This window comes from Phascolarctos cinereus, unplaced genomic scaffold (assembly GCF_003287225.1).
Source record: "Phascolarctos cinereus isolate Bilbo 61053 unplaced genomic scaffold, phaCin_HiC Scaffold_726;HRSCAF=1367, whole genome shotgun sequence".
Classification (NCBI taxonomy): domain Eukaryota; kingdom Metazoa; phylum Chordata; class Mammalia; order Diprotodontia; family Phascolarctidae; genus Phascolarctos; species Phascolarctos cinereus.
In genome coordinates, this window is record NW_027556098.1 from 343,169,800 (window position 1) to 343,413,592 (window position 243,793).

The following is a 243,793-nucleotide window of genomic DNA, read 5'->3' on the forward strand; positions in this document are numbered from 1 at the left end:
TGGCTCCAGTTCCCTATAATTGTAATAGGCCCTGCAGGCATGCCTCATGATGTCTGGCTCCTTTTTCTTAGAACCGAAAGCATCCAACAACTATATTCTCCCTTTTCCCATGAAGTCAAACGGTTCGTTTTCTTCCAGAGTTCCTTACACAATCAGTGCGGGTCCCCACTTGCTGCTCTACTGTGAATAGGAGGATGACAGCTCAGCCCGTGGGATCCAAGAGCCAAGGTCTGAGAGTAACGTCACCCATGGAGTCTGTGGCATAGCCAAAAATAGAACTTAAACCCCTGGCATTTAGTCTGCTGATCTAACCACCAGACCACATTTTCTCCTTTAATTTCTACTCTTCCCTCCCCATAATCATCAATACTTTGCTGTGTTTATAACACATCGCATGATTTGGGAAGCTGGACATAAAATTCTCTGGTAGAAGAGGCAGTGAGTTAAACTATTGTCACAGATGCACTTAAAAGTAAAACTGTTTTGCACCTTCTTTTCGGTCCATATCTTCATGGGTTGATCCTCTCTCACCAGGACTTCATGGTGGTGGAGACCTGTAAGTGGAAGTGTCTAAGCAGCAAGGTACAGGGAAAAGAAGGTAGCTATATGGTACAGTGGATAGAGTGCCAGGCCTGGAGTCAGGATAACCTGAGTTCAAATCTGGCCTCAGACACTTACTAGCTGTGCCACCCTGGGCAAGTCACTTAACCCCAACTTCAGACATTTACTAGCTGTATGTGACCCTGGACAAGTCACCCAACCCTGTTTGCCTCAGTTTTCTCATTTATAAAAAGAGCTGGAGAAGGAAATGGCAAACCACTCTATATCTTTGCCAAGAAAAACCCAAATGGGGTCATGAAGAGCCGGACATAACTGAACAACCCACAATGGGCAGAAGAACGCCTGATCTGTATACAAAGACAGACTCTGTTGCTTATTGTCTCTGGGCCTCAGTCTCCCCAGCTGTAAATTGAGGGGGTTAGACTAGATGATCTTCACAGTCTCTTCTAGTTCTCAACACATGCTCCTGTTATCCTAAGATGACCATTTCATAAGTGAGTGGTAATGCATTTTACTATGAGGCCAAGGGTTTCACATCTAGGATTGCAACTCAACAACAATCTCATCAGTGTTTTTGGAATGGAAAGAAATGACAATATAATTAAGTATGAAAAGCAGAAAATTATGAATTTACATCTTATCTTATGAAGTAAACCCTTTATAAGCTGAGTGATCTAATAAAAACCTGGTTCTCTCTGGGAATGAATAAATGAATGAATGAATGAAATAGCATTAAACAGTATACTAAGTGCTGGAGACAGTTCCCACCCTTAAGGAGCTCACATTCTAATAAGGGGAAACAACACATTTAGAAGGATCCAGCTCCAAATCAGAGGGATGGCCCAGTGATCCTCAGGGTAAGGACCACTGCAACAGTGCTGCAGTAAGGCGTATGGCAATGCATCATTATTAGTCATCTACATTGATAAAAACCATATTCGCTTCTGATATTAAACCACCTAAGTTGGCCAAGACCTTTCTTGGCAAGACCATTCTTTTCTGCGTCTTCAGTAACTGTAGCTGCTGGGCAGTTGGCCTCTACACGAATTGCTCTCATTGCTCTACAGAGGCCAGTTTGTAAGCAGAGATCTAGGGTCAGAGTACTGCTGGGCATGGAGCTCTAGAACTTGGGGTGTTGGACTGTTACCACCAGAATCTGAGCGGAGACGATGGTTGAGATGATGGTGGTGGTTTGATTTGTCCAAGAGTAAAACTAATTACAGAAAATATTGATTATTACCTTAGGCTTCCTGTAATTAATGACAACAATACAGGACTGTATGAACTTTTATTTTTATTGTACCTTTTTTTTTTAATAAGCAGCACACTTTAAAACATGAAACGTTTCACACTGGGTTCACTCCCCCAGTTCACACTCGGACTTGGTGGATTTAATTCCCAGAGACATCTCTGTAACTATTTTCAGGTTTCTGGGAGTAACTCTGCATGTGTGTGGGTGGGAGAGGAGGGCTATCCTCTGAACAAGAGCTCAAAAACCCCTAGTTGTGTATATCCCCTTAATAATCAGCCAGCCGACTCAATACTTTAAAAAAGACATTTATTCAAAAGGTGCAACAAGAACACTGGTTACAAAGAATTTTCCCCAATGTGAGGGGTATGATTTCCCATAAAAACACATAAAGTCAGGGGACTGAAAGAGAGGGGGAAGAATAGACATATAAGCAGCATCCCTAGGTCATCCAGGTCTTGAATCAGGAACCAAGGACATATTGGACGTAGATTTATAACTCAGCAAACCCCCCCCCCCGAAAAGCTATATCATACGTAAGAGAAGAGTCTTTAAGCCTCCAGAAAAAGGACTTCCAGGAGCTATGAATTACCCTTTTGTCACATGGGCTTTCTAAGATTTAGCCCACTTCACCCTGGACACTGTATGTCCTAATGGGAGAACATATCACAGACTTTGTCAGGGAGGTTGATTTTTGTACCAACTCTTTCTACTATACCATATATATATATATATATATATATATATATATATATATATATATATATATATATATATCTATCTTCTACTATACCTTTTATATGTACCTTCTACTGTACTCTTTATACTACACTTAGTAAATACTTCTTTCTAAAAGCTAAACTGTATAGTTGACTCAACTGACAATCATAGTAGGAATCACAGCGGTAGAGTCTCATGAGCTAGAGCATTAGAAAACTATACTCATATCCTTCAGGGTTACCACTAGAACCATGAGGGAAACATGTAGCTAACCAGCTCTATAGGGACCTGATTTGTAAGGTTTAAAATTTTTTTTCCTTTACATTTTATTTATTTATTTTTAACACCCATTTTTTTTAAATTTCAAGTTCCAAATTCTCTTCCCCCTTTCTTCCCTTTCCCTCCCATTGAGAAGGCAAGCAATATGATACTGATTATACATCTGAAGTCATGCAAAAGTTATTTCCACATTAGCCATGCTACAAAAAAAAGGCAAGAAAAATAAAGTGAAAAAAGGATATTGCGATCTGCACTTAGAATTCATTAGTTCTCTTTTTGGAGGTTGATAGTATTTTTTATCATGAATCCAGACTCATGAGCATGTCTTTTTTTAAAAAATAAATTAAAATATAACATAATAATAAATAATAATAAAATAAAATAATTAATTAATTTTTAGTTTTCTACATTCACTTCCATGAGTTTTAAATTTTCTCCATCTCCCTCCCCTTTCTTCTCCCCAAGATAGCATGCAATCTGAGGTAGGCTCTACATATACATTCATATTAAACATATTTTCACATTAGTCATATTGTACCAATAGGAGGAACCACAAGAAAGAAGAAACAAAACAAAAAGAGAGAGAGAGAGAGAGAGAGAGAGAGAGAGAGAGAGAGAGAGAGAGAGAGAGAGAGAGAGAGAGAGCAAATAGCATCCCTTCAATCCTCATTCAGACTCCATAGTTCTTTTTCTAGATGTGGATAGTATTTTCTGTCTTGAGTCTTTTGGAGTTGTCTTAGATCCTTGCATTTGCTGAGAAGAGCTAAGTCTACCAAAGCTAATCATCACACAATGCTGCTGTTACTGTGTACAATGTTCTCCTGGTTTGAGCAGAGCAAGTCTTGAGCAGAGTAGCTGAGGCTTTCAAAGTTGCTTAACATTACAATATTGCTATTACTGTATACAATGTTCCCTTGGTTCTGCTCACTTCACTTTGTATCAGTTCATATAAATCTTCCAAAGTTGTACTGAAACTCTCCTGCTCATCATTTCTTATAGCACAATAATACTATTCTATCACAATCATTTACCATAACTTGTTAAGCTATTCTTCAATTCCTTGACAACATACACACAAAAAAACTGCATAAATATTTTGTATACATAGATCATTTTCCCTTTGGAATACAGACCTAGTCGTGGTTCCAAATTGTTCTCCAAAATGGTTGGACCAGTTTACAACTCCATCAGTACCTATTTTCCCACATCCCATCTAGTATTTATAATTTTTCTTTTCTGTCATGTTACACAATTTGATAGTTGTGAGGTGATACCTCAGAGTGGTTTTAATTTTCATTTCTCTAATAAATAGTGACTTAATTTTTAGAGCATTTTTCATGTGACTATTGACAGTTTGGGTTTTTGTCTTGAAAACTGCCTGTTTATATTCTTTGACCACTTATCAATTATGGAATGGCCCTTATTTTGAAATGGCTCCTATTTTTAGAAATTTGGTTAAGTTCCCTATATATTCAAGAAATGAGGCTTTTATCAGAGAAACTTGCAGTAAACTACCCCTCCTCCCACCCTGCTTCTAATTTTGGCTGCACTGGTTTTGCTTGTGCAAAAAGTTTTTAATTTCACATAATCAAAAATATCCATTTTACTACCTGTGATCCTCTCTATTGTTTGGTCTCAAATTCTTCCCTTATCCATAGAACTGACAGGTAAGATTTTCCATGCTTTCCCTAATTTACTTATGATATCACTCTTTATGTCTAAATCATTTATCCATTTTGACCTTACTTTGGCTTACTGTGTGAGATAGAAAGCATAGATACATTTCTCCTTAGGGGCCTTCATCCCTTCTGATCCAAAGTGTCCCTCTTCACCCCGGAACCATGACCCAGAGGTTGTTATGGGCAATGGAGCTGCCAAACAACACCCAGTCCTATACCCATTGCTAACACAAGGATCCCCTGTAATTTCTTTCTGGCCAGTTGCCTTACTGTCTCTGGCTTGAGAGCTACTGAAGTTACTGCTGTCACTGACTCCAAGATAGTTGGTATCACCATCACACATACTTTGGGTCAGCCCTAACTTCAGTGTCACAGACCTCTCCTTCCAACCCCCTAAGTTGTCTTGGGTTGGAAAAAAATGTCTCACTCCAACATTTTGCTGGTTCTCCTACTCCAGAATCTGATTGGAGGCATTATTTTAAAGACGTGTGGCAGAACTCAGCTGTAGTGCTTCCTCCATTCTGCCATTTTGAATATGCCCATCAGAGTGTAGGGACCTGATTTGTAAGTGGGAATGGGAATAGGAGTCAGGATAAGGCCCCCCAGAAATTCATATTTGCACTAGATTTCAAGTCAGAGAATCTGTCACTTGTTAGTTAGTTGTCTCCTCATTTGTAAAATGATGGGGATAGACTAACTGGTCTCTAAGGTCTTTTTTAACTCTTAACCTATGATCCTATGTTATTTTCCTTCCATATAACGTAAGATCCTTGAGGGCGAGAACTGTCTTCCTTTTGTCTTCTTATCCCAGGGCCGAGTGCCTGGCATGTAAGACGCTGAATAAATGTGTGCTGATTGAATTTTCCTCCGAAATATGGAGGGGTTTTTTTTGTTTTGTTTTGTTTTGTTTTTTTAGGAAAGAGGAACTTAAGCACTAGGAAGAAAAGAAGTCAACATGTAAGATAGATTCCATGTTGGCAAATGATATTGCTGATAATTGGAAGGAACACATAAAAATTCAACTATTTAGCATTTTTTTTGTTCTTCCAATTCCCTTAAAAAGAGAAAAAAACCTATCACCTCCCCTACTTCTGACACTGTGGCTGAAGCTGCCTGCCTGGGGATTTTCTGGTTGATTGGCTGCTCAGTGTTTGTCCTCCTCCACGGGCTGCAGCCTCTATTGACTTTTCCTTTCCTTAATGACTGAAATAGGTCACAGCAAATTTCCACCTGGGAAAAAGCAAAAGCCATTTCATCATGGTGTCGTCACTGAAAGCCCTGGTTGTTATTTGCTTATTAAGGTGCTTTCTGCAATAAAACCCCCTAAGGGGTGGGCTTTTGTTCAGTCATTACCAACTCAGGCATTCCAGATTGGTGTTGCATTATCTGATTAATTGGGGCTTTGTTAACAAGTGCAGGCCCCCTACCAGAAAGGGAAGAAAATCAAGGCAAATCATCAGAAATGACCCATGGCATTTTCCTACAGAGATCAACAATAATTACCAAACCATTTGTTTCCAAGGGCAGGTTTTCTTCTTTCTCTTTCTCTCACCCACTCCACCCTCTCTCTCTTCCCTCTTTTTTTTATTAATCTAAAATCTAAAGCAAGGTACATTGATTTACAGGAAATTGCTCCCTTACGCATTAATTCATCATTTACAAATACTACTTCAGGAAGCCTGAGTGCGGAGCAGCTTCTGTTGTTTGAGCCAAGTAAGTCATCAACCATGTCAGTATCTGTTTATAAACATTTTTCCCCCAATTCTGGGATTCAAAGTTCACAAAAATATTTGTTTTAAGTCTTTTCAAATGAGTGGCATAAAATTCAGTCAGTAGGGCTCTTTTCCAGGAGAACCTGTATTCATTTATTATATTTCTTAGAAAAACATCAGAGCAGCATAAAGAACCAATTAGGAGGCAAGGACCATTTTCCTAGGAAATGGCCCCAGTTTTTTCCTTGGCAAATTGGAAAAGAACGAGTATTTTCCCATCTTTCCTTTCATGTGAGAGGTTTGAAAAGTCCCCAGAATTTTCCCAGTGCCACTCAGAGCTTACAGACAGCACCTTTTTATTCTGTGTGTGTATTTATTCACAGGTTTTAAAATGTCCATGTGTCATGGAAGAAATGAGCCTTTGGTGACAGGTAGTAAAGTGTGTCCAAAAACCACTTTGCTAAGACCAAGCCAGCGCATTCTTGATTTAAGGATGATGTGCTCACTGAAGGAAACTCAGAGCTTAAGCATCGCCAGTCTTTGCTGTCAAACCTCACCACGACCAGTTCCAAACAGAGACCATTCTGCAGTGAAGCCAAAACATTTTTCCATTTCTGTGTCCTCTGATCCAAAGCCTCAGTGCTTTGGAAAATTTCATTTCTCTCTATTTTGTGCAGGGGGCAAGGAAAGAAAACACAGATGTGGTAGTCTTTTCTAATTAGTACAGAAGGTGACTACCGGCAGTATTGCAATCAGGTATTCAGTGTTGTTGGTTGGGTTTTGGTTGTTGTTTTTTTAAAGAGCATTAAAAAAGAAAAGTAGTAGGGAAGCAAGGGACAGTCTTTCCAATCTTCCTCAGTGACTTTCCACTTCAGCAAGAAAAGCAAATCCAAACATCAGAGTTTGAGTAATCCACAGTGGCTTAGTGCCTACTTGGGAGACACAAATTATATAACTGCTAGTGAGGCTTGAGGGGATTTAGAATTCTGGAAGAAGGGAAGATGATAGAGGGGGGAGAGGAGACTTTTTTGGTCAAGGATCAAGCTGGTGATTTGGGGAATACATACTTGCTTCTGTGATCTGACCAGTCAGTGAGATGGAAAGAAAAAGTTTTCCAGTTGGTGCTACTAATACTGGAAACTTCATTTTCTTTCATAATACTTTGAGAATAAGATCTGACCTTGCTTCAGCTCTCAAATCAATAATTTACACTTTCATGCTCCCCCACACAAGTAACTCACAACACTGAAGAATTAATGAAGCATGGTGGGCAGAGACAATATCTTTGTCATTTATTTGTTTAAGGAAAGATATTAAAAATGAAGTAGCAAGTCAAAACAAGTCAACAATCATTTAATATACATCTGCAATGTGCCTGTGACTAGCTGAATTGACCTCTCCTGCCACCAGTTCTCAAATATATTTTTAGAACTGAGTGGCACTATGGATAGTGTGTCAGGCTTCAAATGAGGAAGACTCGAATTCCTGAGTTCAAATCCAGCCTCAAACACTTACTAGCTGTGTCACCCTGGGCAAGTCACTTAACCCTGTTTGCCTCAGTTTCCTCATCTGTAAAATGAGCTGGAGAAGGAAATGGCAAACCACTCCAGTACCTTTGCCGAGAAAACCCCAAATGGGGTCACAAAAGTCAGACATAACTAAAACAACTCAACAACAACAACAAAACTTTAAATTACCAATGAACTAGGTCTTACTACAGAAACACCTTCATTGTGTAATGTCCCTAAAATTAGGAAGAAAAGGAAATGTACTTTTTTCTGAAATCCATTGTGATAACTTCTCAGGTTGATGGGCTCTGATGCATTGTATTGTGACTTCTCCCAAATTTCATCTGAGTAGATAAGAGGATCACAGATTTATAACTGGAGACTGTCTAGTCTAAACTCCATCATTTTCTAGATGAACAAACCGATATCTAGAGAGATTTAGTGATTCATTTATCCAGGATCACACAGGTGGTGGAGCTGGGGATTTAAAACTAGATTCCCTGACTTCAAATTCATTGCTCTTTTCACTGTTCCTCAATGCCTCATCCCCAGACCGAATTCAGTCAACTAACTGAGATATATTTCCATAGAACTGCCAGATAAACCAAATTTACTTTAAAAAAAAAAGATTGACTCATTCAACTTTTTGGTCATATTTTCCATTCAGTTGACCAGTCAATTGACTGAATTGACTGACTAGCAGTTATTCAAAGCTTGAGAGAAATGAGGAGGTAGCATGGTCCAGTTTAAGCAACGTTCAATTTAGAATTATGGGACCTTAATTCTTGGCTCTACCACTTTGGATCTGGAGCTAGTCATTTGATTGGTTTAGGTCTCAGTTCCCTCATCTATAAAATGGGGGGGGGAGGGATTAGACTAGGTGACTTTTAATGTCCATTATAGCTCTAAATGTATGATCTTATGAATATGAATTTTGTCCTTATTTAATATGTTTCTTTATCCTTTTTTCTCTGTGCTCTTAAGGCTCCATCACCCATCTCACCAGCAGAAAACCCTGATTTTCTTTTTTTTTCCCTATTCTTTCCTCATCTTTCTGAATCTAAACTGATTCTGTCATTGTCTCCTCTCAAAATCTAGTTTTTAAGACATAAAGTTGTCTCTGGAATGGATTCCAGGCACCTTGTTTTCCACTTTCCATATATAACAGCCTCCTCCATACAGACCCTTTAACTACTGCACACATCCCATATCATGTCAAATTCCTCTTTTTAAATTCATTTTCTGTTCTCTCTGCACCCACTCCCCAGCTCCTTTTATTTCAGCATTATTTAATTTCACATTTCTCAAATACACTAATTTGGCACCTCATCTACCTTCACTTTAGCCTGAAATACCACCTGTTTGCTCTATTTTTCCTTTCCAATCTTTTTTTTCTGCATCATTTTCTCTTGAAAGCAGGTTATTTACTATTTCCATATTTCACACAGGGAAAGTGAAGACAGCAAAGAAGGGAAACAAGCACTTTAAGTGCCTACTCTGTAGTAGATACCATGCTAAGTGATTTTAAAATATCTCATTTGATCTTCACATCAACCCTGGGAGGTACGTGCTACAATTGCCCTCATCTTACAGTTGAAGAAACTGAGGCAGACAGTGGTTTAATGTCTTTCCCAGGGTTGTACAGCTTAGTAAGTGTCTGAGGCTGAATTTGAACTCAGTTCTTCCTGACTTCAGGCCTAGCGCTTCATCCACTGTTCAGTTTGAACAGGCAGTGTGGTACTGTGGAATAGGTGCTGGATTTGAAGTCAAAAGACCTTGGTTCAAATGCTACTTTTGCCATTTACTATGCATATACAACCTTGGACAAGTCATTTCCCCTCTGTAGGACTTGGTTTCCTCATGTATAAAATGAAAGAGTTGGACTAAATGGCCTTTAAGGTCCCCGCCAGCTCAGAATTATGATAAATGAATAAGAAAGAAGCAAATGCTTCAAATTCCCCAGCTTTCATTCTCTTTGTTCAGAGCCTCGAAACACTATTAATACTTCAGGTGTAACAATTCAGGGTGGTGTTAATGACAGCTACTACTTGGAAGCTTATGAGGATTTTTCTCTTTGACAGCCTTAGCTCTTCCACCATCTTTACCTAAAAGCTTTATAGTCTCAATTCCCTTTCCTTTATTGCCTCTCCTTTGAGCCAAAAATGGGTTCCACTTGGAACTCAATTGGTCTAGAATAGTTGCTTCTGAATGATATCCTGACCTCTTTTCTCAATCTTCCCTCCATCTTCCTCCCATCCCCAAGAGGCAAGCAGTCCAGGGAATCATTTTTTACATGTACGCTACTTCTTCCTTTAACCTTTCTGTCAATCAAGCACTAACAATCCATTTCAGGTAATAACAGAAAATTTGACTGTGGAGATCAGCCATTACTCATCAGTAGCTGCAAGAGCCTGCTGGGATTTTGCTCAGAAATCAATTCATTCAGATGTGACTTGCTGATTGAGATAATGAGCTGCAAGATGAAAATTAAGGAAGAGTTGCAACGATTCCACTTCTTTCTTTCTTGAAAATAAAGGAAAAGGAACCAAACAGAAACTCTTCACACATTCCTTGTTTAATTTTTTCTCTACCTAAATTTGAGCTAAGCTCATGGCTGGCCACAGGCTAATGGCACATTTCTCCCAGTTGTGGCTCTTATACTGAAAAGAATACCCCTAGAAGAATGTAACTTAACTATGTCGTACAGTATTTGCATCTTAAAAGCCTCAGTGCCAACAGCTTTTCTCCATATCGCTTCTTATTTTATTCCTAATCACTCTCCTCTCCCTTTTCTTCCAAACCATGACCTTAATGTCTGCTTTTGTTTGGAGCAGGCAACTTGTATTGGGTTTCTGAGCCCTGGTCTTTGGCACAAAGACATGTGCCCCACTCTCCATTGTTCCTTGAAGAACCCAGGAGACATCCTCACCACTTCATCCTATTGCCTCAACTGCAAAAGTGGCAGTGTTTTCCACCCACACCATCTGAAACATATTCCTACAGCTCCCTTCTCACAGCACAGAATAGTGAATGGGAGAGGGGAGGTAAGGAGGGTATGGAAAGCTTTCTTCCTCTGAAGCAATCACCATCTCTTAGGCAGAGAAACACAAGTGGGAATCTTAATCTTTTTTGCTCTATCAGTGGAGACGTTCAATTATGAGATTATAGGAGTGAAATGGAGGCTTATGTAGTGTATGTATGTACTAGTGTGTGGGTGTTAATAGGGAGAAAATCATTTCAGTAAATGGTTTCACAAAGCTATTTTGTGATTTCAGATTGTATTCAAGAGATTAAAAAAAAGAAAAAAAGAGATACCAAACACTTTCTTAATCTTTAATTGACCATGTAGCTTGCTTGCTGAATTAGATTTCATTTTAGAAGACAACTTGACATAAAAATGTAGATCAATCAGATATCATTATGCTTAATTCATAAACACAATGAATATATTTTATGGATTCTCTGAACACCATAGACATTGAGGAGGAAGGTAGGGAGTGGGAGGATATACTTTGCTTTTTGTCAATGGCCTGACAGAAAATCATTCAAAATGAAAGCACTAATTCAAAATGGCAGAGTGAAGGAAACAAATGGAGGCAGGTTCCTAATAAGCTGCACAACAACAACAACAACAACAACAACAACAACAAAAAGAAATAACAAAGGGAAGAAAAAGGAGATAACACACAAGAAGATAAGAATTAACCAAATTTTAAAATAAGCAAAGAATGCAAATTTAATGTTTAAAACTACTATGATATAACCAAATCAGCCAGGGCATCAGAAGAAATAGATATAACAAAAGAAAGCACACAAGATATCTTGAAAGCAGTCCTGAAATGGATAGTTGATATCCATCCAAAGATATTTATTTATTTACTTAAGGTTATACATGCACAATCATGTTAAACATATTTCCACATTAGTCATGTTGTGAAAGAAGAATCAGAACAAAAGGGAAAGACCATGAGAAAGAAAAAACAAAAAACAACAACAACAAACAATTGAAAATCCATCTGCATTCACACTCCATAGTTCTTTGTCTGGATGTCATCCAAAGATATTTAGCAAGAATTAGTAATGGTAAGAAAAATCACAATATTTTAAAAAATGAATTGGGAGGAAATAACAATGAAAATTGCTAATATAGATTGTGAAATGGAAATCCTCAAAACATTCTTGGAGCAACCACCTGAAAATTTACCTATGGCAAAGAATTGTACAAAGTGGAAGAGCTAGAAATATAAGCTCAAAAAAAATCACTCAACTATCCAAAGCACTGGAAAACATAGAGAGCATAATGATAGCACCAGAAGATCATATATAACCTAGAAATCTTAGGATTATCACATCCCTGAACATTTTGGGAGATGAAAGAATCAAAATGCTATATTCCAGGAAATCATCTAAGAAGATCTCCTAGAACTGGTAAAAGATAACTGGCAAAATATAAGTAGAATCCATAGGATCTTGATGAGGAAGACACCAAGATTTCACATGCTTAGGTACCTTGATTATATTCAAACAGTATAATGATGAAGAAAAATACAAGCTGAAAGAAGAAATGCAAATATCACTTATCAAGAATCAAAAGCTAGGACCACAGCTAACTTTTCAAAGGAAATAAGGGACAATCAGAAACACTGGAAAATAATACATATAAAACTAAGACATGGGGATCATAAACACCAAATCACATACCCAGCAAGATAGTATATTCTGGGAAGAAAGGAGACGAATATTCGAGAAACAAAATGAGAAGATGGAGTGATGCTTTAAAAGTTCCAAACAAAAATTTTGATTTTGAAATTGTGAAAACAGAACATGTGCCATCTCAAATTCTAAAAGTAAATAAGTTTGTCAGATGGACATTTAAAAATCCAACCACATCATTAAGTGTGTGTGTGTGTGTGTGTGTGTGTGTGTGTGTGTGTATGTATGTGTGAGAGAGAGAGAGAGAGAGAGAGAGAGAGAGAGAGAGAGAGAGAGAGAGAGAGAGAGAGAGATCAATACTTCAGTTTATATGCTTCTCTCCAGTGCTTGCCTCATCTGGAACACATTCGCCTCTTACCTTTTCCTGTGTATGTTACCTATTCTTGAAAATCAATATAAATCCTATGTACTTTCCATGAAGTCTTTCTTGATTAGTAGCCTTTGTTGACCTCCTCATTCTCTGAATGCTTACCTCATAGACTCATAGCAACTTAAAACTGGAAGGGAAGTTAGGGTAAAGCCCTTTTAGCTCAATGTTCTCATTTTTACAGATTAAAAAAAATTAATCTAACCAACATTAAATGACTTGCTCAAGGTCATACAGCTATTGAATTGCGATTGAATTGGGACGGGAATTCAGGTTAGGTTTTTTTTTTAACTATTATACCAGATCTATATCATATATCACATCATACTTCCTCAACCAATGAAAACAGTAATACTCAATGCCTTTTGCTAGAAATTCACCACAGATGGCTTAAGAAGACAGAAAGGTCTCTGTAACCACATAGGCTAATTTTTCTCCTTATAAAGGTAATGAAACTGTCTTGAGGAAATAACTGGTCCACAGATTAAGTTTTCAGTCTTTAATAGCTTCCTAGTCACCAAAGGCACAAAAACCCAGTGCACAAATAGTCAGGTTTGATGGTTTGATGGACTTCCCATAATTGTGTAAATCAATACAACCCTTCAGATAAGGTATACTATTGTTCTGGAACTGGCCTGGAACTAGCCAGGCCTGACCCAAATCAGCTGTTCTTAATTGCTTAGGAACTTGAATTAATTGATTCCCTTCATCTCCTTCTTCTTCATTTCTTTTTCATTCTCTTCATCTCCTCAAGAGGAGCTATCCTAAATACTAACACTATTAGGTGTAAGAGGGCAAAATCAGACTTGGTACATTTAACTCCAGGGTGTCTACTTAGGATCAACGGGCAGAAGTTGGAGAAAGTCAGGTTTCAGCTTAATTTCAGGAAAAGCGCTCTAAAAATTAGAATTGTCCAAAGGTGAAATGAGTTGCTTTAGGGCATGGTTGCTTCCCCCTCAATTGAGGTCTTCAAATGGAGGCTGAATGACCTTTATTTTCTATGGAGAGAACTGGAAAGGATAATCATGTTCAGGTATGGGTTAGATTAGGTGTATTTAAGGTAGGTCCCTTCCACTTCCAAGATCTTGTGACTTTTAACCTGTCTCAGCTACAGATTCTCTGAATGAATTTTTCACCTCCCTCTCCAGAACCTCCATTTGATGAAGCACCCTGTCAGCATGCTCCCTTTTAACCTGGCTGAACTTCTGACATCCTGATCTACTTTTTCATTTCCACTTCAGTAGCCTTGTTACACTAGAGACGCCTCTCCTCCTGTGGCTTCTTCTTCCAATTGATGAGTTCCTTCCTAGGCACTCCATTTGATGAAGTACCTACCAGCCTCGCTCATTCCTAACTCAGCTCAGCTCCTTACACTCTAGACTACTTTTCCAACCCCTTTCAACTCCATTTTATGTGTTGTCTAACCCCATAGAGGGGGCAGCCAGATGGCTCAGTGGATAGGGTGCTGGGCCAGGAGTGAGGAAGACCTGATTTCAAATCCAGCCTCAGACAATGACTACCTGTGAGACCCTGGGCAAGTCCCTTCACCTCTGTTTGCCTTAATCTGCTAGAGAAGGAAATGGCAAACCACTCCAGTATCCTTACCAAGAAAACCCCATGGACAGTATTGGTCCATAGAGTCATGAAGACTCAGACAGGACTGAACAACTCCCAAGGGCAGGAGCTAGCTTTCTTTTTGCTTGTAATTGTATTCCCAATGTTTGGTACAGTGCTGGGCACAGTGTCTAATAAATTACCTGTCTGTCTATCATGTATGCAGAATTGATCTCATTGCTATTATTTAAGATCAAAGTCTTACTTATGACCCTCAACCCTGGCTATCATTAGTGTGGTGACTACACTCTGGGTCAACAGCCAGCTAACAAGATAGGACTGAATTGTGTCAGCTTCTTTGATTTCCTGTTTTGCATATGCATTAGTCTTGTCTCCCCAACTAGACTGTAAGCTCATTGAAGCCAGGAAACATATCTTAAACCTTTTTTTTAATCTATATTTCTAACAGTGTTGAATATATAACAGGTGGTCAATAGGCATTTATTGGTTAATTGAGACATTAGAATGTGTTAACTTGGGGAGATCAGGAAAAGAACATTTAAGAAAATGTGACAAGGATGCATTTTAAAGGTTCAGAAGAAAACCAAAGGAAATGAAGGAACAAAGACACAAAAGGAGCTCCACACAGGACTGGTAAAGGTTTTACCAAGAACCTAATTAGAGCTTTGTCATCAAATTCTAAAGCCAGATGAGTTTCACTTGGTTTGATCTTTTACAAGCACAGCTTCTATTTGAAGTAGACTTGAATGTTTACATTGTTTTGGAGTTACATGGATAAAAAGAAACCCACACACTTAAAAAAAATTAAAGGATGTTTTCATTCCTTTTTGTGTTCATTTTCTGAGTTCTGATAGAAAAGTCTCCATTTTCCCAAGGAGAAAGGCAGACACGGACTTGATGTTCTATTGTCTGTGTCAGCAATGTCATTGGCTCATAGAGGGCAGCTGTAATATCACTGAACCCAGGACTTTGAAGGTCAGAAGGGACTGATCCTGAAATATTATCTCTTAAACTATAAACACCTCAGCAAAGCCAACGTACATTGTTCAGAACTTGGTCAATTAAAAGCACAATGTATTTGGAAACATTTTTCCATTAATTTTTAAGACTGTTTATCATCTGTATCCATGTTACATGAAATTTATACCCATAATTTTTTAAGCATATTGTCATCAACAGAATCTATACTGATAATTATTCTTAATCGACACTATAGCTTCTCTGCTTCTTCCAAAGTCATCCTTATGTCAGCCAAGTCTTTGTTGAGACAAATAAAAACCCTGAGAGGCAGAAATTCTGAGTAATTAATAATCAATGTATTAATTAGGCTAGCTAGCAATCAATGAATTGGTGGTCAGTGGTTTCCCTCAGTAACCAAACATGCCAAGGGAGACCCTGAAAGGCCTTAAATCTCTGCTGAAAGGGAACTCCCCAGACAAGTCATACTCAACCCTGACTGTGGGACACTTAATAAGGAGCGGGGCTAGAAGTCTTCAGCTCCTCCTGCTGAAAATGTGGCTTCCTCATGAGACTCAGTAGCCTCAAGGAATCTGGGCAAGGGGAAGCCATCTTCATCCAGACCTCTTTAATTTTCTCCTTCATGAGCTGAGTTGCCCTAAACTCTAATGGAGGGGACCGAGGACTGGGGCTTCCTCCTCCAGACCGGATTCAGCCTCTCAGTTGGGTGCGGTGCCACTAACTAATGAACTAATAAACTAACAAACATGTGCCTTGAGGGCTAGGAGCAAATCTCATCACTGAGCCAGGTCTTCAAAAGCTGACTGAGGAAATGAGTTTTAACAGAAATAAGAAGGGAAAGGGTGGATCACAAACTAAGAATTAGATCTTTATATAATAATAGAATATTAATTTCTCTCATTGGACAAAACCTTCCTCATCAAAACCAAAAATATATGAGAAATTAAAACTCTTTTAATCCTTGTGTCTTCTGAAGCCAAACATAATTCAACAGCAGGGAGAGAGATTGAATGATATATAGACTTCTCAAGGAACTTTTTAGTGACCTAGATGATGATACACAGATAGATTTTGGAAAGATCTCTGGGCTTGGGTTCTTGATATCTGCTCTCAGTGTGAACCTGGAAAAGTCATAGGACCAAAAATTCTGAGAGCTGAAGAGGATCCCAGTGGCCATAGAGCATATGAGTAGTGCCCAAAGAGGAACGCTTTCTTCAGTATTACTGACAAGGAGCTATCCAGTATTCCCTTGAAGACCTCCATGGAAGGCTTGACACTACTTGCTGAGGCAGCTCATTCTACTTTTGAACATTTCCAATTGTTACAGAGGCTTTTCTCTACAATGACACGGAATCTGCCTCTGTGCAGCCCACTGCTTCTGGCTCTTCCCATTTGGACAATGCCGAATAAATCAAGTCCCTTTTTCCTATGACAGCCCTTTAAATGTTGGACTTGAAATTTCACAAAACCTCCAGACAGCTTGTGCTTTTAATTATTATTAAACCATACTTCCTCAACCTTGTAATATGAAGTTGCATTGTTTTTTCTTTTGAGCTTTTCTATTGAGTTTCATCTTATCAGACTTGGTCCGCAATTTTATAGTATCAAGGTCTCTTTGAATAATGACCCTCTCTTCCCATGTGTTCACAATTCCACTTAGATTCATATCATTTGGTTGACATGAGTATAATAAATGTCTCACATATGCTTTCATCAAAGACATTCATGATAATAGTAAGCAGCGCAGGTCCAAGCACAGATCCTTGGGGTATTCCACTATCAATCAATCCAAAAGCATTTATTAAACACTACTGTGTACCCAGCATTATGGCAGCCACTGGAGATATAAATACAAAGAATGAAACAAATCTTATTCTCAAGGAGCTTACATTCTAATGAAGGAGACTGGTTGACATGTTGGCCTCTGGCCATTATCACCACCACCACCATCACCATCACCACTATTACCACTGCTACTACTACTATCATCGTCATTATCATCATCATCATCATCATCATCATCATCATCAAGATTGTCAAGATTTCTCTTTCGGCATAATCATGCAGTAATTTTTTGAATGAATTTAATGCAATAAACCAAGTAGAAGGAAGACAGTGGGACTATCACCTTCCTCCTTCTGGACATTACTCTTGTTATGTAGCCAAAGATTATGCTGTCTTTTTTGGGTATTATATTCTGCTGTTGATTCACATTGTTTGCAATCCACTAAAATCTCCGGGTCTCTCTCTTTCAGAGGCACTGTTATCTCACTCTGCCTCCCCTGTATTGTACTTGCAGCCAGGTAATGCAGTGGATAGAGCCCTGTATCTGGAATCAGAAAAATCTGAATTGCATGGCACTTAGCCTCACTACCTGCCTCAGTTTCCTCAACTGCAAAATAGGGATAATAAAAGCACATGTCATCCAGGATTGTTGGAGGATAAAAATGAAATATTTGTAAAGTGCTTTACAAACCTTAATGCACTATACAAATGCTAACTATTATTATTTCTTGTGAAGTTAATTTTCTGAAACCAGTTCATATTTATCTCTATTAAATTGTATCTTATTAAATTCAGCCTCATGTTCTGGCTTGTTAAAATATTTTTGGATCCTGACTCTGTTATCAAATTGCAAGTTACCCTTTATAGCATTGTATCAACTGCAGATTTTATCCAAATCAATGATAATAATATTAAAAGGTACAAGGCCAAGGAGAGATCCCTATGGTACTCCATTAAAGATTTCCTTCTGAGCTGACATTGAACCATTCATTATTACTCTTTGCATCTAGTTATTTGGTCAGTTCTGAACCCATCTAACTGCACTATGATCTAGTTCACATCTCTCCATTGTGCAAACAAGGATAATCAGGGGAGCTTTGATTAAATGCTTTGCTGAAATTGAGTTAAATTGTTTATAAAAAAAAGGAATGAAAAAAATTATTTGTCCTTGATGAAGGCAAGAACATGGAATTCAGACTAATTGACCTATTGTTTTCTGACTTTACTGTCTTTCCAATGCCCTGTCAAAGATCAGTGATTGTCAGTTCTTTTTATACTTTAGGATGTGATTAATTTATGTGGATCTGGTGACTAGAACGTGTCCAGAAGTTAATCAAATGCTTATCATTTCCTTACTCACTTGGCTTTTACCATTTTGTTTTGTCCTTTCCAATCAGTGTTTGTGAATTAACATATGTAAAGTACTTTGCAAAGCTTAAAGCACATAAAGGGTAAGTACTACTATTACTACTGCCACTACCGCCACCACCACCACCATCATCATCCTCAGCAAAACAAGAAGTAAATGAAGAATTGAGGAGTTTTGTCCTTTTTTCATTGTCTGTTACCAAGTGTTGGCAATATAAAGACAAAATTTAAAAAATACCCCTGCCTTCCAGAAGCACACTTCTACTGAGAAGATATAACATTTAAACAAACAAACAAATGCGATTAATTTAAAGAAGATGAAAGCACTAACAGCTAGGGCAATCAGGAACATCTTCCTAAAGGTGATGGAAACTGGATTGAGTCTTGAAGGAGTCTAAGGATTCCAAGAGGCAGGAGTAAAAATTGAGAGTATTCAAATGTGTAAAAGGATGGAGAAAAGCAATGCAATGCCAATTTTGGAAAGCAACAAATGGGCCAATGTGTCCAAGATGGAGAATGCATAAAGGAGGCTGATGTGACAGAAGCCTAGAAAGGTAGGCTGGTGCCTTACCAAAGGGCTGTAAATGTCTTTATGGAGAAGTATGTGTCTAATGCCTCAGAATGCCTGTCCTTGAATGACAATCTATGCATTGTAGTAGCATCATTGACTTTTAGCTCTTGGTGATAAAGTTGAGGGTAGTCAAGCTGTACAGAGGCCTTCCCTTTTCAAGAGCAGTAGTGAGTGGATTGATGGTCCTGAATGTAGTACTGCTTATGTGCCTCAAGCAAACACTCTCAACATTTTCAGGTCTCCTTTTTCACCACTTGTTTATAGAGTATGGGCACAAAGGGGACAGCCCACTGCTGTCTATGACACCTTGCTTGATAAAGTGCTTGAGCTCTTCCTCAATTTCTCCCTGCCTCTGTCTCTTCCAATTCTTCAGGCTGTACCAAAAATTCCCATCAGGCATACACATACTGACCCTCGTTTGATTAGGCCACAGGGAAACAGTTTTCCAGAATTTTAGTAAGATGAGGACACAGCCACAACCCCTCCCAAACAATGACCATGATCTGCACAGTAACTGAATATCCTTCATTTCCTTAATCCTGAAGATGTTTAGTATCCTAGAAAACATGTGTGTGTTTCTGGGCAGGGGACACTTGAAACAACAATGAAAGAAAATTAAAGATTCTGCCTAGAGAATAGAAGTCTAGGGTGGAGCTGGGAGGAACAGATGAAAGCTTCATTCCATACAAGAAATTTTTAAAAACTCCTAAATTGGAGCTGTTCCAGTATAGGATGGGTGTGTGTGTGCATGTCCCTTCACTAGAGATCTTCAAGCAATAGCTGTGACCACTTTCAAGGTAAATTTTAGGGAGATTTCCTGCTCAGGTACAGGTTGGACCTGATGACCTTGGAGGTGAAAAGAGCACAGAATCTGAGCTTCAGTATCTCTATCAGAAAATGGGAATAATAATCCTTGACATATAGATATGACTGGCAGCTAGGTGGCTTACTGGATAGAGCACTAGATCTGGAGTCAGGAAGCCCTGAGTTCAAATCCAGACTCAGACACTGTGTGACCCTGGGCAAGTCATTTAATCTCTGTTTGCCTTAAACCATTAGAGAAGAAAATGGCAAACCACACCAGTATCTTTGCCAAGAAAGCTCCACAGACAGTATTGGTGTGTTACCACAGGTGTACGTCCACAGAATCATAAAGAGTCGGACATAACTAAACAACAACAAATTATTACTTTTTATTGTTACTCACTCAAGGGGCCTAGAGTCCCCTTCCTCAGTTCCTTGTTGCCACCTGCCTCCTCCTCTCCCCACTTTCTCAGTTCCCAGGATCTGGTCTAGTGTTTTCACCACTACCAATCTGGAGAACTTCATGCTTGTAGCCAACCTGTTGGTACAGAGTGACAGGTACAGGTATAGGGGGAATGCAAGTGATAAAAGAAATACCAGGGGGGTGGGCACACTCCCCTCTCCCAACCTCTCCATAGCTGCCAAAATAAACTTCATATAGCACCATGTCACTTTTTTGCTGAAAAGTCTTCAGTGGTTCCTCTGCTCCCCCTAGAATAAAGCGCATATTCTCCAGTTAAGCTTTGAAAACCTTTCACAGTCTGGCTCCAGCCTATTTCTTCAGGAGCTCTGAACATTCTTCCTCTTCCCACACTGTATGCTATGGCCAGACTGGTCTGCTTACTGCTTCCTGAACTTGGCATCCTTTTCTCTCCTATGTGCATTTGTACAGGCTTTTTCATGTGCCTCGAATGCATTCCAGTTGTTGAACTGAAAAGAAAGCCCAGCATTAGGTAGAGGCCCAATCTTCTTAGTCTAGGATTCAAAGGCAGACTGGTCCCTAGACAACTTCCCTGGGGCCCAGGTATTAGCCAGGGCACTAAAAGAGTTAAGCACAAAGGTGAAAGAGAGGGATCCACTTACTGGAATTTGGAAGCAAGGTATGTGGCTTGATCAGAGAGAAATGAGCAAAAGTCCAAGGAATAGTCAAGATCAGAAATAAAAGGTCAGAGCAAGACTGGCAGCAATGGTGGCTCACTTTTTTTTTATAGATATTCCCTATTTTAGTTCCCTCATACACAGACCTCTGTTTTCCCAGGCCTCATTGACTAAAACTTTGAACCTCACTGAGAGAAAATTGGGAATCAATGATTTTAGGGAATCATGGGGAAAGTATGGGAGGTTTTCACATCTAGAAAGAACTATATATTTGATGTTGTGTTCCACTTGTATAGAAAGAGCCCCAAAATGAAAGGATACAACCCAGCAAGTCTTAATTTTCATAGATCATAAAGGAGGAGCCTTGTTAGCAGCGGACTGTAGTCTGCCAGGCATGGACTTTCATTGTTTGGGCAGGGAAGTGGAAAGCTCAGTCCTCAGAATGCCCTCCTCTGTTCAGCACTAGTCATTTCAACTAAGCAGAAATCAGGGCACCTCCTGCTCCTCTGCTAATTGTACCAACTCTGCCCCCTGCCATAGAACAGTTGGAAACTCTTGACTTTGACACGCAGGAGTCAGAAGCCTTGAGACTCTGAGGCAGAAAAAAAAAATTGTGCAGATGCTATAAATAGTTGGCCTCAATGGGTGTTAGGGTCATCATAAATATCAGCAAGAGCATTCTAAAAATATTTCCTGCCAAATTCTTAAACCATTGGAGGGTTGGTCTTGCATGAAGAAAAACAGTGACTACCATATATTCAAGGATAGACTGTTGACGTGTCAGGACTTTCGATCAGAAAACTTTTTTAAAAAATGTAAATACCTCCATTTTTAGCTTTTGGCTGTCGTCCCTGTCATGTTTAGACTCCTTTATGCCAATTAACACTTATCTATTTCTTCTGTTTTCCTTTCAGAATAATATAGGAATGAGGCTTTTGTGGGCAGTCTGACCAAGAGTATTTGCCTATTTCAATATCATCTGAATAATGCCCTACTCCTCTAACAACTGAAATCATGGCACTATGAAGGTTGCAATCAGAATAATTGCAAACAACTATAAATTATTATGTTGAGAGGAAAAACCACAGCCTTATTTAAAAAAAACACGAGAAGAAATAGGCCACAGAAGTATCATGAAGCAGGAGTAATACGAAATTATAGAGATATATTTAAGTGTCCATATATAATTCTACTGAATACTTTGTATTTATTACTTGTAAAAATAGCTAAGATTTATATAGTGCTTTAAGATTTGCACAATAATTTATGTATATTATCTCATTTGACCCTCACAATTACCCTGGAAGGTAGATGTTATTATTATCACCTTTTACAGATGAGGTAAATAAAGCACAGTTAAGTGACTTACCTGTGGTCCTACAACTAGTAAGTGTTTCAGATAGGATTCAAACCTAAGTCTTCCTGATTCCAAGTCTAGCACTCTATGGACTACACTAAATAGTTAAATGGCACAATGGAATGGGTAATGCCTTTTGGCTTGTGTGTAAACTGGATTTAAGTGAGGCAGAGTTATACGAAGTCATCAGGCTTACTCTTTCTTCCAGTCATTGGAGCCCAGTGGCAAAACAGAAGTCAAGATGACTGGTGATGGTTTGGGATGCCATGGATGATCTTGGGATCTTCCTTGTCTGACCAGGCTCTAAAAGCTCCACAGCACCTGCTTCCACCATCTTCCTGGCCCATTGAAATGAAATGTTCACACCCACCTATACTTCCAGGAAAGTCTTTGCATGCTTGGGGTAGACATTCCCCTAGCTCACTGATGGGTTTGAGGCCTGTTACTTACCCTCAGCCTAGTTTAGCCCATCTGCCAAGATGGTTTTACTGGGGTGTGGCCACTGCACATGCTACAGCTTCTTGGAGCCATAGGTAAGGGTTGGGTGGCAGGTGGACAACAAAATTGGATGAGCAGCCCTGAAGAGTGCTCAGCAAGCTTTCGTACCAGAGATGCTACTCCTCCCTGAACACTCCATACACTCAGAACTGCACCATTCATACGTGGAACCATCGGTTACAGCAAATGCAGAAATTTTGAATTCTGTGAATAAGTTCACTTACCTTGGCAGTATGCTTTCCAGGGACGTACACATGGATAATGAGGTTCATGAACACATTGTCAGTGCTAGCTCGGAGTTTGGGAGGCTCTAAAGGAAAGTGCAGGAGAAAAGAGGTATTGGAATGCCTACCAAACCCTTGTGCTGACTTCATTGCTGTATACCTGTGAAACCTGGACAGTACATCAAGTGCCATGCCAGAAAATTGAACCACTTCCATTTGAATTGTCTTAGGAAGATTCTGAAGATCACCTGGCAGGATAAGGCACCAGATACTGAGGTCCTTTCTTGAGCTGAACTGCCAAGCATTCAAATTTTTCTACAGAGAGTACAATTTGAAGGGCTAGCCACATTGTTTGAATACCAAAAGCACATTTGTTTAAAAGACAATTTCATGGAGAACTCACACAAGGCAAATGCTCATATGGAGGTCAGAAGAAGAGATACAAGGACACTCTCAAATTCTTTCTGAAGAACTTTGGAATCAATTATGTGACAGGGGAGACACTGGCACAGGACTGCCCCGCATGGCATGCTCACATCAAAGAAGGTACTGTGCTCTGTGAGCAAAACAGAATGGCAGGAGCTGAAAAGAAAAGCAAGATATGTAAATTTAGTCATCTCCCTCCCAAAGGGTCCTATGGATCATTCGTGCCCAACCTGTGGTAGAGGCTTCTGAGCTTAGATTGGTCCGTTAAGCCATAGTCGAATCCATTGTACCTTGACCCCAACATAGTGACGTCATTTTGGTCCTCTTTGAGCACAAAGGACAAACGACAACAGTACACTGGTAGTTAGCCACGTGTAAATAGAGGTATATATTCCTCTTGCTTTTTAAGACAGTATATAGTATGGTAAATAGAATGCCAGGATTGGTGACGGAAAGAGCCGGGTTCAAATATGCCTTAACATTTACTAACTGCATGATGATGACCAAATCACATAACTTTTATGTGACTCAAGAAACATAGTGGGACTTGTCTCTAAAGTGCATTTCATCTGTGTCAATGATGGAAGTTTTATGTGCTGATGGAATCATAGGTTCATTGGTATCCTTTTTTTAAACATGTTTTCATCAATAATGTACACTCATTATTATATAATCTGTATTTCTTTTTATTTATCCTGTACTTATTTCTGCATGTACACATTGTCCTCCTCCCTAACAAAGCCTAACTTCCCTCAAAGAAATGAATATTTCTTTTTTTTTTTTTTTTGCATGCATTTGTGTGGAGCTTAATAAGTACTTATCAATTGGCGGATTAGTAGTCATTATCATTATGAAAATAATAATTACCAAGACAGCCAACTTCAACATGCCACATGAGTTACAAGCTAGCTTATCTATAAGAATTGTGTGTCAATAACCATTCTTCATTAGGGGGGGAAATAGCGTGCTTGGGGTCATTCCATAGCTGCATAGAACAATCACATTTTAGTCAGTCAACAAGCATTTATTAAGCACTTACTGTGTGTTCATACTGGGATAAGTCCTGGGCATATAAAGAAAGGCAAAAACATGGTCCTTGCCTTCCAGGAGCTCACATTCTAATCGGGGGAGGCATCATGCAAACAAAGTATATCCAGTCTAAATGGGAGGTCATCTCAGAGGGAAGGCTCTATAGTGAGCATACTAAAGATGTTTTCTCACTGCAACAGCATTTTATGGAAAGTGTCTTTTTAAAACCTACTCAAAAGCAGGGGTAGATGGGGGAATTTGGAATCAAAGGATCAATGTCAATTCTAGCTCCAGCAATGTAGATATGGTCAAGTTGATTGGCCTCTCTGAGTCTCAGTTTTTCATGTATAGAATGAAAAGCTTGTAGTAGATGGTCTCAAGTCATTTCCATAGCCAGATCCAAGGATATTACTTAAGTAACCAATGCCAAGTCAAACCATTTAGTCTTTCTTCCCATCTTGCACTGACTTGTGTCAATTAACAAAACGTGAAGTCTGAGTGAAAGGTCCACTGTGTAGTGGAAAGGGCACTATATTAGGAGAGGCCATGTAATATAGTGGCAACAATACTGGAGTTAGAGTTAGAGGTTTAAATACTGACTGCCATTTATTACCTGTGTCTGACCTTGGACAAGAAACTTCAATTTTCTGTGGCTCAGTTTCCTCATCTGTAAAATGAGGGACTTGGACCAAATGATCTCTAAGATGGATTCCAGCTCTCAGCTCAGGATCCTATGAGTCAAAAGGCATGAGAATTAGTTCTAGGTCTACTTATTAGTGGGAGTGATGTTGAATGAGTCATGACCAACATGTTGATCTCAGCTTTCTCATCTGTAAAATGAAAATAATAATAATAATCATACAGGTTAAATAAAAATGGAAGAGTAGAACTACAAATTTTCTAATTATTTTCCTATCTTTAATTATATAATATCTTAATGATAATAAGAATTCAATAAATAAATGGTGAATAAATAAAAAACAATGCAATTATATATCTGAACATATTTATTTTGCATCATATAGCTCATACCTCACAGGATATTTGGGAACAATAAACATGAAGTATACATAAATACTTCAAAAATGAAAGTGAATGGTACACTTGCCTATAAGGACAAGAATGCTTTCACCTACGGTGTCTTTAGGCTTAAAGTACAACATAAGCAATAAAAAATAAAATGCAGTTCCCCTTACCTCTATACCAAAATCTAGACCAACTTAGGATATGTGTCCCCAAACTCACCCTCTGTCCCCTATCCCACTGTTCTTAATCCACCGAAGACTCAATGAATAAAAAGGAGATATGTCAATATCATTTTCAGTCAGGGATGTGCTGGTAAATGTTTAATAACCAGCTCTCCAGAAAAACAAAATGTATGGATAACACATTTTTAAGTTTAATGTACATTATTAACAATTTCTCCATGTCTTAAGTCTAAATGAGCAACAAAACAATAAACCAAACCCTGAATTTTAGTGTTTGCTGATTTCCAAGGTCTAAGTGTTCACACTAAAAGTTTAACAATCAGCCCTCACAAGCCCATTCTGGCTGGTTCCAGCACATCCTAGCATAGCATATGTCAGCAGCTTTATTTATTATATATTCCAATAGAATGCAAGCCTCTTGGGAGAAGAGACTTTTTTTTTGTCTTGTCTGTTTATACCCAGACAATGCCTACCTATCACAGTGCTGGCAAAGACATAGCAACCTTAATAAATGCCTCCTAGATTAAATTGGATTTTTGTAAGATATGGAGCAGCTTCTCATATACAGCATCATTCTCATTAGTATTATTATTGGCATGACTACACTAATAGCAACAATAATAATTGTTCACATACAGCATGTCAAGGGTTAAAAAGGACTTTTCCAACATGAACTCTGTCAGACAGGAAATACAAATGCTCTTGTCCCCATTATACAGATGAGAAAACAGAGGTTCAGGAAAGCAAAGAGATTTGCACTGGTCCTACCCCTAGTAAGTGAAGAGCTGGAATTAAAATCCAAATCTTTCTTGACTTCAAGTTCAGTGGTTTTTATCTAATACCACATTGCCCCTTCGGCTCACACATACCTGTAGAATAATTTATAGTTTCAAACATTTTTAAAGAACTCACTGAATCTCATAGTTGGAATTCAATTCAATTCAACCAATATTAATTAAAGCATCAATTTTAAGCAAGACACTATGCTAAGTAGTAGAAATTAAGAGGCCAAAATTAAAATAGTCCCTGTCCTCATGGCGCTTATTTTCTACTCAGGGGGAGGGAGGAGAGAAGAGATACAAGGTAAACATTAGCAAATAAATATGAATGTATGAAAGTATATATGTATAAAGTATATATATGTCTGTGAAGAAGACGTAAGAGTTGTGGCTGACTTCAAGGTTGCAGTGAGATTTTTATGTGCATTGGCAGAAAGATGATGAGATCAGAGATCCTTGAGGTATTGGACTAAGTTGTGAAGATCAGATGAAATGATATTCCTGTACAGCAGCATAGGAGCAAGGCATGGCAATTATAGAGAGTTGGACTTGCTATAAAGAAAAAACATCCTCACTGTTTTGACTATCTATATGTGGAATGGGCTATGTAAGGAGCCTGTGGGTTATTGGGAACCTGGATGACCACTCATCAGGTATGTTGTAGAAGTAATTCTTGATTGGGCATGTGGTAGGGGTCAATGGTCTCTGAGGTCCATTCCAAATGTGCTATCTTCAAGGCTTGGTCCTGTGCTTTCTTCTCTCTTTCTTCTCTTCTCTCTTTAAATTCTCTCCCTTGTCAATCTTGCAAACTACCTTGGGTCCTATTATCATCTCTAAACAGATGGATACCAATCCATTCATATTGTTCAGTTGTTTCAGTCATGTCTACTTCTTCATGACCCCATCTGGAGTTTTCTTGGCATTTCCTTCTCCAGATCATTTTACAGATGAGGAAACTGAGGCAAACAAGGTTAAGTGACTTGCCCAGGGTTACATAGCTAGTAAGTGTCTCAGGCAAGATTTGAACTCAGGAAGATGAGTCTTACTGACTTCAGACCTGTCACTCTATCCACTGCACCACCTTGCAGCCCCCCAAATCCACATGCGCACACACTCACACACACACACACACACACACACACACACACACACACACACACACACACACAGATTTAGCTCTTTTGAACTCCAGAACTACATCATTATCTGCTGGACATCTTCATCTAGATGGCCCACAGTTATCTCAAATTCATCATATCCAAGAGATTTTACTCAAACTACCTCCTCCCTAATGTCCCCCATCCCTTCCCTTCTTCAAACTTTCTTACTTCTAGTGAGAGTACCAGCGTGTGTGCAGTCACTGGAGCTCATAATTTTTCCAAGCAGCTCCCTTCTCATCCCAACTTCCTATGTGTCTGGAGGATGCCATCATCCTTCTGGTCACCCAGATTCACAATTTTAATATCACCCTCAACTCTTCACTCTCTCTCTCACATCCAATATTCAAATGATTGACAAATATTGTGACTTCCACAAAATATTGTCACTTCCACAAAAATCCACATTCATCTTGTTCCCCTCCATCACAGCCACCACCCTAATTTAAGCCCTCATCACCTTTCTCCTATTCTATTGCAATGGTCTCCTAATTCATCTCTTTGTAGGGTTGCTTGGATGACATCTCCCCAATAGATTGTAAGCTCTTTGAGGGCAAGGACTATCTTCACCTTTGTGTACCCAGTTCTTAGCAGCAGTGCCTGGCACATGGTACATAACAAATGCTTGTTGACTTATTGACTTGTCTTGAGAATCTTCTTTCTCCAATCTATATTCAAAACAGCTGCCAAAGGGATATTTCCAAAATACAGGTCTGACTACATCACTCCTATGCTTTCAAAGCTCAAGTGCCTCTCCTGCCTCTAGGATCAAATATAATCTTCCATATTTGACATTTAAAGGACTTCCTTCACAATTAGCTCCGTCTTCCCTTTCTATGTCCATTGTACATTACTCCCCTTTATACACTGTATGGTATAGCCAAATTGACCTTCTTACCCTTTCCCATACACATCATTCCGTCTCTGTCTCTGTGACTTTGCATCAAGTGTGTTTTCTGCTTGGACAACACACTCTCCTCACTCCCACCTCTTAAAATCCCTAGTCTCTAAGATAAAATATCACATACCATCTCCTACACGAGGCTACTACTATGAATCCTCCTAGGTAGCATTACCTACCCTCCTCCCAAATCATTCCCTCACTATCATATTCCACATCTCTTTACCTCTCCTACTGTGCCCTCTGGAATGCTTGCTTTATAATTACCAACCTTCTTTCATATTAAGCTTCTTATCTCCCATCAAGTTTCCCATGGCACTTTTTTCCTCTATCCATTTAGTCATGGCCCTCACCTAATACTTCACTGAAAAAAATTTGAGGACATTCATTAAGAGCTGCTTTGTCTCCCTTACTCTTCATTCCACACCATTAAGACATATTCTTCTGCTGTTTCTTCCTTAGCAAATTGTTCCTATTATCATTCTTTATCATTTCTCTGTTTGCTTTTCCATCTATCTATCTCAGTCTCTGTAGCTCTGTGTCTGTGTCTCTCTCTGTCTCTCTCTCTCCTTATGTGATAGAAATAAGACTAAATCCCAGGGATATAAAAATAGGAGCTCACACTCTATCCAGGGAGACAAGATGTCTGCTTTCTTTCTTTTAACATGGTGTCTCTCACACTGGGCAGCTAGGTGGTGCAGGGAATAGTGTGCCAGGCCTGGAGTCAGGAAGACTCTTCCTGAGTTCAAATCTGGCCTCAGATACTTACTAGCTGTGTAACCCTGAGCACTTAACACTAAACACTTAATCCTGTTTACCTCAGTTTCCTCATCTGTAAAATAAGCTGGAGAAGGAACTAGCAAACCACTCTAGTACCTTTGTTAGGAAAACCCCAAATGGGGTCATGAAGAGTTAGAAAAAACTGAAGCAACTGAACAATAATAAAAATTTATCTACTTTCCTTCTTATACTCCCATTCCCCTCTCCCTGTTAAATTGAATGACTTTGTACACCAGATTACTCCTGTGTGTGCTTGTGTCTGTGTGTGTGTGTGTGTGTGTGTGTGTGTGTACATATGTGTGTTTTATCCTTTGACAAGTTCAGATGAAAGTAAGGTTCAAGTGATGTCCACTTCTCCCTAACTCTTCCTCATTTGTATAAACTTCTACTTGTTTCCTTGATGATAGAAGTTCCTCCTCTTTTCTTCCCTAGCATATATCCTTTTCTACCTTTCTTTCCTTTTTTTTTTAAGATTATCAAAACACAACAAAACCATTGAAGGGCTTCTATCGTATTTGACACTGTTTATGACTAACAATGACATTGGAGCTCTGAAGGGACACTTGTATTATCCATTAGAATGAAATTCGATTATATTTTAATGATAATAATTAAATTCCTGTTACATTCCCCAATAAAAGGATTTGTTCTGTGAAGTTTGGATTCAGTCAACGGGCTGCACTTGAGGACCCAGAGGGCTGCAAGTGACCTGCAGGCCACAGGTTCCCCACCCCTTGAAGGTCTGCTCTGAGCATTCAAGCGCTGCTGGTCTAGTCCCGTGAGGGTTTATCCATGATGCTGGCCCACTCCTTGTTCCACAATTCCTGCCTTGGTCAATTGCCTGTGGGCCAAATTTGTGATCTTAGACTGGAAAGATGATACACTGTGGTTTCTCCTTTGATTTCCCAAATATGACTCAGTCTGGCACCCTTCTTTTATGAGATCTTTGTTGGAGTACCTGTGGGAAAGAATTGGACCAGGCTGCTTCCTCCTGCTCTACCATTCTGGCTGGACTTATAACATAAATGAAAAATGTGTTATGTTGAATGTTGAATTAAAGGTAGCAGCTACAGAAGCCTCACATTTAACAAAGTCAACTGAGTAATGAAAAAAGATCTCTTCTGGGTTTTTATGTAAGAAAATAACTGTACAGTTTTATTCAAAAATGTGTTTGTTCTGTCTATTCAAAACGCATTTTAAAGGTTCAGAAACCAAGTTTGAACAATCTGCAGATGGTGCAGAAATGTTTTAATGTGTAGTGGTTATATGCAAAGCCCATATAAGCAGTGAGCTTCAAAGGATAGTGTAGTCACTCAGATTATCATATCCTGGTTGTAAAACAAAAAATAAAAAACAAATGCAATCACAGATTTGGAAGCAAAGCTTTGGAGATATTTTGGACCTAGTATGATGTCTTTTCTCCCTCTATCCTGCTTTTATTAGTAAAAAAGAAAATTAAAGCCCCACTGGGGAGTAGGAAGCTTTGTATATCAGCTAAATTTCTTGGGCAAGTAATTGGAACTAGAAGAATGAGGCATCTGGGAGGTCTAGCAGACAGAGTGCTGCTAGATTTGAAGTCAGGACTTGCTGTGTGACCCTAAGCAAATCACTTACCCTCTTATAGCCTCATTTCCTCATCTGTAAAATGGGAATAATAATGACATCTACCTCACAGGGATGCATACATATGTATATATATACATATACATGTGTGTATTTATGTATATACATAAATATAGTGGTTTGAAGCTTTTCAAGAGCTATATAAATGTTATTGTTCAGTCACTTCAGTTGTGCAAGTCTTTGTGACCTCATTTGGGGTTCTCTTGGCAAAGATACTAGAGTAGTTTGCCATTTGTTTCTCCAGCTCATTTTACAGATAAGGAAACTGAGGCAAACAGGGTTAAATTACTTACCCAGGGTCATACAGCTAGTAAGTGTCTGAGGTCAGATTTAAACTTAGGGTGATGAGTTTTTCTGACTCTAGACTCAGTGCTCTATCCACCATGGTGCCACCTAGCTGTCTATATATGAATGTCAACTATTATTATCTTTCCTATGATAACACAAACAGATAAGAAAACTTTAATACTACCCAAAACCCTAAAGATTATAACATACTGGCCAGGAAGCAGATGAATGTTGATGTCAAGTCAACTTATTCTATAGGACCGCACAGCAACAGAACTCAAATAAGTTAAGCCAGGACTAAATAAAAGGCACAAAACCATGTCTACATGATAAATTTCTTAAAGTCTTTCTGCTTCAAATAGAATTTTTTCATAATGCTTATAAGTAAACAAGTAATTAGGGTTTAATAAACATACTATTTTAATATAGAGGTTTTAATTTTTAAACCACCCACAATTATATAGATAGTGAGCATGAAAATCTACCATCTACATTATGCTGACGAGGAAGAACTAATTTGCCCTGCTGAAGGAGGGGAAACAGACCTATTTAATGACAGCAAATATTGCAAAGCAGATTTTTGTTACTTGGTAAACGTCTACTTTTTTCTTCATACGGAAAGAATTCAAAATCAAGTTTACAGAATTAGCAAAATTCCAAGGTTAGTTTCTTTCATGCTTTTTGAAATGGAATGCTAATTCTAGAAAAAAACTGTAGAAGGTAGCATGGAAATATTGAAAAATTCTAACAGTGTAGCTCACAGAAAATAAACACTATTAAAAATAGCCCTTTCTTAGTCTCTCCATTAACATTTCATTTTCATCCCATACAAAAATTCAAGTGAAAAATTATCCCTTTGCTTTACCAAAAGAATTCACTGGAAAAGGTAATATCACATGGGATTAGGCACATGCCACAGAGAAAATATGATTGCTCACTAAATAATAAAACACAACGGGCAAATATTTCAGTGAAACATCTGACTTTGGCAAGTTGAGAAGGACAGGCAGGAAGGAAACAATCTCTCAGGAGTCTGAAGATTACCCTGAGGATTTAACTAAGTGAGTTTATCCAGTCTTTTTATTTGGGCTCAGAGCCAAAATGTTTTAGGGACCTGGTTCTGTTGCAATTGTCTTCCCAAATTGCTGTAGTGTTTTTTCAGTCATGTCTTTCATGATGTTGTCTCTTTAAATCTATTCTATTGCCATTCTCTTTTTTTCTTTACAAGCACAGATTCTATTCAAGCACCCACTACCCATCTCCCTATCTTGTTAGTCTTTACAACATCTGCTCTTAAATAACTCAAGCACCTGTTGTCCACCTCCCTGGTTCTCTGGTTTCCATAGCACTGACTCATCTCATTTCTTTTTGTTTCTATAGCACTATTCATCTTCAAGTGGATCTATTTTCTTTGGGCAGATCTCTAAAGTCCTTTCTGGCTCAAAAATTCTATGACCCTATTTAATTGTAACTTGTCATGCTGTGTTTTAGATTTTGTTAAGGGAATGACATATTGAGCTGAAGAATCAATCAAGAGCCCTGACTTTCTTCCCAGTTTTATCACTGACTTAACATGAGTCCTTCATCAAAGTATTTCTCCTTTTTTGTTGCTCAGTTTCCCCATATGTAAAATAGGTAGAATGATAGCTACACTGTTATGCCTACCTCAAAGAGGTAAAGTATGAGTATAATTTATTCTTAATGTGAGAAGGGGAAAAAAAGAAAGTGGAATGGTTTTTGCATTTCAGATTTTTCTAAATTCTGAAATATTTGGGGTAAGTGAAGTAGCTGAGGGGCAAAAAGAAACAATGACCAAAATTATTGGAAATTTTCTAGTATGACTGACAGATAGATCCATCCACTTTCTTCATTAAAGAGAAAGTTTGAACCAAAAATGATATAAACACTCCATTTGGCAGTGAATTGTTACAGCAATTGTTGAATATGGTATGCTTAAAGTCAAATTTGAGTTGGCACCTATCAAATCTCAATCCAGGATCATTGCCACCAGCAGTTGGTATAGTCTCACAACACTGAAACTTGATGTGTTTGAATGTGTGCATTAACTCAAAATTAAATAATTTTTATATGAAAGGTAAATACTCTAATATCTGTTTTAGTTCTCAAGGCTATTTATTTGGATAATTACTAATTAGCTAGTTTCCGAAGGCTCTGAAAAGTAAAAAAAAAAAAAAGAAAAAAAGAAAAAAAAAAGAATATTGGGATTATTCAGGGCAAGGACTAACAGGTGGTCAATCTCCATTACATTCTCATCTGAATAGGCTGCCTTCAGCCCCATTCCAGCTGCAGGGGTCTGGGCAATAGTGAAAGGGAGAGGGAATGAAGAGTAAGGACTCCCAAAGGTGGATGATGGTGAGTCCCGGAGAAAACTGAAACATAAAAGATTAAGAGAGAAAGCCTACATAAAAACCCATCCCGTAAGCAGAAAAACCAACAGAGAGGATCATAAATATTGCTGCTGTTCAATCATTTCAGTCATGTCTGACTCTCTGAGACCCCATTTGGGATTTTCTTGGCAAAGATTCAGGAGTGGTCTGCCATTTCCTTCTCCAGCTCATTTTACAGATGAGGAAACTGAGGCAAACAGGGTCCCATATCTGAGGCCAGATTTGAACTCAGGAAGATGAGTCTTCCTGACTCCAGGCCTGGCATTCTGTCCATCGCACTACCTAGCTGCTTATCACAAATATAGGAAGAAGTAAAACCTCAAGAAAGAAAACAAGGCACTTTGAGCAAATATTATTAAAATGTGAAGGAAAATGAACCAATATTACCAGATAAAAAAGAGAATCTTGTGGACTATAACATATTTGGAACATGAAAATTCCAAGAAAACTTTTGGCAGAAGAGAAGCAAAAGGCTTCAACATTGAAAGTACACATAAACTCTATACACACAAAACACAGGATAGAGAGAAATGGCTTAAAGATCATAGGTCTTCTAGAAACATGACAAGGAAAGAAAAAACAACTTGGATTCCATTATGTAGGAAAATGAAAGAAAATTGTCTAGAATTTCCGAATGCTGACAACAAAGCAATGAATTAATCAATCAATCAAGTAAACACTTAGTAAGTGCTTACTATGTGCCAGGAACTGTACTAAGTGGTTGGAATAAAAGACAAAAGCAGAAACAGTTCCTACCTAGTTTTTTATTCTCAGAAGGAGATAGCATCTAGAAGACTAGGACAATTAAAAACCTCAAAAAACCCCAAGCCTTTATTAAGTGCTTACTATGTTCCAGTTTATATCTCCAATGATGAACAGAAAATAAGATGCTAAATCCTTAAATCACAGAGTCCTTGGAACAGAGAAAACTGTTAAAAGACTGGAAAGGCAAAAACGGGTCAAGTTGCAAAAGAGACTTGAACACATTAAAAAAAAAAAGTCCCTAAAGTTTATTGAACAAAATGAGAGGTGACAGTCAGACCTAAATGGTTAGAAAATAACTTTTTGCATCTGATATATCAGAAGGATTAGAAGGGGTTTTGGGTATGTATTTTGTGTTATATTAAAAAATGGACCTTCCAGGTCCTATAGGAATTTTAACACAAATGATTATTATACTTTCTTATAAGATTTTTTCTGCTTCTGTTGATACAATCATGAAGTTTGTAGTGTTTTTGTTTTAGTGTAATTAATTAAGGACATTTTTTAAACTAATGAATCATGCTTGCATACTTTATGTAAGTTCAACCAGTTCATAGTAAATATACATACACACATGCATATAAGTATAAAGAGAGAGAGACAGAGTCAGAGAGAGACACAGAGAGAGAGACTGCAGCACTCTTTAAATTTTTATTTGGGGTGTTTAAGGTGGACTAGCACCTCTGATGTGAGGGCTTGCTGAGCCCTTTTCAGGGCTACTCATCTATTTTTGGGTTTCCATTTTTCACTCAACTCTCACCTGTGGCTCCAATAAGCTATAGAACGTACAGTGGCAATGCTTCAGCAAAACCATCTCAGCAGATGGACTAACCCAGATCGAGAGTGACGGATGGGCCTCAAACCCATTGGTGATTTAGAAGAATGTCTACCCCAAGTATGTGAAGGCTTTCCCTGGTGGAATAGGAAAATGAGAACAATTTGTTCCACTGGCCATGAAGGTAGCTGAAGCTTAGTCAGACTTTGAAGACCCAGAGGTCATCCATTGCAGTCTGGGCCATCGCCAGCCAGCCTGATTTTTGTTTTGCCACCGGACTTCAGTGATTCTGGAAGACACAGTAAGGCTGACAACTTTGTGTGACTTTGCCTCATTTAAATCCAGTTCCCAAGAAAATCAAGACATCACCCTGTGATGTCATTGGTCCTCTTCAAAAACAAAGAGGAGTAGAAAGATTTTATTTAAATAAAAATTAATTAATGATATCTGTCTTTCTGATTCTTCCTTTTCTAGTAGCTATTTTTAAAAATTAGAGAATACTTTACATAGTTCTGGCAGAGGGTAGAGTTCTGTAATCGAAAGAGGACTATGGATTGCGCAGTACTTTCACTTTAGGTTTGGATCTTAAGATACAATGACATGTCCTCCATACAAACTTAACAAGTAATTAGGTTTATTTGACTATGCTTAAGGCTATAGCAAAGTAGGAATTAAAATAATGTACATATGCATACGATGTAGTAAACCAACACAGAACAAAGAAAGGACAGAAATACACAAAGAAAGAAAGAAAGAATAGATATATCACCAAACCAGGCAAGTTCCAGCACCTGAATTAATGACCAGGGAGACTTCAAGAGAAACGGCCATCAGGGTCCTGATTGGGAAAACCAACAGAGTGGGTGTCCCCATCTCTGAAACGAAGACCTCCAAAGGTCCCTTTCCCAAATAGCCCTTTTTATATCTATGTAAACTGAGGGAAAACAACCTTAGAACAAAGGTGGAACTTGGCCAAAGCTCCAGATGCCTATTTTTTATGTATGTATCCAAGGATGGGCCAGATCCTTGGAGATACACATATTTCTTGAGATAAGAGTTGTACCGCCGGGTAACATAGTTTGTTTATTCTTTGATGCTCCATTCCCTTGGTGCTTCTGGTCACACATACTAACTTTAAATTACATCCCTTATGTCAGGTCAGGAGGCAGTCATGTGAGGGGCTGAGGAGGATCTCCTCAGTTTCCTTTACAAGTTCTTAACCAAACAAGTCATACAGATGATCACCAAAGATAAACTAGATTATTTCAATCACATGAAATTGAAAAGCTTTTGTAGGAACAAATCAATGTAGCTAGCATGATAAAGAAAGCTATCAATTCCAGAAAATATTTGCATGCACAGAGGCATGATGTTCCATAGAGTTGAAACCAAGCAGAGCTATTGATAGAAGATGGAGAGTTACTTGGAAAATTGTGAGCCCTCTACAAAGGAAGACTTAGGAAGATTAATTTTCTACCTTCTAGCCCTACAATCAGAGAGGAGAGGAGACTGAGACAGTTGAGAAGGTGTTGTGTTAAAAACTGAGTCAATCATCATGGTAATAAGATTTCAAGTGATCATCTTATCCTGGGCGAAACATGTTCCATGGTGTTGAAACCAAGCAGAGTTATGGATGAAAAATGAGAAACTTATGGAAAATGTAGGAAACTAACACAAATATAAAGGACAGAGTCATTCCCCAGTGCATAAATAGTAAAAAAAAGATATGAAAAATCAGTTTTAAAATAAAATTTAAAGCTATGGACAACCATACGAAAGATTTCTCCAAGTCACTATAGTAAGAGAGAAATAAAATAAAATAATCCTGATTAAGATTTCATTTCATTGCTAACAAAGATGAAAATAGAGTTATAGAGTTATAGAGACTAGAAATATAGGCACACAAATACATTTTAAGAGTCAGTTAAAACCTCAAAGCCTTTCCTGATCCCCTTCCCAAAAAATCTTCCCCAACATGGCTTGTGCCTTACCTGTGAGTTTTCCTCCCATTTACATTGTATATGTTTCCTATGCACACAAGCTGTTTTCCTGTTGTCTCCCCAATTGGGACGTGAATTCCTTGGGGGGAATCACAGTTTCTCAATCAAAAGAGGCAAAAGGCAGTCTTTCCCCTCAATGATCTTACAAGCAAACGAGGAATTTACAATTTTTGCATCCTTAGCGCTTAGCACAGAGCAAGTACTTAATAAATGAGTACTGACTGATTGACTGTGAATTGATCCAGCTCTCCTGATAAGCAATTTAGAATTATACTAAGAACAGGACTAAATGTCCATGCCATTGAACCTAGAGATTCACTGTAGAACATATATCTCAAGAAGATCAAAGACAAAAAGCTCTTATAATTCACCAAAATATTCATAGCAGCAATTTTTGTGATAGCAAAACAACAACCTTGAAAGAAAAAGGAGGTATCTTCAGTGGGGGAGTAGCTAAACAAACTGTGGTATAGGAATATAATGAAGTGTTACTGTGCTGTAAAAAAAAATATGAATGTAAGAATTCAGAGAAGCATGAGAAGACTGATGTAAAGTGAAGTAGGAAGAACCAGTTCACTAAATGCAAAAGCAAAAGCAATATAAATGGAAAGAACAACAATAACAACAGGAAATGAAAACAAAACTGAATGTTGAATAACTTTGCCCGAAAAAAGAATGGAGACAATTACAATTCATGTCCTTTACTTCTTTGCAAAGGTAGAGAATTCTGGGTGTGGAACATTTACCATGTTGTTGGATATGGTTGATGTGTGTGGATGTGTTCATTAGTATTACCAAAGTGCTTTATTCTTTCTTTTTTATTTGTTGTGAAGGATGGCTCACTGGTTCAGGGAGGGAAAAGGGATACATTTAGAAATGAAGTCAGTGTAAAAATAAGAGATGTTACTATTTTTTTAAACCATGCTATTTTCCTCTTTCCACCCTTCTTTTTCCTTTTTCCCTATTTGTCTTTTCATCAAAAGGAGAACACCCTGATGATTTAGTGTTGCCTTTGCCTATCATGTTCATCAGATGATTGACAAATCCCTTCATTGTTTGCAAAGCAGATATAGTCTAGAAGAGGAAGGAAGTATCTTCTCTTAACTTTGACAATCCAGGCCCCTTCCTGTGATTCTAAGAGAGCATTTAGGTCATTGGGTCACAGCTTTGTCTCCAAGTAGGACTGTATCTTGACTATACTGGACAATGAGGTTCTAATCTATAAAAATCTCAAATGAAGATAATTTCAAAACCTCCTTCATATGATCAAATTTTATAAAATGCTAGAGTTAAACCTTTCAAGTTAAAAGGATGCTAAGAAATTACAGAAGAACAAAAAAATGTTGGGTGGGATGAAGGTAGGAGTGGCCAGGAAATGGTATTAAAGGTTTGCCTTTCTCATACTCATTTCATCCTTATGGCTACTTCAGTTAATCATAATTCCATTTAGAAATCTGCTATAGAAATCTACCACATTGCTATACAGGTGAAATCACATACTAGTGACCCACTCTGCTTCAATTTGGCCTACATCTGTAAATGTGTTTTTCCTAAATTAAGAATAGCCACATCATCATAACAGCTATTCCCTACCCCCCAAAACTACTTTCCTGTTGCCTCCAAAATAAAATATTAAGTCCTCAACCCCATCATGTAATGACCTTTGCAATCTTTGGCTCCTACTTACTTTTCTAAGCTTATTTCATATTGCTCTCCTTAAGGTGTTATAAAAACGCTAATTATTATGATTACAGATAATAACACACTCTCTATTACAGGCCAATTGTCCTATTACTGTCCCTATATATGACATTCATTGTCCTTTCTCCATGCTTTTGCACAAATGTTCCCCCATGTCTAAAGAAGGCAGTATCTCCTCATCTCCCCCTCATAGAACACCTAGCTTCCTTCAAAGCACAATCCAGGTGCTACCTCTTACACCAAGACCATTTCTAATCAAAGGATTTCAGTTTTAGTTTCTCTCTGTGTGTCTTTGTCTCTGTATTTGCATACCTGTGCACATATTATATCTCCATCCCCATATCCCTCCAATGAATCATAAGTTCTCTTTGGTGCAGAGATTGCTTCATTTTTATCTTTGTATCCCCATCACCTACCACAAGATGTTGTACATAGTACTCATTTAATAAATATCTATTGGATTTAACTGATTTGAATAGCAGACAAAGAGAATGAAAGGAAAGTTTAACTGGGTAAGTTTCTTTGATTTTAACTATCGAGGTCAAGTTGCTGCTATTCCCTACCTCCACCTGACAAAGTTCCAAAAGTGTAGGTTACCTCAGAGTATACTAGATTGTCTCCCGGACTGCCATCTTAAGTAGTTATCAAAAGCTAAAGGCAGTGCTAGTAATAGGGTCATTTTCTGTTTTAGATTCCCTTCAATTAGCACACAGCTAAGACATAGATGTGGGTATTTACCAGATACTGAGTTCTAAGTAGGTGTCATGTTGAGATGAAGCTGGAAATGTCACACTCAATATATGATTGATAAGGTTATAATGGCAATGGTTATTTTCATATATGTTGTATAATTCTGGTAGAATGTAAACTCCTTGAAGGCAAGAACTGTCTCATTTGTCTTTCTATCTTCAGAACCCAGTAGAGTGCTACAATGTTGTACATAGCTTAAAAAACAAGTTGTCCGATGAATTGAAAGAAATTGACGATTTGCATGCAGACTCGTCTTTATGTATAGGTGAATCGGGCAGACACAGGTAGTATGAATTAAGAGCAGGGGTGGGGATCCAAACTGATTCAGTCAAAGGGCTGCACTTGAAGACCTAGAGGGCCACATGCGGCCTCAAGGCATCAGGCTCCCCATCCCTGATTAAGAGACTCTGGGAAAGGGTTCTACACTTCCAGCTTCCGATCTGCCCCCAAAAAAGCAACACCCAAAACGTCTTCTATTAGATGGCCTAAATTCTACCATCAGCAATCTCAATTCCTTTGTACATCACATCGCTTCTGACTAAATACAAATACCCCTGGAAAGGTAATATGTAGTCACTAGCTCCTTAGTGCAAATTAGTACAAACAGATGCAAAGGTATAGGAGTAATTTGCTGAGTTGTTTTTTTTTTTCTCCAGCTCATTTTATGGATGAGGAACTGAGGCAAACAAGGTTAAGTGACGTAAGTGTCTGAAGCCAGATTTGAACTCAAGTCTTCCTGAGTGCAGGTTCACGGTTCTGTGCACTATGATGCCACCTGGCCACTAGAAGTGAAGCCATTTGTCCAACATTTAACAGTCACATTAACTATGCCCTTCACTTGTGTCATCATTTAGTTGTTTTCAGTTGTGTCCAACTCTTTGTGACCACATTTGGGGTTTTATCAGCAAAGATACTCAGCAAAAGCTCATTTTACATATGAGGAAACTGAGGCAAACAGGGTTAAGTGACTTGTCCTGAGTTACACAGCTATTAGATGCCTGAGGCCAGATTTGAACTAGGGAAGATAAGACTTCCTGACTCCAAGCCCAGCACTCTCCACTGAGCCACCTAGGGCCCAACAACAACAACAACAACAACAACAATAATAGTGAACATATATTTTTATTACTCAAAGTGAGAGTATAGAAATGGGGATGGCTAAGGATCACCTTAACCTAGTATGCATATTTCCCAGGCCAACCCATTTTGCCAGCTACACACTTTTGTTTACTCTCCCTAGTCCTGCCCATTGGACCCGTAAATCGTTCGCAGAATGGTTAAGGCATCTTAAAATAAAAAAGGTCTGCCTTTGAAACCAGTGGGCAAAGACCCAGCAGACTTGTGGTGCCTCATGTTTCCACATCTGCAAAGTCAAAATACTTGCCAGCAAGCTACCTCATAGGGATTAAGGTGAGATGAGCACAATTAGGTGTATGGACCACCTTGTGTGCTTCAGATGAAAGGTGTTTTAAGGACATAGTTTTTATTTCAGATAAGGTCTGTCTTCTTTCAATTCATGTGCGTGCTGTTTGTATGCTCGGAGTAAGCCTGAGGCAGAGAAGGGCTTCAGAGACTTAATCAGCGAACAACCAAAAATATTGCTCCAAGGCAGCTATGTGCCATGAGCAGTGAGGAAGGAGAGTTCAACTTAATTTTCATCCTCTCCTTCTCTCTCTTTCTCTCTCTGTCTCTTTCTCTCTCTCTCTCTCTCTCTATGTCTCTCTGTGTCTCTGTCTGTCTCTCTCTCTCTCTGTCTGCCTGTCCATCTTTCTCTGTCTCTGTCTCTCTCTGCTTTCTGTCTCTTTCTTGCTCCTTCTCTGTCTCTGTGTGTGTGTATGTCTGTCTCTCTATGTCTGTCTGTCTGTCTGTCTGTCTGTCTGTCTGTCTGTCTCTCTCTCTCTCACACACACACACACACACACACACACACACCCCATGTTCCAGTATGTCTGATGAGGAGGTCCTAAAAGTACCTCTCCCACAATTTTGTGTTTCTTCCAAAAGTTTTTGATTTGAAGCTAAAGTTTTCCCTATGAGTTACTCAGGACAAGGGAAAAGGTTGACTAGTTCCTCTGCCCTTAATACTAACCGGTTGCTTTATCACTTATCTGATCTGGGTGGTCATTTCCTGTAGAAAAGTATTAAAACCACAGCCTGGTCCTGTCAGCTGTGTGCCTCTGCCCCCAATAAACTCTTCCACCTCCTATCTCCAGAAACATGTGTCCTTTACCAGTCCTTTCCTTGTTCTTCCAGTCGGCGTCAGGATAACTGAAACAGTCAGAGCCAGTGTTATAACCACCCTCTTTATCTATCCTCACATTCTTTCCTCTGCCTATTCATCCTGCCACAGGGGTCTAGAACAGCTTCCTGTAACCTCATGGGTAAAGCTTTTCCCTTTTAACGTGTCCGCAGAGCATGGTTATTTTATGTAACTAGCTTCCTCATCCCTTCTCTCTTTGGCTTATATATCTTCCCTTGCTACCTTGGGCTGCTACCCCTCCTCCAATGCTATGGAATCTTTTCTGTCTATGTCCTGTGATTTCAGGGTGCCTGGCTGCTTCCTGCTGTCAGAATTCAGGATTTCCTGAGCCAGGGCTGCAGAAGCTGCTAATGTAGTGTGCATGAGACCTACCACAACTTGGAGCATCCAGTCCATTCTCTTGTATACACTCTGACATCCCATTAATCTATCCAGGGCATAGACCTCTGTCTCAGTTTTACTATCTTATTTCCTCTGCTCCCTGACTCTGGGCAGGGGGGATAAAGGGTCTGTAATCCTCCACACGATGTTCTTCACGGAATGCCACTTATATCTGCTTTGATAACAGTCCCTTTGCCTTCAACCTGACTAAAGAATGTCATGAAGAAGAAGAAAAGAAATAGCTGAAAAAAGCACAACATGCAAAATTTAATTGATGGATTTAGGCTTACTTTTTTTAAAGTAAAAACTGTAGACAACATTTTTTAAAGTAAAGAAATGCCTCATACAAGATAATGCTGGTATTTTTGTTGTTAGTGCTACACACACATACATACAATATACATATACATATGTACATATGCATATATATGTGCACACACATATATTTATGTTTATATATCTAAAGAAGCTGGCTGGGGTAGGGTAGTAGGATATACAGTACTGTATTCAGGCTCACAAAGACCTAAATTCAAATCCCACTTTGCATTCAAATCTGACACTTATTATGTATGGCTATATGACTGTGAGCAAGGCACTGTCCACAGATCTTTCAACCTCTGGGGATAATTATTAAGTACTTGCTATATGTCAGGAACTGTGCTAAGTCTAGGGACACAAATAAAAAGCAAAAATAGTTGTTGCCTCAAGGAGTTTACAATCTAATGGGGGAGACAATACACACATATACACCTAGATGTACATGTACATACACTTACTACGAACTGGTTGAACTTAGACCAAGTATGCAAGCATGATTCATTAGTTTAAAAAAATGCCCTTAATTAATTACACTAAAACAAAAACAGCACAAACTTCATGATTATATCAAGAGAAGCAGGAAAAAAAAGCTTCTAAGAAAGTATAATAGGGGCAGCTAGGTGGCAAAGTAGATAGAACTCTGGCCTTGGAGTCAGGAGGAGCTGAGTTCAAATCCAGTCTCAGACACTTGCTACTTACTAGCTGTGTGACCCTGGGCAAGTCACTAAACCCCAATTACCTCACCAAAAAGCAAAAAAAAAGTATAATAATCATTTGTGCTAAAATTCCTATAAGACCTAGAAGGACCATTTTTTAATAGAACACAAAATATATACCTAAAACCCATTCTAATCTTTCTGACATATCAGACACTAGGGCTGGATATCTGAGAATAATATGAATAGGGATGATATTTGAATCCATGGGAGCTGATGAGATTAACAAGTGAGATTGTATATAGAGAAGAGAGAACAAAGCCTAGGACAGAGCCTTGGGGACAACCACAGTTAGTAGGTGAGACATGAATGAAAATTCATCAAAGGAACCTGAAATGGAATGCTGAAGAAGGTAAGAGATGAGCCAAGAAAGAATTTTATCCAACAAAAGACAGAAAGGAGAGAGTATGCAGGGGAAGGTGATCAACAGCTTCAAATGCTACAGAGAGGTTAAGAAGGATAAGGAATCAGAAAAGGCCATTAGATTGAGCATTTTAGAGATCATCAGGAACTTGGAAAAGGTAGTTTCAGTTAAATATTGAGACCAGATGGCAGATTGCAAAGGGTTTAGAAGAGTGAGGAGAGGAAATGGAGGCCCTGAGTAAAAATGAATTTTACAAGAAGTTCAGCATAGAACAGGAAGAAAGATATAAGACAATACTAATGGTAATGGCAGGATCAAGTCAGGGGTTTTTAAGCATGAGAGAGACACGGTTATGATTACAGACAGCTGGTAAGGAGCCAATAAATAGGGAGAGATTTGAGATTGTGTTGAGGACAATCTTCTAGAGGAGACAGGAAGGCATGGAATCAAGGGAGCTTGTAGAGTGGTTCGCATTGGCAAGAGGAGGGACCACATCTTCATCAAAGACTAGAGTGAAGGAGGAGACCGGGGAAGATAATGTGAGATGAGGAGAAGGGGAGATGAGGGAGGTCCAAACAAACTGCCTCAACTTTTTCTGAGAAGTATATGAAGAGAGGTGGGGGGAAGAAAGGCTAATAGGGGAAGCTTGAGGAGAGATGAGAAGATCTGAAACAGCTACTGTGGTGAGTGGGATGGAAAATCAATTACAGAGGTTAGCAAGAGGGATGTCTTGTTTCCAGAAGGGTCGACATGAGATTACAGATTTGTAGTAGACAGAGTCAACTATCATTATTACAAAATCCTCAACACTACATTCATTCAGTCCATGCCTGGCAACTTCTGACTCATAGGTTCACCAGATCACACCTTTCTCTTGTACATGGAGGTATGGCCATGCCCTGTCACATCTAGCTCAAGATACCCACAGACTGATAATTCTCCTACCCACTCTTACTTGGAGCCCATTTGTTACATAGAATGATAGAATCCCAGAACTGGAAGAAACTTTAGTGACCATCTATTTCAAGTCCTCTGCCTGAGAATGAACACACTCTTTTTCCATCTTCTGTTTGAGCACTTTCAGGGTTTGACATCTTATTCATTTTTATGAAATCATTCCTAATGTTCAACCAAAATCTTCCTTATGTCTATAGAATTTTCTATTTAATTCAACAAATGTTTCTGAAGCAAGCAAAAGATAAAGTGGGATCTAATGGAAAGAATACTGGGTTTGGAGTTAGAATACCTGAACTCAAATTTGGGCTCTACTGATTATGAACTATGTGACCATGTTCAAGTTACTTAATCACTTTGGGCCTCAGTTTCCTTATTATGTATGTACTAGCCACCCGATTGATGAAATGATGTGCTAGCACATACATGATAAGACATAGATAGGATTTGGAATGGGAAGGAACTTTAGAAACCATCTAATTCACTCCTGTCATTTGTCAGATAAGAAAACTAAGGCTCAGAGGAATCATAGAATCATAGCATTAGAGGTATAAGGGATATCGGAAGCTACCTAGTTGAACCCCCTCATTTTAAAGATAAGAAAATTAAAGCCCTTGGATGAAGCTCATTCAGGCAAGATGGTTTGAACTCAAGAGTATCTGGACTCTGAGTTTGATTTAATATTTAGGTCCTGACACAAGTTCAGGCTTATCATACAAATAAGAATTTCCTTATTATTCCCAAAGTAGAATAAACTGCGTCATGAGCTAGTGAGCTCCCCATTATTAAAAGTGTTCAAGCAGAGGCTTTGTGACCACTTGTCACAGTCATCATGGAAGGGATCCTTACTTTTGGCTGGACCCCATGATCTCCAAAGTCCATTCCCACTATTGTAGTTTGTGACGCTAGGATCCCTTTTCATCTTCCTTTTTGCACCATCTTGCTTTAGACAATTTCACAGTTCATTTGCTTCTCTAACAGTGTGAGCTCAGGTGTTAACAGATGTGAATTTCAAATTCCTCTCTTTCAATTGTTAGCAGCTTTGGTTTGGTTAGCAAGAAGAGGGTTAAAACTAAAAGTGAAAATGATGCTTGGTGTTTCATTCTCTGAGGTATTGGTCTCTCTCTGTGGCCAAGGATCATGGAAACCTAGATGTGGTATGTTCACTATGGGGTCAAGGTCAACCTACTTTAATGCCTTTACCCACATTTAATACTTGGATGGCCCAGACGACATACTTTTCTCTTCTTTCCTGCCACTGGTCAGAGGACTCTGGCTAGGTTTGTTTTATAAAGAAATGTAAATGACTAGAGTGGTCACAGAAACACAGAATCTTAGTTAAAAGTCATAATAATAGGTCATAATAATGATGCTGATGACACCTGAAATTTATATAACCTTCTCAGGCCTACAAAGAGAGTATTAAATGCACCATTGCATTTGAACAGCACAACAACTCTTTCAGGGAGGTGATGTTCTTCTCTCTGTTGTATCAATGAGAAAACCTCGGCTCAGAGAAGACTTACCCAGAATCTCACGGTTACTAAATTATTCAGGAAGGGTTTGAACTCAAGTCTTTATCTACTAAACCACACTGCTTTTCTGATCCATACAGGAGCAAGCCTCTTCTCTGCATCTCTGAGAAGCAGTCATACACCCTCCAATTAAAGTCTCCAATAAGGAGGCATTCACTCCCTCTTAAAAATATCTCAATTCTTTCTAATTTCCCTATTTTGCTTGAAGGCATTACTATCCTTCTAGTCTCAGATTCCCTAGGAGTCATGACATCTAAGAGTCACTCAACTTTTCAATTTCCCTCACTCCCCATATCCAATCAGACATCAAGTGTTCTCTCTTCTGCCTCCAGATCTCATGCATTCATCCCCTCTTATCTACTCACACAGCCACTACCCTAATTCACCTCTTTCCTGAACTATTGCAAAAGAGGGTCCCCTGCATCTAGTCTCCACTCTCCAATTTATCCTCCCAGTTGATATTCCTAAAGCAGGGATCCAACTGTATCATTCCTGCTACTGAAGAAGTTTCAGTAGCTACCTACAGCCTCAATGATAAAATGGTAATTCCTCACCACAATCTGACTCCAATCTGTCATTCCACATTAATTTTATATTATTTCCTCACATACATATGTTAGCCAAATTACTCTACTTGTATTCTCTCTATAACATTCCATCTCCCAACTCTGTGTCTTTGTACAAGCTGTTCACCATGCCTGGAAGGCTCTCCTTCACTTTGGCCTTTAGGAATCTTTACCTCTTTCAAGTGTTTTCTTTACCATATGACCATAAAAATGTTTTTTAAAATCATACTTATTTTGTATACAATTGAATATAGACTCCCTTAAGAGCAGGGCCTTTTTTTGGTTTTTTATCTGCACAGTGCCTGGTATATAGTTGGCATTTATTTAATAAATGCACACTGAATTGTTGGGAAGTTTGTTCATACAACAAGCCTAAATCTCTTTATCTGTAATTTCCATCCCTTTCTCCTAGTTCTACCCTTTAGGGTAAAACAAAATAAAAATTATTCTTTCTTGTGATAGACCTTCAAATACTTCCAAACGGCTATTATGGTCCCCTTAATTCTTCTTTTCTCCAGCATCAACATTCCCTGGTCTTTTAACTTATCCTTCAATTTGCATGGTCTCCCAGCTTCCTCGAATTATCAAGCCTTCACTGACATTACCTCCCTCAGTCTCTTCTCCACTCCGATTGAATGGCTGTAATGTGGAGTACCAAACTCTTCCCAGTGCCTCCCTTTGTAGAAGGCAGAAACTTGACTCTCAGCTCACTTCACTTTGCATCTGCTGCTCTTCCTAGTTTCAACTCCATGGAACAAGACAGTCCTGCTGGGTACTTCTTGGGGAGTCTCCTGCTTTTTTTTCTTCTTTTCCATATAGTCATTCTTCATTAGATTGTAAGCTCCTTGAGAGCAGGGATTGTCTTTCTTATTAATTGTATCCCCAGGGCTTAGCATAGTACCTTGCACATAGTAGGCACTTAATAAATATTTATTGGATTTCATTGCACTGGAATGTGTTAATGTCCTTTCTAAAACGTAATACCTGGAACCAAACACTATGCTGCATCTGACCAGAGAATAACAGTGAGGTTGTCATTGCACAAGCCTTCTCTCTAACTCGATGCTAATGCAACATAAGACCACATTAGATTTATTTTGGCTGCCACTTCACAAACTATTAACTCATACTGAGCCTACAATCTACTGAAAAAACCTCAAGTCTTTTTCCCCCCTAAACTGGTATCTGGCCATATTTCTCCCATCTTGTCTTCTAGAAGTTGATTGTTTTCAACCCATGTAGAATTTTACATTGATCAACATTAAATTTATTTGATTTTACTTATTTGGCTAAATTTTAGTTTGTTGAGATCTTTGTAGGCTCTTGACCATTAACTAATGTTAGCCATCCTTCCTAGCTCCAAGTCATCTGCCTATTTGATAAGCATGACATCTCTGCTTACATCCAAATCATTTGGCGGAAGAAGCTAGATTCCTAGGGTACTCTACTAGACATCTTGTAAGAAGGCATGAGCCCACTGAGGACTACTCTGTCAGCTGTTCTGCATCCATTTAACAACATGGATCATAATCAGTCACTAAGTATTCATAAAGGATTTACTATGTGCCAGGCACTATAATAAGTGCTAGGGATGCAAAGAAAGGCAAAAACAGTCCTCACCTTGAGGAGCTCATACTCTAATGAAGGAGACAACATGTAACTACGTAGATACCAAGTATACACAGGGTAAATGAAAGGTAGTATCAGAGGGAACCACTAACAATGGGGGGAGGGAGAGGAAGGGAGAAGAAACTCATCATTTAGCTTATGTCCCTATCTTCTCCACAAACATAGTAGCATGGGAGGCTTGGTCAACTGCTTTTCCATAAGCTAGGTATATTACCCTTATCTAGCAAACCTGTCAAAAAAGGAAACAAGGTTGGTCTGTCACAATCTCTTCTTAACGAAAGCAGGCTGGTTCTTCGTGGTCACCACTTGCCTTTCTAAATGCTCACAGAGGAATGGTTATCCTTTTCATAATATGTTCTGGAATTACTCCAAGAATCGAAATACAGCTTATCAGCTCATACTTTGGTAGAGTTCATCCTTCTCCTTTTTTGGGGGGAAAAGCAGAGATATTTGCCCTTTTATTTTCCAGAGGCACCTCTCCCAATCTCTATTCTCTATGATAATAGTATTATTATTTTTCATGATAACAGCTAGCATTTATATAGAGAGTTAAGTTTTGCAAAGCATTTCCTATATATTATCTTGTTTAATCTTCATAACAATCCTGACAGGAAGGTACCATTATTATTCCCATTTTCTGATTTAGGAAACTGAGGCAAATAGGGGTTAAATAACTTGCTCAGAGTCACATAGCTAGTACCTGCCTGAGTCTGGATTTTAACTCAGGTCTTTCTAATCCTCAGGGCCACTTACGTGTTATCATCAGATTTTTACAGGTCAGAATACTGAGGCTCTGAGAGATTAGGTGACTTATCTATGGTCACACAGCTGGTAAGTGTCAGAAGCAGGATTCAAACCCAGGTCTTTCCTGACTCTCGGTCCAAGGCTTGTTACCACCATGCCACTCTGCCTCTATTTGAAAGACTGTTGGTAGTAGCTTAGCAATCACTTTCCTACTTGAGGAAGTGAAGACCTATGAACTGTGAGGCCACAGAGAAAAAAAAAGCCTAGAACATATAGGAGGACATAACCTACAATTCTAGAAATTGCTGGAGGTCCTTTGCAGCTGTGAGTGTTGCCTCCCACTACAGCACAAACCTCTTTCTTGGGGGGACGGGAAAGGGGAGTTATATTCATTCCCAGCACCCTTCACACTGATGACCTCCTACCTTGCTTAAATGTTAATTTTTCCAGCTTTGTTTTTGCCTTTCTTTGCAACCCTAGTACTTGGCACGATGCCTAGCACAAAGTTAAGTGCTTAATAAACGTTTGCTGATGACTTATAGATATGGTGTTCTAGCATATTCACTGTGGGGTCATTTTTCCTGAGCTTGCATGCTAGCTAGAGATCCAAAAGTGGATCAGAATATCCTCCAAGAACAGCATTATCCCCACCTTCTGGTCCAGCAGGTCCTAGAAGATTTATTCCATGAAAACCCATCGGGACATTGTACAGCTTCAGAAGTGCGGCCCTATGCTTAAACTTTGCCTGAGAAGCCAGCTTTCATTTGTCCTCCTAAATATGAAGGCAGCCCTCTCTCCTTCCCTCTGCCCTGCAGAGCCAGTGTAATGAGTAGGACAACTGGTTGCAATTGGTCCAATCGGTCAGTCGGTCAGCAAGTATTATTTTGCACTTACTGTGCTTTGAAGAGCCGAAGGGTATCCACAATTTGTATGTATGTGCCAGGCACAACAGGTTGAGGATGTCAGAGGGTAGAAATCCCAAATCACAGTGCTGCTGAATGAAGATCTCTTCATGGTTATCTAACCTAAGATGCAAAGTCTCAGTATGATGTGGGGGCATGGGAGGTGGGAGACAGTAAATTTATGAGAGGGGAGGTTGAGGAGGAAGCAAGAGGAAAGCAGATATGATCTCAGCGAGGTTTGCCTACAGAAATCCATAAAGTTCTTGGTCATGTCTTATAGGGGAATTCTCTATTCAAGAAACTGAGGGTTCCTCAGGGCCACACAGGACCAAATTACTCACACATCCCAGAATCAGCGGTGCATCAGGGTTATGTGATACGGGAAAGAGAGCAGCATCTCGACTCCACAGGTACCGTAGAAATCCTAGCACCACAAGTCCTGGGGTATCAGTGTGATCTCCCATTTTGAAGGGAGGGTTAGCTTGGCACGTCCACTTCACACTCCTGTCAGCAGGAGGCAAAGCCAAATCTCAATGTCCCCATGAGCCAAAAAATGTCAAGCTAATCACTACCCCCACCCCACCCCCAACCCAGAATTACTGGAAACATAGGGAGAAAGCATGATATCTAAGGTGAGGTATTTTCCATTTTTCCTATCTATAGCCATATCCTTGGACCGCTCTTTCAGGTAGAGTATCTAATTCAGAGCAGTTGTCACTCCAACCTAGCTCCCAGGATCATTTGGAAGGATCAAATGAGGTCATATTTATTAAGGACTTAGCACATTGCCTGGTATACTTAGTAAATGCCTGTAAACCCAACAACCCTATGAGACAGGTGCATTTTTTATCCCCATTTACAGATGAGGAAACTGAGGCTGAGAGAAGTTAAGTAACTTCCTCATTATCTCACCAATAATAGAACTCACCTTTATTTCCAACTAGATCACCTACACAGAATTTATATTTAAGACTAGACTTAAGAACTTTCTGCTATAACCCAACACTCTGACCAATTTGCATTAGATGTTGAGCCCTTTGGGGCTTTTTATAATTGCCCTCATCCACCATCACTCTCTGACAGCCCATTTTTATGGGCAGCCCAGAGGGTTCTAAGGCAATGTCTTGTCCTGGATCAACCCAGGAACACTTCCAGGAAGCGATTGAGTCTGAGACCTCTGAGGTTGAGCCAACAGCATGGAGCTTAGAAAATCACCCACCCGTTAAGACTCATTTACTTCCACATTTCCATCCTTGAGGCACAGACCCCTAAGTCCTGGGTTGAGTAAGTTTGCTAATAAAAGCAGAGGGTTTGTTGGGTTTTTTTTTTTTAATTACAACTCTCTAGGCTCTTGAGATGAGAGAGGCTGTGCCAATCCAAAGCCTCCACTAGTATTGCTGTGCAGTATAATGGATACTGTTATTACTTTGCTGTCTGGTAACAACAGTCATTCTAATCTCCCAGCCTTGGAAACATTTTGTGCTCCAGGGCTTGTCACTGGAAGGGTTAAGCTAAACTGGCTGTGGGTATTCCCCTAAGCTGGGACTCTGACAGGTGCCCTAGAGAAAAGGAGGTAACAATGTGTCTAGTGCAGGCATATTGTGGGCACACTTCAGCTATTCAAAGCCCAGACAGAGGAAGTGAAGGGGGGATGGGAGGGAGAAGCTTGAAACTTAGGAACCAAATAAAAGAGAAAATGGCCCCCAACCCTCTGCGGTGAGTCCTTGTGTGATGAAAGGCAGCCTTGTGCTGAGTTGTGAGTCAGAAGGAGAAAGCTGGTAAACTATCGCTCACTAGATCTAAAACATGAAATGAAAAGGGATTAGTTCAGCCCTTTAGCTTCTCATACTACCAGGAAAAAAAACCCAACACTACTCATTAGCAGCCTATCGTTTTCCCCTCTGCTGTCCACAGCTCTTTCATATTTCTGGAATGTATAATGAACATTTGGGGGGATTTTCCCTCTAATTTTCCAAACTTTCTTCTCTAATTTATCATCTAAATTTTCACTTGCAGGTAAACAGGGTGAGGATCTGAGCCTAGTTTGATGTGTGCCAAAATGGGGCCCTAAGCCTTTAATGAGAGTGCATGTGATACATAGGAACCTCCCCTTGCCCTCATTCCTCACTCTCCTTTCTTCTTTCTCCCTTTATCTCAGACTCCCAAGGTCTCCCACCTCTGGCTCTTCTCACCAGCTGAGAGACACTGGGCCAATGGGAAAGAGTTTTGGTTTTTTTGTTTTTTAAGAGAGGAAAGAGGGGGAGAGATGCAGTTAGGTTCCTAAGAGGCCCTCGGAGGAAAAGAATTGGGAACCACTGGTCTAGCTCAATGGTACTCAGTGTTGCAGAAATCAATGAACCTTTCACTTGGTTAGCAGCAGTTCACCTAATGTCCTACATTAATTTGGGGGCAACTTTCCAAGAAGAAAAGAAGGATATACTCACAGAGATCCATCTGTTTACTGTGCTGAGAGCCATCCGTCTTTTCTTATGCAGAGTTGTGTAGCAGGAAAGGACTCTGGCTCAGTCTTGCCACAATGTCTGGCTCTCTTTTGATATTATTTTGGCATTAATAAACGTGAACAGAGAATGGATGCTCTTCCATTTTAAGAGCCAAATTTGTGCTCTGAGAACTAATGACAGAGTCTGACTACTGTTTCTTGTTCCAAATATTTTCAGAAATCTCCTGGCACCTAAGATAAGAATAAAATATCAAGACAATGATTATTCACCTCAAAGCATAGGCTCTCTCAAAGTTGAGAACAAAGAACCTTCCTTTCCTTTCACACCAGCCCTCTCCATCTCTCTTTCCTCCTAACCCCCAAGGAATTCATGTTAACTCCAAAGACTTTGCAATTCTCACACTTCACTGAAACTTGTAAGCAATTGGTAGGATAACAGCTATAGGGTTGGAACACAGGCACCAGAAAGGGTCATGAAAAGTCATGCTTATCCTAGCTATATATTGCTATTTTTCTTTTATTTTGCTTGAGCAATTAAAGAAAATTAAATAAGTGTGTCAGAGAAAAACACCAATGCAAAGAGAAAGTCAAGTTTGTGTATGAAAATGTAAGTGGAGATTTAGTCATTTAGTTATTAAGATTTTTTTTTTTTAAATCACAGATTCAGACTTGGAAGGGACCTTGGAGGTCATCGACTCCAACTTCCTATGACTTGTACCCTTCCAGTGAAGGGAGAATTTACTGTTAACATTCTCCATCCAGGCTCCACAGTCTCTCCAAGGAACCTTCCTTACAAATCATCACTATTTTCCCAGAAGAAAGCCAAGCCAAGTGACAGAGCCTGTGTGTGGACCAAATCTGTCCTTCCCCTCCCCCACAATTAAACTATTTTAAGAGATATTACTATTGAACAGCTCTAATTGTTAGGAAGCTCTTTATATGAGGTCAATTCTGTCTCTCTTTAACTTCCACTCATGATTATGGAGGAAAAAATGCTGGAGTTAAGAGTTGAAGGACCTGATTTTGAAATGTGGCTCAACTTCTTAACTCTACATGTGGCCTTAGAAAAGGTTTTTGCATCACATGTGGCTCTCAAATCCTTCCTTTCCCTCCAGCCTGAGAGAATTGTTTTCTTTCTCTCGAACCATTGAACTCACACGGCGTAACTCCAGAAACATCTCTAAATAAAACATGTTGGGGGGTGGGGAGGGGATTCATCTCAGATATCTCCAAACAAAGTCCCATGACCTTGATCTAATAAGCTGATTAGGATAACTAATCAGGAACTCAGGGGATAGAGTATTGGACCTGGAGTCCAAAAGACCTGAGTTGAAATCCTGCCTTGGACATTTACTAATTTTGTGATCTTGGGCAACTCACTCAACCTTACCTATAAAAAAGAAGGATAATAATAGCACCTACCCCCCAGGGTTGTTTTGTGGATCAAATGAGATAATATTTGTAAAGTGTTTGGAACACAGTAGATGTTGTATAAATGCTAGCTATTATTATTACCAACCACACTTACATCTATAAAGTGAGAAGGTGAGAAGGTGATGTCCAAGGTCCTTCCCAGATCTATATGAACGATCCTAAGTCATACTTCTCCCTTCTCCCCTAGCCACAATTTTTCTTTTCAAAGTAGAACTCTTGTTGCTGTTTATTTTCGAAAACAAATTTTAAGGTGAATTGAGTCAAAATTTACTGTTAAAAGTAACTAAGCCTATATAAACAAATCAATTAAAACTGACTTGTTGACTATCTATATTTAGATATATCTATGTTCAGTCATATTGAATTTAGTAACATACACAGAACTAATTGAAATTTTAAAATGTCCTATATATCCAATTGATCAAGACACAAAGAATTAATTGAAACTTCAAAATATCCTGTAAAATGCTGGCATTGATTTTGGCCAAACTCATATTTACTCATTGGCTTTGGGACATTGACTTCATGGTGGGGAAAGGTGTAGAAGTGAATAGTGGGCACCTGAGTTGGTATGAAGATCTTTTGAAGACAAAAGACTTTGAGTAATTAGAATGTGTTTCACTATGCCTCTATTCTAAAACTTCCAAATACAAAATAGTTTCCCTGTTCTTAGATAAGGACATTGTTGTGAATTTCTCCTTTCAATAACAATTTAGCCAGGTCTAGATGAGTCATAATTACTTTTCTAAAATAATAGATTTTATTTTATTTGCTTCTATATTTTTTAGATTTCCCTCTGTATTCTTTTCCTTCCCCTACCAGAGAACCATCTTATTTTTCCTTTTTTTGTTTCATTAAATATTTTCCAATTACATGCACACTCATTTTAAAAAATTTTGAGTTTCAAATTCTCTCCTTTCCCAAACCTCTCTCCTTTTTAAGAAGGCAAGCACTTTGACTTCAATTATACATGTGAGGTCATGCTGAACATATTTCCATATTAACCATGTTGCAAAAGAAAAACAAAATACAACTAAAAATAAAGAAACAAACAAAAAAAGATGCTTCAGTCTGCATTCAGAGTTCATCATTTCTCTCTATTGGGGTAGATAGCATTTTCCACCACAGATCCTTTGGAATTGTCTTAGATCATTGTCATGATCAGAGTAGCTCTCTTTCAAAGTTGATCATCCTTACAATATTGCTGACATTCTGTACAATGTTCTTGTGATTCTGCTCGCTTCACTTTGCATCAGTTTATATGTCTTCCCTGGTTTTTCTAAACCCATCCTGCTATCATTTTCTATCACAATCATATACCACAATTTGTTCAGCCATTTATGGGCATCTCATTTTCTAAGTCTTTGCCACCACAAAAGGAGCTACTATAAATATTTTTATACAAGTAAGTCTATTTCCCTTTTCCTTGATATCTTTGGGATATAGACCTAGTAGTGGTATTGCTGGATCAAAGAGTACGTACAGTTTCATGCCCCTTTGAGTGTAGTTTCAAATTTTTCTCCAGAATGTTCGGACTAGTTCACAACTACACCATTAGTGTAGTGCATTAGTGCCTCAGTTTTCCATATCTCTTCTAACATTTGTTATTTTCCTTTTCTATCTTGTTGACCAGTCTGATAGGTGTGAGTTGGGATCTCAGACTTGTTTTAATTTGCATTTCTCTACTCTGTAGTGATTTAGAACATTTTTTTCCCATGTAACTATTGATAGTTTTGATTTCTTCTTCTGAAATGGCCTGTTCATATCCTTTGAACATTTATCAATTGGGGAATGGCTTTTATTTATATAAATTTGACTCAGTTCTGTATTTATCAGGGAAACTTGTTGCAAATTTTTTCCAGTTTCCTGCTTTCCTTCTAACATTGGCTCCATTAATTTTGTTTGTGCAAAAACATTTTAATTTCATGTCATCAAAATTATCTATTTTATTTCCCAGAATCTCCTCTATCTCTTGTCTCATCATAAACTCTTTCTTTATTCATAGACCTGACAGGTACATTTTCCCATGCTCCCTGAATTTATTTGTGATATTACCCTTTACACATAAATCATTTATCTATTTTGACCTTATCTTGGTATACAGTGTGAGATATTGGTCTATGCCTAGTTTCTGCCAAACTGTTTTCCAGTGAGAGAAATTATTTTCTGTTATATGAATAACCAATTATTAAATGAGTATTAAGGCTTTTCTTTTCTATTTCCTCATTCAGGAACCAGCCCCTGTAGGTCATTCAGTCAGTCTCTGAAAGACAAGGCTGATAGAGGAGTTTGGCTTAATACTTGGGGGCAGGATCCCACCCAAATGGGAGACTTTACTTTTGTTTACAATGTAAACAGAATTTAATGTAGGTGAATTCCAGCCCCAAATCATCAAATCTATACTCTTTCACCCCTCTATTGGAGGTTAGGGTAATCCAGCTCATGAAGGAGAAAACCAATTAGAATGGTCTAAGTAGAGATGATTATTTTGTCCAAATTGCTGGAGGAGGCAGAGTTTCATGATCTAGCCACATTCCCAGCAGAAGGAGCTGAAGGTTTTCAGCTCCCCTTCTGATTTGAAAGTCCACCCCCTCATTAATTGTTCACCAATCAGGGTTGGTTTTCACTTGTTGGGACACCCTCCTTTACAAAGGTATTTAAGCATTCAGTGATCTCCATGGTTTTGTCTTTGGTTAGAGAAACCACTGACCATTAATTTATTGATTATCAGCCAGCCTAATTAATAAATTGATTATTAATTACCCAGCAACTCTGTCTGTTGGGCTTTTCATTAGTCTCACCAGTTTTCCCAGCAATTTTTGTCAAAATGTGAGTTCTTACCCAAGGAGCTTGGATCTTTGGATTTATCAAACACTAGATTACTGTGGTCATTTACTACTGTGCATTGTATACCTAATCTATTCCATTAATGCACTGGTCTATTTCTTAGTACCAGATAGTTTTGATGATTACCACTTTGTAATATAGTTTGAATTGCTGGGCCTCTTCTCTTCACATTATTTTTTCATTGATTCGCTTGATATTCTTGATTTTTTTTTGTTCTTTCAGGTTAATTTCGTTACTATTTTTTTCTAACTTTAATAAAATAGTTCTTTGGTAGTTTGATGGGTGTGGCACTGAATAAGTCAATTAAGGTAAGTAGGTTTGTCACTTTGATTATAGTGGCTCAGCCTACCCATAAACTACTAAAATTTTTCCAAGTGTTCAGATTTGATATTGTTTATGTGAAAATTATTTTGTAATTATGTTCATATAGTTCCTTGGTTTGTCTTGGTAAGTAGATTCCCAAGTATTTTTATTGTATGCAGTGCTTTTAAATGGAATTTCTGTGTCTATCTCTTTCTGCTGGGTTTTGTTGGTAGTATGTAGAAGTGCTGATGATTTATGTGGGTTTATTTCATATTGTTCAACTTTGCTGAAGTTGTTAATTATTTCAACTAGTTTTTTAGGTGATTCTCTCTAGGGTTTTGTAAGTATACCATCATATCATCTGCAAAGAATGATAGTTTTGTTTCCTTATTGTCTATTTTTATTGCTGTAATTTCTTTTTCTTGTCTTATTGCTACAGCTAGCATTTTTTAGTACAATATTGAATGATAGTGGTGATAATAGACATCCTTGCTTCACTCCTATCTTACTGGGAAGGCTTCAAGTTTATCTCCATTACACATAACGCTTGCTCTTAGTTTCAGGTAGATAACTACTTAGCATTATAAGAATGGTTCCATTGATTCCTACCCTTTCTAGTGTTTTTATTAGGAATGAGTGTTATATTTTGTCAAAGACTTTTTATGCATCTATTGACATACTCATATGGGTTTTTTTTGTTATCGTTATTGATATGGCCAATTATGCAGATAGTTTTCCTAATACTGAATGAACCTTGCATTCCTGGTATAAATTTCACCTTGTCATATTCTGTGATCTTTGTGATATACTTCTGTAATCTCCTTGCTAGTATTTTATTTAAAATTTTTACATAGACATTCATAGTCTATAGATTTTCTGTTTTTCTCTCTCCCTGGTTTAGGTATCAAAACCATATTTGTGAAATTCCATTTAAAATAACAATAGTCAATATAAAATACTTGCTAGTCCACCTGCCAAAATAAACCCAGGAACTCTATGAACACAATTACAAAACACTCCTCACACAAATAAAATCAGTCTGAACAATCGGAAAAAATATTAATTGTTCATGTGTGAGCCAAGCCAATATAATGAAAATGACAATTCTATCTAAATTAATTTACTTATCCAGTGCCATACCAATCAAACTACCAAAATTATTTTATGGAGCTAGAAAAAAATCATAACAATTCATCTGGAAAAACAAAAGGTCAAGAATATCAAGGAAATTAATGAAAAAAAAATGTGAAGAAAGAAGAACCTAGCCATACCAGATCTCAAATTGTGTTACAAAGTGGTAATCATCAAAACAATCTGGTAATGGCTAGGAGACACAGGGTAGATCAGTGGAATAGATTATATACACAATACACTGTAGTAAGTGACCATAGTAATCTAGTGTTTGGTAAATGCAAAGAGCCCAGTTTCTGTGAGAATAACTCACTATTTCACAAAAACTGCTGGAAAAACTGGAAAGCAATTTGGCAGAAACTATGTATACAGCAACATCTCACACCATATACCAAGATAAAGTCAAAATGGGTAAATGTTTTAGACAACAGTGATACCATAAGCAAATTAGGAGAGCATGGTATAGTTTACCTAGATCTGTGGATAAGGGAAGAATTTATGACCAAACCAGAGATAGAGAACATTATGAGATATAAATAATTTTGATTACATCACATTACAAAGGTTTTGCACAAACAAAACTAATGCAGCCAAGATTAGAAGGAGAGCAGGAAACTAGGGGAAATTTTTTTACACCAAGTTTCTCTGATAAAGGCCTCATTTCTCAAATATATGGAGAACCGAGTCAAATTTATAAGAATATGAGTCATTCCCCAACTGAAAAAATGGGCAAGAATATGAACAGGCAGGTTTCAGAAGAAGAAATCAAAGCTATCTATTATCATATGAAAATATGTTCTAAATTACTATTGATTAGAGAAATGCAAATTAAAACAAATCTGAGTTACCACCTCATACCTATCAGATTGGCTAATATGACAGAAAAGGAAAATGACAAATATTGGAGGGGGTATGGGAAAATTGGGTCACTGATGCACTGTTGGTAGAGTTGTAAACTGATCCAACCATTCTGGAGAGCAATTTAGAACTATGCCCAAAGGGCATACCCTTTGATCGAGAAACACTACTACTAGGTCTATATCCCAAAAAGATAAAAATAAAAAGGAAAAGGACCTATACATACAAAAATATTTGTAGCAGCTTTTTTTGTAGTGGCAAAGAATTGGAAATTGAAGGGATGCCCATCAATTGGGGAATGGCTGAACAAGTTGTTATATATGATGACTATTGGGCTCTGAGAAATGACGAGCAGGTTGTTTTCAGAAAAACCTGGGAAGATTTACATGAATTGATGCAAAGTGAAATGAACAGAACCAGGTGAACACTATACACAGTAACAGTTATGTTGTAACATGATTAACTGTGAGTGATAGCTATTCTTGGCAATACAAAGATCTAAGACAATTCTGAAAGACTTATGATGAAAAATGCTATCCACCTCCAGAGTAAGCATTGATGGAGGCTGAATACAGATCAAAGCATGCTATTTTTACTTTTTTCATTTTTTTATCTGTGTTTTCTTTCATAATATGCTTTGCATGATATAGATTTATCTAATGCACAATGATATGTGTATATATATATGTATATCATGATATATTTGTGTTTTATGTATATATTTATATTATGCACAATATATTTTGCATGATATAACAAAATTCTTATTCCCTCAGGTGGGGATGAGGAAAGGTAGGAAAAGAGAATTTAGAACTCAAAGTTTTAAAAAAATGAATGTTAAAAATTGTTTTTACATGTAATTGGAAAAATTGTTTTTAAATAAAAAAGCATATTTGTGTCATAAAATGATTTTGGTAAAACTCTACTTATTTTTTTTTCATATAACTTATATACCGTTGGGATTAATTGTTCCTTAATTATTTGGTAGAATTCATTTGTGAATCCATCTGGTCCTGGGGCTTTTTTCTTAGGGAGCTCATTGATAGATTGTTCAATTTCTTTTTCTAAGATAGTGCTTTTTAAGTATTCTCTTTCCTCTTTGATTAATCTGGGTAATTTATATATTTTTTGCAAATATTCATCCTTTTCACTTAGAATGTCATATAATTGGGCAAAATAACTCCTAACAATTGATTTAATTTTATCTTCATTGGTGGTGTAGTTACCCTTTTAATTTTTGACTCTAGTAATTTGGTTTTCTTCTTTCTTTTTTAAAATCAAATTAACACCAATTGTTCATCTATTTTATTGTTTTCCCCCCGTAGAACCAGTTCCTACTTTTATTTTTTTAATTCAATGGTATTTTTACTTTCAATTTTATTAATCTCTTCTTCAATTTTCAGGATTTCTATTTTGGTGTTTAATTCAGGATTTTTAATTTGTTCTTTTTCTGATTTCTTAGTTGTTTGCCCAATTCTTTGATCTGTTCTTTCTCTCTTCTATTGATGTACACATTTAGAAATGTAAATTTTCTCCTAAGTACCGCTTTGGCTGCATCCTACAAATTTTGGAATGTTGTCTCATTGTTGTCATTCTTTTTAATAAAATAATTGATTGTTTCTATGACTTGTTCTTTGACCCGTTCATTCATGATTTGAAGTGCTTTTTTAAAGGTTTTTGGAGGGGAATGTTGGGAGAGTTCAGCTGGGTGGCTGCCCCTAATCTGCCACCTTGGCTCCACCCACCCAAGGCTTTTCTTAGAACTCATACCCTGTATCATCAAACCTATGAAGCCAACTTTCTTAACATCACAGGGAAACTTTTCCAGGTAGATCAGCTCTAGATGGACACACAGAGACTTCTCACAGAAAGGCCATATAAGAAATTTGCTGATTGGGTCATAAGACTATCTCTGACTATTCCAGTGGTCAGTTAGTCAACAAGCATTCACCATTTAAAATGATGTGCTGCTCACCATACATTGCCACTCTTGTACCAACCCCTATTAGAATCCCTTCAGTCTGCATCTGGTATGTGCCTATTTATTTACATGTTGTCACCTTCATTAGACATGTGAGCTTCTTCAGAAATAGGAGTGTTTTTGCCTTTCTTTGTACCTTACCTTCAGTGTTTAGAACAAACCCTGGCATATAAATATTTAATAGACATTTGTTGTATAACTGCTTAAAATGGACCAAATCATCATAAAGGGACATATATTGAAATATATACTGAGTATATTGAAAAGGAGATCTTGGACTCTTGGGGAAATTGAGATCAATTCCAGTATTTTTTAAGAGGGAGAGTCATAAGCCAAATAAAAGGTATTGAGTCTTCAAGGTCATAGTCTTACTGGAAAGGCTGAGTCAGGCCAGATTGCAAATCTGGCCAATGACCATGACAGCCATCCAGTTTCAAATGCTGAATAAAAAGCTAAAATTTCGGAAAGACAGACTGAGTGAAACAACACTTCAACATTCCCTATATCTTGCCTCCTGATATAGAAGTGTCTTCTTTCCTACCTCAATGTCTATTTCAACAATCTGTTTCTCACTTTCATCTTGACTCTAATGGAAACAATACCAACCCAGCCTGGTCTTCTCAAGTCAAAAAGCATTTATTAAGCACCTTCTATGTGCTTGGCACTGTGCTAAGCACTGGGGATACCAGGAAAGTTCCTGTCATCAAGAAGCTCCCAATCTAATGGAAGAGACAACATGTAAACAACTATGTATATACAAGATATATATATATATATATATAGGATAAAATGGAGATAATCACAGAGGGAGATGGGAAAGGCTTTTTGCAAAAGGTGAGGTTTTATCTGAGACTTGAAGAAAGCCTGTAAATCCAAGAGGTAAAGAGAATTCCAGGTATGGGGGAATGGCTGGGTGTGGGCAACAGTGAAAAAGCAGAGTTGGGCAATGGAATGTTTCATTTGAGGATCAGCAAGGAAGTCAGTATCATTGGATCATGGAGTACATGGAGGGCAGTGAGGCACAACAAAATAGGGAAAGTAGGAAGGGGCCAGGTGATGAAGGGCTTTGAAAGCCAAACAGGGGGTTTTATATTTAATCCTGGAAGTAATAAGGAACTACTAGGGGTTATTTATAGAGGCAACCAATTGGAGAAATGGATAGAAGGCTGGTTATGGAGTCAGAAAGACGTGAGTTCACATTTCAACCTCAGACACTTACTAGCTGTATGCCTCTGGGTAAGTCACTAACCTCTGTCAGCCCCATCTCCTCTGCAAAATGGGGATAATAATAGTACTTTCCTCCTAGAGTTCTTCTGAGGATCAAGTGAGATAATATTTGTACTAAATATTATTAAATACTATCAATAGTATATTATTATGCTACACTGCATACTATATGCTATTAAATACACAATAGGGATTTAATGAACATTTGTTGCCTTCCTTTCTTCCTTATTGAAGTCTGATTTACACCCATTTGGATCTCAATCATCTTCCCCAATAGGGATTACTCCTTTCTAGTCCTGGTGCTGACCGCAATCATTGACATGTATTTTCCCTTCTGTGGGTAACATATAATACCAAGAGCCTATAAAATACACCCTACAGCAAGTAGAGGACTTCCCCCTATCAAACCTAGATCTATACCCTGCTGGAGCATATTATCTTATGAGGATGACTAGTGACAACTTTTCAGAAAAAAAATGAGGTGAATAATTTGGGGGCAGTTTTCTGAACTGAATCCCCTGTAAACAACAATGATGACAACAACTAGCATTTATATTGGAGTCAAGGTACAGTGTATTGAACTGTGGCTAACCAGACCACCATGAGCTCAGAAGGCTCTCCCACAAGTTGGCCACGAATACTTCCTAAGTCCATTTGGAGTGGAGATGTTTCTAAATTTGAACATCTTACATTTCTTTTGAGCTACTGGAATTCCGCTTTGTTCATAGAGTACTGTACTTTTTTTGATGTGGGCATACCATGCTGGGCAGTCCTGTGCCAGTGTCTCCCATGTCATACAATCAATTCCAAAGCTCTTCAGAGAGACCTAGATAGGGTCCTTGTACTGCTTCTCATAACCTCCAAGTAAGTGCTTGCCTTGTGTGAGTTCTCAATAAAATAAGTCTTTTAGGCAAATGTACTTTTGGCATTCAAACTAGGCAGCCAGCTCACTGGAGTTGCACTCTTCATAGTAGAGTTTGAACGCTTGGCAGTTTAGCTTGAGAAAAGACCTAATTGTCTAGTATCTTATTTTGCCAGGTGTTCTTCAGAATCTTCCAATTCAAGTGAAAGTAGTTCAATTGTCTGGCATGGTGCTTGGTATACAGTCTAGGCTTCACAGGCATATAACAATGAGGTCAGCACAACAGCTCTGTAGTCTGGTAGTCAGTCTAATCTCTCCCACACTTTCCTTTCCAGTCTTCTAAACACTGAGCTAGCTCTGTCAATGTATTCATCAACCTTGTTATTAATTTGTACGTTCCTGGAAAGTACACTGCAAGGTAAGTAAACTTATCCACAGTAATCAAAACTTCTCCATCTGCTGTAACCAATGGTTCCACCTATGGATGGTGTGATGTGACTGGTGGAGAACCTCTGTTTTTCAGTGTTAATTGTCAGGCCAAAATTAGCACAAGTGGCAGAGAATCGATCCATACTTTGTTGCATCTCAGCCTCAGAAGCAGATAGAGTGCAAATGATTATAGAAAAGGCTCCTCAAACCTGAAAGTGCTAGAGGGTCATAGCTCTAGAACTAGAAGGGACCTCTGAGGCCATTCATCTAGTCCAACCTCTTCATTCTACAAATACTAGAAAGGTTAAATGATTGCCCAAAGTTGCATATGTAGTAAGCATTAGAGGCAATATTGGAACCCAGGTCTTCTTATTACAGAGCCAGTATTCTTTCTACTGTACTATACTGTGGATAACTAATTAATAACTTCTCTTTCAGATATTTTTAAGAAAGATTACACAGTACTTTCAAAATTATGACACTTCCAGCATGGATTTCTTCTTGGTGTATCCTCACTGGTTCAACTGCTCTTCCTATCTTCATCTTGTTTAGGACCATTTTTTAAATTTCTTATATAGCACTTTAAGGACTAAGGTTTTAGAAGCCAAATGTGGTTCCATTGTCATTGATGATGAAATAGGTTGCTTTGGAAATTCTGGTAAATCTGTTCCATTCTCAGTCTGGTTTTTTCTGTCCTCTTTCCTGTTTCATCTATAGATATTCTTGGAATTACTAGGCTTATCTGAGTTTTTCAGCAACCTTCTACAGACTTGATTTACCCTCCATGGTCTTTTACTTTTTTGTGAGGTGATGGATATTGTTAGCAATTTCCCAGTATCCTCCTCTATAATGTTTTATAAATGAGTTTACGTTCCAACTCAATATTGTACTCAGCTGCCATTACTTTTCCAAATAGAGAGACAAGAGTCTTCTGGCTGAAGACATTTGTGGTCTTACTTGACCACTACATTATGGTAAATGCTTTGTATTGGCTAAAATTCTACAGGAGATCATAACAATCAATGTCATTTTTTTTTCCTTTTTCCATTTTTTTGTGTTATTAGATTGTCTTAAATTCACAAAGTCCTATTCCAATACCTCATCATGGTGTGAAGGTGACCCTGTATTATCAAAGGCTATGATAGATTATAACATAATTACTTGCAAGTTCTACTGTGCTGCATCCATTGCCAGGACCAAGTCTTCTTTCTAAGAACCAATGACCATAGCAAAATGACAGACAAGGAGGCAAAGGGCACTAAGAATCACAGTTTTTATACCACCCACAAACTTTAATTTGGTCATTGGTATTCTAAATGTAAGATTCTTGTTCACTGACCAGTGGACAGACATACTACTATAAGAGTTGAATCTTATCAATCTTGACATTCTCAGTACAAACAAAATCAAAAGAAAAGGGAAGTTTCAGCTGCATAGAAGAATAATTCATGGATACTCCTTGAAGAGGCAAAGAAAGGAGTTAGTTTTATTGCACAAGAATCATTATTCTCTGAGATATTTGATCATCCATTGCAGTACTTGTGATGAGTATTTGAAAAAAAAATCCATAAAGATAATTGCAGTTTATGTGCCAACCTCAGATGTAGCAGGTAAAGAAATTCCATCAACAATTCAAGAAGACCTTCCAAATTAGATCAGCACATACCTGGACACTCCATGACTTCAATGCGAATGTGAAAATATGTAAGAATGAAAATAAATTGGAAAGTGTTAGTCAGAAAGAATGAATGAGAGAAACCAAAGACCTGTAGACTATATTCAAGCCTAGCACCTTTTTATACTATTTGCTTTCTTTGAGAAAATAATAGATAGACACTGAACATAGATAGCAATGAAGACCATCATGCAAAATGAAGTTAATTTGCAGACATGACTCATTACTGATATGAGGTGATTCCTGAATTAACTGTCTGGGTATAGTCAGGCCATGAACTCACGAGAACAAAGATGATAGTTAGTAAAAGCTTGAAGTAAGAAGAGGTAAAAGGACAGGAACTGTAATTTCACTGATAGAGAGATGTCCCTACGAAGAATCTCCTTTTGCTGGTATGGATCATAACCTATTCAGTGACTTCAAATCTTGGAGAGTTTCCTGGGGCACTGAGAGGTCAAAGTGACATACCCAGGGGTATATAGCCAGTATGTGACAGTAGCAAAATTTGAACCCAGATTTTCCATATGTATTATGACTAAATATCAAGGCGGGGAAGTGGGGAAATGGTGGTGGTTTGCGTCTGTATCAATATTTGCATATTTAAATTTATTTTAAGATTTTATATTTAAATTTTGCATATTTAAATTCAAATTTTTCATTTGGGATATTTTGGAAATATAAAAATTTTAAATACTTATTATGGAACCAACAGTAGCTATAAAGATAGAGTACAGGGTGTTCCAAAAGACTTAGTGCAGTTTTAAGTTATTAAAGTTTATACTGTATTCATTTAAAATCATTATTCTGGGAAGGCATCCATAACCTTCATTAGACTGCCAAAAGGGTCTGTGACACCCACAAAAAGTATTAAAAACATAAAGATAATTGCAGTTTATGCACCAACCTCAGGTGTAGCAGGTAAAGAAATTCAATAATTCAATAAGACCTTCCAAATTAGATCAGCATATACCTGGGCACTCCATGACTTTGATGAGAGCATTAAAGTATTAAGTTTTAATGTGAGTATTAAAGTATTTTTTAAAAAAAGTTTTAGTTCACATCCCAAAAGTTTTAGTGAAGTTTTCCAAGAGCTTAAATATGCACTAAGACTTTTGGGACACTCTGTCTTTCTGTAGCTCAAGGGATCTTAACACCTTTTATGGGTGTCATAAACCCTTTTGGCAGTCTAGCAAAGACTATGGATCCCTTCCCCAAATGATGTTTTTTTAAATATATACAATAACATAGGATTATGTTATACAATATATATACATATACATACATAAGATATATACATATATAACACAATAATATACATAGGATTATAAAGAAAACCAATTTTATTGAAACACAATTATTGAAATTGTTTTTTAAACTAAGTTTAAAAGTCTCCAGGTTGAGAACTTCTGTTCTAGCTCTACTTTCTTTTATTAACTTCTTTTTCTTCTAATTGTTTATTTTTTTTTTTAGGGCAAAGATTGAGAAGATGAAGTTTAGATCCCTGCTTCTCTTGCAGTATATTCTGCAGTATATTTCTCTTCCTTAAGATTCAGGCACAGCTTTCTAACTGTTAGTAAAGGAAGTCCCTGCTCAGAAAACATTTTTTCCCCCCAAGGCTGCTCTTTATAAAGGCAAGTTATATTCTTGTGCAGGAAGTCTATTCTGCTTTCACTTTGAGCTGTCTTTTGGGTACCTTGCTTCCTTATGACACTGTATGTAAATCTTGATCCTAAATTTAAACGTGAAACAATTAATTATAAGAGACATAGAGGCAGGGAAAAAAGAATGAAAAGTAAAATAACTAAGATGTCAAAAGCGATTAAACATTGTCCTACAAATTTACAATATTCAACATGGAAAACGATCACACACACACACACCACCCTTCACTCCAAGACAGCCAAACATTATATGCACTTAAGTAAAAAGCCTTACCTTTCCTGCCTCCTATTTGATTTTCTTGTTGTTATTACTCCTAATAAGCATTTTGATATCATTTTATTACCAATCACTAAAAACAAATTAGCAAACTCACTCCCTGGGAGCAATCTCCCTAAGTGTTTAGAATATTTGGAAAATGCAAACATTTGCCTTCAGATGGCTCCTTATACCTCAGCTCATTATACCTTTTGTTTTCAATCCCCTTCCAAATAATTCTGCTTAAAACTAGCGTCTGTAAACATGAAATAGTTCCAGACAAAAGGCAGATTGCAAAAGAAATAATCTGCATATAAAATCTGTGAAAAGTGCAGAATTCGAGAATGTAAGTTAATAAAAGAATTTCCAAATATCTCAGAGAACAGGTTGGATTCCAACTCATTTTGTTAAAGTGTCTTAGAGCTTTTGAGCATGAAAGTGAATTGCACAAGATACTAAATATGGTTCTCAGATCTTGAAATCCACACTTAATGAATACCTTTTATTCCTTTCTTAACACCAGAAACGCAGCTAATCGGTCTAACAAGTATAACAAATGACTTTCCATTGGCAAAAAAGAGGAGCTTTGAAAAGTATGTTACATTCATAAAGGATTAAATTGCACTCCATTTTTGAGCAAATGGATAGTAAGAATTGCTTTGATAAATCATGACAGAGGTTATCTTTGGCAGATAAGAATTTGGTGCCTATTTGTGAGGATTCTATAAATAGCATGCTCTGAATTTTCCCCCCTAAATATAGTTAGTGATGCAGTCTGGCAGGCATTCTCCTGCAATTAAACAATTCCACATCTGTGAACTGGACTGAGAATGAAAGCTTCATTGTCTCTGTACAGCATACAGCCCGGCTTCTAATGATCTTTTCCACTCAGCTACTTTATAATAATTCTACCCCAAACTTTTCCTAACTATCCTTGTTTGATCATTGCAGGGTCCAATTAGCTAATATTTAGACAACACAAGGAACACAGCGAAAAGTAATTAAGACAGCTTTATAATTTAATTTTCTACCTGGATACACCAAAATAAGAGCTGCTCTCAAACTTTAAATGATCTTGGTTCTGAAATACATTTGTTTTTATATAGTAAATATCCAGACATTAAATGAACCTTTTAAAAATAGGACTGAGGAAAAGCCTGCACAAATGTGCCTGTCTTAAAACAACTCTGCGTAGATCAGCCTGACACTGAGCTTCTACATTCCAATGAACAGCCTCTACTGCTAATGCAATATGCCATTTTGAAGGGATCTTTGGAGCCTGTGTAGACCATTCCTCTCTTGTAGGTAAGCCTAGCTCATAATAACATTCTAAGAAATTAGACAACTAATTTATTTTATTAAAGATTTCTAGGAATGGAGATTCTACAGTCTTCCTCAGTTATTGGTTTGAGTGTTTAAACCACTTTTACTCACAGAAGAAAACCCTTCCCTATGTGTAATCTCAATCCCTCACGCTGTATTTGAGTCCAATTTCCTTTTGTTCTGGGGTCAATGGAGGTAGACATAGTTCATCAGCTTTTACCATTGAATATTGCTGTGACTCACCCTCTTCATAGAGTAAGATTCATTATTTATGAAATAGGTCAAATATTTGTCCACTTTGTGAGGACAACACATGTTTCATGCATACATGTATGTATATATACTCACATGCAACAACATATGTATAAACACACACATCATACATGAGTATGCCTATATATGTATATGTATACTTGTGAAATAAATGCATATATACATACCTGCATTTTTGTTGTTTAGTTGTTTCAGTCATGTCTGACTCTTTGTGACCCCATTTAGGGCTTTCTTGGCAATGATACTGGAGTGGTTTACCATTTCCTTCAACATATATGCATATGAAGTCTTCTTTCCCTTAGCCAAAATTCTAAATGTTTCTGCTGAACTAAAGGTTCTGATGCTTTTCCAGCTTAAAAAATCCATTACTATAAATCTCCTAAGACCTCCCCAGACTGAAAGTGTCATTCCTCTTCCTACAGTTGGCTTAAAGATATCTTTGCTGGTTTGTCTTTCCATATTAGTAGATATGTTATTTCTATTAATATAACATACCCAATATATACAGGTGTATGTGTAATACAATGAACACTGTGTATATGTACACCCATAGGTACATTGTATAGCTGCACACAAATGCACGTGAATGAGTGTTTGCATCTACATATATATGCATGTGTGTGCACATGTATGTGTATATGCATATACACACTTATATAAAATGGCTTACAATGGTTAACAACAACCAATTGTTCTGATCAGTGTACATGACCAGCCATTTAATTTTGTGAAATCACACCCTGTTCCTAAGAATATACAGATAAGTCATAAAATAAAGATAGCCACATTGTGTTATAGAGTATGGGCCATGAAAATCAGGATAATTTGGAATCTAATGCCCCATCACTGCTCAGTAACCCTGGATGAGTCAGCCTCTTTGAGCCTAAGTTTGAGCTTATGTAAATGGGAATGGTAATTAACATCCACCTCCCAGGGTTATCAAAGGAAGATCAAAGAAGATAATGATGTAAACTGCTTTGTAAACCTTAAAGAGCAATAGAAATACCAGATTGTTCTCTTATTTTAAACAAGGGAGATCCATCTCTTTCTTGGGATGATCAATGATGAAGTTTCCAGGGGTAGGGAACCTGGGCCCCCCGAGGCCACATGTGGCCCTCTAGGTCCTCAAGGGCAGCCCTTTGATTGCATCCAAACTTCACAGAACAAATCCCCTTAATAAAAGGATTGGTTCTGTAAAACTTGGACTCAGTCAAAGGCCGTACCTGAGGACCTAGAAGGCCTCATGTGGCCTACAGGCCTTGAACCATGAAGGTTTGAACCATTCCTATCAGACTATGTAAGCACTCATCCAGGCTAGAGAAAGGAAGAGGGCCTAAGAAAGGTCCCAGACATAGGAAATGAATTGCTTGATATGTCATCACACCATGAATAGTTAGGAAATAGCTTTGAGAAAATTCCAGAAGTCAGCTGACTATAGACCTATGGGTTTTGATCACGGTCATTTGAAGGTGGTTTCAGTAGATAATTACCCTGTCTTTCCTTGCCTGGGCTTCCTTTAGAAATGGGAGAAAGAGGGAGGGGAGAGGACATGGAGAATGACAATCACTTTGTGCTTTGGTTATTAGTCTGGGAGTTTATTTGTTTGCTTCCATTTTACATTCATCTCACCATTTGATTCTCATAGATATTAAAAGCAGCATGCTGGGTTTGACCAGAAGATATAAGTTCATATCTTGCTTCAGACAGAGAGATAGACACAGGTGGGGGGCAGAGGCAAAGGCAGAGACAGAGAAACAAAAATAGAGATAGAGAGACAGAGACAGAGAAAAAGAGAGACAGAGAGAGACAAAGACAAAGTGAGACAGAGAGAAAGGAAAGGAGGGAGAGAGGAAAGAAGGGAGGGAGGGAGAGAGGGAGAGCACTCTGTCAGAGTGTGAAACAGGCAAAGCTGGCATTTTAAATTCTCCTATGCAGAGAAGGAAACAAGCCCAAGAAATCCAGTTCTGCTGACTTCTCGCATGTCTGGTATTTTTCCCATTCCACACCAGGCTATATCACTGCTCAAGCCATGCTTTCACAACCTCTCCCGAAGTTGTCTGATCATACTCCTTAATTAATGTGAATGTGCTATGAAAATACTGGCGCACTGGGAGTGTGCTTTTCAGTGGCAGCAGCTACAACAGGTTAACCAGCTTGGATGGATGAGACCCGAGCATGGGTGGGAATCCAGCAGGGGCCTCGCCTGGTTTTTTATAATGGGCTTTGAAGGGCACCAAGCTGGCTCTGGGGTTGCTGTGAACCCTGGGCTAGGCAGGCACTTCATCCCTGTTTAGAATCACTGTACCCCCTGTCAAAGCACTTTCTTCTTGCTCTGGGTGTGTGGGTGGCAGTCACTTACAGCTGCACCACACCCATGTCTGCACCAATTTGAACTGGCACTTCTTAATGACAGAAGTAATTGCTAAAATTGGAATTCTGTGGTACTTATAATTTTTTAGTTTTAAATTAAAAGAGAAAGTTAAAGGGTAGATGAATATTAATTTCATGAAGCAAAACCTTGCAGAAGCAATGAAACAGGGCAAGGGGATATAGAAAGATTTCCTTTAAAAATCGTATTCCAAGTCTACATAGTAGATTGACATTATTGTTAATGGCTTAGTTACCACAAAGTTCAATGCAGCTGAAAGGAATGAAGGGTCCCCACTTTAGAACCTGTTGTCTTGACCTACCATGCTGACTGACCGTACAGCATTATCTCTTGACCTATTTCTCACAAGTCTGATTTTTTGACAGTGAACTTTGCTTAAGTATTTTGTCTAGTGGATCTTGCCACTCCTTGAGACACAAAAGGAAGATTTTTGTTGTGGGGATTTCTTTTATCTTTTTAAAAAAATCACTCTAAAAGTTATATAAACGCAGAAGAGAGAAGTGAATAAACAGAAGAAAATGAATTCTTGGGCAGGCAGAATGTTATCTGAGAAGCCCTGGCACTCTCCAAGGCAAATAACCTTGGTGTGAAGGCCCGCCGCGTTTAACTCTGTACAGGCAGACCCCAACTAACATGGTCCCATCCAATGTAATTGTTCAATTATATTGTTACTACATTGTAACCAAACCTTGAGGTAAAACTGTTCTGGAGAAGTCAGCAGAGGGGGAAAGGAAAGGAGAAGAAGAGAGGAGAGAGAAAATAAGACATGAGTTGGGGGGGACGTGAGGGAGGAAGAAGAAGGAATTTAGGGAAGATCAAGAAGAGGGAAGGAAAAGAAAGTGATTCATTCTATCTAGAAACTTCTCTATTCAACCCCATCATTCCTTTTGTCTTCCCTCTCACCTTTCTCTAGAATATGCTTCATCTACCAGATTATTGTGTTTTCACAGAACCAAGGAGATAGGGTATTCCTGTGAAGGATCCAACCCTGTGAGTATACATCTATATACAAATAAATGGGTGTGTGTGTGTGTGTGTGTGTGTGTGTGTGTGTGTGTGTGTGTGTGTGTGTGTGTGCACATCTACCCAGGTAAGGTAGAATGTAAGACCCTTGAGGGCAAGTTCTTTCTTGCTCTCTAACCCTAGCATTTGGTGCAGTACCTGATACATAGTAGGTACTTAATAAATACTTACTTGCTGATGGATCCATAGATAGATTTATATCATCAGTACCTAAAACAATACTGGGTATATAAGTGCCTGTTGAATTGAAAGGAGTGGAAAGGAATGGAATTGTAAATTCTGTGCCTAGATTAGCCTCCTTTGGCATATTCTGAACAAGCATTGCTAACTGTTTCACAGGGTTTCCAATGGTTCTTTATCTAGAGATGAACTAGCAGTGCCTTGGGGGACAACTAGATAAGGAATTTTAGCAAAACAGTGTCTTTCCTAGGCGCAACACTATTCTATAAAGGTCAGAACATAAGTCACAATTCACGTCTGCAGACATTTATATGCCAGTGAGGCAGAGTTCAAAACCCCACCTGCTTACATTTGATATTAGTAACCTACTTAGTCTGTCCAGAGGGTTAGGTGAGGGAGCAAGGAAAAGGAGGCCAAGAAAAGATGAAGGATGCAAGAGAAGCAGGAAATTAAGAGAGCTACTAGGAAAGGTGCATATGGTGGGGAGGTACCACTCGGTGGCACCAGAGACACAGGGCTGACAACCTGAGCTCTAACTTGTGAATAGTGTTTGCAGTGATTACCACTGGGACACTTTATGAAAGCTAGAGGGAACAGTAGATAGAGAGCCTGGCCTAGAGTCAAGAAGACCTGAGTTCAAATGCAACCTGAGACACTTACTAGCTGTGTGACCCTGGGCAAGTCACTTAACCTTGTAAGCCTCAGTTTCCTAATCTGTAAAATGAGTTGAAGAAGCAAATGGCAAATCACTCCAGTTATCTTTGCCAAGAAAACCCCAGATGGGGTCATAAAGAGTCAGTCATAACAGAAACAACTGAACAATAAACACTTTATGGCAAGGAGGGGAAAAAAAAACAGCTCAAAAGAAATAGCTTTATATGCCCACCTGAACCAGTCAGTTTGATTCATGAGAATCTAAAAGTTAACTCAAATACAGGTTTTCCTTCATCTGGACAGATTTTTTCCTCCTTTTTGTTGCATGATTAAATACTCTGTTGATTATTAGATAATTCACAGTGCAAAAGAAGGAGGAGGATAAGCTTTTTAATTACTGGCAATCCACTCTGGCAAATGGATCTTTCAATTTGTCCAAGTTCTGGATGTCCAGACTCGGCCAAGCTCCCCATCTGCTTCTTCCATAGGAGTTGGGGTGGGGGAGGGGCAGCTTGGTTCAAGTTCTCACAGAAAGAATAAGAGAAGTCTCGACAAAATGCTTAGCTCCAAAAAAAAAAAAGAGAGGCACAGCTCTGAATTAGAGTCAAATTTCCACAATCCTCTGCTTTTCTGGTTTACAGGCTAGAAAAATATAGACTGGACTGGTAATGTATCTTTAAGAAATGGAGGCATGACAGAAGCTAGCCTTGTTTCCTACAGGTGGTGCAACATCTTAGCAACCTGGGATTTTTGGGTGCAGTCCAGGAGTGCTCAAAATGTCCATAATCCCTTGGGGTGGCATTCACACCAGGCTCTACTGTGCTCTTCCCTCCCTTTCAGTCCGCACCTATTCCAAAGCCTGAGGAATTTCCAGAATGCCAAAGAGCCAAGACGCGCCCAGAGTTCCTGAATAGGGGTGGGGGGCAGGTGGTGGGGAATCAGGGCTGAATTTTATAAAACTAGAATTGGCAAGCTTCTCCCCTCAATGTGCCTGGCAGGAGGAGGTCCAGGAAAGGTGGAAAGGTCACGTCAGGCAGCTGCCATGACTCCATGTGAAAACACCCCCTTGATGTGCAGGCAAATGGAGGGCAGGAGGAAGAACAGTGGGAAGCCTGAGGCAGAAGCAGCTATGGTGAGAGGATGGTGGGGAAACTGCATTTGCCTGGGTGGCAGGCAGCAGTTGAGAAGAAACCAGGGACTGGCATGTCAGACAGGAAGGCCAGAGTGCCACCCTCTGGTATGGGTGCCAGGGGTTGCTTGCTAAGCTCTGTTGTAGAACCTTCCTTACAGGCACTTGGCATTTGAACCACAAGGTTTTGGCCACAGGCCCAAGCGATCAGACTGTGTGCCCTGCTAGACAGTAATGCCCTCATCGTATTTAGCTAAGCGAATGCACCCAGCGCATGAGCTGGGATACTGTTTATTTAGATTCTTTTCTCATTTCCTAATTTTGAGAAAACCTCCCCTCAATCATCAGATAGAAACTAAATTCATGGAGATTTACCTTTTGTTCATTCTATAGCTTATGGGGATTATTTTTTAATTTAAAAATGTTTTTAATTTTTAAAAAATCAATTTAAAATGGAATTAATGCCTTCTAAGGGAGCAAATTGTGACTTTCTTGCTCAAGAACCTTCTCTTTGCTATGATGTGAACGGCCTAGTCATAAAATAATTTACATTTAGTTATTCACCTCAAAAAATTGGGAGGTAGGCAAAGGAACTATTCTTCTCTCCTTCCATAATACTCAAAGAAACTCGATAGCTCAAACATCGCGTTTTCAGATAAATCTAATGTGTTAAGTGAAATAAGTCTTCCTCTGTGCTTCCAATGTCCAGATCCCTTTAGGCTGAAGGCATCCTGCTAGGTTGCCATGGCAATCGGATCATCAGAATTCACCCTACACAGGATCATGTGGAAAGAAAGTGGGAATTGACATCATTCTAGACTGACCTATAATGTCCACTGTCTTTAACTTAATTTTCATGAAAATTATATTGGGGCCAAAGATTTGCTTATTTTATTCTGCTCATTTATTTAAGTGGCATAGTGGATAGAGGGCTCGGCTTAGTGCAAGAAAGACCTGAGTTCAAATTCAGCCTTGGAAACTTACTAGTTGTATGTCCTTGGGCAAGTCACTTGACCATTATCTACCTCAATTTCCTCAGCTGTAAAAATGGGGATAATAATAGCATCCACTTCACAGGGTTGTTGTGAGGATCAAATGAGATAATATTTGTAAAGCACTTAGCACAGGGCCTGGCACATAATTTTGCTGTTCTTGTTCAGTCATTTCAGTGTCTGACTCTTCATGACCCTGTTTGGGTTTTTCTTGGCAAAGATACCGTACTGGTTTGCCATTTCCTTCTCCAGCTCATTTTACAGATGAGGAAACTGAGGCAAATGGGGTTAAGTGACTCAACCAAAGTCACACAGCTAATAAATGTCTGAGGCCAGAGTTGAACTCAGGTCTTCAATGACTCCAGGCCCACTGCACTACCTAGCTGGTTTTGGCACATAGTAAGCACTATATAAATGCTAGCAAGGATGATGATAATGATGATTGATGGGGTTGGGATCTAGGCCCCACAAAAGAAAAACCCTGGACTTTCCCTTAGCCAAATCTCTGGCGTTTGCCTGAGGCTATAATCCCATCAACTGGTCTTTCATTGTGGCTACACCTAATCTCCCCTCCATTGTCTTGCCTCCCTGCTGGCCCCAGGCCACTTCCCACCCTTGGTAACTCTATTACCTCATGGACTATTTGGCCACTCCTAGATCCCTCCCACAGTCTTTCTGTATATAAGGTCCATCTTGTCTCCATTAAGATGCTCAGGTTCTTATAATCTAGCCACTGGTCATATTCTTATAATCTAGCCAATAGCTTACTAATGTTCAGACTCCTTAAGAGTCTGCCCAATATGATGGATGTTCTAATAAATCTTGTCTCTGGCTGAAAGAAGGTTTGGGTCGATTTCTTTTGGGCAGGACTCACGTATTGTGATTTTGGGGTCCCAGCACCTCCGAGCCCCTAAACTGCATCAAAGATGATGATGATTAAGGGGAATCTCTTCTCACTTTACCATAATATTTATTTTCCTAAGACACTTATTTGAATTCATTTACTTCTTCAAAAGCAAAAGTTGTCAAAAGTAATTTTAAGAATTAAAAAATTATTTACATTTATATAGGAATGTAAGGTTTGTAAAGCAATTTAAATACATTATCTCATATGACTCTCAAAACACTGTGAAGTAGGTATTATTCCCCATATTACAGAGGAGGAAACTGCAGCTGGTAGATTAAGTGATTCTCAGGGTCACACACATAGCATGTATCTCAGTCTAGATGTATCAAGCACCTGCTATGTACCAGGCATTGTGCACAGTGCTGAGAATAAAAAGAAGGGCCATAGACAGTCCCTGTTCTCAAGGAGCTTGCTGTCTAATAAGGGAAATGACATGCAAACAAATGCATACAAACAAGATACAGGGAGGGTAAATTGGAGATAATCTGAAGAGGGAAGGCACTAGCATTATGGATGACTGGAAAAGGCTTCCTGTAGGAGGTGGGATTTTAGGTGGGACTTGCAAGAAGCTAGGGAAGCCAGGTGGTAGCAGTGAGGAGGGAAAGAATTCAAGGGATGGGGGACAGCCAGGGAAAATGCATGGAGTCAGTGATGGAGTATCTTGGCCAGGAGGAGCAAAGGAAGCCAGTGTGGCTGGATTTCAGAGTTTATGGAGGTAAGCAAGGGATAAAAAGACTGAAAAGGTGGGGGGTGGGAGGAGGGGATAAAGAGCTTTGAATGTCCAACAGAGGATTAGATGTTTGGTCCTGGATGTAATAGGGAGGTACTAGAGTTTATGGGATGGGGGGGTATAACATGGTTAAACCTTCGCTTTAGGAAGATTACATTGATAACTGTGTGGAGGATGGATTAGAGAGGAGAGAAGCAAGTAAATCTACCCACCCACCAGCAAGCTATGGTAATAGTAGGAGAATGAGGTGATGAGGGCTTACCCCAGGGTGGTGGGAAAAAGAAGGTGTGTATAAGAGATGTTATGAAGCCAAAAGCAACAGGACTTGGTAACAGATTGGATATGCAGGGGGGTGTGTACGTGTGTGTGTGTGTGTGTGTGTGTGTGTGTGTGTATGTTTGTGTGTGTGTGTGTGTGTGTGTGAGAGAGAGAGAGAGAGAGAGAGAGAGAGAGAGAGAGAGTAATGACATATTGGGTTTTGGGTCATTTGCCTTTTACATATCTATGTTCATGAAAAGGAACCAAGTAGTTTTTAGGCAAGAAAACACCCAGGGTACTACTAAGTAGCCACTAAAGCATGTAGACTGGGTTCCAAGACGAATGCATTTCTTTACCTCAGTTCAGCCCTCATTATCATTTAACCCTCTATCTTCTGGATGGTCAGGTCGAAAGTCTGAGCTACTTGAACCTGTTTTTTTTTTCTAATTGGTTTCACAAAGACAGGCTCTCAGAAAACAAGAAGATCCAAATCATAACACCATCTTGACAAGAAAAACTGGTTGTCCCAAATGTTCTGATTCAAGTCATTTTGTTTTCATGGTCAAAAATGGGCAAATTTTACCAGTTGCTAAATGGCCAGCAGCAGAAACATCAACCATGTAAATTATTCTGGGGTGGAAAAAATAATGAATTATGAAAGTCCTAGGACTTTTGATGCTTTAGATGTTCTTAAATGATGGAGAAAGAATCCTTGTCAAGTTGCCTAGCGTAATGGAAGATGCTACTCTAAAAAGCAAGCGACACCCATAGATATATTTGGATATAGTTTTATAAATTCATCTCATCTTAATTTTATTCAGTTGTGTCCAACTCTTCTTTGATTTTTATAAGCTATTCTCATTGCTTTCTCTGTCCTCTTTAAAAATGTTTTATTTTAAATGGTAGCAAAATTTATTTTTAGTATCCCTATTTTTAAAGTTTGGTTGGTTTTGATGTAGCACACCATTATTAGAATGATTGTTATTCATTCTTGTCTAATTTGTAGCAATTTCACATTTCGACCTGTAAAAATCTCAAGTTATATTTAAAATCTCTATCTCTAAAAGTATACTACCACTGAATAAAAAAAAGCCATACAATATGCCATGTAATTTCAGGATGACACATAGCTGTGGTTAGTTATAATCACAGCCCACAAATGGCAATATGTAAACCTTCCTATTTTTAATATCAATATCTAAAATGGAAATTTAGCAAAAAAAAATGTTGCTGCCACTATTCAACTTGCCTTACTTAGTACTTGATGGATCTGTGATTTAGGCAGCTTGAGGACCTCCAGGAGTGGGAATTCTCTCCACTCCTTCAAATTCCACTACCTATTGAGAACTTCTGGAACTAAATAGGTTAAGCCCCATGAAGTTGCTTGAGGCACACAGTGTGGAGTAAGGGATAGGGCACTGAATTTAGCATTGGGTAAATCTGGGTTCATATGCCACCTGTACTGTTTATGATCTGTGTGACTATGTTCAAATCATTTAACCTCTTTGTGCTCATCTGTAAAATGGGGTTGTTAGACTCATTAGCCTATAAGGTCCCCACACCAGCTCTGACTCTATAATCCTAGGACTTTAGGTAAGGCCAAACAGCTAGTTAGTGTCAGGGGCTGCATTTTGAACCATGGTATTCCTGATTCTAAGACCGGCACTTTGTCTCTTAAAAAACAGAGCCATGGAGCCACCTAATTGGAGACTTAGAAGGGGCCTCAATGTCCCTCTAATCGAATCTGTAAATGACAGGAATATTCACTATAACATACCTGGCCAGTGGTCAGCCAATCTCAGCTCAAGGACTTCCAAAGAAGGAGAAACTGCTCTTCTCAAGGTCAGCCATTCTGTTCTTCATTTGTGCAGTATGTGTTGGTTTGGTTTTTTTTGACTTGTAATCTCATTGGTGTAGGGAACTTCCAGGTGAGGAAAGTCCCTTTACTAATGCAGATAGATAACTTCTCTGAAACTTAGTTTCTTAGAGAGTTCCCTAGAGCACTGAGAGGTCAAGTGACTTGCACTCATTCTACTTTTGGACAACTCTAATTGTTCAGAAGTTTCTCCTTACCTCAAGCTAAAGGCCAAAATGGCCTCTTTCATCTTCCACCTTTGTTCCTGGTTTTGCCTTCTAGGGCCCCAAAGAATAAGTCTAATTCAATACCCAGATGAGAGTCTTGTATATCCCTGAAGGCAGTTATCATGTCTCCCCTTCTCTTTCCTAGACAAAACACGTCTAGTTCCTTTCAGCCAGTCCTCATAAGGCATGACCTTCTGTCTGCCCTGCTGTGGGTACTCTCCGGTTCACCAGTGCCCTTTAGCCAGATCTGATCACAGCACTCCACAGGAGATGTGGTGAGGGCAGAGTGTAGTTCCCTTTCTATTCCTACAAGTCATTCCCATTTTCATGCAACCCGCAGTCACATCAGCTTTCTTGACTGCTGAACCATTATGCTACTTCATATTGAGTTTGCAGTCCATTAAATCCCCAGATCTTTTACAGATCAGCTATCATCTCACGATTCCTCCCCCATCTTATAATTGGCAAAATTGATTTTTTTATACCCAAGTTTAAGACTTGACATTTATTATTTCATCTTATTGGATTCATCCCAGGGCCCTGGCTTGTCAATCCTTTTGGATCTTGACCGCCATTGATGATGTTGACTATCCTCAATTCTGTGTCATCCGCAAATTTGATGAATTTATCCAAGACATTGATAGAAATGGTTAAGTAGAACAAAGCTAAGTATGGATCTCTAGGGGAGATGTCTCTGATGCCACATTTTTTCTTCAACATGATTATGAGACTAAATTTGACTTTTTATGTTTATTATTCAAATGCAATTCATTCCATTAAGCATTTATTAAATACCTACTATGCTCTGCATAGGGGCAGCTAGGTGGCCCAATGGACAGAGTGTCCAGCCTAAAGTTAGGAAGACTCATTTTCCTGAGTTCAAATCTGGTTTTAGACACTTAATAACTGTGTGACCCTGGGCAAGTCATTTAACCCTGTTTACCTTAGTTTCTCATCTGTAAAATGAGCTGGAGAAGGAAATGGCAAACCACTCCAGTATCTTTGCCAAAAAAATTCCAAATGGGGTCATAAAGAGTCAGACACAGCTAAAATGACTGAACAACAACAGATGTTCTGGGCACAGTGCTAGGCAGCATATAGTAAGCACTTAATAAATGCATGTCAATTTGAAAAACAGCATCTGTCCTCAAAGAACTTCCATTCAACTGAGGGGAAACAATATGTGTACCAGTAAGTATGTAGGAAATTATAAGAAAGGTGAAAACCGATACATGTGGGAAAACTAGGTGTTTATGTAATAGCACATACGCCTGGCCAAATGAAATTTGGCTTTGGTTCCCGGTTTACAGAAAAGATTGTCAGTAGCGAAATCTCTTTAATCCATAACAATCACCAAAAGATTTTAAAATCTTTCCAGAAAGCTCAAGGAGTACAAAGTTCTATAAACACTGAAATTCCCCATCTAGGAAGAGATGCTGAATGTTAAGCAGACATCTTGATGTGTGTAAGCAGCTTTTGTTTGCTCCCTTCCCCCACCCCCTCCTTGTTTCTTGGTGTTAAAATTTTGAAATCTTTGTGTCAACAGCTCTATACCTGGAAGGTAAGTGGCAAAAAAAAAAAAAAGAATGAGCATGAAGGAAACAGCCCTTTGTGTGACCTTTCCCCTGAGTCTGTTTTTCCTTTTTGGCTTATTTGTCAAATTTGTCAAATTTCTAGTGTGTGTAGAACTCTACTTAAGAAAACATCAAAATCAGGGAGATAGTTATGAAGTATTTATGTATTACAAAAAATGCTTTGAAAAAGCCTGCTACTGTGTGAACCTGGGCAAGTCACTTAACCCTGACTGCCTCCAAAAAAAGAAAAAGAAAAAAAGAAAAAGCCTGATAGCTAGCCTTGGGGCCAAGGACACCAGGGTTCAAGCCCTACCTTGGGAATATGTGAACCCGGGCAAGCCAGTAGCTTTTCAGTGTTCTAGTCATATCTTCAAGATTCTTATTTGCAGAGAAGGTACCAACTTGTATTGATAGGACTTTCCTAGTCAGGGGGTTCCTTATACTGAGGAAATCATAGGGCTAGTTGCTGCCCCCCCCCATTCTAGTACAACCTGCAGGACCATTCCCCACTTCTAGCTGTTTTTGCCTTTTATCCCCAATAATCAGCATGATACCTGGCATGTAGGAGGTGCTTAACAAATGCTTGTTGGCTTAGCATGGCTTGGTGGAGTGCAGACAGTTATGGCGGATTTAGGTATTAAATCAACACACATCACTCCACTCCCTCTTCTGCTAGCTGAGCATGGTCACTCACACCACATGGATGAGTAAGAAGCCACCAACTATAATCTTTTTTGAAAGATGGAGGACCACCAGGTTTGATCATTTGCCTTGTCACTGATTCCTAAGATCTGTTGGCTATTACTTTCTGATCTGCTACACACCCTCTGGTCTACTGGTCCTTACTCAACTGCTTTCAGTTCATAGACAAGGCTATTCCCTCCAGACTTCCAGTTATTACTATTCGATCTTTTCACACACTCTAAGAATTCCTTAGCCCTGCCAACCATCACAGGACCACCTCTGAACTCTCCTATCTATATGGTCTACCTCCAATTAAAATGTGAGCTCATTGAGCTCACTGTCTTGGTCTTCTATTTGTATTCTCAGCACTTAGCAGTGTGAGGCACATAGTAAACATTTAAATTTTTCCATTCATTCATTCATTCTTCCAAAGAACTCAAAGTACTTTTTAGTTCTTTCCGTCATATCCTTTCGGGAAGATAATTGCATCAGGTTAAATTCTGTTTATAGCTCCATCCTCTTATTTAATTACCTCCCTGGTCTTCCTTAATAACAATAGCTGATATTTATATAGCACTTTGTAGGTTTGCAAAGTGTTTTTCACACTTTATGGGAGGCAGGGAAATAAAGAGTTAAGAGTACTAGGTTTGGATCAGGATTCAAACCCAGGCTCTGAAAATTAGAATCATAGGATCATAGACAAAGAATTAGAAGGGACCTCAGAGACATCTAATCCACATTTTATGAATGAGGAGATTGAGGTGCACGTTGATTAAGTGGTTTGTCCAAGGTTACACCAGAAGTTAGCCTCAGAGGCAGGATGCTACCTGTGTGACCTTCAGAAAGTCAGTGACTTACCTGGACCGCAGTTTCTTGTGTACTAAATGACCTCTGAGGTCCCATTCAACTCTAAAAAAAATTTATGATCCTTTCATCTTGTTTGAGCATCCTCAAGAACAGTGAGAAATAATTGCTATTATTACTCTTATTTTACAGATGTGAAAAATGAGTTTAAATGACTTATCCAAAGTCACACAAATTAGTTACATTTCAATGGTGAGATTTGAACCGAGGTCTTCTGATTCCAAGTCCAGCACTCTAACCACGCTACCTCACTGACATCATAGAGTCATGAAATTAGGATACTCAAATTTGATCAATCTTATATCATTAATACAAATTACATTTATTAAATAAAATTATGAAATGCTTCATGAAGATTAATAATGAAATTTTTAAAAGAGCATGGGCCATCTTGAATGTGGAGTTGGGCAGATAACTTCTAGGTCCAAAAAAACAACACTGTACTGATTAGGATTACTGGTCTCCAGAAAAGTTATCTTAATGGACTTCATAAGTAATATGATATAGTCTATATTATATGTTCCATAGTTTATATTATAAGTAATATTACGTAGCAGTATAGTCAGTCAATACATTTATTAAGCAACTACTATATGCCAATCACTGTGCTAAACTTTTAGGATAGAAAGGCAAAAGACAGCCTGTCCTCAAACAGCTCCCAGTCTAAGGGGGGAGACAGCATAATATCCTATAGCAGGCATTTGATGAAAATTTGTAGACTTGAAAAGCATATTTACCAAAAGTTAAGGAGTCAAAGGATAGGAACATTTCCAAAGAAGCTATAAACAATATGAAAAATGCTCCAAATTACTAATAAGAGAAATGCAAATTAAGGCAACTCTGAGTTTCACCTCACACCCAGAGAATTGGCAAAGAGAACAAAAGACAGAAATAGTCAATGCTGAAGGGGCCGTGGGAAGACGGACACATTATTGCACTGTTGGCACAGCTGTGAATTGGCTTAACCATTCTGGGAAACTATTAAAATCATGTAAACAAAGTCAGTAAATTGTTTAAACCTTTTGATAGAGTGATCCCATTATTGGGTAGATGCCCCACAGTCAAAGATGGAAAGAAAGGTCCCATATATGCCAAATTGTCACCAGCATCACTTTTGCTGTACCTAGGAATGGGGAACAGAAAAGGGTGCCCGCCATTTATGCAACATCTGGATAAAGTGTGATTCGTGAAGTAATGTTTATTATTGAGCTGTAAGTAAGAGATAGGGATAGTCACTGGATAGGAACTGGACTTGTAATTTCATTGGTATAAGGGATTTCTGGGTGAGGAATGTGAGTCAGCTCCTACTTAGCAACTTATGGTCTTACAGAATTGCCTAGAGCCCTGAGAAGCTAAATGATTTCTCCAGCATATCACAGCCAGTGTCTATCAGTGGCAGAACTTGAATCTACGTCTTACTGGCTTTGAGGCTGGCTCTATCTAGTATGCCACATTAAAAACAAACAAAACTCCATGATTCTCCAAATCCCCCAAATGGGGAATGTTTGCATATTGGCATCTGGCATAGGTTCAACTGATGTGACCTGCCCATGTGGAAGATTCTAGGGAACTTGCTTCTGGGAGAACCATGATGACATTTAGGGAGGTGCCTTGGAGACACTGTGGACTTCTTATTCCCCTCTTCCCACTCTACAATCTAGTCACACTTGCTGCCTTGCTATTCCTCTCATAAAATACTCTATTACCTAACTCTGTGCATCATTAAAAAAAAATTTATTTTATTAACTTAAGACATAAAACAAGCATTTCCATAATAGTAGATTAGAAAAAAAAAGATGTTTGTACATGAAACTGCAAATCTGTTATGTACAATTTGCTATTCCTTTTACATATATAATAAAGTTATGTAATTTTCTTTTTCTTCCCCCACCAATGGCTACTATTAGACATATGTGTGTGTGTGTGTGTGATCTCTGTGTGTGTATACATACATACATACATACATATTATATAAATATATGTGTGTGTATGTAAAACCATTCTATACATACTTCTATTTATCAGTTCTCTCTCTAGATACATATAGCATCTTCCTTCAAATGTCCTTTGCAATTACTTTGAGTAATGCAACCATTTTCAGTGATAGTATGGGCTGTTCCCTGTGCCTGGAATTTTCTCCCTCCCCATTTCTGTCTCCTGGCTTTCTTCAAGGCCCTTCAAGTTTCCCTAGGACCATGATGGAGGACGTTGCAGATCTGGCTTTGAGAAAGAGGGCCAGAGACTACATTTGTATGAACTGATGTGAAGTGAATAAAGCGGAATCAAAAAATATGCATAATGAATATCATAATGTAAAGAAAACAATAAATGGTAAGGGAACTCAGATTAATTGCAATGACTAATATTGGTCATTAAAAACAGATCATGAAATACAGTTCCATCCTTCTGGTAGAAATATGGGGGACACTAAAGGTGCAGAATGTTGCATTCAATCACAGGCAAAATGATTTGTTTTAACTATTTTTCTTTGTTATGTAAGAGGATTTAGTAGGAAGGATATATTTTGTGAAATGATTGCAACAGAAAAAGCAAATGGCACCCATAAAACATTTATTTAAAAAAGAGTAACTGATCTCTTTGGAGAAATCAAAATTGGTTTTTAAGTATGATAAAAAGAGAATAATATTTATTTATAAATAATTTTCATTTATTGCTGGCAATTAGTTGTTTCATTTTTCAGTCATGTCTGACTCTTTGTGACCCTATTTAGGATTTATGTGGCAAAGATATTGGAATGGTTTGCCATTTCCTTCTCCAGTTCATTTTACAGATAAGGAAACTGAGGCAAATAGGGTTAAGTGATTTGTCCAGGGTCATCACACAGCTAGAATCTGAGGCTGGATCTGAACTCAGGAAGACTCATCTTCCTGACTTTAGGCCTGGTGCTCCTTGCACCACCTACCTGCCCTAGGCATTCAATACTATTTTAGTTTTAAAATCTGAGAAATAAATATTTTAATGGAAATCTATTTTGTGTAGTATCCTCACAGACAATGATTTTGATGTAATACTGAAGTGGTCAAAAACATAAGTAAAGGCCTTGCAGTTCCCTCAACTATGTAAAAATATACATCAGATATATCCACTGTTGGCTAACTTTTAGAATTTACCCACTAGATTTCAAGATTCCTAGCGGTAGGAAGTTATATCTCAAATGTATCTGTATGATACAAAGCAGCTAGGATATTATCCTGCATAGTAGACATTCAATCGATGTTTGTGATTGACAATATAAAAAAATCAAAAAGATTTGGATTTTGATGTCTCTTTTAACTTTATCAGTTTTGTGAACTTGGTCAAATGATTTGGCCTCTCTAGTCAGTCAGTGAACTCGCATTTATTAAGTGATTACCATATGCCAGGCCTTCAGCTCTCAGCTATCTTATATATAGCATAAATAAAAAAGGGCAGATAGGTGGCACAGCGGATAGAGCACTGGGCCAGGAGTCAGCAAGACTCATTTTCCTGAGTTCAAATTCAGCCTTAGACACTTACTAGCTGTGACTCTGGGCAAGTCACTTAACCCTGTTTGCCTTTGTAAAATGAGCTAGAGAAAGAAATGATAAACCATTCCAGTATCTTTGCCAAGAAAACCCCATGCGGGGTCACGAAGAGCTGGACATGACTGAAATGACTGACCAACAACACATAAAGCCAGTACAAATATATCCAAAGTAATCAAATACAACATAGTTTGGAAGGGAGAGGACTAGTAGTTGGGGGTGGGGCAGGAAGGGGGATAACCAGAAGGTTGACGCAGAAGATGCAGCCTGAGCTACATCTCAAAAGAAGAGAGAGACTTGATGAGGGAGTGCTTTCTAGGCATTGGAGATAGCCACAAGAAAGACACAGAGATGGGAGATGTGGTACCATATATAAGAAACAGAGAGAAGTCTATTCTGGCTGGATCACGGAGCACAAGAAGAGAACTAATATCCAGAGAAGCTGGAAATGTAGATCGTGGTCAGGCTGTATAGGGCTTTAAAAGCTATACAGAAGTGTTTCTGTTTTATCATAGAGGCAAGTGGAAGCCACTGGAGTGAGTTGCTTGGGTAGATCCAACGTTAAGGAAAATAACTTTGGCAGAAGCATACAGCATGTACTGCAGTGCAGTGGTGAGGGACACAAGGCAGGGAAACCAATCTGGAATGATATGGGAGAGAAGATACAATGGTCTGAATTAAGTTGGTAGCCGGGTGGGTAGAAAAAGGGGTCAGATGCAAGAGACACTGTGAAGAAAGGCATGACAAGTTCTGGCCATTTGAATCATATATGTGGGGTGAGATAGAAGGTGAGGAGTTCAGGATCATACCAGTTACTAACATGGGAGACTGGCAGGATGGTGATGTCTTCATGAAAAATAGGGAAATTTGGAAGAGGGGAGGATTTTGGCAGGCGGGAAGATTATTTTAGTATTTGGAGTAAGAGATGTCTCTGAAACATCCAGGATGAAATAGATGAAAGGAAATTGGTTATAGGGACAGAAGCTCATGGGGAAAGCTAGGACAAAATATTTTTGTATACACACACACACACACACACACACAATTTGTTGTTGTTCAGTTGTTTCTAACTTTTTGTGCCACCTACTGGAGCGGTTTGCCATTTTCTTCTCCAGCTCATTTTACAGATGAGAAAACTGAGGTAATTGGGGTTAAGTGACTTGCCCAGGGTCACCTAGCCAGTAAGTGTCTGAGGCCAGGAAGATTAGTCTTACTGATGTCAGGCATGGTACTCTATCCGCTACACCACATAGCTGCTCCACATACATACATACATACATACATACATACATACATACATACAAACACATATAGCTATCTTTATTAAGAGAGTGTGTAGAGAGAGAAGAAAAGAGGGCCTAGAGAGTAACCTTGGGGAAGATCCACAGTTCGGGAACATTACGGATAGCAAATGAGGTGGATGGAGTGATCATACATGTAGGAAGAGTACAAGAGCCTATTATCATAAAGATTCAGGGACAAGAGAGGATCCCATAGGAGATCATGGTCAACACTCAAATCCCCACAGGCACAGTCCTAGGACCCAAGTCCTAGAACCCTGGAACCCTACAGCCCATGGGTGTAAGTGTGATTCAAGGTTGTATCCTAGAGGGGGAAGCAGAGCTACATGAGAAACTGAAGGCTTTGGAAAGTTGGTTGGTCCCATGAATGTACTCACTGCTAACCTTCTGTTTTAAAATCAAACTTTTGTTTTACAGTATGTTTCATTTTCTAATTTTTGTTTATAACACAAACTCAAATTGATGAGATGATGTCACTCCCTCCCAGATGACAGTTATTTTTAAAGCACTGTCAGCAACAAGGGCTACGTGTAAAAATCTGAAAACCCTAAACACATGGATAAACCAGAGACCAAGATGTATATTAGGACCTATCATGGGACTAATCTCAGAGGGAGAAGGGATCAGAGTTTATATGGTTCAACCGCTTTGTGTCATAAGTGAGGAAGGCGAAGGCCCAGAAAGGTGGAGGATCTTGCGTAGGGGTCATGGAGCAGGTGAGTGACAGAGTGGAACCTCCAACAAGGTCTCTTGCCTCCCAATATAGTGCTCTTTTCACTATACTCTTACTTGCCTTTTTATGTCTGTCAGAATTCAGTGTTTCCCCAAGTAAGCAATAGCGCCCCTCGAGGGCGCTAGAACAATCTGTGGGGTGGCGTTAGCCTTGGGTGCAATGGGGAGGCATTGAATAAAAATAAGGAGGTGGTGGAAGCATAAAGAAGAGAAGAAAAACCGTTCATATATGTTTCATCTGTTGTATAATAGATAATAGAATTAAAGTCATAAGGATTACATTATTTTCCAAATAAACACACAAAATACAAGTTATAACTGATCAGTGGTCAAGTCTGCCGACGGGTCTTAAAAAGCAAGTGTTGGCAGGTGAGCATGTCACACATTGTTGGGAAGTCCAGCATGCATCAGCAGGTATATGTGCCTGTAATGGATTGTTTACAATACAACACTGTGGTTACATGATGCAATATTGTGTCATCAAAATTTCGATGCAGGAAAAAAACCACAAATTTACAATAAACTGTTAAATTTAAGATGTGTCATTTTTAATTTTTTAAAAATAATTTATTTTTAGTTTTCAATATTCACTTCCATAAGATTTTGAGTTTTAAATTTTCTCCCACTCCCTTTCCTCCCCCCTCCCTAAGGTGGTGTGCAATCTGATAGAGGCTCTACTTACATATTCATATCAAGTATATTTTCCCATTAGTCACAATGTAAAGAAGAATTAGAACTGATGGGAGGAACCATGAGAATGAAGCATAAGTTTGGGAACCTCTTCATCAGATAATGGTTAATGTGATATTAGAGAAGCTTCAAGTGTCATTGGCAGTACGATAGTCTGTAAGACAGTGTGAGTGGCCATCAGTTTAACAAGTGGAAGGCCAGCAACTGCAGAGGGGGGTTTGGAGTGAAGGACTGGAGTGCAGTGGAGTGGTGACCCTGCAGGTGCTGGGGTGGGGGTGGAAGCAATATCTAAAGAGGAAGAGTTAAGGAGAGAGGGAGGATTGGCAGGAAGGTTGGGGGGAAGGATTTCCTGAAACACCTGCTCCTGTTGGGTCTTCTGGTTGAGATTTGAGCTGGTGAGTGGGGAAGGGGGAGGGCACCCCATCGAGCTTGCTCCTTCTGGGCTCTCAGGATGAGATCAGATCTAAGAAGGAACTTAGCATTTCTAGGGATTATTAAGTCTTGGATGAAAAACTGAAGACAGGTGTTGTTTTCATCACCACCGCCAACTGAAATGCAGGCTTTAGGAGAGAAATATGGATTTGGCAAGTAAATAGCTGGATAATAAAATAAATTTGAAGAATGGGAATTGTATTTCTGGACCTGGGCTTTATATATAGGAATATATGTGTAACACTGGTTGTCGTGAGTGTTGGGCAATGGACACTCACTACTATTCTCTCTTCCCTATCCTCCTTGTTGCCGAAGATTTGATTAACGACACCTTGTTGTAACAACTGCCTTTTTTTTTTTCCAATATAAGGGTGGTGTGATGGCCTCTCAGTTCCACTTGGTCTCCTCTCATGCCTTATGGAGCTTTTATTAAAAGTTAGGAGTAATAGTCACAATAGCTCAGAGCCGCCAGTTAGGAAAGTTACCAACATTTAGAAGTTTGGCTCTTTGCCTCAGTTTTAATTTATTTCTAGCTAACCTCTGGCCTCTTTATGATGTTATGAAATTTAGATTACTGGAAATTTTGAGGTAAAAAAATGAGCAGAGTATGTTAGAGTATCTATTAATGTGCAGGCACAGGGAGGGAAAGTTGTTGGAAAAAGAACAAACCTTTTCTTCAGCTTTCCTTCAGTTCTCAAAGACACGCGTATAATCCAGGGCTTCGGTCAGTCTTCTGCTCCAAGATGACTATGCTGGGGCAGGTCCTTGTGTATCTCTCTCTGCTGTGTCACAGATCTCTACTGTGTGCCTTTTGCTTCTTTCCCCTGTGCCCAATGCTTTCAGGATTGACTCATTAAGTCTTGAGTGAGGGTAAGGAAATCTACCCCCTTACTTGGTCCCACCGACCTACTAGTTTTTCTCTTCCGCCTCCTCCCTTTTGGAAGTTAATTTAGGAAAGCTGTCAGCAACCAGCACCTCCACTGCCTCTCCTCGAACTCTTTTCTAAACCCTTTCTGGTTGGGTTTCTGATCCCATCATCCAATTAAACTGCTCTCTCCAAGACTGGCTATGATCTTCTAATTGTCAAATCTATTGGCCTTTTCTTAATCCTCATCTTCTTGTCCTTTTTGTAGCCTGTGACATGGTCAGTCACCTACTCCTGGATCCTGTCTCCCCTGGTTTTTTATGATATTGCTCTCTCTTGGTTCCACTCCTGATTCCGTGCCTCCTCTTTCTTCCTATCCTTTTCTGTATTGTCCACCAGGTCATGGCCACCACCTATGGTTGCTCCTTCAGTGTTTCTCCAGGCGCTGTCCTGGTTCTCTCCCTATACAATTTCACTTGATGATCTTATCAGCTGTCACAGATTCAATGATCATCTCTGTGCACATGATTCTCAGATCTATGTATCCAGCCCTAGCCTCTTTGACATCACCAACTGCCAATCAAGTATCTCAAACTTAATGTTCCATAAACATCTCAAACTCAGCATGTTTCAAACAATATCTTCCCCTCAAATTTTCCTTTCTTCCCAGTACTGCTGAGGGTACTATCCTCCCAATCACTCAAGCTTATAACCTGAGTGTCATCCTACGCTCCTCTGTCACCCTCACTCCATATAGCCAACCTGCTGTCAAGTGCTATAATTTCATCCTTCACAGCATCTCGTATACATTCCCTTCTCCTTATTCACACAGCCACCTCCCAGGTGCAGTTCTCATCACCTCATGCCTGGACTACTCTGATAGCCTTCTGGTCAGTTTCCTTGTCTCAAATCTCTATACTTCAGTCTGCGTGATCTTCTTAAAGAGTAGCTCTTACCATGTCACTTCTCCGATCCATTAACTCTAGGGGCTCCCTATCACCAGGATCTAATGCAGAATCCTTGTTTGGCTTTTAATGTCCTTCACAGCCCAGAGCTGGGCTTCTTAATTGTTTCCCATGGAGACCTCTTTTTGCTTTTTGGCAGCGTTCCTTGGTGTCGTGTGGTGTGACGGCATGCACGGTGCAAAGTGTGCCTGCTTTGTGTTGAGAGCCAAGGCTGCAGTGAAGTTTCACGACACAACAGAAACAAATGCTGCCAGGAACACCTCGGACTCATTATGTGTTTTGATTTTGAATTAATTTTTGGTTGCTGCACATTCAGAAATCTTTCACTATTGCCAAAATTTTTGTGACCCCGCATGGGGTCATGACTCAGTTTAAGAAGCACTGGAGGCCTTTCCTACCTTTCTAGTCTTCTTACATGATATTTTCTTCCGTACACTCTACGGTCCAGTGATGCACATTTTGCTGTTTTTCTCACAGAACACTCCATCTTCTGACAGTGCCTTTTCACTCTCCATGCCCAACACCTTGAATGCTTTCCTTCCTCATCTCCCTTTTCTGGCATGCCTGGCTTCCTTCAGTATTCAGTTCAAACCTCACTTTCTGCAAGACCTGCTCACGCCTCCCAACTTCTATCTAGAGCCTTCCTTCTGAGAGTAACTTCCCATTTACACTGTATCTATCTTGTATGTATATAGTCGTTAGCTGTGGTCTCTCTCATTAGAATGTGAGTTCCTTGAAGGCAGGAGATTTTTTTCTTTATTGGAGGCAATTGGAGTTAAGTGACTTGCCCAGGGTCACACAGCAGGGGCTGTTTTTACTTTTCTTTTTCATCACAAGTGCTTAACACAGGGCCTGGAGCATAGAATAGTTAGCAGGTAAGAAATGCTTATTGACTGACACACTTTCTTTGAATCCTCAGTTTGGATTGCTTATAACTAAAGTATACTTTCTAGTCTTTCTCTTTCATTCTTTTTTTTCATTAAGAAACCTTCTTGCTCATTTTTAAAAAATTTAGTTAGCTTGATTTTTCTTTTTATCAGCTGAATAGGATTTATTGATTCTGTTCATCTTTTATATGTGGTAGGTTTGTTGTTCATTTCTATAGTTTTCCTCCCAATTTTATCCATTTCTCTCTTTTGTAATAATTCTCCTTCTGCACTTGTTTTAGGATGGTTGACTTACTGATTTTCTACCTTTTAAAAAATCCTATTGAGTTAATTGAGTCTCTACTCTATTTTATTAGTTTCTTTTTTTTTTTTAATCATCCTAAGGTATTTTTCTTCACATTGCTATTATTTCTCAGTGACCAATTTCAATTCTCTTGCAAAAAAGAAACATAATGAAGCAAACTAAACAAAATTCATTGGTCCTCTTGGACAAGTCATGCCTTATTTTCCCTTATTGTCTTTCACCTCTTTGCAAGTAAAGGGAAAGTATATTTCTTCATCACACCTCTCAGTCAAGACTGATCACTTCATTGATTAGAATTCTGATTTCAATGTTATTTTCCTTTACAATATTGGGATTTTATTGTCGCTGTTGTTAAGTCATTAAAGTCGTGACCCCATTTTGGGATTTTCTTGGCAAAGATACTGGAATGGTTTGCCATTTCCTTCTCCAGTTCATTTTGCAGATGAGGAACTGAGGCAAACCAGGGGTAACTTGTGTAGGGTTGTAAGTGTCTAAGGCCAGATTTGAACTCAGGTCCTCCTGATTCCAGGACTAGGGCTCTATCCACTGCACCACCTATATTGCACAGATTGTCCTCTTGCTTCTGCCTACCTACCTTGCTTTCTATCAGTTCATATAAGTCTTTTTAAAGTTTCCCTATATTCTTCATATTTCTCACTTCTTATACTGTAACAATATTCCATTGCATTCATATATCTCAGTAAGTTCAGCCATTTCCAAAAATTATAGACACCATACAGATTCCAGTGTTTTCCTACCTCAAAAGTGCTGCTATAAGTATTTTTGCATGTATGGGGTCTTTATCTGTCTTTCATTTCCCTGGAGTATATTTCCAGTATTGTGACTAGTCAAAAGGTATGAACCATTTAATGATTGCTCTATTAAAATTCCAATTTTTTTTCTTATCCAGACCATTTAGACCAATTCACATCTCCAAAGGTGTGCTATTCTCAGTTTCTCCAACCTTTACAATTTTATCTTCACATGTAAAGTGCTTTGCCAGCCTTCAAGTGCTCCAGAAACTTTAAGTATTATTTTTCTCTTTGCCAATCTCATGTGTATAAAGTAACAGATTGCTATAGTATTTATTTTTATTTCTCTTATTCATGATTTGGGGCACTCTTTCATATAGTTGTTGATAACCTACACTTCTTTTTTGGAAAACTGCCTGTTCATATTTGACCAGTTACTTACTAGGGAGTAGCTCTGCTTGGATACTTATGCCACTGCCCCAAATATCCTGGATGTCAGACTTTTATCAGAGATATTTGATGCAAAAAAAAAAAATTCCAAACTGATGGCATTCACTTACCCTAGCTACAATCATTTTGTTCATGCCAAAGTTCTAATTTTATATAGTTAAAATTTTTTATTTTTTGTGGTCACTGTTTTGTAAGTATATTCTCCCTAGCTATAGTTGTGAAAATAGATACTTCTTTCCATCCTGCTATTATTTTATGTGACATTTTATGCTGAAACCTTATATAGATTTGGAGCTCATTGTAGTATGTTATATACTACTGATTTAAATATAATTTTTGCTAATCTTGAATTTTTTTCCCCAGAAATTCATATCAGTAGTTTGCCTCAGTAGTTTGAAATCCTAAATTTATTAAATACTATGCAGCTAGGCTTTGCTGGATCCACTGATCAATGTTTCTAATTTTAATTCAGCACCAGTGTTTCGATAATTACCACTTGAAAATAATAGTGTGAAATCTGGTAATACTTCTCTCATTTATTCCTAATTTTTTCCCCCATTATTTCCCTTGAGATTTTTGACCTTCTGTTCTCTAGAAGAATTTTATGCTTTCAGAAATACAAATTTTCTTTGGCGACTACTTTAGCTGTAGCTTATAAATTTCAGAATGTTATCTCATTGCTATAATTTTATTTAACATATCTATTTTATACTTCTGTGATTTGTTCGCTGGCCCATTTATTTCACATGCTGGTACTTATTTTCCATTTGAATCTGTATTTTTGCTCATCTATCCTTCATTGATTATGGTTGGTAAATGATGTGTTTATTTCTGCCTTTTGACATTGATGATTTCTTTAAGCCTTCACATATTATCAATTTGTCAAGCTATGTGTTTCTGAGAAATGTTTACTTTTTTTTAATATTCCCATTCAGAATCTTTTAAATGTAATTTAAACAATTTGTTCAGATCTGTTTTCTTGTTTTACTTTTCTGTTACTTTTATTTAGCTTTGAAAAGATAATAGATTTAGAGCTAGAAGAACCTTATTAATTTAGAAGCCAACTAGTTCAACCTTCTTATTTAACAGATGGGGGAAACTGAGGCAGAGAGAAGTTAAAAGACATATATCCATGATCACAGAGGTAATGTCAGAGGTGGGATTTGAGCCCAGGTCTTCCTGATTCCAAATCTAATACTCTACCCACTATGAGACACAAGTCTCTTAAGATTATTATTATTATTATTGACAGTGTCTTTTTATAGTTTAGCTAATTTCTCCTTTCAGAATTTAGTCGCTATGCCATTAGGGAGACAGATAGACAGTTTTACCGTCTAAAGCCCTTTCAGGAATAACACAGTTTCCCTGCTGTTTGTCTCTCTCAACATTATTGACTTTTATTGTTGCTTTATCTGAAATCATGATAACTACTCTGACATTTTTAGTCACCGGAAATATGATACAGTTTGATCCAGCCTTATTCCTTAAATGTGCTTCTATATGTCTTAAGTATGTTGTTTGCAAAAAAACCCTGCATTTTACTTTTTTGTTCACTTCTACATTCTCTTTTGCATTGAGGGATTTACTCAGTTCACATTTACATTGTAATTTTAAAGTCTGTGTTCCTCCATTATATATTTTTTTCTCCTTTTAAATTATAATTTTAATTCTGGTTTGTTTTGTTTAAAATAATGCGATTCCAGTCTATTCCCAATGACTCCATCCTGTTCCATTTACCAAATCGAATAGAAAATTCCTTCCTTTAATTTTGTTATTCTCATGCTTCAAAAAAAAAGTTTCCCTTTCCCACCTCAGATAAAGCTGAAAAATACAATCAAACCTGTTCCTTCTTGCCCAACCCATTCTCCTAATTTGAATGACACTAATTTTTTAGTGCTCCTTTCCGATAAATGTTGTTTTAGTTCTATCCACTCATTTCCTTTGTAGGAAATGGAGTCTGGGACCTGGTTTTAAAAAAAAATACAGGGTTCCCCAAAAGTCTTAGTGCAGTTTTAAGCTTAAATAGCTGTGTTTTGATAACTGCATTATAATATAATTGGTTTCTTTTGTAATCCTTTATTTTATTTTAATATATTTAACAATATTATTCTGAGAAGGGGTGCACTGACCTCACCAGATTGCCAAAGGGATCCTTTGACAAGGAAAAAAAAGTCTAAACTCCCTTGCTCTAGAATCTATTCTATTCAAGGACTTCCTTTATTCTGTGAACTTCATACCAGGTAGGGCTTCTAGGGGATGGATGGAAGCTTTGCTTCCACGCCACCTGTCTGTGCAATTAAAGATTTCTGCTTTGCCTTCTTTCTCTCCTACCCACCCCATTTTAGAGAGGCAAGCTGTCTAGTGGCTAAAGGGCTAGAAGTTAGCTATAATTATTGTTACTACTTTACGTGACCCCTTGGGCAGGCAATGTAATCTCAGTGGGCCTCAGTTTCCAAATCTATAAACTTAAAGCATTATGTAAATGTAAGTTAAAAATCTTATGAAAACCCTCATTGTCAGGAATATTAATTCATGAGAGGCAGAAGGATGCAGTGGGCAGCACTCTAATGTGGTTGGCATGGACTGTATTATTCTTTCCCTCATCAGCTTCATGTTGGCAGAACATCCTTCCTCTCTACCTATGTCTCATTTTCTGCCCTTGTCTGAAGTATGTTCTCCTGTCTCAACCACTCTCCTTCTCACAGGGGAAGGGTAGGCCATAAAAGCACAACTTCTCGTGTATTTTCTTAAAGTGTCCAAATTTAATACAAATGTGGGGACCTCCATTGTGCCTCTCATCCCAGTGGACTGCTCCATACTACTATCAGTGTTCCCTCCTCTCAGCTTTGTTGTTGTTCAGTTGTTTCAATTGTGTCTAACTCTTCATGACGCTACTTGGGGCTTTCTTGGCAAATATATTGGAGTGGTTTACCATTCCTTCTCCAGCTCATTTTACAGATAAGGAAACTGAGGCAAACAAGGTTAAGTGACTTGCCCAGGGTCACAAGTGTCTGAGGCCAGATTTAAACTCAGCAGGATGAGTCTTCCTGACTTCAGGCCTGGTATTCTATCCATTGTACCACCTAGCTCCTCTCAGCCATTGGCACCCAAATTCTTTTTCTCTTTCTGTTAACTGCCTTCCAAAAGAAGGAGGAGAATAAGCATTTATGTTGTGCCTGTTAGGTGCTAGGATCTGTGCTAACCGCTTTACAAACATCTCATTCTATCTTTACAACAACCTTGGGAGGTAGGTGCTATTATGATTACCACTTTACATTTGAGAAAACTGAGGAAAATAGGTTTAAGTTATTTACTTACTCAAGGTCACACACAACTAGTAATTATCTGAGGTCAGATTTAAATTTAGAACTTCCTGACTGCAGGCCCAGCACTCTACCCAGTTACCCCAAAGAACCATCACTACTACTTCCTCAAAACCTAAGGCAGCGTAAAAAAATTTAAAACTTCACATCAACCTTTCATCTTGAGGCCTGGCTAGGCTGGAGTGCTTTTCCAAGTTACTCCCTATCTCTCTTCTCTCTCCCTCTTCAGATATTTTTCTCTGTGTTATTCCACTACCAAAAACATTATTTTACTAATGAGGGGATTTTTTAAAACTTTCTTTAGATCCATGGTTCTTTTGCTCACAGGTAGTTTTTTCCTTGTTGTTCTCTCAATATTTTTTTTAGAAAATATAATTTTTAATTAGAAAAAACCCTATTTTAGCCTCATCTAACCTCCGATGGGTGAAAAGATGCATTTTCTTGCTCAGCCTTTTCTCACTTAGTCATGTACTGATTTATTTGATGAGTTCAAATATCCCATCCCCTGCTCACCTCATGTTTCTTTTGAAGGAACGGCTTGATTTCTTCCCTTTGGGTAAAAATACGCGTTTTTTCATTAGTGATTAGGCTCTGTTTTATAGGGTGTTATTTTAGGGGTATGAAAAAAATTTTTTTAATAGTATGTTGTGAATTTTCTGCTGATTTCTTACTAACTAGTAGTTGTCCTCTATTGTGTGTCTTCAGGCAGCCAGGTGATACAACGGATACAGCACTGTGCCCAGAGTCAGGAAGACAAGTTCAAATCTGGCCTCAGATAGTTTACTAGATGTATGAGTTAGAACAAGTCACTTAATCTTTTTTTTTTGCCTTAATTTCCTCATCTGTAAAATGAGATTACAATAGCACCCATCTCACACAGTCGTTATGAAGAAAAGTACTTTACATAGTATCTGCACATAGTGGGCACCATATAAATACTAGTTACTGTTATTGACTGATTTTCTTGGTATGTGAATGGCTTTCTTTGCTGCCTAGAATATTTAACCAAGCTGACATTTCTTGTTGAATTTAACTTGGGGCTTCCTTTAATTGGTGTTCTGAGGATTATTATTAATATTACTGCATTGCTGGTTGAATAGTATATTGGTGTATTCTTTGGAGGCGATCTAGAAATCTGAAAATATAATAATTAAAACCTTAATCATGATTCCTATGGTGTTCTTCCTAGGACTATGATAAGGCAGAAAAAACTCATCTTTTAAAAAATATTCATAAGGTATTTTATTTCAAATAATGAAAAACTGGAAGCATTCAAAAATAAAGGAGGAATGGATGAAAAAACTGGTTTATCAATGTATTAGAATATTATTATATTCTTAAAATGACAAATATTAAGATTACAAGGTATTGAAAGATTTTTACACAGCAATATAAAGTGAAGAAAACATACTTAGAAGAATGATATACACATTCTGTGACTATATAAAAATAACACTAGCAACTGAAGTTTATTTGTATATAGAGCAAGAAAAAGCTCAGAAGGGACAGAGAACAAATAAGCTGGTAGTGTTATTACTTTCCTCAGTTTATATACTGCTTTTTATCAAAACATAAACTATTTATATTTCATAATTAGGGGAAAATTTTTCTTTGTTAAATTCAATTCAGTAAGGACTTATAAATATCTATCAAGTGCAAGGCACTGTATCAGACATGAAAGATACAAAATCAGAAATGGAAAAACAGTCCTTGCCCTTAAGGAGCTTACATTCCACAGCAGAATACAAATAAGTAAACAGATAAAAACAAGATCATTTGAGGAGGGATAGGTTTGTTGAGGTTACTATTAAGTTTATAATTGAAAACTATTAAAAACCACAACAATAAAACCTCACTGAGGTTAATGTCTCCACTCTATTGGGTCTTAGAGGTTCAATGGCATTGAAATGTAGGGGTTCAAGGAGGGCTGTGAAACAAGGTCTAAAAACTCACCTCATCTCAGCTAAGAATTTGGAACAATAGAGAGGTGAGTACATGGGACATCTTCCCCTAAATACACACAAGGACGGATCCAATATTAACAACCAAAGTGAAGTCAGGATATTTACTTTGAATGTTGTAATGGCATTAGCTGAAGTGTCATAGAGAACCACTCTTCTAGATTTTAAGAAATATTCAAATCAACAAAGTTCAGAGGGCAGAAAAGAATGACGTTAGACTGAAAACAAAGAAATCTTTAATATCATACTAATGAAAAATGTGGCCAAATTGTTCAAACAGCCTAGTCAGGATAGAAGAGTCTCTACTTGCTGAGGAGATCGGTGCAGAATAGTCTCTGGATCTTTGTATTCATTGGCTGGATTCATCACAGCTGTATACAGTTCACTATAGGCTCTACAAACTAATTCTGTGGACTGTTTTATGATCTGCTCTCTATAAATAAACAACATATGAATAAACATTAAAAGTTCTAGGTAAGAACCATAAGCTTGAATCAAGTGCATATAATTCATTTTAATAAAATATTTAAAGTATCATGGGTAATAGTGAATTTATAAAATTACCCACATATACATATATGCTAACACGAAACATACTTTATATTTTTTTCTATGACACACATAAAAGCACTTGTAAATTAACATATACTTAAATATATACAGCTACAAAAATATTAGATAATTATCAAAACATATATTATACAAAATAGCACAGTGGGTTGGAGTGGGATGAAAAGATCTGAAGCTGAATCCCAATTCTGCTACTTACGACCCATGTAACTTTGGGTAAATCAAGTTATCTATTTAGGCTTCAGTTTTCTCATCTGTAAAATAAGGGAGTTTGGACTACAATTCACACGATTCTAATTTTGTGGCCTTATGATCACAACATAGTGTAAGCATACAGAAACAGTGATATAGCTACCTTCATAACAGTAACACAAATTAATTTTAAGATACAAAAGTTCCCCAAATGCCAGTGTTTTCATGAGCTAGACCCATCTGCATAAGTCTGTCCACATTCAACAATGAACTGAATAGTCACAACCACTGCTCCTTGCTTCTTCAGCTCCTCTCTGTAACAACTGGCTAAAACAAACAGCACCCTATCGGTAACAAATAACTCACCTGCAAATATATACTTCTTTTTCATTTTTTATTAAATAGTTTATTTGTTTTTAGCTTTCAACATAAGATTTTGAGTTTTAAATTTTCTTTCTCTCCTCCTCCTCCCCACTCCCCAAGACAGCGTAAAATCTGATATAGGCCCTACTTATACATTCACATTAAGCATATTTTCACATTAGTCATGATGTATAGAAGAACTAGAACTAATGGAAGGAAACACAGGAAAGAAGAAATAAAACAAAACAACAAAAGAGGGCAGCTCAGTGGGGCGGTGGATAGAGCACCGGCCCTGAAGTCAGGAGGACCTGAGTTCAAACCCAGCCTCAGACCAAACACTTGACACTTACTAGCTGTGTGACTTAAGTCACTTACCTCAACTGCCTAAAAACAAAAAAACAAAAAACAACAGAAGAAAAGGAGAGCAAATAGTATGCTTCCATCTGTATTCAGACTCCATGGTTCTTTTTCTGGATGTGGACAGCATTTTCCATCATGAGACTTTTGGAGCTGTCTTAGATACTTCTACTGCTGAGAAAAGCCAAGTCTATCAAAGTCAGTCATCTCACAATGTGGCTGTTAGTATTTATATACAATGTGCTCCTGGTTCTGCTCACTTCACTCAGCATCAGACCATATAAGTCTTTCCAGGTTTTTCTGAAGTCCGCCTGCTCATCATTCTTATAGCACAATAGTATTCCATTACATTCATATCCTATAACTTGCTCAGCCATTTCCCAATTGATGGGCATCTCCTCAGTTTCCAATTCTTTGCCACCACAAAAAGAACTGCTAGAAATATTTTTGTACATGCAGGTCCTTTTCCTGTTTTTATAATTTTTTGGGATACAGCCCTAGAAGTGGTATTGCTGGGTCAAAGGATATGCACAGTTTTATAGCCCTTTGGGCATAGTTCCAAATTGCTCTCCAGAATGCTGGATCAGTTCACAACTCCACCAACAATGCATCAGTGTTCTGATTTTCCCACATCTTCTCCAACATTTATCATTTTCCTGTTTGGTCATGTTAGCCAATCTGATAGGTGTGATGGGGTACCTCAGAGTCATTTTGATTTGCATTTCTCTAATAATCAAATATACATTTAAAAAAAAAACACTTGACAAAATAAGAATAGGAAGGTCTGACAGAATTTGCTGTCTTCCTTTTAGGTTGCCATAGTCCTGCAAATAGTTTAAAAATATACATTCAGGGGCAGCTAGGTGGTGCAGTAGATAAAGCACTAGCCCTGGAGTCAGGAGGACCTGAGTTCAAATCTGGCCTTAGACACTTACTAGCTGTGTGACCTTGGGCAAATTACTTACCCTCAAGTCGCGCGCACACACACACACACACACACACACACTCTCTCTCTCACACTCACACACTCAACTGGAAAAACCTGCATTTGTTCAAAATGTGTATCAACTCCCCCATCTTTATTAAAGGCCTTCCTTTCCTTTCCTTCCCCCGACTCCTATCATTCCCAGCTTGTCCCACTCAATGATGCCACAAAACCAAAAGTTTCTAATTTCCCTAAAACTCAACCTACAAGGAGTAGAGGCTGACTACGTCAGTACCTTTTTGTAGGCTTGTCCTGATTCCTTGTAGATAATAGGCACATAATTCATCATTCATTATCATGAGTGTATTGTTCTTTTCTTTTAAGTGTGGCTTTTATAGATATAGGCAAGTGCAAATGTGTCCGGACTAGACGACCAGAAACTTTGTTCACACGACTTGACAACCTTCACGTATAACAACAATCCTGTGCAAATCTTCACATACCAAGGAGATCTGATCTGTTATCAGTGGAATACCTACTTGGAGTTACTTTTCTGGGGGTGGTAACAGATTTGAACTCTTGCTTGAGACCCAATCACGTGCAAACCCAGTAATTTGAAGGCAAGAGTTAAATTAATGACATTGGGATAGAAACTGTGATCATCCAGTAAATAAAAGCCATCTAACAACCGGACTGAATTACTACTTTCTTCTAATAACAGGAGTTGCCAGTAATATTTTTAAGGAAGTAATGACTTTTCATGTCTATAAGCAATGAAATTAGAACTTTTAAAAAACTGAGCTTTTTAATCATAGGAAATCTCTAATTAAGAATGCTGTAAAGTTTTGTAAATGTATTATCTGGAACACACAGGATCACAGGATTTAGAGTTGGGTGGAATTTCAGTTATCATTTAGTTCAAAGTCCTCATGTGTCCAATGAAGAAACTGTGGCCCACAACAGCCAAATGATTTGACCACAATCATTTTTCTGTAATAGCACCTACTATGTGCCAGGCACTGTGAAAAGTGCTTTGCAAATATTATCTCATTTAATCCTGACAACCACCCTCACAGGTAGGTGCAATTATCCCCATTTTACAGATGACGAAACTGAGGCAAAGAGAAGGTAAATGGCTTATCTAGAGTCACACAGCTAGTTAAGTGCCTGAAGCCAAATCTGAATCAGGTTTTCCGGATTCTAGGACCAGTGCTCTACCTACTATGCCACCTTATCTGGTGGTTTACCAAACTAGCACACCAAAGGCTATTTAGCACATAATGTAGCTAAAATGCTATAGTAGGAAACAGTCCTATTTTAGTGTTAGCAGTTAAAATAAAAACATAAAGTTAAGATATGCATTACAGTTAACTCTGGGTTTCTCAAAGGCTATGCCAGCAGAGTACACACTCTGGTAAGTCCTGTACCAAATGGGAAAAGCTTCCAATATTGCTAAGTGAAGAGAGGCTCATTATTCCAAGAGGCTCACCAACAGAAATGAAATTTTTTTTGGGGGGGGGCTACAGCAATCCATTAAACTAATGAGGCAAGGAAAATTTTCTAAAATTAATTATCAGTGATATTATTTTAGGATATATGGATTCCACATTTATTTGTATAAGACTAAGCAGAAAGAATGTTTTCTATCCAAAATAGGCCTGTTGTCGTTATTCACCTAGCTCTTCTGACTTCTTCCATTCTACTAGATGCAATGTAGAGGTCATAAAAAGACCTAGATTCCAGTCCCATGTTTCTCATTCAGTAGCCTGTACAACACTGGACAAGTAACTAACATCTGTGAGCCTCAGTTTCCTCATCTGTAAAACTGTTATGAGGATCAAATGAGTTAATATGTATGTAGGAAAGTGCAAAGCCTACATAAATGTAATTTCTTCTTCTTTTTGATGCTTAACTTTTGTTTCTGGCTTCCTCTCTCCCCCTCAAAAGGAAGCAGAAGAAAGCCATGAAGGCTTACAGAATCATTACTTTACTAGGTCAAAAAACCCATTAAAATTAAATAGAAAAACTTCTTGGTAGTCCTTAAGGGAGAGTTGTCCCACTTCACTATGAAATTTTGTTTCTGGTCAGGTAAAGGGAGCTGGAGTAGTGACAGAAAAAAACAAAAGCTCAGCTTAAGACTAAAATTTTTGGTAGTCTGAAGGGGAAGCTACTATAAAAATTAAGTAATCTGGATAAGGTAACCAAAGACAAATTTGTGTGCATGTCCAGGAATAGTAAAAGAGAAAGAAAGAAATGGAATTCCCTGGAATTCCACACTATTTGGAAGAAGGAAAAGAATCCTACCTAACTGCTAAGAAGAAGGCAGGCTGGTACTCTGCTCTTGCATGCATAAGAATCACCCAAGTCCAGATCCTGGGCATTTCTTTCTGGATGCATCCTAGCCTAGGAAGTTGCTAGGGCTGCGTATACCAAATGTTGAGGCAGTACATTCTGGATAACTAGGGATGCACATCCTCCCACATTCTCAAACAAGTATGTGGAATCAACCACGTCACTGACGTATTTAGATGTTCACTACTGCTGCCTTCAAATTAATTATGTAGTAAAAGGTTTAAAAGCATCTAGTGACACTTGTTTGTATGTCAAGGGCTATGCATGAATATGTATGCAAATATAGGTTAAGCAGAACTAAATTAAAGAAATATAAGGAGAAGTCTTTATGGAAGACTGGATTTATTTAATAGATGAGAATAATTTACAACTGTTACAATATTAAAAAAATGACTGTTTATATAGGAAGCAGCTAAATGGACTAGTGGATACTGTTAGACTTGGAGTCAGGAAGACCCGAGTTCAAATTCTGCCTCATATCCTTTGTCAAAATATTTTGGAGATACCCAATTATGCATAGCCAAGGCCCAGCAAGCAGAATGTGCCTTGGGCTTGGCATAACAATAATCCTTTGTGCTCTGGAATGATCTCACTCTCTGGCAAAGTGCACTGCTTAGACCAGCACCAAGTGTTCTCTAACGGACTTGGCCTCCTCTATGTCCCAGTGCCATCCATCACATATTCACCATCCCTGTTCTCTGTCACTGACAGGTACTGCACTCCTGTTCCCATCACAGAATTCTGATTCTGCATTCCATAAGCAATCATGAGACCCAAGATTCTAGACAATACTGTTCGCACAGGACCCATAGGAACAGTAACTCAAGACCTAAAAATGATTATGTCATGGTCCAGCCCACTAGTGGTTTTTATATATGTAAAACCTGCCTTTGGTCCAGCATGTTAAGCGCTCCTTCTTGGGGGTGGGGGTTCAATTTGCAAACTTTGTTTTCCTCACTCTGAAATTAATTAAACTTTTGTTTGTGTCCTGACTCTCCTGTCTCTAGCCTGCTCTGTTTTGGCTCCAGGTTAGAGGCTGGTTCTGGTCTGGTTGACATTAACTGGTGTCAGAAGTGGGACTGGACATAGAACAGGGCCAAATGGATCTTCTGGTACCCGTGGGAGTAAACTAGGTGCCACTGGAGAGTTATTTTTCTAGAGTCTTACCAACCTCGTCCCGCCCCCACCCCCAGCCTGCAGTCTGGTGAGTCTTCTGTCCTTTGTTCCTGCTCCAATCCAGCTCAGCCTGGGATTGAGCTTGGCTTTCTTTATGAGGAAAACTCCAGGGCCCCTTTCTGGACCACTCTGGTGAGGTACACCTCTGAACCGCAGGATCTTTTTTTCTGATCTGTGTGCCTCAGTAAAATGCCTGTCTGGCTATGTACTGCATCCTCTTCTTTTTTTCTCACTTAAACTGATAAAATCATGTCTAGCTATGGACTATGTGCTCTGCTTCTTTTTTTATTTGTATCTGTCTTGTCTGTGTCTTTTTAAAATGCAGAATGTCTGTGTCGTGTTTGTCCTGTGAGCTAGATTCTGTTACCTTGAAAGATTTAAAATGCAGCCAGCCAGAAAAAAACTTCCTAAGGGCTGCAGCTAGAGTACACTGGGAAAGATTAATGAACTTTCAGTTGTCTCAGGAAGGAGGGCTAACTCCCACCTTAGGCTTTCCATAGGAGATTAGGTTATCAGAAAAGAGGAAAAGCTGATAAGACACTTTTTTCCTCCGTTATGTGGCCAAGTTGAGACTACAGAAATACAGTTAGTTGGGTGAAGGAAAAGGAGAGATGGGGAGAAAACTGGAACTCAAAATCTTATGGAACTAAATGTTGAAAACTAAAAATAAATAAATTTTAAAAAAAGAAATAACTTAGATAATCAAAGCTGTAGAACCACTAAACCCATCTTAGCAGTCGCTGGAAGTTTTGAGATTAATCATTAAGGAGTTTAGCAATGTCATTTTTAAATTGCAAGAGAGAACTCCTGAGACTTTGGGGTAATTCCAGGAACTCATCCCCTTCTGAAACATCTTAATAAGTTTTGGAGTATCACTCTATAAAATTTATTTTAAGAAAAAAATAAGGATTAAATATTGTAATAGTTTTTAAAAGTTTTAAAAGTTGAAAAGACTAATGGCATCATTGCTCCAGGTCAGTAAATGAAAGCTAGTTGGTAGAAATCCCAGAAATGAAGAGTGGGGGAAAAAATAGGTAAACAATATAGCAACCTCTTGTTAACCTCTCCTTTACTTTTCAGTTTTTATCCTATTTTGTTATACCTCATGTCTGTTAACCCCTCTCATCTCAAATCAGATTAAGAAAAGAGAATACTAGAGAACTGTAGGGAAACTTGAATTATAGTGTGCCCCACTAGCCGGGGGGTAGTAGCCACAGCAGGGCCCCACAATGGCAGTTGCCCCAGTAGCCCTGTGCCCCGGGTATCTTTCAACCCAGCCCTCTAGGACATCCTGCCCACCCTGCCCCAGCAGCTGAAAGTGGCTCCAGCCCCAGCAATACCTGCAGCTGTAGGGAGAAGTGAGAAGGTGGCCCCATGGCCAGTATTCCCTGAGCCATGCCACCTGGAACTACCACCAATGGGGAGATCCTGGCACCGGCCACCCCAGCAATATGAGGTGGTGGAGCCAGCCAGCCCCTACCCTTCTCTGTTTCAGTTGCAAAAACTTATTAGAGGTATAATTTATGGCAAGTTATTTTGCCTCTGATTGCCTCAGTTTCCTGATTTGTAAAGAGAAAAATAATAATGGTTGTTGTGATATCAACATGATATAATGATTGAAAAGTGTTTAACACAGTGACTGGCATATGCTGAGCACTACATTATTATTATTTCTCTAATTGAATGTAATTGTTTTATATCTGATAACTTCAAAGTGATTTTAAAATGCCAACAGTAATAACATCAATGGTTTTTATATGTGATAATTTGGAAATGCAATTGATGTCATCTGAAGTTTATTGTTCATGTTATTATTGTATTGTATTTCTAAATTTATGTTGTGAAATTTGAGAGACCATTGTAAAACAGAAACATTGTTAGACAAAGCGATTTTTAATCTGGATGTTGTTACATATGAATTGGGCTTTTAAAAGGATGTGAAAAAAATTGGATATTTGAAAGCTCTTGAATATTTAATGAGGTAGATTTATTTATAAAACAGGTACTACTACTACTACTACTACTAATTACATTTACCATAATAACAAATTTCCACTTGAAATCTCGGCTGTTATGAAAGTGTATAATGTGGTTTTAAAACGTAGCTTCAACATATTAATGATGAATCAACTATTAGGCATTTTCTGTATGTCTAAAGCCCCATAATATGGGCAGTCATATTTTATAAGTAAAGGATTAATGCAATGTTAACTATTAGGGAAACATGAGGAAAAATATCCAAGCTCTAATTTGAGGTTAGGGAAGTTTTGCTATTTAAGGTAAAAATTCCTGGAATTGTAAAGTTGCTGTTGTTTTGAACTCTGATTATCAGGATAATTATCTGAACTGTCATAAAGCTAATAGTAGAAAATGGCACGTGCAGAAGTCTGAGAACTGCTTAAAGGTAGATGTTAGTGCCTGGCAAAGGTTGCGACCTAGGTAGGGCACAATGCCGGTAGGATCCTCCTGACTCTATTTCCCCATTGTGCTATTTCCTTGCTGAAAAGGAAAATTCCCCACCTGGTTAATTCTAAACCTTGCCTTTATCACTCTGTGACTATACGATTGGATGTCAAATACAACTCATGCCAGGAATCAAACAGGAGTTTAGGGAATTTTTTTTTTCCAACAGAGCTAAGGCAGTTTTTTCCCTCTGTTATGATATAATTATATTCCTCTTTTTCCTTTTATAACAAATTTCTATAATCAAGAAGTTTTGTAAGCACAACACTAAATCTATTAAATTGATACTGGAACATCTCTGAGTTATTATAATAGGATTCAAGTATGAACATCTCATAATTTTAACTTAGGGATTATATCCTCCAAAGCAGGAAATGATTTGACAAGGTAATAAGACAAAGATGTAATATAAAAGTTTTTTTAAATTAATTGGAATAGTAAATTGAGAAAAGCAACAGGATTAATGTTTTCTCTAAGAACTATACACAAATGTATATGATTGGCTTCCAAATTTATCTATCATGGAAATTCAGGCTTTGAGTATGTTTTGGTAATAAGTTCTAAGGATTTATTAAAGATTAATTGGATTTTACACATAAATTATATTGATAATAGAACAGAACAGATAATAAAGTATCTGTCTGATAATTTTAAAAGGCAGAAGAACACGCCATAAATGAGCTTCCTAAGAAAAAAGCGCTAGAACCAGACAGATTTACAAATGAATTCTATCAAACATTATGTCAAGTACAGGATTTGGGTAAAGATAGAGACAGCAAATAACATATAAACAGAAATGCTCTGAAGTTTCAAAACTGGAGAACCAAATTTAGGTGACTGTATTAGATTAGGTCAGAACTTCTAGATTTGGAACCAGAAAAACAAAGCCCATTTTTGAGTAAGAACAAAGAATAAAACATATTATCCAAGAAAAGGTATCTAGGGACCAGATAACCACATGAAACATCTGGGACTATCTTTTTTATCCTTCTTGTTCCCCTAACCAACTGTTCCTGCCTGCTTAGCTCCAGCCTCTGCAGGTCAGGAGGCTCTTACTTGCTCTGTTCTGGCTTTGGCCTCCTCTGCAGGCTAAAAGAGTGTTTGGTTAGTTTGTGCCTCTGTTAGATGGGACTTGATATTAATGTTTAAGTTTTCTTGGTTACCTTATTGACATGTAAATTTCCCTTCTCAGAACCAGTCCATTGTGAGCCCTCTAAGTAATGTGATCTCTACCTGATTTTATGTAATTATGTAATTATGGGAATTGTGAGAAAAACTTTATTGCACTGTTTAAACTTGGATCACCTGAAGTAAGCCCCTGCTCCTCAGTGGATGGACCCACAAGCCACCAACATCCAGATGAGACAGCTGTCCCAAGATTCCAGACTATGGACTGAATCTACTGTCTTAATTTTTTCTCTCCCCTTTTGTTATGTGCCCAACTACTAAGACCCTGATTCAAGTGTGTGTTGGCATTTTCTCATTATGACATTCTTGCCCTCCTGCCCTTTAGCAATAAATTACCTGGGACACACTTCCCCAAAAGGTCTCAAAAGGAACCAAACCTCCTGGGCAATATCCCATGGCATATACCTGCCTCGCCTTTATTGACCATAAGGGTAGCAGTTCTTTCAGACCCCCTCCCTTTGGCCAAAAGGGGGAAAGGTCAAAATATTTTGGAGATACCTAGTTTTGCAGAGCTAAGGCCTAGCAAGCAGGCTGTGACCTGAGATCAGAACAACAATAATCCCTTGCGCTCTGGCAAAGTATATTGCTTGGACCAGCACCAGGTGTTCACCGAGAGATTTAGCAACCCTATTTCCCAGTGCCATCCATCACATATTCACCATCCCTGTTCTCTGTCACTGACAGGTACTGCACTCCTGTTCCCACTACAGAATTGATTCTGCACTCCATAAGCAATCACAAGACCCAAGACTTGAGACAATACTGTTCACACAGGACCCATGTGAACAGTAACTCAAGACCTAAAAATGATTATGTCATGGTCCAGCCCACTAGTGGTTTTTATATATGTAAAACCTGCCTTTGGTCCAGCATGTTAAGCCCTCCTTCTTGGGGATCGGGGAGGGGGCGGTTTCAATTTGCAAACTTTGTTTTCCTCACTCTAAAATTAATTAAACTTTTGTTTGTGTCCTGACTCTCCCGTCTCTAGCCTGCTCTGTTTTGGCATCCCCAGGTTAGAGGCTGACTCTGGTCTAGTCTATACCTTATTAGATGTTTGACCCTGTCAAGTTATTTGACTTATTACAGCCTCAGTCCCCTCATCTGGAAAAGGGGGATAAAAGTAGCATTTACTTCACAATCAAATGTGATAATATATGCAAAACATTTTGCAAACCTTAAAGAGCTCCATAAATGTTATCTATTTTTCTAAGAGGTTTCAAGACATTATTTCAAGTATTCTCTTGCTGTTTACAATATCAATTTACTTCTTGAAACTTTTCTTTATAGATATTACAAAGATGAATTTTAGTTAGGCCCCAAATTATAAATTATTAGTCATTCCTAATCAGCAGAGTTCCTAAAGATTCAATAGTTTATATTGCCAGGTTATTCTCATAATTAAAATATGATCTGACAACTAGCAGCAAACAGATGCCTTAGCTTAGTCATGTGTTTCTAAAAAGAGGGAGTACATCTGTCCTCTTGTCACCTAATAGATGGGCAGAGGAGAAGGCATGTTAGTTAAGTAGTTTTCCCTGAGAACTGGTAATGATAACCAAGCTGCTTGTACATCTCCTATTAGGTCACAAGCCAGAAGGCAAATGTAGCTCAACAGTTTACTTTCATGCCTTGAGCACTCTGGGCCTATGCCTAGAATTTTAAATGCAGTAGCTGGCTGCTGTCTTCCAGAAGATGATATTTTATTCAGAAAGCACCAGTAAAGACAGGAAAGTGTCTCAGAGGTACGTTGATACTCCTGCGCCCTGTGCTACTATTAAAATACTCATTTAAAATTTAATATTTTGTCACATGGTCCTTTACTGTCCAGAACAAGTGGCTAAAATATCCTTATGTGATTTGGTGTAGAAGCTACTATAGTTGATTCACTGTTTGAGAAAGGAAAAAAAAATCTTTGTAAAGGCGGATTAGTTGCTACTGCACATTAAAAAAGAGAAAAATTATTCAATCCATTATGAGCAAACCCCAGAATAGTGTTGGTAGATAAATTTATATATTCATCTAGTTAAAAAGACATACATAGTTATAAAAATGTACCAGAAAAAAATATTAAGCTACCTTATCATGAAAACTGTTAAACATTTCATGCAATGATTAGTATGGAACTGAAAGGCAGATAATATTATTCATACTTAAAATATGCTTCACAGAAATTATTTTATTTTAAATTAATTTTTCAAGCACTGAACTATGATAAGAAATGAACTCTCTCAATTCTAGAACAGTGTGCTTGTCACTAATCAGTACTTAAGCATTCAGTTACCATAACAACATAATACAATCTTTATCATTACCATAAATCTAACAGTTCTAAAAATAGTTTATTTCAACATTCAGTTTCTGTGATTTGAAAAATAGAGCTTTATTATAGAATCACAGCTAAGAGGGCAACTTAATGCTAATGAGAAGGAAATAAAGAAGTCAAAAGACTGGTTCAAATCTAGGCTCTGCCATTTACTTTTTGTGAGTCTTTGGGCAAGTCACCTGGGCCTCAGTTTCTTTATCTGTAAAATGAAGACAGACTAAATTATATCTTAAAGTCTCTTCCAGTGCTCAATTCTATGCTAAATGACCAACAACTACAAAATTATCTGAGAGGGATGTCAAAAGTGATGCTAAAGTCCTATCCATGGGCAAGAATATTCTCTAAAACATTCCTGATGGTTAGTATGTAGCCTCTAAAATTTTAAGCCATAGAGTACTCATTACTTTATGAAGCAGCCTACGAATATTAAATGGTCTGTTTACTAAGTCCTTGGTTACAGAAAATGCATTTATTCCTTTTTACTGTCAATATAAAAATGATCACACTGGATTAAACCAGCAGTTCATTCAGCCCAATCTTTCATCTTTTTTAGTGAGCAAGGGGATATTTTTTGGGAGACTTACCAAATGCCTTCTATAATATAAACTTCAAAAGTTAAGATCATATTCTGAACATCTCTTATTTCCCTTTATACCACATGATGTGAGAAGAAAAGAAAGCAAAAGAGAGTCCCTGATGGAATCAGGGACAAACTCGGTATTCTGGCTGCAAACAAAGACCTTAGAGACTTCATCCACTCACACAAAAGTGAGGGCATAAGATGCGTCAAGAATGCAAAGGTTTTGCCTAAGGATCTGGAGTCACAATCTTGTTCACTAGCATTACTTTGGATAAGCTAGTTTGCTCTTCCTTTTCTTTGCTGGCCTTTGCTGACTCTGGACTTTACTTGCCTACTTGGATCCACAGACTTTCTGGACTTTTGACTTGGCTCTTCTACACGAACCCATAGTACCCACCAGGTCTTTACTGGATCACATAGACTTTAGAATCTAAAGTTTAGATATTGCTTCCCTGCCTGAATTTGTAGTATTCATTTGTTCTTCTAAATAGCCTGACCTCAACCCACTGTCATGTCAAGTTAAACCAATAATCACTAAGCACTTACTATGTACCTAAGCGCTAAGAGCACTCTCTCTCTCTCTCTCTCTCTCTCTCTCTCTCTCTCTCTCTCTCTCTCTCTCTCTCTCTCACTAATAGTGGTAGAGAGCAAGAAAGGCTTCTTGCAGTAGGTAAGGTTTGAGCTTAGTCTTGAAGGAAGCCAGAGAATTCAAGAGAGAGAGATAAGAAGAGAAAGTATTACAGACATGGGTGAATAGGCACTAAAAGGATAAGGTGTTGGAAGATGCAATGTCACGTGTGAGCAACAAGAAGGCCTGTGTTACTGGACTGTAAAATATGTAAAAAAGAATAAATTGTAAGAAGATTGGAAAACTAAAAAGAGACCAGGTTGTGAAGCATTTTAAAAGCCAAAGATTTAAAATTTGATCCTAGAGGTAACTGGGAATCATTGGAGTTTACTAATTAGGGGAAGGACAAAGTCAGACCTACACTCATTTTGTCAACCCAGTGAAGGAAGCCTTGGAATACAGAAATATTTAAGGCAGAGAGCCCAACCAGAAGACTTGCAATATTGCAGGTGTGAGGTAATGAGGGCCTGGTTCAGCATGGCTATCAGAGGAGACAAGGGGATGCATATTAAAGATATTGTGAAGGATGAAACAACAGGACTTGCCAACAGGTTGCATATGAGAGGTGAGTGAGAATGAGGAATAAAGGATAACATCAGGATTGTGAGTTTGAGTAACAAGAGGACTGCAGTGCCCTTGACAGAAAGAGAGAATTTGGGAAGAGGGTAGAGCTTGGTCTGTCTAGAACTCATCTCCACCTCCTGCTTAACTAGATTCTCAGTACTGATACTTCTTGGCCCACTTGTTGTTTCAGGGGCACTTACACCCTCAGTAGGATGACGGGCCTCAAAGAATATGATGGAGACAGAACTACACATGAAAGGGTTATAGGATCATAAATCTAAGGCTAGAAGGGATCTGAGAAGCCATCTAGTCTAATTCTCAAATATTTGTAATATGGCTATACAATCTTTTTTCTTTAATATGGCATAGTATATTTTTAAAGGGAAAAAATATGACTATTATACAAAGATAACTGACCAGAAAGACTTGTATCAGTTTAGGGAATATATGTAATTTGATGTCTGGCATTTTCCATCCTTTCTGCTTTCATTCACAGATTCTCTGGATGGCCCATGCAAGTAGAGAGGTGGTTAAAGGTGGTTAAAGAAATGGAAAGGGTAGAAAAGGAAGAAAGTTGTAAATGAATAAATTCATCTTCCCTTGAAAACTCAGAAAGCAGGCTCAATTTCTGGTTGAAATGATAATGCAAGAATACTGGAGGAAAGGGAAACTTGCTGAGAAAGTGCATATTTCCTTTATAGAATACGTTAAATAATCTAAGTTTTCATTCTACCAAACCTGACTAAAGAGATAGTGTGGTTTAGTGGATAAAGAACTGGCCGCAATGCCAAGAAGACCTCAATTCAAGCTCTGCCTCTGACATATCTTGGCTATGTGACTGACTAGTCATTTCATCAGTCTCTCAGTGCTTGAGGTAACTTTTTAAGACTTTCAACTTCACTCCCTATGCCACTGCAATTACAAGTCCAATTCCTATGACTAACCTCACTCTACCAAATTATGGAATTTCAAAAGTCTATTTTCCCCATTTCTACTCCAATTTCTGCAACTTCGAACTATGTCTATCCTAGTTACTTAATTCTAATTGCAAGGCTTGATATGGTCAGAGAGTGTTACTATAGGGCAACCACAAAAAAAAAGATACAGGAATAATCCACAGGAATCAAACAATGCAAATAAGCATCATCCTGGAGACCAGAACTGAAAAAAGCACTCTAAAAGTTTCAAGAGCACAACATTTTTGCTGGATTTGGAGTAAAGAAGACCTAGGTTTGAATCTAACCTCAGACACTCACTAGCTATGTGACTCTGGGCAAGTTACTTAATTTCTCTAAAGACTTATTTCTGTCATCCGTAAAATGGGGATAATAAGAGTAACTATCTTACAAGGACTGTTCTGAAGATCAAATGAGATAATAAGCAAAAAGCACTTTACAAATTTTAAAGCACTACGTAAGTATGAGGTAATAATATATCTAGCATTCATAGTACACTTTAAGTCCAAATATATATATACATATACATATATATATACACACACACACACATATGCATATACATACATATATATACACACACACGTATATATTTGATCTTCAAGTAAAATATTGTTAGAAAGGAAGAGAAATAACATATATTATATGAAAATATACAAAACTAATTTTCAATTACTAGTGAATAAATAATTTAAAAATATTATTTTTCAGTTAAAATAAACTTTTCTACCTTTTGTTTAATATACTGTATAAGTAAAAAATACATTCTAAACATATAAAAATAAGGACAATAAATATTTGTTTTCAAAGTAGGAATGGTTGTTGATCATAAAAATGTACTACTAGAAAACAGAGATGTAAAAAATCCTCATTATTCTAAAATGTTTCACATATCAAAATTAACCCTGAATTTCTCAATATATTTCTAAAACGTAACTATCACATTTTCTGCTCACAGAAGCAAAAAATCAGAGGAAAATCAGAATTATCAACTAAATTTCATTCTATAATATTTTTCAAAATGGCATTTCATTTTTCTGAATATAAAGAAAAAAGGTGAGCTCATTTGAAATTTCAGAGGAATCAATATACTTAGATTTTGTTAATGCATTTTAATTTACATTATCCGTTATGATTACAGTATTTAAATATTACATTAGCAAAGTACAAGTCCACAAAACCAAGACATTCAGAATTATAAAAAGTCTTTCATGATCATTAGAAATTGTTAGTTTTAATTTATGAAATGGGGAATGTAAATGTCTTCACTAAATAATAATGGAGTAATATCTTATTTTTATAGAATACATTCATTCTAAACTCCATTTAGCAAACAAGATCCCCTTATGACATGGTTTTGAGTCTCCTCACTAACCTCATAAACCCTCTTCTGTGCCTGCATTAACTTGCTTGGTTTCTCTCACAAAATGTGATATTCTGAACTAAACAGTCCAGGTACAGTCTGACCAATGTAAAGCATTTTTCTTAGATGACAGTAACTTACAGAATTTTGGCAAAGATAGAAATTTTAGATCTGCCAAAAGCCTATCAGCATGGAACTATTTGGGCTTTAAGTCAACCTTGATGAGACCCCAGAGGTTAAGGAAAGAAATATAACCACTTAAAATGTCCCATACTATTATTAGTCTCTTTAATTTATACTTAAATATTAATCATTCTAAACAGAGGAAGAATTCATTCTAGATTGCTTAGCTAGCAAGACGAAAAATTATTCTGTTGTGTGGTTATAATAATTTAATAATTATAATCACTTTAAAATAAATTTATATAAACCAAAACTCCAAATCATTATATATGTGTGTGTGTCTTGATAAATATCACTAATCATAACAATCTTCTCCTGCTAACTAGATAAATTAAAATTAGTCATTTTAATAAACCTTCATATAAAAATTATTCAAAGTGGAATATTCTAAAATGTATTTGATTTTCCCCATTACAAATTACATCATGTTATGAGATTTTCTTATATTAATACAGTCAATGTAAAACTATAAGATAATATATTCAGCCCCTCAGTGTTCAAACATGATTTGAAATCAAACAAGTAATATCAGTATTTTGCAACTATTGTAAAATTAACTTAAAACTCTGGCATTAGGAGATAAAACATGGCTCTTTATGGGTGGTACAATGTTTTATCAGGTATAATTGAATGTAATTAATCTGTGTTTTGGCATCACAGAATCTTAAGAGTTAGAAGAGACATAACAGGTCACCTAGGACATTACCCAAGCTAATGAAAGAATACCCTTACTAGATGGATATTCAGCCACTGAATACTTCCAGTTTTTAGAAACTTTACTTATCAAGTTAGCATACTGTTGACCAGCTCTAATTCTAAGAAAATTGTTCACACTGGCTTTCTATCCTTTCACTATCCTGTCTTTTCTGGGAACATCTTGGTTTATCAATGCCTTTTTTTTTTGTAATACCCAGAAATGAACACAATAATACAGATATCCGATCAGTGCAAAGTACAGAGGTAATAATACCTTCCCTTCAGGTGGATATTTTTAATTTGTAATATATCTAAATTGTGTAACACTAAAATATTTTATAATGAGGCTCTACAGTGGAGATTCAGATTCACACAACCAAAACAATCTATAAAATACCATATTTGAGAGTATTCCAGTATGAATATATGATTTAATTGATTTCTGTCAAAATTCATTCCATTCCATTCCAATCTGCTCATGCATGAGAGCCTGGAACCATGGCATCAGCAATAATCTTTCTTTCTTTCCTTCCTTCCTTCTTTCTCTCTTCTTGCAGTTCAACCCAAGCTAACAGAAGGCTGACTGGTACAGTGGAATGACCATCTTTTTGTAGCATGGTTCAATTCCCAGCCCCCTTACTACATTTATAATTACAGACAACTGACTTAACCTTTCTGAATCTCAGTTTCCTCATTTATAAACTGAAAGGTGATTGAATTAGATAACCCCTAATGTTACTTATAGCTCTAAATCTACAATAAAAAATTAAATCTCATTCTACAGCATCTATAATGTTAAATTTCTGACAGTTTTAGTAGAAATTATGATGAAGTATATATTAATTTGGGCCTAATTTATATTTTAATGTTTACTACTTTTTTAAAGTATAAAATACTTACTTTACTGTGGCACTTAGAAGGAAATTCAGCTGTGGCATTAACAAGTTATCTGGGGCAGATAGATAGCGATCAAACTGAACCTGAAAAGAGAAGAAAGAAGATAAGTTATAAGGCGTACCTCCTTTGAAATGCTCCAAACATAGATATTTCTTTTAAGGAATTAAATTTAGAAACAAAATCCCCCCAATCTGAATAAGTCATCTTTTTCTTATGATAAAAATCTCTCAGTTTTTATTATATTTGTTTGAATTCCTATCACTATCAGAAAATTAACAAAAAAACCCACCTCAATTCATTTTAAAAAATATTTTATTTTCCTCCAATTTTATACATGTAATATTTTACATATTTTTTTTAAAGTTTTGAGTTCCAAATTCTATTCTTCCCTTATTCCTCTCTCGTCTCTCTGAGACAGTATGCAATCTATTATAGGTTATACATGTGCAATCATGTAAAACATTTCTATATCAGTCATTTTGTGCAAGAAAACTCAAGAAAGAAAAAAGAAAAGAAAGAAAGATATAAGGAAGGAAGGGAAAAGCAGTATGCTTCAGTCTGTATTCAGAGTCCATCAGTACTTTCTATGGAGGCAGATAACACTTGTCATCATGAATCCTTTGGGACTGTCCTGGATCACTATATTGCTGAGAATAGCTGTTAACCACAGATGTTCATTGTACAGTATCGCTATTCCTGTGTACAATATTCTTCTGGTTCTGCTCACTTCATGTTAAGTCTGTCCAAGTTTTTCTGAAATCTTCCTGTTTGCCATTTCTTGTAACACAATAATATTACATTAAAATATTATACCACAACTTATTCAGGTACTCCCCAGTTGATGGGCATCCCCTCAATTTCCAATTCTTAGCCACCACAGAAAGAACTGCTATAAATATTTTCGTACAAACACGTTCTTCTTCTCCCCTCCCCCTTTTTAAAGAATTATCTTTGGGATACAGACCTCGTTGTGGTATTGTTGGATCAAGTTTTATAGCCCTATGGGCATAGCTCCAAATTGCTCTCCAGAACGGTTGATCAGTTCACAATTCCACCAACAGTGTATTAGTGTCCCAGTTTTCCCACATCCCCTCCAACATTTACATATATATTTTTTTCATATTAGCCAATCTGATGGGTAAGAGGTGGTACCACAGAATTGGTTTAATCTGCATTTCTCTAATCAATAGTGATTTAGAGCATTTTTTCATTTTTGATTTCTTTGAAAACTGCCTGTTCATACTGTTTGACCATTTATCAACTGGGAAATGACTTGTACTCTTATAAATTTGACTCAGTTCTCTATATATTTGAGAAACAAAGCCTTTATCAGAGATATTTGCTAAAAAATTATTTCTTTTCCTAGTTTTATTTTCAGTTTCATGCCCAATTTATTGATCTGCCTTTCTCTATTTTATTGATGCAAGCATTTAGAGATATAAATTTTCCCCTAAGAACTGCTTTGGCTGCGTCCTACAAATTTTGATATGTTGTCTAATTGTCATTTTCTTTAATGAAATTGACCCACTTATTCTTCAGGACAAGATCATCTAGTTTCCAATTAAATTTTAACCTATCACTCCACTGCCCTTTATGGAATGTGATTTTTATTGCATTATGATCTAAAAAGGATGCATTTAGTATTTCTACTTTTCTGCATTTGGTTGTGAGGTTTTTATACCCTAATATATAGTCAATTTTTGTGTAGGTGCCATATACAGCTTAGGAAAAGGTATATTCCTTTCTATTCCCATTCAATTTTCTCCAGAGAGCTATTATACCCAACTTTTCTAGAATTCTATTTACCTCCTTAATTTCTTTCTTGTTTATTTTGTGGTTAGATTTATCTAGTGCTGAGAGGGGAATGCTGAGATCTGCCACTAGTATAGTTTTATTGTCTACTTCTTCCTGTAACTCCTTTAACTTTTCCTTTAAAAATTTAGATATATCATTTGATGCATATATATTTAGTATTGACATTACTTCATTGTCTGTGATATGTTTTATTTAATTTTTTATTATGCTTATTTTAAATTTTTAATAGTATTTTATTTTTTCCAATTATACATAAAGACTATTTTCAACATTTGTTTTTTTAAAGATTTCGAGTTGCAAATTTTTCTCTCTCTCTTCCTCTCTCCCTAAGATGGCAAGCAATCTGATACAGGTTATACATGTGCACTAATGTAAAACATATTTCCATATCATACATGTTGTAAAATAAGAAACAGGATCAAAAGAAAAAAAACCCCACAAACTATGCCTCCTGCCCTCCCCAAGTGAAAATAGTATGCTTCCATTTGCATTTAGACTGTCAGTTCTTTCTCTGGATTTTCTATCATGAGTCTTTTGGAATTGTCTTGGATCACTGTATTGCTGAGCACAGCTATGTCACTCACAGTTCTTCATCACACAATATTGCTGTTGCTGTGTTCAGTGTTTTCCTGCTTCTGCTCACTTCACTAAGCATCATTTCATGTAAGTTTTTTCCAGGTTTTTCTGAAGTCTGCCTGCTCATAATTTCTTATAGCACAATAGTATTCTGTTACATTCATATACCATAACTTGTTTAGCCATTCCCCAACTGATGGGTTACCCCCCTCAATTTCTAATTCTTTGCCATCACAAAATGAGCTGCTATAAATAGTTTTGTAGATGTAGGTCCTTTTCCCTTTTCTTTGTTCTCTTGGGGATACAGCCCTAGAAGTCATATTGCTGGACCAAAGGGTATGTACAATTTTATAGGCCTTTAGGCACAGTTCCAAATTGTTCTCCAAAATAGTTGGATAAGTGCACAACTCCACCAACAATGCATTACTGTTCCGATTTTTCCACATTTTCTCCAACATTTATCATTTTTCTGTTTTGTCATGTTAGCCAATCTGATAGGTGACGTGGTACCTCAGAGTCACTTTGATTTTCATTTCTCTAATCAATCAAATATACAGTTTTCCTTGATAATTTCTTGAAATATGATGTCCAGCCCCCCCCCCCCTTTTTAAAGTCATGGCTTTTGTCTTGTCCAATAATTCTTAAATTATCTCTCCTGGATCTATTTTCCAGGTCAGTTGTTTTTCCAATGAGAAATTTCACATTTTCTTCTATTTTTAAAAATTCTCTTGATTTGATCATTTCTTGTTGTCTCATGGAATCTTTAGTTTCCACTTGCTCAATTCTTATTTTTAAGGAATTACTTTCTTCAGTGAGCTTTTGTACCTCCTTTTCCATTTGAGTTGTTTCTTTCAGGGAATTTTGTATATCTTTTCTCATTTTTTGTGTTTCCTTTAGCAAGCTACTGAAATAATTTTTTAATTTGCCTGTGTTACTCTAATTTCTTTTCCCAATTTTTCTTCTACTCCTAATCTTATTTGATTTTTAAAACCCTTTTAAAGTTCTTCCAGTTCTTTTTTGGGCCTGAGACCAATTTACATTTTTTGTTGAAGCTCTGCATAACCACTGTGACACTGTTGTCTTATTCTAAGCTTATTCCTTGATCCTTACTGTCACCACACTGACTTTCTATAGTCAAGTTAATTTTTTTGTCCTTTGCTCATTTTTTCTGCCTATTTTGTGACTTTGTACTTTTATCCAAGAGCTGGGCTCTGCTCCTACACTGTCCCAAGCTTCTTGTGCCAGGCCTTGGGATTTTATTGCTGGCTTATTCCATGGATTTGGCTTTGCTGTTGGCTTGCTCTATGAGCAGAGCCTTATTGCTGGTCTACTTCAGGGGGCGTCACTTTGCTGCTGTCCAGCAAGGAGGTAGGGTCTTGTTGATGGCCAGCACTAGGGGTGGGGCCTTGCTAGTGGCCTGCCCTGGGGGTGGGGCCTCAGCACAAGGCTGCTAGTTTGCAGGGGGTCAAGGCCTCAGTAGTGGGTTGCCCTAGGGCTCTTAGCCTGGCCCCCTGGGGTGCAGCCTTCTACTCCCCTCCCACCCAGTGAGACAGACCTTTCCTGCTGAGTTGGTAAGTTGCTTCCCCCTTCCTAAATTGGTTCTGAGGAGGTTTGCAAAGTTGTTTAGAGGAGAATTCGGAAGGGCTCTGGGGAGTTCCTTCCTTACTCTGTCATCTTGGCACTGCCCAATTCATTTTAATCATCAGTTTCAATCTCTTTCTCCTTACTCCATACTACCCCTACTCATACTCTTCCCCCCAACAATTTTTTTTTTTAGGCAATTGGGGTTAAGTGACTTGCCCAGGGTCACACAGCTAGTAAGTGTCAAGTGTTTTGGTCTGAGGCCAGATTTGAACTCAGGGACTCCTGACTTCAGGGCCGGTGCTCTATCCACTGCACCACCTAGCCGCCCCAACAAATATTTCTTTAGTGCAATTAAACAAGAAACAAAATTGTTGGGCTTCAGCTCTATCTTCTCCACTTTATAAATGATCTGTTCAATTCAATAAACATTTTATCTTACTTTTATTGATATTGTATGTTTTCCTATCACATTCATTTTGAATTTATGTTTCTACTATGCCTTACACCAAACATTAAAAAATAAAGAAGAAAAAAAAGCAATTCAGCAAAGTCAACCAACATTATCAGTGGTGGTTCCCCAACTTAACAGAAGTATTTTCTCAAATCTTCTTTGGATACAAACGTGGTCAAGTATAATTAGAAAAAGTTCAGTTTTTTCTGCTTCGAATTACATTTTTGTGGTAGTTATTGTGTATATATTGCTTTCCCAATTATGCTTACTTCAATATGCATGAGTTTATATGTCTTCCAATGTTTCTCCAAATTATTATATTTATCACTTCTTATACTATAGTAATACTCCATTTCATTCATGTATCACAATGTTTTTATTATTTCCCAATCAACAGGAAACTGGTTCCAGTTCTTTGAGGTCACAGCAAGATCTGCTCTAGGTGTCTTGATTTATAGAGTTTCATGGACTTTTCTTTCAGGCTTTTACCTCTGTGGAGGACATGTCTTAATAATGGGATCTCTGGGTCAAAGAGTATAGATATTTAGCTAACTAAATCCAAATTGTTTTCCAGAAAGGTTGGACCAATTTACAGCTCCAATAACAGTACATTAGTGTACTTGTCTTACCCTAGTCTCTTACACATTGACTATTACCATTTTTTGGTCACCTTTGCTGATTTTCCAGGTGAATATAGGTCAAAGTTCAAAGTCGTTCTGATTTGCAATTCTCTTCTTAGAGATTCAGAGCAGACTTTCACATGGTTATTAGTACTCTGCAATTCTTTTGTGAACTATTTGTTCATATAATTTGACCACTTTAGGTGGAGAATGGCTCTGTCTCAATTTTTAGTATAGATTAAGTATCCAAATCTTTATCTAAAACATTTGACAAAATTTTTTTTGTCATTTTTATAGTAGCTCTAATAAAAAAAGGCTTTCCGTTTCATGTAATTCAAATTAGCTATTTAATCTTTTCTGATGATCTCTATCCCTTCTTTGCTTAATAATTCTCCCCCTAGCCATAAATGTGAAACTCATGGGATATGGTTCTTTACAATTTTATTTATACTGTGACCTTTCACCTTTAGGTTGCATATGCATTTTAAGTTTGTTTTGATATGTGATGTAAGATGTAGGATTAAACCTAATTTCTGACAAGCTGCTTTCCAATTTTCCTAGCAGTTCTTGTCAAAAAGGGAGTTCTTCCCAAAATAACTTATGTTTTTAGATTTATGGAACACTGGGTTATTGAGTTCAGTTGTTTCTGATTCTTCCTTATTTATATTTTTTCAATTATCTACTTTTTTCATTAAAAAATACAGTATCAAGTAGTTATGACAATTATTGCTTCAAAATATGAGGTCTGAGAGCACTCTTCCTTTTTTATTTCTGCTTTTTTCATTGTGAGAGTCTAGACATCTTCCTTCCAAATGACCTGTTATTTTGCATTGCTTTATAAAGTAACCTCTTGGTAGTTTATATATTTAGTGTTATGTCTATCAAATCAAATTAAGTACTATTTCTTTTTGCATTATATCCCCTACTTGGCTGTCAAACTGATCTTTATAAAACACACAGCTGAGACTGGGTTACTCCCTTATTCAACAAACTCTAGTGAACCCCTCCCCTCCCATTACCTCCAAAATCAAATATGAAACCTACTTGGTTTTTAAAGGCCTTCATAAGATAGCCCTTGCCTACCTTTTTGTCTTCTTAAAACTTATTCCTCCTCATGTACTCTAGTGACACTGCCCTCCCTGTTGTTCTTCCCACATGGCACCACATCTCCGGACTCTATAGCTTTTCTGTCCTCCACTGTCCCCCAAGGATGAAACACTCTCCCTTCTCATCACCTACTGGCTTCCCTGGCTTCATCCACGTCCTAGTTTCTGAAAGAATCTTTCCTCGTTTTGCTTAATCTTAATACCTCCTCTCTGAGACTGCCTCCAATTTATCCTGAATAGATCTTGTTTGTACATAGCTTTATGTTGTCTCCCCCATTAGCCTGAGACATTTTTTTAATCTTCTTTTATAGCCCTAACTCTTAACAGTGCCTAACACATAGTAGGAGCTTAATAAATCTTTTTGACTTAACTTGTTGACTTCAAATTAAATTATCAGCAAATTGAGGGATTTTTATATTTGCTTTGCCAATGTTTATGCTTTTAATTTGTCTCTCATCTTATTGCAATTACTAGCATTTTTAGAATTATACCAAATAACAATGGGGGCAGGGAGAATCCTTGCTTTATAGTTATATTTACTAGGAAAAGCTTTTGGCTTTTCCCCACTGAAAATAATTCTAGATACGTAAATTCTAGATACACACATATAATATACACAGTCTTTTTATATTAAAAAAATTGGCTCTTCTATAATTATGCTAAAGATCTGTTTCTTCTTAATAAAAATTAATGTTGAGTTTTTCCAGTGGCTTTTTCTGCATCTATTGATGTAATCATAAGGTTTGGAGTGTTTTTTTTATTTTTTAATGATTATCTTATTGTATTCCTAATGTTGAACTATCCTTATCTCCCATACATAAATCCTTATTGGTCTAAAAAAATATATATATAGGATATATATGTATATATATACATATTTTATATATTCATCCAGTCTTTATACAAAGATTTTATTTAAAAGTTTTAGATTAATATCCTTTGTTGATACCGGTCTACAGTTCTCTCTTTTTTTGCTTTATCCTTGTTTGCTATCAGACTATATTCACCTCATGAAAGGACTTTGATAGGATGCTTTCTTATTTTTTTGAGAATTTGTGTAGCAATAGTATTAACTGGACTTTAAATATTTGATACAACTGATCTATCAATCCATCTGGAACAGATTATCTTTTCCTTTGGTAGTTCCTTTATGGTTTGTTCAATTTAATTTTCTAAAACTGGATTAAGTATTTTACATACCAATAAAATAACAGGCCTAGTCTCTCTCTAGTCCCTAAATTTCTGTAAGCACTCGTCTAATTTCTGTTAGCACACTGATTACATGTAGTAAGGTTTTGACAATTCCTTTTATTTCTTATCTGTTGTGATTTTACCTTGTTCTTTTTTTTTTTAATTAGGAAGAGTGGTAACTTGATTTTCCTTCCTTTTCTTTTTGATCAGGCTTACTGATTTTGTTAATGTTTTTAAAGAACCAACTTTTAGCTTTATCATTTCTATGGTCTTTTTATTTTCCATTTTTTAAATTAATTTTTCTTTTTTATGTTTTATTTATCTTCTTTTTAATTTATGGAATAAAACAAGCATTTCCATAACACAGTATAATAAAAAAAAGATGACTGCATATGAAACTGCAAATCTATTATGTACAACTTGCTATTCCTTTTAAATATTTAATAAAGTTATCATGTAAATTTCTTTTTTTCCTTTTTTCCCCTTCTCCTCCCTCTCTCACCTTCCACCCTAGAGATAGATGTCCCCATAAATTTCCAAGACTTCTTCTTAGATACTGATTTTGAGTTTCTCTGCTTATTTTCTAGATTTTAAATTTGTATACTTGATTCATTAATTTCTTTTCTACTTTATTAATGCATGTTTTCAAAGACATAATTTTTCTTCTGAGGACTGTTTCAGCTGTATCCCAGAAATTCTGGAACATTTTTTCCATCATTATAATGCTCTAGTTATTAATTTTTTTCTATATTTTGTTCTTTTACTCACACATTACTCAGGATGTTGTTATTAAGTTGCCATTTAGGTTTGTATCTAGTGCTTGTCTTCCTTGAATTAATTCCTTTTTTATTATGTTATGGTCTATAAAGGATATGTTTATTATCTTATAAATGGTATTTAGGCAGCTAGGTGGTATGATGTTTATTAAAGTACTGGATCTGAAGTCAGGAAGATCTGAGTTTAAAATCTAACTTTAGACAGTAGCTATATGACCCTGTGCAAGTAATTTGTCTGCCTCAATTTCCTCATTAGTAAAATGGAGATAATTATAGCACCTACCTCCCAGGGTAACTGTAAGGATAAAATGTGATATCTGTAAAGTGTATTCTATGCCTTAAAGTGCTGTATAAATGTAGCTATCATATAAATGTTAGCTATTAATATTTTTTAAGCATTTATTTATACAATTTCCCCATGCCCTCATAGGCTCAAACATTTAGAGCTGGACAGAGGTCTAAAACATGTTCTGTTTTTGTAACGGTGTCATGTAGTACTGAGAAATAGGCTTATTCTCTACTGTTGCCATTCACAAGACGCTATAGCACATAGTAAATGCTTAATAATGCTCTATCATTTTTTCAGCTCTTAATTGTCCAAAAATTTGTTCAGCTCTATAGCTACCTTATTTGGTGCAGCTTTTTAGATCTATTGATTTCTGAGAAACATTAAGGTTTGCTACAATTATTGTGTAATTATCTCTTTTTTTCCAATACAGTTAGCTTTAACCGTTTGTATGAATTTAGATGCTATGCCATTTGTTGCACATATTAGTTCCTTTTATGTACATCTTGCTATTCCTTTTAAATATAAGTATTGGAGGGGTTTTTTTGGAATTAGTAAATTTTGTTCTCGCCACTCATCATTTTGTATGCACCTTTATATTTTATAATATTCTTCCGGTGCTATCATATTTTACAAGTCATGAAACTCTATAGGCTCTGAAAACTGAAATTAAAAAGCATGCACAGAGCAAGGGAATCTCAAGAATAAGTAGCTTCAACACATTACAAGTATGAGATTATGAATATTTCCACATATTTGTCATGTTTTACATATACTATCTTATTTGATGTTCATGATGTGCTAAAACAAAGAAGACCCCCTTTGCACACTTGAAGAATGCCCCAAGGGAATGTATGGAAGGGTGATAAGAACTACATAGGATGGGCAGTTGTAGATGGGTTGCAATCTGCAGAAGTAGAAGGAATATACCCACATCAATGGTATAATAGAAGCATATTTGAATTTTTTCAATAGTACTGAGTTACCAATACCAATTTTAATTTTTCTAAACTACATAAAGATGAATGTTTAGCTGTAATTGTTTGAAAATAGAAAAGATATATAAACACCTTCATTTAATTTTGTATAGACTGCTTAAGAAACAAAAGTTTAAGGTCCTGCCCTCCTTTATACTACCATCTTATTATATCTTTCTAAGGAAACCAAAGTCTTATGGATCATAAAATCATAGACTTAGAGTTGAAAAAGTGCTTCAAGGTCACATAGTCTAAGACCCTCATTTTAACAATAAATAAACTGAGGTCAAATGAGGTTGTGACTTGCCCAAGGACTCATAGACAATGTCAGAGATAGGACCTGACTGCAGGTCCTTTGACTCCAAAGTCAATCCTTCTTCTATATTACCAACTTCCCTTTTGGCCTTAAGTATATCCAATCCCCAAAGTCGGTTGACCAATGTTACAAAGTTTGTAAATATCTCAAAATTCTTATGAATTATGATACATAGAAGTAATATAATTGATGGTAACCTTTAAAATATATAGCTTAAATTTAAATTCTATCTTAAAATTCTAAATGTGGGAGGTCATGTAAATATGGCTACATGCCTACATGTAGATGTATATTTATTTGTGAATAATTGTATGCACACATGTACCAAAATGTAATTATTTAAGCATGTTATTATAACTGTCAGTGTATATATCTGTACTGTATTCATCTCTAAGTACTGGTATGTTGGCGTTCATTTTTGTTTTAGGGCTATGTTTGGGGGATTTAGAAATATAACACTGTATAAAAAATATGGTGTATTAGGTTATATCAGAACACTGCAGAATATGTATATGTTTCCGTGTGTGTAGTATATAAAGGTATAAAAATGCCTGAGTCAATGATATATCAGCTATATACTGTCCTTAGACCAATATAAATGCTATATGTTACAGGCAGACAAAAAAAATCACAGGAGACAAGCTGTATCTAGAAGGAAGGCATCCTTAAAAAGAAGCCTTCAAGAAACGCAAATAATAATGCTTTGATATGAAATTACGATTTCCTTACCATTGCTGCCTTCAGTGAGACTGAATCCAGGCTGGGCAAGTTAGCTAAGGGACCCTAAAAAAGAGCAAGCAAAGACAGTATGTAAGGCAGTATGGTATAGTGGATAAAGAAATAATGGTCTGAAATCCAGGAGGACCTGGGTTCAAGTCCTACCTGTGACACATAATAGATGTTTGATTCTGGGAAAATCATTTAACTTCCTGGTGATCAAGGGAACTCTATAAGACTGTAAATTGAAGAGAAGCTGAAGAGAAGTTCCCATGCATTGCTTTGGGAAGTTTTTCACAAGGAGTTTCTCACGTTAATGAAATCACAGGTCTTATTAAAAACAAAAACAAATATGTGTGTGTGTGTGTCATGTAAAACTTCACCATTTGCAGACTGGTCTCCACTTTCAAATGTCCAGGAAGATTACTCTGTCTAGGCTTAAATGATTAGAAGCATTACAAATAATAGATTTTTCCATATCATCTCCATTTACTCAAAGATCTGCAATGGCTCCCAATTGCCCCTAAAATAAACTACAAGTTACTCAGCCCAATCTTAAAAGCCCTCCTACCTACCTCGCCAGTCTGATTTCATATTACTTCCTTTCCTGCACTCTTTGTTTCATCAAACTGGCCTGGTAACTGGTCCTGTACTCAGTATTCCTTCTCTTTCCTCCCATGCATAAGTACAAGTGGCTCCCAAAATCTAGAATGTATTACTTCCTTAGCTCCTTGACACATGTACCTTATAGTTTTAGACCACGGCTGGGATCTGGGGCGAGTAGGTTGGGCTTTATTCAGGAAGCAGGCCATCTACAATGCCCCATGTTCAAAGAATATAATTTTGAACTTAGGGAATTTAGACACCTTTTGTATGGAGCAGGGGTTCTTAACATAGGGTCCACAGACAGATTTCAGAAGGTCTATAAACTTGGATGAGAAACAAATTACATTTCTGATTTCACTAACCTCTAACTGAAATTTAGCATTTCTGTCACTCATGAAAGTGGGCAACAAGCCACAATACTGGTGATTGTCAACAACAGAAATCACAGGTGTTTTCATATCACTTCACAATTGTAAATGTTGTGAAATATCATTTATGTTCATCGCTACTTCAAAATTATTGTAGTTATTAGACCTGATGGTGGATCACAGGTAATTGTAGTCTCCTATCTACAGACTGTATTTCAAAATAACTGGTTTTTTTATCCCTTTGTATTTTATTTTGTGCATTTAAAAATGCTTCTCAAAAGGGCTCCACAGGCATCACCAGGCTGCCAAAGGGGTCCATGACACAAAAAAAGTTAAGAATCCCTGAAATAGAATGTGAGTTATAACTCCTGGAATTTATTTGAATTCAACATTAAATATGGCAAAACTATAAAATGAGAAAGAAGAAATAGCATATTTTAAGCAAAGGCTTGTTAGGTGCCAGAAACACAATTCCATTTATACATGCATATTTTGATCTTTCAAATTCCTGCATTCATTTTGTATTTTTGGTAATTATTAAAGCAAGTCATATGTTAGTAAGCATAATTTATATTACAGAAATGCTTTATCTATTTAATTAATATCTTAGAATAACTATATTTAATCAGCTAAACTATCTGTTACAGGACAAATAATCTACCTCCCATGAGTTACATTTAATTATATAAATGTTATCTGTCATAAAATGCCACTTGTTTAAAATAATGAAAAATTGATTTAAATGAATAATTCAAGGGAACAAAGAATTTGAAGAAACTATTCAGAAACAAAGCATTTAGGTACATTTGTTTAAACTGTAACTCAAGACTGTTACAAATATAACTCATTTAATTCAATAGGTATGTTCCTAAAAAGTTGCAATTAAAATATGTTTTGTAAATCATTATCATTTTCCTATTTACATTATTTTGGAGTTGTTTTTATTTCTGATTTTCAATTATTGTAGCTTTACTAAATTAGGTTTATTAAATTTTTATGTTCCCAACCTCTGTCAAGAAGTTAATGATTTGTAAATGAATAATAAAATGCACTAGGGGAAATCCTATTTAAAGAAACCCTGAACTAGGACCTTTAGTAAAATAACAATCATTTTAAATTTGTCAATCATTAAATCATAAGCCAAAAAATATTTACTGAGTACTATGTTTTCAGCACCAGGGTAGACAGGAAAAGTTACTAAGACATGGCCCCATCTACAAAGCCCTTATATTCTTGCTGAGTAGAAAATAACAAGCCTAAAGCAAAGTGAACAATGTACAGCAATATGTAATTAAATGCTAAATTGCACCATACAGATTATAAGTGATATGAGTTCAGAGAATGAGGATCATAGAATCACAGAATTAAAGCTGAAAAAGACTTTAGAGTTCATTGATTCAACCCCCTAATTTCAAGGGTGAGAAGGGAAGTCACCTGCCCAACAACAGACAGGAAGTAAGTAGCAGAACTGGGAATCTGAATCCAGGGCCTGTCTCTAAAGAGTGCTCTTTCACTGAAACATCCTATATGAGACTAGCAAAGAGTCTACGTTAAAAGCTTTCTGCATCTAAAATAAAAAACTAGATCCTCACAGAATTAATCTGTTTGTGCTCTACTGCTGCACATCCATTTTTAAGAAAAGATTAGAAATTTTTGCATACTCTATGAAAAACTGAAGAAAAGCTCATATTTATCACCAGAAAGAGAGTATACAAAAAACAAAACAGATGTAAGGATCAATAAAGCTAAGAAAAAAAGTGTTTCATAACGCCACAAAATTCAGAATTCACAAGACCTTCAAATCTCCCAGTGCAGGTGATGTTAATCATGTATTTTAAAGACTTAAATAATGCAAATTTCAACAAACTTTACTTGATTTGTAAACTTAATATAGTCTTAAAAACTTTTCTGGAAAAAACAAAATTTTATATAACAAATTCTATTTTTTTATTCATTTGCATTACAGAATTGTTTCTATAGGAAAAAAAATCCAATGGAAAGGATGCAAACTTTTGGTGAGGAAGATGTTAATATCATGCAACAAGTCTAACATATAGTAGATATTCTATATAATTCTTATGAATTGGCTGACTCACTTTTTTTCTTATAGTTTATGTCACTAGTTAATTGAGTCAGATGAAGTCCTATACTAAATAAAAATCAAACCCATTAGATTATGAGTCTGAGGGATACAGAGGTTATACATTATTCTTGTTTCCAGGTACTCAGGCAGGGTGTATTGACAACAGCAACAACAACTGCTGCTGCTGCTGTTGACATCTGTGTGACGCATTACAGTTTGAAAAGCACTTTATAGACACAATTTACTGTTGCCTCACAAGAACTTTTGAATTAGGTTACAGGGATATTATAAGATCTATTTTATAGATGAGGAAATTAAGTTCATATAGATTAAATGGCCCATGATCATAGAGTCGGTAATTGGCAGAGGTGGAATTTCCACCCAGGTGTCTTCAAGCACAGACTTCTATTCACTCTGATATACTGCTTAGGTCCTCTTTCTTTCTCCCTCTACACTATATGCTTTGTTCGCCTCATCAGTTCCAAAGGATTCAGTTATGATTTCTATGTAGATAATTCGAAGATTTAGATATTAATATAGATCTCTCCTGAGCTCTCATCTTAGTGATTCTTGTTTATCTCAAATTGGCTTTTTTACAGGCAAACGCAAACTCAACATGTCCAATACAGACCTCATAGTCTTTCCCTAAATCATTCCCTTTCCCCAACTTCCCTATTATTGCTCAGGGCATGACTATCCTTCTAGTCAACCATCTCACAACCTTTGTGTCATATTCTTCTACTCTCTTACAAACTCCACTTACCCAATCTGTTTCTGTATTGTCTGTTTTTCCTTCCCAACATCTCTCTTTGAAGGCCCCTTTTCTCCACTCACACAGTTAAACCCTGTTGGAGGGCCTCATCATGTCATGGCTGGACTATTGCAATAACCTCCTGTCCAGTCAATTCTCTACTCAGGTGTCAAAATCCTCATCTTCCTAATGTGCAAGTCTGACCATGCTTCCCTCCCGCAACACCCTCCACTCCCCTCCCCTTTCTCAACCCACTCAATAAACTCAAGCAGCTCCCTATTACCTCCTCATACAAATATAAATCCTTTGTTTGGCATTTTAAAGCCCTTTATAATGGAGTCCCCTCTTACCTTTTACTTTTACTTACTGCTTCCCACATGTGAATTGCAAAGGTCATACAACTAGCAGTAAGCTGGAGATCCAAGTCTAGAATCCAGATCTTCTAACCCCTATTCCAATTCTTTATCTACTCTACTACACTTTAATTCTTCTTTGCTTCCAGATTTTTAAACAAGAAATTTCTAGAGTATGATAGAGAAATTCCAGCTGACTATCTTATTACCAGACCCATTTCATGGGGACACTACAGGGTACAGAGCAAATTGCATTTAATGTATCCAAGCCTTATTTTCTACATCTCTAAAATGAAAGAATAAAAAATCTCTACAATTATGAGACTCAGTGACCCACTGCCTTCAACAAAATACGTGGCTGTTTAACAACTATGTTCTTACCTGTTCTGGTTTATGTTGCTGCACAGTGTTGTAGATATAACTCAAACCTGCTCTGGTTAATACATAAGATGCCTGCTCATTTATAAGTGTATCTAAATGTGCTTCAATCTGAAATAGAATAAAGAAGACATTATTTTAAAGGAGAAAGGGGTTTGATGGTACTTTTCTCGACTGTGATTCAATCCCCAGTTGTCACTGATGTGTCTACAGGATGAAAACAGGCAAAAGAAAAGTCAGTTGATTCGTCCAGTACAGACAGAAATATTCTTACACTGAAAGGTGGTGGAAATTTGTGTGCCAGAGGAAGGTCTTGGCTGGGCACTCTGCAGAGATGATCACCTTGTTGGATTTCTCCAAGTGGATGTTCTTTGACCTCTCAAACTCAACAAAGGATTGTTCATGCTACTTGTGGACAGCTCGTGTTTCCCATATGAACCAATATTTCTTCATAAAACCTGTCCCTTCTCATAATTTCTCTACTCCAATTGATGGAACTACAATCCTAATCACCCAGGCATTATCTTTAGCATTATCTGACTCCTTTCCCCCTCCTCAAATGTTACAGACAAATAATTATCAATTGCTTCCAACCCTAGATCTCTCCCATATGTCTCCTCCCTTCTATTTCCAGTACAACTACCTTGGTTTAGGCTCTCATCACTGGTGGCCCAGAATACTGTAACAATCTCCTAAATGATCTTCATGTCTACCATCTCTTCCATCTTCAATTGATCCTTTACTCTGAGGAAACTTCTTAAGGCATGGTTCTGACAACATCACTCCTCTGCTAAAAAATACTTGCAGCTTCTGACTGCCTCCTGAATGATAAATTCTTTATTTTAGCATTCAAAGCCTTTCAATATCTAGTTCTAATTTACCTTTACAGACTTATCTCACACTACTTTTGTCACATACTCTATATTTCAGCTAAACAAGATGACTCACTATCCTTATCCTCATTTTTTCCTTTTAATGTCTTTTATGATGCCTTGTTACATGACTGGAATGGACTTTTCAGTGTATCTGACTACTGAATTCCTCCTTTCCCTCAAGGTACAACTTAAACATCACCATTTAAAAAAGCTTTTGTTAGCCTTCCTAGTTAAATTCTGATAGAAGCTATGAGCTGAAAGTGAGAATGTTCCTTTGTGAAATCCCTCCTAGCAGGGTGATGATACTTTCCTTTGTACTTATCCCATTTTGTATTGTATGGAAGCTATTTGTATATGAGTTTTATTCCCCCATTAAACTGGAAAAGCTTTTTGAGGGAGTTGTGAGTCTTATTCCATCTTTGTTCTCATAGAGCCTTCCTTGCACCCAATAGTACTTAATAATTTTTGGCTGAATTCCTGTTGAAGGAAGGAAAATAAATTAATGAAATGATAAAGGACCAAAGGTTATATTGGACAATGGCTATGTCTAGATATGAGGAACAGGCTATTTGTCCTTCTCTTTTAAAAGCAGGCAATAGCCTGTGGTGGTTAGAGTTGGACTCTTTCTTGCTAGTTAAGATAAAGCAAACAAAGAAAAATAAAATACAAAGATCAGCTGAAGGAACTAGAGGTATTTAACTCTTGACAAAAGAAACCTTAGGATAGAGCATAATAGCAGTATTTAAATATGCAAAGGGATGTCATGTGGAAGAAGAGTTCAGCCTCTTCAGAACTAGGATCAGTGCGTAGAAATGACAAGAACAAATTCAGACGTGATATAAGCTTTCTAATAGAAAATTTCAACAAAGGAAAGGGATGTATCAAAAGTATGCCTAGATAGAAGCTAGATGGTCACTTCTCACATGATTCTGTGCATCAGACAGGAGAGTGGATTGGGCGATCTCTAATGTCCCTTTCAATTCTAAGCTGTCATGAGTTTATGATCAAACCACAAACAACATATGTCTGATGTTAGAGTACATCAGAGTAAGATGTTTGAGAAAGAATAAAAGCAAGAGCATCCTTTACTAAATCTATATTTTAAAATCTGGCATTCATGTTTGGATATACCTGTCTTATTTGAAGATTTCTACTCATATTAGTACATATACACATAAAGTGCCTTAATGGTTAAAAAAAATTAAACAAAAATGAAATTTAAAAGAAAATTAACAGTGAAAAATGTTAAGGACTATCAAATCTAAAAGGATAAAATACTTAAAAGTAATCAAGAAAAAACAAAATAAACTCTAATTAATTCTTACCCCTTAAATCATTTAAATATGTATGACAATTTATGGCATTGTCAACTCTTTAAAAATGTATTAACTACCATCAAAAAATCACTATTTCTAATTAACGCTTTTATAACAGTACATTTTATGATTTCATTTACTTTAAGCACCATAGAGAAGCTTAAGTGATAACCATTTGGTTTGTAGAACTAGTGTGAACGGTATAATAATTTCTAATGTTTTGCCTAACACTAGTTGACACTTAGATAAAAATATATCTGCTCTCTCTAACACCTCCTGTACTAGCTCCAGATTTTAAGAAGTATATCACATTATTTACAGTTTGAGAATGAAATCTACATACTGATTACCTCTGTGCAATCAGAGAAGTTCTGTTCCATCTTCCATAGTAATATTCTGATCAAATGTAGAAAATACTTTTTTAATCCACTCTATGCTTGTGTCAGACACAAGGTTTATTAGCTTGAAAGTATGTAAAAACCCTTAACTGGGAGAAAAAAATTCCATTACACTAAGAAGTAATGTTAACATTAACTTTACCTGAAATTGCAGCATTTCTAGGCGTTTATCGGTAAATTCAAAGAGTGCTAGTGTTGTCTTCATCATATACAAGGAGTTGACCATAAAAGTAGCCATGTCAGCTGTGCCTAAATTACTTGCAGACACAGTACACATTTGAAGTAAAGGATCCAAAACACATGATAAAACCTAAAAATTGAAAAGGAAATATAATTTGTACATTATTTAGTTCACAAGCAAGTTTCTATGCTCCTAGGTTGTGGAAATACAGGGACAGTACTTCGGTATCAATAAGCAGAAGAAAGAAGGCAGATTATATAAATTTGCAAGGAAAACTTCCAAAGGCATGATCTATAAAGCTTAATATTTTTAAAAGTTAAATAGCTGCATGGTTATTGAACAAACTTACCTTTTTAATGATGATAAATTGACTTATTTTAAAGAAAACCAAGTGAGAGAAAGGGCTGTTAAAAAGTTTTTATTATATACATGCCATTAGATCTTAAATAGAACATATAATGGAAGTGCAAAATTAAAAAATAAAAAAGATTGGCAACACACCTGCACAAAATCTGCTTGACGAGCATCTAATGGCACAACTGAAGAGTCGTGAGATGCCAAAACTTCACGCAGCAATGCAAGTGTCTGGCTTAGTGCAGAGCTTGGTCCAAGATCGGGTGGTGGGAGTTCAACCTGGAATATAAATCGCTCATCATTATTTATATTTACTCAGTAAATGTTAATGAACAAAAAAAAAATGTTAGTTCATGATAAAAATGCACAAAGATCTGATATCTTAACATCAATTTTATTATTTATCCAAAATTTTACCAAACCTATATATTTTGGTCTGAAATTTCCAACAGTTAAAATGCCAACTTTTAGATATCTTTCTTTTATAGGTTACCATGGTGAAAAAAGTTTCATTATCAGCCAGCCTACTGGTGATATGCCTTTCCATGGTTGGTTAGACTTGTGCTCAGAAAATAGGCTTAGTCTATTCATAAGGCCATATAACCATCATGGAACTCTGAAGGAGAAAGGAGTAAAGGAAGTCATTAAAGGACATTAAACAATGTCCTGTTCCAGAAAGAGAAGATGGACTGGTGACATGGCAAGAGTGAGGAATGACAGATGGAAGACACTAGTGTTCTACTGGTAGCTTTGTGATGTCACGAGAAATTGAGGAAGGCCTCCACCATTTTTAGGTGGACCCCTTTGGTGAATTCTTGAGAGGAAGAAAGACAGACATGAAAGTCATATGGGATGGGCAAAAATGGATGAATTGCAATCTGCATCCCTGCAGGGAACTCCCAACTTGATGGGATCACTGATCTATTTGAGTCTTTGAGTACTATTAGATTGACACAGTAAAAATATTTTGAATTAAATTAAAAGCAATGACGATTTTTATTGCTTAGTATATTTGTTAAAGAATAAAAAAACACACTGAGTTCCAGAAAATAAAGATATGAAGACGAAAAACAATTTCTATGAACTGCAGACTAACATTTTATTTCTGTTTTAGTGGGAAATGAAATGGTATGCTCTTTTTTTCTTTCCGCACAAAACATAAGGAAACACACAGCAGGTCACCGGGTAGGTGGGAGAGCCAAGTGCAAAAGCCAATCAGTGCCTATCAAGCTAAGACATACTCCCATCCCCACTTTCTCCCAACACACACATTCACAGATTACAGGGTCTATGAGACTGATCCTAGAACATAAGACATGGGCTAGGAGTATACAATTAGATGTAAATGCAAACCATGTTCATCGTATATAGGCATTTGCTAGCTGGCAGGATGTGAGGATGTCCTAAGCCTTTTGTGGAGGAAATAAGAATATATTAAAAACATGAATATTAATTGTACAGTGTCATCAGTGTAACAGAATCCAGACCTTAGAACTAATTAAAATTGATGTCTTAGATGAGTCCATAGACTAGTTGACAACCTTGTTCCTGGTAGTGTAGGAGTACATATTTTAAAAGATTAGGCATATCAAGAACCCCCAAAAGAATCCAAGTTAATGCTGTAATTTGGGTATTAAAAAAGTGATACACAGGTGATCTCTACAAAGAAATTTATTCACAAGTAATGTTAGTCCCTGGCATGAGATGGTAGGCAGATTTAAAATATAGCTTTTATATGACAACGTATATACTAACATACACACACACACACACACACACACACACACACACACACACACACACACAGCTAGTCCTGGTTCTCCACTACTTTTGATAAATGAAAGCTTATCATCTAGATTAGTGCTGAGGAGGCTAGATGGGTAGGTAGTTAGTTATAATTTGTTATAACTACATAATTTCAGCAATTAAGACCAAAAATTCAGTCTGTAATTTTCATATCTTCTAAGTTACAAGATGTAAAATACTGGTACTTAGAAATAAAAAGCTCAGGGAATGTCTCCATTTCTCCATTTATGCCCAAATTTTCTGTTATTAACCAAAAGAGAACAATCATAGAAATTTTGTAGAGTGGTAGAAGAAAAGTAGAATGGAGTTTTATTTTATTACTTGACTTAAAATAAAAACATGTTAAAAGTCTTACCAGAGTAAAACATTGTGTAAATGATCTAGAAGATAATTACTACTTGAATGCAGCTCATCCAATAAACTGTCACGCTAAAGATTACTTCTATAGTTATATGCATTTATCATGTACCATTTTATATTACAGGTAACAGTATCTGCGTTTTCTCACTCTGTTATACAGTTTAATATTAGGACACAGTCTTTTCTAAACTCTTACTTTGCAACTGGTTCAGTGGATAGAGCTCTGGACCCACAGTCAAGAAGACCTAAATTCAAATCCAACCTCAGATACCTACTAACTCTATGATCCCAAGTTTCCTCGTTTGTAAAATGGGGTAATAATAGCACCTGCCTCCCAACAACTGTGGGATGATCAAATAAGATAATATTTGTAAAACATTAAAGGACTACATAAATGTTATTACTGTAACTGCAATATCATAGTGCTCTGTACAACATAGGATATTAATAAGTATTAGCTGAATTAATGAATGAGGAATCAGGGAGGTGGTATTGGAACTAGCTCTTTGATGCATGGCATAGTGGAATTCCCTTACTGGATCACTGCCTTGTTGTGGTAGAGGGGCTTACGTGGCTCAGTGAACCTATGAGCTATGCCATGGAGGGAGTTCTGACAGAAGATGATCCACTGGAGAAGGAAATGGCAAACCACTCCAGTATCTTTATGAAGAAAAACCCATTGACATTATTAAAATGATAAAAGATATGACATTGGAAGATGAATCTCTCAGGTCAGAAGGTGTTCAACCCATTAGTGGAGGAGAGAAGGGACTGGCACGCTATGGTCCATGTGCTATGGGTCAGGAAGAGTCAGACACAACTCAACAACTGAATAACAACATTAGTGTTAAGAGGCTTACACTCAGAACTCACTCTACACTGGCTCTGACACATTAGGGTAGAGACCCTTTACAATTCACTTTCCCATTCAGACACTTGGTTTTGACACCTGTAAAATAGGGATACTAATACTTTGAAAATCTACCTCACAGAGGCATTTTGAAGAAAGTGCTTTGTAAACCTTAAAATTCAATTCCAACAAGAAGGAAAGGAATGTGGATGACTAAAGAACTCAGCATGGATACACAGAAAACTCATCAACCAAATTAGTTGTTGTTGTTTTTTTGAGTTGGAGAGGGAAGATATATAGAAAAGAGAGGATATAGTGTGCTTTTAAGGACAATAATAATTATAATAAATAAACAACTTTCCCTGTTCTCCTACTATTACTTCCATGTGCATAGAGGCCAGCCTTTAGAAGTTTCCTACTCAGATGCATTATCATAGGGAGTAGGGTTACCTAGTGAATTTTTTTAAAGTTCTATTTATGCCTTTTGGCTTTACATTAGTCATTTCTAGATATACCTCTCCCCTCATGCTTCCTCTCAGTGATCCTACCATTGTAACAAAGGGAAAAAAATAGTTAAGCAAAACTAATATTATCAGTCAGCTTAACATCATATGGAACATTCCACATCTATAGCCCACCATTCCAACCAAAGAAGGGAATTACATTTTCTCCATCCCTTCTCTAGGGCAAAAGCTGGCCATTATAATAACACCAAGTTCAGTTTTGTTCTAATGTTCTGTTTATATAGTTGTATACATAAAACATATCATTTCCCTCGTTCTGCTTACTTCTCCCTAAATCACTTCATATAAATTGTCCCACATTTGAACATTCCATTGCACATTCCAATAGCATAATTTAACTGTTTTCCAACCAGTGGGCCCCTATTCTGTATCAAGTACTCTGCTGCCACAAAAATCAATGCTATGAATATGTGACTGAGACCTTAGAAGAGTTAAAGATGGTAAATAACAGAGTTTTCAAACCTCTATCTTAAAGTGGACCTATACTGGTTGTGTGTGTGTGTGTGTGTGTGTAGAAACAGCAACAAAGATGGCTTTCCAGGTTCCCCTTTCTGTATATGAAAAGCCCTATTTCCAATAAGTATGGATGAGTTTTCACTGCTTGTCCTTGCTTCTCCTTGTCTATGAGGCACTGGTAGGTGGGGAAAAAAGATGTTGTTCCTTTATACCCAGAGTTATATTTTAGCATCTCTGAATACTGTTATTGGTTGAAGAGAAAAAAGAAAGGAGAAAAGGAGAAGAGTCTGGCTCACCCATGGCTCATTTTGTAAATATATTGGGCCAGTTAACTCAACTTTCCTCAACCAGTCTAGAATCATAAAGTAAAAAGATTAACATTTACTTAGGGCTTTTTGCTCAGGACTTTGTACATTTGGGTGTCTTGAATCCATGAGATGGATGATCAGGTAATTACTGGGTCTTAACATAGAGCACTGCTATCAAATGGGGAATTTTGTATTTGTGTGAAAATTTTAATAAACACATGAAGTAGAAGAATATGCCTTACAAGAAGGAATCATATTTTTTGTCACAATTTTCATTTTTTAAAGGCTATTCTTTTTGGCACTTTTCCAACCCAATTAAAAAATCTGTATCAAAAGCACCTCTTCTGTTTTTCGCTAGTGAGATCTAGAATTGGTTGCCTGTAATAAAGTACATTTTCTTGATACTTAATAAGGCTAGCATTTTTAAGAGGAAGTAAAGTCATTTGCAAGAAATGGGAAAAAAAGATGCAGATAATTTGGAAAACAAGAATATCAAAATCTGAAGAAACAAAAAAAAAGTCGGTAAAGAATTTGAAACTAGTGTGGACATAAGCTAGGTATATGTTAGAAATGAAAATGTTACTGTAATCTATTATTTTTTCAAATTAAAGTAAAAACATCCTGCAAATGGGTTCAATTCAACTGAGAATAGCCTATTCACAGTATAATAATTCTCCTAATAAGCCACTTGCCTTTCATTTTATATATACTGCTCTATACTGTGATATTAATAAATACTGAATAATATTTACTTCAAATTGCTATCCCTTTTCACTGTATCTTTCTGCTTCATTCAATTAATGTACCATTTATTTGTTATGCTTTGTTCATTTCATTTCTATGTAAAAATATTTATGGATTGCACATTATATTCAAAACACTGTATCAGCTGCTATGGGGAAGACAAAGGTAAAAAGGACACTGACCCTGCCTTCCACAAACCTTACAAGCCAACGTGGCAAAGGAGAATGAGATAGGGGGTATAAGGAAGATACAGAGTGCTGTGACAGTTTAGGAGAGAGTAATTCTGGGGGACAAAAATCAGGAAAGTAGTATTTTATATTAGTCTGGCCAGATGGACAGGACCTTAAAAATCAGAGTTGATTAGGGGAAAGCAGAGTATATCTCAAAAGAGGTTACAGTTAGTTAATCATCTGGCTATGGGCATAGAGTACATGAAAGGGAATAGAGTAATATGAGAGCAGGTAGAAACCTAAGTTTATGTCAGGTTCGATGCAATGCAACAAACAATGAACACCTACTGTGTGGCTTTTGTGAAAGAGAGTTTCATCGCCCTCATGGAGCAACAGTGAGTTTAGAGAGATTGAAATGGACCTCAAGTACCAGGTTAAAGATAAAACTGAAAAGATTCTAGCTGGGATGTGATAAGTTCCCATCATATTTATCTAAAACATTTTTCTATTATCCTCATGGCTCCCAACCTGCTTTTCTTTTGTTTTGAGGGAGGAGGATAAAATGACATTTTACCAAGAAGCAAACTGGGTAAAAGTACTCAGTTTCCATATCATTAGCAAATCGCTACTCACCCATATTTCGCAATAGATTTGACAGGACTTATGTTTGCAGAATTAAAATCTTTTGGTTGGAATGATAATTAATAAACATTGTCTTTAGCCTCAATCTCATTATTTTTAATCTACTATCAATTAGTCTGAAATACAGATGCTTCAAAAAAATCTCATTTGGATATGCAAGTTTTATATTTGGGCTCTGTTTTTCCTTTTCTGGTATGGATTTTGTTTTACAATTTCACTCATTTAGAGGAGCATTTGCTTCTCAATGGGTGAAGTAAAATGGATAGGAGAAGCTGATCTACTCTATTCATTCTAAGAAAAAGACTATGGGCTAGTAAATCCACGCTTTAAATTTTGTATTTGAGCACAGACTTAGAAAACATCCATTAGGAAAAATGATTCAGGAGTTTAATTAAAGATGTTCCTTTTAGTTAACAATGGGATATAAGGTGCTTGAATATTCAGGAGCAAGTACTAGCTAGATGTACTCTTTCATGTACAGTTAATCCAATCATAACTTCAAATTTAGCAAAGTACAGATTTTGTAAACAAACCACAATAGACATTATATCATCTCATTTTAAGCCAGGCAATCTTTTACTAAATTTTCCCTTACTAAACAGTAAGAGTACATTTGTAATTTAACATTACTATTTACAGTAAAAGAGGCCCATTTAAAATTAACAGTGAATAGCCAGGAATGATTTTCTTAATCCTCTGGAATTTGGCAGCTGTGAGTAGCAACTAAACAAATTGAGAAGCACTTTAAATAAATTGCCGTTTAGATTCCAGGATCTGTTTTCAGTTCCAAACGAATAGTTTTTAAGCATTTCATATCATCTGTAACAGATGATTCTGCCCAGGGAAACGATTAATTAAAATTACATTCTATAGCCAAAATATTTTTCTGATTTTTTTAATAAAAATGTTCTAAATTAAAAAAGATGAGTGTATGACATTAAATTCACACACAAACAAAACTGAAATTTCACATTCAACTTTTTATTTAGTCATTTAATTATACACTAAAATAATACAAATAACAATATATACAAAATAATAAATTATATACTCAGATAATCTAAATAATAATCTAAATGGGTATTAGTCTTAATTAACAAATCAATATGAGGAGCTTACAACTAATGCACAGAAAACTGCCACAGACAGCGCTATGGAGCTAGGGAAGCCTTTATAAAGGTAAACAAGAAGAAAAAGAAATTTAAGAGAGAAGCACTAAAATTAGCAGCAGGAGGTGAATACAGAAGTAGCTAACATTTGGTTTGTGTACTTCTGGTATCTTTACAATTCTTTCCCTCCAGAAAGCCCAAAAACCTCTCCTGAGATCTCTCAATATAATAGGACTGAGGGGAAACACTTCTGAATACTGTTTTCAGGGATATAACACCACACAGTATTTTAAAAATAGAGATTCGAATGTTATTAAAAAAAACATTTTGTGGCCCAGTTTTTTCACTTGTAAAATGGTCAATGAATTCTAAACATATACTTCATAAAGTTAATGCATGGATTAATGAATACATGATCATTTTGTTTATAAATAGTAGAGATGGTAATAGTATATTACATTTGTTAAAACGCCAGCAACATTAAATATTACTCATCTTAGTAGTAAAGCTTATATACCCATAAACAAATCGACAAATAGGCTTTTATAAAAGAACATGTTAAGTTGGATATTTCTGAATAGGATAAAATCTTCAAATACCATATAGGTCTCTCCTATTAAACGCTTAAATTTACTATTTACTGTCTTTTTACTATCTGTCAACTATTAAAAACAGTTGAAGGATAGTTAGTCCTTCCTTTACTATGTTTGGAAATTATCCAAATGCCTGACTTTGGGCAAGGGCTTGTAAAGAATTATATTCCATTTGATTTAAGAGCAAAATAATAATTCTGAATTTATAGTACCACATTTTTGTAGCAGTTGCCTGATAAAATGCAAAAGACTGAACTTTACTGAAAAATTATATGAAAAGTTAAAGCTAAATGAAAGTCTTGATTCACTTAAGATTATTACCATATGTGAAAGGAAAAAGACATAAATGCCTGTTTTTCTTCCCTCCAAATTTAGTAGAGTGTTAAAATTAGCACAAGGTATGGTAAGTTTATGAGAAAACTTTAATAAAAGTAGGAAACACGTTATCCCTGCTTTTTCTTCCACATTAAAACAAATATATCCTTCATTCCTTTTTTTTGGTTTACCTTGCAGATTAGTCAGATGTCCCCATTATTTGAGAGGTAGGTCTACATAACACACAAAGGTAAAATTATGTTCAACAAATAGCAAAGGGTAGTAAGAATCATAGTTTTTAACCACCTAACATTAATTTAGCTACTGATAATCTAGATATGAGATCTTTGTCCACCGTCCACACAACAAATGGACACAGCACTGAAGGAACTGCACCATGTTAATCTTGGCATTTGCATTATAAGTGAAACTAGAAGGAAGCAGAGACTAAATGGAGAGATCACTCATAAATTCTCCTTGAAGAGGCTAAAGGAGCTGACTATGTGGCTTTTCTCATCTGTTCAGAAAGCAGCAAGAAACATTGTTTCATCATTTCCTGAGACATTTGGTCATCTGGTATTGCAGTGCTCATGATAAGTATTTGCAAAAAGACTATTAAAATAATTGTAGCTTATGCACTAACATCTGTTTCAAAGGAACAGGGGGGAAAATGATGGAAATGTAGAAAAAGGAATGAGAGGCCAAAGACTTATTGACTGCACAAACACTTTCCACCTACACATTATGAATATTTCCATTAAGACAAGAATTGTGGCACTATATATTGTGAAAATTGAATATCACAAAAAATTAAATGATATTCCAACAGAGAGGAAATGATGTAGGAGTCATTCCTGAATTAGCCAGCAGTCTGTGTAGACCCCTGACTTGGTAGAGGATCAAAATTAATACAAAGCTAGAAGAATGAAAATGGAGGAAAAAAAAAAGATTAAAACAACTCTGACCTGACCTAATAAAACAAGCTATTAATGCCAAAAATGAGACATGTACCAATTTTTTACAATTTCATGGAGAATTTAACTGAAGTAAATTAATAAATCCAAGACCTAAAGACATAAAAAGGCTTTTGTTAGCAAATACCTGACTTACTTGCTAAGTGGAGAGCTATGCCAGCCATCCCTGGCCAAAACCAGTTTATGATACATACTTGTAAAATCTTACAGAAAAGGAAGGTGGAAAGTTATGAACAATATTGTCTCCTAAAATGGAGAATAGTGACAAGCAAAACTTTTGGTTGAAATGTGGTAAGAGCCCCAAATAAATACTTATCTCAATAGCATTTAAGGACGAAAGTAGAAGGATGACAACAAATGGAAGATGGAAAAGATATGCAAAGATTTTATAACAAACTTGAAAAAACATCAAGAAGAGCAGAGTTATCACATTTGGACTCCAACATTAGTCTAAGATTTAGTGTTAAAAAGGACAAAGATGGGAAAAGAATGCATAGAGGAAATCTGTGTTAGAGGTGCTGGAATTGTGAGAGTATAGAAAGGTCAATTCTTGAGGCATCCAAAAATACTAAAAGGCATGGAAAACACATCTCAGACCTTAATATTTTTTTAAAAAGGCAGCCAAAAGAATATCAGTAATTACTAAATCATATGCTAATTTCCCATCTATATATAATTTTTATGAGAATAAGCTATATACACAAAGGATATATCTGATTAAGAGAACAGGTGAAATTTTACAAGCAATATTTGATAAGAGACCACATCTTATTTATCACAAAATTGGTTTAAAGATGTAATACCTCTGTGCCTTTTGTTGACTATAAAAAGGCATTTGATTCAGTAGAGCAAAATATCACTTTAAAAACTCTCCTTCAAAAAGATGTCTCCTATGAATACATCAAAATTAACTGAGATGCCTTCAAAGGTACTGCAACAGAGATAATTTTGTCTGATATTATATTAACTAAGTTATAAGACATGGAGACATACATATGCTCACCAAGGGTATCTGTCACTGTTACTGAGGAGATTCAAGAATGGATTCCATAATACGCAGGAACAACACCTACTAGAGTCCTGAAGTGTTGGCTGTGATAATTTCTCCTAAAGTCTTGCCATGAAGTTTGAGCCAAGTTTCCTTAAAAGGCTAGAAGGCTATCCTCAAGACTTGAATGGTGCAGGGGGCTAAGGCTTTAGTTACTGATTTGACTTTCCAGTTGCCAAAGTCAGTTCATGATTATACAGTGCCCCTCAGAGTTGGCAGATGTCCGACTTGGAAGTGACCTGACTTGGTAACCCAGTTGACCCACCTGACCCAACACACCCTGCTGACTAGACAAATTTACATACGGGACGGGGGGCATATCTGCATAAACCAATATTATAACCTTGATGAGCATCCTTTCCATGAAACTGTTAAACTTCTTTTAAAGTTTTAGATAAGACTATTAAGTGTCTCCTTTTGTTCTGATTCTGAGCATGAATCAGTGGACCAGTCTAAGCTAGACTTAGACTATGGGATTTATAGCTAGTGAGATCCTCCAGATGTTCCAGTTTGTGGTGTTCATTGTGTCCCAGAACACTTCTCAGATCTCTAGGTAAGATTCAAAACGTTCAAATGGCTGGCTTCAGACCATGCTTCATGTTGTATCTAGCCATCCAGGAACTACACAGTAAGAGCAGCTGATCATCTGCCTACCCCAATCCTTCTTTTCTTTACCAGGAACAGCATCACTGCAGCACTTACATCTCAAGAGATAATACATTACCACTTCGGTGTGTGAGCTGGCTCAGCTTCAGGACTCTGCTCTAGTACGAGTAAACCCTAGCATCCTCTAACCCTGAATCACCTCCCATCCAGTCATCATTCAGACACTAAGGACTACCTAGTGTAGGCATCACTTTCCATGTGTAGTAACAATGGTCAGATCAACACTACCACTGCTACTAGAAAGCACATAAAAATCTACTGCCTACATTTATAATCAGTCCCTGCAACTACATAGGCCAAAACACCTTTCTGTGGCTTCAACATGTGCTGTAATCCTCTATTTATAATGTCTTTTTAAAGGCAATAATCGATTCACTTTTGTATTTCTAGTTCATTTTTGTAGCCCCACCGGCACAAAGTACCTGGAACATAGGAGATACTTAGCAAATGCTTATTGATTGATTGATTGACTGAAAAGAGTTTGACCCAACCAACCACAAAGGAAAAACAAAATGAAGAACACCTATTGTTCAGTCTGTGACGTTCAAGTAAGATGGACAATCCTACAGAGTTTATCATGAATGAATGAATGAAAAAGCATTTATGCCAAGCACTGTGTTCAGAGCTAGACACAAATATAAATACAAAGATTCTCTCTGGCTTCAAGTAACCAATATTTTAATGAAAAGAGACAACAAACACAGGACAGCAGTGATCAGGAAAAAGCACTTTGGACTTGAAAGTTGCAGGCAGGTCAGGACATAGGAGAGGAGACTGTCAGGAATGAGGCTAAGTTGTTTCATCACATTTCTATCATTCAGAGGGCAATGGACAGATGCAAGGTGGTTGGAAAGACTGTGGAGGAGACAGAGAGTAAGGAGTGATGTGAAACATGATGGCTAGGTTATTTCTGAAACAGTGAGCCAGGAGAGGCAGAAAGTCATCAAATGGTGAGAAACTTTGGGAGCAGCTAGGGTAGAAGTTCTAGAAATGAAAGGGATAAAACCTCCAGAGCAGAGTCTCTGCTATGAGAGACAAGAGAGGCTGTGAGTTTGTAGAGGAACTGGTCAAAGAACAGAATCAATAGCCTTAAAAATGGCCAATGACTTTGGCCCAGAATTTAACAGAATAGGCTAGATGGCCTTTCAGAAACTGCAAATTCCTTTAATGACTCCAAATTTTTCCCTGAAACAGAGGCCCATCTTTTGAATACTAATATCCTTTCAGTGATGTTACACTGCTATAAGTCAAGGAACATTACAGTCTCTGAAGAACTGAAACTGAAAATCACCCAGAGGGCAATGGACCGGTGCATGGTGGATAGAAATAGGCTATAACATAAACAAGGAATTATGAAAAATTATTATAAAAATGTCATCAAATAAACATATAGGAGAAAAGGGAAATGGGCCATATATGTGGCAAAGGTGAAGAATAACCAATGATGGGCAGTCCATACACTATACTGATATCCTTGCAACATCAGGAGAAAGAGAGAAAAATGCCTCTAGCACATTCACTATACTTTCTCACAGGTATTTAAGGAAGAACACAGACCAGAATCACATAGAATGGGTCAAGCAAAGTTCTAAGGTTATAAATTGCATTATTGGAGGGAATAGTAACTTCACTGAGTTCACAGATGCATTTGTATGCCTAAGTTAAAAGTCCACTTAGGAATTTAAAGACAAAGAAAAGGCAAGGCATTTGCTTTTGATTCTGCAGCAACTGTGAGTCTGTGCATATATTTTGTTGCAAACTTTTCAATAGTACACTGCATCTAATTTTAGCCTCTACCTTTAAATATTTCATTTATAGCTATATTGGACCCAATTTTTTCTTTTATCGTCTAAAAGATGTCGGCCTTATAAATAAAAAGGATAGATGCCCAAGTATGAATGTTCAAAGGTAGACCAAGAACAAAAAAGAATGAAGAGTATTTCTGGTAAATTTTTTAGGAGAATTTTTAAAGCTTATCAAATATTTTTCCAAATTAGGGCTATCAGTGACTTTGGGAAAACATACATGGATGAGTTATTTTTAAAAAAGAATTAGTTACCATTTACATTGTACCAGTTCCCATTCATTTTTGACCATCCACCAAAAAGAGACACTAAATTTATATACATTATTTGTGACCGGAAATAACTTCTGGAACTGATCTTAAATCAATCTGCTAATCAATGAACATTTACATACCAGCCACTTTACTAGACCATAAGGACAAAAAGACAAAGATAAAACAGTCCTTGCCTTTAAGGACCTTCCATTTTTGCTGCAAAGACAATATATACACAATAGATATAATGTGACTTGGGGAGAGGTAGCAGTTGTGGGGAATCAAGAAGAGTTTCATGTAGAAGGTAGCCCTAGAACCAAGTCTCAAAGATGGTCAGAGGTAAAAGGGTGTGAATTTGAGGCATGGGAGACAGTCAGTACAATGGCACAGAGATGGAAAATGGATTGCCATATATGAGTGGCAACAAAAAGACAGTTCCACTTCACTTAATAAGACCCTTAAATGTCTCCTCCTGAGGATGAATCATTTGGGATGTTGATAACATGCCTGAACTCATTTCTTAATGATTAAAGAACTCCCACCCAGTCATACCCTCCTAGTCACAGTGATTTCAACCTTCCAGCTATTCTTATTCAAATGCTGCTCTGTCTCCTGCACTGAATATTCCCTTATTGTCATCTCCTCAACCACTCTATCCCACTCTAAAACATGCATTCTGCTATGCACTTTGGAATGTGTGCTCCACAGGTAACACACTTGCTTTCATCCTAACCTTTCTACCTTTTCACTACTTTAATCTTTCACTCACTGAAACCTGGCTCCCTCCTGATGACAAAGCTTCTCAGACCACCCTGTCCAGTTCTAGGGTACACTTTCACTCATAATCCTTGCCTTGTTGGTAATAATGATGAAGGAGTTGGAATACCCTTGCTTCCCATTCTACTTTCAGGCTCTTTCTGTACCATCATTACTCAGTAACTTCTTTCAATTTCAGACTTAGTCTGTTTTTAGCACTCCATGAAGATTTTGGTAATTGTTATCTATAGACCTCCAGGGCACTGGCATTCTTCCCTCAACAAATTCAGTGCTTGGCTCATGGTTTTTCTCTACTTCCCAACTCCATCAGTCACACAAGGATCATCAACACACATTCCTCTTCAAACACCTTAACTTCACAGTTCCTCAGCTAACTCATTTCCTATGACATATTCCTCTATTCTATCCCAGGAAAGAACTTGAGGTGACTATGTAGAACTGAACACATAAGTGATGATTATAAGTGCTCCACCTCCATGTCAGTAAACTCTGAAGTTCCCCTATCTTATCGCAATCTGTTTTCATTCCACCTCTCCTTCTGCCTGACAACCCCAAATCTCGTTCTTCATCCTCCTTGGGTCTTCCAGTCTCTCCACATCAAGGTTTTACCCACACCATCACACTGGCTATACTCTCCTCTCTTCCCCATACTGATCCCTTGGGGAATCAGTTCTATTCTGTACTGTACTTTTCTCTCTAGTCTCTTGCTCCTCTATCCTACTACCAATCTTGCTCTGAGACAAGTCTCAGACTTGGATAACTTCCACCTTCCTGCTTTCACTCTTACTTATGTGCTACTGAACAAATCTAGAGAAAATCATAAATCCATGTTGATGGGCCCACTACAAATTTGTATTATTACATAATTTCACATGGGTCCCACTGTCCAAGACAATCCTTTAGCCTATTCCTTATCAATTCATTAAACCATTCACCACAGCAGCCTTTCTAATCCTTTTCATTCCTCCTCAAATGTCCCAAGGCCCCTATTTCCCTACTCTTTCAGCTGAGAACTTTGCTTCAAGGAAAAAAAGTGAGGCCAGTCACCAAGAATTCACTTGGGCACCTAGATGACACAGTAGATAAAACACTGGAGTCAAGAAGATCTGAGTTCAGATGTGACCTCAGATACTTACTAGCTGTGTGACCTTGGGAAAGTCATTTAACCTTTTCTGGCCTCAGTTTCCTTAACTATAAAATGGGGATAATAACTGCACCTACCTCTCGGGGTTATGACAAACAAATGATATTATATTTGAAAAGTGCTTAGCACGGTGCCTGGTGCATAGGAGGTGCTATATAAACGTTTACTCCTTTCTTCACCCAGCCTCCGAAAAGCTTCTACTTCCCCCCTCCTCATCATCTCACATCACTCAGATTCCTTTTACCACTGTCTCTGCCATTACCCTATCTTACATGAAGAAGTGGCCAGCTCTACAATGACCCCATTCCATCCCATCTTCTCTAGCAGATTTCCTCCTTTATCACCCCCACTCTCACATTATGATTTCCCCCTCTATCATCCCCAAACTATCTAATGGCTGCTTCCCTACTGCCTACAAACATGTCCATGTCTCCCTCATTCACAAAAAAACCCTCACTTGATCTATCAATACCTACTAACTAATGTTGTGTATCTCTCCTCCCTTTTGTGGATACATTTCTTGAGAAGTCTATCTATTACTGGTGTCCCAACTTCCCTTTCTCTTACTCATTTAACTCTACACTTTGGCTTCCTGACATTATCATTCAACTGAAGTTGCTCTCTCCAAACTTACCAGTGATCCTTTGACTGTCAAATCTAATAGCCTTTTCTGAATCCTCATTCTTTTTGGTCTCTTGGTAGCCCTTGACAATTTGATCACACTCTTCTCCTTGATACTCTAGGTTTTCATCACACTGTGCTCTTCAGGTTCTCCTCTTAACTTTTCTGACCTCCACTTCTTAGTCTACTTTGCTATATCTACATCCTACTAACTCTGGCTGTCCCCCAGGGCTCTGCCTCGGGACCTCTTTGTTCCCCCTCCATACCATTTCACTTGGTGATCTTATCACCTCCCATGAATTAAATTGTTAACTCTGTGCTAATGATTCTGAGATCTACTTATCCAGCACTAACATCTCTTTTGAGCTCTAGTATAACATCTCGAACTGTTTACTGGGCATCTCAAATTGGGTGTCTTATAAGATTCCATTCAAGAGGATGTGGATAGATCGTGAAAAATTTTCCTCTACTCATAAAAATAATTCAAATAAGACAAGTTATGTATTACATAAACAGCAATTCACACATTTAAATCAATATTTCAAAGACATACCTTATCCATTAGTTTACTTGCATGAAGACTCAAGCTATTGAAGAATATTTTCTTGCTTAGCAAATGCATTTCTTCAATGGTGGTCAACAATGTGGTTGCACTATTTCCTACAATACCACTGAAAAGAAGAGTATTTATTTTCACAAATCAGAGAGGGATAGCATTCAGATATCAGAGTATCCAATGCAATGCTTTAAAAAAAATTCATACAACACTCTGAGATTTCAGAGCAAAAAATCAAGGAAAGATATTCTTTATTATCTGAAGATGACTAAAAGAATGGTGATTACTTTCCTTAATCATCTTATCAAGAAAGGCCTTAAATATTAAATACTATCCTTCATGAGAAAAAACATTATGTATATCCTTTAACTGATCCAAGTCCTTAAGTTATCAACAAGAAAGACAATACACACATTGGAACTGGAACTTTGTCAAAGATGGGGGGGGAAAAAAAACACGAGTAGGCATCCAAACTTTTCATGTATTTTGGATGTAGTACAACCTGCAAAGCCCAGAGAATAAACTGCTCTAGGTTTATTTAAAAAGCAAAGTTGTTAAAAGTGATGAATTTTTCCTTTTTAGTTATAAGATGAATAAATGCACTCAAAAAATGTTGATGAGATGCTGTGACTTCAATATTTTAGAGTATTACAGAGTGGACTAACTATGCACCAATAACAAAACCCCAGATTTTTGCCACTTTACCACAATACCTTAAAACTGGAGACAATTCATGATTATTTGGTTTAGGGAAAAAAGAGCTATTTAATGATAGGAAAGGCTATGTTCTACACACCCACACCACTACAGGCATGTTCAGCAATTACTTTTCTTCTACATATAATTACTTTTAAAACAAACTAACTTTTTATCTTTAAAGATAAAGTTAACATTTGAAGGCTAAAACAACTTCTTTGCTTAACAATATCTGATTATTTAACATATTACAATTACCTGTTCTACCATAGTAATATTATATCTATATATAACATTTCTCAATTCTTTACCTGTAAAGAATTTTAAATCTTTAAATGGGTTGAAATTTAGATTAAGCTGAAAATATATTGCGACTTTTTTTAAAAAAAACTATATAAACCAGGACACCAAAGCACACTAGAACCTCAAATTTGCTATTATGAAAGTCTGTTTCAGCATTCAAGGGGGCTACTAGTAGTACTATATAGAATGATTTGTTATAACCTACCCTCCACTACCTATTTTGAATCTATTCAAAATCCAGTGGCTCACTATTGTTTTTGGAATTAAAAATGAAAATCCTTTGCCTTGAGTTCAAGGAAATCATAATCCGTCATTACCCACTTTTTCAGCTTTATTTCACTCTCCAAACACTTCATTCCCTAGCCATTGGATTACTTTCCACCCCCCAAACATGCCTTGTGCTTTTCTTATTCCTTGCCTCTACTCAAGCTGTTTACTATGTCTGAAATGTCCTCTTTTCCTCTTCAACTGTTAGATTACTATTCATCAATACAGAAAAGGATCCCTTTGGTGCTATATATTGACTTAGAAAGGGGAAGGTAGGTGGTTTAGTAGATAAAGTGCTGGGCCTGGAGTCAGGAAGACTTATCTTTGTGAGTTCGAATCTGGCCTCAGATACTTACTAGCTGTGTGACCCAGGCAAGTCACTTAACCCTGTTTGCCTCAATTTCCTCATATGTAAAATAAACTAAAAGAAATGGCAAACAACTCCAGTATCTTTGCCAAGAAAACATCAAATAGGGTCAGAAAGAGTTGGACGTGACTGAAAAATGATTTAACAACAACAAAACTTAGAAAACTACAAATTAACATCATCTGTGTTGTACTGTATTTTTATTTATTTTGTTAAACACTTTCTAATTACATTTTAATCTCATTCTAGCAGACCTCTTCTGTAAAGCATAACTCAAATGTTTCCTCCACCATGAAGGCTATCCTGATTCTGGCATCAGGAGCAATATTCCCCCTAGGAATCTTCTGCAATGACTAGCAAATGTACAGTATAATGCTATATATTATAATTATTTATATATGTGTGTACATATACAGAGAGATGGAGATCTAGATATGTACGTACATCTTTATATGTCTATATATTGTATCATTAATTTTTATACTATATTATTATATAATTGTTAATTATATGTTATATAATAATTAGATACTATATTATTAATTATATTGTATCATTAATTATCTATATATGTATATAACATTTTAATTAGATTTTAAGTTCTATGAGGCTAAATACAAGGTTCATTTACATTTTGTTTCCTTCTTGGAATCCACGAGTACAAGTTTTACACACAGAAGATAGTCAATAAACGTTGATCAAATGATTGAATGATGAGGTGTACAAGGAAATTCTAGTGTACACTACTTAGAGATATCTGTGATATAACAATAAATTTAAGTTTGGGAGTTAAACATTATAGCAGAATTGTACAAATTCATTTTAAAAATATTTAAACAAAATGTTGCGTAAGCATGCATGTTATCTCCACCTCCCACAAGAAGGCAGATATTTTAGCTCCTTTTCCTAATGAAAAATATAATTCTAAATAAGCCATTTCACTTTACATCACAAGTTACTTTAGCAAATGCTGTAAAAGTTTTTAAACCGTGAATGTAAAGAGTCAGGATAGCCTTATGTGTTAGTAGTGTAACATGATACCGGAAATGGATTTAGCTAAACATTTTGGGAAAAGTGCTATCCAAAGTAAATGTATGCATTACATTATAAGATGGCCCATTATACAACACATATACATAAAGAGTTTTGCAAAACATTATATAAATCTCATTTACTATTATTACATGGTTGATTTCACCCGTTTTGAAAATATAAATTTACACAGAACTTAAATTTGATGGAAAGGTGGGATTTAATCCAAGTTATGAGTGATCCAATTACATTAAAGAAGTGGTACAAGAGATATTGTTCAGAAAAAGTGTGATTGGAAAAGGAAGTGATTTGGTCATGGTCAGGTGGTGCAAGTGAAAAATTATAAATGCATAGCCATTAAGTTCCATTGGTATCCTCAATGTGTAAAAGAAGTAATGGAGATGCCCCCACAATGCTGGGTGGATCCTTTATGAAGGATCTACAGAAGAACTTGCTGGTCAAGAATTACACAGGGTAACAAAGGCATGGATATATGGGATCTGTCCTGATGGAAGAAATGCTCACACTCATGACAATCCCAGGCCTATTTCAATAGTTAAGAAGTAGTGATTTTACTCACCTAATTGTATGGTGATAGAATTTGAGAAGGTTCGAAATTTTATATAATAAAACTGCCCCAGGCTCGGCAACTATTACTTGTTCAATTCGCACCTGTGGAAACATTAGAAGGACAGAAAACTGTACATTTTCTAAAACTACAACTTTATATCCTTAATAATAATAATAATTAATAATTTACATTATAACGTGGTATTAAGAAAAGTGAATATAATATTTTAAAGTTGTAGAAGTAGAATGAAAACTTGAAATAGTTTAGAGGATACTAAGGTATGGAGTAGGGGGAAAAACAGGTGTACTACACAATAATGATTATATTCTCTACAGAGTTTGGTGTGAGACTGTTGTTGCTGGAAATGGCAATACAATGAGATCATTTTATGGATTAGCACCAGAACATACTGGATTTCAATTCAACAGTGAATAGCAAAAGCAGCTGCTAAATCCCTAAACTACAACAGATGATCACTGGCAATACATTACAGTGACTCCAAATATCTGGAAATTATGAAAATATTTTTGTCCTGCAATTATTACACCTGATGTTTTCCTTCTTCCTGTTAATAATGAGTAACCAGTGATTAGGGAAATGGATGTCCCTGAAATTAGCATCAACATATTTTCCCCAATAATTGTAGGATTATTGATATAAATTAAGATAGCTCAAAATTTACCTCTACATCAAGAAGTTGTCTGACCTTCCCTAGAATTCTATTTCACAATGTTCTTTCCCTTATTTTCCATTTCTTCAAACTTTATGAGCAAAATCTATACCAAATAAATTTATACTTGTTTTACGTGCTGTTTTTATGTCATTATTGTGTAGTTGTTTCCTATATGTTGTGCATTGTCTTCCTAACGATTATAAATTGTAGGGCGTTCAAATAGATACATATATGTATATGTGTGTGTGTATATATGTATATGTATATGTATACATACTTTTTAAAAATTTATTTATTTATTTGTTTGTTTGTTTGTTTGTTTTATGCTTAGGACTAGTCCTAAGCATAAAATAAATATTCAGTGAATGCTAAAGGATGTTGAAGTCCTTACAATCTTAGGTAACTATCACAGTATGTGCCTTTATTTAAACAAAAAGAGACTGATCAAAATTAAATTTCATACATGTATTTATGATCTTATAAAGAGAGGCAGCTCAAAAATCTTTGTTATATAACTGATACTAGCTCACATTAATGAGGTCATAGGGTTGATACATTGGCTACTGGCAGTATGTAATAGTAGCCTTAGTAAGCATCATAGAAAAGCTGGTGGTGATAGGATACAATTTAATTTTAAAATCATACTTTCCACAGATGCATACCTTTTAAACCCAGACTAATTTCTCTTAGATGCTGGGGCTGCATTTGTACTAATGTTCATGGCTGATTTATAGCATCTGAAACATTTTAGAGCAGTGACATTTTAAAGTCTGGTATAACTGTTATATTCAAGTTCACAATCAGAATTATGTTAATGTTCACAAGTACAATTTGGCCTAGCAAGTTTATAGTAAGAATTTGACTATGTGATATCCAGAATTCTCAAGATTTCAAAACAGTTCTAAACTGGGAAGTAGTGCCCCACAACTCCCCCCAAATCCCACTCTTCCTGCCAAGTTTTTGATGGCAAAGAAAAAGACCCAACAACCACAAATACAGCTATAATAATTAAAGATTAAACCCAATGTGCCATGGTGCTATGCCTGGCTCAAAGGAATTTACAGGATTTAGAGCTAGAAGTGAGCTTGATGATTACCGGTTTATACCCCTGCTCTTTTTTCCTCCTAAGAGATGAGGAATCAGAAGCTCAAAATGGTAAAGTGACTTGTTTAGGTTACAGAAACAATAATTGATAGATCTGGGATTCAAACCAGGACTTCTGCATTCAGATCAACTGCAAAAGGGAGAGCTCACCACAATCAAAGGCTAGTTAGTCTGCCATATATGGAAGGAGGGTGTAGGGTGATAGATGTAAAAATCCAGCCTTTCATGCAAAAGAGAGAACAAAAAGGAAAAGTGAAAAAAACTGCAGAAAGAATAGTGGAGATTAGAAACATTGAGGGTCACTAGAGACATTAAAATAATCAATGGAGATAAGACAGAAGCTTTCAGTGGAGATAAGAAACAGTGATTAGCAAATAAAAGAAGCAGTGATAGGATGAGCTACAGATCCTTAACAAAGAAACAAAACAAAAAAAGGGGGGTTATTCTTGGGAGACAAGTCATCTTCATGTTAATATTGTAAAATTCTTAGCGACAGAATTGTTTATAAAGTTAGAAGGGGACTTAGAAATGTTTTGCTGTTTGTTTTGTACTTGCTCTTCCTATTATCCACTGGAAAAAAATGTCTTCCTCTGTTAAGTATCAAAAATGAGATGTTTTTTCTTCACCCTATTCTAATATGGTTTCTCAAGATAATTCCCTTCATTTCCAACATTCTGACTTCCTGTTTTTGCCTTGTTTTTCATCTGACATGTATTCTAGATTTTATTTTTTAATTTGCTATTTTTTAAAAAGTTTAATTGAGGTATTTTGTTTTTATATTCCCCACTACTCCACCCTGCTCTATAAATTCCCCCCTCTTCTTGTAACAAAGAAAAAGGGGTTAAGCAAAAACATCCAATACAGTCATTACATATCTGATAAAATATTGTCAATATATTCAGCCCTAGACAAAGACCACTGCTTTTTTTTTAACTTTTCAGAGTTTAAATTAAGTGACTTTTTCATTTTTACATAATTGAAGTCTTTGTGTTATACTGTCTTTTGCTTCTGCTTATTCCATACTGCTTCTGTTCATATAACTCTCCCTGTTTATCTATATTCTTTACTTTCATCATTTCTTACTCAAACAGATTTATGAGCTAATTGATTTGAAAATTCCCTCCAATGACAGATTGCAACCCATCCACGCCTGTCCCTCTTGTCGTTTCTTCCAACATAGTAATATTCCATGACATTAATGTATTAAAAGTTTTTCAAACATTCTCCAATCATATCAGACATACATTTTGTTTCTAATTCTTTGCCCTTCTCAAAAAGTGCTGCCATGAAAATTTTGGTATTTAGTGAATAATTCCAAATTCGGAATAATTTCAAATTCCAATTTAGTGAATAATTCCAGAATAAGGTTAAAGTAATTCATAATTCCACCAATAGTATGTACATACGTGTGCCTGTCTTCCCACAGTCCCTCCAATAGTCAGACTTTCTCATGTTTTGTTATCTCTGCCAATCTGTGAAGTGTGAGGTGAAACCTCAGATTTGTTTTAATATGCATTTCTTTAACTATTAGTGGGGTGGATTATATTTCTATATGACCATTTATAACATGTAATTCTTCTGAAAACTGTTCACATCTTTTGACTACAGATCAAATGCCTTACTGTTTTCCCATAGCATATGCCCCACCCTTTATTAAATCTAGATATAAGAGAATATAGAGAGATTGTAAATCAATCCCTCTGAATTGCTATAGATTAAGATATTTAGGGGAAAGTCCTCCTATTTTGGGAGGATGCCTTGTAAAGAATTTATGGAAGGATGTGTCAAGAATTTGCATAGGATGAGAAGGTATGGGCAGGTTACAATCTGTACTGATTGGGAGTATTCTCACATTAATAAAGTGAGAGATCCATTAAAATTATCTAAAAGCCAATCAGTCATGCATCACTGAGTTACAAGTTTAATAAACACATGGAATTTTAAAGTACAAAATATTATGATAAAGCAGAAAAATCACTATCAATATAAACTGGGATAAATGATTAAGAGCTTAGTACATTAAAAGGAAAAATAAAGGTATTATTCTTATTTCAACTGGTTAACACATTAAACTGACAATATTAGCTATTCATATATGGTAATGCAGTATAAAGAGATTCTTAAAATAATGAAGATAACAGTCCATGAGCATCATCTAGGAATAAAAGACAAAATAATTTTTCAGGTCACTAAATTTGTAACAAACAAATTAATCTGAAGTGAACCTCTGCAAACATCTGCTGGGTACTCTCTAGAGTATGTAAGAAATGCCATAATGTCACATGGAAAGATTTAAAGTTCTTTCTCCTTTGCAAAACCTACTCAAAAAGGCGAACAGGAGGGGAAGCTCCTTTTTCATTTTATAACAGAATGCACTTCTTACTGTCTTTGTAACCTTTAGCACTATATTTTAAAGTTTCCTGATGAGACACGGTGATGTCCAACATCTGCATAAGTACATATCCAGATTTAGAAGCTCAAAAGGGATAAAGTAGAATGCAAGTATTTAAATACATTTTTAAACTGAAGACTCTGGGGTGCAATTTTTTATTTAAGTAGTATCTGTTACTTTTTAAGTGCTTATCATTAATAAGACTTTTCATTGTTTCCACAACATTTCTTTCTTCACAATGGTCAGAAGGATTCACAGTTAGCCTTTAAAATGGAAATCCAAATAATCAGGGAAGATACTATTTACCAACTCCAATAACTATAAGTCTTATTTGACAATAAATAGAAAGTGATATTAATTTAATCAAATTCACTAAAGTCAATGTAAATGAAGAAACAAGCACTTAGTAGGTATTAGAGATTGAAGAAAATGTTAAAATTATGAAGAACAACAGAAGGAATATTTTGGGGGGCTAGGCAATTGGGGTTAAGTGACTTGCCCAGGGTCACACAGCTAGGAAGTATCATGTGTCTGAGGCTACATTTGAGCTCAGGTCCTCTTGACTCCAGGGCTACTGTTCTATTCACTGTACCATCTAGCTGCTCCAGGAATTTTTTAAATTACATTTTTCCTATAATCTTTCTGTTGCTCAGATGACCACTGGAAGCAACACTTATTAGGTTCACTAGATACATGAAAATCAAACTATAATATAATAATTGCATGGTAGCCAAATGATCATAAATTTGATCATTCTTTTATTTCTGCTGCATATAAAATTCAATACCAAGGTGAATAAATTACAGGCATACTGAAGGTACTACATATAAATACTCAGCTATTGAAAAGTATATTAGAAGACTGCATTATCAAAATAGAAAATAGTACTACTGCTATCTCAACATTGTGGGAATAGGCAGAGAATTATGGAAACTAAGTTGTTAAATAATTCTTGCAAAGATTATCACAAACAGCCTCTGGATTTCTAGCTTTCTATATATAAAATGAGAATAAATTACCAAGCAAAAAAAGTCAAATAATGCAAAGCATTATTAAAATATCGAGCCAAGTGAAATTATTTTACATTTGGCCTGATCGTTTTAAACTTAATAAACATATATAAACATGAACGTAATTCATTACTGTTAATGAAGAGTAAAAAAGGTAAATGGCATAGGTTCATTGGATCACAGGATTAGAGATGGATTTGACCTTAGAATACTTCTAGTCCAGCCCACTCCCTTTGCAAATAAGGAAAACAGAGACCCAATGAAGTGACATAACTTGTCTAAGGTAATATAAGTATGAAACAATGGAGCCAAAGTTCCTGGAAAATCTCTTAAGAATTTATAGATAATATTAGTAACCTCAAAAATAGTTGTATTTCCCCAATCCTCCATATCACTCTGAATATAGAACGTGTAGTAATTAGGTTTAACATTTCAAATATTCAAGTTAGGAAAATTTCTCCTTTCCCTTCTAAGGAGGAAATATATATATGATTACAAAAATTTATTGTTATTGTTTGCTTTATAAGTATTCTTATGTAATATAAAGAAAGTGATCTTCATAAAATTTCAATTACAGAATCAAAATGAAAACAAACTAGACAGTGTGTGTGTGTGTATGTGTTTTTTTTTAAGTGGACAAATTTATCACTTAACTGAATACTAATCTACTGTTCTGGTACAAAAATATATGATTTTTTTTTTTACCTTTAGGGGTCTGCAGACTCCTTCAGTGATATGTCCAACTATTTCTTGAATGTTTTCTTCTACACCTATAGTTGAATATACATAAGAGAGGCCATCATTCCTATTTTCTTCTTTACATGAAGGTACTTATATGTGATCCCAAAATTCCTCTAAAAAGTTCAAATGTGTTTCTCCACTTAGCAGAAACACAGACCATCTGATTGATGCCACTATCAAGCATCTAAAATTACCATATCTCTTTTTATTAAATTCTCATTTGGACATCTGAATTTGTTTCAAATCTTACATCTATGTACTCTTCCTAATTTGTATGTCTATGTTATGTGACTGATGCATTCACACATATGAACATTATTTCTTTGTGGGAAAAAAAATAAGTGTAAGGGTAACGAAATGATTTGTGAATCTTATTAGTTAAAAAGAATGGTGTAAAGATAAACTTCTCTAAAACTTCCAAAGTTATTTGAATAGGAAATAATTATCAGAGAAGTATATACAACTGAAAAAAGTAACTGGACTGATAACACAAGAGTAAGGGGTAACCTATGGACAGGTGCTCCACTGGTACAATAGACCGAGAGGGAGATCTCTAGTAGGTAGTGGATATTTGAAAGAACAAAGCCAAGATAAAGCCTTCTTGTGATCTGCACACTGATGAACATAGAGCCATTAAAGTAAAATATGACAAAAGCAGTTTAACAGTTAAAGACCAAAAATGCTTTCTGCTAAATAATCAGGATATTCACAAAAATTCTACTACAAAAGGAAAAAAGGCTGCTATACCAAATATATTACTGAATTAAATCTCAGTCTTAAAGTGTTCAAATCTATGAGGTTAACTGTTGTTTTCACATCTGCATCAGTTTCTCTTGAGAACCATACGATGTGCTCTATTTACAGTAGTTGTTTCAGGCAATACAATCAAGTGACAGGTCAAAATATTTGCTGTTTCCAAAAACATGTTATCTTTGAACTACCCAACAAATCTCTAAATTCCACAATAGTTATCCTAAGGTAGTTGTAATTAAAAATATCTGAAATTTGACAAACAACTTACAAAATGACTTTTTATTTCCAAAGACTGATTTCTAATCATGAATCCTAAACAAATTTTTTTAATTCAAATAGTAAATTTGTAGGGAATTTTTAAATAGTCTCTATACATGAAACACATTAAAATTAATTAAAATTATTTTTACAATAAGGAACATATTCTAAAGAAGAAAAGATATATTAGGTAGAGAACCTAAGTATCACTAAATAAGTGTAAAATCGAGAGGGTAAATGTATATTTCTGCCCTAGTAAAAAAAGAATTATTTAGGTTATAAAAATATCAGTTTGAAACAAAATATTAAGTTAATATAGACACTGCACAACTCTTTTAAAAGTTTTCATTTGATAAGGCTAAGAATTATACTCAGGAAAGTAAGGAAGACTTTACATGTTCTTAGAACACTAAACTTTTAAGTGTTTCTCTTAGGAAATAAAATTTGCTTCAAACTTCCCTTAAATCAACTACATATCTGCTATTAAAACCAAGGGGTTTATATTTCTAGTGCTAGAAGCATCAATAATTCACTGAAGGCCTCTGGACAGGTTACTTGACCTCAATTCTCTTACATATCACTATTTTCTATTTTCAAACGTGATATACATAATAAATGATATTTAATAATCAATCCTATATTAAGTACCATGTTCATCCATTATTAGAAACTATCAAAAGAGGAGTTCAAAGAGATTGGGGAAATCTGGGCAGAAAAAGTGAAAAGGAAAGGCTCTGAAGAGAGGGAAAAGAGTAAAGAAAGCTTAGCAATTTGAGGATCAATGTTAGCAAAAGTAAAGATGTGGGGATGAGCATGTGAATGAGACACTGAAGAAACAGAAAAATTGGAATGAATACATGTTAAGGACTTGTGAGACATAATGTCATTCTTGTAAAATATGGAAAGTTTACAAAAGGAGTCAAAAGGCATAGAGAGTAAACTGAAATTGATGTGAAATTGATTTTTTTCAGTAGGGGGTGGGGAAACATTGTAGGCTTTTGTCTAGGGAACTAACATAAAGCCAAAATTATAAGGTTAGCCTCCAGGTGGCCATATGCAGAATGATGTCAAGGATAAAAAAAAAAATAGAGGCAGAGAGATTAGTTAATAAGTTATTTTCATAAGTAATGAAAGTCTAGTTTACTAGGGTGGCTGCAGTGGTAATGAAGAAGAATGTAATACCCACATTTATAGTTAATCAGTGTATGACTCTTTGTGACATTACCTTGTATGGTTACCATTTTTAATAATGCCTCAAGGTGTTCCTTTTCAGAAGCAGTAGCTTGATGGAGCCAAGCCAACATGTCTCCCACATACCTAAAAAAATGTATAATTAAAGATTCCTCCAACAAAAATGCAGGAAAAAAAGCATTTGTTCTGTCTTACTGTCACTGTACCTCAAAGGATCATGAGAGTGCATTTCAATAGGTCGAGGAGTTCCTCCTGGGCCACCTCTTGTAAGGGCATCAATAAACCCACGAACAACGGTACTTCTTCGAGCTGTCCCAAATTCATCTAAGGTATACCTAGAAATAGACAAACATAAAGACTAACATGTAAAAAAAGTTTTATTTTATTACATATCACTTTACGCCATTGTTGGCTTATACATGTAAAACCTCCAAAAGTTTCAATATGGTACTCCGTAAAAATTAATAGCATTTTAAAACAATAGAATTTATTTACGAGGTCATTATCATGCTGGAATTTCAAAGTATATAGACATAATTTTCTTTGTTATAAGAAAAAGGAATGACATTTGAAAATAGAAGAGTGACAACATTAGAGGAAAAAGCAGTGAAAGTGATAAACCATCAGAAATTAAGAATATAGTTTTCTATACATTAATACTTTCTAACCAGGAACAATACAGACATATGATATTTTTGTTTTTAGAGGATAAATAGTATTAGCACTCTCAAATGAACAAAATGCTATGGCTTATTTTTCTCAATATCAGAAATTAATTACCTTAAATGTACTATGATTAGTAGGCATTAGAGTCCATATGAAAATCAGTCACCATGTAAGAAAACAGTAGCTTGGGGTATAAAATATTTAGATATTTCTTTACATAACACTATGTTCACATCAACAACCAAAACTTGTTCTTTTTTTGTAAATTTTATTGTAAATCATTTCAAATACATTATTTAATTAAACAGAAATTTTAAAATTTCTTGATGAATGGGTCATTCCATAAGCATTTTGTTTCTACCAGCATATTACATACTTAAGAGATTCAAATTCAATTTAACATCATTTTTAAAAAGCTCATTTTTTAAAAGAACATTGCGCTAGGTTAGGACTGATGGGGGAAAAGTGTAGAGAAGATACAATCCCTCCCCTAGAGGAGTTTATACTCGAGCAGGAAGATAAAGCAAATATAATAACAGCTAGAGTAAAATAAACTGTCAGAGGTACAAAATAAAGCCCCCATGGACTGAAAGTGGAAGGGGAGAGGACACAGCCCACAACCCTAGCTTCTTTCTCCTTCACAGCTACCAGTTCCTGTTGCCTGAGCCACTGTACTGAGGCCACTGAATTTGTCCAAATTGTTTATGAAAAAGAATGTAAATATTTACTAGTCCATAATAGGTAGTTTGTGTAAGGAAATATTAAATTAGAATCCATTGTTTTCTTTCTAACTATAAGATATCCAGTAGAATCAATACTAATATTTATTACAACTATTCTCTCTTCTCCTGTCTCAATACAGAGATGGATATTAATTGTTAGGCCACAAAAACATTATTAAAAATGAAGATAATACCCCTAAATTATTTTAAACATATAGGGCTATATCAGGCTACAAAGGAGAAACTTTATAGAGCTAGACAAAATAATAACAAAATTAATTTAGAGAAACAAAGGGCTTACAATCTTAGGATGAGAACACACAAGGCATTATCGGGTCCACAAAGTAAACAACCTATTCCCAAAGAAATTATAATAATAACTAGCACTTATACAGTACTTTAAGGTTTGCAACACATTTTACAAACATTATCTAATTTGTTCCTCACAACAACCCTGAGATGTAGGTGCTATTATTACTCCCATTTTATAGATGAGGAAACTGAGGCAGGGGTCAACTGACTTGCTCAGAGTCACGAAGCTACTGTCTGAGGCAGCATTCAAACTTGGCTCTTCCTAATTATAAGTTTAACACTCTATCCGCTGTCCTACATAGCTAAGAAAACAGAAAAGCAGACTTACAAGCAACACCATCAAGTTAGAACTAGACATTTTTTCCCAACCAATCTACACACATTTATTAAATGTCTGCAACATGCTGAATGCTGGGGATACAAAGACCAAAAAAAAAATGAATAAGGCCTTGCTTTCAAGGGGCTTACATTCTCTTAGAAACACTTCACACATACATAAAATATATATTTTTGTTAAGAAAAATGAGCATTTCATTTTCAAGACTAGTAAGAAATGAAAGAAAAGAAATATAATAAAGTTGCCAGGAAAAGAGCTGGAGGCAGGCAACAGAGGATGCAGTACACACAAAACAACAGGGCACAGGTAATTTCATTCCAGAAGGCCTTCTGAAAGGGGTGAAAAGGGCTCAGGAAAAATAATGAAACATAAGTTATCACAAATGTACAGAATTGATATTATTATAAGTGTTATAATAAAAATCTTATTGTAACTCAGATGAACTACTGATAAAATCATACTTTAAATCAATCAACAAGCATTTGTTAAACATCTACTGGTAACCAGGCATTGGGCCCTGGGGAAAATGAAACAATCCCTGCCCTCAGGAAGTTTACAATCTAGAGGAGTTGAGGGGAAAAGGGATAACATGTATATATAAGTATATACAAGGCACAAACAAAGCATTTATAGTATAATCTTGGATAGGATGGCAACTAGCAATGGAGGAGATCAGGAAAGTAGCACTCTACCCTTAGTCTTGAAAGAATCAAGGACATCTGTCAAGATACACAGATGAGGAGTGAGAATATTTCAGGCATGAGGGAGAACCAGTAGAAAGACATGGAGATGGGACACGGTTTTATAGAACCACAAGAATGCCAGTACGATTTGACCCCAGAATACACAGAGGAAAGTAATATATAAAAAGACTAAAGAGGTAGTAAAAGCCCAAGTGGTGACGAGTTTAATGTCTGATCCTGGAGGTAAAGGGAGCCACTGAAGTTTACAGCAGGTGAAATGATCAGATCTATACTTCTAGAAAATCACCTTTGGCCACCACGAGAAAGATGGGAGTTGAGGATGGGAGACCAAGTACGAGGCTGTTACAACAGATCAACTAAGAGTTGTTGAAGACCTGATTTAGAAAGGTGGCCATGTGAATACAGAGAAGGGACATATATGAATAATGTTATGGAGGTAAAGACAAAATTTGGTAACAGACTGGATATACAGAGTAAGAGAGAACAGGGAGTCAAAGATAACACCAAGGGTGCCCCCAAAAGTAACAAAAAGTTTGGAGGAGAAATGTGTCACGGGAGTAAAATATAATTACTGAATAGTAAAGTCTAACATAACAAAGCTGGTATATGTGGGTGGTAGGTAGTCTTATTCCTCTGTAGCAGTTCTTCTTCTTTTTTAATTTAAATTTATTTTTTAAATTATAGAATAAAACCAGCATTTCCATAATATAGTACAATAAAACAGATGATTGCACGTGAAACTGTAAATTCACTATGCACAACTTGCTATTCCTTTTAGATAATACAACAAAGTTATCATGTACATTTCCTTTTTTCCTCCTTTTTTTTCTCCCTCCTCACCTCAGTTTTAAGGGGAATTTACTGTAAATATGTTCCAATTTCCATAAATGTTACCTTTGGATTTCTGTTCCCTCAAGTGTTGAAATTTAAGTCTTAATTTGAATAAAAGTTTTCTTAGAACATAACATACTCAACCAAATAACTGATAAACTTGCTTTCTGAACTTAGTCTGCATTATCGATTCGCTACTCTGTTAACAGATTCACTAGTATCTATTAAAGATTCAGTGAATAAAAACTTAGAAAACTAAGGAGGTAGAAGGCTGAGAATAGCATTTCATTCCCCAATACTCTTTAAAAAATGTTTAATTTTTTAATATTTTTCCAATTAACAAGAATTTATATTATCTACCTTCCATCTACACACTCACTATACAGCTATCCCCACTCCTTATCCTATAAAAAAAAAACAATTTAAACAAACAGCAAAATCAAGCAAAACAAATTCCCACATCCCATATCAGTTATGTCTAAAACTATGCATCTTTTCCTGCATTTTTAGTATGTTACCTCTCCATTAGGAGATGGGTAGCACTTTTCATTATCAGTCCTCTGGAATAATGGTTGATCACTGCATTGATCAGACTTTTTCAGTCCTTCAAAATTGTCTGTCTGTACACTGTTGTAGTTATAGCATAAATTGTTTTCTTGATTCTTCTTACTTCACTGCGTATGAGTTCATACAAGTCTTCCTAGGTTTCTCTGAAATTTTCTCCTTTGTCATTTCTTCTGGCAGAAAAATATCCTATTACATTTCTCAATTGATGGTTACCTCCTCAGCTTTCAATTTTTTGTCCTCACAAATAAGCTCCTATGAACATTTTTATACATATGTGATATTTTTCTTTCTTTGATCATTTTAAAGGTATAGGCCTAGCAGTTGTATTGCTGAGTAAAAAATTTTATATGGTTCTGAAACTTTTTGGGCATAGTTCCAAAATGTTTTTCAGAATGGTGTACCAATTAATATAATTATCGTGTATCACTATACTCGGTCTTCCCAAAGTTCCTCAAACATTCATCATTTTCCTTTTTTATCAACGTTGCGATTCACATGGCAATGAAGTAGAACTTCAGAGTTGAATTAATTTGCATTTATCTATTAGTTAATGATTTGAAACAATTTTAATATGGCTATAGATAGTTTGTCTTTCTTTCCTTAAGACCCGCCTGTTTGCATCCTTGTACCATTTGTCATTTGGGGAATGATGCTTATAAATTTGAATCAATTCCTATTTAGAACTGTGACCTTTACGAGCGAAACATGCTACAAAGTTTTCTTCCCACCCAGTTTGCCTTGATTTTGTTTGTGATAAACTTTTAAATTTTTACATAATCAAAACTGTCTTTTATATTGTTGTGATGCTCTTCTTTCGTCAACTTTCCCCTATCTATAGATTTGAAAGATAACTTCTTCCTTGCTCCTCTAATTTGCTTATGATTTCATTTTTATATATAGGTCATATATCCATTTAGAGCTGATCTTACATGATACGAGATGTAGGTCTATGCCTAAAATTTATACCAGGTTGCTAACTAGTTTTCCCAGGAACTTTTGTCAAACAGTGAGCCCTCCCAGTGTCCAGGGTATCTGGGCTTAATTAAACACTATGCTACTGTCTGTTCTGTATATTTTGTACCTAATATGTTCCACTGATCAATATTTTTTTTAACTAGTACTAAATCATTTTAATGATTATGGCTTTGTAGTACAGTTTGAGATCTAGTACAAGAAGCCTTTTTCCTTCACACTCATTTTTTTCCAGTGCTATAATGTAATCTTTTGGTAATCTGATTAGTATGGCATTGAATATATAAATTTATTTAGGTATTATAATTTTTATTATATTGGCTCAGACTACCTATAAGCAATCAATATTTCTCAAATTATTTAGATCTTTATTAGCATAAAGAATCCTTTGTTGCCATATTCACATAGTTCCTAGGTATATTTTGATGGGCAAACTCCCAAGTATTTTATTGATTTTTAAATTATTTTAAATGGAATTTCTCTTTCTATTGCTCCTTTCTAGGCATGGTTGGTAATACACAGACATGCTATTGATTTATGTGAATTTATTTTATATCTTCCAACTTTGTTCAAGTTGTTTTGATTAATATTCAATTAACCCTAGGGTTTTCTAAGTATATCATCATATCATCTGTAAAAAGTGATGATTTTAGTTCCCCCTTTGCCTATGTTTATTCCTTCAACTTCTTTTTCTTGTCTTATTGCTATACCTAGCATTTTAAACATTATATCAAATTGTAGTGATGATAATGAACATCCTTGATTTATTCCTGATCTTAACAGAAAGGAATCTAATCTATTTCCATTACAAAAATGCTGGCTCTCGGTTTTAGTTCTCCTATTAGGTAAAAATCCATTTATCTCCATGTTTTGTTTTGTTTTGTTTTTAAACAGGAATGGGTATTGCATTTTGTCAAAAGATTTTTCTGTGCCTTGACACAATCACATGATTTTTGTTGTTCTTGTTATCAGTATGGCCAATTATGTTTCTAGTTCCTAACAACGAACCAGCCCTACATTCCTGGTATAAATCTCACCTAGTCACAGTGTACAATCTTTGGCATGGTGGAGAAATAATTCCAGGGTGTCAGGAATGGAGCCGAGAGAGAAATGAAAAGGTAAATATAGCTCATTGTGACATTTTCCTTAAAATGGAGATTCTAGCCTTTTTTAAACCTTTTTTTCCCCCATTATTGACCCCTTTGGTAGTCTGGTCAACCCTATGGACCCTTTTTCAGAATGATGTTTTTAAATGAATGCACACACACACACACACACACACACGATTACAAAGGAAATCAATGATATTAAAATACTAAAATATTTAAAAAACAAGTTCACAGACATCCTGTTAAGAACATTTTTGACTAGTTGAGGAAACCGAGGCCCAGTGAAATTGAGGGACTTGCTCAAGGTAACACAGTAGTACCCAACAGAGATGAAATTTAGGCCCAGATCTCTGACTACTGAGTGCACTTTATACTGTATCTGAGTAACCGGAAGGATGGTGATACCTTTGATAGAATTAAGGAAGTCTGAAGGAGGAGTGAGCTGAAGAGAGAAGAAAGGAACTCCATTTTGGACATACTGAATTTGAAATGGTTATGGTAAATTCATGAATAAATATCCAACAAGCAGCTGTTCATATGACACTGGAGTTTAGGAGACAGATTTTACAGCTTGATATCTGGCTCTGGGTGTCATCTAAATATTCATCTACAAAGTCAGACTATTTGTGATCTGTGTTGTTAGGAATTCCCACTGTAGGATAAAACATCCTACTCAGATGAAACAATAGATTTTTTTGTATTTGCATATATCTGATAACAGTCTGACATCCTGAATCCATGAGGAACACACATACACACACACACGTAAATGTGTATATGTATGCATGCATATACGAATGTATGTATTACTAATACACACTCTCCAACAGATCAAAGTCAAAGAATACAATTTCCAAAAAGACGCCACAAATTACTAAAAACCACATGAAAAGATGCTCAAATTTCCTAATGATGAAAGAAATAAAAATCAAAGTAACTGTAATATAACATACTCATTAGCAAGGGCAAAAATGATAAAATTTATATTTGACAGAGCCACAGGTAAAGAAGCACAAGATAAGTACATTGCTGGTAGGGATATAAGCTGGTACAAAATTCTGGAACATAATTTGATAATACAAGATGTCACAAAAGTCTTGATGCCATAGTATTGTTTTAAGTTATTAAAGCTCAAAACAGCACTAATACTATTGGGAAATTCTGTATTAAATGTTATCACAAAATGATCATACTTCTTTAATCCAACAATTCAATTTTTAGGATTTTAACTTTAAAATTATGTCTATTTGCTATATTTATTTGCAATAGCAAAAACACTGCAAACAACCCATGTGTCCAATAAAATTCAATGGCATTATAAAATATAAATATGAATATTAAAAATAGGAAGACCTATATGAATCTAGAAAAAAGTGATATGGGCAATATCAGAACTATATACACATTGACCACAACTATACAGAAAAAAAAGAAAATAAAGTCAAAGTATTAGAACTTCAGATATGAAAAGGGTCACTGGGCAAATATTTCTTCTTTATTTCTTGTTTGTCAATTTGTTTGGCCTTATTCCATTAAATGCTAAGGGTTTTATGTAAAATGGTTATTTATTTGCCTCTGCTGACTGTTACTGGGTTTTCTTTTTAAAGAAAGAAAAAGTTCTAAGAGTTTTCCTGAACTACAGGTTCAATATGAGTTAACAGCATGACACAGGAACAAACAAACAAAAAAACTCACGTGAACTTTGGTCATCCATAAATGGAACAACCAATGCAAGCCAAAATGTCCCAAAGAAGGGAGGTTATAGGCCTACTATATTCTACACTGGTTGGACCAGATCTAGTGCACAGTGCTCCCAAGGGAAGGGGGGATGACCAGGAAAGCATCATGCCAAATAAATATCAGTTGAAATGATTAGGGATATTTAGGATATTTAGGGTAGCAAAGAGATTTAGGTGAAGGGTCTTCAAGAATTTAAAGGTATGTTAAGGAGAAGAAGAATCTGAGTGATTCTGCTCAGTCACAGAGTGGAGAACTAGGAGCAACTGGGTAAAAGCTACAATGGGCATATACAGGCTCAAAGTGAAGTGCGCTTCCTTGAGAAGTCACAGGTTCCCTCTTACTGGAAGTATTCAGACTAAAACTGTGTGACCATTTTTCATGGAGGATTTAGAAAGGATTCTAGTTTAGGAATGTGTCAGACTAGATGACCCCCTGAATGCCTTTCAACTTTGCTGTTCCATGATTTTATTTTCACTTTTCATCACACACTTATGGATAGCATGATTAGCAGATGGCAAATAAGGTGTTTCCCCACTAACTTCTCCAACAAAAAAACCTCAGCAAAAAGAAATCATGAGCTAGATATAGAATCACTAAAGGTCATCCAGAAGATAAGAAAACAGAAACAGCACAATAAGCAAAAAAAAAAAATAATGTCCAACCACTGCAGTCCTTATAGCTCTCATGCAGCATCCTCATCTGCCACCATAAGCGTCACACAGCAGAAGAGGCAAAATGGCAGGCTGTGCCTCAGGGTCTGGAGAAGGAGGATCACCTGCTCGGTGCAGCAGGAACTCATGCCTGAACCCACACATTCCCCCTCCAAAAGAGGCTGCAGGCATTGATTCTAGGGTGTTCTACAGAACCACAGAGAAGAAAGAGGAAGCAAGTGGAAGAAGAGAGACGGAAGTCAGAAAAGCACAAAACAAGTTAGTGGTAAAGTTTACTTGTGCAGAAGAAAATGAAATAGACATGCTAGCGAGTTAAGTCTCTCCACATGACATTTGCTCCGGGCAGGGACTTTGGCTAGCACCCTGATGTGCCTATCTCAAACACGAGGAGGCTGAGGATGCCCCTCCTTGGGGCACCAATGCAGAAGCACCAAAAAGTGAGGTGAGAAATCAAAGACAAGTGACTAGGAAGACAAGAGGAAAAAGACTAAAAGTTCAAAGAAGAAAGCTCAGGCAGAAACCTTTATCAAAATCAGATAAATCAACAGAGAAACACATACAGAAAGAAGAAAATGAATAAAAATTGAAAAGGAGGCCAGAAGACAATTAATAATCATACTATAAAGAAAAATGAGTCAAAAATTCCCAAATAAAAAGTAAAATTCGGGAGACTCCCCAGAAATCAAAGAACAGTAAGAAACTCCAAAAATAAAAGTGAAACATGAATATATTGGAAATGAAATTAAGCTGGAAATCAGGATTACCAAGGCATAATTAAAGGAGGCAAAAAATAGATATTATATAGAATGTACCCAAAGAAGGCCAGGCTCTAAAAGATAAAAATGACTGATCTGGAAAACAAAAATACAAAACTGTTAAGATGGGCAGCAGAGAAACAAAAGGCAGCAACTTTAATAGAAGACATAATTCTTTACAAATCAAAGTAACTGCACTTGATGGTAAGTTCACAGAGACAACTTAAGGAACCCAGAACTCCTATAAGAACATGATGAGTTAAAAACAAACAAAAACAAAAATATCAATATCATGCTGCTGGAAATAACACAAGAAAACTACCTAGACTTTTAAGTACAAAATCAAATCTACATATAGTAGTAATACAAAAACTAATCAAATATACAGCTATCCCAGAAAAAACCTACATGGAAACTCTATGATACATAGTAGTTAAAAATATAGTAATTAAAAGTTCCATAACAAAGAACAAATTTTGCAAGCAGTCAAAAGAAAGACCTTCAACTGTGACAAAATCCCAATTAATAAACCGGGATTACTCTTTACCCACAAGAAATCAAAGAATGTAATCCTATATTACAAAAAAAGTAAAAGTTCTCAAGCTGCAACTGAAAATAATTCTGCAAATATAAGCCAAGTAGCAATGGAAAAAAGATGGGCCTTCAACAAAGGAGAGACTTGAGGCTTTCTTGTTTTTCATTATTTTCCCAATTAAAAAAAAAAAGAGCAGCAGATTATTCTACTCCCAAACACTCCAAACTACAGAAACACAAGTAAAATTATTTTTTTTTAAAAAAGGCCAAGAAATAAGTTCTCTAGTGTGTATAGTTGTTGTTGTTGTTTTTAAACAGAAAATAAATTGAACTGAAGGATCAAACAGAAAAGAAGAAAGTATCAAGGGACAAAAGAACAAAGAAGAATCATAAAAGGACAAAAGAGATCTAAGGATTGCTAAAGATTAAAGAAGAATTCTACCCACTGAATCTGAACACAAGATACCAAGCCCTGGAAGGGCTAAGCCACTCAGTTTGGCATACAGTGTGAGGACATGCTGTTTTGACTAGTGAAAGTCAGCCCAGACTTCCAATCTTACTGTACTTAATGCTATCTTTCTTCCATGTCACCCTGTTACTGATATTGCTGCTGCACTCTGTCCAGAATTCATTCTTAAGTCCTCAGGCTTCAGAACTCCTGCCCTGGGACCATGGGGCCCAGATTGGTAAGAGTTCAATCAGCCAGCCCCACAGTCTCAGTCATGTTTCCATTCTGCCATTTTCCTGCCACACCAGGAAATAAATAAACACACACACACACACCCCCACAACCTCCCCCCCCATATATACACCAAATTCTCCTACTTTCTACCTGCTATTCTGGGAGTAAGCAAATTAATACTACTGCTCTTCTCAAAAAGGCGTTAACTGACCACTCTATTGCTTCCTTCTTACATTTCTGTGACTTCCTAGACTAATTCCTTCTTTCCTAACTACCATTCCTCTGGATGTGTTGTTTCTCCCACTAGAATGTAAACTTCTTGAAGGCAGTTACTGTCCATCTTTCATATTTGCATTCCAAAAGCTAAAAGTGTTGAATAAAATCTTTTGCTCATTCATGTATTCAATCACAAAGAAAGAAAAAAAACATGAATTAATACCCTGTGGAATAAATCCCATGTTGCCTATGAATGAATCTGTATGTGTTGTGGGAAGCAAAACATGAGAAAAGTTCTGTGGCTGGGGAAAGGAGAGGTAAGAAGCAGAAAACGTTTGAGACGCACCCCTGCCCAATGGAAAGACGCAGACAAAGTATAGCAATTTCTTTAGGCTTTGAAAAAAGAGGACAAAAACAATAAAGAAGAGGGACTGGGGTGAAGGGAATATAAGGTAGGTCTCATCCCTAAAAGGAAAAGAGGTGACAATGAAGAATGGGAGGGAGTATATTTCAGTGGAAAGAGAAAGGAGCTTCATGCGATGAGGGTGGGAGATGTGTGAAGGGATTTTGCACATTAGGAAACAGCCTTCTCTGAGAAGGGGTTGTACCTCCAGGACAGTATTCTACCATTAAGAGGATTTATGAGTCCCGGAGAACAGCCTAAACTCCAGATGCTGGAGGTACAGGAAGAGAATAAGAAATAGGAAAACCAGCTTTAGGAGTGGGGAATGGTTATGCTAAGAGCACGGAAGAAGTAGTTTTAAAGGCTCAGCACACAAAGTGGCCTGGACGCTGCCACTATTTGACAGTTTCTAAGAGTTCAATGCAGCAGAAACAAGGGATGAGAGGGAAAAACCTAGAACTGAAATCACATAGAAATGGGACAGAGAAGGGAGTCCAAATTTGGCACTTGTAAGAGTGAGGCACAGAGAGGATTAAGAAGAAACAGTCAATCAACAAGCATTTATGAAGTGTCTACTGTGTACTAAGCACTCTACAAGGCCCAGGACAGAAGAAAAATTTAATCATCTCTACCTAAAAGATGGTTACATTAAAAATAAAAACCAAAAAAAAAAACAAAACTGAGGCAGCTGGTTGTACAGTGGATAGAGTGCAGGGCCTAAAGTCAAGAAGACCTAGTTTAAATCCCACCTCAGACACTATCTGTGTGCCTCTGGGAAAATCACTTATCCTGTGCTTGCCTCAGTCTCCTCGCCTATAAAACAAGGATAGCCCCTACCTCACAAGATGGCTGTGAGGATCAAATGAGATAATGATTGAGAAGTGCTTGGCAGAGTGCCTGGCACATAGTAGGCATCATATGTTAGTCATTATCATCATCATCATCATCATCATTATGTACCTTTTTTAGTTAATTGTTTTAATCCACCAAAATCTACCTTCTCTTCCTCATACCTCCCCCAACCCCTACTGAGAAAGAAAACCAAAACTCACATTATAAACACACAGTCAAGCAAAATAAATTCCTGCATTGGTCATGACATGAAGAAAAAAAAAAGGTTTCAATCTGCACTGAGTCCTTCATCTCTTTGTCAGGATTAGTAGCATTCCTAATCATGAGTCCACAGTTCTTAAAGTTGTTTGTCTTTAAAATAGAGTTATTGTATAAATTGTTGTCTTGGATTTTCCTCATTTCACTCTATATCAGTTCATATAAGTCTTACTGGATTTCTCTAAAACTACCCCTTTCATAATTTCTTACAGCAAAATAGTGTTCCAACACATTCAGAGAACATTTATTCAATCATTTGGGAATGGCTCACTCTCTCAGTTTTCAATTCTTTGACACCACAAAAAAAAAAGCTGGAATAAATATTTTTGTACATATGGGTCCCTTTTCTCTTTCTTTGATCTCTTTGGGGTATAAACCTAGTAATGAGATTGCTGGGTCAGAAGGTGTGCAAAGTTTAATGACTTTTTAGGCACAGTTCCAAACTGCTTTCCAGAATGGAAAGCTAGACAAGTTCACAATTCTACTAACAGTACATTAATGTACTTGTTTTCCCACAGCCCCTCTAGCATTTGTCATTTTCCTTTTTTGTCAATGTTGCCAATTTGATAAGTGTGAGGTGGGATCTTGGAATGGTTTTAATTTGCATTTCTCTGATTATTGGGAATTCTGAGCATTTAAAAAATATGGTTATTGATAGCTTGGACTTCTTTCTCTTAAAATTATTGTCCATATCCCTAGTTCATTTAGGAAATGACTCTTATTGTACAAGCACATATATAAATATGTAGTATAAATACAAATACAAAGTGGAAAAATACAAAGCATTTTGGGAGGGAAGGCACTAGCAGTGATGAGAAGGGGAGATCAGGAAAGGCTTCATATAGAATATAGTGTCTGAGACGAATATTAAAGGAAGAGAAGGCCTCTATGTGATAGAGACAAGAAGGGAATGCATTACAATATGAAAGAGGTGTTGTGGTAAAATTTAACAACTGATTGGATATGTGGGGTGAGGAAGAGTGAGAATAATGCTGAGACTATGAACATGGAGACTGAAAAGATGACAGTAGAAAAGGGTTTTGGGAAGAAAATAATGAATTCAATTTTGGACACATGGAATTTAAGGTTTTGGGAGGAAAATAATGAGTTCAATTTGGATACATGGAATTAAATTCACATACAATAAGTTAACTGAATTGCAAAAAGCTGTAGATAAGTAACACAATATCTTTAGGAGACTTTAATAGTCTTCTCATAAACTTGGATAAATCAACCAAAAACAAAAACAAAGAAGGGAATATGGAACTGAACAAACTGTTAGAAAGTTAGAGGTGAAAGACTAAATAGCATCTTTGAATGGGAACATTAAAGAGTATATATTCCTCAGCACCTCATGGTATTTTTATAATGAGACCATATATCAGGACATAGAAAAAATTATAAATAAATGACAAAAAGCAGAAATACTAAGTTGATCTTTTATGCACTGTAATTCAATTAAAATAATTACCAATAGAGAGACACAATAAAGATACATACAAAAAAGTATACAGACGTATGTGATGAGTGGGTCAAAGAATAACTTATAGAAACATGAAATAATTATATGAAAAGGAATGATAACAATAAGACAAAATACTAAAATTGCTTGTCTGCTGCTAAAGCATATCAGGAAAAGTTATATCTCTGGAAATAGACCTTAACAAGATTAAAAAAAAATTAGTAAGCTATGCAATTAAAAAACCCCTAGAGAATCAACAAATAAACAAACCCCAAAGAAGCAAAAAAGAGGAAATCTTGAAAATTAGAGAAAAAAGATAAGAAACAAAGAGTTTATATAAACAATAAACAAAATTAAAAATTGGCTATGATTTCACTGACAGAGGGAACTCCTAGATAAGGAAACTCCCTCTATAAATGCAAGTCAGAATCTACTCTTAAACTTAAAAGTTTTACAAAGTTTCTTAGAGCATGGAGAGATTAAGTGAGTTGTCCAGGGTCTCATATCCAGTATGTCTCAGAAGCTCTGAGACGACCTGCCTATTCGTTACATTAGAGGTGTTTTTTTAAATGAGGAAACATTAGAAGCTTTCAAAAAAAGTATAAAGATAAAATAAGGAGGCCCTCTGACTGGAGGGCTGCAGGGTGAGGCAATAAACTCCTCCCAAAACCTTCCTTTAAAGAGGGATCAGAACTTGCCAAGTAACTGTCCATTTTCCATCAGTGGCTCTGCTTGGTTTTGACTCCACAAAACATCATTCCTGCATACCAGGCATCCCTGGCATCCTCCCCTCCTTTTTTTTATATCTTCCTTTTGTTTGCTGTCTTCCCCCATTAGATTATAAGTTCTTGGAGGGCAGAGATTGTTTTTCTTTTTCTTATTTGTATCCCCAGCACTTAGCAGTAGGCACTTAATATTTATTGAATTGAAACTGTATAAAAAATTTGCACAAATAAAATCAATGAAGCTAGAATAAGGGAAACTGTCATTTGGAGAAAAAAAAATCTATGTATCAATGATATCTGACAAAGTTTTGATAGCTTAGAAATATAGGGTATTAGGATAAATGTATGTGACTCAGAGTTTTTCCCAAATAGGTAAATAAGCATTTATTAAGTGCTTTCCAAATGCCAGGCTCTGTGCTAAGCACTATACAAAAAAAGGGGAATACAAAAAAGTTGATTAAAAAAATACTATACTACTTGCCTTCAAGAAGCTTACATTAGAATAGAAGAAATAAGACGAGAACAACTATGTACAAGTAAAATACACACAGAGTAGATGGAAGTTAATCTCAGAGGGAAGATATTATTGGGGTATAGAATCAGAGAAATGGAACCAGAAAAGGGTTCCTACAGAAAATGGGATTTTGAGCTGAATACTGAAGGAATTCAGGAAAACCAGGAGGCAGAGGTGAGGAGGAGAGCATTCTAGGAATGGAAGACAGCCTGTGAAAAAGCACAAATATGTGAGAAGGAGTGCTGCATGCAAGGAAGAATAAGTAGGCAAGTATTGGAGAATCATAAATTGTAAAGCACATGGAGGGAAGTAAAGTGTAAGACTTACTTCCTGTACACATACAGGAAAGGTTCACGTTGTAAAAGGCTTTAAAAGTAAAAAAACAGAATTTCATATTCAATCTTGGCATTAATAGGGAGCCACTGGAATTGACTGAGTAGGGGTGATACAGTCAGAGCTGTGCTTTAAGGAAACTACTTTGTCAGCTGAGTGGAAGAAGGATTGCAGTGGAGAGAAACTAGAGGCAGAGAGATGAGATCAAAGAGGCATTTAGAGGAATTCGACTTGGCAAGAAGCATTACTTCTTCACAAAAGGATGCAAAGGAGACAGTAGAAGATGATATCTAAGTGATGTGAGTTAAAGAAGAATGAAAAAGAAGGATTTCTCATTGAAGATCCTCAATTTTTTTCAGGGAATTATGAGGTGAGATCTTCAGCTGAGGTGATGGTAGGAGGAAATCTTGTATTGAGGTTTAAGGAGGGATGAAAAGGTTTGGAATAGCTGCTGCATTTACTGGGAGTGCTAACCTATTGCTGCAGTGAAAGTCTATTTGAGATTATATAACAAATGTGTAATGGACCCAGTCCCCCTGGTTTTGTGATTTTCTCCAGCTCCCCTTAGAAGCACATGAGTAGGAACAAAGGCAGTGGATAGTAGGAGTAAACAAGGGTGGGGTTTGGCTAGATGTGAGTGATGACAGGGCAAACGAGCAAGGGATGTGAATGCAGGGATAGTGCTAAGTGAACTGATTCACCAAGAAGCTGAGAAAGGGAAGGGAGGGTAGCACAGCCAGGACAGAAGTGATGGCCTAGGAAAGAAGTGAGGAATAGAGGCATTAGAGGTCACTGTGAGAAAAAGACAAGGTTAGGAGTTAAAAGGCAAACGGAAAGACAGAATGACAGAATGTTATGAACTGATAAAGAAACTTCAGAGTTTATGAATATGAAAGTAGAATGCTTCTGGATGACAGCAAAGTCAAAAGTATGGTCAACTGTGTACAAATTATTAGCCATGATATGAAAAATTGTTCCAAATCAGTATAATCAAAATGATTCTTGAGGTTTCATCTCACACAGAGTAAATATCCCTTAATTCCCATTACCATTTCTAGACAATCCCTCTACTATTATAATTCGGTAACTCCTGTTCCTTTAGCATTTACTCTATCTAAATGTATTACTCAATCTGGATCGTAATGGCAATTATGTATTGATTCCCTCACATCATTATCCCTATTTTCGAAGAAGTTCAGTACCTGTTTTACCAAGGGCACATTGGATAGAGTGCTGGGCCTCAAACAGGCCTGTATAATACATAGCAGGATGCTTGCAGCCTGCCAAAGGATTTCGGGCAGCCTATGAAAAAAGTCGCAAAAGAAAGTAAAGATTCAATGAGTACTTTGTCCATGTCCTGTTAACCTGCCTTCCACTAGTCACTACTGTGCCCGTCATGTAACTCGGCAGGTGGGTTGCCACTGTGCACTCTCTCCTGTTTGTCCCACGACAATCGGAATATAGAGTGTTTAATCTGGAGTGGACAAATAGATACTTGCTTACTTACGGAAGAGACAAAGTATTATGCCTTGTTTGCTGAGAAGTAACAGCCCATTCCAAAGGAATACAATCTTCCTTGCCATTTCAAATTAAAACATCCTGACTTAAGCAAACTGGACACCAATGAAAAGCAAACTAAAGCATTCAGATTGTTAAAAAAAAAAAATCTCAGTGAGGAACAAAGGTTTTTCAAGAAAGTAAACTCAGAAAATGAGGCCGCTACTAAGGTTAGTTTTCAGATTTCTAAAGAAATTACTGCTTCTGGGAAGTCTTTTACTAAAGGTGACTTCATAAAGAAGTGTTTGCTGATTGCATTTTCTGGATTATGTCCTGATTGAAAAAAAAAGTGTTTTTGAGAAACAGTTTAATCATTCATTATACCTTTACTTAGAAATGAGCCACTTAGGGGGAGGAGCCAAGATAGGGGAGTGAAAGCAGTGACTTGCTTGAGCTCTCCTCCAAACCCCCTCCAAATACTCATAAAAAATGGCTCTAAACAAATTCTGAAGCAGCAGAACCCACAAAAAGACAGAGTGAAACAAATTTCCAGCCCAAGACAACCTGGATGATTCATCAGAAAGGTGTATCGCGCCGGGCTGGGAGCGCAGCGCGGCGTGGGCGCGCAGGCCGCAGAGAACCTGGAACAGGCCTCAGAGGACTGAATCTCAGGCAGCTGTGGAGGTTTCCAGACTCCTCAATCCACTAATGCCAAAGACAATTTAGAAGGTCAGTGGGAAAAGTCTGTTTCTTCGGTGCTGAGACAAAAAGGCAGGGTCTCAGCTCCATTCCCCAACAGCATGGCCCTTGGGGGGGGCAGCTGCTTCCCAAGCTTCTGGCCCACAGACTGAGGGGGAATCCAGTGGCTGATCAGAGAGGGACTGCAGGGATCTCTTTGCCAGTGCTGAGGCTCCAGGAATCTTTTGCTTCGCCCGTGTTTGGATCTGGGTCACAGTTCTGGGCGGCGGTGCTGGGGTGAGGAGGAGCGCTGGCTTGGTGGAGCTTGTAGTGGCTGTGGAGAGAAACCCTTCCTCACAGTTACAGGACAGAAAGGAGTACTTGTAGTTACAGGCCAGGGAAGGAGTAAACACCTCGCCCCTTATCATACCACCTTGCAAGAACTGAAAATTTACAGGTCCCTACAAGTATCTCTGAAAACAGCTGAAGCTTGGGACAGTACACTCTTCACATTGGAAGCAGACTCTTACCTTAACAAAGAGTTTAAAACTCAAGTAAGTGGCCCGGGATCATGAGCAAGCAGTGCAAAAAGAGTCAGACTATATTATCTTACTTTGGTGACAAAGAAGATCAAGATATACAACCAGAAGAAGAAGACAACAAAGTCAAAGCTCCTACATCCAAAGCCTCCAAGAAAAATATGAATCAGTCCCAGGCCTTGGAAGAGCTCAAAAGGGATCTTGAGAAGCAAGTAAGGGAAGTAGAGGAAAAACTGAGAGTGATACAAGAAAATCATGAAAAACAAGTCAACAGCTTGCTAAAGGAGACCCAAAAAAATACTGAAGAAATTAACACCTTAAAAAATAGCCTAACCCAAATGGCAAAAGAGTTCCAAAAAGCCAATGAGGAGAAGAATGCCCTAAAAAGCAAAATTGGCCAAATGGAAAACAAAATCCAAAAGATTACTGAAGAAAATACTTCCTTAAAAATTAGAATAGAGCAATTGGAAACTAGTGACTTTATGAGAAATCAAGACACTGTAAAACAAATCCAAAAGAATGAAAAATTAGAAAACAATGTGAAATATCTCATTGGAAAAACAACTGACCTGGAAAATAGATCCAGGAGAGAGAATTTAAAAATTATTGGACTATCTGAAAGCCATGATCAAAAAAAGAGCCTAGACATCATCTTTCAAGAAATTATCAAGGAAAACTGCCCTGATATAGTAGAACCAGAGGGCAAAATAGAAATTGAAAGAATCCACAGATCTCCTCCTGAAAGAGATCCCCAAAGGAAAACTCCTAGGAATATTAGCCAAATTCCAGAGTTCCCAGGTCAAGGAGAAAATATTACAAGCTGCCAGAAGGAAACATTCAAGTACTGTGGAAACACAATCAGGATAACACAAGATTTAGCAGCTTCTACATTAAAGGACCACAGGCATGGAATATAATATTCCAGAGGCAAAGGAGATAGGATTACAACCAAGAATCACCTACCCAGCAAAACTGAGTATAATCCTTCAGGGGAAAAAATGGTCATTCAGTGAAATAGAGGACTTTCAAGCATTTTGATGAAAAGACCAGAGCTGAATAGAAAATTTGACTTTCAAATACAGGACTCAAGTGGAACATGAAGAGGTAAACAGGAAAGAGAAATCATAAGAACTTATTAAGATTGAACTGTTTACATTCCTGCATGGAAAGATGATATTTATAACTCATGAGACCTTTGTCAGGGTAGTTGGAGGAAAAAAATTATATGTATATAGAGATAGATAGATAGAGGGCACAGGGTGAGTTGAAGATTAAGGGGTCATATCTGGAGAATAAAATTAAGGGATGAGAGAGGATATACTGGGAAGAAGAAAGGGAGAGGTAGAATGGGGTAAATTATCTCACAAAAAAAAAAACAGAAAAGTCTCTTACAGTGGAGGGGAAATGGGGGAAGGTGAGAGGGAATGAGTGAATCTTATTCTCATAGGATTTGGCTTAAGGAGGGAATAACATACACATTCAATTGGGTATGGAAATCTGTCTTACCCTACAGGAAAATAGGGGGAGAAGGGGACAAGAGAGCAGGGATTATAGAGAGGAGGGCAGATTGGGAAAGGGGGTAATCAGATGTAAATACTTCTGAGGAGGGACAAGGTCAAAAGAAATAACAGAATAAATGGGAGGGCAGGATAGGATTAAGGAAAACAGAGTTAGTTTTTCACAACATGTCTACTATGGACGTGTTTTGCATAACTGCACATGTACAACCTATACTGAGTTGCTTGCCTTTTCAATGAGGGTGAGTGGGGAGGGAGAAGAGAGAAAATTTGAAACCTAAAGTTTTAAAAACATATGTTTAAAAAAATGTTTTCACATGCTACTGGGAAATAAGAAATACAGGAAATGGGGTACAGAAGTCTATCCTGCCCTACAGGAAAATAGAAGGGGATGAGAGAAGGGGAGAGAAATCGAAGAGAGGACAGACTAGGGGAAGGGATATTCAGAGTGCATACCATCTTGGGGTGCAGGGAGGGGGGGAGACGGGGTGAAAATTTGGAACTCAAAAACTTGTGGAAGTGAATGTTGAAAACTAAAAATAAATAAATTTATATTTAAAAACAAAAAAAAAAAGAAAATGAGCCACTTAAAACCTATCTGTGGCCTGAAGAAATTTAGTCTATTTTAATTTTGGCTCCTACCTACTGCCAAACTGTGCAGGTCTGGCCTAGAATCAGGAAGACCTCAGTTCAAATCCAGCCTCAGACACGTATCAGCCCTGTGACCCTGGGCACGGCACTTAACTTTTGTCTGAACCACTCTAGTATCTTTGGCAAGAAAACCCTATAAATAGGGTCATAAAGAGTCAGACATGACTAAACTCTACACCACCACCACAACAACAAATACCTTGTTTTTCTGCCTTCCTCTCCAGCTCATACCTTTATATTATGGAACTTCAGTATATTTAACACTTCAACCTATTCAATCACCATAACCTACTCCCCTATTCTACTTCAGCTACACATAGCTATGAGTCATGGTCAAGGACATGGTCACATTCTTAATCTTGCCACCAACTATAACTTTTTCATACCTATGATCAAGAAATCTGAAATTCCTTTATCGGATCATAACCTCCTATTATTCAATCTCTCCTCATGATTTACTCTTCCTAATTCTACTCATTGTCCTCCACCTCTCAGAACTCTCATAGGCCACCATTCTACTTCAGTTTCATTTTCTTTCTTTGTCAACCCCAACCCTTTAGCTAAGGGGTTCAAGTCCACCATTTTCCTCTCTTCTTGAATCTCTTGTCCCCCTGTCTTCCTGTTGCTCATAACCTTGCCAAACCCTAAACCTGTATGACTCTATCCATCCTTCTCCTTTACTGATATTCACGTTTTACTGAATAGAACTGGAGGAAGTCACAGAGCACTACTGACTGTTTCCACTACCTATTTGTAAAATTTAATCTCAAATTAGTCCCCACCACAGCAAGGTAATTCTTTTATCTTCCTCCTCCAATTGATTTTTATCCGACTCCCCACACTGCCTGTTCCACACTTCGTCCTCTCCTTAAAACTCCCACAATATTATTTTCCCTCATGTTTATCATTGAGGCCTTCACCTCATCTTAACTGAGAAAACAGAGGCCCTTCACTATGAGTTTCCTCTTCTCTTTTTCACTACATATCCTTGAAATCATTCCCCATTCTCTTCTCCTTTCATCCAGCCTCTAATGAGAAGATGGGATGTATGGGGCATTAAGAGAGGACTAGTACCTCTGGGGCGAGAGCTTACTGAGACCTTTTCAGGGTTGCTTATCCACCTTCGGGGTCCAAATGGTCACCCAATTTTGACCTATGGCTCCAAGAAGCTGTAGCATGTACAGCACCCGCATTCCACTAAAACCATCTTGGCAGATGGGCTAAACCAGGTTGAGGGTAACTGGCAGGCCTCAAACCCACTGGTAAGTTAGGGGGATGTCTAACCCAAGCATGTGGTGGAATGGGTGAATGAGAATAATTTGTTCCAATGGACCTGAAGGTGGCTGAAGCTTAGAGCTTGGTGAAACATCAAAGATGCCAAAAATGCCAAGATCATCCACTGCATCCTGGGCCATTGCCAGTTGTCCTGACTTTTGTCTTGCCACTGGACTTCAATGACTTTGGAAGAGAGAATGAGGCTGATGACTTTGCAATTGTACAATTCTGCCTTACTTAAAAAAAAATTCATATACAAATCAAGACATCACCATGTGATATCACTTGTCCTCTTCAAAAACAAAGGACAAACAACAATGAAACATGGCCCTTCTCCATGCTAAGGCAAACCTCTTCCACATTCACTCTTAGTTTCATTCCACTTTCTCCAGCAAACTGTCCCCACTATCATTGCCCCTCTCTTCCACTTCTCTTTATTTTCTCCCTAACTACTGGTTCCTTTCCTACTGCTTACAAACACACCCAAATGCCTTCCATCCTTAAAAATCTTCTCCAAACCCTACCATTGCCTCACACTATTATCCTGTATCTTCCATGGCACATAAATACAATGAAATATTACTCAATTATAAGAAACAACAAACGTGAAGAATTCAGAGAAATGTTGGAAGACTTAGATGAAATTATATGCAAATAAGTACTAAAATAAAATCTTGCTAAAATGATATCATGAATTAAAAAGGTCAATTCATATACTACTCATTCAAAACTAGGTACAAACCTGTTGAAATACAGTGCTCAAATAATGATTAATACACTATTTGTGGGACTAAAGATATTTTATTAGCTATTAAGGCTGAAGTTTCTGGTGTTTTACTGTCTAAGAAAATATTAATCATTCATCAAGTATTTATTAAACACCTACTATGTGCCTTAAGAACTGCTGGATATCCAATTCCCAATTTATTTTAAACAGACCTAAAGTTGGGAGAATTTACTAACATTACAGATCAAGTTTAAAAATTTTCTTGTTTCAAAGCTGGGCTGAAACCACCCAGATGAAATTTAAAAGGGACAAAAGTCTTACACTTAGGTTCAAAAAATCGTCTGTACAAACTAAGGGACATCTGGTTTAATAAATCATAAAGCAATGTGATCTTTTTCCTTTAATTTTAGAATCAATTTACAAAGATAAAAATCCACAGGTAATATTAGTGCAAATGAATAATTATAACTGGTGAACATATGTCTTGCCTTAATGCTGAGAAAATAATCTGAGCGCAATAAGAAACAAGTAAGAGTGAAACAACTTCTCCAATAAACTGACTGGGCTAATCAAGCAGCATGGCAAAAGTAAATTATGTTCCAAACCTCATCTTTCTCTCCTAAATACATATGTCTAGGGTTTGCAACACAGTGGGGAGGTACTAAGTAGATAACGGAAAAATTATTAGTGATGCCAGGGCCAATGCAACAGCAGATGTCCGGACTTCTTGGAAAAGTCTAATCTTTCATGGGAACTGTAGGAGGAAAGGTCCTAAAGGAAGGAGAAATATAACTGGAAGTTGTTGAGAATGGCTAATCTTCCAATGCAGTTTTTTAAAATCAGTTCGACACTTGTATATGATATTTCAAGACCTGTCTGTTTTATGGATAAACTCAGGCAAAATTATTTCTAGTGGTCACATAAGTCCAATGACAATAGTACCTGAACACAAATTTTCACATCTCTTATTAGAGTTCCAAATATACTGAACTCTGTGTTTCTGAGGCACTGCCACATAATAATGCTTCAAAATTTTTCTGGTTAGTTTAAAAATAGAGAACTAGTCTTCTTAATAGCCTATTTTGTCTAATGGAAAAATCTAAATTTCTGTATAAGGGTGTCCCAAAAATCTTAGTGCAGACTTTTGGAACACCTTGCAGAAAGAAGATGGCAAGTGAGGAAAATACATTTTCAATTTGAAGTGAAATGAAAGTGAATTATCTGGGAACAATACATTTGTACATCTCTGAAAATATTGAAAGTCTATCTCTACCATTGAAGTATGGTCCTTTGTTTTTATTTTTAAAGATAAAGTGAAATTATTTCTTTGTACACTAATACAGAAATAGAAAAAATTCAAATCACATTAGGCTTGTTATTATACAGTAATTGATAAGTTATTTTAAATTTACCTTTTCATTTTTTAACATGAAATTGCACCATAAGAACCAAATATTTAACTTCTAGCTTCTTCTCTGTACATATAAGTATGTTTCATTATTATAAGAATTAAACACAAAATGAGTTTTCTAAATGATGAACCAATTCCACAAACTAATTTAAATGTATTATCTTTGGGACAGAAGATTAATTATAGATAATGGCAAATAATCTCATTCTTAGAGCTCTTTCATTGCTGATAAAATTAATCATCTCCCAAGTGCTTGCTGCTTGCAATGAAAACAAGTATCTTAAAATTTTTTATTTCTTAACATACTGATCACTGTGAACATAAGTTCTACACAAACAAGTACAACTAGTCTGTGTGAAACTATGAGGTTCTCTAGAAATTTACTCTGAAAACAATGATGAAGTTAATAAAAATTAGGGTTGAATCTGTAAAATATTATGAAATAGTAATAGAAAGCTTATGTTAACATTTAGCTTTTAATTTCCTGGAAACTAACAATTTCCTCTGTCATTCCCAATTTTCTAGCAAAAACAGACACTCCCATTTTTGCAGCAAAAATAGTCAAGAATTCAATGAACCTTTAAAGATATATAAAGATATCTGAAATATCTTTTCCCACAGACAGAAAAAAAAACAAAACTTGCTGGACCAATATAGAGACTTTGTGCAGAGGTCAAAGATACAAAATTTCATTTTACATGTTAAATGGTAAAATTATATTAGATTTCCAAAATGTTTACACTGGGAATTAAACAAACAAACAAATGAAGACTATGTTTTTCTTACAATAATTGAGTTCTAAGATTCCATCCAATTTTATATCTATGATTTTATGGTGATGAAAGCAAAAATGTAAAAAAGTTAATAAATGACAATGATATACATTTCTCAAAAAAAATTCAAATGGATAGCATATATAGTCCCTTCTTACAAAGTAATAAACAGTAAAAAAATGCAAAAATATAAAAATTCATTTATTAATAATTAAGCTCTATGGATTGTAACATCACTAAAGAAAAGAGAAGTAACATGTTTCTACTTGAAATTAATTTCATTTAAAAACCTAAGAAAAACTGAATTGGGAACTTTTTATTGGGACTGACAGTATTATTATTTTCTTTGAATACCTTGTCTGATACAGCTAGAAATTTGATAGAAATGTAATATTAAACAGCAATATTTTATATAAACTGATATTTTACTTCTTCCACTATAGGAATGATTATGAAAATGTAGTTCAAATAGTGCCATCTTGTGGCTACTTTAACACTCATCACTTATGTTTTATTTAACAGTAAGGAATATGCTTATTAGGGAAAACTCCAACTTGAAAGGGCCATAGGAATCATAGAGATTTAGAGCTGAAAAGGCCCAAATAGATCATCTCTTGCAAGATTCCCCCCTCCCCTTCCCAGTTTACAGATAAGGAAACTAAGGCTTGCCCAGAAAGGGGAAACTATTTGTCCAAGGTCACATAGGTAGTTATGAAATAAGTTAACAAAACCAGGATTTTTGACTCCAAAGCCAGAGTTCTTTTCACTGCACCAGCTAAGCTGACATGCATGTGCCAATCTCAGCTTGAAGATCTCTGGGGATGGAAACACTCTCCCTCCAGGGACACCCCATTCCACTTTTGAACAGCTCTAATTACAAGTAATCTTTATTTTACAAACAGCCCAAAGCTGCCTCTCGGCCAAGTCAACCCCCTTTTTCTTAGTTTTCCCCTACAGAATCAAATCAGACAAGCACAACCCTACCTCCATGTGATAGTCTTTTAATACTTAAAGAGAGGTATAGCCTCAACTCTCCCAAATTAAACATCTCCTTCAATTGATAAGTATATTGCAAAGTCTCAATCTTCTTCTATCCAAGTCAGCCTCTCCTCCTGGTCTCCTTTGCCTGAGAGCACTCTCGTTTGCCAGTCCTTCCTAATATTTGAGCCCCAGAACTGAACACAATCCTCAAGACATGACCTTACCAGAGTACAGTGAGATCTCCCTCAATCTGGACACTTATGTTCCTATCTTGCATCCAGTACATAGTAAGCATTTAATAAATGCTTGTAGATCAGCAGAACTATAACTGCGATAATTAATTCTGTAATGAGTTTTATGGCTATGACCTCTCTTGTAAGGATATGTTTGCTATTTAGGACTTTTTAAACTGTAATTTTCATATTTCCTTTGCAAATGCAAACAGACTGCTAATGGTTAATTAGAAAATATATGCACACATAACTAAATGCCTGTCAGTGAACGTAACACACCCCATTATATGAAGTACTATATAATAAGCAGCTAGGTGGTGCAACAGAGCACCAGGCCTAGAGTCAAATCTGGTCTCAGATACTTACTAGCTGTGTGACCATGGGCACACTTAACCCTATTTGCCTTAGCTTCCTCATCTGTAAAATGAGCTGGAGAAGGAAATGGCAAACCACACCAGTATCTTTGCCAAGAAAACCCTAAATGGGGTCACAATAAGCAAAACAAGCACTGAGTGAATATTAACATATTTTCTAGGTCTCTCAGGGCCTGGAGATTGGCTCAGAAGAGTTAAAAAATAAACCAGAAAATCAGGCCACATACTTAATGACACCTTTATTCTTTGTTTTGCTACAGAGCCTATTAGGAGCTGATGACCACTTGTACAGAAGCAGGAATCCCTAGGCTCTGGGAATGTTTCCCAGATTCCAGGCCAAGGCCAGGAGAGCTGAGGTCCTTATCTCTTTGAGAACAGCCATAGGGCAAGTCAGATTCTCCCATTCTTTGTCTTTCTTCTTTGCCCCCTCAAACAAATATAATGGTTGAAGATCCCGAAGCATACATGTGGGAGCAGAAGGAACAGAAATGATCATTTTATTAGCAATCACAACAGATCAAACTCAATATTTGGGTTCATTGGTACAACACAGAAAGAACTGCTGCTGCAGTTGGAGGACCTGGGTTTCAATCCTACCTTGGATATTTAGGTAGTCACAACCTTTGGCCTTCTGTTGCCATTTCTGTAACAATGAGTGGGGAGTGGATTATATGGTCTCTAGTGTTCCTTATAGCTCTAGATCTATGACTGGTGAAAAAACTTAAATCAACAACACTTCACAAATGTTCAGTAAAATGAGAGATCACATCAATGGTAGAAGCAAGTCAACAATTTAAAAGTCATTAATCACTAAAAAGAATTAAAACCATGAGGCATAAATCAATGACATAAAAGGTTATAAATACGATTATATAACATACATGAATATTAATGATCAATATTATTGAATGTGTAAGATATACAGATAAACATATATGTGAATAAATGTGTAAGATAAACATGTGAATAAAATAACAATCACAGAGTATAACTGAGCTACTACCTAATCACCATAAAAAATTTGGCACTTTAAAAGAACTTGATTCATGTCTCTCTCCATACAGTTCCTATTGTTAGGACTCAATGAATTATAATTCATAAAGATCACAAAATATATATCTGGGAGCAGAAGTAACAAACTACACTTGATCACTGCTCTAGAACCAACTGAATCAAGAAAAATTAATAGGTGCCATAGATGGAATCTTTCCTACATTAAAAAAAAAGCCATTCTTTTTTTTTTTTGTATTTTTTTTCTTTCTAGGCAACTGGAGTTAAGTGACTTGCCCAGCATCACACAGCTAGTAAGTGTCAAGTGTTTGGTCTGAGGCTGCATCCGAACTCAGGTCCTCCTGACTTCAGGGCCAGCACTCTATCCACTGTGCCACCTTGCTGTCCCCCAAGAAGCCATTCTTATTGCTGCTCCTCACACCCTTCACAAACTAATACCTAGGTCACCCAGACAGCTAATGGAGACCTACCTCAAGCTACAAGCTAAGAATTTTCAGCATTACCCACTTCTAGCTTTCAGAAAGACTTCATCAGTTCTATAGATTATCCTAGAATAAATCTCATTCAGATACATGCAGATTCTTTTTTCCTTTATTAAAGTGGAAACCATATTGCCACAAGAACTCTCATCTGGAGAAGTACTTGCCAACAAATGAATAAATTAAAATTGGCAGGAGAAATTCTCCTTTTTGCCTTAAGAGAAAAATCCTCAGCAAATTATCACTAGTTCATTCTATCACTGGAGCTTAATATCAAATTAGCTTTTTTGACTGCCATATCACACTGCTGACTCATACTCAAATTAATAGTGGACTAAAATACCCAGATCACTATCACATAAGCTTTCATATCACTCCCCCATCTTGTATTTGCACAACTGACTTACAACTTAAATTTTAGGATTTTATATTTATCAATATTCAAATTTATTCGCATTAGATCGGCCTTTGCTATTAGCAAAAATATTTTTGAATCTCATTTCTGTCAACCAGCTTTTTTGTTGTTCTAACTTTGACAAATTTTCATCCATATTCAAATAGATCTGTGATCTCATCAATTTGGTGGTTCCCTCACACAATAAAGACTTCAACAAGTCATTCCCCCAATAGATAAGTGGTTAAATGATAATAAAGAAAAAAGTTTCAAAAGAAGAATTGCACACATTAATAATCATATGAAAGAATGTTCCAAATCACTAAAAATGAAGGAAGTGCAAACCAAAACAACCCTGAGGTTTCACCTCACACCCTGCAAACTGGCAAAGATGACAAAGGATGGGAAGAGTCAATGTTGCAGGGATTATAAGATAGGCATGTTAGTGCACTGTTGGTGGAATTAGGCCAACCATTTTGAAAAGCATTTTGGAATTAAGCAGTTAAAGTGACCAAAATGTCCATACTCATGGACCCAGAGATTCTACTACTAGGCTTATACTTTAAGGTCATTCATTGGTTAAAAAAAGTCCCAAAATACACAAAAATATTTATAATAAGTGTGTATGTGTGTGTGTGTGTGTGTATGTGTGTTAGCAAAGAATTGGAAAAAAAAAATAAGATGCCCAGTCATTTGGGAATAGCTAAGCAAACTGTGGCACAAGAATGTAACAGAATATTACTGTACCATTAAAAAAAAAACTATGATGCATATAGAGAACCGCAGAATGACATACATAAATTAAGTAAATTGAAGTAAAAAGAGTCAAGAAAACAATGCAGGATGTTCCAAAAGTCTTAAAACAGTTTTAAACTTTAATATTTTAAAATGAATGCTGCAAAATTATGAGGAACAAACACGGTCCTAAAGAAGAAATATTAATAGACACTTCCTCCCAACCCTTTTGCAGATTAGGAGGTCCATGGATATAGAACATATTTGCATATTTTCAGATTTTTTCAATGTATTGATTGGTTTTACTGATTTTTTTTCTCTTCTTCCTTTTTTTTTTTTAAATAATATTCTTTGTTAGATCCAAATTTTGGGAACAAGCACTCACTATTCAACAAAAACTGCTGGGAAAACTAGAAAGCAGTCTGGCAGTAACTAGCCATAGATCAACATTTCACAACATATATCAAGATAAGCTCAAAATGGGTATATAATTTAGAAATTAAAGGGAATATAATCAAATTAGAGGAGCATGGAAAAAATTACCTGTCAGATTTATGAATAAGGGAAGAATTTATGACCAAACAAGAGACACAGAGGAGCACAAGAGGCAAAATGGATAATTTTGATTGCAGGCAATTTAAAAGGTTTTGCACAAACAAAACAAATGCACTCAAAATTGGAAGAAAAGCAGGAAACAGGAAAAAATTACAGCAAGTTGCTCTGATAGAGACCTCATTTGAACTGAGCTAATTTATAAAAAGAAGAGCTATTCCCCAATTGATAAACAGTCAAAGGATATGAACAGGCAGTTTTCCAAATCTGCCTACCTGTATTACAAACCAATCTATGCATCTCCAGACTGTTCTCAAGAACTCTGAGATGTAGTTTTGGAAAGACAAGACATACACTAAAAGAAGAACTTTTTCTTTCATTATACATCTTTATCCGATTATTATTCTGAAAACTTGCTGCTCATGCTTAGCTCAAGCCATACTAGCTTTCAAATTACCTTATCTCTCCTTTCTTCCCCATCTACTTCTTAGTAGCAAAGAGTCCTCACCTCTTCCTTTACAATTTTTTCACCCCTACTTAAGAATTCAAACAATACTATAGGTAAGAAATACTCTCCTCCTTAAATTTATAACTTAATAAGACTCTTCCTGTAGGAATGTCTATTAACAATCCATAAATTAGCAGTAATTTATTTAATGGAGAATAACTATCTTCATTAGGTCCCTACCCCACATATTAGAATATAATTTCCTTATGAATTAGCTTAGAAACAAGAGAGTAAATACAAGGTGTCCCAAAAGTGTTAGTGACATTTTAAACTTTAGCAGCTTGATTTTAAGCTTTCGTAGCTTAAAACTGCACTACAATTTTTAGGACACTCTGTATGAGCTTAACTATATACATTACTAAGTTCAAATAACATATGTTTTAATACTAAAATGCCCTAATGAGGTCAATATTGCCATCCAAATTAATTACCAGACAACCAAATAATGTGTTAATTATTAATGGACATTAGCTTGACATACACGAATACTTCACTATCAAGCTATCTTTAGAGTTGATGCTATGGAATCATACTTTAGGTGAAACAATATTAAAATAAGGTGCTTCAGATACATCACATTAGATCCCAGGCATACTTTTCTCACAAAAAAATTCTTATCTACAATAGGAAGTATTCTTCTAAGGCTTTGGTATCAAACACTATTTGATATAGAAATACTTCTATGTCTCCTGATGGTGTCAAAGTGCTCACAAAAGCTTTGGCAGGTCCTATTTACCAGAGTTCAGGGGTAAGCTGAGATAGAGCTGTTTCAGGATCAACTTAGCTATATTCAGACAGGCTCAACACTAGCTGAGCCAGAGGTAATGAATTTTCTCAGCAACAGTAACTTTCAAAGATCGCTTCCTACTTTATAAAGGAGATGTTACCAGCATTGGTAGAAAGGACCCAAAGCAATAAAATTACAAAGCCTTAAATTATTGAGAGATGTCTAGTAGTAGTATGAGTAATAAGAACAAAAAATCAGTTATTCAAAAGGGAAAAAAGAATCACTATTTAAGAAAGTCAGGAAAGTGTCACTCACTTATATAATACAGGTCTGTCCTGCAGGGCTTCCATTGCTCGGGTAAGAACTGGAGCTATATCACACGATTCTTGCGTCAAAGTCCTGCATTCACCTAAAAAGAATCAACTCTATATATAATAACTATATTTTTGAAGAAAGATTGAGCTCAATAATATGTTCTTTGTTCATGCAAAAAGCCACACTATAACTCTAGATGTCTAATTTCACACCAAATTTTATAAGTAATTACTAAGTTGATAATGCTGCAATAGTTCAAAACTTAGTTTAACTTTCAATTAAACTAAAATTTCAGACTTTGCAATCAAGATCATTGAATTATTACATAAATTTAGATTACCACAAATGCTGTGAAGTACATTTCTAACTTCCATTTGAAAGTCAGTCACATAGGGAAGTTTCAAATTGTAGTTTGCCAGATGAAAAGGCACTGTAGAAATTGCAAAGCATTACAATGCCTGGCATAGTACACTGAATGAATGTCCTGCCCTCTAAACTGAAGACAGAACTTTCAAACAATATCAATTTAATAGATACGTGAATAATTAATAACTGCCAACTGGTGATAAAAATATGGTTATAAAATGGGCTTACTCCTTGACCTGAAGAGACCTGATTTTATTTCTTTCAATTGAATTCACTCCAGCCAATATTTTACTGAGTAGCTTCCTCAAAAGAATGTATGGCAGAGTTTAATTTTTGTTCCCTGCAGAGCCTGAGACACAGTAGGCATTTAACAATTTTTTGCTTGCTTCATATAATATACAAAGAAATATAAGATGTAGCACTTCTCATGAAATGTCCAAAATCTGAACACAGGTGTATGAAAAGCTCATTAACAATAAAAGGTTTGAACAATTATTACCATAGGCAAATCACTTTACCACTCTATGCTTCAGTTCTACCAACGTAAAATGAGAGTAGGACCATAGAGTAATATAGACTTTGAGTTGCATGATATCTTAGATTCCCTCAAATCCCATCCCCTCTTTTACAGATGGAGAGTCTATAGCTGAGAGAGACTAAGAGATTTGGCCAAGGTGTCACAGACAGTACTTGGCATAGCTAGGAGTTAAACTCAAGGTCCTTGACTCCAAATCCATGGTTAGTTTCTGCTGTACCATTATGCCTCCCTAATGATAAGATTTTATAGAGCTTTAAAGTTTTCACTACTTCATTTGAGCTTCACAACAGCCATACAAGGTAGGTAAGTACTTTCATTTCCTATTTCATAGGCTGTTATAGGGAAAAAACTCTGTAAAATTTAAAGTATTATACTCCATACATATGTGTCAGATTATGTTAATTAGCCAATAATATTTATAGAGCTATCTGCATATACTTTTCAATATTAGACTCTTACCACGATCTAACAAGCACTTATTAAATGCTTATTATGTGTCAGTGACTATATTAAATACTGGGGATACAAAGAAAGACAAAATCAGTCTCTGTTCTCAAGGAATTTACAATCTAATTGGGGAGCCAACATGATGACAACTATATAAAATATATATATGTGTATATACATATATATATATATATAATATAATATATATATATATATATATATATATATATATATATATATATATACAGGAAAAACTGGAGATAATCTGAGAAGAAAGGTACTAGTATTAACAGAGCCTAGGAAAGTCTTGCAGAAGAATTTTTATTGAAACCAATCTTAATTACTTGCCACTTATCCCTTCTATGTGCAGCAGTAGGCATGTTTTCAGCTCTTGTACCCCATCATGTAGGTCTGTGGTGGTACCACCCTCTAGCTGTCCCCATCTGATTTCACAGAATACTAGGCAACTTAAGAAAGTTCTGAGATTACAAATTTGGCTCTGTGAGTACCAAATGGATTATTGGCTTCAGTTAAGGAGTCCAGGAAAGCAAGATAATTTTTGTGTTACCTCAGCAATTTACAATTGTTCTGAGATCTTTGGAACATCTTGTTCATTCTGGAAGGACCATAAATATCACAGAGTCTTGGAAAATTTTCAAGGGCACACCTGAAGAATACTTGTCCTCCTAATATCAAGGTTTAACCTGTATGGCAGTGGCCTTCTGAACAAATATTAACTTTGGGACGCTCCTAGCATGCTTCTTTCCTTGAGTGCAATAATACAGGTTAACCTAAGCCCTGTGTCAGAAACACCTTTATAGGGTATTTCTATTCTCCACGATGTGAACACTGAAAGGTAACATATTGTAGGGGGTAGGAGGAGAGTTTTCAACTGTTTAAATCAATGGATAGATTCAATGAAGACTTCTTTCACCTGAATTCAAAGGTTTAATAAGAAAGTTATATGGACAGTGAGGGGCAGTGACAGGATCAGAGTCCCACAGCCATTAAGTGTCATAGACAGTATGTGAACTCAGGGTCTCTTGACTCCAGTGCCAGCATCTTATCAATTTTTCCATGCCTCTCTGTTAAGTAGGCTGGTTTCTACATGTGGATAATGCAAGGATCAAAAGGATAATGCAAGGATCTTTGGGGAAAAAAATATTCTGAGATGGGAGTTTTCCTTGAATTAGTTGTTCAGATTTCCTGTAGTAATCTCATTTGTGTGATGTTCTTCAGGTTGTGATCAATTTATTTCATTCCCACACACCTCATGATTTTTGTGAATGCTGGGATGATTCATTTTTCCCTTACAGGTGGTATTTTTTGAATACAGTAAAAACTGAATCTTCTAAATTTTTGTCTTATGAAACATTTTTTTTTGCTGAATTGTACAGTATCTGGTACATGTTGGCATTTAATAAGTGCTTAATGAACTATGAAACTCATTTGTTTTACCAAATAGCAGTGACTGACACTTAATATAAGGCACTTAATAAATGTTCATCACATCAAAAAAAGACCGTTTTCTCTTCCAACATGAGAATCTAATTTTTAGCATACTGATAATGAGACAGACATTGCAAGTGCTATGAATATGAAATTACTTAATCTATAGCCATCATGTAAGGTAAAAGTGCCCTTTATGAATAAGTTAGTGACATCTACCAACATATGCCACAGCAACATGCCACAGGCAGTAACCTTGGCTTACTGGTCTAACATTAGACCATTTGTACATAGGTACAATTGCTTAGGAACCAACAACATATGATCAAATAATGCAAACAAAGCATTTGTTATACTTAAACACTTAAAAAAAAAGGAAGATGTTATGAGAAAAAATCTTTATGAAAGTATATATGACTATAAATTTCAAAACTGGGCTAACTTGACCACTGAGAGTATTTTAAAATTATTTTTGTAGAAAAAAAATCCAAGTATGGTAAATTCTTAAGAGTTCATCACAGAACATAATTTTTAGTTTAGTATAAATGGAATCAGAAATAACTTAATAGTTTTCACAAACCCTGGCTATCTGAAAAACAAGTAACTTACTTTGGGCCCATCTGTAAAGTCGTTCATAGGAAGTTTCCTGAAGCAAGGCCATCTGTTCCATAATTTCTAGACTAAAAAATTTAAAACATATAAGTGTGAAGCAATAGCTACATTTAAAGATCTAACTAAAAAGATGATTAATTACAATTCAGTAAAACCATGTTTTTGCCACCTTACGCAACTGGTAGTACTTTTTAATGTGTAAAATACTCTCACTTAAATACTGTCAGTTACATATGTCACTTTGTTACCTAAATAAAATTCCATCTTAAACATTTGAAGAGGTAATACATTGGCTTCCTCTCTCCAGAAGCAAGAACAATACCATCTACCACTAACTCATAGTGTTGTTCCAAATATTATTTTTTAAAGAATTAAGAATAAATGAAAAAGAAAGAAGACTGTCAAAAAGCAATAAGAATGTTATTTTATTACTAAATTTACTTACCCTGCAGTCTGTTGGTTTGTTCGCAAGAGGACTTTGACATCATTGTGGATTTGTTTTACTCTTCCTAATGCCTTGAAAAAATCCTTAAAATAAAGAATATGATTAAAGCATTTTTGCCAAAACCTCACATACTCAAGCTAAGATGTGACTTTAGAGGCCATACTTAAACATTCCTTCATCTTCTTCATGAATTCTGACAACTTCAAAATAAAATTAATAATTCCTTCATCTGAACTCAGAGAATCAGAAAATTTCAAAGTTAGCAGGGACTGCAGCAGACATTTAACGCAACCCATAACCAAAAAAGAATCCTCCTCTACAAGATACCAAACAAAAGGTCAACCAGCCTTTTCTTGAAGAACTTTTAGAGGGCATAATCATTATACTCTGATAGTTCAGTGGATCTGCAATCTCCTCAATGTGTATACTTCTTTGAACAGTGAAGACTGCACCCCAATTAAACCTTTTCATCTCCTGTGACTCTTGTCCATGTTCTCCTATGAAACCTCCATGTTTTTACATAAAAGGGCCCAAAATGGCAGGAGTATTTCTCTAGTTGTCTTGGCATAAGAGACCTATACTGGCTGTTTATTAGTTAATCTTCACTCTTGACACATGACTGGCTCACTTTCATTTCCAGTCATAAACCTCTCTGATAACATCCCAAATATCCTCTGCACTCTTGTACAAATAATTGGTTGGTAATACTCAGCTTCTTCTTGCCCACCATATGCTACTCCAAATGCCTACGGTTCAACTTAATTCCTCAGAGATTGTGATATCCCAATGCTGGTAGCCATAGGGTATCCCTGGAAGAATACTTTATTTCAGATCATAGATAGGGAGCTGGAAGGGACCTCAGATGCTACAAAATCCAGTTCCTTCATTTTAGAGAGGAGAAAATTAAAGTTCAGGAAAGTTTAGTGACCTTCCCCATGATAGAGAAATAGCATCAAAAGCAGGATATATATCCTGGTCCTCTGAGTTCACAGCTATACTACTGTTAAAAAAAGATGGGATTTTGCTTCAAGGAAAATCTTGGGGTGCTTAAAACAGTGAAATTTCTCCAATGGAATCCAATCCACTCTCTTGTTTAGTGACAGTCCTAGCATATTTTCCATGTGTAGTGTCTATCAAAAAAAATGTACTTGGATCAACACTATGGGTTGTTTACCCAATTGTACATCACAGCCTGGACCACGTGGTTTTTCAGTAAGGATAGATAGGCTGAACTTTTTCAGTGATTACTGGTCCTTATTTAGAAGTGATCCATCTTCTTTAAAAGCTTTCTTCTAATGAGGGACCTCTCAGACATATGTAAATATCATATGATTCCTTGAAACATGTAACAACAGAGATAACTTTGCTCTATCATCTGACTAGTAAAGTCAAGTAAGGTATAAAAAAGAGATGTGTTTACCAAATATATTTGACACCATTACTGGAGGTGGTCGGCACAGAGTCCGAAGGGACTACTGGTCCCCATCTGTAAGTACCACTTATAGACAGCAAGTTCTTAGATTTGCTCCTGTTCATGAATGGCATGGTTCTGACCTCATTAAGCCCTGGAACATGGCAAAGCCTCAGAAATGCAGTTATTACCATATAATTGAGCACCTGTTTTACTGGTTATTGTTACATTTTTTTGCCATTTTTCTCAACTAAGTTCCTCAAGACCAAGAACCATGCTTTCTATTTCTTTCATATTCTTCACAGTGCTTACTTAATCACAGTGCTAGGCATAAAGCAGGTGCTCAACACAGATTGGTTGACTGATTACTTAATGACAATAGTTGAAATTTTCTCATTCCATGGAAACGTCTTGTACCTTTATAATTTTCACATTACCTCACTGGCATTTAGTTGATGAAACAAACAACATTCTTTTTTGAAGACTGCTGCTAGTAGCTTTCTCTTCTTCTTTAACACTCAACCTTTTCTTGCTAAGAAGCAAAGGAGTTGAGCTGCCATAGTATTCTCTCAAATGTAAATGGCACTAAAGAACAAGAGGACTACAAATTTCAACAAGCAATGCCTTTGTAAAACTTTTAATTCACATCCTTAGCTCTCCTTTTCACAAAGACTGGTTCAGTTCTAACTAACACAGGGAAGAAGGAGGATGAGGGGAAAAGAAAGAACATATAAATAGTCTTCAAACAGCTAAAGAACCATAATGTAAAAGAGTATCTATGGATTTATTCTTTGTTGCTTCAGAAGGCAGAAGTTAGAGGGAAGCAAACTTTGACCCAATATACATAAGCATTTTCTAACGAGTTTTCAAAACAGAACAGGATGCCTCCCAAAGTAGTGAGATTCTTACCACTGGAGGTGTTCAAACAAAGGCTTGATTACCACCTATCAAGGATGTTATAAAAGGGTTCCACTGAAGTGTTAGTGACTTTTAAAATTCCTTCCTCTCTAGAAACTTTTAATTCTATGAATGAATACAAGTCAAGACCAGAGAAAATTCAGGGGCTCTACAATGGTCACATATCACCCCAAGCTGAAAGGAGTACAGAGACACCAGTTGAGTTTGTCTGTTCCAGGACATAGGAAAGAATTTGCTTTAGTTTGGTCCAAAGCCACAAGCCATTCCTGCAACGTAGCCTGGAATGAATTCCAATGTCCCTAGGGGTTCTACTAATCTGGTGATGATTCATAGCTGCACTAATAGCTACCTATCACTCAAATCTAGGCTCTCTCCCAAAAAGAAAGAGATGCCCAAACTGAAGGAAAATCATAACTACCTTTGAGAGTGGGCAAGTATGCCATAACTTGCCAGAGCATAATGCATTTTATACACTTTTTTCCTTTACTCTTTCTATCACTCTTAGTCTCATTATGCTGTCAATTTCTGCATGTCATCTCCAAATTCTAACTAGATAATTACAGCAAAGAGGATGTTTCATACCATATATATACTACAGAACTTAGACCTCTGTATAAGTTCCACCTAGTATAAACCATTAAAAATAATCAAAGTTAAAACTATGGAATAAAGACATCTATTTAAATAGCTCTGCTTATAATACCAAGATTCTTGCATGTTATTCAGAATTTGTTTTTGTTTCTTGTTTAGACCTATAATGTAATCAGGGAGTTCCCATAGAGTAGATTCCTATAACCAATGTAGACTGGCAACTATACTATAACTTAATAGTTTCCTGGGACAATGACAAGTTAAGTGACTTGACCAGGTCACACAAGTCAGAAACAGATCTAAAACTCATGTACTCCTGACCCCTAGATCATCTATCTTTTTTCTATGGCACAGAGCAAATAATTTTTTTCTTTCATATTAGTAGGATATTATTAGTTAATGAGCATTACGGTCTACATTGGATAAGGAACACTATTCTGTATGCTTATAAGAGATTTAGAAAAGTTCTCTGCCCATAATAAATCTGTAATCTAGTTAAGCAAATAAAACAGAGGAAATAGCATGAAAAAATTACAGTCAGAGCAAAAAAAAATCCTTCACTGCAAACTGAATACATAAATTATCATAAGAAAGTGTACATAGTGGGGTGGGATTAACAAGAAAAGGTTTCAGAGAGGAGTTCTTAAAAACTTGATCCGTTTTTTAGTCTCTTAAATTACCAAAAACAAAACAAAACAAAAAAAAAACCAACCCCAAAAACCACCTGACCACTGGGCTGCAATTGTCACGTTAGGGCATCACAATAAAATTAGAAGAGAAATGGCTTAACAACTAATAAATTTAAAATAATAAGAAAAATAAATGGCATTTTAAAATCACCAGTCTAGAGAAAGCATGTGACAGTGAAAAGAACACTGGTTCTAGAATTAGAGGACCTGGGTTCAAATCTTATTTCTAATGTTTACTACTTTGTATGACCTTGGGCAAGTTACTTACACTACTTAGGCCTCAATTTTCTTACCTGTAAAATGAGATTAAACGAGATGGCTCCTGAGGTCCCTTCCACCTCTAGCTCAATGACCCTATGCTTTTATACAAAAACCTCTGGGAAAACATATCTACATAAAACATTTCTGGCAGAGAAAACCCTAATTTTTCTTCCTCTTTCTTTCCTAGATAACAAACCATGGGAAAGATGTGTCAAACTTGTCTTGGGTTAATTAAAAAACGAGTCTAGAAAGTTGTAATGGGAGACATAGGGTTTGAGCAATTTGTTTTCTATTCACATGAAGAGATAATGCAAAAAAACTTCCAGGAGAGAGAAAAATGGAAATTTATCCGAAATTAAAGTCAATGTCCTTATAGCCCCTTATCAGCAAAGGGGCAGAAGAGATATGGTAGGAGTTTTGGAACTCTTGAAAGAAAAGGTGGTCCCTATGGCATCAACTGGCCTCTGGTGCATATGCAGTTCCCTTCTTTGGGACCATGAGAGATGACTTCTAAATGGACAATTTTTCCCAGATGGAAGGAGGGACTAAAAGAAGAGGCTACATGTCAATGTCATTTTCCCCTCAAAAGTTTAATACTTCATGTCTGCAACCTAAATTTCTTCAGTTTTGATGTGTTCTGATATAGAGTTAACTCAAAACCCTATAAATTTTTAATATTTTAGAACAAATTTCATTTCTACTTAAACTCTTTTATATCATATTTTTATTAGATATTATGTATAATTATGCATTATACATAATAATTATATATGATATTGTATTGTATTTTTATATTAGAATTCTATTCTATGAAATATAACTTGAAATAGGTGGACAACAACTGATATTTGGCATTTTTGTTGTTCTTAAGAACAGCTATCTATGTGATTCTCGATTCACTGATGAAAAATACTAACTACCTCCTCATAAAGAGGTGATGGACTAATATGCAGAATGAGACATGCACCTTTGAGTACAGCTAATATCGGAATTTTCTTTGCTTGTCTATGCTTGTTACAAGAGTGTTGTTTTTCTTTTTTTCTTTTTTGCTGGGGAGGGGAAGAAATAAATACTTGATAATTTTTTTAAAATAAAATTTAATTTAAAAAAGAATATCTAGTTTAACAAGATGTAGAAACTGAAAGGAGGTAATTCTATCAACTGGCATTTACATTTGATACTTTATGATACCTGGGTCTGAAATTTACAATTGATATTTTCTTTTTTTTAAAGCATAACTGTAGATTTAATTGCTCTCTCAAAGCTGGACATAGCTATCAGTAAGAGAAACAAAAGTAAATAGAGAACTCAAACAAACTGATGGAGAATTAAGAACTGGAAGACATCATTTTGTGAACGGGAACATTTAAAATCTACACATTTCTTTTTTTTTAATTAACGAAAAGCATTTATTACATTTTTACCATGTGCCAAGTCTTGTGTAAAGCACTGGGGGTACAAATACAAAATACAATTGATATTTTCTATCAAGAAAATCCTCCAATTTCTTTGGCTGTTAGTTAAATCTTTTTTTTTTTTTTGAGGAGTGGGGTACTGACCTCATTGGATAGTAAAAGCAGTTGATGACAGCTTGCACTACAGTAACTGCATACATTTCAAGACAGATACAACTCCTTACTTAGCATCTTCTATAGTCAATTTATCTCAACTGCTTTAATCTTTCTTCAGTCGTATTTTAAATCAACTTTATTGTTTTCTGAGTATTTTTTGTACTATTCTCAATGCTTCTAAATCATTAAGAAAACAGCACATGCAAACCTGCTATCCAGATAGTGGATAAAAAAAGATTACCCTGTAATTCACAAATAATACACAGTTTCCTATTTATATATGCTAACAACACAGTTATCTTTAGAAAGATTTCATTTAATGAGATTTGTCACTACAAAAGGCTGTTCTTGAGTCTATAAAATAGCACTTAGCTATTACATTATAGTAGAGGTTCTCAAACTTTTTGATCTCAAGATCCCTGTAAAGTCTTAAAAGTAATTAAGTACCCTCCGAAAAGCTTCTTATTTGTGTTACAACTATCAATATTTACCTTGTTCTAAATTTTTTAAACTCTTAGTATTACAAAAATGTTTTGACCTGCTGATCCCTTGAAAGGGTCTTGGAGATCCCATGAAAAGGAGTTAAGGACCTCCAGGAGTCCCTGGACCTCAGTCTGAGAGCTTCTGTGTTTTAGGATTTCATTAATGTTTAGACTATATTGTTATTTTCCAAAGCCCTAAGGGAGGAAAAGTGTGACTTCTTGACACAAAAGGAAATTGTTAAAGGACATGGAAATCAGAGTCTCAAGAAGCTTCAGTGAAGAGGGCTTTGGATTTAGACTCAAGAGCACCTGAATGATCACTTGCTACCAGCAAAACCTTAGGCAAAGTAATATCTCTGGGCCCCAGTTTCCTTATCCATAGTAAGTGGGGATAAGATTAGATCATGTTTAACACTCCTCCTAACCTAAATTCACTGATCATAGAGGGTTATATCTGGGAAAACAAAGAAGAAAAAAGAACAATGACTTAAAACTAGAATAAATTATGCACTAGGGAGACAAAAGAGACTGAAGAGAATGTGAGGATAAAAAATATTGATTATGAAGAAAGATAATATTATATAAATTAAAGGACTATTCATATGCCAAAAAATCCCTGAAGATTATATGAATCTTCACAGGTTCTTAACTAGGGTCCATGACCTTGGTTGTTGGCTGTTTTTTATGTTTTGAAAACCATATTTCAATAAAATTCATTTCCTTTATAATCTTTTGTATTTTATGCTCTTAAAAACATTATTCTGAGAAGCAGGTCTATAGACCACCAAATTACCAAAGGGATCCATGACACACAACAAGTTTAAAAACCCTGAACTAAGTACTATGAAAAACAACTAGACTGGGTGATATCTACTTGATATAATTCAATTCAGTAAGTGTTTATAGTATACCTACTATAGGAGGCACAGTATTAAATATCTGGCACACAAGAAACTTAGGTTCTACTCGGGAAACAATGGCTACAAAGATAAGTCAATACAAATATATAAAAAATAATTATAAAGTAACTTCAGGTGTGACTAAGAACTGAGGCATGAGAAAGGTCTTACATAGAAAGTGGCCCTCGAACTGAGCTTTGAGAGAAGTTGGGATTCTGACAGGTGCAGATAAACAGGGAGAACATGCATGGCACAGAGGATGATGGTCTATGCAAATACCCGGAGATAGCCAATGGAGTGCTGTGCATGGGTAATGTTAAATTAGCTATAACACAGAATAGGACAGAGGAATATTGTGAAACCAGTTTGGACACAGACAATGTTCGGAAGGGTGGAAAAGGGAAGCAACACTTATCAAGTACCCAGAATGCACCAGGCACTGTGCGAAGCATTTTTACAAATATTTTCTCATTTGATTCTTATAACAACCCTGAGAGACAGATGTCATTATTACTTCCAGTTGATGAAGAAATTGAAGTAATTAGAAGTTAAGTGACTTGCCCAGGGTCATATAGCTAATAAGTATTTGAGGCTGGATTTGGACTCAGCTAGGTCATGACTCCAGATCCAATTCTACGAACTGTGCCAACTAGCTGCCTCCAGAGGAAAGAAAAAATCATAAAAAGATAACTCCTTCTGCTCTTTTGAAGAGGTTCGTGGTATATTGCAAGGAATAGTGCATATAACATCAGATATTTTCAATGAATTGTACTGGATTTTCTGAGGAAAATTTTTTCTACTCTATTAGATATTACTATTATGCTTTAGTTCACTAAAAGGGGATTACCTCTGTAATAGGTCCTTCTCTTGTGCCTCGGAGAAGACTCATTTCATCTGAAGTCAGCTGGAATTTAGATAAGAAGGCATCTGCAACTTGGGCTCTTATTTCTAACCTTTGACTGGAATAAGAAAAAAAAAGGCAAGCAAGTTAATTATTTCCATGAAATTAATATTTAAAACATAACAACATATTTTAAAGGCCTAGTGAATCACCTGAATGTCACTTTCTACCCTCAAAGAACTGTGAAGTTCACCACCAACAAAAGCGACATAACCAGCTGTGGTTCTGTTACCTCACAGGGGAGAAAAAATTAGAAGATACAGTACAGGTAAAAGTACAGGTCTGACCACGTTACTCTTCCACCTCCTTCTCTTTGATCCACTAACACTGGCGTCCTTGCCGTTCCACTAACAGCACACCCCATCTCTCTCCTCTAAGCATTTTCTATGGCTATTCCCAATGCTTGGAATGCTCTTCCTCGTCACTTCTGGTTCCTGGATTCTTTCAATTACCAAATAAAGTCTCTTCTTCTACAGGAAGTCTTTCCCAACCCCTCTTAATACTAGTGCCTTCTGTTAATTATTTCCTATTTATCCTGTACATACTTGTTTGTTTGATGTCTCCCCCATTACACTGTGAGCTCCCTGAGGGCAGGAACTGTCTTTTGCTTTTTTGGTATCCTCAGAGTTAAGCACAGAGCCTGGCACATAAAAGGCACTTAATAAATGCTTACTGACTGAATAAAAGTATCAAAATGCTAAGTGTTATATCAGGTTTGACAAAGAAAGGTCATGACTAACAAAAGAAGGAGGTGTCATATAAGTTCGACCTTAAGGAACAGAAATCAATTGAACAGGTGGGGTTAGGTAAAGAGGAGTTGGGAAGATTCAGAAGAGTCAGTGAAAAGAGTTGTGGCTTTGGAACTCAGCTAAAACTCAAGAATTCAGATTTCTATATATAACTTGGTCCTAGAAATGTACTGGGCATGTGTGTATACGTTTATTTATCTGTGTGCACATACTTATATATGCACATAAACGTATATATAATTTTCATCACTGAAATTATACATGTTTCCCCAACAACTTTCACAGGATCTTAATATTCAAGATAATCATAATTCTAAATGCTCATAATCTGCATTGCTAGATTTCATTGTGCTTTCAATAACACATCTTCATTTCTAGTTAAAAAACTGCTTCATACTAAGATTTTTTTTAATCATATGATCAAATATTCATGGTGAATCATGCTACATATACCAATGGCCTCCAGGTGGCAGCAAAGTTCTATTTATCTCAAAGTCAACTTCTAAATTATATGTCCATGTATTTAAATCATATTTCCGGCTTTAAACTTTTATGGAGTGATTTATGTAAAAACAGAACAAAATCTGTTCACAGGCTATTTACTTTATTATCTTTAAGCACCAATTAGTACTGTACTAGTGTTGTAAACAAATTCATAGGGCAACTAATCAAAGTCCCTTTAGAATATCAATTAACCATTTATATACATATACACACACACATACATATACATAATTATATGAGGCAACTAGGTGGTATAATGGATAGAGTGCCAGGCCTGGAGTCAGGAAGACTCCAGTTCAAATCCAGCTTCAGACACTTACTAGCTATATGACCCTGGGCAAGTCACTTAACCTAGTTTACTTCAGTTCCTCATCTGTAAAATGAGCTGGGAAAAGAAAGGGCAAACCATCTCAGTATCTTTGCCAAGAAAACTCCAAAAAAGGGCCATGAAAAGTCAGTCACGACTTAACGACAACAACAAATATGATGTGTGTGTGCGTCATAATGTCTACATGTACATATATGTTATATATGGTTTTAACACACATTATGTGGTGTCATTTTTTATACATACATGCCATATATGGCACATAAACATGAACATATATACACACTGACATTGGTTTCATATGCATGCATAGCATCTCTGTATTATACACATACATGTGTGTATATATACATACATACATAAGGACATAACGCATTTCACGTCATTTTTTATCACACTATGCATTCAGCACACTGTAGCCCAAAAGAAAAAGTGAAGGGAGAAATGGAGAAACTACATGGCTGAAGACAAAGGTTATATTTAAGGGTCTAGTCAGCTTAAATATGTATATACACACATATATACATACATATATGTATATATATATACATATATACACATACATATATATATGAAACAAGTGAAAACATATATGTGAAACTTTTTTGAAAAACTAGAAAATTACATGAACATATGATCTGTTTATCAGAGGGTCATTGCTTCAGAGCAGATAATAACAGCGCCTACATCACAGTGTTGCTGAAAGGATCCAAGTGAGTTAATATATATAAAGTGCTTTGCAAATCTTAAAGTGCTTTATAAATGCTATTATTATCATTATTATTAGTCTCTAGACTAATTCCATTTTACAAGGTTTATTAAGCTTTCTACATGCATTGTCATACCCAAGATTCCAACTACTATGAGGTAGCTTCCCATTTACAGATGGGAAACCCGAGACTCAAAAAGGTAGTGTTATACACATATTAAATGACAGCGGGAACTGAATGTGGGCCCTCCTCTTCCACACCCAGCATTCTTTCCCAAGTACCATGAGACTTCTGTATATATACTGGTACATACAAAAACATATATGCTTTTTTTCTTGTTGTTCACTTGAAAAGAACGCAGGCTTTAGCACCAGTAGACTCAAACTGCTTAGTCTCTCTAGTTCCTCATTTGTAATAATGAGAATAATAGTATTTCCACTAACTACCTCAAAGAATTGTTAGGACAAAAATGGTTTATAAATCTTAAAGCAACAGAGAAATAACAGTGGCAATATTTTCTGGTTTCTAAGTACACAGCAACAAAGCAATAGATGTCAGAAGCTATGGAAAAAGCTCTTACGATCCCAACAATATCATAAGGTCATTCTGAAAAACTGAAAGACACAGGAATTTAGGAATGTAAGGCAACTCATACCAATTACTGATTGTCAACCTATGGAAAGAATCTCATCTACCACTTTTAATCACAACAAATAAGGCCATTTGAATTATTCTGAAACTGTGCATTCAGCACATTGTAGTGCAAAAGAAAAAGAGATGAGGGGAGGGTGGGAATGGAGAAAGCACACAGTGGAAGACAAAGGTTCTATTCAAGAGTCAAGTCAGCATAAATAAGCCAAGCTAACAGATCATGGGAACATGCTATCAATGCTAAAGGAAGAAAGTGCCAAGAACTGTTACCCTTAAGCTCTAACAGAAAGGCTTCTTAAGGGGGACCAATGTCCAAGTTTTAACTGTTACCACGGAGACAGGGTTGCCCTGAGAGAGAATGCCAACTGCTAGGAAAATTATGCTCTTCATGCACTCTTCCCTTGAACTGAACATAAAAGTGGACTATTTGTTAAGAATAACACCTAGGTACCTTAAAAGAGAGGAGGAGGGAAGAGGATTAACCTTTCTGAGTCCAACTAATATTGCTTTTCATTTCTCCAAATCAGCCTGCAATAGCTTTTGTGTACACGTGTATACACACACACACACACACATTATAAAATTATAATAAAATATATACTTTTGCTAAACAGATTTCAGTTTACCACTTTAAAGAATTCTCAATTTTCAAAATAAGTTTTTCATACAACTGCATCTGAGACTGCAACAGAAATATGAATAAAGCACCAAAACAATTCAACAGTAACATTTCACTGATTCTTACACTACCTTTGCTGAAGAATGAAGATATCATGAGAAAATACAAAACTAAAAATGGAGGAAGACAAAGTATGTTAAGAAAGCTTTACTATGTTGTGTGTATGAAAACTGCTTAAAATGTAAGTGACTGCCTTCAAACATGTAGGAGATGGGAAAATTTGTTTGTAATGTACAAGCTGGCAGTAAGGCCATCTAAGAATAAGCTGTAAACAAAATATTCAGCCTCACAAAATCGTCCCTATTCTTTTCCATGCTAGGACAACTAGCATTTTAAACGATGTAAGGGAGAAAAATAGATATCAAAGACCTGGAGAAATACAGTACTTGTATTGGACAACTGTGTTTTCATTTCTCATTACAATTTTTACTTTGCTTTAGTTTCTCTTTCTAGGCACAGGGCCTTGTGCTCATTTTCATAGCTGTAATCTATTATTAATGCAACACGGCTTAGCAGAAGATGTTGGAATTTGTACAATATGATTCCACAACAAATTTTTTTCAATGGAAATAAAACCTTATATTCACTTCGTAGGAGAGTTTATCTCTGACCATCCTGCCTCCCTAATAACCATAAGGTATTTGTGAAACTAACCATAAAGATGTCTTTATGTCATGATTTTTATATATTTTCTTGTCCCCCAATTATATGTGAAAACAATTTTTAAACTTTTTTTAAGTTCTGAGTTCCAAATTCTGTCCCTCCTTCCCCCCTCCCTGAGACAGCAAGCATTCAATATAATTTATACATGTGGAATCACGTAAAATATTTTCATATTAGTCATTTTGTACAAGAAGACTCAAATTTTAAAAAAACAAGAAGAAAGAAAGAAAATGGAAAAAAGCTTGTTTCAGTCTGTATTCAGACAGTATCAGTTCTTTCTCTGGAGGCAGATAGCATGCTTCATCATGAGTCCTTTGGGATTGTCTTGGATCATTGCATTGCTGAGAATAACTAAGTCATTCACAGTTCTTCATTGTACAATATTGCTGTTACTGTGTACAATGTCTCCCGGTTCTGTTCACTTTACTTTGCATCAGTTCATGTAAGTCTTTCCAGGTTTTTCTGAAATCATTCCGCTTGCCATTTCTTATAGCACAATCATATACCACAGCTTGTTTAGCCATTCCCCAGTTGATGGGCATATTTTCAATTTCCACGTGCCCTGATTTCTTGAGGTGTGAACATTTCTCTCTGGATGAATAAGAAACTAAGAATGAGACTGGCTCAGCAAACAAATTAGTCAAAGCCCAAGGGGGCTCTAAATAGCTAAGAGTGGAAAGTAGAAAAACCAAAGGTCTATGTATAGGTTCTTGAGCTCTTTATGGAGGTGACCATTGCAAGGGGGAAGAGGAGGAAATTTCTCCCCCTGCCTCCTTCCAAACACTGGCCCAAGAATCTAGCAGAGTTATGAAGACAGGGAAGCACCTTAACTCTATCCAACAAATGAAGAGTTTCTTAGTTGGGGAGTCACAGTTGAACTGCATCCAGCAGGAAGCAAAGACACACACTCCAGAAATGTACAGGGAGGCACTCATTCTAGAGAGGAAGCAGCTTCAAGAAATGGAATTCCTGGCTGCAGAGAAGAAAGCCAGGTATGAAAAGGAACAAACCCTGGGAACTCAGCTGAGCAACGTGTCCAGCAAAGACACTGCACCCATGATGATCTGTGTGAGGGCTAAAATGAGAAAGGATGTATAGCCCCGTAAGTAGCTTTTGCCATGAATGTATCCTACAAGTGGGCCTCACTATAACTGGACACTAAGTTTAAGCCTACTCTTATGGATCTTATGGATGCTGTGTGAAAGAGTGTGCCCAAAGTTTATGGGAATAATGTTCTGTAGCTACTATTTCCTCTACTTAAAAAAATCAAAACAAAACTTTTTAACTCTATTTAACAATCACCCTCACCACCCAAAAAATTAGGAAGTAGAACAGAAAAAGGTATGAAAACACAAATCTCCTATTATGTACAGCAGAGGAGACAAATTTGCTGCCCAATGAGTGCTGAGAGATTAAAGTGTAATTTGGAAATGATTAACAAAATAAATAAAAAAATCAATAAAATAATATTAGTTTGTGGTCTTCTAAGTCCCTACATGGCCTGAAGGGATTCATTTCTATTTGAGTTTGACACCACTGGTTTATAGCTTGCTTTTTTTTTTCATATGTAATAAATGCATCGTGTTACCTTCAAAGCTGCCCTGCTTCTGCTTCCTTCTGAACTTTCCAAATGCTTCAATGAGCCTCTTTTCTTTCTTTGGTTTTTGTTTTTTTTTTTAAGATTTTTATTTTATTTTATTTTATTTTTTGTTTTGGCTAGGCAATGGGGTTAAGTGACTTGCCCAGGGTCACACAGCTAGTAAGTATTACGTGTCTGAGGTCAGATTTGAACTCAGGTCCTCCTGAATCCAGGGCCAGTGCTGTATCCACTGCGACACCTAGCTGCCCCGCTTTGTTTTTTTTAAGCAATCCTTTTATCAGCTCTCCTCTGCTCTCAAATAAAAGGAAACCATAATTCTCATAACGAATAAGCATGACTGAGGAAAATAAAAACACATATTTACCATATCCAAAAATGTATGTATAATTCTGCACCTTGAGACCAAAATTCTCTGTTAAGTATCTTTCCCCTTCACCAGTCCTCTGGAGTTGTAGTTTGTAATGGCATTATTCAGTATTCTTAAGTCTTTCAAACTTGTTTTTCTTTACAGTGAAATGGTCACCACATAAATTATTCTTCCAGTTCTGCTCACTTCACTCACACCACTTCATACAAGTCTTCTTAAGTCTCACTGAAACTAACCCTTTCATCATCTCTTCTGTTGCAACAACAGCAGATTACATTCATACATTATAATTTATTTACCATTCCCTAACTGATGGGCATTTTTATTTTTAAACATATATGTCTTTTTCCTCTTTCTATGATATCTTTGGAGTATAGCTGTTATTCTTACCATGTCCCTGGTAAATGCCTCTGAAAAGACTCACTTATGACTACATGCTAATTGTTAAGGGGAAAGACAATGGTGGGGGTTCATAAACCATACAGTAGTAGAAGTAGATTGCCAAAGGGTATCTAAAAGTATTAGTAACTCTTCTGGGGGCCCAATCTACCAACACAAGTGAAAGTTTGGAGAACAGAGCAGAGAGGGTACTATACACATAAATCCACTAAATACACAATATACATTGTAAAATGGATGCTAACAACACAGAACAAATTTAAACATGTTTAAAGAAAGGCAATATTAAAATGACCTGGGAGTTTAAGATTTTGGCTATAATATTCCTGGGAGTTTTCATTTGGGATTTCTTTCAGGAGGTGACCTGTAGTTTCTTCCAATTTCTACTTTGCTTTCTAGTTCTAAGCTATCTCAACAGTTTTCCTTTATAAATGTTGTTGCTGTTGTTGTACATAGCTTTCAATGATTCTTAAATTATCTCTCACGACCTATTTTCCAGGTCAGTTGTTTTTCTTATGAGATAGTTCAATTTTTCCCATTTTTTTCAGTCTTTATGTCTTGTAGAGTCATTAACTTCCATTTCACCAATTCTGATTTCAAAGAGTTATTTTCTTCAGTATTTTTGTACTTCTTTTAACAAGCTGCTATTTTCATAATTTTCTTGCATAGCTCTCATTTTCCTTTATTACTTTTATTTTATTTTTAAAATTTTTTTCCCTCTTTTTTTTTTATCTCTTTCTTTAACTTGTATAGGAATTCTTGTTAGGCCTGCGTCTAATTTATATATTTTTTTTCTTTGGGGCTTTGCTTATTGAAGTTCTCAAGTCATTGTCTTCTTCTGAATTTCCCTGTCATCATAATAGCTTTTAATGGCCAGGTTCTGTTGTTGCTGTTGTTGTTTGCTTCTTTTTCCCTCCTATTTCTTGACTCTGGACTTCATGTTAGTATTGGACTCTGCTTACTTCTGAGGAGATGTCTGGCCTAAGTTTGTCTTTTATGTCCTTCCGCTCTTTTCATAGCTCTGTAGGGACCTGTTACAGTCTTCAACGCTTCCAAAGTGTGAGCCAAGATGAAGTCTCTTCACTATGCTCCTGGTCTGCACTGTGCTGTGTCTCACCCAATTGAGGTCTGTCGGCTTGTGTGTATTTGAGCTTCCACAGACTGCTACTGGACTCAGTCACGGTCTTCTAGGAGGTTTCCTGCCATGTTTATTCAATGGTAGGCGCAAGTACAGGCTAGAATTGAGTCCTCCTTCCACTGTCGGTCTTGACAGTCACACAGCTCTGTTTCTGGAGCTTGTTCCTTCCTCCTTACATAGAGAGGGCCCCTGCTCCCTCTTGACTACGACCACTCATGTCTGCGTTGGAACTGTAACCCGGAACTGAGTAATGGGCAACAGAGCAGCCAGATGGCACCTGTTTTTGACCCTGGTGCTGGTATGAGGATCTCCTGGGCTCTCCAAGGGTTCAGTCCCTTCACCATCCCTGGCTGCTGGGCTGCTCTCCCCTGCTACAACTAATGCTTCTACCTTGCTGCCACACTACTGATGCACTGGGTTTCTGGCCAGCCCCCACCCCAGTGTCTGCAGACTTCTCCAGCTAGCTTCTTAAGCTGCCATGAGCTGGAAAAATGATTCACTGTGACTTTCTCATGGCTTTCATGATCAAAATTCAGTCTGGCACACTTTTTAAGTCACTATGGAAGAGACTGTATAGGAGCCAAAGCAAAAATGTTATCGTTCACTCTACCATCTTGACTCTACCAACATCAACTTATCTTTTGAAAAACAGACACAATGAAACTAACTGAAAAACTACTAGCCTGAATGGGATCCTTAAATGGTCATCTAATTCTTCTGTTTCCAAACTATTCCTACCACATTTTGTTGTTATATGAAATGGCTCTCTCTGTACCATGGTGATGTAAGAAAAAGAAGACATCAGTAAAAACTTATTTAAAAAAAAACAACATAGAACATGGAATATTAGAGTTGGAAGGGACCTTAGACGCCACTAGTAGCTCACTCCTCTTCACTTTATAGCAAATGGGAGTCAGAGACGCTTCCTCATGGGCCCTCTGAAAGCTAAAAAAAAAAAAATTAAAATAATAAAAATAATAATAGCATCAACCTCCCAGGGTTGTTGTAAGGATAAAATGAGATACTTGGAATGCATTTTGCAAACCGCAAAGTGCTATATGTTAGCTATTAATACTATTATTGTTATTGTTATTATTATTATTATTATTATTACTTTAGCCTGTACCTAAACAAGAATTCTTCCCTGTCTCAAACCAACAATTAGCCATCCAGTCTTGGCTTAAAGACTACAGGGAGAGAGAATCCTCTACATCCTGAGACAGGCCATTCCATTTTGGCACAGAGCTATGTTATGAATTGTTTCCTTATGTCAAATCTAAATTTGCTTCTTTGCAATTTCCACTCATTGTTTCTAGCTCTGCCCTCCGAAGCCAAGCCAAACACATCAAGTCCATCTTTCACATGATAGCCTTTTAAATTCCTGAACACAGCTATCATGACCCCAAATGCCCAGTCTCTTAAACCAATTTTCTTATGGTTTTAGTTCAATTTCCTTCACCATATTTGGTTCAGTGTTCTAGCCTATCAAAATTTTGGGGGAATCATGACTTTGCCATCTGGTATGTCAGCTATTCTTCCCAGCTTTGTGTCATTTCCCAATGTGACATGCCATGTCTTTATCCAAGGCACTAATAGAAATGTTAACCAGTAAAGCATCAAGCACAGATCCTCTGGAGATGTCATAACACGTAGACATGAAACCATTAATAATCTGATGAAAGGTCCCACTATTTAACAAGTTCCAAATTTACCTAACTATACTATCATGCGTTTATATTCCTGCATCTTCTATACAAGAATAATGAGTGACTCTGTCAAATGCTTTGCTAAAATTTGGTAAACTGTATCTACAATGTTCCTCTAAAGCAACACATAAAGTAACCATATCAAAAAAGTACAGTTAGTCTGGCATGAGTTGCTCTTGATGAAGCCAAACTGGCTCTTTGAGAAAACTGCTTCCCATTTCAAATGTCCATGAACCATCTCCTTAGTTATATATTCTAGAATTTTGCCAGGAAAAAAGTCAAAGTCAAGCTTATCAGGCTATAGTTAGTAAACAATATTCACGTCCCTTTCCAAGCCTTTGGCACTTCACCACTTCTCCAACATCTTTTAATAATGATGGTTCATCAATCATATATTCCAGTTTCTTCAATACTCTAGGAAATAGTTCATTCGGGTATAATGACTACTACGTGTATTCTTTTCTAATCTCCTAGTCTTTCTTTGTTTTTGCTGAATATACACTTGGAATCTAAAGAAGCTCAAAAAGAGCTGAGCCTGGCAAGGAAATCTAAAGATGACAAAAAAAGCATTTTTAGTTAATCGACAGAAAAAAGAACATCAAAGAAAGCACAAAGAAAGCTTAGAGTGGATGGGACAGTAAGAACAGACAAGTGAAGGCAAGTATATGAAGGGCTGTCATTCAAAGGAAAAATTTAGACTTGTTCTGTACAGCCTTAAGAGTAGAGAAGCAGGAGCAATGAATGGAGAGAAGCTGCAAAGAGGCCACTGTAAGCCTGATGTCAGGAGAACTTCCCAGCAATCAGCTGTCTAAAAGCAGAATGGTTTGCCTCAAGAGATGGTGGATTCTCCCACCCTGGATGTCTTCATGGAGAAGGTGACTGACTACTTGCTGGGTATATTGTAGTAGGGATTATTTTGTGTATGGGAGAGGGTACATGGCTGCTGAAATCCCCTTGAACTCTCAAATTCTATGATTCTCTGAATCATTTTCTGCACATATCATCTAAGATGTTATAAAGAGAGTTTTACCAAAAGAATTCAACAGTTATGGTGAGACACTTCAAATATTTTTGTTAGTCACTTAATTGCAACATTCTTTTGTCTTCTACTTTCATGTACAGTGAGAATGTCATGATTGATATGATTCAGTTCTTCCAGTAATGACAACTGCTGTTCATTTGGCGAACATCTAACATTAAGAGCACCAACATCCAAGCTTGTATTTATAGATGGCTTAAAAATCACACGAGTCTTAATACCTTCTGCTCCCTATTTTGCCATTCTGCCACAGTCACTGTAGAAGATGGAGGTTGTAGAGGGCTGAGGACCAATATGTATTTGTCTTCATTTCGTGAGTCCCCACTACAAAAGAATTCATAACCAACCTGCCTAGTCCACTGCCAAACCTCTCCAGCACTGAACTCACTAGCCTTTGGCAATCCAACCTCACCCCTATGCCAGTGAGGACTTTGTGGAGGCTCATGTGTAATATCTAAGGCAATTACAACAAGGCTATTGCCTTGTTAATAGCTGTTCTACTTTCACTCAAGCTCAAGTACCTTTTTTATTAAGCATCCTTAACTCAGTTATTCTACTTCATTCCTCCCTTTTTGACCCAGGCTCTAAGTGAGACAAGCACTTCAAATAAATTCAATTCAGTAAGTATTTATGAATCTCCTATATCTGCAAGGCACTATGTTATGCTGGGGATACATTTTTTTTAAATGATGCTATTTTTGTTCCTGAGGAAGGAGTTTATATTTTACTAGAAATATCTAAGTGGCACAGTAGAGATAACATCAAGCCTGGAGCCAGGAAGACTTGAGTTCAAATTTGGTTTCAGACACTTACTAGCCGTGTAACCCTGGACAAGTCACTTAACCCCTGTTTGTTTCAATTTCTTCACCTGCAAAATGGGCATAGGACCTACTTCCTAGGGTTGCTGGGACTCAAATGAGATAATAATTGTGAACTGATTAACACAGTGCCTGGCATGTAGTAAGTGCTATATAACTGTTAGCTATTCTTAATATTATTATTAATTAGTACAAAGGATAATGTACACAAATATAACAAAATGTAGAATGGGATGGGGTAAAGAACAAAGTACATTAGGAAAATATGGGAGGACAAAGAGGAAATAACAGCTTCAAGGAGAAAGTGGCATTCAATCTAAACCTTGAAGGAAAATAAATCTACAAGGCAGATGAGAGGAAGGTGTACAGTTCAGGCAAAGGGGATGCCCTGCATGAAAGCATGAAGGCAGAAGATGGTATGTCAAATTTGGAGAAAAAGAAGGAATCCATTTTGACCAGAAGAAACAGAGACAGGAAATAATATGAAAGAAGTTAGGGTGGAGCCAGACTGTGGAATGCTTTAAATACCAGGCTAGGGAGTTTGTATTTTATCCCAGAGCAACAGCAGCCCGCTGGAATTTTTGCTAAAAGCACAGTGTTTCTGTGTTTATTAAAAGTAAAATGCCAATGAAAATAGTTCTCAGTTGAAAGATTATCTTATTGACAACATTAATGAAATATATACTAACTAAATATATACAGGAAAGTTTGGAAAGGAGTAGATTTTGGGAAAACACAGCATAATGAGATCTACACAGCAGATTCATAAAAGACTTCTCATCCTATGTGACTTACTCTGTCTCACCCAAAACAAAAAGGAGGATACAGGGCTTTACTCACTAATCTCTGCCCTGAAATACAGAGCCAATCCTGCAAGTATTTATCAAAAAGAGAAAGAAAAGAACCTATAAAACCTGATTTGGGGGGTACGGTATGAGGGTGGGGAGGTGGAGGAAGGAACCATAAATAAACTCCCAAAGTGAAAGTAGGGGAACAGATCCTGGTTCAAGTGGATAAGTTAACTCTACTAAACATTGTAAATAACAAGAAAGTTAGCACGGTATTAGATATAGAGAACTGGCCTCTAAGCCAGAAGTCTCTCCTCTGGCAGGCTACTTGTTTAACCCTGGCCAAGGAATATTACCTCTTAGTACTCTAGGCAACTCTCTAAGGCCATAAATTGCAAAGAAGGAACTAGGCTGCATTGGGAGAAAGAATTTCTTCACCTGGGAGTTCCACATAGCAATGAAGACAACAGCCTAGTGCCTATTGCTATTTCAAGAACAAATAACTCTTAATCTACATAAACCTTTTTTTTAAGAGAGAACATTGAATTGTTGGCTTCTAAGCTGGGAAAATCTTGGTCACAACTCCACCTTTGGCATAAACTGTTTGGTTCATCTGAATTTTCAGGGAGCTTGTTGCTTAGGCCCAGGTTTTGTATCTCTTGTGCCAAGTTGTTAATTTCCCTTCTTTCTTCTATAGTACTCATTTCTTTTCCATTTTTTTGAAGTGTTCTAATTCCATTTATATATATATATATATATATATACACACACACACACATAAATTTTTTACATTCTTATTTTAACTCTTGCTTCCTCTCTTCCAGGAATTCTAGCTGAGTTTATGCCAAAGGTGTGTTTTGTTTTGTTTTCTGAGGTATTGCTTGTAAACGTTTTGGAGCCATTCTCTTCTGGGTTTGTGTCTTGATTATGGCAGAACTCTGTTTTTGTTTGCCCACTCTTCTAGCCTACTTCCCAACTTCAGACTTGGTGTTAGGGCTAGGCTCTACCAAACCTTTGCAGAGAAGGTCTGGGCTGGTCCTGCCGCTGCCTTCTTAAGGTACTGATTGTTTTGTTATTCCAGGATCTCAGAGACAGGCTGGGGACCTGCAAGCTATCAGTGCCCCCAAAGTAGTCTGATCCAAGGCAAGGTCTGTTTGCTGCCCCCTTGATATGCATTCTAGCTGACCTGGTTTGGGTCTGTGCAAGAGTAGACTGATGCTGGACTCCACTCCCATCAGCCAGCTGGTTAGTTTAGAGTGGCAGAACTATAGGCTCCCCTTTGGTCTGGTATTCCTGCCTTGGTTTTTCCTCTGTAGGCTGGGCTAGATGCTAGAAATGAGATTCTCTGCTCTGAGTCCAGGGTCTGAGCCAAACCACTGCTGCTAGTAGATTGTGAACTTCCTCTTTTTTTCTGTATACTACCCAGAGCCTTCCTTCTGGGACATGGTACCACAGGTTACAAGTCCCCTTCTCACTCTGCCCTGGATTTGTGACTCAGAAGCAAGTAGTGGGAGACAAGAGCAATAGTTCACGCCTCTCCACGTCATAATGTTCCAGTATGGGTCTTGGGAGTAGCCCACTCTGAGTCTAGGACCTCCTCTTCACCTGATACACAGTCTTTCCCCGGCTGCTGGAATGCTCAGCATACAATATTCATGGCCCTACCCCAAACCTAGTGTCCTCAGACCTCCTTATGTTTCCCTATGCCGAGCTGGGCAGCACAAAGGACTCACTGTGCCTTGTTCTGGATTTTTCCATCAACATTCAGTCTAGTACATTTTCTGGATCTGTTTGGAAGAGTTTGTAGAAAGGAATTCACCATACTGCTTCCTACCACTCCACAATCTTGGCTCCATCCACCTTGGCTAAAGGTTTATCAATTTCATTCATTTTCAAAAATCAGCTTTCAGTTTTATCATTTCTTTTCAACTTATCTATTTCTCCTCTGATTCTTAATATCTCCTCTTAAGTTTGTTTTGGGTTTATTTGTCGACTTTCTAATTTTTTAAATGCATATTCAGTTTTTTTCTTCTTTTTTAAATTTATGCTACAGGGACATGCTTTTCTCCTTAGGGGTGAATCTTAAAATCAGAAATAATACTACTTAAAAATCAGAAGAAATGGAGATCATATATCTCTGACAGCTATGGGTAGATGTATTCTGAACCAAACATGGAAAAGAGGCAATTACAAAAAGTAAGACTTAACTGTGATGATGTGAAACTGAAAATCTTTTGCAAAAGCACACGTGTATGTGGGGGGGGGGGGTGTAAAACCAAAAGCCATTTGCCAATAGATAAGTGGTCAAAGGATCTAAACAGTTATACAAAGAAGAATTTTAAATTATTAACAACCACACGAAACAATGTACCAAATCCCTGACAGTAAGAGAAATATCAATCAAAACAACCATGAGGTTTTGACTCACACCAGGCAAAATGGGAAAGATGACAAAAGATGATAATAGTCACTGTTGGAGAGACTGTGGGAAGGTAGGCACAGAAGTACTTGGCTGGTCCAGCTGTAAGTCAGTACAATATTTTGGAAAACAATTTGCAATTATGCAAATAAAAGTGCCTAAAATGTCCATACCTTTTTGACACAGAGATTCCATTCCTTATACCTCAAGGTCATTCATAGGTTAAAAAGAAAGTTTCATATACATAACAAAACAGTTAAAGCAGTATTTTTTGTGATAGCAAAGAATTTTGAAAAAAAAGATGTCTATCAATTAGGGAATGACTAAACATATTGTAGTGTATGAATGTAATGAAATATTACTGTGCTGTAATAAATTATTGTGATGAATACAGATAAGCAAGGAAAGACTTAAATTAATTGATGCAGAGAGAAGCAAGCAGAACCAAGAAAATATACAAAATTACTAAAACAATGTAAATGGAAAGAACAATTATAAAAAAGTAAAAGAGAATGTTACAAAACTACAAAGAAGCAGTATGTCTTTAAAGAATTATGAGAAGATGCTTTCACTCTGCCACTTTGAAGAGATGAGAGGTTCACAAATGTCATACATATTTTTTTTGCTTTTTTTTGTCTTTAAAAATTGCTATTTATTTTACGGGTTGGTTCTTTGAGAAGGAAAAGGAGAGAGGCATTAGGAAGATCTATGGTGATGTTAAAAAATAAAATGTTAATAAAAATGCATCTTTTTTTTAAGAAAAGAAGGCAGTAGCATTTAGATTTCTGGACAAATGAGAGAAATAATAAGTAATAAAAACCATAAATCAAGATATGTTGAAAAGGTTTTTGAAAAGAACATGTTTCTATTAAAAACTCTAGGAAGAATAGGACTAAATGGACCTTTCCTTAACATGGTAAATAATATCCACTTAAACCCAACAGCAAATAACATACATAATAGAGAAAATTTAAAAGCCTTTCTGATATGACGCCAATTATCATCACTACTATTTAACAAAGTGCTAGAAATGCTAGCTGTAGCAACAAGAAAGAGCAACTAAGGGAATATGCACAGATAAAGAAGAAACAAAATTAGCACATTAGCATTTGCCAATGATATAATGATTTTCTCAGGAAACTCTAAAGAAACAAGCAAAAAGTTAATTGAAACAAATTCAATAAAGTTGCAGGATATTAAGAAGAAATTCATATAAATCACTGTCATGCCTGGATGTTACCAACAAAATCCAGCAGGAGGAGCTAGAAAGAGAAATTCCATTCAAAATAACTAGAGAAGATCTAAAATACTTGGTAGTGTATATACCAAAGTACATGCAGGAACTATACAAATCCAACTTTATTATAAAACACTCTTTACAAAAGTAAATTAGACCTAAATAATTGTTCATGCAATAATTCAAGTAATAACTGCTCATGGTTAAGTCAAGTCAATAAAATAAAAATCATGTTTACTTAAATTATTTATCCAATACTGTACCAACAAAACTACCAAAACAGTATTTTGTAGAGATAGAAAAAAAATTTTAAAATTCATATAGAGGAATAAAAGGTCAAGAATTTCAAAGGTAATAGTGAAAAAAAGTGGAAAGGGAGTCTATACTAGATCTCAATTTGTACTAAAACGTCATAATCATTAAAATGATCTGGTACTACTCAAAACTAAAGAGATTGATCAGTGAAAAAGATTAGGTATACAACATATGGAAACAAATACAGTAGCACAATATTTGAATTAAACCCAAAGACCCTAGGCTTATAATCTGACAAAAAAACTGCTGGGAAAAATGTATAGCAGGCTGGCAAATTAGGTTTAGACCAACCCCTCACCCCAGATACCAAGATAATCTCCAAATGGAAATACACCCTACATATACAAGGTCACATCATAAGCAGATTAGGGAAGCAAGGAAAAAAATTACCTTATGAATAGAGAGTTTATGACTAAAGAGGGAATAGAGAAGATCACATAAGGTCAAATGTACAATTTTTATTATGTACTATTAAAAAGTTTTGCACAAACAAATCTAATGTAGTTTAAATTAGAAGGAAAATGTAAATGGAAAAATATTTGTAGCTAATTTCTCCAATAAAGGTCTCATACTCAAGATTTTTAAGGAACTGATTTAAGTTTATGAGACAGCCATTTACCAATAGACATCTTTATTTTAACCATTGCCAAATACAACAAAGATATCCAAAAAAAAGAAGAAAAGGATCTATATATGCAAAATTTTTTATTGCTGTTTATTTCATAGTAGCCAAAAATTGGAAACCAAATTAGTGTCCTTTTGCTGGGGAATGGCTAAACAAACTATGGTATATTAATGTAACAGAATATTACTGTGCCGTAAGAAATGATAAAATGGGCACTTGTAGAGGAAATTGGGAAGAGCTCTAAAAGCTGATAAAGAGGGATTCTAATTCAGAGAACTAGGAGGACAATTTATACAATAACCCCATATACAGGAAAAAAAAAAAAGAAAAACAACTCTGAAAGACTGATAAATGCCATGATAAACTTATGAACTCTGCCAGAAGTGATGAATTTGAGACACAGAGAAAGATGTGCTTTTTCAGACATAAATAATATAGGAATTTGATTTACCAGACTATGTTTGGGAATAGAGTTTCAACTTTTGAGTTTTAGTTGTTGTTCAATTGAAGGAAAGATTTTATAAAAGTAAAACTGACATGACGTGGCAACAGGGAGTCAAGAGAAGACAACACTATAGATATGAACTGGTTCAAAAGAACTAAGAAATCAAGATGGTGAAAGAAGAGCCAGTGCAAAGGTGCTGGCTTGGAAAAGAAATAAAGGGTTGAGGGACTGCCAAATAGGAGATTCTATTTTACCTGGAAGGCAACAGGAAGAAATGAAGCTTCATGAGCAAAGAAGTAACATGGTCAGCCTATGCTTCAGGAAGATCAATTTGGCAATCATGTGAAGAACTGATAGGAAAAGAGAACAAGTAGAAGTAGAGAAAAGAACTAAATTTTATATATAGCAATAGTCCAGGTGAGAGGTAGCAAACCCCTAAATGAGGGGTTGGGGGATGAGCCATTATTTTGTGAGTGGAAAAAAACAGGTTTAGAGGTAAAAGATATTGAAAAGATGAAATAAACAAGACTTGGCAACTCAATCATACATGAGGGATATGGGAGAGGGACAAGTTGAGGATGACTGCCAGAGTGTGAACCTGTACGTTTATAAGGTAAGTGGAGCCCTCCACAGAAATAGGAATGCTAGAAAGAGAAACAGCTTTAATGAACATATAATGAAATATTTTCTGAATGATTTTTAATGTTGGTTGTCTTTTGCCGCCATTCATTTTGTTAAAAACTAAGAATCAAAAAAATATACCATACATGTTCGTTAAATCAAACATGTCTTTATGTTCTATGCAATACTATAATTGTTAAAAGAGTCTTATGACTTCCACATATAAAATCATAGAATCCCAGAGCTGAAAGGGACTTTAGAGCATTAGACCTAGGGTCCAAATGACTGGGTTTGAATCTCAGCTGGAATACTTAATAACTGTGACCAAAGACAAGTATCTTCATCACTTTAACCACTTAGGTTCTTCATCAGTAAAACAGCAGCATCTGGAGAACCATATTATCTATAGGGCATTCTTGCATTTGGATTTTGTTCAGGACATTGGCAAACAGAGGGCCCAATTGAGATTATGTAACAAATTTGGAGTGGATCCAGTCAGCATGCTTTCATGATTTTGGTGTGTGATAACTCTATATTTTATGCTTATTTTCATACTTATTCAATACTCAAATGGATCTTTGATCTCATCAGTTTAGGAATTCCCTTCAATTATACCATTTGCAAAGCAATCTGTCTGTGAAAGTCTTGTCCAGATTCTCCAAAAACTTCACAAGAGTTAGGGGAGGGAGAAGAGAGTGGTGTCTTTGCTGGAGTCCTTCTTTGATTTCTCTATTTCAACTTTTCATGGGTACATGGGTAACAGGGGAGTACTATGGATATCCACCTGTCATCCTTCACTCTTTTCACATGATCATCTATTATTCTCTTCCTTTCATACTATTCTGATTGACATTCTCTTCAAAATTCCTCATTGGTTATATGTTTTACAATAATAACACCTACTATGTGCTTCTCTATTGTCCTATGTGTGATACTGTGATGAATGAATTCAAAAAAGACATTCTGACCTTGCTCAGTATATCTGCAATTTGACCCTGACTCTTTTTTTCATGTTAATCTTATTCCTAGCTGGAATGTTGAAAGACCATTTATGGTATTTGCTCCCAGGAAGATCTGGCCATCCCTCCAGGAACTGGATTTAATAAAGAATAGTCTCATAGTTTTGAAAACAGCTCCTTTCTCACAAATTACACCTTTATTTTGGCAAACTGTCTTCTCTGTTAGAAGGCACCACTAAAAGCAGGTGGCCCCAACTTTATCTTTGGAATTCCCTTGGACGTTAAGACATGTAGCCCATGATATTCCCACTGGGACTCTAGAGGCTGAAAACTGGGACTCCCCAGCCCATGTGATCCAGATACAGATGGTTCCCCTGACAGTAATGATTGATTGTGACAAGATTTGATACCGACTGAGACTTAAGTATGCTATTGTTATCTATTGGGACTTACTAACTCTAACTCTAGTCTACTTACTAACCTTAATACTATTTACTATCTTAATAATAAATACTTTTACTATATACTCATATATAAATAAATAAAACTTGAGACTCTCTGTCATTTCTAAACCAATTTGAACTGAAACTAATTTAAGCTGCAGTAAATAAGGCTGCTTAGCAATACAGATACTCATCTTTAGCTCTTCAGAGGCAAGGGTGTTTGTATCTTGCTGTTATATAGTAACATCAGTAAAATACCAGTATTGAAAAGATGGGCTTTTGCTTTCATCAGCAGATTAGGATCAATAAAAGAGCTTTGAAATTTTCTGAAAACAATCCAGTCCATTCTCTTCCTTTTTAAGCCCATGTCCTGCTAACTTTCCACCCTTACTGTCTATTTCATATACACACATTGAATAACAAGCTCTATAAAGCACTCATCAAAATGCATGCTAAAATCTGGGCAACACACTCTTCATCCATTTGGTCCTTTCTCTGTGGGTGGATAGACTAAACTCTTTTCAGTGAACACACATTTCTTTCAGGCTTTGAGAATTCTTAAGACTTAATGAAAGCAGCAAATGCTGTCTACAAACAAGATAATCTGGAGCACTTCACTGTACACAGGGAAACCCTTCTTGATCTGGACTCTGAGTTGGATTTCCTCCATCACAGTGGCAAATACCTTTAGCAGTATATACTTCCCACCCAACTGCACTCCAGGGCTTCATGGTAGTCTCCAGAAACTCATCATTCTGCAACATCAATTCTGAAACTTATACCTCCTCTGTATCCTTTGGCCCTAGAACTCCTCTATCCCTCTGATTGGACAGTGGACATTAAAGAATTCCTTCCAGATCTTCCATTTACGGAAGGAGCTCAGGACAGTCATATTATAATTTCCCACCTGGCTACACTATTCTGAAGCCCCCATCAAGCCCCCATGCTATGTTCCCTGGCCCCCTACCATTTTTCAGCTCCCTTTTATGTGTTGTCTTCCCTGATTAGATTGTTTGCTCCTTGAAAGCAAGGACTATTTTTGGTCTTTCTTTGTATTCCCAGCTCTTAGTAAAACACCTGGTATTTAATAGAAGCTTAATAAATGTTTATTGACTATTACTGATGATACATCTCACTGTTTTATGCCTCATGAGATGTCTGTTATCACAGGATCACTGAACACAGTCTTTCTGTTGTTATGTCTTCCAAGTAATCCTGAATGATATGGATAGGAGACGGTTTTCTGTAAAAGAGCCTTTGGGGACTTTTTGTTCTATCAATTCAAATGCTTTTTTTAAACATACAATAAGCATAATGGGATCTTATAACATCTTTCCTTTAACTAAGAAATGATAAAGATGTGGTGTGCTGTTGAACATAGCTTGCAAAAGCCTGCTTACTCCTGACAAATGTCCTTTTTGAGGATGTCATGATTCATGTATAGATTATTTTCACAAAGATTTTGTACAGGTTCAAAGTAGAAAGAAAACATACTGATATTTTCTTAGTCATCTTTTTTGGTATGGGATTTTTTGCCATATCTTTGATGTCTTCTCCTCCTTTACAACTGTATTGCCTCTAGCCTGCATCTCCTCTCTGTGTACTTGATATAATCATTTGCTTTTCCCATCTTTGTTCTTTTATCATGTTATGGTCCAAATGTGGCTCTGCAGTCCTTAATGGAGAAAACATTTTGTTGAAACTTTTTTTGTAAATCGTTTCCATTTTTCTTCTGTTTGTACCCTTCCTTCCATTTTCAACATCAAATGTTCTTGGAATGACTCTGGTGGTTAAAAAACTGGCTTTACACTCCATCGTCTTCTCTGTTCCATGAAACAATAATAGTTATAATCATCCATCATCCTTCTTCATAAAATTTTATAGATGAACTCATACACTAACCTGGTGCTGCCTTTACCAGCCATGTCTCTCCATTTGGCAAGTAAGTCACATGTTTGCTGACTCTTTTCCTCATTATGGTGATTCATTTATGCTAGTTGAACACCTGGATGCAATGGTCCATGTGGATGCTATTTCTGTGGCCCATTTTTTTATTTTTAATAATTTGCTTAAGTAATTCAGTGTAAACTGTTTTAATTGCACTCTATATCTTTTTTGAATTATTATTCTTTGTTTCTTTTTACTTATTTACTTACAAATTGCGATCTTAGTTCTGACAATTCAATGGTCTGACTGTACAGACAATCTCATTTCATATTAATCCTTAAACAAAGTTATCTCTATGATTTTGTAAATTTGGAATATGAGTGCCTGACATTTTGAGAATTCACAGTCTATAATACTTTCGGTAACTATCTCACAGGGCTATTATGAAGAAAACATTCTAGAAATGCCTTATAAATGGGAGTCATGATTACTGGGAAGCTAAAGCCTCTATGGATTAAGTAGCTTCTCAAAGATCATAGAACTAGTTAGTATCAGAGAACTAAAATGTGTATGCCATATTTTACTCCTACCATGCTATCTCCCAAAAAAAAAATCCAACTAGAAGATGATGGTTCAGATCCACATATGGAAGTTCCACAATCCTTGGTGGAGGAAAAAAAGTGTATTGAAATAGTTCCTTCTAACCTTTTCCATCTTTCTTCTAGTCCCCCTTCCATTTTCATCCTTTGAATGCACTTGGGATGGGTAGCTAGAAGGTGCACTACCGAGAGCACTGGACTTGAAGTCAGGAAAACCTTAACGCAAATAGTGACTCCTACACTTACTAGCTATGAGATCCTGAGCAAATCACTTATTGTCTCTCAGTCTCAGTTTCCTCCTCTGTAAAACAAGGATAATAGTAGTATCTACCTTACAAGATTGTTGTAAAGATTAAACGAGGTAAGATATAAAGTGCTTTGCCATCCTTAAAGTGCTATATAATAGCGTTGTTGTTAGTTATCTATCAACTTTTTGTCTACAAAAATTGTCAGATTTTTATGTCATTGAGTAACTATATAACATAGTTCCAGACAAAGAACTATGGATTCCGAATTCAGATCAAAGCATACCATTTTCACTTTTTTTGTGTTTTTTTTCCTCATCGTTTTTCCACTTTTGTTCTAATTTTTCTTTCACAACATGACTAATGTGGAAATATGTCTAACATGATTGTACATGTATAACCTATATCACATTACTTGATGCCTTGAGGAGGGGAGAGGGAAAGCAGGAAGGGAGAAAAATTTAGAACTCAAAATCTTACAAAAATGAATGCTGAAATTATAATGTAGTATAATTATTTAATTCTGGAGAATGATTTAAAATTTTCCATGTCATATTCTAAAGATATTTAAAATAATGAAAAAAGAGTAAATACAGAGTATTTTTATTCCCTTAAGCCTAACAAAGAAATTAAGCTAAAAAAGAACATCTCCAAAATCTGTTCCAGTTCACTACAACCTATTCTATTTAATTCCTTTGGATGTGTCATAGCTCAACAAAGTGAAAGTTCAGACCCAAAGAATATCAACATTCATCATCTTGTGCTCATTCCTCTCTGTCCTTTCCAAAACAGCCTGGTCAATTGAGTTTTTGCCTCCATCTCAGTTTAACACTATCATATGAAATCCAGTCTCTAAGTCAGGTGACCTATCATCATTTGCTGTTAACCACCAGGCATCTCCTTCAGGATAAATAGTATTGGGTCCATCTGCCATCACTAACCTCCTCCAAAAGGCATGCCAAACACAAATGGATCGCTGCTAGCCACACAATGACATAGAGAACCACAAATTAACCTTCTCCATGTTGTACTGTGGTTTTACTTATTTTGCTAAACATTTCCTAATTACATTTGAATCTGGTTAGATCTTCACTCACAAGTTTGATGCCTCATTCTACAGAACTTCATCTGCCATGGGACCAAAAAGAAAGATTTCATAGACCCAGTACACATTAAGTGACTACAAGTTTCTGACTGAGGTCTACATCCCAATACATAGATTTTCACAAGCACCACTAGGCACCAAGCATTTCTGCTCTCGTCTTTACAGGTACCTACCTGTTGGCTTTACCTGTCTGTAAGTGAAATTAGTTCAAATTGCTTTGTAGCTTGTGGTTCATTTGTAATTCACACGCTCAAGTTGTTGGCTTGAGATAACATATTCCAATGGCTCTTCTATACTATGCTTTGTGTGAAAGTTAGGAAGAAAACAGAGCTTTCATTTTGTTTTATCAACTCCATTTCTATTTATGGGAGTCTGTCTTAATTGAATACTATCTATAAGGAATTAAAGGGGAATATTCATGAATTTATGTTAAATGCTTCATATTTCATCTTATGGGGTAGTCTTTAAAAAACCAGAACTAAGTTAAAGTTTTTACACTTTCATGTGTTATCTTAAACTGTCAAAACTCTTACAAAAATGTCATAAAAAAAATAGCAGGTTCCATATGCAGGTATTCTCAGGTATTTCTTGGACAAAAGGAGAGTGCTTGCATAGTAACAATGCTGATGTTACTATGCCTTTCAAGTCATATTTATAAACTTACAACTCAATGCGAAAAAAAAGTTTTTATTATTATCAATACATCTACTTTGCTCCTGTATGAACTCTCCTACTAAAATTATAAATATACAGAATAAAAAAAATTTTGAAGAATAACTGAAATTATTCCTAAAGTACTAAAAATTTTTTTAAATCATCTTATATAAGACTAAAATGCTAAGGCTAGTTACACAAGTCATCAGAAAACACAAAGTTCCATGGTTCTTTCTGGAAAAAAAAAGATATGTGAATCTATTTTTTAGTATCTTTCTTTCACTTTTGTCACCAATCCAACCTTCTGACAACCAAAACATTAAATTGCTTTTCATGACAATTAAGAGGAGAAAGCCAAATTGTGCTACATCACAAATTACACAAAAAGCTGAATTATAGAAGTAGATTCAATTATGGAAGAATTCACTATTTGTCACAAGAAAACTTCCAACTCCCTTATTTTTCCATGATTCAAGTTAAGGTAATGAACATGTGTAAAATGAACAAATTTATCATATTATACATGAACACACAAAAACTCAAAACAAACTATGCATAAGCACCAATTGTTCAAGTCATATTATGATAAATTAAATAATTCTTTGTGCCAAATGCACGTTCTTTAGCAAACAACATGAAATTCCAGCCAGATGTTCCCATAATGCAGTGGGGACAGGATCTCTTGGATGTTGAAGCATGAAAATTATAATCTAGATGAAGCCTAAATAAAGAGAATAAAATGTGGAGAAGAGGCACAACAAATCTTAAAGGATCATATGAGAGAGATTAAAATTACTGTGCTAATGTGGAGCTAATGTGCCCACTTCGCAGAATAGGAAACTGAGGCCCTGAGGTTAAAAGACTCCAGACTATGTAATTAATAGAGGAGGAAAAAAGACTAAGGCATCTCTTCTCCTATTACTTTGTTTTTCTATATTTCCCTGTTAATGAAGCAGTATTATAGTAGAGTGCTAGACTAGGAAGTCAGGAACGTGTGGTTTTGAAAACTGTCTTGGATACCCGCCAGCTGTGTGACCCTAGACCAGTAATTTAGCTTCTATTGTCACAATTTCCTTCTCTGTAAAATGAGCAAGTTAGGTTAAATGGCTTTTAAGGTCTCTTCCAGGTTTAAATCTATGATTCTATGAGTTAATAAGTTATAGTGCTGCAATAACCAATGTAATATATGTTACTGTTGCTATAAAATACTCATATTCATTCATTAAATAACTGTATGACCTATGAGGAAAATACTAGAAAATCTACATACCTTTCGGCTTGAAGTTTAGTAGTTTTTACTATTAAATCTTGGGTCTGCTCCTTTGCTGCCTAAAAGTATAAAGAAAATTCACTTTATTAATATATCAAGATACATAACTGTTTTTCTTTCTAAAGGAGAATAATAGGAAGCAGTGTGGCATAATGGATAGAGTCCCTGGGTTTAAGTCCCACTTCTAACACTTACGGGCTGTGCGGCTTTGGACAAGTCTATGGACTAATAAAATCAATATACCTTAATTTGTAAGAGAGATCCTTAGGCTCTCACTTAGAGTACAAGGCCTCTCAATTTACATATACCACATGTAAGATGGTTTACCTGTCTTTTTTTTTTTTTTAGGCAATTGGGGTTAAGTGACTTGCCCAAGGCCACACAGCTAGTAAGTGTTAAGTGTTTGGTCTGAGGCCGGATTTGAACTCAGGTCCTCCTGACTTCAGGACCGGTGCTCTATCCACTGCGCCACCTAGCTGCCCCTTGGGCTGAGGACTGCTAGAAGCAGGTATATACAAGGCAGCAAGAAGCAAGAGGTGACAAGGAAGACAAACACACACACTTATTTATTTACACACACACACATATTTAATAACGGACACAAGAATCAGAAAAGTACAAAACGCTAGGACCATAATGCACTAGGACCTATAGGACTACTCATCTCAACAGTCCCATGTTTCTGTATGAGATAATAACTTACAATCACTGTGATACTTCAATCAACAAGAAAGATTTAAATTATGTTTAACTTATTCTGTTTAAGAAGTCAGTGAATAGAACTGAGACACCACATTTTAAAAATATGTTGTTTAAAAATGGTTGAAATTTGTTTTAAAAGTCTGGGCACAATAATTCTAGCTGTGAATCCCCAGCAAGCTGAAAGTGTCTCTTTTATTTTCATTGTATCCCCCGTGCCTAGCACAGTGCCAGAAACACAGCATGCATTTAAACGCTTCTTGATTGATTTCTAGTTGCCTGGAAATTTTACTTAAGTGAAACATGCCAATGCTTACACAATTATGTTAAATAAAGGAGGAGCTATGCTATATTTTTTAAAATGACCATAAAATTTAAAAAATAAAATTTTTATTTTTTAAGTTTCATCATGAGTCTTTTGGAACTGTTTTGGATCACTGTATTGCTGAGAATATCTAAGTCATTCACAGTTCTTCATCATACAATATTGCTCTTACTATATACAATGTTCTCCTGGTTTTGCTCACTTCACTTTGCATCAGTTCATGTAAGTTTTTCCAGGTTTTTCTGAAACCAATCTGCTCGTTATTTCTTATAGCACAATAGCACTCCATTACAATCATATACCACAACTTGTTCAGCCACTCCTTAACTGATGAGCATCCCCTCAATTTCCAATTCTTTCGTATCACAAGAACTGTAATAGATCTGTAGAAATAGATCCCTTACCTTCTTTTTTTTTTTTAATCTCTTGGATACAAACCTAGTGGCTGGATCAGTTCACAACTCTACCAATAGTGCATTAGTGTCCCAATTTTCCCACATTCCCCCCAATATTTATAATTCTCCTTTTCTGTCATATTAGTCAATCTCATAAGTGTGAGGTAGTATCTCAGAACTGTTTTAATTTGACAACCCCTGATTCTTAAACAACACAAATTAATAACATTTTGTTATCAATTATCTTTCAGTTTAATGAATTCTTGGTTCTTAATTTAAAAGCTATTTAGATTTAAATACAGACATTTTAAAAATACAGTCCATTCTCATTTATAAAAAAGAGTATTTCTATTACAGTATGACTGCATGCTTTCAAGTTCATGTCATCATGGAACCTACTCATACAATTTTAGAAATTTAAATCTACCTTAAATTATTCTTCCCTTTCATAAGTATCTTGAAGTCCAAAAGGAAAGAATTTTTTAAGAGTCAAAGTACTCAATAATTTCTTGATCACAGAAATGTAAACTGAAAGGACGAAAAAAATAGAGGAGAGGGTAAATCACCTTAGGAGTCTATTTGCAAAAAGGCAAGATAAGAATACTTTCTTCCCTGTCAGGTTTTCATGATATGGTTCAATACTATGGATTCTCAAACATACACATCCCAGTTACTAGCTAGCAAGAGAAAAGAGAAATCTTTTACAAGCCAAATGTCCTTCCTGGACAGAATTTTTAGGAGAACAATGCCTTTAAAAGCTTGAATGGGCTAAGAACTATAAAGGTAAGAAAAAAGCCTTACATTAATTAAATCACAAGTACTCCACAGAAAGTAGCTGGGATGGTGTAGTGGATGGAATGTTGGTCTGGAGACAGGAAGATCTGAGTTGACATTTGGCCTGAGACACTTATTAGCTGTGTTACCGTGGGGAAGTCACTTAACCTGTTTGCCTCAGTTTCCTCAACTGCAAAATAAGAACAATAATAACACCTACTTCACAGGATTGTTGTGAGGTTCAAATGAGGTAATATTTGTAAAAATGCCTGCCTGGCACATAGTAAGTTCTATATAAATGTTTATTCTCTTCTCCTTTCCACTAAAATAAATAGAAAAAAAAATCATACTGCAAAGCCAAATACTGATTGAGGATTTTTATCTAGGCCTCTGATCTGCTTCAAGGGAGGCAGTGTGGTACAGGCAAAAAGTATTTTTTGCAGTCAAAGAACTTGAGTTTAAAATCAGCCTCTGATATCTATTACTTTGTAGCATTTGGCAAGTCATTTAACATCCCTATACCTCAGTTTCAACATCTGTATGAGCTCTTTACTTTCCACCCCACATATCCAATTAGTTGCCAAATCTTGACATTTTTACCTACAAAGCATCTCTCATACATTCTTGGAATTTCAAATAAGAAGAAATGTACAAATTAAAGCAAGAAAAAATTTGTCTAGGTATAGGTAATTTCTCTGACAATGAAAACACTATAATGAACTACGAGATAAAGAAGAATCATCTTGCAGTACTCTAATATGAAAGATCTAACCCTAAGTTGAGGACTCTTAACCAGATAATTTCCTGAGTATACTCCTAGTAATATTCATCTAAGACATTACTGTTTTTTTCAGATTGACTCATTTTTTTAATGCTTTTTATTTTAAACATTCCCTTACAATTTAATCTCTATTATTCTCTTTTCATAAATGTTTTAAATATCTTTGTAATACAATTATTAGCCAAGAGGCACTCTGATATGGTTTTGTCCCAACTTCTTAACTCTTCATTTGTCAAATGTAATAATAATTCTTAAACGATATTTTATTTCTCTAAGGAAATATAAAAAGGTTACAGCTTAACGCCACATATATTAAAAAGTGATTTACAAGCATTAAATGATTAATTTGCCAAAATTTTTCATAATATATAAGACTCTAAAGGATAATGTTTTCTATGAATGAAAAATCTGAAATTTGAAAATGTCACTTCAGGTTTATAATACTAGAGGGTACTATTAAGAAAGAATTTTTCAATAATGAAATAATACTAAGGAAAATTTCAAAGTATGGTTGATGAAATCATAGAAACAATCAATAATTTCATCAAAGAGAATGAGAACAATGAGACACCATTCCAATTTGTGGGATGCAGTCAAAGCTATACTTAGGGGAAAATGTATATCTCTAAACACAAACATGAATAAAAAAGAGAAAGGGCAGATAGACAACTAAAAAAATTAGAGAGCAAATTAAAAATCCCAAATTAAGCACCAAGAGAGAAACTGTGAAAATCAAATGAGAGATTAATAAAATTGAAAATTAAAAAAAAAAATAACAGCTGGTTACATGAAAAAAAAATAAAATAGATAAACCATTGGTTAATTAGATTTTATTTTATTTTATTTTTTTGCTTTCTGGTGAGGCTATCAGGGTTAAGTGACTTGCCCAAGGTCACACAACTAGTAAGTGTTAAGTGTCTAAGGCTGGATTTGAACTCAGGTCCTTCTGACTCCAAGGCCAGAGCTCTATTCACTGTGCCACCTAGCTGTTCCCGTAATTAGATTTTTTTTTTAAAAGAGAGAGAAATGCAGGGCTGGTTTAATACTAAGAAAACAAGGAAAAGCCTTTGACAAAATACAGTACCCATTCCTATTAAAAACACCAGAAGGCATAGGAATAAATAAAGCCTTTCTTAAAATGATAAGCAGTATGTATTTAAAACTAAGAGCAAGCATTATCTGTGACAAGAATAAATTTGAAGCCTTCCCAATAAGATCAGGGTGAAGCAAGGACGTCCATTATCACCACTATCATTCAATATTGTACTAGAAATTCTAGCTATGTAAACAAGACAAGAAAAAGAAATTAAAGGAATAAAAATAGTCAATGAAGAAACAAAACTATCACTCTTTGTAAGACATGATGGTATACTTACAGAACTCTAGATAATCAACTAAAAAACTAGCTGAACCAATCAACAACTTCAGCAAATAAACCCACATAAATCATCAGCATTTCTATATACTACTAACAAAATCCAGAAGAAAAGACAGAAAAAGAAATTCCATTTAAAATAACTGCAGACAATATAAAATAATTTGGAATCTACCTGCTAAGACAAACCCAGGCATTATATGAACATAATTATAAAACATTTTTCATAGAAATAAAGAAAGATCTAAACAATTGAAGAAATATTAATTGCTCATGGATAGGCCAAGCCAATATAATAAAAATGACAATTCTATCCAAGTTAATTTACATATTCAGTGCCATACCAATCAAACTACCAAGAAGTATTTTATAGAGGTAGAAGAAAATAACAACAAAATTCATCTGGAAGAACAAAAGGTCAAGAATATCAAGGGAATCAATGAAAAATGTGAAGGAAGGTGGCCTAGCAATTCCAGATTTTTTTTTCATTAACAATAGCACTTTATTTTTTCTCTATGTATGTCCAACCACTTTTCCATCTTTGTCCTTCTAGGATTTAAAGCAGGAAGGGATTTTTTTTAACTCAACTTCTAGTTTTTTGTTTGTTTTTTATTTTATTTTAATTTTTAAGTTAATTTTATTTTTAATTTATGGAATAAAACAAGCATTTCCATAACATAGTATAATAAAAAGATGATTGCACATGAAACTGCAAATCTATTATGTGTAACTTGCTGTTCTTTATAAAGTTATCATGTAAATGTCTTTTCCCCCTCCACCTCACCCTAGAGATGGCTACCATTAGAAACAAATACGTATATGTATATATATACACATATGTATATGTATATGTGTGTATATATATACATATATGTGTATATGTATATATATACACATATGTATATGTATATGTGTGTATATATATACATATATGTGTATATGTATATGTGTGTGTGAGTGTGTGTGTATGTATGTATGTATGTATGTATGTATGTATGTATGTACGTAAAATTTTATTTCCCCCAGATCTCCGAATAACCAGAACTGGACTCAAGTTTGGACTAGCATGCCTTAGTCTGGATTCACAATCCTGAGGTCTTTCTGAAACTAAATCTGCCTCAGACTTCCAGAAAAAATAATAGTAATTGCTTCAATGCATTCCAACATTACTATGTTGGAACCGTGGGGTAAGAAAGGAGCTTGGAACATTTATTACATTTCTAGTAAGCTGAAAAACAGAGAATTATTACATAAGGGAAATGAGAAAAGTTAATTATATAAGAGAAAGATTGAAAAATTCAAATAGTCCACATAAGTAATTATGCTGAAACTTAGCACATAACGTAAGTGTAATAAATAATACATTTGCTAGACAGAAACTTGAGAGAAGTCTAAAAATCTTACACTACCTTCAGGCGACTTGTCATGTCTTGACAACAGTTATTCATTGCTTGCACATCTTCATTTATGCTTTCAAGCTCCTAAAAAAATGGGGGAAAACTTTTTTTAAAGTACCTTACATACCGCCAAGAAAATGTATGCTTCTTTTCTCTTGAAAAGTCTTTACTCTCTATCAAAACAGACTTTCAAAACTTCTGATACCTATGTTTGGCTATATTTGTATCATTTAAAAAATGTTTTGCCCTAATAGAACAAATTGGATTATCTTAGTACAGAGGAAAGAGCACTAGATCTGGAGTCAGGGGAACTGAGTTCAAATCTCACCTCTGCCACTACATATATGACCTTTGGTAAATCACTGAACCACTCTGAATATCAGTTTATTCTTGTATAAAATAAAAGGGTTGGACTAGGTGGTTTTTGAAGTCCCTTCCAACACTACATCTATGATTCCATAATCTTTCTGCTCAGGTAATTTCTTATTTAATAAACAGCTCCTACTTCCTCAGGAGCAGCAATTAGTAAAGAACAAGAAACAACACAGTCCTTGGCACTGTCAAATGGCTCAATATGAGAAATATGTATGGTTTTATTAATAAAAATGACATTAGAATAAAATGTATTACCACTTTTTGTTTGTTTGTTTGAAGGCAATTGGTGTTAAATGACTTGCCCAGGGTCACACAGCTAGTGAGTGTCTGAGGCCAGATTTGAACTCATGAAGATGAGTCTTCCTGATTCCAAGCCTAGCACTCTCTCCAGTGCACCACCTAGCTACCCCTACCACTTGTTTTGCTACCCTAGGCCTGCACATTTGACTTGTGGCTGAAGCCTCCTATGTGCGTTTCCTTCCCCCAATCAGAATGTGACACTCCTTATAAGCAGAGTCTTGCTATCTTATAATAAGCGCTTAATTTAATACTTTTTTCATTCATTTATTAATGAGTTATTTACTTTTTAAAGTTTTACTGATGTCTTCCGTTTTTAAACCAGTAATTTCCCAATAAACTCCAACCCTGATCCCTCCCTTGGAATGAAGAAAAACAGTTAAGCAAATCAACCACAATTGCAATCTGACAACATATTCCACATCCCACACTCATACTTCCTCACGTCTGTAAAGTAAGGAAGAAGATATTTCATCATGTGTTCTCTGGGGCTAAGACTGGTCATTGAAACTAATCAGAATGCAGTCATTTTTCAGTGCTTTATTGTTTTTTCTTAAAATATTTCAGTCATTATCTATTTTCTTCCTGTTCTTAATTACTTCACTCAGTGTAGGTTCATACAAATTCTTCCATTGTAGAGATCTTTCCACTAACTTCTGACAAAGAACAGAAGCATAGAAGTTTGGGAGTTTTTTGCCTTCATTAACTTATGTTAAATAATTTAGGGTGTCATGCTTACTTATAGCTCTGTTCCATTGTCAAGATCAAACACTGATGATTTGGGATATCTGGGCCTACTACTAAGAATAATAATAATAGTTAACATTTATATAACACCTACTATATCCCAGGCACTGTGCTAAGCACTTCTTCAATCACTATCTCATTTGATCCTTACAACAAACCTGAGAGGTAGGTGCTATGCTTTATAGTTGAAGAAACTGAGGCAAACAGAGGTTCAGTGACTTTCCAGGGTCACACAGCTAAGTAAGTGACTGAGGCTGAATTTGAATTCAGATCTTCCTGACTCTAGGCCCAGGACTCAATCTACCACACAACCTAGTGGTCCCTAATAATTCTACTAATGTTGCCTATCAATTCTATACTGAGGTATTTCCTTCTTTTACTGAATTCAAGTTCCAAACCAAACAGAACACCAAGGTGCAAAGGAAAGAGTTCCAACAATGGAAAAAGGTTCTTCGTGGTACTTCATAACCACACTCTCCTACTTCTCAAACTCAAATATGCTGGGAAACAGGCCAGCAGAAAGGGGAAAAAATGAAGCATCCAGGCAAAGCTGTAAAAAAACAGCTGTTAGTTTTATATGATGAATGATGCAACTGCTGAGAATAAGCAATCCATTTATAAACAAATGGAAGTTATATAATCCATTCTAGAGTTGAAATTTATTTTCTCTTTGCTATGATCCTTGGACTGAAAGTTTCATAAGCCTAAAAAGCTCTAGAGATATTACTTCTTATATTCTACTATATGTAAGGGCTATTTTAACTCATAAAATTAAGTCCTGAAGTGGCTTTGAACTAGTCAGTTACTATTATTTCAAAATACATATCAAACAGCAGCAGTTGGTCAATATGCAATCCAAGAACAGTGACTGAGCATTCCAAACTGCCTGAACAACAGTTAGTCATAACATTTGTTTTAGATGCCACAGTTTATTTAATAACGCAATTGTAAAAGATAATCCAAACTGCAACTGCTAGCAATATTCTTCTTTAAAATTAAATTTTATTTTTTTGGTTAGCAAGAAAGTTCAAATTATAGTTTCATCAAGAAATTGTATAGTTTCCGCACAAAAGTAACAAATTCATAAAATAAGTTATTGCTTCTGTCTTTGTTTATAACTGAAATCATTGTGATGGATTTCATTTTTATGACAACTACCAACACATTTTCTGAAGTATTTACTAGGCACTTCCCTACCTTTAGTGAAACCACATAAAGGTGTTATAGTAATTAATCTGGGTTGTAAACTTAGTAAGAATCTTGTATATTGCCATGTTTTATATAATAAGTCACGAAATACCAGTATATAAAACATTAAATAAAAATTGGTCTCATCTCATGGTGAACAGTCTATTTATATGTGACAGAATAGTATTTCCAGGGTACTCTGATATTATTTAGGATGCAGAGTCAAGATAGTTTCAACTCAACTCCAACAAAGAATAGCTATTCAGGAAAAAGTGTATTAAATCATAAGACATTTTTTTTTCCCGAAAAAAAAAAACATTCAAGAAAAGCACACTTACAGCTAGACCAAGTATTCATAAGAAAGTTTCTTAGAACCTAAAGTAAGAATCTGTCTAAGAAACAGTGGAAAGTAGAGATCTTTAAGTATATACAAAACCAGAACAATCTAAATACACATTCTGTCACGAGTACAAAGAAGAAAATGAAAGTTTTATGATTTCAACACAGGGTAAAAAGCAAATATTTAAAGCAAATATATAGTATTATACCTCCTTTACTTCCTTGAATATGCTCACAAATTCTTCATTGATGGCTAAACTTCTGCGTTCAATATCTCCACGTAAATTTCTTCTGGTACGTAAACTATTTTCCACAAAGAAGGTTGAAAGTGCCTTGAGAGCTTCTAGCATCTCCTAAACAATGGATAATAAACACATCAAAATTTTTTCTTAATAATTCAGTTCTACTTATTTAAAAATATTTTCTAATTCCAAGCCAAAATATAATGAAATGATGTCTGTATTTTTATTACACTACCCTTAAATATTCACCAATCAGTGTATGAATAAAATCATTTAATAGAAAAAGTTAACCTATTTCAGGAAGACAATGACATAACATCATCCACGTCACAACCTTTCAAATATTTGAAGACAACTACCATATTCCTAATAAATCTTCTCTTTTCCAGGCTGAATATCCCTGGTTCCTTCAATTAATCTTCACATAGCATGGTCTCCAGTTCCTTCAACACCCTGGTTGATCGTACTTGGACACACTCTTTTATCAAAGCTCTTTCTTGGGCCATGAGAACTCAACACAATACTTCGATATGTAATCTAATTTCCCTTATTTTGCATACTATGTCCCTATTAATATAACCAAAAATAAAAATAATCTTTTTTCATTGCCATATTCACCCTCAGATCTTTTTCACCAAAAATGTAATCTGACCATGCCCTTCCTCCAATTCTGTACTTGAGCAGATTTTTTAATTAACAAGTAGGACAGAAAAAAATCAAAGATGATTTGGGGTCCTGGAAGCCCATCTGTCTTTTGACTAAGTTCTAAATTTTATGATCCTATGAACACTCAAGGCAATTTTCACTTAAATGTATTCTAATTTGCACTACATTCACGTTTTTATTGATTGCTCTGTATTAACTAGTTATATGACCTCAACTGAGCATATCACTTACCATCTCTGGATCCTGGTTTCCTCATCCGCAAAAATTAGACAGCTGGATTGGATGATCTCAGTTCTACACCCTCTAATACTAATTGCCTATAAAGGCTCTGAAAATTTATGGAGAGCTTCCAAGAAACTACAGAGATACTTCCATTTGAAGCTTCAGAATTACAAAAAAGGATACTATGAGAAAATATTTTCAATAATTCTGGGTCTGATAACAATCATGAATAAAAATTAATTTTAAATAAATATTTAGACTTATAATTGTTTTGGAACACAAATATCCCCCTATATAAATTTTTTAAACCTGAGAAATATTAACATTCTAAAGTAATGATAAATTCCTTAAAAATAAAATCTAACTAAATACTGATATAGAGAATAAGTTGTTTTGTTACAAGAGTTACAATAATATTTGTTGTTGCAGTTTCATTAACAAAGCACAGCATTCCTCACTAGAATAACTCATTTTTATGTGTTTAAACACAACAAGGAAGGGAAAAGGTATAGGCAATCTCAGATAGATCATCACTACTATAAGTACTTTAGAAACTCTCTAAGACTGCAAGTTGCAGAGCAGATAACAACTTTCACTGGTAGAATTTCTTCACTGGGAGTTATACCAATGAAATCATAACTTGAATATCCCTCTGTCACACCCACTTTCCCAAAAGAGCACTACAGCAGCTAGTAGCATGAATTAAACGTGGCGATTACTGAATAAATGCTTGACAAGATAAATAACTCACAAAACAGTAATTAAACATTTTTTTCCTAAGTCAGGCCTACAGATAAGCAAGTTGAGTTTCCTTTCAATTACCAAAGAACTGAACTAGAAAATTCCAAAATTTACTCTCCGAATTTTTAAACATATATCAATGCACTGTAATTCCAATTTCTATAGCGTGCTAAAGTTTACAAAGCACACTGCTCACAACCATTCTATTAAATAGATAGCGCAAGAAGATCTAAGGCTCATTCAGGCAATAAACATTTATTGAGTGTCCTGGGGACAAAAAAAAGAAGCAAAAAACAGTCTCTGCCTCAAGAAACTCACAATCTAATGGAGAAGACAACAAACAAACAAATATATACAAACAAGCTAAACACGGGAATAGAAAATGAGATCTTAACTGAAAATTAAAGGAAGCCAGGGAAACAAGCCAGAAAAAATGGCTGGAGCCAAGAGATGTAGTATCTTGCTACTGGAAGAATAAGGAGGCCACTATTACTGGATCAAAGAGCATGTGGTAGGAATAAGGTATAAGGAGACTGGAAAAGTAGGAGGCAGTTAGGTTATGAAGTGCACTGAATATCAAGCAGAGGATTTTGTATGCAATCTTGGAAGTGACAGGGAGCCACTGGAGTTGACTGAATAGGGTCATGACCCTACGGTCAGACCTGTACTTTCAGAAAATCATTTTGGTGCTGGCTGAATGGAGGATGGGCTGGAGTGGAGAAAGACTTGGGACAAGTAGACCCACCAGCTGACTACCACAATAATCCAGGCAAGAGATGATTAGGGCCTGCACTAAAGCGGTAGCAATGTCAGAGGAGAAAAAGAAACGTGTATTCTAATAATATTGCAAATGTAAAATCAACAGATTGGACATCGAATTAAGAAATAGTGAGGAATCCAGGATTACTCCTAGGTTGGGAACCTGAAAGACTGGGAGGATGGTGTTTCCCTCAAAAGCAACATGGAAGTTTTTGGGGGGTTTTTTGGGGGGAAGGGAAGGGAGTATGAGTTAGGGAAAAAGGTGAATTTTATTTATTTTATACATGATGAGTTTAAGATGTTTACTGGACATCCATTTCAAGATGTTTGAAAGGGAGTCAGAGATGAGAGACTGGATGGCAGCAGAGATGCTGGGACACACCAGGTAGATTTGAGGACCATCAACACAGACGTGGAAATTTAATCCATGGGAGCCAATGAGTTACCAAGTGAAGTAAGCAGTATTAAGGGAGAAGAAAAGAGGGCCCGAGAGAGAACCCTGGGCACATCGATGGTTACAGAAGGCGATGTGGATAAAGACCCAGCAAAAGAGACTGACGAGAAGAACCAGGAGAGAACTGTATCTCGAAACCTAGGAAGAGTATCAAGGAGGATTCAGTCAAAGGGTCAAACTTGAGAAACCAGAGGGCCACGTGTGGCCTCAAAGCTGCAGGTTCCCCAATCCTGGGTTAGGGCGTTTGAGGGAGAGTCAATGCATATGCAGAAGCCCCTCAGTAGGAGGGCAGGAATTTGAGAGCAGTGAAAAATTGTGAGCCATATATTGCACCGAGGAAGAAAGAGAAGTTGTCTGCAGACAACTACTACCAGGACTCTGATTGGGTGGATATGAACAGCACGATCCTCAAAGGAAGAGGGGTTACTGAGTGGTGGAGCTACCTCCATCTCCAGGGAAGAACCTGGAACTGTCAATACAGAGCAACCTCAACCAGTGAGGCAAGAAGAATGAGTAAAGGTGAGGCCAGTGACTGGACTGATTGACCAACTGATTCTAGTAGTGGTTATAAGAAGAAGAAGAAATTGGAAATACTCCTTTGGTTAGCATAAGGAAACAGGGGAAAGGGTTGGAGCCATATCTATACATCAATTGAGAAAACATATGCAGATTGCTCTGTAAACCTTAAGGTCCTATATATATGTTAATTCTCATTATTATAATCCAGTTAAAGTTGACATTATCTGGAAAAGTCTGATTAATGTTAACATTGAAGTATAAAGCAACAGCTAATTAAAATATTGTGGAAACAAGTAGGATTATCATCTTTCTCTTAAAGTTAGGTGAAATTCCACCTCAGTAGACTGGGCCCATAATTCTAGCCTGCTAAAATATTTTTGGACTCTGATTCTTATTAAAAACATATCAGCAATTCCTTCTAGTTTTGTGGCTCAGAGAGGCTAAGCAAAGAGAGGGAGGGGGAGGAGGGGAAGAAGGAAGGGAGGGGGAGAGAGGGGGAAAGAGAGAGAGGGGGGAGAGAGAGAGAGAGAGAGAGAGAGAGAGAGAGAGAGAGACAGAGAGAGAGACAGAGAGAGAGACAGAGAGAGAGAGAAGTAATTTCTATAGTGCCCTAAAGTTTACAAAGCACTTTGCTCACAACCACTCTATTAAATACTGCAAGAAGATCTAAGGCTCATTCAATAAATAAACATTTATTAAGCATCCTGGGGACACAAAAAGAAGCAAAAGACAGTCCCTGCCTCAAGAAGCTCACAATCTAATGGAGGAGACAACAAACAAACATACGCAAACAAGCTAAACATAGGAACAGAAAATGAGATCTTAATTGAAAATTAAAAGAAGCCAGGGAAACAAGGGGATGAGAAGGAAGAGCATTTCAGGCATGGAAGGAAGACCATTTTACAGATGAGGAAACTGAGCCAAAGAGATTTAAATGATTTTCCCAGGGTCACACAGCTAGTAAGTGTCTGAAGCCACAGGTAGCGAGGGGCCAAAGTCAGGTTTTGGACCCAGGTCTTGCTACTCTAATTCTGACATTTTTTCCACTGCCCCACCAATAGCCCATTGGCTTTGGCAATTAGGTTATCAGTGCCTTCAGACAGAGGAGTGTCTTTTTTTGTCTCTTGAAAAAAATTGTTTTATTCTACATTTAGCAAACACCAGATAAAATAAACATTTTTTATACGAAGCAGAAATGAAAGGAAAAAAGATTGCACACAAAACTTTGTATCTCTGTGACATAAGGTTGCTTTGCCTTTTATGTATAATAAAATGAGAGAGAATGAAGATTTTAAAAAAAGGCAAAACTCATCTTGCGAGAGAGAAGAGAGAGAGAGAGAGAGAGAGAGAGAGAGAGAGAGAGAGAGAGAGAGAGAGAGAACTACCACCCACTTTGCAGAAGTGGTCCAGCTCTGGCCCCACCCCGTGCCCACCCCATAACAGCCGGGCAGTGAACGCGAAGGCTGGTGGGGCCTGGCTCTACGTCGAGGTCAGAGTCATGGTCATGGTCACTGTCACGGTCAAGGCAGGTGCAGGATCCCAGGAACCCCTTCCCGTCAAACTTTCACTAGGACCGGCCCCCTGCAAGGTTCTCCCCCTCCTCGGACACCCGGCCACCCCTCCCGCTCCCCATCTCCTTCCCCTCCGCCCCCACCAGCGCCCCGCCCCCGTCTATGCCCCGCCCCTCCATACCCCGCCCCCGCGGGCTTCTCCCCCCAAGGAGGCTCCGGTTACCTTGTCATTATCCAGCCTCGTCTCCAGGATCTTGTGCAGCTTCCTGGACAGCGGGTTATTGCTCTGAACCGAAGCCCCGCCGGCCCCGTTGCCGAGGTTGCTGGGCGGCCCAGAGACCGGCAAAGTGGACACCTCCCCGGCGCTGCTGCTCTCTGCCATGTCAGCGACCCCGCTCCCGGCGACAGCCACCTCAGCGTTCAGGGAGCCGGGGAGCAGCTTCAGGAACTGGAGACGCCGCGCATGCGCGGCAGTGATGTGTGGCTTTGCGCATGCTCCGGATGTTTAGGGGAAAGTTCTCGGAAGGATTCTTCCGCTGGGTCTTAGAGGCAACTCTATACAAGAAAAGAAGCGGTGTGGATAGGATGATGTCACGGTATTCGAAGTGTCGGAAAGTTCAAGAATAAGGGAGTTCAGAATACTAAGAATCATGGAAGTTAAAACTAGACGGGCCTTTAAAGATTATCTAGGCCTACTTCTTTCCCTTCATTTTAATCAGTCAGTAAGCGTCTATTAAGCTCCCACAATGTGCCAGGCACTGTTCAGGACTGGAGGTACAAAGAAAGGCAAAAGACAATTCGTTCACGGAGGAGTTCATGGTCTTATAGGGGAGACAACATGCAAACAACTAACAGAGGAGGAAACAAGTGTTGGTGTTCAGTTGTTTTCGTGTCTCACTCTTTCATGACCCATTTGGAGTTTTCTTGACAAAGATACTTGAGTGGTTGGCCATTTCCTTCTTCAGCCCATTTTACAGATGAGGAAACTGAGCCAAAGAGGAATAAATGATTTTCACAGGGTCATACAGTAAGTGTTTGAAGCCACAGGTAGTGAGCAGCCAAAGTCAGGTTTTCAACCTAGGTCTTACCACTCCAAATCTGACATTCTTTCCACTGCCCCACCAATAGCCCACTGGCTTTGGCAATTAGGTTATTAGTGCCTTCAGAGAGGAGTGTTTTTTTTTTGTTTCTAGAAAAAAAATTGTTTTATTCTACATTTAGGAAACATCAGGTAAAATAAACATTTTCTTTATACAAAGTAGAACAGAAAGGAAAAAAAGGATTGCACACAAAACTTTGAATCTCTGTGACATAAAGTTGCTTTTCCTTTTAAGTATAATAAAGTGAGAGATTAAAAAAAAAAGGCATAACTCATGAAGGAAAATTCCAGAGA

At 36.6% G+C, this 243,793-nt stretch overlaps 1 protein-coding gene and 1 long non-coding RNA gene across 2 annotated transcripts; one reads left to right on the forward strand and one right to left on the reverse strand.

Moving 5' to 3' along the window:
* Nucleotides 1–72,021: 72,021 nt before the first annotated feature.
* LOC110196627 (uncharacterized) lies at nt 72,022–108,934 on the forward strand. Its single transcript, XR_002321274.2, has 3 exons — nt 72,022–72,102; nt 78,671–78,827; nt 108,646–108,934. It is a non-coding gene; the product is annotated as an uncharacterized LOC110196627 (long non-coding RNA).
* Nucleotides 98,595–242,859, reverse strand: COG6 (component of oligomeric golgi complex 6). The gene is made up of 19 exons (XM_020969969.2): nt 242,624–242,859; nt 237,496–237,639; nt 234,353–234,424; nt 228,595–228,653; nt 203,578–203,689; nt 195,909–195,991; nt 195,461–195,531; nt 192,052–192,145; nt 161,516–161,644; nt 161,344–161,435; nt 159,072–159,136; nt 153,197–153,288; nt 149,949–150,066; nt 134,377–134,508; nt 133,837–134,004; nt 131,109–131,216; nt 126,579–126,632; nt 116,155–116,234; nt 98,595–98,808 (listed from the first exon to the last, which is right to left on the reverse strand). Exons 1-19 carry the CDS (start codon nt 242,780–242,782, stop codon nt 98,661–98,663), a joined length of 1,980 nt encoding a protein of 659 aa, XP_020825628.1. The 5' UTR covers nt 242,783–242,859; the 3' UTR covers nt 98,595–98,660.
* Between the last annotated feature and the right edge of the window lie 934 nt (nt 242,860–243,793).

Bases quoted from the DNA above. Each gene is read 5' to 3' on its own strand.
- COG6 (XM_020969969.2), bottom strand. From the start codon at position 242,782: ATGGCAGAGAGCAGCAGCGCCGGGGAGGTGTCCACTTTGCCGGTCTCT. The intron at 228,654-234,352 runs GTAGTGTAAGAT...TTATACTTTTAG, and splicing joins ACATGACAAGTCGCCTGAAG to GCAGCAAAGGAGCAGACCCA. The intron at 203,690-228,594 runs GTATGTAGATTT...TTCTTATTCCAG, and splicing joins ACTAAACTTCAAGCCGAAAG to TCAAAGGTTAGAAATAAGAG.